A 273,937-nucleotide genomic window follows, 5' to 3' on the forward strand; every position below is an offset into this window, starting at 1 on the left:
TCCTTCAGAGGCCAGGGAGAGAGTTTTCAGAATCAAACCTCAACCCCCCGGGGATGACAGCCTCTGCATGCTATCCCAACACTTGGAAGGCTAGACTGAAGCAGGAGGATGGTCATCAGTTTCAGATCAACCTAGGCTTCACAGCAAAACTGCCTCAGAACCAGAATGGAGCTGCCTGTGCCAGCTCTCCCAAAGGTAACCCAAACCAAGGAGAAATGGCTCTTCTGTGTGGCGACCTGTCACTAACTATACGCAGTTGTGAATGAGACCTCCTTATAAGAGGGTATGTTGCCGGGCGTGGTGGCGCACGCCTTTAATCCCAGCACTTGGGAGGCAGAGGCAGGCGGATCTCTGAGTTCGAGGCCAGCCTGGTCTACAGAGTGAGTTCCAGGACAGCCAGGGCTATACAGAGAAACCCTGTCTCGAAAAACCAAAAAAAAAAAAAAAAAAAAAAAAAAGTGGGTATGTTTACAGAGACTGGTGAGGTCTGCAGCACCGTGGAGAGATTGGAACGTTACAAGTCCAGAGGCTAATTACCTCATCTGGAACACCCATTGCTAACCCACCTCTGTGTCAGAGCTAACCTTCTGTGGCTAAGAGATTAAAATGAAAACCCAGCTTTTGAAATCTATTAACTTGGCGGGCTAACATCTTCCACCAACCCAAAGCTAAGAGTGTCATCAGAGAACATCTGATGATTCACAGACTAACTTCCCCCATCTTGCTATAATCATCTCTCTGAGGTCTCCACTGATGCACTTCAAACTTACCTTGATTTAGTCCTTAAAACTGTACAACGTCTTAAAACTTCTTCCATGTTGGAACATTATATTCATACATGCTTCAGAATAAACTATGATTTTTTTATTCCTTTGAGGAGGTGAGAGCTGTTTCTTTGGATGATACAGTGTACCCTTGATTTCCACTTCCACTTGTATTTGTGTCAGGTACAGGAATCTTTTACCTCAAAATAGGAAGTGAAATAACTAAAAGGGGGACCGCAGTTGTCCTGACCGGAATGGAAGCATGCTAAAGAAACTTCTGAGCTCCTCCTTCTGCCTTTTAAACTGCCGACATAACCGACCCCGAGAAATTGGAATCTCCCCCAGGAACATCATCTGAGGCCACGTGGGAGCCTGTGTAAGAAAGCTGTGACCGTCCCGTGAGCTGTGGTTGGGGCAGAGTGCAGAATGTTCTTCCACAATAAGTGGCCTTCTAGAAATAATTGCAAACCCCATAAAAAGTGAATGCTTTCAAAAGGGGCGACATGAAGGGTATGGCTTGGGATGTCCATGTTCTCTCTGTGGGAAGGGTGGGGTCCTGGGAGGGATATTCTTGGCTTTTTCCCACAGGTGCAAGGATGATAAGACATAATACCAAGTGTTTTTTTCACTTGCTGTTCTTGTATTTGCTTAAGCTCTCTGTAAACATCATCTCATGTTTTGCTTGCTCTAATAATAAAAGAGTGAGAAGTTCTTTATTTGCTCTATTCTTGAGTTCAAACGCTTAGAGTCCCCAGGTTATCCCACAAAGATCTTTGGCTTTCAATTCAGGGAGACTTTGTTAGCCTTGCTGGTTGCTGTCCAATGCTGGGAATGGATCTAAAAAGCCAGTAAATGTCAGAAGCCTCAAGCCACCGTGCCACCCGTCAGAGGAGCAGAGATTTCACACCGTTCTGACAAACGCCACATCATAGGAGAAACTGGAGCCTAGACAATGATGGTGGACCAGAACATACATTGAGCATGACTACTTAGTTATGTATACCACTTGCCTTCCACTTAAACCCAAACCTCATGGCAGGACCCCAAAATTAGACTTGGATCCGCAGAGGTATGGGTGAGAGAGATTAGATCGCTGTCTTTCCCCAATGTAGTCACATTGAATAAACCTCTTTTTCTCCTCTTCATTGGTAATTGTATCGTGAATTAGGCTATGGAAGGTGAGTGGCTGAACCTGGCTTGTTAGAGGCAGGGGTGGGTGCTGGTAGGTGTGTGTGGTGTCCTGGTGGAGGAGACAATACCCAGCCTCTTGACCTAATAACTAGTAATTTCTTTATGCTCCCAGTGCTGAAACTCCATTTTAGAGAGACAGTGCTAGTTTTTGTTTTGTCTCTGTACTCTTCCCTCTCCTCCCTTCTTCCTTGAGGGGGATGGTAGTGTGTTACTTTCTGAGGAGCATCAGGATGGTTTATTATTCTTAATACTGAACCAGGAGCGGTGGGAGGACAGGGAGGCAATTCTTAGGACAGTTCCTAAGTCAGCACTAGTCGGGGCTCAGCAGATTCTCCCCTTTTAACTGCCTAGCCAGTCGGATCAAGCTCAGCCTAAAAAGTGCCAGGGTGAAGAAGAGCTCTTCAAGCCTCCAGGTCCCGCGCTGCCAGGTCCAGCACCTTGGCTGGTTGTGGCTGCGTCTCTGAGAGCTAGTGGCTCGCGCGTCCCCTTTAAGAGCCGTCAAGTGCCCGTGACGTCAGGGCAGGAAGTGTTTGAGGAAGTGGCGCTGGGGTGGCTGCGTGGGGACCCCGAGTTTTCATGTCCTCAGCGGGTGTCGCTGGCGGCCCCGCGGCCCCTGGGGCAGGTGAGTCCCACGCTAGGGCGGCTCGCGGCGCGTGGACCGGCTCGCCCGGGTGCGCGCTCCGCCTCTCCCCGTGGATCCGTGGCTGCGCGGTGCTCGATACTGAGCGGACCCGCCGGCCGGCCGGCCGGGCCGCCGCAACTTTTATTTGTTAATTACACCGGTGTCCTAGTCTCCCCTTGCAGGGCAGCAGCCACTGCTGCACCCCGTTGCTTCTTGAGCTCCAGTGTTCTTCTTACTCTCAACTTGTCCTCTCTCCCTGCTTGCTTCTAGAGTTAGCAGGGCATCGATATGAGCTGGTCACCGTCCCTCCCAACCCAGACATGTGGAGCCTGGGAAATGAAAGAACGCCTGGGGACCGGGGGATTTGGAAACGTCATCCGGTGGCACAATCAGGTAGGGCTCTGGGGCACCAGGTAGGGCTCTGGCACCAGGAAGGTGGGTGAGCTTTCTTGGCGCCTCTTCTGGCCTGGCCCGGTGTGAATGGGTGGATCCCTGCCTAATCTTGGCGTGGTCCAATGGGAGCGTAAGAAAAGGGACTGCAAAGGGGACCTGTGAGCTGCTAAACTGACTCTTAAAAAACCTTAATAACCATGCCACTTGGGGGGGGGGGCGAATAAGCTGTCATTCCAAGTATTTTGAAATTGTATTTCTACTAATATTTAGATTAGCACGTAATACATTACATTGTGATAAATGTTGTAGAATACAGGCAGTGTTAAAAGATGAGAGCAATAAAAAACATTTTAAATAACTTTATTTAAAATATTTTAGGTAGTTGATAACGCCAAGGTTTTTCTTTTCTCTTTCTTTCTTTCTTTCTTCTTTCTTTCTTTCTTTCTTTCCATGTGCCGCCATATAATGCTGAGTATGGACTGATTTCTTTTTTGGATCTAATTTTTATTCCTATTATTTTAGTCCTTATGTGTCTGATGTGAGTTGCTCATGTTAAAAGTTTGTGTTCTTCCCAATTTTTTTTGTTTGGGCTGGCAGTAAGTACGCTGAGATTCTTGGCAGGACTCTCTTTAACTCGCCTGTTTACTGTAGGAGACTTATTTTATCCGATTTGGGTAATGAGTCCATCACAATGCCTCAGGAGCAGACATTACTTGTGATGTTTCCGCTAAAGATCACTTACTAACCTCAGGATACTTGAGTATCAGACGTGATGTGTAACTATCAAACTTGGGGGTCATGGCCTGTGCCCTAAGCTGGGTCCTCAATAAGCCAATTAAAATAGCCAAATTAATAGTGGAAAGCAAGGGATTCATTCACTGAGGTCACATTAGGAAGAAGGACAGACAGACCCCCCCCCCCAAGTCCATCTCCATGATCCTAAAATTAGATTAAGGTCTAAATAGAACGCCAAGGATATGCACATCTAAGCAGTACCGAGGTCCAGCCTACCACTGGCCTGGTTTTGTCATCCTGTGAGATTTTTCTGAGAATGTGTTAGAAAGCTGTAACCCAGAAGACAATTTCCCCCTCTGGCTGGGAGCTTTTTCTCTCCCAACATGAAATTTCTGGGGAATTTCCCATTTCTCTGGCATCCAATGTTTAAAAGTATCTCTTTAGAATATCTTCACTTCTGCCAGACCAGTTACTCAACCTCCTGATAGACCCCGAGGGGAGTGCTGTCTAGAGGCCTATTTTTCTATTTTAGGATTCCAGTGTTGGTCAACAGTTGGAAAACATATCAAAACGAGAGGCCACCCTTCTAGGGAATCCTTCCTAAAAAGCTAAAATCAAGGTCTTGACTCAAATTGAGTGGTCCAGGTGAGAGACCAGCCAGGTTGATGGTGGTGATGACAGGAAGAAATAGGCAGACTGAAGAGATATTTAGGGGTTAATGTGAACAGGACTTGGGTGGATAGAGAGGGCAGGGGTTGGAGTTCGGGAGGAGTCTGGCTGAAGTGGTACTGGCTGAAGAACCCGCCTGCTTAGACCTGGACATCCTCTACTGTCTTCATGGACTAATCTCGGGGAAGCCTAGGGGCTGCTTTGGGTGCATAAAAGCAATCTTTAACCCACATCTAAGATCAGAAGATGTGGCATGTCTTCTGTTGGACACGCCCCTGTTCCAGGCCTCTGGATGTATGCAGCTGAAATATGCTAGTTGTACTTGGCACCAGACATCCCCTTGCTACTTCATACACTGCCTCTTGTCTATAGGCATGAGAATATTTGTAGCTGTCACAGAGAAGTTTCTTGAAAGACCCTGAGTCAGAAATGGGGCCCAAGAACCAGGATCACTGATGCAAATATATGACATGCCGCGATCGGGCTAGGTTTCTTACATGCTGGGTCTGTTTGGCGTTACCTTGAGCTGCGTATCATCCCTACCTTTCTTACATGCTTTCATACCGGGGTCAACAGCTTTAATTTCTGTTTTATAACTGAGGAATTGGAAGCACAGGGGAGTTAGGTAATATATTGAAAGAAGCTATGCTGTTAACACATCTATTCCGATCCAGACGCTATACCCGCACTGTGGCTTCTTCTAGATGGAACTAGAGTTTAGGACACATCCTGCATATAGCCGGCTATTTTGTAGGTACTATTTGGTTCTCCGCAATCAATCCAAGCCATTTTGAAATGACGCTACTGCCACTCCCTGGGTTCCAAATACACACAGTGTGGCCTTGTCAGTCTTTGTTGCCTAGGTGCACCCCTAAATCTCACTGAAGGTTCAGTGCAAACCGTTTGTGCTTCGGGTAGGCTACTGTTTGCAGCAGACCTTGAGAGACAGAGAGGAAAAAAGATACAACTCCGGGGACCTCAGCCTCCAGCTCCTTTTGAGGGTAAACGGGAAGGAGCCACACACTCTCCCCACCACATAGCACTTGGTTGGAATCCTTACTGTCACTTGCTAATTCATGCATTTGGGTCACAACTTCTGGTTGAATGCATGAATAGACCCTCATTGTGACTGGAAAGACGTGAGGCAAGTACACCGTGGAAACATCCCAGGATCCTTTGCAACTATTACGTCATCGGTGTGCTCTAATAGGAAAGAGACTGGCAAACCTGGGGAATCCGTGCTCACGTAATGGGGAAATAGAAACCATGCTGGTTGTTAGAAGGCAAGGGGTTATCAGTTATTCTTCCTGTGAAGTAGTGCTAAGCTTTTCTGTAAGACTAAGGTCACTTCCACTTACAGTGTGGCCTTGGAACTCAGTTCCCAGTGAGGACTTATTACGAATGGGCCTGAGCTCCGTGCAGGCAAAGGAAGAGATGACACCAACCTTTATTTGTTTTTACCTACATTGAATGGATTCTTAAAGCTATGACTAAACGGATAGTCATAAAGATATGCTCATGTGTGAAAATACTAATGACTAATGCTCATTAAGAATCCTTATCATTTGCCTGCTGCGTGAGGCAGCAACACCTTTAACCCGTGTGCCCACCCGGGAGGCAGAGGCAGGCCAACCTTTGTGAGTTCAAGGCCAGCCCGGTCTACAGAGATAGTTCCACCATAGCCAGGGCTCCATAGCGAGATCCTGTCTCAAAACAAAAACAAACAAACAAAATCCAAAACAGGTGCTGGCTGTGACAGGTACTCTGTCCCTATTTTCCTGCTTGCTCAGTAGCAGGGGAGACTTTGAGGGATTGGAACTTCATCAAGTTCTTGAGAGGAAGTGGACCTCAGACGACCTGTCGGGAAAGGAGACACTTGAGTGGGTAGAGCGGTGTGTACGGAAATGATAAAGTCATGGCTTGCCCAAGGCTCCCGAAGGATGAGACCCTTCATTTTCTTTTAATTGGCATGCCTGGAAGGGCTGAGTTTTTCTCCATCTGTGATAAAGTGCCAAAGGACTGCTGGCCTCTGAGCCCCATGATTGCTTGCCCAAGGAGGCGGGGACACTTTTCTCCTTAGAGCCTGGCCTGGCCTCTGTGGGTGAGATGGGAGCCCACCATGTCATTGTGTGTCTGTTGCAGGGAGACTGAAGAAGCTGTAGCCCTTTATCATAGGGACAGGTTGTGTCCACCACTTGTTATGTTGGGAATAAAAATGAATCTAGACCATTTTTTTTTAAAGAAAAATTATTTATTTTATTTCTTGAGATTATAATTACACATTTCTCCCCTCCTTTCCTTTCTCCAAACTTTGTCATCTACTCCTTCTTGTTCTCTTTGAAAATATGGCCTCCTTTTTCATTAATTACTTCTATACACACATATATATGTTCCTAAATACATAAATACAACCTGTTCGGTCTGTATAAGGTTATTTATATACATGTTTTCAGGGCTGACCACTGGATAACCAGTTAGAGTGTCTCTCCCATTCTGAGCGTTCCTTGGTTACCTGTACTTATTTGTGTAGGTTTGAGGCCTCCTGGTTTTCCCCTGTCCACGTTAGCATGTCCATTACTTTTGTTCTTGATCAGTTCATACTTAAGCAGTCTTGTTAGCAGGACTCTATCGATGTAACTTCTGACACTGCTAGGAGAGGCCTTCTCATAGCAACCCCCCCCCCTCGTGCCCCTGGCTCTCGAATTCTTTCCGAGACCTCTTCTGAACTGACCCAGAACCTTAGGTGCAGGGGTGGCATCGGAGAGTGTCCCAGACCTTTACTTTTTAAGTACTCATTTGAGGGTTTTTTTGTACAGTGTATTTTGGTCATATTTACCCCTCCCTCCCCACTCTCCCCAGCTTTCACCCCACTTCCTTGCCCATCCGCCTTTACATCTTAAAAAAAAAAAAAAGAAAAAAAAGAAGAAGAAAGTCTAGTTTGTGCCCCTCCCACTGAAGTGTGGTTGACCCTACCACAGAACACACCCTTAAAGAGAACCCATCCTTCTCTAAGCAACTATAAACTGCCACTAGCAGCCTAGGTAGCTAGGGGTGGGACTTCCTGCCTGCCTTCCTCTCCAAGCTTGGGTTTTCCGTGGCTCTCAGCCCGTGTACACTGTCACAACTTCTGTGAGTTCATACGGGGCAGCTCCCTTGTTCTCCCCTGGGAAACACTGCTTTGTTGTAGTCCCTCAGAACCTCCAGCTCTTAGGATCTTTCCAGAATGATCCCTGAGCTTAGCGAGTAGGGGGTATGATACAGATGTATCTTTTAGGGTCGAGCATCTTACCTCCTCCCACCGCTTTGACCAGTTGTGGGCCTCCGTGTTAACCGCCAATCACTGTGAAGCAACATCTCTGACTAGGGTTGAGCAACACAGGTGGATCTGTACCTTTGGACTCCCCAGCCTGGATCCCATCCATGTATTCCTTCTGGGCCCAGTCTCTCTCTCTCTCTCTCTCTCTCTCTCTCACACACACACACACACACACACACACACACACACACACACCTTTTTCCCTGAAATGTTGATGTTGTGGAGCAGGACCTGAAAAGGCCAGACGGCTCATTGTCTCCTTATGACAGTGTTGCTGGTTGAGTGGTAATATGCGATTGGGTTTTCTGGAGTGAAGTGCTAAGAGGAGTTCTGTGAGGGGTTTTGTTTGTTTGTTTTTGCATTTCCCCTGTATCATAGGAAGCCAACCACAGGGAGTTGGGTGACCCCACTTGTTCTGTTTTGTTGTTGTTGTTGTTTTTTTTTTTTATAAACTGGCTTTCTGGCACCCTTGTGTGCAGTCACCTTCTTTGGGCTTTATAACACACAGACATACACAAGATTTGTGTTCTTGTGTAAAAGGCAAAGAATAGCAAACTCTAAGGACCTCTAAAAATCAGCTATGTTCTATATAGACAATAAAATCTACTTTCCCTCTTATTGAGAATAAGGATAGTTTTAAAATTGTATTCTATTTTAAGGAGTCCACTTATTAGCAAGTTGGAGATAGATACTCCTAGTTTGGTTTCTGTTGCTGTGCTAGACACTATGACCAAACCCAGCTTGGGGAGGAAAGGATTATCTGGCTTATATGTCCCTCATGAAGGGAAGCCAAGGCAAGAACCTGGAGGCAGGAACTGAAGCAGAGAAGTGCTGCTTACTGCCTTGCTTTCTATAGTTTGCTGGCGTTTCTTATAAATCCCAGGATCAGCTGCCCAGGGGCGACACCATCCACAGCCGCTGGGGGCCTCCCTTCTCAATTGTCAATCAGGAGAATGCCCCACAGGCTTCCCTGTAGACAGTTAGATTCCCAGATAAAACTCTAGCTTATATCAGATTGACCAAGAATACAAACTTAACCAGCACACAGAGAGAATTCAGGCCCAGGCTGGCTTTCCAAACTCCAATTCTTGATCTGGGGATCCTGGGCAAAATACAGTCATCTTCGGATGTGTGAATTTTTCTGCCGAGGAACACATTCCCAGTGTTCATAGTTCATGAACGAAAATAATAGACAACTGAATAAGGAAAGGTTTGTCTCTATCTCAGACATCCCTAAGCCCTAGAAGCTAGGATTCCCCTGCAATAGGGCTAAGCTAAGCTGACACAGGCAGTTCTAGTCTCTGTTAGCTAAGTCTAAGTTTGGAGGTTGAAGGCTGTTCTCACATCTTCACTCTTCCTGTCAGTCTTCATGATATAGGTTATCTTGGCTTCTGGGTTGAGCCAGCTAACAACTGCGTCTTACGCTCTGACATTGGGCAAGAGATTACAGTTACTCAATGCACAGCAGACCGAGTTCCCTAAATCACAGTGGATCTGAGGATTTGTTGTGTTGTTTGTAGAGAGCATCCGCCTTCCCCACGGGCATCCATACCTTACTATCCTGAATCTTTGACAATGCATGGCAAGGAAGAATCCAGGTTGCCGGTCCAGCTGGCCTTAGATTGGCAGATCGTCCTAGCTTAGATGGGCGGGCCCAGTGTCACGCTGGGTCCCGAAAGGTTGGAAAGGAGGCAGGAAAGTCAGTGTGGAGCTAAGACTAGGGGAGAAAGATCCAACCTGACGTTGGTGGGTTTGAGGATGAGGTGCCTAAGCAAAGGGAGATGCTGGGGCTCGGACTTAGAGAGGTCATGGGTGATCTCCCAGAGCTGGTAGAAGAGGGCACAGCTCTGCTGACAACGTGACTATTGACAAGGGAAACCTCACCGCAGACCTGTGATATGCAGACTTGTGAACTATAAGATGTATTCGTGTTGGGTTAAGCAACCGGGCCTGTGGCTAATTCATTACAATCAAACAGGAAAACAGCTCACTGCTCTGTATGTTAAAGTTAGATGTGTGCAGACTCTTTAGTCTCCAAGCATAGACTCTTTCATCCTTGGGTAGCATAGCAGGACTATAACATCTTCATGTAACCACAGAACCACCAGCATACTAGCTATAGGAGTGTCTGGACCAGATATCTTCTGCAGTGAGCTTGCCCCTCCCCCGACCCACTTCCTCTCCTCTGCAGAACCCTGCTTTCCACAAGTCTAGGCTCTGACTAAAGGCCAGTGTAAAGTTCTTGAGTCTGGGTAATCTATTTTTAATGTTAATAATAATGTTTACTCAAGTGAATAAAACTCACCTTACAACCATTTGGAAAATAATTTAATATAGATTTTTCTTAGGTGGCCGTGTTTCTCTTAAATATATTATTAATGTGTTCTTTGACAATTTTGTACATGTACATAGTATTTTTGGATCATGTTCATCCCATTACCCTCTCTTATCCCTCTTCACTGTAACCCTTCTTGTCCACACATCCCCTTACCTTTGTATCTTGCAGGTATGTGTGACCCATTGGGCTTAATTAAGGTTGCCTCCATGAGCCTGGGCGGGGTGTTAGGCTGATTGACTTGTAAGGCAGAGATCAAGGCTCTGGTCATTTCAGACAGGCACTCACTCTCACTTAAAGACACGTTTTCCACTGTGCCGTCACAAAGGTCTCTACATGATAGCATCTCACCGTGGCTGCCTGTAACCCCATCAGCTTCTCCGCAGCCCCACCTCTCAATGCTGTTACAAAAGTAATTACGTTTCAACACTCTAACCTCAGCATTCAGCATCAGTGGGGTTTGCTGTTGACGAATCCACCCTAGAACTGGCCAAGAAAATATTTGAGTCCCAGCACTGACAGGAAGTGAAACTGAGGACGGTTCCAGTCGGCTTGAGAGGAGGGAGACTAGTTGGAAGCTCAAGATCTCGAAGCACGGTGTTTTCCAGGCTGTGGCTTCTGAGAACGTCCGTCCATTAGAAGAATATTTTTCTAGTATGGTCGCTCACTCTTGAAGAACAGAGATGGACTTCTCCCTGGGTTCTGCTGTGTAGCCACAGTGACTGATTCAGCAGCCATAGTGGATATAGCGTGGAAAGGAAATCAGCTCTTCAGAGAGAGCCTCAGAATCCAGGCCAAAACCAGGATTCTAACAGACAAAGAAAAGGAGAGAATGATGGTGGGGCAGACCCCAGTTAATGATACCTCCTCCTGTAGGCGGCCATGAGGAGGCTGTTGAGATCACAAGAGTGGACCCGTAGCCGCAGCGTGAGTGAACTGTGGAAACGTGTCTTTAAGCAAGAGCATCTGTGTAACATTACACACGTGTGACTTGTTTTACACGGAGTGTCCAGAGCATGTAAATCCACACAGACAGAAAGTGGATGTGTGTTGTCTAGGGGTTGTAAAGACCCCAGGGACGATGGGAAGTGGGTGGGGTTTGTGGGTGGAGACCCTGCTCCAGCATCAGCTGTGATTTTGGTTGTGTACTTAGAATAGACCAGGAAACTAGGCATGGACGTAAGTGCATCTTAGACAGCTTAAGCAACAGTTCTCGATTAAAAGCACATCCTGGGAACATTTTAGAGGTTTTATTATATTTGTGCTCTGGCATTAGAATGGTGATGACCACCCTCATTTCTGAAGTTTTCAGTCTTGATCATCCATTTCAGGGTGGATTTCTTAATCAGTGATCACATTAGATAACTCCTCCTGGTGTTTGGAGCGTTCTGTTTTCCTTCTCTTACCAGGGTGTCCCAAGCAGCGGCAGGAGTTTTAGCTATTTGGGTGACTGTGAGGCAGTGATCCTGTCGGATGCTGATGACAGTCGCCTGCTTGTCTTGCCAGGGTCCTCTGCGTGTCGGTTTAACTCATTTCTGTATGAATCACACACTTTTAAGATTTAGGATTCTTTTCATAAAATGTACAAGTGCAGAAATGGTCTGTGGGACCTCTAGGACTTCCTTCATGGGGCCCACAGTATTATCTGTGCTGATTAAAGTTGATTTTGAAGGTCTTTAGAGGTTTTAGTCTTTTGCCTTTTACCTATGGAAGCAGAAATCTTGTTCTGTATGGAAAATAACCCACCATCGGTTTTGAATACGTGAGGTGTTTTTTGTTTTTGTTTTTGTTTTTGTTAAGTATGTAGCAAGCAGAAATGAAAAAATAGCCAACAGCTAAATAGCCAACAGCAGACAGGTAGACAGCAGAGCAGCTTCAAGGTAGACGCCTAGACCATCCAGAGAGAGCGATCAGTAGTCCAACTGGCAGAGCATACTGAAGCTTCCTCAGATAGGTGCTTACATCATCCATCAGAAATCCCCTGGGGAAGCCCTTGCTGAGCTCCCAGACGAGAGATCTCCAGACAGAATAGAGCATGCTCTCCATGGGTGAACTTCTGCCTTCCCGTTCTTGCTACAGCTATTTTTTATACCATGCAAAACTCCGCAGTAAGCTCTGTTGGGGAGGACTTATCCCTAGCTGTTCTCAGTGGCGTCACCGTGAACAGGGATCCTAATACTACTGTCCAAAGTCCAGGCTGCCCCTGGTGGTTCCAGGACACCTGACACCAGGGCTTCTCTCTGCTGCCACTGCCCACCCAACCCACAGCTCAGAACCCTCCTCTCCTACGTGCCCCCATGGACTCCTTTTTGTACCAACAAAGAGATGCCTGTTAACCTCAGGAACCAGTCATAAGTCACAAAATACTGACTTTTCCAGTAAAAACACACACACAGTGTGGTTAAGGATATAATTTGGTTGATAGAGTGCTTACCCAGTGTTCACAAAGCCCTAGGTTTGATCCCCAGCACCATATAAAGTGGGTGTGGTGGTCCATGCACACCTATAATCCTAGCATATGGTAAGATGCGTCAGGAGGATCAGAAATCCAGTGTCATCCTTGTAGCCGTAGTGAATATAGGTCTAGGCTTGGATCCATTAGACCGTTCTACAGTAAATAAGGATGTAAATAAATAATGAAAGCAGGCTTTGGAAGAGTATATGCCGTACTCTCAGGACTGTGTTCCTGTGGAGTTGTCAGGCACTTGCTATGGGCTTTCTATCTGTATGATATAGCTACATCTCTGTCTTTATTACAGCCCTGAGCTGTGGCAGGTCAGTATTCCTGTTGCATAAGTAAAGACACAGTCTGTATGTAGTTTGCTCCAAGGATACACAGCTGGTGAAAGAGAGTTGGAACTTGAGCTGTTCTGTGTCCCAATGACTACACTATGTTTGTCTTCTCTCCAAAGAGAAAGGGAACAAAAAACAAACAAACAAACAAAAAAACCAAAAAACCTCTTAAATGAAACAAGGGAGACACTCACTGGGCCAGTCGTTGAATCACATGGAAGCACCACTTTTATATGTGAAACAGGTCCATCACCAGCAGCGCTGTATGGTTTAACCTGGCATTATTACCATGGCAACAGTTGGCATGTGCAGAGAGAAGTAGAAGCCCCAGACAGGGATGTGCTATGAGGGGGCGGGGGTGTGGAGGAGGCAGCGACAGAGTAAGATGTGAAGGATTTGTGTCCCCTCGATGGGTAGATGCAGCGGGAAGATGGGCAAACTGTGATGTGAGGGTGGTGAGGAGGGCAGACAGACAGACAGACAGGCCAGACAGGTGTTCAGGTGTTCTGCAGGATGCCTGTGTGGCAGTGGGGTTCAGTGGTGGTCATAGGTCTGGTTGTCCATCGCTCTGATGTCCAGCGTGCCCTCTCTGTAGGCGACAGGTGAACAGATCGCCATCAAGCAATGCCGACAGGAGCTCAGCCCAAAGAACAGAGACCGCTGGTGCCTTGAGATCCAGATCATGAGAAGGTGAGGGGCCTGGGCCCATATCCGGGGATGTCATTTCCACAGCCCTGTGACCCAGAAATTAAAAGCATAGAAAAGAGCCCTGAATTGTCTTCTGTCAGCAGAGTGCCCACATTATTTAGATAGGTCGCTGTCCTGGAGACTTCTAGAGGAGTAACATTTAAGCACTACATTGAGCTATGTGGTCAATTTGTTACATTAAATGTAAGACAGCCATCTTACCTAGGCATGGTGTTGTGCTCCTATAGGACAAGGAAGAAGGCTTGGGAGGTTGAAGACAGGAGGAATAGTTGAGCCCAGGAATTTGAGGCCAGCATAGACAACCTAAGACACTGTATCAAACATTGCTTAATTAATAAGTTAATTAAAGCAGTCAGCAAGTTTTGATTTGTCAGCAGAAATCTTTGTTTTCCCTGTTTCTAATTCCAGAGTGGCATGTGACTGCACTGTTGGCCCTCTGGGGAGAGTCACACAGTGCGGACACAGGATCTTTCAGGCCTGCCTGGGTGGATGCTGTCCCCCCAACTGGTGGGACCTGTAGTGGCGAGCACTCCGAGAATTAGCTTGAAGAAATCAAGCAGAAGCCCCCCACAGCTCACATCCTTCAGTTTTAAAATCACTCTATTTTGTGCATGTGGGTGGCTTGGCTGCATCTGTGTCTTTGCATCGCATGCATGGTTGGTGCCTGGGCTGGCCAGGAGGGGCACTTGGGTCTGATGGAACTGGAGTTTAGAGAACTCGGCAACATCGGGTCTGGGACTCAAACCCAGGTCCTCTGGAAGAGCCCCGTTGAATCATCTCTCCAGACCTCTGCTCACGTTTTAAAAGATGGGAAAGAGCAGTGTCTCCTTTGTTGAATGTCCACACGCATGCCTGTGCCAGCCTTCTCCCTTAAGTGGCATAAGGTACCCGTTGTCACCTATCAGAAGCAGTCTTACACTGAAAAATGGAGATAGGACCCTTTAAGGACAATTAAATGATCTGTGATGTATTTGTTGGGTGTTTGAGTTCAGAGGCTGAGCAAGGCCGAGTAAATATTTAACTTGGTAGAGTCCCAGGTGAGTGTCTCATCCCTGAACCCCCATCTTCTCCGGTGTAGTTACCAAGAATACCTGGTTATTCACCTTTGTTAGAAGGTGAGATGGTCTGAGACATGGGATAAGGGGGATGGATTTGAGCTGAACCCCAGAGGCTTATTCTTTCCCCTCTTTCTAGGCTGAACCATCCCAATGTGGTGGCTGCCCGGGATGTCCCAGAGGGGATGCAGAACCTGGCACCCAATGATTTGCCTCTGCTGGCCATGGAGTACTGCCAAGGAGGAGATCTCCGAAGAGTGAGTCTTCTGGGGTTGTGGGATTGTGGGATGTTGGTCCATTTGGGCTGCTCTGGAACACGGGGAGGGGAGACAAGGAGAGATCTCTAGCCATCATCCAGGAAGCTCAAAGACTCAGGAAAGTATCTTCACCTGCTCAGCCTCCCTCTTCTATTCCTTCTTTGGGGTGATTCCTGTGCGTGTAAATCAAAAGGCTGAATCAGAAGTGCCCACAAGAAGGCTGAAGACGGGCCATGTCACATGGTCGCTAACATGACAAGGAAAAGTTACCATCAGGCCTGGACCACAGGAAGAAACTGAATGAGTCTCAGAACACACTCTTCCCCTCTGGCACATTAGGGCCACTGCAAGCTTTTGGGGTTGGCGTCACCACTGTCCAATGGGGTGAGACTTTCTTCACAGACATTACAGTGCCACACAGAATCACAGCGGGCAGGAAGGGAGCCAGCTTAGTCATCAGAGAACAGGGCTGCAGTTCCAAGCCCTCCTGACTCACCTCAGGGATTCCCCTCTCCCTCTCCTGTCCTATATCTGCTCTCAGCACACACTGGACAGTGGGCGTCGGCTATTCTCCCTTGTCACACGGACAGTTCTGTATGCCACCCAGATAGAGAATCCTTATGCTTTTACAGGGTGCCTGGTTTATGGTTCCAAATATTGGCATCCAGATAGAGTTCCTGCACTGCAGGTGGATATCATGGCTCAGAAACACTAATTAGGCAAAACCCTGGCTACATACAGCTGTGGACTAGAGAGAGCCTGGACCATAGGCCATCTCAGGTGCAGGCGGCTTGCTGTCTGTGAACATGGGTCATGTCTGTTTTGAGAAAAATAAACTCTCCAAATGAGTTTTTTGTTTTTTTTTTTTTAACCTATTCTTCCGATAGCTCATTCAGCTCTTTATTCTAAAAGAGCCTCAGCATGTGGCTTGGCCGCCCCTTCACCTCTCTCTCTACACTGAAGTTTCCCAGAGTCACGTCAGTGCTGTGCTCTTCATCCTTCCGGGCCTTTCGACTCATTTTATAAAAAGAAAGTTTCCATGAGTGACTCTGCCGCTGTAGGGGTGGGCATGTCCCGAGAACGACGTGGCCTGGGGACAGGATGTGCCCGTAAGTAGGCTGATAACAGTAGAGAAATGGAGAGCTTGACCACCCAGTGATTCTCCTGTTCCCAACCATTGGAGGTCATCCAGTTGCTCACTGTGGTTATGGCGGGAAATGCGCCCGTGCTGTCATAGGCAAGGACTTCAGGCCTGAGTGGGTGGGTGTGGCCAGGTGACAGACAGACTGGGTGTTCAGAAATGCAGGGGAAGTATACACTTGCCCTTTTAGGCAGCAAAGAGCTCATAAGCCAGGGGAAAAGATGATGGAAATTTCAGCATGACTCTTGGCTTCAGTGTGATCTAGGGAGAGGCAGGATGTGATTGCATAAAGGACCTCTGTCCTTCTGTCCTTCTGCCACTTCTGGCACTGGGGAGAGGGGCCTGTTGCTCAGAGCGCCTACGAGCTTCTTCTCTTTCTTCCCTAAATAAGGTAGCCTGTCCTTCCCTTTTCTCAAAGGTTCAGAATCTACATTATCTCTTGGCACAGTGGTTCTCTGCCTTCCTAATGCTATGGCTCATTAGAACCATCCTTCATGTTTTGGGGACCTGCCCCCAACCGTGACATTATTTTCACTGCTTTTACCTTGCTAGTTAGGAACTGTAGTGTAAATATCTGTTCTCCAAAGGTTTTAGGCAGCCCCTGTGAAACAGGGTCGTCTAACACCCCTAAAGGGGTGCTGACAGTCATTTAGAGCCACTGTCTTAGATAGGCTTGACTGGCACATAGTACATTTCAGAATGAGAGTTAATTTCAAGGCTTAAGTCCACCATGCTCAGCCTGTACCTACGGGGAAGTTAGGGAAGGGGACTCTTTCTTCAAATCTGAGATCAACTGCAATAGTATGGTGAGACCTTCTTAAAAAAGAAAACAAACAAACAAAAAAAACCCAAAAACTACAACCCCCAAACAGACTAAAACTGTATAGAGTGCACTGTATGGTCCAGAAGTGGAGTACTCTGGCATGTTCTTGGATTAGATTGTCAATCACCACAGCCGGACTAGCAGAGGAGGAACGCAAAGGATCAAAGTTCACCTCACTTTAGGCTGCGTGTACCAACTGATAATGGCTCCCATCTCAGTGGGAGTGGTGGGCCTCCTCGAGACAGGGATGCTGGGAAGAGCCCGCTGAGTTCATCCCTGCAGGGCTGGGTGTGATGCTCAAGCACATAGCAAACACCCATTCCTTCCCCTTAGTGAATTGTCCAAGGGAGACCCAATTAGCATAGCGGCCGGCCGGCCAGCGGTGGCTTTGGTGAGACTTTCTGTACCCATCCTTTCTGCAGGAGTCTCGAGAGCAAACTCAGTTGCTATTGATATTTGACCCTGGCCACATCCTTCAAACTTAGGGCCTTAGTGAGGCTGATTCAAATACTTCCTGCTGGGATCAGGGAGGTGACACCATGGCTACCCATAGACTGCTGCTTCACTGACTGACCCAGGAGCAATCCCTGCCAGTACAACTGCTCCAGTTGCCTCCAGCCAGCTCCCCCGGAGCCCTGGTGTGGTACCAGCACCCATCTGTCTGACTGGCAGAAGACGCTGGTGGGCCTGTCAGGGTTGTGTGACACTCCACACTGACAGCATCTCTCGTGTTTTCTGCAGTACTTGAACCAGTTCGAGAACTGCTGTGGCCTGCGGGAAGGAGCCGTCCTTACCCTGCTGAGTGACATCGGTAAGTCCCACCCTAGAAACAAGGCCAGGTAGATGTACAGTCCCCTGAGAGTCCAGTCGGGCACAGGGGGAATTGTTAGTGTCCTGTGGTCTCTGCAGAGGGTGTGGTGAGGTGTACAGAGAGCCTCGTGGATTAAGGAGGCCAGCCAGGGCTGGTTGGAATTGTAGTGAACTCAAATAGAGTGCCTTCCTTTCTAAGTCACAGTAGGAATGACCGTGTTCAGAGTGAGAGATTTCCTTCCCACTCAAGAGCTCCACTCCCCGCCTTTCTGGAACAGCCAGGGAAGTGGGTCGTCATCTGGACAGCTTCACCCATGGGCAGTGAAGCTTTCTATCCTTATGCCGGCAGTTATTTGCCAACCACAGGCATAGACAAACCCACTCCTGTTTAATATGCTGGAATCATGAGTGTCCCTGGATGTGCGTGCTTTTGGCGCCCTGAGAAGGCTGGCATCAGGGAGGAGAGTCCCATGGGCCTGCAGAGATGTGTGGTGTCTCCTAGATCCTGAGACTCCAGTGCAAACAGATGGTCAGCTCTGCCTCTCACCCAGAGAAGCAGATACTAAAAGTGCCACAGAGCTTGCTCGGGGCTTTAAGATTGATTGGGGGAGGAGGATGATGATGATGATGATGTTTAGATCTGATATAGACTGATAGTTTGGGCTCTAAGGGTCAGAGTTACCCAGAATTTATCTTTGAATACATGGTCCCCATTTTGGAGAATGACTTCATTTTCGCCCCTCCCCCACTCTGTTCTTCTCAACTTGTACTCGTGATTCGTTTACTCAAACTTTGTTTTTACAATACAGAAATGCAGACTGTGTGAAGTGACATAATGAAGTCATACTCACCCCCCTTAGACTTCCCAGTCGTTAGCGTTAATCCCACCTAAGTACACGCTGTGCTCTCTAACCTCGCAGTCCAGGAGCCCCTCACCTTCCAGAAACTTGGTGGCTGCTGCTTCTTACGGCATTTCTTTGGGTAGAGGGAAGGCAAAAGGGCTGTTGGAGGCAGGTGAGGACTGGGGGTCAAGCAACTATGTATTTAAGGCTGAGGTCTAAGCAGTCTGGCATATAAAATATCCACCTTTCCTTGCATCGTATTGTTTGCTTTTGGATGAAGTCCTGTGGAGGGCTAGGCGATATTAGTACGGTCTTAGATGACTGAGCAGCCACCTCTTGGCCTCTGACTCTCCTGCGTGTTGATGTATGTGTCTGCTGGAAGGGCCCTGTCTGTATACCTGCAGGATCTAACCTAGAGGTCTACAATTCCACTTCTCTTCGTGACACCATACCTCATTCTCACCCAGCCACACATGTTGCTTAGATATTTACTTGATTGCAGTTTTTAAAATCAGCAGCCAAACTGCTAATTTGCTCATGTGGGATTGGGTTAAAGGCAGGCTAGAAATTCGAGGGGTAGAGGTGTTTGTTATCTTGTCTCCAAGGGCAACATTTGCTTCATCTTGGCTATAGCCTCCTTCAGTTATCTTTCTTTGATACAATCCCCTGAAACATTTTTCCTCTATGAATTAGGTTACTTATACATCTATCACATCGCTAGTAGAAGTCTCTAAATGGAACTGGTGACTCAAACCAGTAGTTCGAGTACTTGGACGATAGAGGCAAGAATATTGCTGTGAAACCCGGCAGTGGTGGCGCCACGCCTTTAATCCCAGCACTGGGGAGGCAGAGGCAGGTGGATTTCTGAGTTCAAGGCCAGCCTGGTCTACAGAGTGAGTTCCAGGACAGCCAGGGATACACAGAGAAACCCTGTCTCGAACCATCCCCCCCCCCAAAAAAAAAGAATATTGCTGTGAATTGAGGGTAGCTTGGGCTACAGTGAAAACCCTGTCTCAAAGGAACAATATTAAAAAATCCTGCTTGCTTGGTGCAGGTTGGGCCCGTGGCCTCTCACATGCTGGGCATGCACTCTGCCATGGAGCTAAATGTCTTAAAATCAGAGCCTCTAATCCCCATTTTGTCTCTAGCATCCAGAGAAGTGGTGGCTGGTATATATATCACCTTGTCTGTAGATATTTATAACATCAGTGTGCCCCAAAAGGAATAAAAAGATGTAAGTACTCAGTTTCTCCCCCAAACCGGACATCCCTGTATTCACACTCCTGGCTTGCAAACCAGTTCATCCTCTGGTTAGCCATGCGGCCTGAAGCTCGGGACTCAAACTTTCAGAATGTTTGTTTCCTTCGCTGTAACAGAAACATTGTTCGCCTCTTTAGAGTCACTGCACATAAAATGAGATGCTGTGCATCAGCTCGTAGCAAGGCACTCTTCCTAAGATGGAAAAATAGTAAATCGGTATGGTCTCCTTTCTCCTTCCCTCCCTGCGGGATCGTGAGAGCCCTCGGTCCCTACTGTGATTTATGAATGGGGTTGGAGCCAGCAAACCCATCAGGTGGGAGTTGCCCTTCCTGGGAATGGCTGACCGGTCTTCCCCAGACCCATTTCTCACCCAGCATTCCTGTCCTATGACTCTGTTTGAAGTTGCTGATGAATTTCCCTTCTACTTGCGTACCACCCCCCATTTCTGGTTTGGTCCGTGGCCCATCAGATTTCTTTCCTTGTAACTTCTCCTCCTAAGCCAGCCCAAAAACGTTACTTGGAGTGGCTCAGCTAAGAACCCTTCTGTATCCTGAGCACACTGTGACCTGAGTGCGACCCTAGTCCTCGATGCCGGAGTCACCACAGCTCTTCCCTGCTTGGTTGACGGCAATTACTTACCAAGCCACACTCTTGGCCACGGGGTCCAGCTTCATTGACTTCCCATTTGGGTTAAGTTTATTTGCCCCTAATCTCTGGGACAGCCACACATAGAAAGCATCATCGTGGTACCACAGATTCTCACTGTGAGTTTTAAGCCACCAAATACGGCTCCAGTAACTTATACATCAGAAAATGAGCAGACAAAGATGAAGCCTGCTTCCTGCGCCAGAGCAAGCCTGTCAGATCAGTGCCTTCCACTGACAAGAGAACCTGGGGCAGACGTAGAGGCAGCGCCAACGGTTCCGACTTCCCGTACTATGACCCCAGAATAGCCCGTGGGAGTTACAGTTCCACTAAGCAGTCTTGTTTATTGTCCTTTAGAAAGCACTGAAGTGTTTTCTTCCTGCCAGTGAAGTGGCAAATCCCAAAGCAGTCAGGGCTAAGGGGCAGGTGGCTGCCCTCCTTGTCCTACCAGAGCCTTGGCCAGTGACCCCCAGTCTGTCACTGACCTCATGATCCTCCTGCCTGTACTTCCCGGATGTCAGGACTACAGGTGTATTGCACACGCCCCAGGCCACGCCCCATCTCCCACATTACCTTCTTGCTTTTTCTTCATCCCCTCCACCGCCCCCCCCCCATCCCATTCACCTTTCTCCGTGCCTGGACCAGCTGCAGTCCAGAGTAAAGCTGCTTTAGTCTGGCCTTACCTGCCTGGCTTTTTGAGCATCCTTATCAACTGCATCATCTTCCCCGTGTCCCTTCTCTAGCCTGAACTGTGTGCCCATGTCTGCAGAATATCTCTCTCAAAGTCACTCTCAAATTGAATCCTAGACTTCTTATTTTAAAAACTTGACCCTTTTCTGATATCTTCTTTTTCCATTGGGCCTGTGTTTCTGCCTACCCAGACATGAATGAACATGAGGTTTAAATCTCATCTTTTGGGTCAGCACTTAAGAGTACTTGTTACTCTTTGGAGGAATCTAGAATTGGATTTCAGTTCCTTCGTGGTGGCTCATAACCGTCTGAGCCTCCAGTCCCAAGGGATCTAAAATCCTCCTCTGGCCATCATCTGCAGCACACACACACACAGTATACATATGCACATGATACACATGCGCACATGCAGACAAAATAACCAAAATAAAACAAAATCTTTAAAGCTCATCTTTCCCTGTTGGTTCTTCATACCTTCCTTTCTGTGCCTGCCTGAGAGGACACTAAAGCACATTAAACAATCTCGAAATTGAGCTGGGCTGTAGTTAGTTCAGTTGGTAGAACGCTTGCCTAGTATGCATGATGCCCAGTAACTCATAAACTGGCATGTTGGCACATGTTCCAGCTCTGGGGGTGGGGGGAGGGATCTAGAATTTAAAATCATCTTCAGCCACAGAGCAAGTTTGATGCCAACCTGAGCTAGGGACCAGAGGGCATGCTCAAAACAGGCAAACCAAAATTAGAAGAATAGAGGTCATCAAATCCAGTGTGTCTCTCATATCATAGCCTTTTCTCCCTGCCTGTCCCCACTGCCTCCAGCAGTACATTGTCATAGCAAGTCATTGTCAGGACCCCATGCTGGCTTTTTTGCTAATCCATTTTTCAGAAGGGCACTTTCTGCTGTGTGCCCGAAGTCACTGAGCAGCCCAGACTGGCCTCAAACTCACAGCAGCCCTTCACCTCAGCTCCTGAATCCTGGGCTTACAGATGTGTGTCACTGTACCTGGGCTTACAGATGTGTGTCACTATACCTGGCTTACAGATGTGTGTCACTGTACCTGGCTTACAGATGTGTGTCACTGTACCTGGCTTACAGATGTGTCACTGTACCTGGCTTACAGATGTGTGTCACTGTACCTGGCTTACAGATGTGTGTCACTGTACCTGGCTTACAGATGTGTGTCACTGTACCTGGCTTACAGATGTGTGTCACTGTACCTGGCTTACAGATGTGTGTCACTGTACCTGGCTTACAGATGTGTGTCACTGTACCTGGCTTACAGATGTGTGTCACTGTACCTGGCTTACAGATGTGTGTCACTGTACCTGGGCTTACAGATGTGTGTCACTGTACCTGGCTTACAGATGTGTGTCACTGTACCTGGCTTACAGATGTGTGTCACTGTACCTGGCTTACAGATGTGTGTCACTGTACCTGGCTTACAGATGTGTGTCACTGTACCTGGCTTACAGATGTGTGTCACTGTACCTGGCTTACAGATGTGTGTCACTGTACCTGGCTTACAGATGTGTGTCACTGTACCTGGCTTACAGATGTGTGTCACTGTACCTGGCTTACAGATGTGTGTCACTGTACCTGGCTTACAGATGTGTGTCACTGTACCTGGCTGAAGGATACTTTCATCGCTATCTGCTCCAGACCCCTTCTTCCCGCATGTCTCCAAGTGCAGTAGCCAGCCTGCCGTGCACAGGATCCCCACAGCCATTCCCCTGCTTGTTCTGCTCTTGCTATTCCCACACCACACCAGGGACCCTCAGCTTTTCCATCCTTTAGGGGATAGCCATAGGTTTTGCTTGTCACTCTTGATTTCCCTTGAAGAATTCTGCTCTTCACGGTCACTGAGCAAATGGAAGGATGAGTCTGCACTTTCATCTTGACATTTGGTCCTCCTCCTTCCGCCCTGCATGTTAGTCACAGAACCTATTTTAGTTCAGAAAGCTTGAGCCAGACCTTGAACCTTACCTGGAAAGTCCATCAACAGGCTGGGCAGGCAGCTCCTGGTAGACTCACTGTTTTAATTAATAACAGACATCCTCTCACTTGGACCACCCGTTGGTTGGCTTCCTGCATCCTCCTGCTTCACCTCCCTGTCTTCCTTTCCTCCTTCTGCCCCTGTCTTCACTCAGGCAGTAAGCTACAACTCCAGCCCCTGCATGTTCGGTTTTGCCTTTTCTTGGTCTTCTGATTTCTGACACCCCGAATTTTCTGGTTCATTTGTCTTTCCACTTCTTCCCAGTGTAACATATATTTAACAAGCATTCTGAAAAAAGCTTAATCACCTCTTCAAACTTATGTTGAAAGATGGGATTTCATAGGCATGCCCCTTCTCAGTCAGTTCTCTTTATTGAAGTCTGGCTGCTCTTCCCTGCTTCCTGACTTGTTGTTTAATCTTCTGAAAAACGTGGTTTGGAATCAAGTCGCATCCGTCCCGTAAACCCAGGGAGATCCTAGGTGCAGATCTGGGTACCACCCTGGCAATTCCAGTGATGCTCTTTGTCTTCTGCAGGTACCACACCTGGATCTCTGCAGAATCCATGCTAGAACAGGCCAGCGTGTAGTCCAGAGAGCTGTTTGTTTCACTACTGTGGACAAAACCCAGGAACTAACGTATGCTAAGCCTGACAGCATAGTCTAAAATTGAGTGTTTCAGCTCATTTCTCAAATTGGAGCATGAGAGATTAGTTAAACTTTTATGTGTTGTGATTTTCAGTTTTTATGGGTATACTCTATCACAACATCCAAGGGTTTAGATTTTTTGTTAAACTTCCAGACAGCATTTTTTTTTTTTGTCTCAACATTGCATGTCTCATCCAGTTTAAACCAATTTAGGTTTTCTTGGAATTAAGTCAGTGTTGAACAACTTCCTGACACTGTTCCTCAGGGACTGTTTGTGAAATGTACAGTCAGACTGCCCACAACGCATTATACAATCAGACTGACCACGGATCATTACACAGTCAGACTGACCACGGCTCATTATACAATCAGACTGACAGAGTCAGACTGACCACGGCTCATTATACAGTCAGACCACCCATGGCTCATTATACAGTCAGACTGCCCACAGCTCATTGTACAGTCAGACTGACCACAGGTCATTGAGGATCTGTTTCAAAAAAAGATGTTTGAAGACCTTGCCTGTCAGAATGCTTGCTGTTTTAGCCACCTAAGGGCTACTCAGGCCAAGAAAGCACTTAGAGTTGTACCTGTCTGATTCCTTTAATCCCAGCACTTGGGGCGGAGGTAGGCAGATCTCTGTGAGTTTGAGGCCAGCCTGCTCTACAAAGCGAGTCCAGGACAGTCAGAACTTGTTACCCAGAGAACCCTGACATCTTTGGCCTGCACGTGCACGCACATCACTTGTGTGAAAACATAGACCACACACATACTCAAAGGATTGCCCAGTATAATATGGATCTGTCATAATGTAACTAGGTGTTTCTTGATTATAACGAAATTTCAACTTATTTCTCTAGCTGTTACTCTACGTTATGCAGCATCTGTATATGTGTGTTATCCTGCTGTTTTGGGAGGAGAAAGACCTTTGAGGCAGATTCTCCATACGAGCAGATTCTCATGCTCACCTTGAACTCCTAGTCACCCGGTAATTGCGGAGCCCTGGATTCCAGGCCCCACCATGTGCAGAGTTCCTTCCTCTCCCCTTTGCAAGATGGCAGGCACTCTGCCACTGAGCCACGTCCCTAACTCCCCTCTCCTTTGTGATGTGAAGAAAGACTGAGCTCAGCTGTGCTAAGCAGGGATGTTTTCAATTTTGTAAGCTAGTTTTTCAGAGGCAGAAACTGTAGTTCAAGCCAGATGGATGGATGGATGGATGGATAGATAGATAGATAGATAGATAGATAGATACATGGATGGATGTATGGATGGATGATGGATGGACAGATGAATGGATGGATAGATAGATAGATGGATGGATTTTGGATGGATGATGGATGAATGGATGGATGGATGGATACAAGGATAAAGGGATACATAAATGGATGGATGGATGGATGGATGGATAGATAGATGGATTTTGGATGAATGATGGATAGATGGATAAATGATGGAGAGAGAGAGAGAATACTTGTGCTCCTTCCAGCAGTGTGGCAGAGCACCCTTGTTGGAGGAAGGAATGGAGAGAGGGAGGGAGGGAGGGAGAGAGAGAGAGAATACTTGTGCCCCTTCCAGCAGTGTGGCGGAGCACTCTTGCTGCTTCACTCTACAGTCTTTGATGTCAGCATGGGCAGCTGTCCACTGCCTCGCTTGCCATTCATATTCCATTTGTGTGAGAGAGTTATCTTCCCTTCACCTTTGTTTGTCCCCTTCTGGGTATGGAACGGAGGCCTTCATTCTCGTAGACACGTGCTCTGCCATGGAGCTACATCACAACCTCTCTTGTTACTTTTGATCTTGAAACAGTCTCACCAAGTTGCCTAGGCTAGCCTCAAGTCTGTCTCAGGCTCCTGGGCAGCTAGAGTTCCCAGCTGTGCTGTCACACCTGGATTAGCTTTATGCTAATTTTTTGCAATGTTTATAAAATATTTTAATTTCATTTTTTCTTTTTATGATTACTTAATTGATTTACTTGCCATCCCCTTTCTGCTGAATTTTAAGGGCTCTGTTTGCTGAGGAGTATATGCTGAGGAGTATATGCTGAGGAGTATATGCTGAGGAGTATATGCTGCAGATAGTCTTTCCCAACTCCCTTTGCCTTTGAACTTTATGGTGTCTTTCACTATGAATTTTCAAAACATTTTTGTGCCACTTCCTGTGTCCCCTCCCGCTCTGCTAACTGGGGTCTATCGCAGGCCGGCCTTGATCTCTCTAGAGGATGACTTTAAACTGCTGATCTTCCCGCCTCCCAACCACCCCCACGCACCACCACGGCTTGCCTTTATGTGATACTTCAGCACGTCATGCATGCTGGGTGTCTTAGTTAGGGTTTTACTGCTGTGAAAGGACACCATGACCAAGGCAAGTCTTATTAAAAACAACATTTAATTGGGGCTAGCTTACAGGTTCAGAGGTTCAATCCATTATCATCAAGGTAGGAGCATGGCAGCATCCAGACTGTCATGGCACAGGCAGAGCTGAGAGTTCTACGTCTTCATCCAAAGGCTGCTAGTGGAAGACTGACTTCCAGGCAACTAGGGTGAGGATCTTATGCCCACACCCACAGTGACACACCCATTCCAACAAGGCCACACCTATTCCAACAAGGCCACACCTCCAGATGGTGCCACTCCCTGGTCCAAGGACATACAAACCCTCACACTGGGAGAGCATCATACTAGCTGAACTGCATCATCAGTGGGTGTGTCAGAATCTCAGTTAGAAGTCTACTCTCTTGTCCTGGTCCCCTTCACCCAACATGAACAGTGTCAGCCACAGGCCACTCAAAAGTCAGAAAATGTGTCAAGACAAGACGCATCGTATTGTCTCTTGCAGGCTAGTCAATTCTGAGACAAAACAAACAAACAAACAAACACTTTTCTAGACATAATAAAACATCACTCCCCGTTGCTCTTCCTCAGCATCGGCTCTTAGATACCTTCACGAAAACAGAATCATCCATCGAGACCTGAAGCCAGAAAACATCGTTCTGCAGCAAGGAGAGAAAAGAGTGAGTGGCGTCCTCGGGGCTCAGAGCATCTCAAGGGCCGTGTGGGCTGCTCTGGCACACATGAAAGGGATGTGTGTGCTTTGGAAGCTGCCTGTTTCTGTATTTCCCTGAGGCACTCTGGTTCTCTTAAGAACCTTTTTTTTTTCTTTCTTTTGTTTTTCTTGAAACAACTGTGCAGACTGTTCTTGCTAGCAGATTGAGGCAAGCTTAGATGTATAACATTGGAGTTTTATTTTCATCTTTATTTTCTCCAGCTCTGAATGTAGTACATTGTTAACTGCCTAAGTCATAGAAACCTGATAAGGGAAGTAATGTTTGTTAATTCATGTCCACCCTCAACCTTACATGTCTTGGAAAGAGACTTTTTTCCCATTTGACTTGTGAGCCTCATCTTTTGGTGAGCTGAAATGAGCTGACATTGGCCAAGAAGAGACACGAAGAGCCGGCATCGGCCCATCTTGGACATGGTCCAGCTTGCCATCACACACAAGCTATCTGTAGCCCTTCTTCTCAATGGCTGCCCTACTCAAGTGTGATCATAGCCTCCCCATGGGCTTGAATGCTGTAGTTTTCCCAGCTCTGTTCAGCCAGGAGTCAGCCTCCCTCACAATTCCCAGCCTAGCCCATGACTGTGTCAGGCTCATGGAGCAATCATCCTTCCAGTAATCCTGGATATCTCCTGAGCAGGGGCTGGCCTGGCCTCTCACATTGCCAATCCAGGCTTAGTGATCCTGAGGGATGATATGTAGGTTCTTAATTGATTGGTGGCAGACCAAGAAAAGTATCTGCCCAGCATTTAGAGTGCGCCAAATCTACCGTGCTGAGGGTACTCTCCCGTGAATGCTGTGGCTCTAAGATGGTTAGGGACCAGTGTCCTTTGGGAACTCAGGAATGTCTTTGCTCCGATGGCAAACTGCCTTCTTACAGCCTTCAGATTTCTTCTCCCCACCCCTCCCCTCCCTTCTTTTTTCCAGTTAATACACAAAATTATTGATCTAGGATATGCCAAGGAGCTGGATCAGGGCAGCCTGTGCACGTCATTTGTGGGGACCCTGCAATACCTGGTAAGAAATGGGGCTCCAGTGTTTGCTTCTCTGATTGCTGATATTTGTGTTTGTGGGTCTGTCTGTCCTTCCTACCTGTGTCTCAGTCTTGCCAGCTCCATGGATATTTAGAATTGATAATTTACTCGTGAATGTTTTGTGCCCTCTGGAAAGACTGTTGTGAGAAGGGCTGTGTCTGTGTGCCTTTAGGAAGATCCTGGAACCTCTGTGTGCCACAGGGTCTTATCTGATCATCTGTAGAGGCTGAGTTTCTTAGAGGGTCTCGGGAACCAGGGAGGAAGAGGTGGGGCTGTGATTTCCCTTCTGTGTGTCATGGGGTCTGAATAATGGAATATTATCTGAGCGACTCATTCATCAGGAATATCGTGTGCCAGAGATTGTACTCAGAGCTGGTATTACAACAGGAAGAGAGAGAAACATTTTCTGATCATCAAGCGCTTGGCATTTGAGGAAAAACAAAAGAAAACAGACATTTGTTACCGTGATGCACAGATAATACAGAAAACACCATTGTCTTGGGTACCACTGATTAAAAACAAAAAAATGCGCATTGTGTCTAAGAATGTATACAGGGAGCACCTAGCTAAGTCTCAGCCTAAAGGCAAAGGGCTAAAGTGGGAGTTGGCTGTGGAAGGAAGGGAGAGGCGATGCCGGCAGAAGCGTAGTAGATCTCCTTGGCATATCCTACTGGATATGCCATTGGAAGATGTAGTAGGGTGGCTGGGGCTCGGAAAACAAAGACAGTGTCTGGAGGTGAAACTGGGGAGAAAGAAGGGGCAGATTATTGCCATCTTTTTAAAACTGGCCTTAAAAGTTTTAAACTGTGTTGTAAAAACCCTGGAATAGCATTGAAGGGCCTCACACTGGAGAAGCTGGCTTTGAAGGATGACGTGGAGAGGAATTGTACCCAACAGGAGAAGCCTCGGCACCTGCACAGCTGCTCGAGGAGAGGAGAGAGGTAGAGAGCGACTAAATTCAGGAAGTGCTCACCAGGCTGGGACACTGCGTTACACACCCGTCATCTCAGCACTTACCTACAACCCAACTACTTGGATGGTAGAGGCAAGAAAAGAACAAGCTTGGGGCTAGCCTGGACTACACAGTGAGATCCCATCTTTTTAAAAAAAAAAATCAGGGGTGGCAGTAGATAACAGAGACTCTAAGGAAGACTTGGTAGTAGCTTACTTATGGGTGATAACAGCCATCAGACTGTGATTGAATGGTAGAATCGGCAAACGGAAACAGGTCAAATTCTCAGAGCTAAATGAGCTTCAGCATACTATTTCTTAAGGAAGAAATTAGCCGTTTTCCTGAATCCAGTCGTGTTTCCCACCCAGCCTACCAACTAGCGTACTCAGATCCCTGTTTCTCTCCTACTGTATGGATGCAGCTTTCTCAACAGTGACCACAGTGACATTAGTCAGGCCTTGTCTCCATATGATGTAATTATCTACTTCCTGCTATGTACCCTCTGGGGTCCTCCGTAGCTCAGCAACAATTAAGTGACGTGAACCCATGCTCTAACCGTCACGGACGAATGCTTGCCTGGCTCCAGGGACTTGAGGGCTGGCAAGAGAATGAAGCCACGACTGACTGACAGGCACCTCTGAAGCTCCCTGCGTTATAGCAGAGAGGCAAGGTTATTCACGTGGCTGAACAAGGAGGTGGGGTCTGAGAGATGGGTTTGGGTCTAGCCAATCTTCATAAGAGTCTCCATGAAGAGGAGCGGTCTCTCAGCTGTCAGTGTTTGGGGGGGGGGGCGACTGTAATACACCTTTCCTGCACACACTTTCAGTAGTCATGCATGGACCCCCCTAGGAAAGCTCTGCCATCTCTGATCCTTACCGCTGTGGACAGGGCTTTGCCATTTCCCCGTGGGTCTGAGCCTGTGGTCCTTAACACGGCAGTGCCCACATCAGCAGCACACATTCACTCAGATTCCCTCTGTGTCCCACTCAAGACGCTGAGTGAAGCTGTCCACTTGTGAGAATTAAGATGTCAGCCACGGCCATGTCTAGAGACTGAGCTAAATTTTTGTCCAAATCTCTCTTGCTTTTGACTCCCTGGCCCTTCTGTGAGTCTTGCCTGCCCATGTAGATCATGTATGGTCTTTTTCCTGCTCGTGGTCCTTTCTGGGATGTTTCTGTGTGTTTCCTTCAAGCCTTTGGAGCCCAGTTTATGGCCTGCCTGGCTTCATCACCCTCCTGGGTCACTCTAGCTCTCTTAGCCTGGGCGACAATCGTGCATCTTGGCTCTTTATTGCTTGACCGTAAATTTCCCATCTCATTGTATGGCTATATGTTACCTGACTCAGGGTTCCTTGGTCCAATATATGTTCTATACATTTGGTGTGTACAAGCTGATGTCCTTTTGTCTGCTGGACAGAGCTTATCTCTCCATCTCTATACAACACCCATGGACTGGGTACTGCATGAAATCTTCATTAAGTCCTTTAAATACCACCTCAATTTTAAATGGGGAAAAAAATTAAATAACTGTGAAATGCATAATTGATTGACTCTGTTCTACCTTGAAGTAACCCCTCAGGAGCCTGACTCTCCTCTTTAGCATAGTCTCATTGTGAATATGAAGTACAGAAAATCAGTTACCCACAGCTGAGCCTGCTTGAGTTCATCTCCTCACACCCAAGTGGGCCTACTGTGTGCTGGCAACCATGGCAGGAGGCTGACATCCTCCATGAGCTGGTGGCCCTTCCGTCCAGGGAGAGGACAGCATAGGCTCCCACCTGTGTGTTCCAGGCGCCAGAGCTTCTGGAGCAGCAGAAGTACACCGTGACCGTTGACTACTGGAGCTTCGGCACCCTGGCCTTCGAGTGCATCACTGGCTTCCGGCCCTTCCTCCCTAACTGGCAGCCTGTGCAGTGGTGAGTGGGCCTGGCCCCAGTGGGAGGGCTGGCTCTCGGGGACCGTGAGCCCCGGGCTCCAGGTCTTGTCATCCAGTCCTTGTCCAGTCCCCAGGTTAGGCCTGAATGGTCTGTGGTCTGTTCTCCCTTAGGACTTTGCCATGGCAGTTCAAGCTTTCCAACATTGAACAAGAGTGGTCACCAGCTGTTACATGTCTGACAACATTAACACAGTCTAGTAGGGTCAGCCTCAAGGACTGTACACTATAGACCATGGTGTCGCCATGCATCTACTCTGAAAATGTTAATGAATTACTAGTAAAGAGAACAGAGGTGCACGCTTGGCATGTTATGAAGGAATATTTACACTGTAGTTAAACTTGTCGACAGTAGGTCTTCATGTAGAAAGTTACTACTTAAGGTAGTTTCTGCGCTAGTAATAAGCTCACATGTTTCAAGCTTCAAAAGAATAAGAAAATATAGGGAGAAAGATTGTCTCATCAAAGTTTCCACACTGCCTGGTCCCCTCCCCAGAAGCCATGACAGCCACTGGCTTGGGTGCTTTAGGGATGCTTATATCCTTCCCGGCGGGTTGTGCTTGTCTGTCTGTGTGGTGACATCCTCTCTGCTCCAGTGGTGTAACTGAACACTGTTCTGTGTGGACCTTGAAAGCATTTGACATCAGAATTTCCTTCAGAGCAGCTTATTTACAGCACACACACACACACACACGGACACACACGCTTTCCCTGGAATCTACATGTGCTGTGCAGTTTGCCCCACATTAATTCTGTAGTATTTTGGAAGATATAGAAATAATGAAAAGTCCAGAACTTGGTAGCATGTATTCTAAAATTAGAAACTTTTTTTTTTACATAGAAAATAATCAGCTATAGCCAGATGATCTGGAAACAATCACTGAACATCAGTTCTGCCCATCTTCTTATATGCCCTTTGATATAACCTGCTTCTCTGCTTACACTGAACATGCTGCGTGTCTTCCAGGGCTCTGGGAGGTCTCTGGTCTTCTACTCAGTCACTGTGGTGTAGTTCTTGGCCAGAAGACTGAGTGGTTTATAATTGTGCTTCCTAAAAAAAAAAAAAAAAAAAAAACCACCACAAATAGCATCCCTGTAAAGCCGTTGTTCAGACGTAGCTATTTGTCTAGTTATTCATACGTTTGTATGAATAGAACTAAGAGGCTTTTAAAGAGCACACACAGTTTAAAGGCTTTGATGTATCTTATGCCACCGCCAGAAGCGGTTGTACAAAAACATGCTTCTGCAGGAGTGCACCGATCTGACCTTTTCCCTGTGCCATTCTCAACAGTAATGTCTTCCTTTAAAAAGAAAAAAACAAGTATTTACTCCAAGAAAAACTATACAGTAGAAGATGACAGTGACTTCTGGGCCTCCTGCCTCCAGCCCCCAGAAGCTGGAATTACAGTTCTATCCACCCAGTTTTCTTCAGTGCCGGGGATGGAACCCAGAACCTTCGTATGCTAAGGCAAACACTGGACCATCTGAGCCACATCCCCATGAAAATATTTCTAGTGAGAGATGAAGCCTGGCCTTTGAAGTCAGTTCTAGAAGAGAGGTTTGGGTGGTAGCAGCAGAGACCACCTCCACAGTTAAACCCACACTCAGTCAGTACAGAGGCAGAGAATGTTCTCTGGAAAGCCCACTGTCCTACCGCTTACCCACAAGGCTTTGCTCTTTCAAGCCCGTGGTTTCTGAGATATGGGCGAGTTAGGTACAGAGTTCATAGTCACACATTATAATGTAACCAGAAAATAAAATAGCTTTAAATTGTTCGTAATATACTGATTTCAGTTAACCAAGAGATTGGTTGTTCTGTCTTCAGTTCAAACATCAACTTTTCCAAGTTGGTGGGCTCCGTCTCCATAACCGAGGAAATCATCACAAATGTTGAACTTTTCTCTGCTCATAACAAAATAAGTCAGTCTGTATAGAACTGAAAACACCTTTAATGGCCTGACATCTCCACATCTTGTCCGTTGTCTGTGAGCTCTTTCCCCTAAAACCACCCTTACTTGGCGAGTTCACTGGAGCCTCGTAGGAATCATTCTGTGGACTAGTTATGAGAAGACCTTCTCCTGGGTTTCCAGTGTTTGGTGACATTTTCATCGCTCAAATGACAAGACATGCAGTCAAGCAGTGCATGCGTTGCTTTATGCAGCCATTGAGTCTCCTGCTAGGAGACTGTGCTCTATAGAAGCAGCTTGTGTAAGTTAGAAGCCGCAGAGACCCTGACCTCCGCCATCACTTCCTCCCCGAGCTGGATGCCAGCGCCTTTGCCATGCAGACAGCACCTTCCATACTTCCTGCCTGCCCAGGATAGAGCACCCTCTGTCTGCCAACTGTAATTGTTTAAGGCTGACGCATTTTGTTTTTAATATGAATGACCCCTTTTAGGGGAAGGATATATTTGCACTTGTAGATACTAGAAATTATACCAAATTTTGAGCCCTTTGTTCTGTTACTCTGTAGTGTCTCTAACATTGGACAACACGTACTCAGACTAAAAATAATTTCACCACACAGGGTCATCCCCGAAACCAAAGGAACTTTGGCAGAGTACTTGGTCATTCATGAAGCATTATTCAAATTTAAGTTGGCCTTGTTTCCAAGAAGGTTGGAAACCACTTGGACTTAATTTTTTTCCCCTTCCAAAACTACTTTAAATACTTTAGGAATGCCCCTATGTTAGAAAATGTAAAAGCTCATTTATTCTAAAAAAAAAAAAAAAAAATGTTAGCCATATACTTTTAAAGGGAAGTGTGGGCCTGCATGGTAGCTAAGTGGGTAAAGGCACTTGTCCCCTGAGCTCTGTCTCTGGAGCCCTAGTGGTGGAATGAAAACCAGTTCCCTTAAGCTGTCCTCTGAGATGCATGTCATGTGGCAAGTGTGTGCATGCATGTGCATGAACACATATGTGCACACATACACACACAAATAAATAAATGTCATTTTTTAAATGAAGTAAAGTACGTGTGCTTATTTTACATTTCAAATAAATGTGATGTATACACAATGACCATGGTTCAGAACCCCCAAATTGTCCTCTATCCAAATTGTCCTCTATCCAAACATGAGAGCTGTCCCGGGGACACGGCTCGGCAGTTAAGAGCACTTGCTGTTCATCCAGAGGACCTCAGTTTGGTTCCTAGCACCTGCATCAGGCAGGCAGCCCACAGGAGACATATATCCTTCTACACACACCTAAGTGCAATTGAAAATGACTGTTTTCAAATGGAAGTTGGTCCCTGACAACTGAGGTGCAGAGGAAATTAGAGAAATGGTCAAGAGCACTTGGTCGCCCATGCAGCATTACTCAGACTTAGGTTGTCTCTGTTCAGTCCTCCACACAGAGGTCAGCGGTGCCTCCTGAAGACTTAGGACGAGAGGCCTCCTGCTGGACTCAATGTACTGAGCTAAGCCCCTAAACAAAGTGCCAACCACTCACAAACATTCAGAGAAGCATCCTAGCAGCATGCTGCCCACCGTTTTCCAAAAGAATAGTCGTGAAGTGTCATTACACATGTAAATCGGGTACTTGCCACTGAGTGACATAAAGGACATCTTAAAATGACACCTACAGGCACTCCAAAGTCCGGCAGAAGAGCGAAGTAGACATCGTTGTTAGTGAAGATTTGAATGGAGCAGTGAAGTTTTCAAGTTCGCTACCCTTCCCCAATAATCTTAACAGGTAAGGCCGTGGGCATCAGTCTTATAGATCTTCTCCTCTGTTTAGAACTACAGGTTTGAGATAACAGCTGACTCTTTTTTACTTTAATTTTATACGTTTGAGTGACTGGTGCCTGTGGAAGCCTGAAGAATAGTCAGAGCCCTCGGAACTGGAGTTAGAGATGACTGTGAACTGCCGTGTGGGTGTTGGGAACCAAACCTAGCTCTTAAGCACTGAGCCATCTCCAGCCCATGCATGACTTTTGAATAGATATCAGAATACCATCCTGTGATTGAGAATCTGGACCAGTCTATCTCAACATTAGACGTAGGATGGATTTCCATATCTCATCTTCCTAGGAGTCTTTTTTTTTAATTGTTTATTTGTTTGGTTGCTTGCTTGCTTGCTTGCTTGCTTGCTTGGGTAGGTGGTTGGTCAGGTGGATGAGTGGGTGGGTGGGTGGTTAGGTGGAAGGTTGATTGGGTAGTTGGTTAGGTGGAAGGTTGATTGGGTAGTTGGTTGATTGGTTGGTTTTTTTTTTTCTATGGTGGAGATGAAGTCCCTGGCTTTGGTTTTGGTTTTTGGTGGGTTTTTTGTTTTTTGTTTTATTTTCTTTGGTTTGGATTTGATTTTTTGAGACAAGGTTTCTCTGTGTAGCCCTGGCTGTCCTGGAATTCACTCTGTAGACCAGGATACCCTGGAAGTTAGGGAGGCATTGGGGAGGCAGAGGCAGGTGGATCTCTGAGTTCGAGGCCAGCCTATTCTACAGAGTGAATTCCAGGACAGCCAGCAGCTAGGATCCCTTGTGCCCAAGAAATGTTTATAATAGCCCAGATATGTAGATATATAAAGTATATAAATCAAGCATGTACTGATAATAAATCATATATTGTAAAAGAATCATTTGGTGTACATAATGTTTAAAGACAAATATTAAATTTTATTAAAGACAAATATTAAATTAAAATATTCATATATTAAACTTACATACTAATGAGATTAATGAAATGTATGTGATTCATTTACACAAAGAAATCTTGGCCTAATTTTTTCATATTTTCTTCATATGTGTGTTTACACATATGTACACACAGAGACATGGTGCTGATCAGGAAATCACGGAACCAGGCAAGCACCCCACCCTGCTCTCACAAGACTTATCAAAGCGTCAGGGTCACTTTCAGTGTGTGCAGGTGTGTGTGTGCTCTGGAAGACAACCTTGGCTCTCTTCCGTCACTCCACACCTTCTCCTTTTCAAGGCAGAGTCTCTCTCTGGTCTAGAATTCAGCAAGTAGGCTGAGCTGGCTGACCCCTCAAGGATCCACTCGTCTGATAGAAGCATTTCTTATGTGGACTCTGGGATGGAACTTAGGTTCTCGTGTGTGCACAGCAAGCACCTCACTCGAGCTGAGCTATCAGCTAAGGCTGTGTGTGCTTTGGGATTTGCACACTGTGGCAGGCCGGCTCAGGCCTCTCTTCCCTTTGCTCCCTTAGTGTCCTGGCTGAACGGCTGGAGAAGTGGCTGCAGCTGATGCTTATGTGGCACCCTCGGCAAAGGGGCACAGATCCCCAGTATGGCCCCAACGGCTGCTTCAGAGCCCTGGATGACATCTTGAACTTGAAGGTTAGAGCAGAGCCCAGGCAGTCCCGAGGCAGCAGCTGTGGTCCCCAGTGGGGCACAGCAGTCTTTCCAAGGAAGGGAGACATAGCAAATCATGGGCCACTTGGCCTTGTGAAGAAATTCAGGTTCCTCTGACTCTTTGGGCTAAAAAGAGGACAGGAAAATTGAGATGACTGACATGTTTTGACATCTTGCCGTTGAGGAAAAATGGGACTTAAAGTAGCCCTTCACCAGTAAGGTTGGGGGTAGCAAAGGGTCTTGGTAAATCCATGAGCCTTTTGTAAAGAATTTTGATTTTGGGGATAGTGAGATGGCTCATCAGGTAAAGATACTTGTGGCCAAGCCTGACAATCTACCTAATGGAAAAGAGAACCAACTGCTTCCAACTGTCGTCTGATCTCCACACACGTGGTGTGGTGTGTGCATGTATTCCCCACTCCTAATATGCAAGTGTCTTAGTCAGGGTTTACTGCTGTGAACAGACACCATGACTAAGGCAACTCTTACAAGGACAACATTTAATTGGGGCTGGCTTACAGGTTCAGAGGTTCAGTCCATTATCATCAAGGCAGGAACATGGTAGTGTCCACACAAGCATGGTACAGGAGAAGCTGAGAGTTCTACATCTTCATCCAAAGGCAAACAGGAGAAGATTGGCTTCCTGGCTGCTAGGATGAGGGTGTTAAAGCCCACACCCACAGAGATACACCTACTCCATCAAGGCCACACCTCCAAATAGTGTCACTCTCTGGGCCAAGCATATTCAAACCACTACAGCATACAAACACACAATGTAAATAAATGCTAAGAAAATTTCTTTCCAGTAACATCTGGGTTGTGTTGCAGCTGGTTCACGTCTTGAACATGGTCACAGGCACCGTTCACACATACCCCGTGACGGAGGATGAGAGTCTGCAGAGCTTAAAAACCAGAATCCAGGAAGACACAGGGATCCTGGAGACAGACCAGGAGCTGCTGCAAGAGGCAGGGCTGGTGCTGCTCCCTGACAAGCCTGCTACTCAGTGCATCTCAGACAGCAAAGTGAGTCCTGACTTCTTCCTGCGCCCTGCTTGCCCTGTTTCCCTCAGATGTGGTCTCCTAGAACACTGTCAGCATTCCACATTACTACCCTTACTATGACAATTGTATACAGTGACACCGTGTACAAACTGCTTGATGGGTCAGGAATCCCAGGTGGGTGGCTAAAAGACACCAATCATTCCATATTCAGTTTGTCACTTCCAGACCACGAATATTTTCTTGTGCTTCCATTGCCAAAATCATGTTCTGCTCTTCTAGTCAGCCAGAGCCATTGATGACTACACAGCTATGCTAGGCACCTGTGCTAAGGCCATCGATGTGTGACATGGTGTCTTGCCCCAAGGTGTGGAGTAGTTATGGAGGCCACAGCCTTTGCACAGGGAAGTGTGATGTGTTCAGGTCACAGGAGAAGCAAGCAGAGTAAACTAGAACATGATGTAAGTCAGGGGCAGGTTCAGATAAAAAGGGCAGGAAAGAAAGCAGGCTGAGTCACACGTGCTTCTTAGGCTAAGATGCCGTCCCCCATGTGCAAGTGGAACTGCTTAAAGACCAAGTAGCTGGAAAGGAAGGGTGGGATCCCCAGCTCTCATTGTTTTCTTGTCCCTCTGCAGACAAACGAGGGCCTCACGTTGGACATGGATCTTGTTTTTCTCTTTGACAACAGTAAAATCAACTATGAGACTCAGATCACCCCCCGACCCCAACCGGAAAGTGTCAGCTGTATCCGTAAGTGCATCGTTTATTAAAAGCCATCAGTTGCAATATTTAGGATAAAGTTGGAGGAAATCCTGGTTGTTTGGTTCTGAGTGTATAAAGCCTCCTTTACTTGGAATGTGCAGAGAATAGTCCCGGCAAAGGCATTGGTTAACTGCCTCTCACTAGAGGTAGGCTCAGGGTTAAGAAATACCACCTACTTCTGTGATTCATTTTTGAGGTTGCATTTATATTCAATAACTAATGTGCATTGGAGGGTAAAAGCAAGAGGGGTCAGGAGCTCAGCCACATAGGATGTTCAAGACCAGCCTGGGCTACATGAGGCTCTGCTTATAAATAAGAATTATATTAACATAGGTACATGATACAAAAACAACAAAGCCTCAAAAGATACCCAAAAAAGAATACACAAGGCAAAGTGAACAGTCGAGCTCTAGTCCCCAGCCAGGAGGCTCGCCTTCCGCAGAACTGCTGCTACCAAGTGCTTGGGTATCCCCCTCAAAGAGACCACAATGGCACAGACATGTACTGTTCTGTGTGTCCCTCCTCACCCAAGTCGCTCATTTCCTCTCCCTCATGTTGGAGGGCTGCACGGTGCTCCACTGCATGCTTGGTGAACATCTTACTAATCTAGCCCCGTTCTCAGCCCCCTTTCTCTCAGACACATACTTGGAGTAAACAGACCAAAGAGCTAATGTCTCCAAGATCTCCCAGGCTTCTTGATGATTTAAATATCTCTAGTATTTCTGGTTTCAGGCGTCATGTTAAAGTACTTGCTTAATTAACTTATTTGTCACCGTTGAGGGTCGTATGTGCCACACTAGAGGTGTGCACATATAGGGGTCAGAGGACAACTTTGGAATAAGTTCTCTCCTCCCACTTTCATCCACATAGTCCCAAGGACCGAACTCTGGTCTCACCCACTGAGCCATCCCACCCACTGAGCCATCCCACCCACTGAGCCATCCCACCCACTGAGCCATCCCACCCAATGGTATACTTTCATATTTCAGGAAAATTCCATGCAACTGGTCCTGGGCTTCTGGCTACATTATGGGTTCTCCTTTCTTCGACCCTTTTCCGGCCCTCTTCTACCCTTCCAAACCCCTGACGCTGAGTAGGAAAGAAAAAAGGAGAGAAGGACAGAGGGCAATGACATTGTTAGACTACTTCCTGGTGGTTAGCAGTGTCGATTTCCTTGGGACAAGTTTGATCTTCCCTGACAGGATATTTAATTTCTTCTTTTTGTCTTTTTGCACATGACAACTTGACAAACCTCAACCAACCACCAACCAGCCAATCAGCCAACAGCTTCCCCCCTCCCCCAATTGGGGCTCTAGCATTTATATATCCTCTGAAAAGTCCCCCTAATTCCAAATGTCACACACTCAAAACAAAACAAAACAAAAAACTATCTGCAGCTGGCAGAAGTCACACCCCTGCTAGATCATGAGGTAAATCATAGTCAGCTACTGTGGACAATCTGAAGCAGCCCCGTATCCCACACCTGGGATTAAAACAAAACACATTCTTATATTTCTGTGTTTTTAAAAAAAAAAACAAAACAAAACAAACCCAAATTCTCACGATATAGAGCCTTAACTGTGCTGACAGTAAGAGCTTCTGTTGACAATCTATGGCACGTGTGCTTGTGTTTTTTTCTCCATGTTGTCCCCAGCACAGGCTGACTTTGAACAGCAGACCTCCTGGCTCAGCTGGGATTACAGGTGCGCATCACCATCAAATCAAGTGGGAGCTTTCTGTTGGCCATCCCTACTGCCAATGGAACACCGAGTTGTTTAAACTAATAACAAACAACAAGACCTGTAAAATGATGTAGCAGTATAGCAGTTATATAACTTGTAAAAATCCCAGCAATGCTGTGGGGCAGGATGTGGTTCCCTGCAGCTGCGTTCCCTTCTGACAACTGTTTGTTTCCAGTTCAGGAGCCCAAGCGGAACCTCTCCTTCTTCCAGCTGAGGAAAGTGTGGGGCCAAGTCTGGCACAGCATCCAGACGCTGAAGGAAGACTGTAACCGGCTGCAGCAGGGACAGCGAGCGGCCATGTACTGCGCCAGGCTGGCTTTACCTAATACGTTTTAAATTGCTTGTTGGCCTGACTCTAGAGAGGTGGCCGAGGCAGGGATCCAGAAGCAACTCCTAGGGGCTCTGGTTTGGACGACAGGGAGTGGTTGGGTGGCCTGGCTGGAGGGAGGCTCTCAGGCTGGCTAAGGCCAGGACTTAGAGAATGGGGCAGGAGTGCAGACCTTGGGTCTGGGTGGCTCAGCTGTGTGGCATGTGGAGCTTGAAGAAGCTCAGTGAGCCTTGGGTTAACAATGGTGGTTAACTGGAACTTGCCAATGGATTCTCCAATTAGGACGAAAAGCCTAGGTGTAGAGTTTCACCTAGTTCCAACTTTGATAGAGACCTTCATGGGTTTCTAGGAGGCTGTTTTGGTCACAGTGGTGGCTACAAGCGACTAGCCGAGGCTCCCTTGGCAAAGCGTTTTGTTACTATACAGGAAGTGTACTCAGATGCCGAATGCGTCCCAAGGTTCCATTCCTGTGTCTTCCCGTCCTTGCAGGATGAATCTCCTCCGGAATAACAGCTGCCTCTCCAAGATGAAGAATGCCATGGCTTCCACGGCCCAGCAGCTCAAGGCCAAGCTGGACTTCTTCAAAACCAGCATCCAGATTGACCTGGAGAAGTATAAAGAGCAGACCGAGTTTGGGATCAGTGAGTGCGCTCTACCTGCTGTGAGCCAGAAGCTGCTTCTCTCCTCCTATCTCTTTCTTTCTGAAGTTTCTTTGCCTTCTCTCTCTTTTTTTCTCCCCACCCCCTTCTTTGTCCTCTTATAGTCCAGTTTTTAACTTCTGTTTGAGTTTTATGATGTTTCTGGTTTTCATTTTTTTTTCTTTCCGTTTTTTCCTTCCAGCCTCAGATAAATTGCTGCTGGCCTGGCGGGAGATGGAGCAGGCTGTGGAGCAGTGTGGGCGGGTAGGAGACTCACCCCAGGGCTCTGTGCTTCTGGCTGTGGCCGGAACTTGGCGCTACCATCTTCCACTCCCTTATCCAATACTGGCTTGAGCTGCTGTGTCAAAACTGAGCATTTCCTCAACACACCCTCTGACCCTAACCCGACCTGCTGGACGGACGCAGAGTAGAGAGATGAGAGAGCCCCGCTGTGCCCAGACCTGAGAGCTGGCAGAGTTGCTCCAGATTTAGTAAAGAAGCCGAGTGTCAGGTGCCCTTGGGAGAGTCAAGGTTGCCTGCTCCGGCCTCACAAGGCTTCCTCCCAAACTTGCCAAAGCATGGAATCTGTAAGGAAGAAAGGGTCTAAGCAGAAGTCTCAGGAGAGTATGCCTTAGGCACCATTTCAGACTCCTCTTCACAAGGCTAGAGAAGTGTAACGTGAGGCATCATGCACAGATCCGAGACCCTGCCTCCAGAGCTTCTCCCGCTCCATTCCTGTGCACTGGACAGGGCCTTTTCCTCCGGGTCCTAGTATGTAACTGTAAATGAGACCTAGTAGGTCAACACTTACCTAAAGGTACATGGACATGAGGCCAGCCAAAGGCTCAGTGGGTAAAGGTGCTTGCTCCTTTACACCTGATGACTTGAGTCTGATGTCCAGAACCCACGTTTTAAAAAGCTGACAATAACATGCACCTGCAGTCTCAGTGTTCCTCCAGCGAGATGAGAGGCAGAGACGAGAGTTGCTGGAAGCTCACAGGCCAACTCCTCTGAAGTACACAATGTGTCAGAACCAACAAGAAGGACTTGCCTCAGAAACACAGAACGAGACACTCCACTCCTGAAAGTACTCTCCAGCCACCACACACATAGGCATTGTGGTACGCAGATGCCAGCACACACACACACACACACACCCATGAGCTTATGCATACAGTCACAGTGATGCATCTTATTCAAAGATATTCGCCCTGTATGTAGTTCCTTTTATCTAACTCTGAGGAACTGTGTGTCTTCCTCGCCAGTTTGGTAGTCAGCTTTAGCACCCGCTTTTGGTAGACACAGTAAAAGAAGACAATGTAATCTGCACTGGACATCATCTCTGCCCAACAGTGAGCTTATTCTATTGGTTTTACCTGTGCCGTTAAGCCCTGTTGAAAGTTTGCTTCTAGCAGGGGAAACTGGCTTACAGTCAAGGAACTTTTGAGGGTCTCACACTAGAAAGTGGTAGCCATGAGATCCAAGCTTGGAGCAACTTATTCCTGAACACACATTCCTTCTAGCCAGTCAGCTGAGGGTCTCCCCAGCCTGCCCATCCCATCTGTCCTCCCAGGATGCCCTCTGTCCATCAGGTGGCATGAGCACAGCTTTCCCATCAGGAGAACGACGTGAAGCATCTAGTAGAGCGGATGATGGCACTGCAGACTGACATTGTGGACCTGCAGAGGAGCCCGATGGGTCGGAAGCAGGGGGGCACCCTGGATGACCTGTGAGTACAACTGGGGAGGGGCGACACTCCCCCAGAGCACATTGACACCCTGCAGAGTTTCAGAAGGTTCTGTGGGGTATAGCTTCTTAGTGAATCACCTTGGCTCATTCTCTCGGATAAGCTGTGACAAATGGCTGTCTCACTCACTTTGAGCCTGTGAAGTGACAAGGAAAGGTGACCTCCCAGAGTGGAAGGAGCCAGCTGATAACTTTTAAAGGTTGTGAAACACACACACACATGCTCACACACACACACACACACACACACACACACACGTCTGTGGCAGCAGACGTCCCTGCTCAGACAGCCCCGCGCTCTAGATGTGGCTCCCAGAGCAGGAAGTAGACCTGAGGGAGGAGCCCACCGAGTCCAAGAGTTTGGCACTGTGTCCAAGAGGAGTCAGGGCACCAAGCAGATCCATCCTGCCTGGAGACCCTAACATGCTGCCCTGTGTGCCCACAGAGGGCTCCAGGCAGGTGGGTCAGTTTAAGGGCCCTGTCACCTGAAGGGATCAGTGTCACCTGATGCTCTTACTAGAATTCTTAGGGTGAGAAATCTGAAAACGAAGAATTATTTGTTCCCCATTGTCTCTCATATGCGAACCCTTTCCTCTCTTCAGGTTTCCAAATGAGAATCTGCACTTTGTGCACATGTGTGTATGAATGTCTGTGTGTGCGCATGTGTGTGCAGGTGTTCTTTGTTCCAAAACAGGGTCTCACTCCTTAATACTGCAGACCTGGTGCTCGCTAGGGAGTCAAGACTTGCCTCAAATTCACAGAAATCCCACTACCTCACCTTCCTGTGTGTGCAACCAAGATCAGTTAGAACCTCCTTGTGAGGCTGTTGCCAGCCTGCCTGTGTTAGAGGAAGAAATAGGCCTTCATGTCTAGCTTTGGACTTAGGCTTTTGAGAGCAAGTATTTTCTTGGTCAGGTCCAGAAATGGTGACCAAGAGTGACCTTGAATCACTCTTGTAGCTAAGCAGAGGAGGAGTGTAATCTTTAAGGCTGTTCTCGCTTGTGGCATTTGGGTTTTCTAAATATTACCATATAACTAGCAGGTTTTATTCCCACTGAGAGCATATGACCAGTAGTCTAAAAAGTAGTGATGTGCTGGCAAGAGTTAGCAGGCTGGTGTGCCTTGACTCTGGCCTTCTCTCTTCCAGGGAGGAACAAGCGAGGGAGCTCTACCGAAGACTCAGGGAGAAGCCAAGAGGTACATGCTTTGTCTTGTCTTTGAGACACTGGTCTACCCTGGAGGCCAGTAGGAGGAACTATGCCACTCCCCTCTGCAGACCAAAGGACAGAAGGTGACAGCCAGGAGATGGTACGGCTGCTGCTTCAGGCAATCCAAAGCTTTGAGAAGAAAGTGCGGGTGATTTATACACAGCTCAGGTAGGCACTCCCTCGCCCCCTCCAGGACAGGATGGAGAATCAAGCAAAGCCAAGGGGCAGATGGATGCCCTTGCTCTGCTCTGCCTTACCTGCACAGTGAAGAACCAATCCTAATTGGGAACAGTGCTGTGCTGGCCCAGAGCTCTCGGGAGTGTGGCTCTCTCTGTCCTTACAGTAAGACCGTGGTTTGTAAGCAGAAGGCACTGGAGCTGCTGCCCAAGGTAGAAGAGGTGGTGAGCCTTATGAACGAGGACGAGAGGACCGTGGTCCGGCTTCAGGAGAAGCGGCAGAAGGAGCTCTGGAACCTCCTGAAGATCGCCTGTGTGAGTCACTTACTCTGGCCTCTCAGGTCTCCTCCCCACGCGCTGTCACGGCCCTCCAAGGAGGCACAGGCTGACCTGTGACATGGAGTGGGCAGGGAGGCTTCCGGAAGGGAGGGTTTCTGTGAGTGTTTTTACTTACCCACGTGGCTACTGTACGTACCACAAGTAGCTCCAGACAGCAGACATTGTTCTTTCAGAGCTTCAGAGGCCAGAGGTTAAGAATCCAGTTGTCAGCAAAATGGTATCCCCTCTGATGGATCTAGGGCACAGCCACCCCCACCCCACCCCCACAGTGGCTCAGGCCTCCTCACCTGTATCTGTGTCTTCAGTTGACACCAGGGTCTCATCTGAATGTGTCGTGTAAGACATTCAGGGCTAGAGATGAATCTCAGCTGACAGATGTCTGCCCTGTGTATAAGGTCTTGGGTTCAGACCCTAGCAACACACACACACACACACACACACACACACACACACACACACAGCTAAGCAGAAGGTTGCACACTTATCATCCCAGCACTGCTGAGACAGGAGGGTGATGAGTTTAGGCCAGCCTACTCGATGTCATGACACCTTTCAAGGTGTTGGTGGGCAGATAAGGAGGTGGCATGGTAGCACACACCTGTGATCCCCACACTTGGGAGTCTGAAACAGGAAGTTCAAGGCTAGCTTGGACTACGTAGTAAGATCTGCCTCAGATAACAAAAGAACCCCAAAAAGAACAAGACAAGGAGATGGCTTATTACAGCAGGAAACAAAAATGGTACTTCGTGAAGATTCTAAGACTGGCGCAGCTCCATAGGCCAGAGGGCAGGAGGCGCTGCCCTGAGGGACTCACAACAGCAAGCTCACACTTGGGCTCACTCTAGAGAACTCAGGGAAGTCACACCCCGGAGCATCATTGGTGGATTTGCCTGGGGATGTGAGCTGGGGTGTATTTCCTCTTGTAAGCAAGTAGGGGACGTGGAAATCGAGATAACAGGCACTGGCTTGTCTGTCACCTGCACTCATGCAGGAGTTGCGAACCCTGTGAGGAGTAGCCGAGGCTAGCCCTGGGAGCCAGTCCATATGGAGTAAGCTTGCATGCCTAGGGTAGAAACAGAGGAAGTGGGTGTCCTGCTCTGCCCATAGGGTGCAGCAGATGGGTGAAGAATAGTGCAAACCCGCTTGCTTAAAAGGCTTGTTGAAGGTGGCCCTTGGTGGTTAGCTCAGGGTCGGGGGTCACTGGAGAAGTAGCTAGAGGTGCTAAGGAACTGGCTGCAGGCATGAGGAGGTGGCCAATAGCCACTGCCTGGGCCTCTAGCTGGAGGAGGGCAGCTGTAGCAACTCTGGTCATCTAGACACCTCAGCGTTCTGTCTTAGCTACCACAGGTAGTGCAATTGTTATAATCTCTTTTGTATCTTATTTCCTACTTGGAAAAAGAGTGAAAACACCTTCCTCTCCTTTAGATTTATGTTATCTTTGATGGTGTGTGTGTGTGTGTGTTCATGTGTCCACATGTGGGTGTATACACATGAGTGCAGGTGTCTGAGGTCCAGAGGCACTGGGTCCCCAGGAGCTGGAGTTCTAGGCATTTGTGAGCCATCCACTGTGGGTTGCTGGGAACCCAAACTTAGGCTTTCTGCAAGAGCAGTATGCCAGTAACTAACCACTGGGCCATCTCTGTAGCCACTGACTCCACAGTATGCTTGACTTCCTATTATCGTCATTCAGAGCAAAGTCCGAGGTCCCGTGAGTGGAAGCCCAGACAGCATGAATGTGTCTCGACTCAGTCACCCTGGTCAGCTAATGTCCCAGCCTTCCAGTGCCTGTGACAGCTTACCTGAATCAGACAAGAAAAGGTAAGCTGTGCTCAGTCGGCAGGGCCAAGCGTCACGTTCAAGGGCACGCAGGGAGACTGGGAGTGGATGCGCGTGTTTGTCACCAGTCACTTCCACCCTAGGGTCTTGTCTGTGCATCTCTTTTTGTGTCTATCAGGATCTGTGGACACAGGCATGTTCTTTACAGTGTCTTGACATGTGCCCACTAGTTTCCCTGTCCAAGAGTTGGATTTCCAGTTGCCTAATGAGAACACTGGAGTTATTAGTCCTGCTGTACATGTATGCTAGCTGTTCTTTAAAACCCACTTCAGGGTGTGCCCTCTATGTCACATCTGAACCTCTGACTTTCTCCATCTAGGGCAGTGGTTCTCAACCTGTGGGTCATGACCCCTTTGGGGGTCACTATCAGATACCCTTCATATCAGATATTTATATTATGATTCATAACAATAGTTACATTGCAGTTACAAAGTAGCAATGAAGCTAATTTTACAGTTGGGGGTCCCCACCACATGAGGAGCTGTATCAAAGGATCCCAGCATGAGGAAGGCTAAGAACCAAGGATCTCTTCACACCCAGTGCCTCTCTCCATCCTCGTTCACCTCTTCCTTTCTTCTTCTTTTTAATTTCGGTGTGTGGGAAGATGTGCCTTGGTGCGCTGTCAAGGTCAGAGGACAACCGGTGGAAACTGGTTCCCTTCTTCCACCCTGTGAGTCCTGGGGCATGAACTCAAAGTCACCAGGTGTGACAGCAAGTGCCTTTACCTGCTGAGCCCTCTCTCGGGTCTTTTCTCTATCCTGACAGATATTATAGCTCTTCTCTAGCAAGACTTTTAGATTCTCTTTTGCTTCCTGACTCTTTAACTTCTAGCCAAGTCCTGTGTTTACCTAGAGTGACATTCTGACCAGGTCATTTGGCCAGTAACAATGAGTCTAAATCTGACTTTTCAGTGTTTATGAGCACCTCAGTGTGGTTCTGGATTAGTCTGTTGTGTCTTACAAACAGCCAAGATTGCTAACATAAATTACATAACAATAATGTTTCTTAAAAATCCGATTTTTGATCCTAGGGAGTGTATAGTTTTTGGTATTTAATTATATGTTTCTGTGGAGTCTTAATTACCGCTCCCATCTCTTGCCAGTTCCTGAAGGCCAGACACCAGGTCATGAACCTCTCTGTGCTCTCTGGAGCTGAGAGTGAGCCTTTAGCCTGGCCAGGAGCCCTGTGGGTGTGCTCTTTTGGTTATCCCCACACAGAATGCCACATTTGAAGAAGAAGGGAAATTGAGGCACTGGTACTTTCCCTCCAGTGACAGCCCCCCGAGTTCAGAAAGGTTAGCCTGTGAGCATTGGTAGGGGAGAGTGTCTTATCTCTCTGTTTCACAAGACTCTGGTTGGAAAAGGACACAGTTTGGTTTGGCTTGCCCCATGTCATAGACAATCCATGATAGAAAAACCCATTGTTCAGTTTAGATGCACTACATTCCCGGAAATGTGTGCTATGAAAGCTCATACATTTCTCGGTCTATTGTTTGATTTCCATTTTTAAAACTGTGATTTGGGGCGATCTCTCAGAGGTAGAGCACTTCCCTAGCCTGTGCTCAACTTCCAACGGTGCCAATGAACAAACAAAAACAAAAAAAGCAAACAAACAGAAAAACCCAACTTTAGAAAACAGGCGATGGAACATCTTTAGCTATTGGCGCTTTGGATGGGAATTTGGTTATATATCAATCAAAAGGAAATCCTGGAGCTACGACAGCGCAGCAGCTGAGAGCACTGGCCTCTGTGGCAGAGGACCTGAGTTCTGCTCCCAGCATTCCCGTGGCAGTTCACAAGAGCACTAACCCCAGTCCCAGGGATCCAGTGCCCTCTCTCATCGTCCATGGGCACTGCATGTGTATGGTGCACAGACAGACATGCAGACAAACACACATACACATAAAATAAAAATAAATCCCTTTTTAAAGGCTTTTATTATGTAAAGATCTGTTTACTGACCCATATTTTCAGCAACATTATCTCGTGGGATTTGGGCACCCGTGGAGTATTTAGCGAGATACTTGAAGTCACTAGTCAATGACGCGGTGCTTGAAGACATGAGTAATTCCTGTGTTGTTTTAGAACGGTGTAAATAGTTCTCTAGCATATTTTGCAGCAGTATACTAGCCCTGGTGAGATCCTGATGACCTTGTTGTGGTAATCTGATTGTTGTCCCCAGTGAAGAACTGGTGGCCGAAGCCCACGCCCTCTGCTCCCGGCTAGAAAGTGCACTGCAGGACACGGTGAAGGAGCAAGACAGAAGCTTCACGGTAACCACCTACGGGAGCCCGGCTTGTCCGTCCATCCTCTCTGCAGCAAACGTGCAAACACAGTTTGGCGTCAGCCTGGGCTCAGCAGAGACTCATGGTTGGCCCTGCGGTTTTCAGGTTTTCGTATTTATTTCATGCTTAGGAATGCCAGGTGCATTCATTATCTTAATCCCTTATGACACTTAATCCTGACGAGGTGACAGCGGTACCAAAAGCCCCTTTACTATCTGTGGGACCATTGCAGAACATCTGTATGTGCTGGGCACTGTGCTGGGCTCTGTGACAAAAGAGAAACCTGTGTGTGGCTCAAGGACTCAGTTTAGCCACAAGCACTATCAGTGTCTGAGAAACTGACCTGAAGAAAATCTAGCCATGATCCAGGCACTTTCAGACAGAGCTTAAACAGTTGTTGGTGTCTAAGTGGCCTTTTCCTGCTAATGCAAGCATCCACTAACTACTCTTGCATCTAACTTTGGGGAGTCAGAAGAAACCCCATTCAGTTGCCGTCCTCGCTAACCTGCTCACTGGTCTGTCTTCGACGAGCCTCCTAACTCCTGCTGCTTCTCACTTGTCTCCTGGTGCTGTTTCTTCCATCTCACTACTTGCTTGCACTTTAGCCAGGGAAAAGGGCAGCCTTCTGGTTGGCATGGAAACAGATAACTGAGACGATTCCCACCTATCTGCAGTGAGTATGTAAATGAGAGCTCTATGCTACAGGTCGTACTAAAATGACCATCCACATTCCACAGGCACAGAGTTCCAGGAACTTCAGCTAGTCCAAAGGAAATCTGCTGCACATTTGAATCTGTAACTCACTTGGCTCAAGGGTGCCCTGTAGTACCAGGACTGACGCTGATAAGGCTTAAACATACTTCTAGATTGTGTTGCTTGCCTCCTGAAGAGGAACGATGACCCCACCACTTGAGTATTTAATGTGCCTGTTGACTTTCAGACTCTAGACTGGAGCTGGTTACAGATGGAGGATGAAGAAAGGTCTAGCCTGGAGCAGGCCTGTGACTGAGGTGCCCATGAGCTGGCCTGTGGCTCTGCATGTGACGATGTTCTGGTATCTCCAGGTGGACATCTCACTCTGCCAGCAGCTGTGATGCTTGCCCGCAGCAGCCTAGGCTGGCCTTGTCTACACACTGGATTTCTCGCCCACAGAAGCACAACAATGCAGTCACAAGCACTTGCAGCAGCGACGCTTCATGGCTGCTGTACAAAGAAAGCAACACAGAGAAATGACAAGTGTCTATCTTGAGTGTTTCCAGACAGCAGACAGCCTGTCTGCTTTGGACTCCTGGGGGAGGAAGCTCTGCCCTGCCCACCCCTCCTCTCCTTACAGCTGGGACGTCATCCGGATCCAGCTCTCTTAGACAGTTAATCCTAAGTTTGACTATCGTATCTCTCTCTTCCTCTTCACTTCTCCCCTGGTAAATGTTTCTACCTTCTGTGCTGGTCACTGTGGCAAAACAACCTTTGACTATGCTGTAGTGATGGCGATGCCAAACTCCCTGCTGTTTCTGGTCCTTTAAGCCACAAAGTGACTTACAAAGCCAGGCAGAACAGAAATGCAGGTACATATCTTGAGTCCCAAAGATTACCTAGAATCAATTATCACGGAGAAAAAAGGAAGATGAAGGTCTTATGCCAACTACTACCCTACTGAACACTGCGACTCCTGGGTACCTGTCAGGTGTGTGTGCATATTGCTGCCTCTTAAATTAGCTAGCAATATTATTAAATTGGTTCATTTTATAAGTAGTTTCTATTTTTTGTAACATTACTCAGATATGTATCCTGGACTCAAAGGTGTATTTCCACAGTATACCATCACTAGTACTTCTGAGCTCAAAACTCAACATCATGGGAAAGTTTGTAAAATTGAATAGTGTGTCTAGATCATGAGCCATTTTAACATCACACAAAACTTGTGTGTTTGTGTGCATGTGTGTGTGTAAAAGCAAAAACAGGCTCAGGTTATCATAGGCAGGTATATTTAATTAGAGAATATGTAATGTTGAAACAGAGAAATGTCAGAGTGGCCACCGCAGAGACAGTGTGACGCATCGATGATCAGATGAGTTCAGAGGTGCTGCATGCTTTGATTGCTCCTTAGAGATTGATACTGTACACTGGTAAACTATCTGAAAACTCTGACAATAAAGATGCTGGCTTAAGCTCAGTGTAAACTCGCCCATGAGTCATGTCATTGACCATAGAGTCCTACCCTTCATGTGTGCTCAGTGTTTAGAAATCCTGGAAAGGGCATAGTGGGAACTAAGACCAGAAAGGATGGAGTGAGACCAGACTGGGCTGAAAGAGCTGGGGTTTAACAAGCTGTTGGGAGGCACAGGAAAACTTTATGCAAGAAAAATGACATTAACCCAAAGCAGTGGTTTGGAAAGTTTGTCATTAGAGCACTGTAAATTATGTCAGTGAAATTGAAGGGTTACTTCTGCTTCCCCAAAAGATGAATGTTCTATTGCCATGATTAAACACTGTGACCAGAAGGCAAGTTGGGGAGGAAAAGGTTTATTTGGCTTACACATCCACATCACAGTTTATCTTCAAAGGAAGTCAGGACAGAAACTCAAGCAGGGTGGGAACCTGAAGGCAGGAACTGATGCAGAGGCCATGGAAGGATGCTGCTCACTGGCTTGCTCCCCATGACTTTCTTAGCCTGCTTTCTTATAGAACCCAGGACCACCAGCCCAGGGATGGCACTACCCACAATGGGCTGAGCCCTCCCCCATCGATCACTAATTAAGAAAATTTCCTACAGCTGGATCTTATAAACACATCTTCTCAAGTAAGGTTCTAGCTTGTGTTAAGTTGACATAAAGCTATCCAGCACAATGAAATAGATACTTTCCCCCGCCCCCCACTGTAGGTAAAATCCTGGGACATTGTGTATAAAGCAAGCAGAGAGAAGGCAGACTGTGCAGGGGTCTGAGCATTGATGGGGATGGTGAGTTCCCTAGGGACCTGTTCAAAGGCAACTAGTGGACTCCCACAAAAATAAAATAAAAAGTCCCAAAGGAAAAAAAATCTCTAAATGTAACAAATGACATAGCTAAAGCAGAAATTTAAGGAATTGAAATCTAAATGTCATCGAGACTGTACTTCCTGAAAGGTTTGGGGAGAGCCTTTGCTGGCCTCTTCCTGTTTCCGAGGCTCCATATAATCTTCAGCTTGTGGTAGGATCTCTCTCTTAGGGATCACTTATCTTTCTTGTAGCTAAGGAATGTTCCATCAGGGCAAAGGACTTGCCCCTGACTGAGCCAGTGGGAATGAGAGGTAGGAGCAGGGTTATGTTTGTCATAACGTGACAGTCAAGAAGCAGAGCAGTTGGGCCAGAAGCGAGGCCTGGAACCTTCGAACCCCATTTTTTCAGCCCTAAGCTAGGTACCATGTCCCCAAGTTCTCCTATCTCCCAAAACAGCACTACCAAATAGCTACCATATTCAAATATGAGCTGTGAAGGACTTCACATCCAGCCCTTCATGGTCACTCCTACAGTCTCCTCTTTGAGATTTGTCCTTGTTTGATGTATAAAAAGATTTTTTTTTTCATTTGATTTAAGGCCAGTCTGGGAAATCTGGAATAAATTAAGTCCCTCTCCCCATCTCAAGATTTTAATGAAATCATGTATTTTGCCACATGACATGACATCCTCACATTCTAGAACAAGTCTGTAGACATGTTATAGGCCCACCATCAACCCAGTCTAACCTCTAGCTCCAAGACTCTTTATCACATATCCAAAGTCTTAAGTGCAGCACCAACTCCTGAGACCAAAACCTCATCTGGATGTCAGCTTAAAAGTCCATGGCCTCATCATCTTGATCGTGTGTGGACAACATTTCCCCATGTCCAGCCAGGGGACATGAATTCAGCCGTTATAGCACCAGCTACTCTTCCAAAAGACCTGTGTTTGATTCTCAGCACCCACACGGAATCTCGTGACCATCTATAACTCAGTTCCAGAGGGTCAGATGCCCTCTTCTGGCCTCTGCTGGCACCAGGCAAAACACACCCATACACAAAAGATAGATGCAAGTAACTTTTTTTTTCTTAAAGATCTCCCATCTCTGGACCTAGAACATGGGGAAGGCATGGCCTGATGGCAGGAGCAAGAGGCTGGATGATCACATTCTTCTTCCATACACAGGAAAGCATAGGAGGAGAAGATCAGGAAGGAAGTGGGACAAGACTATAAACCTTCAAACTTGCACCTTCTAAAGATGCCACACACATGCACACACACACACACACAAAGATACACATGCACACACACACACACACACACCAAATGCACCACCAACTGGAGACCAAGCGTTTACAAATACATGAGACTGTGGGGAACATTCCTCATTCAAACTACCGAATCCAGTTCCTAGCCCTCAAGACACATGGACAGCTCATGGTGCAAAATGCAGTTTGACCAACTTCAAATTTTCCCATGGTCTTTACACTCTAAAATTCCAGTCTCTATGGGTCTCAAAGCAGTCCCTTAAACTGTGACACCCCCCCCCCCGAAATAAAAGAGCAAATTATATACCCACAGCATAGAATGGTACAGAATATGCATTCCCATTACAAAAGGGAAAAATAGGGGAGTAATGTGAAAAGGTTGGACCAAAACAGGACTGACCCTAGTTAGGCAAACACCAAATCCTTGTTGGCTCTGTCTGTTGTCTGGGGCACAAATCTCTAAGGCTTAGATGGCTTGACCCCTCCAGCTTTCCTTCCTGGAACAGACATTACTCACTTGGGTTGGTTCTGCTCCACGTATGTTTTGCTCTTCTTGGCAAGCATCTCATGGCTCTGGAATTTTAACATCTCTGAGTCTCCAAAACAACCCAGACTTCTCCTTTACAACTTTATGCAATGGCCCTACAGAGACTCTGGCTGTGCTACACATTGCCTGGCCTCAGTAGCTTTCTGAAACTACGGAGAAACAATCTGTGGTGCACTCACTCAGTCTTACATCTTTTTTGTTTCCAAAATCACTACCACATGCATAATACCTCCAAATCTGGATGCTAGTTTAGGATGGGCCCTCACCTCCTTCGACCACAATAGTAGCAGTTTTTGCTTTTGGTTTTGGTTTGGTTTTTATGTCCCTGCCTCCCAAGTACTGGGATTAAAGTTGTTAAATCAGGCACTGGCCTGATTTTTGTTTCTTAATCACAGACATGCAGTCAAAACAGTAAGAGCCTGTTCAACACGATTTCCACTCAGAAGAACAAAATTAGGTGCTTATTTCTGATCTTGTACAGAAAAGAATTCAAGATGGATGGAAGACCTTAATTTAAAACTTGAAACACTGGAACTTCTGAATGAAAATATAGGAGATACTCTCTATGACACTGGGGTGGGTAAAACCTTCTGAACAGTTTTAATGCCTAGGAACTAGTCTCAGGCGTCAACAGGTGGGGCTACATGAAGTTAAAATGTTTTGACACGGCAAGAGAAACTATCAGCAAAGCCAACAGCTTAAATAAGGGAGAAAATCCTTAAACCAGCTAGACTTCAGACAAGGGGCTAGTATGCAGGATTTACAAAGAAGTAGAGAAATTGAATTCCAAGGAAATCAAGCTGCCAATATACACGTTGTCTTTTGAACTGAAGAAACAGGTTTTTGTTTTAAAAAATACAAAACCAATACATATCTCAAAAAATGTCCAATATCCCTAGTCATCAGGAAGATGCACATTAAAACTACTTTGATAGACCCACCTCACCCCAGTCAGAACAGCAATCATCAAGGAATCTTATGACAAATGTTGGAGAGGATGTGGGGAAAGAGGAACCCTTATTCACTGCTAGTGGAGGTGCAAACTAATGAACAACCATTGTGGAAATCAGTTCAGAGACTCTTCAAAAAAAGAAATCCAAATAGTACTCTCTATTGAATGATTCAGTATTCACTTCTGGGCATATACCCAAAGACTTCCACACCCTACCTGCAGATATTTGCACACCCATTTTTTTCTTTGCTGTTTCATTGACTATAGCAAGGAAATAAACCTACATTCCATCAACAAATAAATAGGTAATGGACATCTAATTTTATATATATATATATATATATATATCCATATTATCTCCAAAGAAAAAGGAAATCACAGACTTTTCAAGATACAATATATAGTATTATGTAAGGATACACACTCTCAAAAAGAAAAAAAAAAGCTGCATGTTCTATTTCATGTGTATTCTAGCCCACAGAGCATTGGTGTATACAAATATACAGGTGTATTCTAGCCCATAGAGAGTTAGTGTATACAAATAGACACTTAGGTATAGAGTAACATTTAGAAAGGAGAACAAGAAAGAGTGATACAAAGTAATCAGGATGTATTGCAGGAAAAGGACCGAAGGTCGAGGGAGAGCTAATGCTAATGCAGAGCTAATGCTAATCGCTTTTCTAGCTTTACCTGAGGCCAGCCCGCTCTTCATAGTTCTAGGACAACCTGAGCTATATAGATACCCTATCTCAGAACAAAACAGAAACAAGAATAGAAATTTTAGAAAATAAGAGGGGAGTAGAAATGTAAAAGTGTATGTCCCCAAATAATAATGCCTAAGCTGGATGACAAGACCGTCATTGACTTCCCTTTTTCCTTCTATACTCTTTTCAGATTCACCCACACTAGTGTGTATCTTAATAACAATTTATGCCCAAACGAATTGCTGTGTTTGCAGTTAATATGGACCCCCATGAGGAACACTTATAAATGGCGCAAGCGCTATATTTCAATTCAAGGACATTGTAAGGGGCTCACATATAGAATATGAGTGTGCCATTGCTGTTTAGTTAAGTCAGACACTTCTTTCTTGGGGTCTTTTCCTAGCTTTAGCTTCTCCCACAAGAGGCATGGATACCGAAACAAACAAACAAAGCCAGAACACGTCTTTAGCCGTCGGTTGGCATATTTCATTCCAGGTTTTACATGGTGTCCAAAAGCACAGAGCAGCTCTTAGATTCTGACAGCAGAACCGGCGCTGGCACTCCTCGCATACAGTACTGGCTGTGAGTTCCACAGCTACTGCCCACAGCAGTCCACCTCCGTCTGCATCTCGGGCTCTAAATCAGACTATTATCAGACTAGGAGAGCAGATAAGATCTCTCAGGCTAACCCACCGGGAGGTAACCCTGACCTCCTAGCTCCCCTCGGCCCAGAGATTCCCCGCCCCGGCACCCGCTAGCCCCGCCCCGTAGCCTGGAGCGTGACGTCACCGCGCTGCGCCCTGTCAGGCGCCGCCATTGTTCCACCGGTAAGACCCAGGTGTGGGTCCCCGGCGCCATGAGCAAACGCAAGGCGCCGCAGGAGACCCTCAACGGCGGCATCACGGATATGCTCGTGGGTGAGTCCCGGGCGACCCTCCGGCTCCTCTCCTCAGCCGGTCCTCGCTTCTCCCAGCCCCCCGGGTCGCAGTCGCAGCGCCCGGGCAGCGTCTGTCGCGGCCGCCGGGGGAGGAACCCGCCCACACCTCCATCCCGGGACCCGCGTTCGCGGGTGTGTGTGTACTTGTGTCCTCGAGCCCTTTGTTGTCTTTTCAGAACTCGCAAACTTTGAGAAGAACGTGAGCCAGGCGATCCACAAGTACAATGCGTACAGGTACGTTGTTAGGCGGCGTTCCAGGACATCCTAGTTTGCTGTCACTTAGCAGGGATGGAAAGCCGGTGCCCAGTGGTTCAAAGCCGAGTGGCACTTTATTTAACCTATACAGGGGGTTGGCAGGGCTTTATAGGGTTAATTCAGGAGAGTTTACAGTTCCGACTGAAAATAGGTGTCTGATGCATATATTCCCACCATTAATCTTGAATTGACTGGAAATACGGTTTAAAAAACATAATAAACAGTAGTAGACGAGATCTGAACTGTGAAATAGATGTAGTTCAGGAAATCGCCTTTCCTTCTGGTTGGGCTGTAACAGATCCTGTCACCTTCCTGAAAACCAGTTGCCTATCACTACAAACCTCAGCGGGCACCTTCTCCTGGCCCTTCTTCCCACAGTCAGCCACTTAACCTATAAACATCCCAAAGCCCCTCAGCTTCTAACAGTAAAAGTAAACGATCCTTGCTTTCCCCAAGCTAGCCCTTACAGCCTTACAGTTAGTGTTCTCCAATAGTCTGTTCCATGCCTGGATTTCCTCATTTGAAGTCGAATTATTATTATATTATATGATTATTTGGGGGATTATAATTACGTCATTTCCCTTTTTCCTCCCTCCAAACTCTCTCAAATTCATAACCTCCTTTTTTCATTATATATATATAATATAATATAATTCATTATATACACACACACACATATATATATACATATACACATATTTAGATACACATACACACACACACACATTTTCCTAAATACATAAATACAATCTGTTCCAACTGTGTAATGCTACTTGTATATTTTCAGGGATAACCAACTGATGTGTTAGGAAAGACTGTTTCCTGTAGTTCTTTGTGTAGGGTTGAGGTCCTGACCACTGTGGTGTGTCTGTCACATTCTTCCTTGTTCAGCTCATGTCTGGGCAGTCATGTTAGTGAGACCTTATGAGCATAGCTTCTGACATTACTGGGCAACACAGCCTTCCCGAGATTTCCCTGATGCTCTGACTCTCACAGTCTTCCCATACCCTCTCCACAGTGTTCCCTGGGCCTTAGGCTTAGGAGTTATTTTATAGATGTATCCATTTAACTTGGCTCCATAACTCTGCATTTTGATTGGCTGTGCTTTTCTATAATGGTCTCTGTTGCAAAGAGCAGTTTTCTTGATGAGAGGTGAAGGCTACATTTGCTGTGGATATATGAAGGCTATATTTATCTGTGGGTATGTGAAGGCTACATTTGTCTGTGGGTATAAGGATGAACGTGTAGACTGTAGCTAGGGATTGTACTGCTTTGGGAAAGCGGTGGTTGTAGATTCTTCTCTAAGACCTATGACTTTGCTAGCCCTGGGTAGTTGTCTAGGTTGCTGGTACCAGGTATGATTGACTTCCCTCTTGATGAGTGAGTCTTAAGTCCAATTAAAGAGCTGTTGGTTACCACTGAGATATATGTGTTCCCACTGCACCCTTAGGGTTAGCATGCCGTGCAGGTCATTGTGCGTCATAGGTGTCATAGCTGTGTAGGACTGTTGGTGGATTCCCCCCTTTGGAAGCTTGCGTGGTGCCTTCTGATACCATGAAAGCCAGTCCTCAGAGAAGGGACAGTTCAGGGCAGTGCTAGCTCAGAGGCCTCGGAAATGCATTATTTCTTCAGCAATAGGAACTTATCTTCTACTTCTTTGGTGGTTTTTAGGGTGCCACCAAAGGCGTCACCAGTAGCCTGTATGTTTGTTCAAGGCGATAAATATGGTCCTGTTTTAATTCCACTACTTGAGGACATCCAGTTTTCTCAGCACCATTTGGTGAAGATGCTTTCTGAAAATACATCATGTGTTGGATGATGATTCAAAGCATATACCACCTTCTGGAGAGTCAGGAGCAGCCACCAGGCTGCTGCCACCTAACTGGTGCTGTAATTGTAACTTCAGAAGGCCATTCCATCTTTCTGTCAGACCAGCTGCATCAGGATGGCAGGGAACGTGGTAAGGCCAATGGAGCCCATGAATGTGGGCCCACTGTTGCACTTCTCTGGCTATGAAGTGGATTGTTTGGTCAGAAACAATCCACAGATGGTAGCTTTGGCAGAAACATTACGTGCTGGAAAGGCAAATCCATAACCAAAATAAGAACCTACTCCAGTAAGGACAGAGTGTTGTCCTTTGCACAGAGGAGGCAGCCCAATGTAGTCAACCTACATGAGGTCCCTGGCTGGTCACACTGGGAAATGGTGCCACATCTGGGGCTCAGTGTTGGTCTCTGCTGTTGGCACATCTGGCACTCAGGAGTAGCTGTAGCAAGGGCAGCCTTGGTGAGTCTCAGTCCCTGTTGTCTTCCCCAGACGTCTTTCTCACCAGTTTCCAGGCTGCTCATTCCAAGTCTCTTAATATCCGTCGGTCAGTTTCTACACAGTAGGAAACCATCTTTCCTTGTAAAGCTTCAATGTGGATATTTGGTAGTATGTGAATTTCCGTTTAATTGCTGGATTTTCAGTTGTTTCTTTTTCTTCCTCTGTGTGTATGTTTTATAGAAAAGCGGCATCTGTGATAGCCAAGTACCCACACAAAATCAAGAGTGGAGCGGAAGCTAAGAAACTGGTGAGCTTAATGACCATGTAGTGAACCCTGTCTTTTGGAGGGGGCGGGGAGAAAGAAAGAAACTGGGTCATGATGACATGTGATTAGTGTGCAGCATGCCTGAGGTTTAAACAGGCCTGGCCGGATGGTGCAGTAGATAAAGGCCTGCTGCCAAGCCTGCTTGCCAAACCTGACTTCAGTCCTTGGAACTTCCTGGGAAAAGGAGAGAAACGACTCTGGCAGTTTGTCCTCTGACTTCCGAGTGCATGCTCTGGCATGTCTGCATGTCCTCTCACGGGTAAATAATAAAGAGGACCAGTAAACACGAGGCTTCATCAATAAAGTTAGACTGAGACAAGACACTATGTAATGCCTGTCAAATTATGAATAATGCATGTGGGCAGAAGTGTTTACTGCAGGAGGAGTATTTGCTGGCAGTCTTTCTGAAGGATCATTTGGCAGCATATGTATATACCATCCCCTACCTTGTCTTTTGAGACAAGATCTCATTATGTAGCCTTAGGTGGCCTGGAACTCAGAGACCCTACCTCAGCCTCAGTAGACTAGAACTAAAGGTGGATCCAAGGAGTGTGTATCTTTTGACCCAGTATTTTTACTTCAAAGATTTTGTCCTTAGAAGACCAGTGGAGCTACTAAATGACAAGAATTGGTTAGTTTACAACTTTGTGCAAGCTTATCCCTCAGTACTGGGAAAATGCAGTACAAAGAGGAGGCCTTTATTCTTTCATGTCTTACCTTTGAGAAGAACACTATCCAGTTTTGCAGCCATGAGCCTCCTCTAGCTATTGAATTCTTAAAGTGTGGTTAATGTAGCTGAAGAAGAAGGTAAGATCTTAGTTACATTGAGTTAGGCCTTGTGGGATGTGGCAGTCTGCTCCTGGTTCTGTGTAAGGTGTCTTGTAGCGTCAGTACTCGATGGAACTTAAGAGGTACAAGCGCTGCCCTTTCTACTCACCTCTGACATAGCAAAGCAGGGACTGGGGGGGGGGGGGGGCGCTAGGATTGGGTTTTAATGGTGTAGTTACTTTTTTTTTTTTTTTTTTTTTTTTTTGGTTTTTCGAGACAGGGTTTCTCTGTGTAGCCCTGGCTGTCCTGGCACTCACTTTGTAGACCAGGCTGGCCTAGAACTCAGAAATCCGCCTGCCTCTGCCTCCCGAGTGCTGGGATTAAAGGTGTGCGCCACCACGCCCGGCGGTGTAGTTACTTTTAATTTTTAAACTTTTACATATTTATTGGTTTTTCAAGACAGGGTTTCTCTGTGTAACCCTGGCTGTCCTAGAAGTCTCTCTGTAGACAGGCTGGTCTCGAACACAGGGATCAGTCTACCTAGTACTGGGATTAAAGGTGTGGACCACCACTGCTCGACACTTAATTTTTCTAATTAAAAAGAAATTTTTGTTACATATGTCTGTGTGGCTGTGTGGCTTATGTGCACCATGTACCTGTGGAGGCCAGAAGAGTACATGGGATTCCCTGGAACCAAAGTTACACACACACACAATTGTGAGCCACTCTGTAGGAGCTAGGAACTGAGCCCAGTCTTCTGCCAGAGCAATAAATGACCTTAATTGTTGAGCTATCTCATATATGTACTTTTACTTAACACACTTGATTTCTTTTACCAATAAATACTGCAGTGTTTCTCATGACTGCATATTAGTTCATTGTAGGAATTTATTGAACATATCTTACTGGTGAACCTTAGTTTTCAAATCTTTGACCTAATTATAAGGCTGCCATGAACTACTCCTGTTCTAAAAGACAGTCTCAGTTAAATAATACAAGCGAATGTTAGAGGATGTGAGTACAGGTGATGTTTGTATTTAATTTTCAGGGCCATGAGCCTAAGCGATCTTGATACTGCGTATGTAACTTTATTTTCACATTTTCCTTTCTCTGTTAGTTACAAATTGTTTGCATTCATTTATTTGGGATATGTACGAATACATGCATGCAGCGGTGCCCATGTGAAGGTCAGAGAACAATTTGCACGAACCAGTTCTCTCCTTCCACCCTGTGGGTTCCGGGGACTAAACCCAGGGTATGAGGCCTGGCAACTAGTACCCTACCCCACACAGCCGACTGCCAACCCAGTTTTCTCAGTTTCCCTTAATAGAAGTAAGGGGGTGCAGGAGGGATTATGGGGAACATGTCTGGGGCCTCTCATGAGCCAGGCAGCCACTTTCCTATTGATGTGCGTTTCCAGCCAAGAGGGCTGTGAAGTTACTAGTTCTTCTGTGTCGATCCTTTAAGCACTTTGTTCTGGGGAGCTGCTTCTGTGGGTTCAGTTTTCTGTACCTTTTGCTTCAAAACGTGTCCAGTAATCACTTGTTTCTTACTCCTCAGTGTTTGTCTCTTGGGATTTGGTAAGCATTATATTTATATGTCTTCTTTATTTTTAATTTTTTGTATAGCCAGGAGTAGGAACAAAAATTGCTGAAAAGATTGATGAATTCTTAGCAACTGGAAAATTGCGTAAACTGGAAAAGGTAACACTTTAACTTGGTTTGTTGTCCTTCCTTATGGCCTATAGCACAGTGATTGAAGTACCTCACTTTAGAGAGACTCAGGAGGGAAAACGATAATTGGACCTTACGGTGTTACTGAGGCAAGGAAGGCCCCTGGGCAGCATAGTGAGGCTGTCCCAAGAAAAAAACCTCTTCTCCCATCTCTGTGCTCTGTGTGTGGCTTTAGGACACGGCTGGTCGGGGGTGGAGTTCCTCTCATTGTACCATCCACAGTAATTGCAAATTTTGATGAGAAAAAGTCATTATCATTCACGTGTCTATATCTGTGTATGAACACCCCTGAGCAGCTTTTATGATTTTTTTTGTTTGTTTGTTTTAATTATATCATTTCTGGCCTTTTAAAAAGTGACCTTTTAAAAGTATTATAAAGACAATGCCGGGGCCTAGCAAACACAGAAGTGGATGCTCACAGTCAGCTAATGGATGGATCACAGGGCCCCCAATGGAGGAGCTAGAGAAAGTACCCAAGGAGCTAAAGGGAACTGCAACCCCATAGGTGGATCATTACTATGAACTAACCAGTACCCCAGAGCTCTTGTCTCTAGCTGCATTTGTATCAAAAGATGGCCTAGTAGGCCATCACTGGAAAGAGAGGCCCATTGGACTTGCCAACTTTATATGCCCCAGTACAGGGGAATGCCAGGGCCAAGGGGTGGGGGTGGGTGGGTGGGGGACTTGGGGGGGAGTGTATTGGGGACTTTTTGGATAGCATTGGAAATGTAATTGAGGAAATTACCTAATTAAAAAAAATAAATAAAAGTATTATAAAATTGAACACTGTGGGTATTAAATGGTGGTACTACAAAAATAACTAAATGAGGTGATGTATTTATAATTAGCTAGATCTTGTTATTCTATAACACATATATAAAAAACAACCCCCCAAATCCCATGTATTGAGTAAATTAGAGATGAGAAGTCTGTAGCTACTCTGTTTCCACCCACTAACTACTCAGGCACTGTGTTCTCTGCAAACACAAATACTTTTTTGCCTTATTTTTAGCATACTGATATATTTCTAATAAGATAATTTCAGTTCACAAAGCATTCTTAAGTGATTATATGATTTTTCTTTTTCATAAAGATTCGTCAAGATGATACAAGTTCATCCATCAACTTCCTGACTCGAGTTACTGGCATTGGGTAGGAACTGTTTCCTAACAGACAGCTGTAAAGTCGTCTTCTTTTCATGTCAGCCAAACTAGACATGGAGCCTGCTGGTTCCTTTCCAGGCTTGCCCTTCCCTCCCTCCCTCCCGCCCGCCATTGGCTCTCCTCCTCCTCCTCCAAACTCCAGCACTTGTACATCTGACTTTTTATTCAGACTGTATGTGCTGCTCTGAGCATGCCTAAGTATTTTCTTTACAGCACCTTGTGAACTTGAACAAGAACTCAGCCATTTTTAAAACTTGGGCTTGTAAATCTTTATCTTAATATTAATTTATGGCTGGCCACAAAGGGACACTGGGCACATGAGAGCCTAGTGGTGAGATGTTAGGTCTGTGGTGCTTTGCTCTCCTTTCATCTGCATGGGACAGAACGTTCCTGTAGAGGTACAGTAATTGTCCCAATTGAGTGACCTTTATTAAAGTTTTAAACATGGGAAATTGGAAAGCAGCGTGACTCCGTAGAGATTCAAGGCTACTCTAAAATGTCTATTTGAAGGGAATTTAGAGAGTGTTTGGTATAGCACTCTTCTGAAGTCCTTTAGTTGATATATTACCAGCTGAAGTCCTTTTTCAGGACTCTGACTCCCTGTTCAGTGTTGTTTCTTCCTTGATGAATTAGCTCCTAACATCAGTGTCAGTTTCTGTACCACGTATAGTATGATGTTTGCAGAGTCTCCCAAACCACTGTGTGTGTGTGTGTACACGCGCATTCCTTCTTGTCTCTGATCCTACTCTATAATACTGAAAGTTGACACAGTGTGAGTGCTTCAGGAATATGGGTGCTGTCCCTATTGCTCCTGCCAGCTAAATTGCTTTCCATAACACATCACTTTATTGTTGAGCAGTAACTGCAGTGATAATCTATAAACCTAAAGCAGGTTTTATGATTGGCTTTACTCATTTCTAATAGCGATTCATTGTGCTTGAGGAAGACCCAAACTTGCCTCCGTGGCTTAGGGAATGTTATAGCTTGTGGCTCCTGTGTACTGCTCCTTGGTATTTTATATGACCCTAAGTCATTCAGAATTAGTACTTTTCTTCTTGAACAAGCCAAGCTCCAAGGATAGTTCTTATCCATGGAAACATCATGAATTGTTTCTCTACCTGAATTGGTTTTCCTTTGGTCTCTCAAATATCTGGTCTTCTTCATTCGTATGTCAGTTTTAGCATCTCACAGGTCTCTACTTCCTGTCCAGTCTAAAGTAAGACATAGCTACTCTGATATCACACTATATGCATCTACCTGACATTGTGCTTGTTTATATGTGTATCTGTTGTCTCTCTCTACATACTGGCATTAGAAGTGTCTTGTCTATGTAGCTTTTTCAGCACATACTAGGCCCTCAAACAATCTGTCGAATTAATGAATGTTCAAGTGCCCACAGGTGTGTATGAGCGTTATGACAGCTAGCTGCTTAGGTGTCTTTTTATGCTCAAGGTCATGGTTGTCCACCGGTTGACTGAAGATTCAAACACTCTTTGGGTAACATGGGCATTAGCAAAGTTACCATGCAGCACCCAGCAGTTCCTGTTTAGCTGAGTATTAACTCTGTACCTGACAATAGAAGACATACCGATTATCACAAAGACTTTGGTTTTCTCCTGCTATTGAGATGGTGTTTTTTACTTGTTGTTGTTGTTACAGGCCATCTGCTGCAAGGAAGTTTGTAGATGAAGGAATTAAGACATTAGAAGGTAAATATGATATAAGTCACTAAGTCCAAGTTAAAATCTCCAGGAAGGCCATCTTGGAAATCCTGTTCAAATAAATGTAAATAAATGAATGTAAATGCAAATAAAAGTGTTTTCACAACTACATCATAGAGAGCAGATCTAGAGTAAGGTCAGCTTTCCTGTCTTAGATATTTTTAGGTTTGTGACAAAAAAAAAAAATTAAGATGCCCAGGAAGTTACTTTGTGGTATCTGATGTAGAGAATGAGCTATAATAGCCTCATTTGTATTTTGCGTCAGCATACATATAGCAAGCCAATGAAAGAGTCAACGGCAGACAGATAACAAGCATCATCAGACCCAGCACTCAGAACACCTGGCCCAAGTCAGATGGGGAAGCCCGCTTAGATAGCCAGGCAGAGTTCCCAGTAGAGTCCTGAGTAGTTCGGTGTCCTCTCTGGTAAAAGAACAAATAAGATACCATCATCAAATTCAGTGCTCAGCTCACAATACCCTGCAGAACTGACTGGAGGAGTTGAAGCCCTCAGCTGGGATTCCTGCGTGAGCTTTGTCTACAGGGATGAGCTCCTCGTGGCTGAGCTGCCGGCTTCTCTCCCACTGCAGGCACTTTTCTATCATGGCATAAACAGTAGTTCCTGCCCCCGTTTACCGTCGAGGCAGTGGTGGTACACTTGGGCTTGCCACTTGTCAGAGTTAAGAGGACCTTGAAGGACACTTTGAGATACTATACTTGGGTCTGAAATGAGAGGAGAGGGGAGGGGAAACAGTCCTGCTTTGAAAGTTAGCTTCTCAAAAAGCTCAAACCGCACATGTCAGACTTCTCAGCTTAAAGACAATAAAGTCATGATTATTTGGAAAATTTGGGATTAGATTGCTTTTGTTTCTTCACGTTTTAGACAGTAACATTTTAGACTGAAAGCTAAATTGCATATGTGACAGAATGTTTCTGTTAGAGATTTACAAGCTGTTGGAGGGATGTTTGCTTTCAAAGAAACGGAGGGCAAATTAGAGCCTAAACCAAGTAATTTTAGTACATTTCCCTTCACCTAACATAAGCATCCTGTAAATGTAACGTATCGCCTCACTTTCCAAGAATGCATATGGATTCATTGTCACATACTGTGGAATTTGTATTGTATCCCACTTAGCATAGGATGAAATATTTGTGGGTTAGCTACGTCTAAGTAACCCAGACCAGGTGGACAGCCTTTGGAAACTGACCTAGTTTTGAATGTTGCTTCCAAAACCTCTTTGTAGTGGGTTTGCTTAGTCCCTCAGCGTCTGGGCCACGTGGTGTGTATTGACTCACAGGATTTGACGTAGTAATGGCAAGTACTTAGAGTAGTGAGCAGCACAGGGCACTCAACATGGCACCCGGCACTTGGGGCACTCCTCTTAGTAGTAGTACTTGTCAGTGAGCCAGAAAATAAACTACCTAGATCTCAAGGGGACTGTGTATTTTTTGCATGTATCATATACAGTTTCTCTGAGTGAAATGACTGGCCAAAAGGGTCGTTATTCACCTGGTGATGCTAGAACCTCCTATTCTGGTTTTTATGTTTCATAATTCAGATATGTATATATCTGATATATATAATAGATATAATAGGTATAATAATAGATATATAATAGTGACTGTATGTAGTTGTTTCCATTTCTTTTTTTTATTTTTTAATTAATTTATTTTATGTATGTGAGTACACTGTTGCTGTCTTCAGACACACCAGAAGAGGGCACTGGATTCCATTGCAGAGGGTTGTGAGCCACCATGTAGTTGCTGGGAATTTAACTCAGGACCTCGGAAAGAGCAGTCAGTGCTCTTAACCACTGAGCCATCTCTCCAGCCCAGTTGTTTCCATTTCATTTCAGATATATTTAATAGTATTTTCTCTGGGAGGTAGTATATGTGCATTTATCAAAAAATGCATATTTTTCTCCATTTCTTCAGAGGGAATTTATGTTATCTCTTAATATACTGGTTATTAAACAAATTATATTTGAAGCTTAATTGTTTTGTTTTTTTCTTTAGCGAAAGTTGCTACTGCATTCATGCCTAGAAAGACATGTTAATGTTAAATTTTTTCCGGATTAAAAGATGAGGGTAATACCCTATTCTCCATTAGCACAGTGCCTTCACAAACTCATACTCTATGCTAACTGAACAGAGAAGGTAACAAATGCCTAAGAATAATGAGTCTAGGCAGGCTCATCTCTGAGTTCAAGGCCAGCCAGGACTATGTTGTGAGACCCTGCCTCAAAAAAAAAGTCAATTATAAAACCTTAACAAGCTGTGGCTTCTATTGCTGCCATAAATATTGTAGTAAGCTACATTAGATATGTTAAGGGTATTTTTATCTCTAGCCAGTAAGAGTGCCTGTAATTTCTGCTTTGTTTATGTACTTTTTCATGACCCTCTAACTGAAGTTTTGACTCATTACATAAAAACGATCTTAAAGTCAGGTGTGTGCAATGTTGACTTGGAAAGTTGTTACTATTTCTTAGGCTCTGTGGTGTGTTTTTAGTCATTGTATTTTGAAAATCATTTTGATATCTTTTTCTTCGGGGTAGTTTTTTGTAGAAAAGCTAATTGGGTTTAATATCTTTTTCTAAAATTTATTCAATTTAAACACCTCAACTTTATCTCCTATTCAGATCTCAGGAAAAATGAAGATAAACTGAACCATCATCAACGAATTGGGCTGAAGTAAGATAGCCAAATTTGATACTTTAGACGTAAAAGTTTTTGGGTTTGTTTTTTGGTTTTTGTTTTTTTTTCCACTTTTTGAGATTACAATATAATATTACTCCCTCCCTTTCCTTTCCTTCCTCCAACTCTTCACATATATCCATCCTTACTCTCTTTCAGATACATGGCCTCTTTTTCATTAGTTTTCACATATGCTGTGTAGACATTCTTTGATAACCTTGAGATTTAGCTAAATACAGCCATTTTTATTCGGAATGCTGAGCTTGGTGCAGAGTTTTTGTAAACGCTATGCCTGTGCTCATGTTTCACTGTTGCATTGTAGCTGCTTGCTTCTGCTTTCCTTTTCTTGGAGAATTCCTTTTATTCTTGTTTATAGGAGAACTTCCTTTAAAAAATGGAGAAGTGAGAACTGAGCACATCAGATAGAGTTTAGGTGCGGTTCTTTAGGGGGTGGCTGTTACTTGAGATATTGTTTCACCTTGAACTATTGTAGCCCAGGCTAGTCTCAGACTTGTGATTCTCTTGCCTGGCCCTCCAAGATCTCAGATTACAGGCTTGAGGTCTATACCCAGCACAAGTATCTCTTCAGGAATTTACTTATGGTCTGTGAACGTGAGGCATGAATATAAGAAAGATCTCAAGCCTGTAAATGAAAGCACAGTAAGTAAGTACACTAGCGTCAACAGTGATGTATGGAGCACGTTACAGCGTTAGTGCACTAGCACTCTGTCTCTGTCAAGTTACAGAATCTTGGTGAATTGGTCCACATTACTTTTTCTTTCCCTATTGGTGCCTTATGATTTCTTTCATTTCTGTAGTCCTTGGAGAACCTGAGTATAGGGGAATTTATAAGGTCTCCTGAAGAGCCTGTGTACTCAGAACTGTTCTGAATCCATGCACTATCATTCTTAGGCATATGTGTAGACATTATTTCATGCTGCAATACTATTATCCTATCAGGCTTCCTGAGACCTAGTTTATACGTTATGCAGTTAGCCTGTGTAAAACACACAATTGAACAACTTTAATATATGTGCAGCCATGATTCCAGTCGGTTTTAGGACATTTTTCCTACCCTAAAGTGTCCTCATTTAACCTTCACACCTACAACTTTTCCTGGTCTGCATGTTCCACACATCTTTCAAGACTGGCTTATTCACTCTGTGTCTTGGTAGTCCTAGGTTCAGCCATATTGGAGGATAGTGTTTTAAATACAAAACTCTTGAAAACTTGTATAATTTTCAACATGTATATATTGTATAACCTATTGTTACATGTATACATTGTATAATTTTTAAATCAGGGTAAACATACCCATATCCACAACATTTATCATTGTCATGTTGTAAACATTTAAAATCCCATCTAGCTTTTTGATGCTGTATGTTATTTAGAAAGGAAATAAAATAAAACCATATATAGACTCATTAGCATCTAGCATCCAATAGTAGCACATCAGAGCCTTCTTCCTTGTTTCAGGTGCTTTGATCTATAAAACTATGTGAAAAGGAATTTAAAATCTGAAATTTTACAAAGGATGGAGTTTGGATCAATTAAATAATGGGTCCACCACCTGCCCTGGCTTTCTTGTTGTCTTCTAACTGAATTCTAGTCTTGATTTTTGACAAATTATTTCCTTCTATGCTTGATACAGTAGGCAGTTTTTAAACATTAAAATTGTACAGGAATCTCTTAACACTTGTTATATCTTTCTAGATATTTCGAGGACTTTGAAAAGAGAATTCCTCGCGAGGAGATGCTGCAGATGCAGGTAGAGTATATACATGATGCTCTCTGTAGCATGAGAAAGCCAGCTGTTGTTAGAATACTGACTTCAATTTTTTTCTATTAGGATATTGTACTTAATGAAATTAAAAAAGTGGACTCTGAGTACATTGCTACAGTCTGTGGCAGTTTCAGAAGAGGTAACATACTTCATTCTCTGTTATTCATGGCTTGATGTTAAGGTTCCCTGTGGGTGACAGACTTGTGTGATTAGTGTCACTTCCTAGGCTTCCTAAGACCCGTAGTATTAGTTAAGTCCACTTGGGCATGTTTATCCCATATTTTGTTGTCTCTGTCATTGCACCTGAGTGATTGGCAGACAATGGAAGTCTTTTAACTCATTTGAGATACCAGTTACAGTGTAGTAGAAAGTTACCCTGTTGGAAGTAGGGCCCTTGTGCGTGTGTCTTTGATTTCACTCTAGGTTGGCCTAATTAGTAGGTTTACATAGAGAATTCAGTCTGTGTTCTTTTTTACTATAGGCGCAGAGTCGAGTGGAGACATGGACGTTCTGCTGACCCACCCAAACTTCACGTCAGAATCCAGCAAACAGGTACCTCGGAATGGATAACCAAATGTGATCCGTCTTACCCAGAAGGAGTATCGTTTTCTAATTGATGGTTAGGTATTTTCACCATATAGATTTTGTTTGTTTATGGTGCTGGGGATTGAACTCGGGGCCTCATGCAGGGACTCTACCACTAAGCTATAACCCTAACCCTGAAATTTACTTTAATCTTTATATATAGACATGCATACACACAGAGTATTGCTGCAAATTAAACATAAGTGAGGGAACAAATGAGTGAGTGAGTCTCTGGGAGTGGAATCTGCTGATGCTCCTCACACCATAAAAAATAACTCATAACTCATAAATAAAGCATAACTCAGTAAAGTGAGACGGATGAATAGCTAACGTGAAGGAGATCTTTGGTGACAGGTAGGCATGGGGACAAGAGCCACTCTTGAGATGTGAACACCTGTGTGTTCTCTTACTGTTTTCCATGATAAGCCAGCGTCTAGAGATAAAAATATGCCACGAACAGTATCACATAGGTCTTGCAAATAAAAACTCATAACTTGTAGCATGAGCGCCCACAGGAAGGAAGAGTGGTGGGAGCTCTCAGGAAGACGCACACTGACTGTCAGAGAGTTGTATGTAGTACTTTGTGCCTAACCTCAGGGTTAGGGGGTTGTTACAGTTTTCATAGCTTTAGTTTAGTTTTGTTTTTTTTTAAAGGAATCTATACTATTTCAGAGTTTATCTTAAACATAGCCAAAGATTGTGTTTAGAGAGGACATTGGGTAAAACATCAAGAGGGACGTCCTGTGCCATCCTTCCATGGTCTTGTCCACTAAGATAGAAGGTCAGGAAACCCATAGTGTTTTTCATCTCTCTCTCCTGTCCCCGGGGCTTTACCATACTTGGTTTCTTACTGTGACTGCCTGGTTTTGTAGCGCAACACTTATATCTGTCTGATGTCACATGAGCCAGGACACAGACACCTGGCAGAATTCTTCGCACAGCAGTGGACACACTGGTGTCCCCTGAATGTCATCCTGCTGACCCCCTAGGCTGACTGTGTCCTGTGAGAGGCAAAGTGAGTTACAGAGAAGGATTCAGTTTTTTGAGCATATCCTAACATCTAAAGAGATGAGATTGAAGAAGATATTTTCAGAATTATTTACTATCAATTTCAGAAATACATATTTTTGTTTAGAGAATTTTTATCTGTTACAGAAGGGCCAGAGATATGGCTCAGCAAGTGAAGCTCCTTGTCACTCGGGTTCAGTCCCTGCACCCACACGGTGGGGGGAGAGCTAACGCTCTAAAGTTGTTTCTCTGCCTCTGCATGTGTACGTGTGTGTACACTTACACACTAAATAAATAAATGCAAATAACTACTGTAAAACTTGTTAAAAACATACAAAGGCAGATCTTTAAATTTTAGAATATTTTTGCTTTTTAAAAAGAGCTAGCTAGGCAGTGGTGGTGCATGCCTTTAATCCCAGCACTTGGGAGGCAAAGGCAGGCAAATTTCTGAGTTCAAGGCCAGCCTGGTCTACAAAGTGAGTTCCAGGACAGCCAGGGGTATACAGAGAAACCCTGTCTCGAAAACAAACAAAAGCTAATTCTTTGCTTTGATGAGGCCAAATGAAGTTTATTATCATTGAAAGCATAAGTAGGGTTTTTTGTTTGTTTGTTTTTTTTTAATGAATACAACATTCTGCCTACATGTATGCTGCAGGTCAGAAAAGAGTACAGGGTTTCATTGTAGATGCTTATGAGCCACTTGTGGTTGCTGGGAATTGAACTCAGGACCTCTGGAAGAGCAGCTGTCTCTCCAGCCCCACTTAAGTAGTTTCTAAGAAAAAGAAATCATTTCATTTGCTGGTCAGACATGGTGGGTCCATGAATCTCTTGGGAGATTCTTGGGTATCAATCTTGCACTTGGGAGGTTTAGCATGAGTTCAGTGTTATCCCACTCCTCAAAGTGAATCCCAGGCCTGACAGGGCGAGGGGGGGAGGGAGGGAAGGAGAGAGAGAGAGAGAGAGAGAGAGAGAGAGAGAGAGAGAGAGAGAACGAGAGAGAACACGCATGGGAAGGTGGGCAGTAGAGGCAGGACAGTCAGTGGAAGATTGCAGGGCAGTTTCCCTGGAGAATGCCGAGTAGAGCTGAGAGACCCCAACATGAGAGGCAACCAGCTCTGAAGCCCCGTTCCCTGGTTAAAAGCCACAGCATGCACAGGTTGGTATGCACACACATACATTAAATGAGTAATTTTGGAGATTTATGTCTTTAATGATGCACTTGTGTCTGTGTAGGAGTGTGTGTGTGAGCACAGGTGCCCTCAGAGACCAGAGGTCTCTGTTGGTTCCCTAGAAATGTAGCTACAGGCAGTTGTGAGCCACCTATTGTGAATGCTAGAAATTGAACTGGGGTCGTCTGGAGGAACACTAAGTGTTCTTAACCACCGAGCCATCTTTCCAATCCCAAGTAACTTCATTTTTTTAAAGGAAACAGCATGGGACTCGGGACATAACTCAGGTAGAATGTTTGAATGTGTAGCATTCACAAGGCCCTGGGTTAGGTCCCTAGCACTGCATAAGACAGGGCATGATGGTGCAGCAGCAGGTTATCCTGGTCTACATATTCCTAACACAGCCTGGATAGACCTTCTCAAGGAAAGGAAGGAAAAAAAGAAACAAGTGTAGCGGACATAGCTTAGTGGCAGAGACTAAGGCCCTGGGTTCACTTTCCAACACACAAAAAAAAAAAAAACGTGTTTTTTTTTCTTGTTGTAACAGTATTCTTTTTCTATTTCCTAATCATGATTATACAGCCAAAGTTGTTACATCGTGTTGTGGAACAGTTACAAAAAGTCCATTTCATTACAGATACTCTGTCAAAGGGTGAAACAAAGTTCATGGTAAGTGTTCATTGCATCACTCCTGCATGCTGTGTAGCTTTCTGTCGCCATCAGCTAGCAGGGCAGAGCATGGTGGCACAGGCAGAGCACCAGGACAGCCAGAGCTGCTGAGAGAGAGCCCCTGCCTCAGACAACAGTACAAAAGACTAGCAGAGCTCCAAGAGGCAGGAAAGTGATTATCACCGTGTCTCCACTCGCAGAGCTACCCTCAGAATAGTTTACTAAAGGATTTTCCTGTAAACACATTGTTAATAATTTGAATCACCAAAATAATTAGGCAGAATTTGCTCTTTAAAACTATTCATAATAACAGGCTGGAAGTAAGTTCTTTGCTAAAATATCAAATGGTTTCCTATTCTCTGACTCAGAAGACTTCTCATGAGTGAGGTTCGAGATGCCTGCTGAGCTCCAGGTGGGAGACCCGTCTCAGAAAAAAAAAAGGAAGGAAAAGAAAAATGAAGAAAAGCATCGCCAAGCCTGATTAGTAATCGGTTACAGCGGTTACAGAAGGGAGAAAGGGGATTTAGTTAGGTTCATGACAGGGCACACTGGGGAAAACCTTGTGCTGGGAGCCTACAAAAGGGCACTTGCAGAGACTTTGTAAAATCCACTCTGCTCAACTAGTTCTATGGCCTTTGGCCTGAGATGTTAACCCAGCACTCAGGTTGAAGCAGAAAGGTTGCCATGAGTTCAAGCCCTGCCTGGGCTATGTAGTGAATTCCAGGTCACACCAGGCCACAGAGTCAGACCATATCTCAAAAAAAAAAAAAAAAAAAAAAAAAAAGTTGCAAATATATTAAAAACAGATAAGTCTTTCTGTATAAGAGAGCAGGAAAGCTAATGACAATCAAAATCTCACGTTTTTCCTTGGCTTGCCTTTATTCTTGTGACTTCATTTGGGTTTGTTTTTCTCCATGTGCACTTTCCTGTGTCACATGACTGAGAGGAACGCCTGTTAGCTGAGGTGCAAGGCAATGACTGAGACAGACAAAGTGCATCATGGTCAGTAGATCAAGGGTGATTTCCTGAGCCCTGGACTCGGGGAGGGTCATTTATACATGCCTGGGCCACTTAGCAGTGTCTAAACCACTAAAGAAAAGAGAATCCCCTCTCACCACCATTAATATCATGTAGATCCTAAGGAGGGATTACATGATCCCTCTTCAGCTTCTCTTCACTAACAACCTGTAAATCCTCAGGGAGAGGTGGGGCCTTGTAAGCCCATCCTCCCTTGAGGACAGAATAGTGATAGCCCGCTCTCGTACCCAGATGTTCATGGCTACTGAGAATTCTAGAGCGCAGTAGCCATGTCCTGCCTGGAAAACAGCATGGCACAACATCCCACGCCTTCCTCTTCTGCCTCCTTTCTCTGCTCCCTGAACCTTAAAGGCTGTGATATAGATACACCATTTAGGGCTAAGCACACTCTTTCTCATCTCTGAAGTTGTGAGCCCTGCAGTAATGGACACCTACTGCACAAAGCTTTTCTGCCCTAGGCCGACAGTAGCCCTGACTTAGACATAAACACAGCTCGAGACACATCATGTTCACTTAGAGTACCACACAGCTGGCCCACCAGGCACGTGTCCCACGGTTCTCAGGTCAGTAGTATCAGTCACAGTCACAGCTCAGTGCGACAGCTCTCCCCCAGCAGCCTGCACAGCACCCGCCAATTCCTTATAAGGGGCCACAGACTCGTTTATGCTTCTTTTGCAGGCCAGATCTCATCAAGGTGACTATTGAGATTATCACTACAGTGGCTCATGCCTGTAATCCCAGTAGTAGAGAAACTGATGCAGGAGAATTGCCAGTTTGCGGCCATCCTAGGCTACATATTAAGTTCCAGGCCAGGCTGTGCTGGTTGGTTTTTGTTAATATGACATTAGCCTGGACATATCTCAGAAGAGAGGTGTCTCTAGTCCTGGCTGTTCTGGAGCTTGCTATGTAGACAAGACTACCCTGAAACTCACTGAGAAGAGGGAATCTTAATTGAGAAAATGCTTTCATAAGATTGATCCATAGGCAAGATCGTGGGTGTTTTCTTGATTACTGATTATGTGGGAGGCCCAGCTCACTGTGGGTGGTGCCACCCCTGGACTGGGTTATGTAAGAAAGCAAGGCAGCAAACACTGGTTGTCTGTGGGCTCTGCTTCAGCCATTCCTTGACCTCCTCCAGTCAGAGGATAATGCTCTGGGAGCTCTGAGATGAAATAGCCTTTGCTTCCTAAGTTGCTGTTGGTGGTGTGTTTCATTACAGCAGTAGAAATCCTAACACAAGCCAATCTGGGCCACACTATGAGACCTTGCCGCAACAAAAACTGAACCAAGGTAGTCTTAAGATAGGAGTAATCAGACCCAACGCAAGCCAGCATGAGTCTAGGTTATTTCTTTTACTCTTTTATGTGTGTGTTTTGCCTGCATGTATGCATGTGGACCACGTACATACCTGATGCTTATGGAGGTCAGAAGAGGGTGTCCAGTCCCCTGGAACTGGAGCTGCAGATGGTTGTAAACACTATGTGGTGCTGATGACAGAAGCTGGGTGCTCCTGGAAGAGCAGCAAGTGCTATCAGCCGCCATTGCTGTCTCTCCGTGGCCTTTTAGGTTATTTAGCTCTTCTTTATGTAAATGTAGTACTCAAAAAAAAAACCCACCTTTTCCTCAGCATCTCATGGATGTCTGTTAGCTTTATATATCATTGGTCCACTCAAGTGGCCACACAAGGTATCTTGACTGTTCTGAGGAAATGAAAGAGTTCACTTTAGAAACTCAACATGAAACAAAAATCCATGTCATCTAAGAATTCTACAGGAACACAGAGGACTTTTTAACATTCACACATCAGGAAGGAAAGTTAGCCTGAGTAGGAGTACGGTGTAGTTGAAACCCAGTCTCTGATGACAAACAGCAGGCCTGTGAGTCCAGGCACCCAGGGCTGCAGCAGCACCTCCTGATAATTCCAGCTGGGAACCACCATGACTGGACCACCTGGAGCTAAATTTTGAGGCAGAACTTGTTGATGCCAGGAAGATATGTTTCATATGAAAACGAGTGTTTCATTAAGTTGGAAGAACAGCTAAAGAAAACTCCTAGTTTAGGTCAGACTTTTCTGTTTTGCCCAGACTGAGTGGCTTTTAGTGACACATTAGCTTAGAATATGACAGTAGGCAGTTACAGCTGGAAACACTGTGAGGTCTGAGGCTGGAGAGATGGCTCAGCACTTAAACATGTGTACTGCTCATCCAGAAGACCCGAGTTCAATCCCTACCCTGTACAGCAGGCGGCTCACTACTACCTGTACCTCCAGCATCAGGGGCCCACACCTCTGGCCTCTGTGGGCATTCTCTTGTGCACATGTATACACACACACACACACACTTGATTTTAAAACTTTTGAAGCACTATGGTGAATTTTGTAGCGTTTTACAGGTGGAGGATGAGTAATTGTCCAGTTCAGAAATGTTGCCTATTTTTGGAAAGGGAAAAATTGATAATCCTTAACTCACAAAGCTACAGAAGCAATGGCTAGAAAGAGCGGACAGCGACTAAGAGTGCGGAGGGAGGGTGTCCGCAGCTGCCTGTAACACAAGGGATGTTGTCTCAGGCCTCACAGCTGCCTGTAACACTCAGGGATGGGTTGTCTCAGGCCTCTAGTCTCTGAACACCTAAAGTCAATGCGTACACCCATACACACACTGCAGGGATGCTAAGAAAGCAGAACTACTTCACATCTTACTTGATGTAATAGGGTTTTTAATAAACTAATCCCCATTTTCCTGGGTTCTGTTCTGTCCTGCTGCCTCTCATTATCTATGTCAAGTCACTAGCCCTAAATCATCACCTGTGGATAATCCCCAGGCCTGAGGCCTTACACACACACACACACACTACACATACACACACATACACACACACACACACTACACATACACACACATACACACACACACACACTACACATACACTGCACATACACACACACACACTACACATACACACACTACACATACACACACACACACTTAAATTAAAGTGAATCTTAATAAACACTAGAACTGTGGTAAAGACTCAGGCACATAGACAACGACCCAATCATCTCCTCTTTTAGTTTTCTTGTTTGCTTTGTTTTCTCTATTTCTAAGCTTTCTTCAAACCCTCCAATTTTTATATCATACTAAACCTTTCTTGAATATTCCTCATCTATTCTGCCTGCATGATGAATCAAATTATCTTGTTATCCGTGAACATTACTGGCAGCTTTCTCAATTTGTTTGCTCTGTGCATAATCACAATTTTACTCAGGTTGTTTCTTCCTGTTTGTTTTGGTCTCTGTCTCTCCTGCTTGGTGCTTTCCTTGACTCATCTCTACTTTAGAGCCTGCCAAGGCCAAGTCCTAGAAGCATGGTCCTTGCTTGCCCTCACGTGGCTCCTCAGTTACGGGGAATACACTGAGCAGGCGGAGGCTGCACATCCTGATCGGGACACTGGATCTGAAGCGTGTCACTTCAGCGTCAGGACCCACTGAATAATAGTAATAAGTTTACAACTGCACAGACAGTCTCAGCTACCCAGCTGGTTAGATAAAAGGCTAACAGACCAATTGGAGAGTTGCTGGAAGCATTCAGGACTGAGTAGTTGTGGGGTCACACTGAGCTGCAGGACCTTCGGGGCAAGGTCAGGACCAGGTCTGGAATCGTGGGCAGGTGAACATGTATGTAATCTGAGTATCATACACACAGTGAAACACTGGGAGTGCCCAGTGGAGATGCCAAGCATCAGTGGGTCTGAACGTTACAACACTGGGTGACCTTTTATAAGTGGATCGTTCAGGTTGAAGATACTGATTTGTCTCGGGCCTAGTTTTCCTGGCACAGTTTTAATAATCCATGTACCCCGTGTTCTAATCTGCTTTGATAGGATTTAGGTGACTCTTTTTCAAGTGTGAGAATAGGTTCTTAGTTCTTAGTCTCCCCCCATGGCTGCTGCTGGATAGTGGCTGGTCTGTCAGAGCACAGAGGAGGAATTCAGCCAGGACAAGGCAGTCTGAGAGCCACAGCTTCACACAGCTCAGAGCAGTGCAGTGACTGCATGGCACACAGCCTCATCTTCATACAGAGCTGAGAGGTGGTTCTATGCTAAAAATATGCAAAATCCAGGACTGCTGGGATTAGCTCAGAGTGCCTTCACCTTGAGCATTTGATGAAAAGTAAGCATTAAGTTGAAGCTCTCTGAACATTCTCTAAAATATCCATGTAGGGTGTTTGCCAGCTTCCCAGCGAGAAGGATGGAAAGGAATATCCACATAGGAGAATCGATATCAGGTATGACTCAGACTGGTGAGTGCTCTTTGCTCCCTACTTAGGGTTACATAGATATGCAGGACCAACTTTTACTTTAAGGGATGATAAATTCCTGTGAAATGCAATATTAGGCTGAACTGTATGTCTACAGCCATCAGTTTCTCAAGATTCATTCCTTGCCAGAATACAGCCATAGCTAGCATGGCTCCGTGTTGTAATAAGAGATGCACACCTTGAGCAAAGCAAAGCTTCCTGGGTGGAGCTGGAACATGGAGTTAACGCCCAGGTTCTGGGAGCCCCATCAGCCTGGCCTCAGCTGCTGTCCTGATATAGCAAAGACAATGTCGAGAAGCTCAGACTTGGGCTCCATGTGTCCACCCTGGGAAGAACAGGCACAAGTTTCTCACATCCTGGGCCCATTTTCTGGACTCTGATTTGAACTTTAAGTCTAAACAGGGGAAGAATTGGAGCAGGGACCAAGGGAGGTGAGGTATGCACAGCTACGCAGTTCTCAGAAGGCTGTGGCCCTAGGTCCATCACTGTCTGGGCTCTCGTCCTGCAAACTGGCCCAGTGGTTCCTGAGAGATGGTTATCCCTGCTCCAGGGTGCAGCCTCATCCTCACCAATAATTGTCCTTGTCAGAGGGATGACCCCTACTGTGTGAGGTTTCCCCCATTCTGGAACCCCAGGTAATTCAAGAGGTGAGGGAGAGGTTTGGGACATTGGTGAAAATAAAGCAGAAAGCTCAAGACAAAGGCAGTCTTGCTTTTACTAACTTTGTGGGTCCAAATGAGTAGGCAATGTGTTTAGAAAAGCAGCTTCCAGCAGCTGTAGTCCCCAGTTGCAAGCCAAGGTGATATGGTAGCTATTGAGCAGTCAGCCTAACCTCGGCTTTTTGTGAGTGACTCGAGTACTCAGACATACCTCAGGTGTTTTGTCTACTGATTTTAGAAAACCTTTATTTGTCAAACTTGAAATATGTAAGAAAATATTTTTCCCTAAGGTTGATCCCCAAAGATCAGTACTACTGTGGTGTTCTCTACTTCACTGGGAGTGACATCTTTAATAAGAACATGAGAGCGCACGCCCTGGAAAAGGGCTTCACAATCAATGAGTACACCATCCGCCCCCTGGGGGTCACTGGTGAGTGTCTGTGACTGCCTGAGCAGCCGTCCTTACGTCTGGAAAGAAGGTTGTTTCCAAGGATGTTTTAGCTGGGGTTGTCAGCATGTGCTTTAGTGCCTGTAATCCTGCACTGGGAAAGTCTGGTATTAGCCTTGGCTACTCAGAAAGTTTGGAGGTAGCCTAGGCTACATGAGTTTCCTCTCAAAAACAAGGTATTTTAAGATAACAAATTCTAAGAAGACTTTTAGTAATCCTGCTGAGATGGTTTGAATATGCTTGGCCCAGGAGTGGTACTATTAGGACATGTGGTCTTGTTGGAGGAAGAGTGTCACTGTGGGGTGAGCTTTGCCACTCTTCTCCTGTTTGCCTTTGGAACAAGATGTAGAACTCTCAGCTCCTCCCTGCACCATGCCTGCCAGGACAGGGCCATGCTTCCCACCATCATGATAATGGACTGAACCTCTGAACCTGTAAGCCAGCCCCTATTAAATGTTGTCCTTTATAAATTACCTTGGTCATGGTGTCTGTTCACAGCAATGGAACCCTAACTAAGACACCTGCCATTTAATCGTAGCTTCTTTATGTTTTTAAACACCAGAAACAAAAGGTTCTTTTAAATCCTCAATTGATGGCCAGTAAGGCAGAAGTTAGAATTAGTTACATTGCTGAGGATATAGCTTAGTTACTGCAGTGCTTGTCCTGCATACATGAGGCCCTGGCAGTGTGTGTGTGTGTGTGGAGGGGGAGGTTAAGTCCTTCCAACCTACTTACGATACTCATTTAGAAATCTTACTGGTGAAAGGGTTTTGATGGATCTCTGAGACTTACGAAGATAATACTTGGGTGTTATTTCTTTCAGTATTACTCAGATCCCGTGTCTGAGACTGTGGATCAGTAATAAAGCATGCTCGTAGGATGTGAGAAGCCCTCGGTGCCATCCCCACCACCCCACAGTCAGGAGAAAATAAAACAAAATTTTAAAAATTACAGAGTAATTCCTGGGTAATTATTTTTGTGTCAGGCTGTAAGATTTAAAGAATAGATGAGACAGCTCAGCAGGTGAGGACTCACCTGAAGCCTGGCTCTGGGCCTGGGACTCACAATGGAAGGAGAACGGGTTTGTGCAATCCTCTGTCTTGCACGTGTGCCCTCTGTGACATACGCATGTCCACATGTATACAAGCACATGCTCACACCCCACATGGGAAACTAATAAATGAATATAATAAATGTTCTAAAACTCAGAATTTAAAAATCTTGTTTAACATTTCACAATCTACTGTGTAGTTTACTAGTGGTATCTACTGCAAGAATAGTTTTACCATTTTATCCTAAGTTATACAGACAGGACTTATATTTCATGCAGATTGGAGCATTGCTTTTCAAATTTCAACATTCAGACAGTTTACTGGGTCCTTATTAAACATGTGGGTTCTAATTTCATAGGTATTCAAGCATCTGTATTCCATTTCATTGATTTAATTTAGGAGACAGGGTATAGCTCTGTAGCCCAGGCTGCCTTAGCCATGCACACACCTGACGCAAGAGTCCATAATTGTGGTAAACTTCTAAGCCATGCCCTTACTGCTAGTTTAAGGATAACCAGTCTGAGTTGTAAACAGTTTGTTTTATGAGATCCAGCAGAAAGGGCCATGAACTAGGGTGACTCCTGGCCACGGTCGGGACACCCAGGCTCTGTCTGTAACACTGGCAGTAAGACAAAAGGTCCATGCGGACTGGTGTCAGCAAGTGGAGAAGAGGAGGAAAGACCTTCCAGGTAGCTTGCTCACTTTCCCTGAGCTGGATGGGACCTGGGCCTAGCATTCTGAGTCAGCCGGCACCTCTGATGGAGTCCCTCAGGCCCATCAGGTTAGCTCTCAGTTCCCAAACTGGTTCCTAAAACACTTTGGTTCTCTCTCCTTGCAGGAGTCGCTGGGGAGCCCCTTCCTGTGGACAGTGAGCAGGACATTTTTGATTACATCCAGTGGCGCTACCGGGAGCCCAAGGATAGAAGTGAATGATGCCCCTCCAGCCCCAGGCACAGCCCACTAGGAGTCCTAATTTATTTCTTAACCTTTGCTATGTAAGGGTTTTTGGTGTTTTAAGCGATTGCTTCTTCTCTGTGCTTACCATGTACTATAGTCAATAAACTTCTTGAGCTATTACTGAATATTGTCTTAACAAATGTGTTTAAATGTAGTTATGCATGTGATCACAGTACCATGGGTTCACCAGAGACAAAAGAGCTGCCGTGATCGACAGTGTGTAACGATTTCACTTCCACCTCGCATTGCAGCCAGTCTCCCGGCTTGTCCCCTAGTCACCCTCTACAGATCAGCTGGCTCTCCCAGAGCTACTTCTGCAGTCAGTTCAGTTTCTTTAGGGACAGCCAGGCATGGTGGCGCACATCCTTAATCCCAGGATTTAGGAGGCAAAGACAGGCTGATCTCTGAGTTCAGGGCCAGCCTGGTCTACATACTGAATTCCAGGATGCCAGAGCTACATAGACACTGTCTAAAAAGAAAAGGGGGAGGGGTGAGAAAAAGAAATAAGGGCCCTTCATAACTGTAACGACTTGCTTTGACCACTTCCCATTTGCAGTATATACTGATAACTAGAAGAGCAGGTGTGTGCTTTATCTCAGGTGGCAGCCCTTCACCTGACATGACTCACAGGTCAATGGCACCTAACATTCATTAGTTTGTCTGCTAGGCAGTCCACTGTGTATCAAAGATCATGTTGTACACAAACAATTTCAATTTTTAAAAAAGATTTATTTGAACGGATTGAGTCACTGTGTCCGGACTGTTTTATTGTAGAGTCCTGTCAGTACTGTAGATAGTAGACACAAAGCCAAAAGTCGCTCACTCATCAGAGCAGAGCATTTTAGGATCTGCTCGCCGTCTGGTTCAGCTGCTACAAGATTGGGCTTTAGTTATGTGCTGAGTGTACGTGCTCGCCTGTAATCCCAAGACTCACTTGAGGTCAGGGGACCATGAGTTTGCTGGCCTACATAGCTTACTTTGAGACCCTGTCTCAGAAAGCTTCCCCCTCCCAAAAAAGCATCCAGGAGGTAGAGGCAGGCAGATCTCTGAGTGCAAGGCCAGCTAGGGCTACACAGTGAGACCCCTGTCTCAGAAAATAAAATAACAAATATAATAAAATTAGTGCCAGGGATTCTGTGTGAACACAACTTATATTCTTTGGCATACTTTTAGCCTTGAATGTTGTCGGTTACTGGTCACCTGACTTCGGCACATTAGTCCAGGCCCACAGTCACAACGCTGGAAGATTTCTGGGGCTTGAGCAGTGTCTTTGTGCCCCCTCCTGGAGCAGACTTGTCCCTCTCGTAGAACTGGCTTGCAAATTTTTGTCCAAAAATGGCGAGCACAGCAAAGTCCAGGGCCACAGTCAGAGGTTCTAAGACAGCTTTCTCCCTCCTGTCCTGTAACAAGATAGGCACAAGCTCTAGAGGCAGCAGATGGGTTAAGGGTGTGTGTGTGTGTGTGTGTGTGTGTGTGTGTGTGTGTGTCTTATACTAATGAGTTGAGATTGGGGATCTAGGAATAAAGGCTACTACTACCTATAGAGCCTATATATAAAATAGTAAAGCCAATAGGACAAATAGGTCTCACACAATAAGGGAAATTATAGCCCTACCTAACAAAGACATCAAGAAAAGAAATTATTCCCTGTCCTGAGAAATAAGCAGCACTCCGCAAAGTTTGCTAATATAATTTTTAGTGAACATTGAATCTTTTGTTTATAAAGGAGCCAGCTAGCCCAATGATGTAAGCAAGAATGGCCGTTATACCTCTTCACTTTCAAATATTCTGTTATTGGAAGACTTTAATTTGAGATTTCTATTTTGGTTTGGTTTGGTTTGGTTTGGTTTTAAGTAAATCCCCAAGTGTGGTGGTGGCAAACACCTTTAATCCCAGCAGAGGCTGACGGACCTCTGAGTTCCAGGACAGCCAGAACTGCAGAGACCTGTTTGTATTTTGAACAAGTTTGGAGTGGATGGATACATCTACTTTAATGGGCTTTGTATGCTGAGACTATAAAAAAGGAAAGCGGCGTTCGTTAAACCCCAGCGCAGGGAAAGCCCTGGGTTGGAAGGTTTTCTTCCTAAGCTGTCATCACTAGGGTCTCGCCCTGTCCTGGCCAGTGGAGCCCCATGAGTTGCTCCAAGAGCTCACAGACATGGGGTGAGGGAGGTTAGTCTCAGCCTATAGGGCTGGGAGGGGGAAAATTGTTTTTAAAATCACAAATGCTCTCAGAATGATGTTCTTACCCTTATTGCTTTGTGATTTCTTCGTACTAGACTTCCCCTGAGGTCTGTTTTCCTCCGCTGGCCATTTAGTGGCTCCTTCTGCATAGGCGCCGTCTTGGCCGTCAGTGTTTCTGTCCATCACTGGCCTTGTATCTTCCACTGCAGTGCAAACATCTGGGGGACAACCGGTAGTGTTAGTGACTCTGAGGGACAAGTATAGGTGTGCCATTACTGTAGTGCCCAAGAATTTGGCAGCACTTCTATGTCCCATTTTATAATATATTCCAGAAATAATTGATTAATAAAATCTCAGTCCATGTGCAAAGATCCAAGCCAGTCCACCTTGAATCTGCCCTTTAAAATCATTCTATCTCTGTCACTGGTCAAGGGTGTTGCCAGGTTATAAATAATTTTGCTTCACCAAAAAAAAAAAAAAAAAAAAAAAAAAAAAACAGCTACACAAATTTACGTCATCCAGATCCCAAACATCCTAGCCTGGCCCCCATGGTCAGTGCTACTCTGCGTGACTCACTCCACTGATGCTGTCAGATTGCAGCCCAAGGTCACTCACCATTCACACAGACCGTTCCTGGGCAGCACACGGAGCTCCTCTGACACCTCCTGCGAACTCTACGGCACGTGGCACAGAAAGACCGTTCATCGTGAAACGCGAAGCAGAATTTCCCTTCGCTGCAGTCCCTGTCTGATGCACACAGCGAGCCCTGTAGAAGGAAACTTGGCTGAGGAATTCACAACACCTAAGAGGTCTTTATCCATGGCAGGGGTTGGGAGGCCAATGACAGTGGGATTGCCAGGGCCAACTTTGGGCACCATCTTAATTTTTCAGCATAATTGGTTTTCTCCTGAAAAGAGTGCATCAAGCTACCTGTGAGAAGACCTTGGCTATTCTGGAACTTGTGTCTGGAAATTAGTCTTTAATCAGTTATGAGCCAGGCCCCAGCCCCAATTTTACTTCAAAGCTTGAAATTTAATATTGCTATGCTCTTCGTGTAAAACCAAAGTTCTTCATGTGTGTCTTTCAGGTGACAATTATAAGTTCCATTGTCACTCCATCCCCTGCTCCCCAACTGGCCTTTATCATCTATACTGTGCACTCACTACAGAGAATAGTGTAGTGTAATGTATAGTATCCATAGATAATAATGACCCCTCATACAATTCCCGTGACATAGACGGTTACAGTGCTGGGTCGTGTCCTAATGTGTTCAAGTCCTAACTCCTGAACATCTGCTGTGTAGTCCAAATTCCTATCTTCATCATTGCTAGATAGAAATCTATGCCTTCATCATTGCTAGATAGAAATCTATGCCTATCACAACTTGTAAGGAAGACAGCTGAGCACAAAGGCCTAGCACATGTACCGCTTTCATTTGGTACTAATTTGTAGATAAATGTAGAGCCCTGACCAGAAAACCTTTTGTTTTGCATGCTTTTTAAAGAGATTTTTTTATCTGCAGTCAGGTTGGCTTCTGACTCACTGACAGCTCCTTAATTCAGCATCCCCTGCCTCCTGAGGGATGGGATTAGAGTATGTGTTCTTTTAATAGTAAACGGTAAGAGAACTGAATTTTATGTGCACACATGCAGTCATACATAACTTCACTTAGAGGTGAGGGCGCCCTGCCTGGCTGATACAGTGCTATCTTTGCGGATGGTCTCAGTGATCTAGCCACACTTACCTTCCCAGCGCCTTGCACATCCGCGGAGCTCTTGATGTTGTTAAAGTCCAGAACCAGAGCTGCCAGGGGTGAACAGAACCAGCTGAGTCCAAGCAAGGTCACCAGTACCATCCTCAGTCACTCTGGTCTCTCGGGAGCTCCAGTACCACTTAAGTCTTTGAAGGCTGGGCTGCTGAGTGGCCCTAGGTACAATGTGCAAGTCGCCCACAGAGGCCTTTTCTGAAAGAGACTCTGCCCAAGGAAGGTGTGTTAAATGAGACAGGCCAGGTCTGACCAGCATACTCTTCCGAAACTATTTATAACCAGACGTGGCCCCTCTTCTCCCTTCCAGCCCACTGTTTCCTTCCTTTTTACCCCACACAGGCTACAACAGATCCCTTCAAATCTTTGATCAATAGTTCAAAACAAGGACTCAGTGGAAGAGACCAGAGGCAGGGCCACAGTGGCTGTTCCTCCAGGCGGGAATCCCTCTTAATTACTGCATATCAAAGTCAGTTCAAAGGACTCCCGGCAAAGAAGGATGTTGGTATCAAAGGCAGCTCTGATAATCACCTGCATTTCCGACCCTCAGTCCTGTGGGAGGAGGGGCAGATGATGTGTCTTCACAGCAAGTTGTAGTCAAAGAAAGAAGAACTCACATTAGCCAATATGTTGTAGATGTTTAAAAAAAAACAAAAAACAAAAAAACCTAGTGAATTACTGAACCTACCCTGAAGTTTAAAGTGGAGAAGGGTAACCTTTAGCCCTGACATCTGGACTCTAAAGTTAGGGTTAGGGTCAGGGTCCTGATAGCTTCCAATTGTGAAATGCTGTCACCTGTTCTGTTCAGATGAATGACATTAGGAAATCACTCTTCTTACAATAAAAATTGAACTCTTTGAAGTTAGTTGTTTTATTAGAAAAATAGTAGGGCGCATAAACACCTGATTTCATTTTCAAGTGTCTTAATTTTTAAACTGATACATAAGAGCATAAATTGCCACCTGCAGTTCCAGTGTGTGGCAAGTGGAGGCAGAGGGGTCAGGAGTTCAAGGTCAGTCTCAGCTACATAGCGAGTTGAACCCTGCCACAGAAAATAATGTTTTAAGATTTTAACTTCCACCATTTAGAGACTGCTGTATCCAGGGATCCGTCCCATAATCAGCTTCTAAACGCTGACACCATTGCATACACTAGCAAGATTTTGCTGAAAGGACCCAAATATAGCTGTCTCTTGTGAGACGATGCCGGGGCCTAGCAAACACAGGAGTGGATGTTCACAGTCAGCTATTGGATGTATCACAGGGCTCCCAATGGAGAAGCTAGAGAAAGTACCCAAGGAGCTAAAGGGATCTGCAACCCTATTGTTGGAACAACATGATGTACTAACCGGAACCCTGGAGCTCTTGTCTCTAGCTGCATATGTATCGAAAGATGGCCTAGTCGGCCATCACTGGAAAGAGAGGCCCATTGGACTTGCAAACTTTATATGCCCCAATATAGGGGAATGCCAGGGCCAAAAGAATGGGAATGGGTGGGTAGGGAAGTGGGGGGCGCTATGGGGGACTTTTGGGATAGTATTGGAAATGTAATTGAGGAAATTATGTAATAAAAATAAAAAAAAAAAAAAAAAAAAGATTTTAACTTCCCGGGCAGTGGTGGCGCACACCTTTAATCCCAGCACTTGGGAGGCAGAGGCAGGAGAATTTCTGAGTTTGAGGCCAGCCTGGTCTACAGAGTGAGTTCCAGGACATCCAGGGCTACACAGAGAAACCCTGTCTCAAAAACAAACAAACAAATAAACAAAAAGATTTTAACTGTACACATGGTATGGGGCGGGGGGGGGGTGTGCTCATGTGACTGCAGTGCCCAAGGGGCCCAGAAGATGGCGTCAGAGCCCTGGAGGTGGAGTTACAGGTGGAAAGCTGCCGGATGTGGGTGCTCCTTACTTCAGCCGTCTCTCCAGGCTCTACATTGAACTTTGGGTTTGGTTTGGTTTGGATTTTGGAGACAAGGATTCTCTATGTAGCCCTGGATGTCATAGAACCCACTCTGTAGAGCAGGCTGGCCTGGAACTCAAAGGCCCTCTCTACCTCTGCCTCCCAAGTGCTGGGATTAAAAACGTGTGCTGCCACCACTGCCTGACTTCCTAAATTGGTTTTTGTTTTACCTTTGTTTTGTTTTGGTTTGGTTTGGTTTGGTTTGGTTTGATTTTCAAGACAGGGTTTCTCTGTGTAATAGCCCTGACTATCCTACACTCAGTTTGTAGACCAGGCTGGCCTCAGACTCAAAGAAATCTACCTGCCTAAGTTGAATTTTTAAAAAAAAATGTCTACTTTCATCCTTTTTCTCATATATACATATATATACTTTTTTTTTTTTAAATGGAGTTTTACTGTATCACCCAGGCTGCCCTCAATCTCCTGCCTGGCTCAAGCATCTTCCTCTGCCTCTGCCTCTGCCTCTGCCTCTCTGCCTCTCTGCCTCTCTGCCTCTCTGCCTCTGCCTCTGCCTCTGCCTCTGCCTCTGCCTCTGCCTCTGCCTCTGCCTCTGCCTCTGCCTCTGCCTCTGCCTCTGCCTCTGCCTCTGCCTCTGCCTCTGCCTCTGCCTCTGCCTCTGCCTCTGCCTCTGCCTCTGCCTCTGCCTCTGCCTCTGCCTCTGCCTCTGCCTCTGCCTCTGCCTCTGCCTCTGCCTCTGCCTGATTATCACCCACCCCAAAGTGCCAACTCGGCTGTTACAGAAGTTTTGAATACTTTAAGGAGAAAACAAACTGGGTGCAGAGGGGAAAGGCCTTTTAGTCCTCCTCACATTCTTTCAGTCTGGCCTGAGCCTAGGCTTGTTAAAAATCTACCAAGGCAGGGGGCTGGGAGTTGCCGTTAGAGCACTTGCAGCTCTTGTAGAGGACCTGGGTTCAATTCCCCTTGCCCACAGGTAGGCTCACAACAGTCTGTAACTCCACTACCAGGGAATCGGATGCTCTATTCTGACCTCATCAGGCTCCAGGCACACACTGATGCACATATACAGATGATGCAGATGCAGGCAAAACACTTATACACACAAAATAATAAAATCTTTAAAACTTAAATAAATCTAACAAGAACAGTTTTCTGTTAAGTGGCTTTGCTGAGTCTTCCTGCAGGAACCCATTGCAGCCCAACACAGCCAGGGACCCATGTGACACACTGTAGTGCTGGGGACATTCTCAGTGGGGAGTTCCCAGGCAGGACTCTGCTCTCAACTGCACCAGGGCAGGGGCTCTCTGTACAGCCTCCCTTGCTGGCAGTGATGCTCTGGGGACTGGGACTTCCTCCTTCCTATTTTATACCAGCGTCATGCGCACTGCTAACATCAAAACCCTGAGTAATTCAACAAGCAGGAGCAGTAGGGAAGTCATAGAATCCATTTTAAAGGTAGAAAATCATGGCCAGGGGAAAGAACCCAGCTGCCTTCTGGGTGTTGTCTCTGCTTCCTGCTCCCACCTGAACTACACAGAATGTCAGGGAACCAAAGGCTTTAGGGTGGGAGGATGGGATAGAAAGGAGACCCTGTAGCATGAACCAGCAAGTTCTCGTGACTGGCCTTCAGAAATAAACTTTAGAGTAAGGATCCGGAGTGCACGGAGGGGCCTGGGATGCTGTCCTCTCATGACTGGCACCGAAAAGTCTAAATGGGGACAGAACTTCAGAGGGGACATGGTGTAGACCTTCTAGAGAAAGAGATACGTGTTCCCTGGACAACTAATATTTGAGATGATTTTTGTGGGCTGTAGGTTAAGAGGCACATGGCACAGGGGGTGGGGGTTGTCACACTTTTAATTCAAGCACAGGGAGGCAGAGCAGGCAGATCTCTGTGAGTTTGAAGCCAGCCTGGTCTATAGAGTGAGTTCCAGGACAGCCAGGGCTACACAGAGAAACCCTGTCTCAAAAGAACAACAACAAAAACAAACAAACAAAAAAGATAACAAATAGAAACGAGCAAACAAAAATAGGCAGGTGGCCGAGATGGGTGATGGGTTCTGGATCTGGAGAAGAATATTGTCATTTGGAAGCAGAAAGGGAGACTCGGGATAGCAATTTGCTTTGAGGAAAGCTCTCCAAATAGTCACCTCGGCTAGATGTCTAATATCAATCAAGGTGTGAGATTAACCACTGTGCTTTCTGTGAATAGCACTCTCCAGTCAGTGGATGCGGTGCCAGACGCACACGCACACACACACACACACACACACTCGATTGTACACCTTGGCCGAGGCTGGCCGAGGACCACAGCTTCAGCCTCCTCAGCTGTGACTCTGCAAGTGTGTCCCACCAGACTTGATAGAGCTCTGAGACTTCCTGGGTTGCGCACAACATAGAGATAGACGATGGGTTTGTGGGATCTTGGGATGTGCAGCAAGTTGCGGGGGCAACTCATAGAAAAATGAGTGTGTTTTGGTTTCTGGCTCCGGAAAGTTAGAATCCACAATGGCAGGGGCCCAGGCAGAGGGGGCGTGGCTGTGGGTAGCTTCGGCCTCAGGTCTGCAGCTCCAGGCATGACCCAAATAGAGCAAACTACAAGTACATAAGGTCTTTTATTCTCACAGCTTGCACCCGGGGGAGTCTTCCTCCAGAAAGGCTAGAGGACCTAAACCTCCTGACATGGGCAACGCCAAGTATTCAGATGCCTGAGACTATGGGGACATTCCCGACTCTAACCAGCACTCCTAAAACTGTAAAGTGTTTCTTACTACTGTCGTTTGAACGGTAAATGTCTCCCGCAGGCTCGTGTGTTTGAACCCTTGCCCCTGGTTGGTGGTGCTGTTCTGGAAGGTTGTGGAACATTAAGGAGGTGGAGCTTTGCTGGAGGAAGGGAACCACTGGAGACAGACTCTTAGGTCGGGTAGTGTGACCCTACTTCCTGCCCAGTCTCAGCTTCCTGACTGTGGACAGGATGTGACCAGCCACCCCATGCTCTGTCACTGTGCCTGCCCCAGCATGATGGGCTGTATCCATCCTTAAAGCATAAGCCAGACAAACCCTCCTCCCTCTTTTAAGTTGCTTCTTGTCAAATAAAAGTTGGTCACAGTAATAAGAAAAGTCACTGCTATCCATTTTCCAGGCCAGCACTTTTACGGCACATGTGAACTCCAACCGCTAGCAATAACAATGCCTTCCAATGCTAATCCAGTCCAGCAGAGAAAAATCCCCACCCGTCCCCCGCCCCAGGCCTCATTTTACAACAAGGCTACCATTTCTTTTTTCAAAAGATTTATTTATTGTATGTATATGAGTATACTGTAGCTGTCTTCAGACACACCAGAGGAGGGCGTCAGAACCCATTACAGATGGTTGTGAGCTACCATGTGGTTGCTGGGAGTTGAACTCAGGACCTCTGGAAGAGCAGTCAGTGCTCTTAACTGTGGAGCCATCTCTCCAGCTCAAGGCTACCATTTCTGGCTCTGAATAGCCAGAGTAATTTAAAGAAGAGTAGAGAGATGACACAGGGTAGCTTGGAAAAAGACTTTAGTGTATCTTCAAGTATACCAAACACCGCCAAGGCCACTTGCCCATCAGTAACCAGGGATCCTTGTCATGGAGACCACCTCAATGATTTAAGGATTCGAGACAGTGCAGGGGGCAAGAAAGCATTTAAAGGTGTCTGGTCTGAACTGTCCTCCACAGACTCCTGTGGTTGGACACTTGATCCACAGATGGTGATAGCTATTGGACCTTTGTAGGGGCACACTGTCACCAGCCAAGGGGGACATTGTCACCACGACAGCAGCTACATAAGGAGTTCTCTAGAGACCTCTGCCCAGGCCAAACTGATTCACCGTAGCAACAAAGAAATGGATCCCAGGGAGAACCAAACAAGAAGCAAGTTGACTGTAGTTTTTATGTGTTGTTGTTGTTGTTGCTATTGCTGTTGCTGTTGCTGTTGTTGTCATTCTTGTCTGAGACAGGGTCTCTTTATGTAGTCCTGGCTGTCCTGCAGACTTTCTATGTAGAGTATGCTGGCCTCAGACTCACAGAGATCCTCCTGCCTCTGCCTCCTGAGTGCTAGAATTAAAGGTATGTACCAGCGTACCTCGGCTTTTCAACAAAATTAAGTTACATTTATTTATCTATGTGTGGTGTGTATGTGGTATGCATGTGGTGTGTATGTGGTATGTATGTATGTATGTATGATATGATGTGGTGTGTATGGGGGGGTGATGTGGTATGTGTGTAGTGTGGTGTGCATGGTGTGTACCTGTATGGCACTGCACATCAATACTTGTGTAGAGAGGTCAGAGGACAACTTTCAGTGAGGGGTTGATGTCAGGTCATCAGGTTTAGAGTGGCAAACCCCTTTACCCCCTGAGCCCCTCAGTGGCCCAGAGGTTGAGTCCTTTACAGTGGGTGTTTTTGGCTCTCAGGCTACATCTCCAATGGTCCCTGAGGCCCTTCCAACTTTGTTTTCTGACATTTGCCCATAGAGGAGAACTTGGAGCAATGTTAAAAATGAAAGATTTTTTCTTACTAAACAAAATCGTAAGGTCGATTTAGGGGGGAAAGATGTGAATCCTAAAAACTCAAGGTTATACTTCGTTTTAGCCACAAGTAAGTGCAATCGAATTACTGTCCTCGACAGTCTAGGCTGAGGTGTCTTTGGGAATGAATCATCTGGCCCTAGGTGAGCATAATTTATTCTCTTTGACAAGTGTCTTTGGAATATACATTCTGTCTCTGTGGCCATTAGGTTCATACACACACACACACACACACACACACATATATATATATACAGACACACACACACACATATATACACACACGCGCGCGCACTATATATATAGCTATAGATATGTGTGTGTGTGTGTGTTGGTCTGGTATTTTGTCAAAAGGACAAGAAAAAAGATAACTAATACATGTTCAAGGGGCCTTCCTGTCCTTGGTCAGTCAAACTGAAGCTCACATGAGGCCTGCAGCAGGTAGATCCTTGCAGAACCCAGCTGCGACCCCTTGAAGAGCAAGAGGCTCTCTAACTTAGCTCCTTTGAAGAGTCACTACCTGGTACCCAGTAGCTGCAGAACAAAGCAAGCCTCTTGCAGCTGGCCTGAGATGCTGTCATTGTGATGCCCCAAGGCAAGGATTACAGTTTCATTGAAAAGATCAAGCTGCTTCTCTTAGTTTGTAGTAAACACCTGGGTTAAAAGAACTCTCCTGTTCAGTTGAATAAGCTGAGGTGAAATGAAAATTCCCCAAAGAAATTTCCACCGGCTCCTATTTCAGCTCGCTGGGTCTGATTACACCTCGGGTGTCTCCTGACCCAGGTGAGAATGGCAGATTTTCGCTGAGAGCCGACACCTGTATTCTCCCAAATTGGAGTAGCGGAAGTTCAAACCCGAGGCAGCGTGCGGAAGGGTGATTTATGTTCAGGCAGGAATGGAAATTTTTTGTGACGGTTCCTGTGTCAAAGCCAATTTTACTTCCATAAATTTTTTGCTTTTTCTTAAAAGAAAATCAAAGACACTGGAGTGGGCAAAGCCTTGGCAGATTTTCACAGGAAACGCTCAGTAAAATCGGGAGATGAGAGAAGGCACGTTGTGGGGGAACCGGGCAAGATTGATGGTACAGACAAAACACGAGTGGTTCTTGTGTTCCCACTCTGACGGAGGAGAAGCTGGCCCAGGGGCCGGTGAGCAGCAGCCTCGCGGGGTGTAACAGGTAGCCTGGACGAGGAAGTGCAGAATCCACGGCCTTTCTTCATGATCACAGGGAAGTCATGCTCCCTACCTCTCGGAGCTCAGTTCTCCCTGGGCTCAAGGCTTCTAGCGCCTGCCCGTCTTCTGTGTCTTATGCTGTGGTTGCCCTGACTCTACATGCTCAGCTCGAGTAGTTACTGTACAGCCCATGTTCTTGGAAACAATGATTCTGGGTTTACGAAGGAACGGGCTGCTGCTAAGAGCCCTCTTCCTCCAGAAGACGGTGCTTAGCTCTCGGCCCTCCACATAGAGGTTCCCAGTAGCGCCAGGTTTTCTGGACCTTCCTTCCTACTCTCTTGTGTTCTGAAATAAACAGTCTGACGTTGGGGTTAGGGGATTTAGCTCAGTGGTAGAGCGCTTGCCTAGCAAGCGCAAGGCCCAGGGTTCAGTCCTCAGCTCTGAAAAGATTAAAAAAAAAAAAAAAAAAGTCTGACGCTATTTCTTACCATCTCTAGATGTTTCCACACCTCATGGATAATCTTCCTGTCTTGCTCTTCTGGACCATGCTATGCCACAGCTGACACACAATACCTACAACAATGACAATGGAAACTGACACTGTCTCAACAATTCAGACTTGAGATAGGGCTATTATTGTTCCTTTGAATGGATTGGTCCCGGACTCTGATTTTCCAGTCCTGTTACCAACGCCACTGTGTATCCCAGGGAGAAAAAAAAAAAGTTACAGTTAGGTTTCAAGACTTTTTTTTTCTTTCTCCTCCCCTTCTTCTTCCTCCTCCTCCTCCTCCTGGTCATCTTTCACCTTCTGTTGGGGTGAGCTACCTTACATTGTATTAAGCTGTGTCTTGTATTTTCAATTGTTAATTCTGTACTGGCAGAGACCTCAGTGCTGGCAGGATTCCGGGACTGACATGTCTATGGCCTAATACCAGGTTTTCTGTTGTGTGTTTGTCCTTCCTCACCTAAGAGACATAGCAGGGGTTGTCTCGCTGCTGACTGGTTGTCATAAAGAGCTGACAGCCAAGAGCTAGGACAGGAAGTACAATGGTGGAACTTCTGGGCCGAGAGAAAGGGACAGCGGGGAAAAGAAAACAGACTCAGAGATTCGAAATTGGACGGTGAAGGGAGCAGGCACTGACTGGAGCAGAGCAGGCAAGCACAGAACTAGCCACATGGCAGGTCACAAGCTAGAATAGTCTAGTTAAGTTTCGGTAGCCAGGAGACCGCCCCAGCAAAAGGCCGAAGTTTAAACTATATTAAAAGTCTCTGTGTCATCATCATCACCATCATCACCATCACCATCATCATCATCATCATTCTGAAGCTGGACCTCACTGTCTGGCCTTGAAGTCCAGGCTGTGTCTGAGCTTGCATTTCCTCCGTCTCTGCGCTCCAAGTATAGGCCTGTGCCCCTGTTCCCTGCCTCATGCCTGATTTCTTGAGAACCTCTCGGTCTTTTGAGATCCTTGTATATGAGACATTTTCATGGTGTTCCCTTTGATTTGTTAGATTTAGGCTAAGGGCCAACCAGGCCACACTTGCCTGCAGCGCCCCCTACACCTCCAGCCTCACTGGCCAGACAAGACCCTGAGACCCTGACTGTGTGCCTGTATCCTCTCTAATAGACTTCCCAAGAACTGGGATTTCAGTAGAGCGATGCTGAATGCCAGCACAGAAGGCTGCTCAGATTAAACCATCTGCAATCCCTCTCTGTCTCCATCCTCAGAGCTGATTCTGAGACCCCTGGTGACTATAAACAGAGACAGACATACACTACCAAGAGCCTGCCTGTAACTCTCTGACAGACTCCACAGGTACCTGGACCCCAGGAGGGTGAGCTAATTCCTCTGCAAAGGAAGTCGGCAAACCTTAGATCACCAGACCTGTAGACATTGAGCTAACGTACATCTCCCACCCATGTGTGGATTTGCTTTAACTAAACACACCCTGCCTCCACAGCTCCACTCGCCTCCTCTAAGTCACACATGAACGAGATTCCTTCCTCTTTCTCACCCCGTGAGAGGCCTCCTCCCCTCCCACAAACGTCTTACAGCAGACATCTTTGCTCGTTTGGATGATCTGAAACCCTCTCTTTTCAGTCCCTTTCTTTTTTTTTTTTTAGATTTATTTATTTAATGTAAGTACACTGTAGCTGTCTTCAGACACTCCAGAAGAGGGCGCCAGATGTGGTTGCTGGGATTTGAACTCTCGACCTTCGGAAGAGCAGTCGGGTGCTCTTACCCACTGAGCCATCTCACCAGCCCCAGTCCCTTTCTTGTATTAAGTAAAGCTGTGGTCTCAACGTGCCCCAGTGATTTCTATAGAATTAAAAACTTCAGATCCCTTACGCAGAAAGGAGAGGGCACAGGAAGAACAGAAGCACACACAACTAGGGGTTCCTGTCCATTCTTAATCCTTTGCTCTGTCTTCATAACTTTATCTCCCCTATTCTTTTCCATCTTCTGAGACTTTCTCATTTCTCTTTATTCTTTTTTTTTTCTTATATCTTATTTTTTTCTTCTTATATCTTCTTGGAAATATTTACTTAGTGTGGTGGGTTGAATATGCTTGGCCCAGGGAGTGGCACTATTAGGAGATGTGGCCTTGTTGGAGGAAGTGTGCTCCACCACACTCAGTCTGCTCCCTAGAATTTGATGGCGCTCCTGTTAAGGAGAAGGCAGTAGTTTGGGGAAAGAGTTAAGATGAAACTACCGGTTCTAACACAAGCTTTGCCAGAAGATGGGTTCACATGCATGAGAGCTATGATTGGCATAACCATCAGGCTGTTACCCATACTGTATCAGATAATAGTTTTTCAAACTGAGCCTGACCCTAGGCTACTTTGTTTTACAAGCAGCTTCTGACCCTGTTTTGAAGGAACAGGATGACGACAGCCCTTGAGTAGACTCATAAACGACACTACCTATCAAACACCCACAAAGTCTGTTCACCATAGATTGGTAAATGACTTATTTCTGGGAGCAGAGAGGGAGGGAGCCACCATATAAATCTATTGGAGTGTGATGGTTTGTATATGCTCAGCCCAGGGAGTGGCACTATTAGAGGGTGTGGCCCTGTTGGAGTGGGTGTGTCACTGTGGGCCTGGGCTTTAAGACCTTTAACCTAGTTGCCTGGAAGTCAGTCTTCCACTAGCAGCCTTCAGATGAAGACATAGAACTCTCAGCTCCTCCTGCACCATGCCTGCCTGGATGCTGCCATGCTCCTGCCTTGATGACACAGGATGGAACCTCTGAACCAGCCCCGGTTAGTGTTGTCCTTACAAGACTTGCCTTGGTCATGGTGTCTGCTCACAGCAGTAAACCCTAACTAAGACATGAGGTATGCTGGTTTATGGCCAGCTCTCCCACTAGGGGTATCCAGGCCTGTTGCGCTCCAAGTTGGACAGAAATGAGAGAAGCTTAGTGGGTGTGGGTCTGTGGTGAGTGCACGGGCAAATAACACATGCACCTAGAAATAGATTGAGAGAATTGGTTTCTTTATTGGGGGTAACAGAGGCTATTTAAACCTTTGGGGGGGTGAGTAGGGGTTGTGGTGGTGGGGTGAGTGTACATCATTGGCTAGTGCCAGGTGCTGGGGATGCCTCATTTGCATAAGGAGGACTCCCAGGTGCTGCTGGACATGACCTTATACGGAGAAAAGAAGTTTAACCTGGCTACAGGCTCTGCGACTTCCTCTGGTGAGGCAAGGGTTGGGGCACAGGGCTATGTGTGCCAGGACATGCAGGCCTGGGGCAGGGGGGAGAGTGATGTCACCCCTGCCAATCTCAGGATGAGATTTCTGGGGGTTGGACACACCTTGACCCCACTCTTGCTCAAGGCCTGCTCCTCTTGTTCCCACAACTCTGTGGCTCCCCAGCTCTGTGACCCTGTGGCCCCATAGGGGTATGCTGAGACAGAAGGAACACTTGGGTGTGTTGAGATCGCATCAGGGAAATCAGGCCTAAGAACTTAGCAGTATGAACGAGAATTCCTGAAAAGAAGCTGTGTCTATGACTAACTTCCATGATTGTGGAGTATTTGGAACTCCACAGTTAGTTCCAGGTCTAGGAGCCTGAGTACAATTTCTCTCGGGCTACCTTTGACTCCAGAAAGAATCATGTGCCAGTGCCAGATTTAACATCTTTTTTTTTTTTTTTTTTTTTTAAGATTGATTTATTTATTGTATGTAAGTACATTGTAGCTGTCTTCAGACACCTCAGAAGAGGGCACCAGATCTCATTATAGATAGTTGTGAGCCACCATGTGGTTGCTGGGATTTGAACTCAGGACCTTCGGAAGAGCAATCAGTGCTCTTAACTGCTGAGCCATCTCTCCAGCCCCAGATTTAACATCTTGATACACAGATTAAAAACCTCTCCAATGTATCAACTTGACAAAAACCCTGTCTTCTACCAATTGGAAGGACTAAAAAGACTATGAGGTAACATCAGAGCCCTGGAGTTGAGGTTCCCCCACCTGCAGTACCCACCTCTCTGTCATTCCCAGCCAATATATTTTCAGAATGCCTTGTGGGGGCGTTTTTGGAGCGATGGCACCCAGAGGGGTGGAATGGGGGGAAGGACTTGCATGAGGGGTACTGAGAGAGGAGGGAGAGATGATATTGGATTGTAAAGTAAATAAATGAATAAATAAATTGGGGGAATAAAAAGGATGCCTTGGTTGCTTTCTTTGTTCTGTTTCCTTAAAAACTCTTAAACTGCTCTCACATTGGAACATTATATTTGGGTGAGAATGAAATCTATGTCTCTGGGTCATAGTTATTCCTGGTTTTTGTTTTGTTTTGTTTTGCTTGTTTGTTAGTTTGTTTTGGCTCCAGAATTACGTATTTCTTGTTCCCTTTGAGTAGGGAGATATTTTCTGCACGGACACCAGACAAACTGGATCAAGGAAACCTTAAGAGTCCCTTACCTGAACCCCATGAAGTGATGGTCACCTGGTATTGATATGGCCTGGCTTCACACTTATCTACCATCTGACACCTGGTGTGTATGGCAAGCAGTGACCTCCCCGCTGTCCCTGGAACTTCAGCTTAACTTGGCTCCCTGCCATTGATGCAGCCAACTGGACTGTCTGCTGACCCACCTGTTCGCTCACAGACCTGAATCTGTCGCTTCCTGTGGTCAGCTTCAGTTCAGCCTTTTCCGTCCTATCAGACTCTACAGATTGGCTCTCAAAGCCTGACCCAGCAGCTCCCTCTGGGCGGGTTCATTGTCTTATCGGAGGAGGTTCTCTCATCGCCTGCTTCTGGAACCTTCTGAGTCCTGCTGCAGCCTTTTTGACTTGTATTCATTCTGAAAACCACATGTATGTGCATAGATAGATGGACGTGTTTACTGTGTGATCTGTGAGTCAGAAGTTAACATAAATCGTTGAGAATGGACCGCCAGGTGTGGTGGGTGACCACACCTAACCTAACCCTAACCCACACTAACCCAGCCCTGGCTGTCCTGGAACTCACTTTGTAGATCAGGTTGGCCTGAAGCTCGCCAAGATCCTCCTGCCTCTGCCTCCTGAGTGCTGGGACCAAGGGTGAGCGCCACCACACCCAGCTCTCTCATTTTATTTATTGGAGGCTTTGCATTTCCAGTCACAGGGGCTCGCTTGAAACCCTGAGTCAGAGGGAGTTTACTTTGAATTTGTTAGAGATTTTACGAGACATAAATTGGATAAGATTATTGTATAAGGTACAAGTCAGAGTGACAATTATATTATGCCAATCGATAACCTCAGAAAGGACAGGAGCCAGAAAAGCTGTGTCCTGTTGGTTTCAGGACAGCCATTCTTCACAGCTTGCTTTTGGGGTATGATCTCTTAGATTGTTTTAAAAAAAAAATCCCCGTGACTGTATGAAGACTGTCATGAGATACAAAGAACTCTTTAAAGGAACCTGATTGTAGAATAAATTAGTGTTTCAAATAGGGGACAAAAGTGATCTATTTTTTTCCACTTGTTTTTACTGTCAAGGCCAGTAGATGTCACCTGGGAGCAGAAGAAGGCTCCTTTAGCCTTTTTTCCATCTATGTGACATTAGTCAAGACCTCACTGACCCTGGCTTCCCTTAGAAGCAGTGAGAGCATTTTTTTCTCTCTGTGATAGACACTGGTGAAAAGTCCGTGGTGGGTCTCCATGACTCCCCCTATTCAAGAGGCTAGGTGACTTTCTATAGTACCTTTTGAGAGATATCTTGTAGTGTACTTGTTATGGTTTGCATATGCTTAGCCCAGGGAGTGGCACTATTTGGAGGTGTGGCTTTGTTGGAGGGATTGTGTCACTGTGGGCACGGGCTTAAGACCCTCACCCTAGCTGCCTGGAAGCCAGTTTTCTAGCAGTCTCCAGGTGAAGATGTAGAACTCCCAGCCCTGCCTGCACCATGCCTGCCTGGATGCTGCCATGTTCCCACCTTGATGATGAGGGACTAAACCTCTGAACCTGTAAGCCAGCCCCAATTAAATGTTGTCCTTTATAAGACTTGCAGTGATCATGGTGTCTGTTCACAGCAGTAAAACCCCAAGACAGTACTCATGAGTTACTTTTCTGTTGCTGTGACAACACTGTGACCAAGGACACTTATAAAAGAAAGCAGCATATATTTGGACTTTTGGTTACAGAGAGTTAGAGTTCATAATGACAGAGTGAAGGCACGGTCACAGGCATAGCCTAGATCTCGCATGTGGCTGGGCAAGTAGGAGGCGGAGGGAGGACTGCTTGCCTGCAGAGGGAGGACTGCTTGCCTGCAGAGGGAGGACTGCTTGCCTGCAGAGGGAAGACTGCTTGCCTTTTTTCATAAGCTTTACATACACTGAACTAAACAGCATCTGGTTATGTTTGGATAATCAGTGAGATCATTTACCTATAATTTACTTATAATTTCCCCCATGTAAACCATAAAAAAGCTACCCCATGTAAATAATGTATATGCACATAGTATATACAAAGATAGATTTTAAAAAATAAAAAGATTGGGTACCGCTGGTTACATCACATTTTAGTAGCTTTAGAACCACTTAACCCACAAATCTGTATTTTTACAGACATGGTTTTTAATGCAAAGCAGAAGACCTTTGATCTTGCTGCACAGGCTTCAACCTTTCTCCTCTCCAGTGTGATATTCCTGGGGAAGTTCCAGATTCTTGGGACCCCTGATCTCGATAGTTTAATAGACGAAGAGAGGGACACACGTCTCTCTCTTAAAAATTTTTATTTTTCTTTCATATGTATGGGAGTCTGCCTGTAAGTAGGTGTGTGGACTGTGTACACTCAGTGCCTGCAAAGGCCAGAAAGGGGCCTCAGATCTTCTGGAAATGGGACTTACTCAGATGGTTGTAAGCCATCTAAGCACAGGGATTAAGAGAAAAGGTGACCTGGATAGAAAGTGAGACACAGTCCAGGCAAGAGGGAGGACTGCACAGGAAGAGGGGCAGTTTGCTGCTTTAACAAAAGGCACACATCCCTTCCATTTTGATGGGTTATGATGCTATCATCATGGAAGGAAGGGTCTGCAAAGGTCCCATACTCTACAGGATTGCGGGTGACATGGAAAATGCTGGATCACTGGCACAAAAGACAGATCTTCACTGTAAAAAAATAATGAATAGCCTTGTTTGTGAGGTTACCAGGAAAATATCTGAGAGAAGTGGGGCCCTGCCCAACATGGTCATAAACAGACAGGCCTTGAGCCTGGTCATTGCTGATTAACATAAAAGGTTTCTATGCAAAAGGAATATTGTCTCTTTGTTGTTAACCGTGGCGGATGGTGGCGGATGGTGGCGGCTGTGGTGGAACTTTCTCAGCTGGAGAGAGGCTTCGGGTGGGTGAGGGGTGCCTTTGCTAGGCTCTGCCCAACAGTTACCTAGGAACAGCCAGGTATGAGCTAACTCATATATAAGAAAGCTCTCTCCCTCTCTCCCTTCTCTTTCCCTCCCCCTCCCCTTCCCTTTTCCTCTTTCCTCTCTCCTCTTCTTTCTCCCTTTCCCCTCTCCCTGTTTCTCCTCTCTCCTCTCTCTTCGTTTACTCTATCTCTCTCTCTCTCCCCATGTGTCCAGCCTCGTCTCCTCTTCCTCTCTCCTCTTTCTGTCCTCCACACCCCCTTCTGTCCTCTCTGCCCTTCACCAGGTCTCCTTCCTTTCCTGCCCATAAACCTTCTTCTTTTTTTTTTAAAGATTTATTTATTTATTTTTATTTATATGAGCACACTGCAGCTGTCTTCAGACACACACTAGAAGAGTGCATTGGATCCCATTACAGATGGTTGTGAGCCACCATGTGGTTGCTGGGAATTGAACTCAGGACCTCTGGAAGAGCAGTCAGTGCTCTTAACCACTGAGCCATCTCTCCAGCCCCCATAAACCTTCTTTATACTTGGTCTGTTGCACGGTTTGTTTTGGGCGGGGGGCACACCTTGGCAGGGCCTGCTAAGGCACAACCAATGTTTCATCACACCACCGATGTTTTGTAAAACACAGCAGCCTTCCCCTACCCATGTTCCTTAACTACTCCTGTCTTCCTACTAGTTAGTCTGTTATGATCCTATACATACACAGGGTAAGGGGGTTAAGTGACAGATATCATGAGGTTAATAGCAACACACCCCTTTATAGCCAATTTAAAGCAACAGAGGGGTACAGAGGTAGCAGCCTTAAGCTAGGTATACCTGGAATCCTTTCTTGAATTTCTTGTCTGGTTTGTGGATGATGTCCTAGCATTTAAAAATCTGTTCATATTCATTATGTTGTTGTTGTGTGCACACACATGATAGCTATGTAGGACACACATGCCACCTCGCTGGTATAGACATCAGAGGACATCGTTGTGAAGTTAATTCTCACCGACCATGTTTATGGGTGTTCTAGCTTGATTTCTGTCGATGTGACAAAACACTCACCAAACTGGCAATAAAAAAGGCTTATTTGGCTGATGTGTCTACATCACAGTCCATCACCGAGAAAAGTCACAGCAGGAACTCAAGCAGGAACCTGGAAGCCGGAACTAAAGCAGAGGTCATGGAAGAACTTTGCTTGTTGCTTAGGGCTCCCTCTTCCTTGTATTTCCCAGAACCACCACAGTGGGCTGGAGCCTTGACACGCAGTCAGGACCTCTAGCCAATAGGACGGACGCGCAGTTCCTCAGTTGATGTTCCTTCCACAAACTAACAAGCACGCGGAGGTTTTGGCGATGGAGGTTTGCGACCGGCAAGGGAGGATAGCAGTAAGCAGATGCTGCTAATTAGGTTGTGGTTTTTGTCACTAGCTGGTGAAAGTGTTGTGGGAATTGTTCTGGAGTAAGCACTCCAACACCAAGGAGAGTGGAAGGGAGGAGATGTCATTGGTGGGCTGAAGCCAGGACAGCTTCAGTAGGGTGCAGTTTTCATTCTTGTTCTATTCATTAAAACCAATGTGGAGCGAGCAATCAAGGGAGGTTTTACAGCAGCGTCTGTGGCAATCCCAAGGTTGTTAAGGGCAATGGCCCCTTGTTTCATCTATTTCTCTCAGGTAGCGAGGGAAGCCATGCTTGGCAAATGGCAGTGCAAACAGTGCTTTAAGTAAATCACTAAATAAGTCAGCAAATAGGTATCTAATGATTACATTTTCTACCTTATTTTACTTCAAAAGGCTTCGAGCATACTCTGGATTAAAGGGCTCCTTCCCTTCCCCGTGTCTCTGTGCCTTCCCTGTCTTTTACACTGTTGGTATTTTCTCCTCCGAGACTGTGAGCACACAATTTAAAGACTTTATGGAAGCTGAAGATTTGGCACCTACAACTTCTTTGGGGTTAGTAGAGGCACAGATCTTTGCCTACGCAGGGACTGAAAGTCCCAATCTGCCTGGTCTAAGGTGACAGATGATTTAGGAGAACAGAGGGTCGTCATTTGGTGGAAATCTGGCAAAAAAAAAAAAAGTAAATAAATAAAAATGTCACTACGTGGGACCTCAAACCATAGAGGCAGTATATCCTACCGCAGAGTGCTATATGCCCAGTGTTAAGATTAGTGCCTAATATGAAGGGCCTCTTCCCACAAGCAGGTGCTTGAGACCCACGCTGCTACTAAACCATTAACACCTAAGGCAGAACCTGATGAAAATCTGAGTTTGTAAATCTTGGAAGCTGAGGATACATTGCCTGAGTTATCAGGTATGCACACAGAGCTCTACTTTAAAAAGGGCATGGCATGGCATGGCACCGTTGGCAGGTCCTCAGGTCTTGTGAGATAACTGTTTTCAGTACCTCAGTGTTTGGGTTTAGGAGAGTCCGTGATGTAGAAAAAGAGCTGCTGATAGGTTCATACTGGTGTTGCAGCAAAACCCAATGACTAGCTGGAATAAATTAAAAGGAGACCGGTGTGAGCCTACAGTCACTGGGTATACATTATACCAACGATGCCTGCCTAAAAGAAATATCAAAACACACAAATCAAAACTAAAGTTTACAGCCTTAAGAAGACATCATATCATTTTTATTTGTTTGAGGAGAACTTTTATGTTTTTCATTTCCTTTTCTTCTTTTTTAAATTAAATTATTTTATCTATTTACATTCCAAAAGTTATCCCTCACCCCTTCTTATAAAAAAATTAAAAAACTAAAACAAGAACCGTCACAGGTTTAAGCAAGTTTTTATCTACAGGACATTTTTCCGGGACTGATAAGATTCAAAATGGACTGGCATTATTTTCATAAACAGCTTCTCGAGTTCTAGTCTGGGTGGGGTAGACCTTTATCCAGCCTGAGCAGGGTCAGCATACATCAGAAGATATTTATATCCTTAACCAGGAAGAGGCTGATTACCAGTCGTTTCCTTAGAACTCGACTGCTCTGAGTTTAGTTTAGGCAAAGGCAGTGGGCAGGATGCTGGCTCCTGGTTCTAGGGTTCTCCCTGGGACGTGCCAGTCCGAGCCTACCCAAGACTTCAGCTAAAGAAAGCTGTCCATGGCTGAAGTCGCCTTTGGGAGGGGTCTCATTTAACCAGGAGTTTACTTCCAGGGATCTTCATTTCAAGAGCAGAAAACAGTGAGGTTCAGGAAGGTCAGGTAATTTACCCAAGATCAAACAGCCAGTGAACTAGGTAAGACTCAAACATTCGTTTTCTGTTTTCAAAGTTTACTCTGTCCTATCCACCACACTGTGCAGCTAATTAAGTTCATGCCTAGTCTTTCTGAGTTGCCTGAAAACCACAGGGACTGTCTGTTTACTCCAACTGGAATTATATGCCACTTTGTCCCCTAAATTGTCCTCTGTGTAAATAGAATTATAGTGCTTCATTGCAGAATAGTTAAGGTGAAATAGCTTATAGGTTGTGTCAAACAGGCTGTACTCTAACCTACATGCCATATATTAAAAACAGTCTTTGCCATAAAAATACCCTGCAAGGCTGTATAAAGGTTCAGGAGTTAAGACCAATGGACTATTCTTCCATAGGACTCGTTTGATCCTCAGCAGGACAGGTGGCTCACACCTGTCTGCAACTAAGGCTGCAGCAGGATCCAATTCTAGCTTCTGTGGGCACCTGGGCTCATGTGTACATACCTACACACACATTCCCCCAGTCACACTTCAACAGACACACACACAACACACACACGTACACATGCACACATACACATGCACACACATACGTATACATACACATGCAAACACATTCATATACATATATATACACATGTACACACACACACACATATATACACATGCACACATATACACATGCACACACATACATATACACACACATGCACACACACATATATGCACATATACACATACACACACTCTCTTTCTTTCTTACTGAAATAATAAAAATAAATTCTAACAAATACCTTGCAAGCATTTGATGCCCCTCTGGACATCCAGAATGCACTATGACTTTGGTAGGAATTCCCCAGATGCGATCTTCAACCTGACTCATGACATATTCACAACTGTCTAGGGTCCCGAATAAGACTTTGGGGAGGAGAGGGCAGGGTGCTTGCTTGTCCTGTACCCAAACGAAGGGCTGGGAGACAACCTGCAGGATGAGTTCTACATTTATTCCGTCTGTGGCTTTGGTCAGCAGTGGGCCCAGGGCCCACGTGACCCCGAAATATTTCGTCATAGAACAACTCTCCCTTCTTCATAGATCCAGGTACTTCCCCATTTTATGAAAGTGAAACTGACTTTCCTAATTATTAGAAACAGGTATTTCCAAGTTTTGGCAATTTTGTAAAATAAAGTGTGAAGAAGAAAATTATACTCATGTTCCTGCCAAAATCTGGTAAAAAGAAAAATCCAATTTTTCCCTTTGCAGATATACAAACAAGCTACTCAGTGGTTTATTTTATTTGCATACTTAACTAACACATACACATCCCAGTCTACAAGTAGCTACTATTTTTGTCTTTAAGCTTATATATATACATGTATATACATACATAGATATATGTGTGTGTATATAATATATATATATATATATATATATATATATATATATATATATATATACATATATATATATACTCTGTGTACATTCTCTGTGTGGTCAGAGGTATGCACCGATCTCTACATTTCCTGCTTCTTTTTTGTTTTGTTTTGTCTTTTGCTTTGTTTGTTTGTTTTTTGAGACAGGGTTTCTCTGTGTAACCCTGGCTGTAGTGACAATTTTGGAATTTGGGTTTCTTAAAAAAAAACACAGATATTGTAAGAATATATTTTCATTTTAATCCCAGGTGTGAGGAAATGGGGCTGCTTCAGATTGTCCACAGCAGCTGACTATGATTTAGCTCTAGCACAGATGCGATTTTGTCAGCTGCAGATAGCTTTCGCGCTGTTTGGACTTTTTAGAGAGAGGATAAATGCTAGGGCCCCTGAGAGGTTGATGGGCTGAGGCTTGGTTGTTATTTATTGTTGTTTGCTGTTAGTCCTCATGTGTTAAGTAGTTGTGCACAAAGAAAGAAACAAGAAGACATTAGATATCCTGTTGATGACTATCAAACTCCTCCCAAGGAACTCCACACCCCTAATCAGCAGGGAGTAAATGTCGCCCCTTTCTCACCCCCGACTTTATTCTGGGATCTCTTCCCTTTCCTCTCTATCCTTTTTTCTCTCTTATCTAGTGTTAGAGAGTTGAAAAGACAGGAAGAAAAGGGGTGAACAAGGATGGAAGAAGACCCCAAAAAGCAGCTCAAGGCAGGTATACCTGGCTGTCCTGGAACTTGCTCTGTAGACCGGAGGAAGCCTCCGGAAGACCTCTGATAGACCTCTGGTAGACCTCTGTAGACCTCTGGTAGACCAAGGCCTCAAACTCAAGAGATGACGTGCCTCTGCTGTAGTGCTGGGGTCAGAGGTGAGTGTCACTGCCACTGAGCTCTTCCTGCTTCTTCTTACAGTAAGATTACAAAAACATATATTTTCTCTCACACACTAGGGGCTACACTGTATGCATACTTCTGTTTAATTTTCTCTATCAAGCTTCTCTCCCAGAGCACCAGGAATGATCAGAATGCATGGTTAAACCATGACCCCAGGATAGATTTTTACTTAACGACTCTCACGTTGCCCATTCAGTTTGAGGCAGAATTTCATGTGACCTAAGCTGGCCTTGAACTCATTATGTTGTCAAGGGTGATCTTGAACTTCTGATCTGTTTGTTTGTTTTGGTTTTCAAGACAGGGTTTCTCTGTGTAACAGCCCTGGCTGTCCTGGAACTTGCTCTGTAGGCCCAGCTGACCTCAAACTCACAGTCTCTGTTTCCCAAGAGCAGAGGTTAAAAGCATGTTCCTATACACTTGGTTTTATGGGACCCAGAGCATCAAACACAGGCTTTTTGGTGTTGTGTTGTGTTTTGTTTTTTAATGGTAGGCAATCAATCTACCAACTGGATCACATCTTCGGCCCTGTCTAAAATCTTTTTTCTACCTTAAATCATTCAAGGTAAATCTTGGTTCAAATTTTTGACCATTTATTTTTCTTTTTTTAAAAATTTAATTATATTTTATTTATGGGCATTTTGCCTGCCTGTATGTCTGTGTACCACATGCATGCAGTGCCTGTGGTGGCCGAGGAGTGTGTTAGGTCGCCTGGAACTGAGCCACCACATGGGTGCTGGTAACCATCTCAAAGAGAAACATCTCTCCAAGCCCTAATGACCATTTCTTGTGATGGGACCTTTGATGTGTTTTATGTTAAGAAACCAGTGGTCATGGCTGGGTGGTGGTGGCGCACACCTTTAATCCCAGCACTTGGGAGGCAGAAGCAGGCAGATTTCTGAGTTCGAGGCCAGGCTGGTCTGCAGAGTGAGTTCCAGGACAGCCAGGGCTATACAGAGAAACCCCGTCTGGAAAAACCAAAAGAAAAAAGAAAAAAAAAAAAAAAAAAAAAAAGGAGGGGGGGAAAGAAACCAGTGGTCACACTAAGCCTGTTCTCTGGAAGCCATACCCTTTGCACCTACCCACAAACAACCTGGGAAATATATCCACCCCAGCCAGGCTTGGTTAGACATTGTCACCATCTCACGAAGGCAACAGGCCCATGCCTATGCCTCCTTCTCTTCACATATGCCATCCTCAGTTCTCATCAGAGATTCTTCTTTATTTAAAGAAGAATCTTGGGGCCGGGGACTGTGAGAGGAAGCCTGCTAAGGTCGATGAAACTATACTAACTTTCTGAGATTTTTCTTTTGAGAAAGGAGAAACAAAACATAGGCAGACCAGTGGGTTGTCTCAGCCTGAGCAGGTGGTCTGTGCCCCGATACCATTTTCATGTGACTCCTGATCCACACAATTGTTACCCGGTGCTTCCTCATCTGTCACCCCTGAGTGTCTAGAGATAGTACACTATCTAAAAATATAAAATCTCTCTCAAAGGGAAGAGCCTAAAAGTCCCTTTTAGTTTTTCATCTGTGACTGTGATAAAACACCATTACTAAGCCAGGTGAGGCACTGGATGCCTTTAATCTCAGCACTGGCAGGGGAATAGCTGTGAGTTCAAGGCCACCTTGGTCTATATAGCAAGTTCCAGGATAAGCAGGGCTTCAAGGTTTCTCTCTCTCTCTCTCTCTAAATCTTTCTTTAAAAAAAGAAAAGAAAAGAAAAGAAAGAATGGCCTAGTCGGTTATCAATGGGAGGAGAGGCTCTTGGTCCTGTGAAGGTTCTATGCCCTAGTATAGAGGAATGCCTGGGCCAGGAATGGGAGTAGGTGGGTTAGAGAGAAGGGGGAGCGAGTGGGGAGGGAGTAGGGGATTTTCAGAGGGGAAATTAGGAAAGGGGATAACATTTGAAATGTAAATAAAGAAAATATCTAATAAAAAAATAAAAAGAAAAAAGAAAAGAACGAACAAACGAAATACCTAAACCAAAACCCCCACCGTGATTAACTTAAGAGAGCCATTTATTTTGGCTCAGGGTTGCAGAGGAGTAAGAGCTCATGATAGCAGAGTGGAGGCATGCCAGCGAGCTGCAGTGGTGGTGACCACAGTGTGAGGCTGAGAGGTCACAGCCTCAGCCACAGTATGAAGCAGAGAGAACAGGCTGGACTAGTGTGAGGGTGTTTTAATGCCAGGTGTTTTAAGCCTGCCCCAGTGATGCGCATCCCCCAGCAAGCTGTTATGTCCAAACCTCCCCAAACAGTGCCCTTCCTGTTCAAAACCAGTACAATGTATTAGTTTTATCGGACTAGCATGCCAAGTTTCCGGGATTTTTACATTTTCCAAGAGTTTAGACCTTGGTGTGGTGGGGAGGGAGCTGCAGTTCTGTGGGGGTGAAGATGGCTTGATATAGACAGGAAGTGTTAACTTGTGGGAGCCACAAGGACAGAAAGGGAGCAAAAGAATGTTTTTTCTAATTAACAGTGGCTCTGCTGAATAATCCTGCTTTTGGGAGAGAGCAGCTCTCTGCCATGTGAGTGGTGTTGTTATTAGGTCCTTTCAGAAGAAAGACTGTTGGGAAGACAGAGGACAGAGAAGGAATGTTGTCACATTCCATTCAAAGTGCTATTTTAAAGTCTGTCACAGTTAACAAAGATCAGGAAAAATCCAGAGCACAAGCGGAGACAAATACACATAAACAGATATGGACTCTACTTGTGTCTCTTAAACTCCTACCGTACATGAGCTTTTTCAAGAAATCTATTTATTATATATATAATATGTACACATTATACATTTATGTGTATATATATATATATATATATATTTTTTTTTATGGGTAGTTTTATCTGTATTATGAATGTGTGTCACATGTGTGCCTGGTGCCTGTAGAGGCCAGAAGAGGGTGTCAGATCCTCTGGGACTGGAGTTCCAGGTCATTGTAAGCAGTGATATGGACGCTGGGAATCGAACCTAAGTCTTCTGGAAGAGCAGCCAATGTTAACCATTCTCCAATGTTGCATATTAAATTTCATTATGAATGAATATTTCCAATTGGCAAGTGCTTTGAATACATTATTAAATACCCATTATAGTCCTTTAAGGCAGACATTATTGAGTTCTATTTCAAAGATATGGAAACGGAACCCCAAGAGGTTGTTCTCAGACTACAAAATTGGCAGATCTGAGAAACAGAACCAGCCTCTTTTGACTACAAAGCTCACTTTATTTAGGTTATTGATTATTCTGCTTTTGATGGCATTTATCATAAGCTGATTCATTCAGCAGATATGTCTCCAAGTTGTATAAGTCCCTTGGGAACATTTATCATTCTTACTTCTTATTTGAAATGCCTCACAAACAGTAAGCAATTAATATGTGTTCTAATGAGTGCTAATCATTACAACTTTGTCTAATTTTTTCTCCCTGTAGTTATTTGAATAAGAACAGAATCCATAGACTCATATTTGAATGCTTAGGCAGGAAGTGGCACTGTTTGAAAGGATTAGAAGGCTTAGGCAGCCTGGTTTTATTGGAGTAGGTGTGGCCTCGTTGAAGGAAGTGTGCCACTGGAGATGGGCTTTGAGGATTCAAAGCCCCGGCCAGGCCAGTGCTTCCTCTCTCTGCCTGTGGATCAGGGAGATCCACAGTTCTCAGTTACTGCTCCAGCACCATGGCTGCCATGCTTACTGCCCCTGAGTCTGAAACAGTAAGCAAGCCCCCAGTTAAACACTGTCTTTTATACGAATTGTTTGGTCATGGTGTCTCTTCACAGAAATAAAACAGTGACTAAGACATGTCCCTAACTTTTTATTGAAATGTCAAGAATTTATTGGAATATCTCAAAAATAGTTAAGACATACATTGTCTTCCACCTAGACTCACCAATTGTTAATAATTTTTTATATTTGTTTGTTGTTTCTTTTTTCCCCTGTTTTCTGTTTTAGCCATTTAAGAGTTGGTGGTAGGCTCTCACCTCCCCCCTGCCCCCCATCGCTGTGGCAGCCTACTTGCAGATGTCTTTCCTCCTACCCTGCCTCCATTCCTTGGGGGCTCAGCTGAACCTAGGAACTGACCCTCTCATCCCTCCCTCCTGGCCCATTCCCATTCCTCTGAGTCAGACCCTGATACCTAGAAACACTGAGAGCCAGAGTGCCCACATTTGACTAGGACTCAGGTAGGTCATTTTCTCAAAGAATCAATGGGACAGAGTTGGCTCTTTAATAAAATAATTAAGATTGATAAACCCTTAGCCAAATTAGCTAAAAGATAGATAGAGAAGATCTAAATTAATAAAATTAGAGGCAAAAGTGGGGATATCACTGAGAAAATAGACACCGAGAAAATCTGGAGAATCATAAGGACAGACATACTTTAAAAATCCGTACTTCACCAAAGTGGAAAACATCAGAGAAATGGATACATTTCTTGGTATATAGGACAATACCAAGGTAAAATCAGATAAACAGCTTAAACAGACCCTTAGCACCTAGTCATACAGAAGCTGTAATTAAGTCTCCTAACCAAGAAAAGCCCAGGGACAGCCAGAGTCAGTGAGGAGTTCTACTAGACCTTCAGAGAATTAATGCCAGTAATCCTAAAATTATCCCACAAAAATAGAAACTAAGAAACATTACTTAATTCTTTTTATGAGGCCACAATTGTCCTGCTACCTAGAGAAAGAAAGAAAAAAATTAAAAACCACTATCCCTCAATGAATCGAGAAGCAAAAATTCTGAATAATTAAAGAACTAAAGACTCATCATCTCCAGCCTGCAGTTTTACTACCAAGCAGCTTCAGTAACAAAAACAGCATGGAATCAGCATCGACACACTGACCAATGGATAGAATTAATACCCTGGCAGAAGGCCACATACACATGAACACCTGATTTTTTCAAAGAAGCCAAAAATACACACTGGTAAAAAGCAGCATCTTCAACAAATGATGCTGGTCAAACTGGATGACTGCATGTAGAAAAATGCAAATATTTCCATACTTATCACCCTGCACAAAACTGCACAGTAAATGCATCATGGACTTCAACATTAGGCTGGATACACTGAATCTGACAGAAGAGAAAGTGGTGACTAGTCTTGAATTCAGTGACACGGTAGATGACTTTCTGAACAGAGCACCAATAGCACAGGCACTGAGAACAATAAAAAAATGGGACCTTCTGTAACTGAAAAACTTCTGTATGGCAAAGGACACCAGACAGTGTCCTATTACTGGAAAGACCATGACCACAGCAAGTCTTTTAAAAGAAAACATTTGACCGGGGCTGGCTTATAGGTTCAGAGGTTTAGTCCATTATTGTCATGGTGGGAAGCCTTGTAGGGCACAGGCAGACATAGTGTTATAGAAGGAGCTGAGAGTTCTACATCTGGACCAGCGGGAAGAGATATATATCCTGGGCCTGGATTGAACATTCTGAAACCTCAAAGTCCACCCCCAGTGGCACACTTCATCCAGTAAGGCCACACAGTGTCCTAATCCTTTCAAATAGTGCCACTACCTATGAGCCTTGGTGTGTGTGGGGGGGGGGGGTGGCATTTTCATTTAAACCACTAGGGCCTCATTCAGACAAAGAAGGAAACTACAGAATGGGAAATGATTTATTTTACCAACTAAACATCCTATGGAGGGCTAATTTCCAAAATAAAAAATAACCCAATTGGGTACCCCCAAAATGGGGCACAAGACTAAACAAGGAGTTCTTAAAAGATGAAACACAAACAGATGAGAAACACTTAAAAATATCCAACATCCTTAGTTGTCAGGGAAATGTAAATCAAAACTACCTTGAGATTTTATCTTATACCACTCAGAAGCATGAAGATCAATGCAACAAATGACAGCTCCTGCTGGCGAGGGTCCAAGGAAAGGGGAACACTCCTCCATTGCTGCTGGGAGTGCAAACTTGCAGCCACTATGGAAATCAGTGTGGGAGTTCCTCAGGATGTTGGGGATAGAGCTACCTCAAGATCCAGCTATACCATGCTTAGCCATATACCCAAAGGACACTACATCCGACGATATAGACATTTACCCCTCCACATTCATTGCTGCTCTACTCATAATATCCAGAAATTGGATATGGCCTGGATTTCCATCAAAAGATAATGAAAACTTGAAACATTTATGCAATGGAATATTATTTAGTTTTTAAAAATGGAACTATTAAACTTGCAGGTAAATGGATAGAGCAAGAAAAAAAAATCATCCTGAGTGAGGAAACCCACACCCATAAAGATAAATACTCTCTGATTCTCTTACATGTGGATGCTAGCTTTTGAGCCTTCAGTAGCCATGCTACTATCAATATAACCACTGAGATTAGGCACCGAATAAGACACAAGTGGGGCGGGGGGAGATCTCCAGGAAAGGGGAAATAGACTATATAGTTAGAGACAGAAAAAAAGGGTATTTAGCAGAGAAGGAGCGGGGGGAAACAGGGTAAGGGTGGGAATGCGGGGAGGGACAACTATTGTTGAGGGTCATTGGAAGGGTCATATGGAAACATACTGGAGTAGAAGCTCTTAAAATATACACACATATGAAAGAAATCTAGATGGGTCACCAAAAATACTGAGGAGACAAAGCCCAACTAGGCATCTCTTACCTTCAAGTGGACCCTCTAGTGCCAGGAATAGGTTATAGCTAATTGAACTGTTGGACAAAGGGAGCCCCATGGGAGCCATCAGAGAACTCAGGATATTGGTTGTCTCTGCAAAATGAGATTAAGGGCCTATTACTGAAGAGAAAGCATACGTATCTCATTAAACTCGCAGTCAAGGTGGTGCTGGACTAGACCCTTCATCCCTATGACTGGTTTTCATGGTACTGGAAAGCACTCTGCTTGCTACCCGAGGAGAAAGGTAACCACCAACCCTGTTACGAACCCTGTCACCTATAACGGTGACATATCTGCAAGATGTGCTGGTGCAATCGTGGAGCAAAAGTGAAGTGGAACCTTCTAGATTCCTTGGGAAGTTAGTGATGTTAAATGATGTCTGGCTGGGGCACACAGGTGAAAGGATGCATTAGTGAAGTAGACACAGATGAAGGTGAAGAGACACAGGAAACCTGCATCAAATCTTATACTTTCCCGAGCCTTCGAAGAGCCAGAGCAGTTAGCACTCCCTCCCTCTGATGACTCCCCCCACCCCTGGTGTGTGTGGGGCAAATGCCAGCCTTGAGAACAGATGAAAAGCAGCACAACCCAATCTCCATGTAACTCACATCTCCTTTTGATTAACAACATTTCTCTGGGTGCAGATGGCTCCTGCCCTTGAAGGAAGCAGAAGCCAATATCCTTGAAATGATAAAGGCCCACTCTTGGACTATGGGAAAGAGACAATCAGGAGTTCCCAGGCAGATCTGACCACTTTGTAACTATACACCAGTTTCTGATAGCACAAGTTACTTTTTCCTGGTCAGAAAGGTCCCTTTCTAGCTGCACAGTTCTGCTCCGCTGTCTGAACAAACGTTATCAGGTTTGAAGGATGGCATTTCTTTACCCTCTCATGTAATGAAGGCCAAGGCTTGGAAAGCCTGTTTTTTCCTTTATAAACCCCCTTCACTTAGACCTGGGGGTTCACTCTCCTTCCTGTTCCATCAGGAAAGGTTGGTGGCCCAAGCTGGAGCTTGAATCAAGACCCTCATGTGACAACATCGGGTTGTGATTCCTGGTGGTCTCTTTGGGGTTTTTACAATCTGGGCACAACAAAAGGATGTTCTGATATAGCAAACACGTGGAAGGATGCTTGATGAAGGAGTATAAATATGACCCCACAGACAGTGGGAGACAGGCACTGAGCATTTGGTTTGGTTTGCTCCACCTCACTGTTCTTTACTAACAACACACATATATTGGTTTGTCTTATATAGTGTTGAGCTCAACTTGTGGCAATGCTGCCATAGAGAGAAACTTGCCCAAGAACTGCTCGTGAAGTTCCTGTGGCAATTTGCCATTTCAGCGACCTTGTCTTGGGCGGGTTGGAGAGTCTTGAAGTTTCTTCAGGATTGAATTACAGTTGCTGGTTTGTGCCTGATGTCTGCCTGCCAAAAGGACTGGACTGTAGTTGCTAGTCCATGTGTGTTATCTGCCTGCCTAGAGGGCTGGTCTGCAGCTGCTGAGTCATACTTGATGTTTGCTAGAGGACTGAACTGCTGAGAAAGATCAAGCCTGCCCCCAAAGAACTAATGCTGAACAGCTCCACTTCTCCCATATCCTAATATCTTTTCTCTTCCATTTCCTCTGCTGGGCGGCAGGCTAGAGGAGAGCTTGAACACTTATTAAGAGTAGCTTGCAAAGCCGGGCGTGGTGGCGCACGCCTTTAATCCCAGCACTCGGGAGGCAGAGGCAGGCAGATTTCTGAGTTTGAGGCCAGTCTGGTCTACAAAGTGAGTTCCAGGACAGCCAGGGCTATACAGAGAAACCCTGTCTCAAAAAACCAAAAAAAAAAAAAAAAAAAAGAGTAGGTTGCAAAGAAAATGTATGCCTACACAAAAGTTGTGGGAGTAACCAACCACTGTCTGATTGGATTTAAAACCCACCTCATGAGTCTGACATGCCTCACACTGTTTTGGTGGCCAAGAACCTGAGACTAGATAGGCCATGGATCTAGGAGAAAAACCAAACGCTACTGTTCTAAAAAAAGGAATTTAGGTATAAAATGAGTCCTAACAATATTCTGCTATATCCGTTGTTTTTAAAACAAAATCCCAAACGTTCAATTTACTACATGAAGACTTAGAAGCCAGAAAGCTCTGGTGAAAGCCCACTAGCTCAGAGAAGCAGAGAAAGCCCCTGACTCTCCCACTCCGCTGACATCCTATAAGGAAAAAGCTTTCTCCTTTCCTATGCTGTCTTAAATACTATTCAACTCAAAGACCGCCCTTTTGCTCACTTTCTCTCAGTTGGTTGCTTGCTCTACCTCTTGACCTGCCGGTGACTTTATTTAGCTTGTGTTTACAGAAAGCTCTGGGTGTGCTAGGGTTGAGCCACACCAGACTAAGGGTTTTCCAGTGCACAGTCCTGGGGTTCTAAATGTGAGCATATATCCTGCAACAACTCATGGATCAGTGCCTCTTTCAGTCCTCATCAGAGAAGCTTCCTCCTGCAGTGGATGGGAACTAACACAGAGACTCACAACTGGACAGTGTTCAGAGGGTGAGACCTGGGAACACTCAGTCCTAAATGGGATGTCTCCATCAAATCTCTCCCCTCAGGGCTCAGGCAACTGGAAGAGAAGTGGAAAGATTGTAAGAACCAGAGGGGTTGGAGGATGATACCAAGAAAACAGTGTCTTCCAGACACAACAGGGCTGAGTTGTGTAAGTGATGGTAGAGAAACTACTGAACTACAGGGCCTGCAGTTTCACGTCAGGTGGTGCTTCCAAGTGGACACAAGCTTCCATCCATAACAGGAAACTATCTCTAATTGGCATCCACTTGCAAAGAAAACAAAATGGTTTTCTTCAATGGAGACTCCATGCCCACCCCTAGAGGGACAGCACAAAATGAACTCAATGGTTCTGACTTTGGGCCTTTTGTTTTGTTTTATTTGTGTTTTGTGTGTATGTTACGGACTCTGTGTTTATGTGTTTTCTCTCCTCGTACTTCCTCTTTATTATTTTTCTTTTTTTAAGTTTTGGTTTGTCTGACTATTTGTATTCTAAAGAGAGAAATAAAGAAGGCACGGAGTCAGGTGGTTGGGGGAGTCTGGGAGGAGCTGGGGGTGGGGAAACATGACCAGGATATATCGTATGAAAAATTATTTTCAATAAAGAGTTAGTAGTAGAAATGTCAACAAATATTTCCAAAAAGGCCATTTGTACATAACCAAGGCACAGTACCCTCAGATTCTACGTTGCTCTAGTCCTAGTGTACGAGTGTAGTTTACTCACATCTCCTCAGTTGCTTGGTTGTGTTTAATAGCCCTTTTGTTTTATCCACAGTCCAACTGAGAATCACAAAAACACTGCAGCATTACATCTTTTTTGTTCTTAAACCCTTTTCTTCATCTTTCATGACATTGAAGATTGAGCAGTTGCTTCGCAGAAGGTCCCTTAATTTGGATTTGCTTTCTTGCCCATAGACAAATTGCATGCTTTGTTAAGAATACTGACTCGTGGGCTGGAGAGATGGTTCAGCCGTTAAAGGCTAGGCTCACAACCAAGAATGTAAGAATATCGACTTGTGTCCCTTTCTGTGAATGACACGGCACCAGAAGCTAGCTTTAATCACTTGGTGAAGGCGATTTTCTGGCTGTGAAGGTCCTTTCCACTTTAGTAAATAATCCGCGGAGTGAGTGATTCCTGGGAACCATCGGGATCTCCTTAACCGTTTGCTGGGGAATCGGTTGTCACTAAGGTGGCTCTAAAGCAGTGGTGTGTTCCTTGCACAATTCCTGCGACATTGATTTCTCTTCTAAGAAGAGCTCTCTCTCTCTCTTAACTTGCGTGCTTTAGAAGCCCGCAGTCGCCTAACCCCTAGGGCCTGGGTTTTCTCATCGATCCAACTAAGAAGACTCACATTTTAAAATTACAGCTGACCTGGGACGAAGTTCCCATAAAGACCTGCAAGTCATCCACCAGAGAGTGGGTGGCAGGGTCTGGGAGCGACACTCTGGCTGGCAGCTTGCGTCCGCAGAGCCCGCCCTGGGTCTCTGCTGGCGCCCTGCCCGCCCGCGCCCCTTCAGGGGACAGTAGCCACGGCTTTGGCACGTTCTCGCGAGAGCCGCGCCTCCCGGCCCAGCAAAGGTCCTCAAAGGCCTTTCGGCCATTTCCACACCACCCCGCGCCGGTCACCCGCCCGCAGGATCCTCACTGCGCAGGCGCACTCGCCTGCGCACGCGCAGCCGGACAGTTGGCCGAGGCGCCCGCCGCGGGGCCCCCTGCGCGTCTGGTCTGAGGCTCGGCGCCGCGCCGCGCGCACTCGCTCTGGGGGAGCGACGAGCGCGCAGGCGCGCAGGCGCGGCTGGGGAGCGAGGTCGCGCAGGCGCAGACGGCGTTGGTTCGAGAAGACCTTCAGCGTTGCCTTGGTGGAGCGGGACGGGCCCACCCTCGGGTTGTAGGTGAGGCGACCGCTGCCGCGGGCCGGGTGGGCGGACGGCCGGCGGGCCTGAGGAGCCGGCCGAGGCCACGGAGGAGGAGCTGAGGAGCGCCGACCTAGGGCGAGGCGAGGCAGGGGAGACTCCGCTGCCCGGACCCTGCTGGTCGCCTGAGGGCGGGAGTCGCCGCCCTGGGCCGGCCGCGACCTTCCGCCGCGCCCGGCGTGCGCACTGGCGATCTGCCCGGGGCCAGGCTGGAAGGCGGGCGGTTTCTAGAGAGGACGAGTCCGGAACCCCAAACCTACACCCGACCCTGTCCTCACCCCGCTCTCTGGCGTGTCCAGCACCTGTCAGGCGTGTCTTGCACTCCCGACGGCCGTAGGGTGGATGCTCTTCATGCATCTTAAAAAGCAGAAACAAGGAACAAAAGAGAAGCTGTCTCCTCTAGTTAGTGCCTTTTGTCGTCTTCTTGGGCTCTAATGCAGCCTCAGGGCATGGTGCATAGCTGTCTTGTAGCGCTAAGATGATTGTGAGGTTGTAGCTTGACTCTCGAGTAACATGGAGTCTGAGTTTTCTCGATTTTTTTGCTTGATCATACCAGCAGTGCATTTCCCATTAGAATCATGGGCCCGAAAAAGGGACAGTTTGGGCATGAACGACTTCAGTTAGCCACTTGACTTTTGCAAAGTGATGATTTTTGAGAAACAGTGGATCAAAAACGCTAAACGCAGCTTGTAAATAGCACTTAGATATTTCGACCACCTTGGTTTATTTTCTCCCTGATCAGTATGAAAACCTAAAACTGTATAAACGTTTCTGTCTGAATACGTAAGACCTGCGTTTCCTCCCTCCTAGAATGATGGCAAAAGATTTACGTTACTACCGGGACTGTAAAATTACCCTGCTAGTGGACTCCAAACTCTGTAACATAGAGCAGAATTTTATTATAGATTGATGTAGAACATCAATACCACTCTTTCGCCTTGACTCCTTAACTTTTCCTTTTGGTTGATGCCTTGGATAAAACCCATGGCATCAATTATAGATCCTCCTCTATGTAAGATAAGTGCTTTACCCACAGGCCATCCCCATTTCTCTATAAATGTTGGGTGTGTGTGTGTGAACTTGTTTATGTGGTGTATGTACACGTTTGTGTGCACATACGTATGCATGTGGAGTCCAGTGGTCTCCTCACTGAACTGAGAGATCCTCCTGTCTCCACTCTTTCCCTACCCCAATGCTGTGTGGGTCCTCATATTCAGTTCCTCATGCTTGTGTGACAGACACTTTGCCAATTGAGCCATCTCCTTTGCCCCGACTTTATATATGATTTTTTTTTGTATGCTCTTTCCTCTTAACTTTATATCATAGTGCGTGCATGTGACAGGTACAAATTTTAAATGACTTTCTAGTTAGGACATGAGTCTTGCTGAATATGGTGGCACACAGCTATAATCCTAGCTCCCCGGAAGCTAAGGACTATCATATGTTGAGAGGTCAACCTTGCTACACAGTAAGTTTGAGGCGAGCCTGGGCTATAAACCAAGGCCCTGTTTATTTATAGGCAAAAGCCTAGCAGGAATTAGATTAAGAGTTGGACTGACTGAGTATAAATATACAGGGTAGTTATTTAAATGATTTGCAAAGTGTCCATAGTTCATGCATAGTGATCATAACTGGAAGATGTGTTCAACCTGTTGATCTGACACAACTTCATCTACAAAGTTCATGGTCAACAACAACTTTGTCATCTATTAAGGTCATGCAGTCAGGCTTTTTTTTTTTTTTTTCTTTTTTTTTGATTCAGAGTCTCATTATGTAGCACCTCTAGCTTGCTCCAGATGTACAAATTGTGTCTGCCCCTGCCTCTGAATGCTGGGGTTGAAGTCACGTTTCCCCATATCCACCCTGTGTTTTATTTATTTATCTTTATTCATGTATATATTTCATGTGTGCGTGCACACTTGCACTTGTGCATGCTTTTGCTTCTTCTGCCCCTGTGTGCCAGTCAAAGGATGACTTAGGGGAGTTGGTTCTACCAACTATGTGTTCTGGCATCAGAATCAGGTTGTTAGGTTTGGTGATTTGTACCTCGTTGAGCTATCTTAGCCCCAAATTAGAGAGTTAGTTTGATGTGTTTAGATGCCTGCATGCCACTGGCTGTGTCAGAGGACAACTTGTGGGAGTTGGTTCTCTCCTTCCACCGAGTGTGTCTGAGGGACAGAACTCAGGTCATGAGTCTTGGCAGTTAGTGCCTTAATTCCACCTCACTAGCCTCAGATCTCCTGTTTACTTTATTTTTTGTAGGTAGAGTCACATCGTAGGCTGCATCCTTGGCTGCATGTGGCCCCCAGGTGGCAGTGCCTGGAAGCTGACTGGTACTTTGGAATTTTCTGGTGTCATAAAATCCTGCTCATGGAATTATTTGAGGTAGTTGAGTGGTTGCTTAGACTTGGCTTTTGAGTCTTTAACAGGAAGACAATAGAAATGCTGCAGGGATCTGTGTTCACCGAGAATTCAGAATGAGGGTCTTACTGGCTTTCTATAGAAATTGGGTAAATAATGAGTAGGAAAGATAGAAAGCATCTTGGTTTTCAAAGGTTTTAATTTCAAAGTTCACACCTATTTTTGGTAAGCAGGTTATTGCAGATAGATTCAATTCTATTTCTGGCTAATAGTAAAAGTATAACGTTAAGAAAAGCTTTAGGAAAGATCATTCTTGAATAGTATATTTCATTTAGTAGGTTTTAAAAATCTTTATTATATTGTGTGTTTGTATGTGTGTCAGCTGTGTACAGATCCTTGCTGAGTGTGTCAAATCCCCTAGAGTTGGAGTTACAGGTGGTTATGGGCTGCCTGACACGCGCTCTTCATTGCTCAGCCACCACTCCAGCTTTCGTAGGTGGGTTTGTTGTTGTTTGTTTGTTTCTTCATTTGTGTTTTGAGATAGGACCTTGGAACCCAGACTGATCATGGATTTGATGTCCTCCTACTGTAGTCTGTTGAGACACCTGGTTCAGTCTCTTGAAGCCTTTTATTTTATTTTAAATTTTGAGACAGGGTCTGGCTAAGTTGTTCTGATTGGTCTGGAACTCTCTATGTAGACAAGGCTGGCCTCACGCTGCCCTTCTCTGCCTCCTGAGTGCTGAAAGTAAAGGCATGTACCACCACCACACCCAGCTTCAAAGCTTTTACATTTTATTTCTTCTTTTTAATTTTTTTGTAATTTTGTGTGTATGGGTGTTATGCCACGTGTGTGGTGCCTATAGAGACCAGAAAAGGTCATTGTAGCCCTTGGAACTGGAGTTAAAGATGATGTGGGAGGCCATGTTGACACCCTTTGGAAGTGTAAGATCCCCGAAACTGGGGAGACCTCCACTCAATTCCCGGGATGAGCTGGCCAGCACTCCAATAACTTGAGAGAAAACCACACCCGATGCAAAACTGCAAGAGGCTTTATTGTCAGCTAGCTGAACTCCTTTTGCCAGTGCAGGGCAGGGGAGTTCGACCCTGACCAGTCACAGTAGGGGGCTTTTAAAGGAAAAAGTGAGGATTTGGGAGGAGTTGGCTACAGCTCTTTTTTGGCCGGTGTCCTTGGTAAAATTACAAGGCATGAGGAGTGGGGAGTGAGTTGTAGCTCTTCTTTGTGGAGTTTATCTCCGTGTCCTTGGCACAGGGAGCCAGACAAGCGCCTGGCTAGGTCACATCTCTGGTTGTAAGGTATAGAAACAAAAAGGCTTTTTGCTGGCTATAGAGAACAAAGAGCTTCTTTCTGGCTGTATTTTTCGAGATCAGGGAAAACAAGCTTAGGGGAACGTTTAGGGGCTTTACCTTTCAGGGAGATAACGCTTTAAGTCAGGGTCTCACAGAAGAACAGCCAGCGCTCTTCACTATTGAACTCTCGCCAGTCCCAGTGGTATGGGGACTAGCCTGGGGCCTCTGTGTGCTAGGCAAAGGTTCTACTACTACCAGTGTTCCCAGTTCTCTTTAATCTGTTATTCTTGTCTTTGGATCAGTCTCATTAAGTTGCCCAGGCCTGGGCTCATTCTCTTTAGCTAGGATTGCAGGCTTGAACCATCAGGTCTTATTTTAGGGACTGAATTTCAGAGTAGCAAAATATTAAAACCCTGAAGGCCTTTAACCCTCCCTCCTCCCAATCCCCACAACCTCCCTTTTGGAGAGTTTCCCTAAATTGCCTAGACTGGCCTTGAATTTGTTACTGTTGTGCTTCAGTAGCTGCGCAGAGATTACAGGCACACACCAGGGTACTTTTTTCCTGTGGGGTGTGGTATTGAGATTGAAGCTAGATTCTCACACCTCAACCCTGAGGACTTAATTGCATGTTTTTACAGTTCCATAAAATGTTTCCTTTGTGGTCCAGGGAATAGCTCAGTTGCTAAAGTACACAATCACGAGGATCTGAGTTTGAACTTCAAACCCCATTTGAAAAGGCCAAGCATAATAGTGTGTACGTGTAATCCCACCTTCGAAGAGGTGTGGACAGGCAGAAGGACCTTGGAGCTCTCCGGAGCTAGCTCAGTGAAAGACCCTGTTTCAAAAAAATGTAAACGGCACCCGAGGATAAGACACATGCATGTGTGCCTGCACAAGTGTGTACCTATCACACACACACAGTGAAAAAGAAAACTCAGTGTAACAAAGCCTGTGAGATGCTTGTCTTTGAAATGCAATAAAAATGATAAGCTCTGGATCTCAAGAGTAAACTCTTATTTTCTAGTTTTAGGACAACTCCATCTTTGAATGTTGATTGCATTAAGGTATAGTGTTAGTGGTGCAAAGGAAAAAAAAATCTTCTCGGGATGAAAGAGTAGAAGAGTTAGGAGTGAACATGCTAAGTGGTTAATTTTTGTTTTCATTTTCATTTTCAAGCTATGTGTAACACACCAACTTACTGCGACCTAGGAAAGGCTGCCAAGGATGTCTTTAACAAAGGGTATGGTAAGTACACAATGGTAAATTTTATGTCCAGTCAGGGTTCGTGGTGAATTCTGAGGATTCAGCTACATGCTTTTACAGATCCTTAAAATGTTTGCTTTGTAGGCTGGGGAATAGCTCAGTTGGTGAAATGTGCAAGATGTGTTCTGTTAGTAAAGTAAGGGAAAGTGACCATTAATGTATACCACAGGTATTAAGGGCTGTTACTAGCCTCTTACCTCTCATTCCTTAGGCTCCTTTGCAACATTAAGAGAGCAGTTGTTATATATACACACATACATAGGCATAGCTAATATTATCTGTAATATGAAGTAGCATCCACATATAATATTTATGCTTCATTTTACTAGTTCTGGTTATGATTAAAGTGCTTATCCCCTCTCTGTATAATGTTTTTTTTGTTTGTTTGTTTGTTTGTTTTGTTTTTCTTTATTTTATCTTGAGACAGGGTCCCAAGATAAAATAAAGCCCTGGCTGACCTGAACTTGCTCTGTAGACCAGGCTGGCCTGGAATACACAGAGATCCACTTGCCTCTGGCTTCTGAGTACTGGGATTAAAGGTGTGTGCTACCATTCCCAGCCTGTACAATGCTTTTTAATATACTGATTTTTAATGGCAGTAGAAATGTCATCTTTTTATTTCTTTGGTAATAATATATTATCTTTATTACAATTAGAAAATGTTCTAGGTTTTAAAATAGTAAATTTTTGATTTTTCTGTGCTGTATACTTTTTTCTTACTACTAATGTTCATTATATTTTTACCTTGCATACACGTATACATACGCAAACGTACATATACACACAACACATAGATATGCGAGTCATTTTAGATTTTAGAATAGCGCATTATTTTCCTTTCTGTCTTTCTTTTTTTACACTTTAAAGGTGTGAGTTTATTCATTTTTTAGGGCATTTAGCATTATACTTTTGTCATAATTCAATTTCTTTTCAACTTCTTGTCTGATGAGAATACCATGTGTTTTCCATATGGGATGTGTAATGTATTAGTTGCATATTTTTTAAGTTGAAAAAACTGGAGCAAAAGTTACATTTTGTATATATTACTTTGTTTTTGAATGTTTCTAGGGTTTGGCATGGTCAAAATAGATCTGAAAACCAAGTCTTGCAGTGGAGTGGTAAGTACCTAATATATTTCTAATGGTTAAAGTATGTTAACTTAAGGGTCGTGGTTTTAAAATAATTGTTTCCTGTTGTAAAAACCAGCAGCATGCTCTTGACACCGCTGCCTGCCCTACAGCAGTGCCCTTCTCGGACTCACTGGGACTGTAAAGCCAGGAGATGGTTAGGTTGAATTTGGCAGCTGGATTCTTTGTCTTCATAAGAGTATCAGGCATCTCACTCTTAGATGATACAGAATGTATATTTTTGACTCCTGTCACATATATATAAACTTTCATGAATGGGTATGAGTACTGAAACCTTTACTATCATTATAATGGTTTATACACATTTTATAAAAATAAATTAATTTTAATGTCTTTTTCACTATTGATTTATACAAAATATAGAAATATAATTTATATATGTATACACACACATATACAAGATTATTTTATATTTCTAAAAGTGAACTAATTTATTTATGTGTATGGGCATTTTGCCTAGATGTATGTCTGAACCTGGTATGTGCTTGGTGCCCAAGAAAACCAAAAAAGACTGTCAGACCACTTGGAACTGGAGTTTCAGTTGTGAGTCACCTTGTGATTGCTGGGAATAAAACCCTAGTCCTTCGGAAGACCTTGTTTTTATGTGGGTTTTTGTTGCTTTTTAAGAAGATGATGATGATGATTGGAGACAGGGTTTTTCTGTGTATCCCCGGCTGTCCTGGAATTTGCTCTGTAGACCAGTCTGGCCTTGAACTCACAGAGATCTCCTGCCTCTGCCTCTTGAGTGCTGGGATTAAATGTTTGCACTACCACCAAGCTCAGTTTTATGCTTTTTAACTGATTCTCTTCCAGTCTTTTTTATTGGAAGTTAAGATGTTGACATATTTTTCAAAACATCATTAGGCAGACATTCAGTAAATCTCAGCAAGTAGATTAACTTTTTCTTCTGGTACTCCATATTGAACCTAAGGCCTTATGCATGCAGGGCAGGTATTCCACCAGTGAATTGCACCCTAGCCCCCAGCCCCATTTTACTTTTTAATCTGACACAAGTTCTTACTAAGGTGCCAGTGTTTTCTTTGAACCCACCCTGTATCCCAGATAGGCTTGAACCTGCTATGCTCCTGCCTCAGCCTTCTAAGTACACATTTTAGAATTGTCACAAGTTACAGTAGTGTTGGAAAAGTCAACTGTACCTTTCTCTCTTCCTTTCATGCTGCTGTGGTGCCGGTGTGCATTCAGATGGTGAGGAAAAAGCCTGCCTGTGTGCTTGTTCTGGGGCTGCTTTTGTCTCTATTAACCTAGGATTAACTTTGTCTTTTGTTGTACATTTTTTATGTTTTACATGATCTTTGTCTGTGTTGCTTACGAACATTAAACACATAGCTGAAGATGCCATTTTCATGTTGTAAATATATTTTATACTTAATTTACTAATTGTCAAATTAGACCCAAACTGAGGCAATTTCTGCACTTCAGCTTAGAACAGTGGTAGCCTTCTCTTTGAGTTTGTGTGTCTGGTGCTTTAGATTCTTGATAAAAGCGTCTGACTTTAAGAGACAGAGGAAGACATAGAATAACACCATAGTAGTTACATTTACTACATTTGCCATTATTGGGAAGCAAATATAAAACTGTAATATTAGACAATTAGACTTACTATTAAAAGCAAACAGTTTCACATTAAGGAATTGACCTGAGCCGTTAAACGTGGCTTATGCTGTATTGTTTTTCTTAATGCCTTGCTCTAAGTGGACAGCATGGTTTTTATTTTGGAAGCTTTTTGTGTAGTGTTACAGGTCGTATATAGTTCCCCACAGTTTCATCTGTGCAGAACTAGGTTAGGGCTAAAGGGAGGATGCCTGTTGCCCTCAGTGAAACAGAACTGCTTAGGAAGGGTCCCCTTCCATGCTGCTGGCCAGATTTCAGAAATGCTCCTTGAAAACAGGGTCAGGCAGACATTTCCTTCTGGGCAGTCACAGATTATCAGTGACAGGTATTGACTGTTTGTGTCCCCTAGAAAGAAGGTCTTTTCCCAACTGCTAATTATCACATGATGGAAGGGACACTGAAGTTGGGAGGAAGATACACTTACAGCATTCAGAGTGATTATTTGATACTTTAGAGGGTAGGCCTGATGGAGAAGGAGGAAAAAGGCAATTAAAAATTCTGTTTTATTGTGAAAATAGGTGTCGTTTGAAAATGTTTATGGTGAAAGTTTTACAGATAGTTTTGTGGTTGAAGCATTCATGTTTGACAACACTGTAAATATGCTTGAGTGCTATGTCAGTATGTAATTGAAAAGGATCACGGTTATGTTGAGTGTGTATTTTCACAGTGTTTTTCCTTTTCTAGTGCTGGGATGGAACTCAGGTCCTTGAGCACACTAGGCTAGCACTTTACCATTAAGCTATTTCACATGCCCATAAAAATACATTTTTAAAAACAGTAGTTGGAGCTGGAGAGATGGCTCAGCAGTTGAAAGCATTTGCTGTACTCACAGAGGACCCAGGTTTGGTTCCTAGCACCACATACAGTTTACACCTGCCTGTAACTCTATTTCCACTGGGTCCGGTTTGCTTTCTGGTCTTGATGGGCACCAGGCATACACATAGTATACATACATATATACAGACATTCATATAGACACATAAAATAAAACTAAGTCAATCATAACTAAAGCAATAGGCTGATGATATAGATCAGTGATAGAGCTGTGAGCAGGGCCTTGGGTTCCATCCCCAGCACACCCCACCTCTACCCCTCATGCCATCCCACCTCACCCTCCACTTCACCCCCACACTTCTACCCCTGGTTACAAAGTACTAAACTGTTGACTATGAAAAGAAAGTTGAAGCTAGTGTTTAGGTTTTTAATCACCTCTAAATGTACTGTTTGACAAGTATTTTAGAGACTTGATAGTCATCTTAGGCCATGAAAAATTCAGTATTTTTACCTTTTTAATAAAGGCATTTATTTCCATGAAAGATATTTTTCTCTTAAAGTTAAAAATTTAATATGCTCATTAAAAAAATATGTGGAATAATAAATATCAATAAGAAGGAAGGAGTAATGGAATGTTCTAAACCTGGTTAGAGACAGGAAGGAAGCAGAAGGTATGTTGTTGAAGGCTAGGGTTGGTTTCTGTTTGGTGAAGTCATTTTAAAATAATAATGTTTTTCTTGTTTATCAGGAATTTTCTACTTCAGGTCATGCTTATACTGACACAGGGAAAGCATCGGGCAACCTCGAGACCAAATACAAGGTCTGCAGCTATGGGCTCACCTTCACCCAGAAGTGGAACACAGACAATACTCTCGGCACGGAAATCTCCTGGGAGAACAAGGTAAGAAAAAGCACTAGAAGTTATTTGTAGGTTTAATAGTTCATTGATATCACATAATGTCATTATAAAAATAATAACGAGGGCTGGAGAGACGCTGAGTGGTTAAGAGCAAGTCCTGCTCTTCCAGACTTGAGTTCAGTTCTCAGCACCTTGCTTGTCAGGTGGTTCACAACCACCCATAGCTCCAGCTCTAGGGGGTCTAAACCTCCTGCCTCACGAGTACCTGCACTCACATGTATGTACTTCTGTACAAGTACACACGGATACACGTGAGTAAACATAATAAAAATAATCCTTAAAAAATTGAACAAACACAAAATGTAATCTGAGTGGGAATTTAAATGTCTTCTACCGTATTTTCTTTCTGTAGCCTGTTTATTTACTTTCTTGGTGTGTCCTAACTTTTCTAGGAAACCACACTATCTTTGTTCTGATTAGTTAATTGTATTATACAGTTGATCATCCTCTCCTGAGGAGAGCAGACTCTCTAATTTAGATTACTTTTGTAATCTTTGCAAAATTAGGTGTACAGGGATGTTTCTGCAGTTTTTAATGTTTGAAGGAGAACGTTTTGTCAGACACTGTGTTCAGGGTACTGTATTTTCCTTTTGGAGAATGGATCTCTTGTAGTCCAGGTGAACCTCAGACTTTCTTTGAAGTTGACCTTGAACTCCTGATTTTCCTGCCTGTACCTCTAGTGTGGGGATTACAAGAGTGTGCCACCATGCCTAGCTGAGTGTTGAAGGTATATCTATATTAGCACCTAGGGAGGGGTACAGCTAAAGCAGGTGGCTTTGTTAATGTCATTTCAAGAGAACAACACGGTTATTTTGTTACATTGGAACAATTAATTTTCATCAGTAACTTTGATTATTTAATGTATTAGGATTTAGCTTCTTACATTTTAATGTTTTGAAAGTTTTGAGATTGGGTCCTCATTATGTCACCCAGGCTGGCTACAAACTTCTGGGCTTAAGGTTTTCTGTCTCAGCCTCTTGAGTATCTTGGACTCTAGGGACATGCCACCATAACCAGCTTAATTTATGTTTTGATGGGAGAACCATGAGGAGGGCTGGGTTTGAGGGGAGGGGACTTAAGGGGATAAAGAAAGGTGGGAGGTAAGAGCCGGGAGTGGTGGTGTGTGCCTCTAATCCCTGCACTGGGGTGGGGTGTGCAGTGTGAGGGCAGGTGCATCTGAGTTCAAGGCTAACCTGATTTACAGAGGGAGTTCCAGGACAGCCAGGGCTACACAGAGAAACCTTGTCTCGAAAAAAAAAAAAAAACAAAGAAAAGATGGGGGAAGTAATTTATTATATAATTGACTATTTGGCTTTCTTTAATGACTTTATTATTAAAGAGAAAGTGGGAAGAAACCTTAGCATTGGTTTTGTTTTATTTTGTTTGAGTTAAAGAATTGAAAATTGTTAATTGACAAATTTTTGTTTTACAGTTGGCTGAAGGGTTGAAACTGACTCTTGATACCATATTTGTACCAAACACAGGGTAATTATCCAAACCCATTTTTTTTTGTTTGTTTGTTTTTTTCTGTAGGGGTAGGGAGAAATTGGGAGGTTGTTTTAGCAATGCTAGAATACTTGTGTGTCTTTAAAGGAAGATTTCCTCAAGGCAGCATAACACTTACAGTTAAAAAAGAAAAGAAAGAAAGAAAGAAAACAGGCACGTCTATGTGGGTTAGGAATTAGAAGGCCTGAGACCTGAGCCATCTGTACTCTGAAGGCTGCTGTGTTTGGCAAGAGTGTATCTAAGATGTGAGGACCAGGATGAGTGCTGTGCTGCCTTCTTAGTTTCTGAGCCTTAGACGTCCTCCAGGCTTAGTCTGTTTGCCATTATTTCATTTCTTATCTGCTTATCCTGGTTTTCTGCTGTCTGAAGGCAGAGATGCTAGATAAATGCAAAGAGAAATTTGGTTTTAGATGAAACAATGGGTCTGTTCTTCCTGTCACATGCCTTAATTATTTTTAGAATAATCTTTTAAAAGACTTGTAAGGCAAAACTAATTCTGATTCAGCATTGCTATTATTTTGGCTGGGTGTGTTGGTGCATGCCTTTAATCCCAGCATTACGGGGACAGGCAGGCAGATCTCTATAGTTCCAGGCTAGCCATGGCTACACAGTGAGAACTTGTCTAAAACAAGCAACAAAAAAGTGTATTTCTACTAATAGGTTAGTTATGTGGTTTTTTTTTTTTTTTTTTTTTTTTTTTTTGGTGTTTCGAGACAGGGTTTCTCTATAGCCCTGGCTGTCCTGGAACTCACTCTGTAGACCAGGCTGGCCTCGAACTCAGAAATCCACCTGCCTCTGCCTCCCGAGTGCTGGGATTAAAGGCGTGCGCCACTACGCCCGGCTAGTTATGTGTTTTGATATTACATTTTAGCACTTGAAGATAATTTATTTCTCACGTGTCTCTCTATATATATTTTCAGATTATTAACTTGGCACTTAAATATCTTACTACTTATGGACTTTGTATTTTTTTAACAAAAATGTTTATATCTGTGGCATAATGTGTAGTATTTGAATATGTGTATATACTGTGTAATCAAATATGTCTATCTCCTCAAACATCATTTCTTTGAGTTGAAAGCAACTTTAAAATCCTTGCATTATTTTTGAGATATATAGTACTTTATGTGTAATAACCCTACTGTGCAACAGAACATCAGAGCACTTCCTATTTAACAGTCACTCATAAAACGCTTTGTTAGTTTATATAATGACATATACATTTATTTGTGTGTGTGGGTTTGTTTGTTTTTTGAGCAGTTTTTTTTTTTTTTGTGTAGCCCTGGCCTCTTCTGGAACTCACAGAGATCCACCTGACTCTACCTCCTTGGGTTAAAGTGCTGGGATTAAAGGAGAGTATCACAGCCCGCACTGACACATACTTGCATCCTAAGGGTTGTATTTGTAGAGCTAAGTCGTTTGTAGCATTTGTACCACACAGTCATCTACCTCTGGGGAGGGTATGACTTTATACCTCAGAGTGGAAATGTGGACTCATGGTTTTTATCATGTTATTTGTTTTTACAGAAAGAAGAGTGGGAAATTAAAGGCCTCCTATAGACGGGATTGTTTTAGTCTCGGCAGTAATGTTGATATAGATTTTTCTGGACCGACCATCTATGGCTGGGCTGTGTTGGCCTTTGAAGGTTGGCTTGCTGGCTACCAGATGAGTTTTGACACAGCCAAATCCAAACTGTCTCAGAATAATTTCGCTCTTGGTTACAAGGCTGCAGACTTCCAGCTGCATACTCACGTGTGAGTGTTCATTGCGTCTTTAGTGCCAGTGCAATTCCCCTGAATGGTGAAAGGATGGTAATACTGCTTGGTAGGTGCCAGTCCTGCTGCACGGTCTCACCGTCAGCAGTGCATTGTCAGGAAGCTCACACACTGAGCCAGTCAGGCTGCGCTGCTGTGTTTCTGCTGTCAGCTCTCACCGCAAACTCAAGGCTATTTTAGCATCTGTGAAACCACTGAGTGCAGACAGCCTAGAGCACATATCACCAGATAAGAACAATCACCAGATAATGTGAACAAACTGGAACTACTCTGGTAATTGTGTATGGAGTTTTCATATAACTTTGGTTGGAGCCCAGTTACTACCTCTGTTGCATCCAGAAATAATAGGAATCTCAAAGTAATCCTGGCTTTCAGTGTTGGCTGAATCAGCCTCAACTTGTACTTACAATATAGCTAGGTTTGGGTGTTTTAAGACGAATCTCATGTAGATCAGGCTAGCCTCAAACTCATGTAGCAAGCTTGACTTGAACTCCTGATCCTCTTGGCTATACTTTCCAGTGCTGAGGTTATAGGCAGGAGTGAGCTGTGTGTTTCTGAGGCATTGCTCTGTACCTCAATACTCTTAATATAGAAAGTGGTCTTCAAGCGCTGTTGTTAGAAAACCATGGGATGCTTCAAAGAGCCATGAGTTTATATCTGGAGCAGTGCATCCTGGGTATTGATTGTAAAGTGTTTTAAGCTAGTCTTGTTTTATTCCTCTATTTTTATCTTTCTAAAGTGTTTATGGGCCTAGATCATATGAAAGAGAGACTTAAAGGTTATAATTTCTAGATTACATGAAAGATACTTACCTATAGATTACATATTTATCTGAGGTGTCTGCCTTTGAGCAGAGTTGAATTCTGTCTTAAAAATTTTATATTATGTTGAAGAGCCAAGTAAATCAATCAGGAGCTACTATGCTTTAACTAGGCTCTGACATATTTTGTAGGTTGGCTTTATGTCTTGTTTAATAGTCATTTGTACTAGAAATTTGCTAGACTCCATAGTTGCCATATAGAATTTGTTTCCATGTATTAGCAGTAAGTGATTCCATCTTTCTTCCTTCCTTCCTTTCTACCATGAGAACAGGAATGATGGCACTGAGTTTGGAGGCTCAATCTACCAGAAAGTTAACGAGAGGATTGAAACGTCAATAAACCTGGCATGGACAGCTGGCAGCAACAACACTCGTTTTGGCATCGCTGCTAAATATAAGCTGGATTGTAGAACTTCTCTATCTGTAAGAATGTGCTGTGAGATTGGATCCTAGTTGTAAATGAGTGCTGGAGTACTGTTACAGTGCTTATGTTCTTTATTCACTTCATGATCTCACTCATGTAGTGAGAGGTCATTATGGCTAAGGCAGGAAATTTGGGTTCTAGTCCTAATTTCTCAGCTGTTGTGTAGCCTTGACCTCAGTATGTTCTTATGTGTAAATTCATGGGAGTAGATTACTATTTTTACTAATAATAGTTATTTAAGTTAGCACTAACAGAAATTTAGCTCTTAGGTGTAATGCTTTTACATGTATTATCTCATGTAATTCCTGTAACTGTTGAGTGTGGTGAAAAGCAATATCCTTATCCCTGTTCTACAGTCAACCTGGAAACTAGGTGGAGGTCATAGGAAGCAGCAGTGTCAAAATGAGAGTCCGGATCTGGCTTTTGATACCTGAGTCCATGTTGTCATAAACTCTAACTGCTTCATCATTGTTGGGGGTTGTAAGATGGTGTCATAAGGAATTTATTATAGGCCAGGCATGGTGCTGCATGCCTTCAGTCCCAGTGCTTGGGAGGCAGAGACCACAGCCCTCTGTGATTTCTGTGGTGGGTTCCAGGATAGTCAGGGCTGTGAAGGGAGGCTCTGTCTTGAAACAAGAAATTCAGTACATAGGGATGTTTGCTAACAGTGTGCTTGAAAATCTGTTCAAGAACTTGACAGCATACATTCTCATTACCCACAATTCCCATCAGTCCTCTCAACTAGTTAGAAGATTTATCTTTTTACAGTGTTAATACTTTTAAATTTGCCCAGTACTTTTAGCTTTAGAAACCATGTGCATGAAGTAGTTTTTGCGCTGAGCTGGCATGTTGTGAAGTTGTTTTCTAACTGCTGCTTCTTCATCTCTTAATCTTAGGCCAAAGTAAACAATGCCAGTTTAATTGGACTGGGTTATACGCAGACCCTCCGACCAGGTATGTAAAGGGAATTAATTAGTTGGAGGGTCAAGACGGAAAGTTACAAAGAGATAATGAGAATAATCTTTGCAACCTCTAAAGTAATCACCGTGGGTTGACTGACGCCATTGTGTAACAACTAGCTATACAGACAAAGTAGAACGGAGCAGGTGCTCTTGTTCTAAGTTTTTAACTGATTTCTTCTAGCTATACATTTCCAACTAGTTTAAAACTATGATTAATCACTAGCTTTTGAATTTGGCTTATCCCTCATTATTCTTCATGTTGAATTCCAAGTAGTTTTTCCTTCTCATGTATCAGTCAGCCTAGACAACTGTGCCAGTGCAGTGTAGCTTACGCCTACCTATACTCCATGCTATTCACTTAGATCAGTTATTTCTAGAAAATTTAGGTCTGAGTATGATACTGGCTACAAGTAATTACGGTGTTTTCTTCTCCTTAGGAGTCAAACTGACCCTGTCAGCTTTAATAGATGGGAAGAACTTCAATGCAGGAGGCCACAAGGTTGGATTGGGATTTGAACTGGAGGCTTAATGTGGTTTTGAGTAGAGTATCAATTGTCCCTGGAAATGAAGAGAAATGAACCCACTATGTTTTGGCCTTAAAATTCTGTGAAATTTCAAAGTGTGAACTTTTTATTCTTCCAAAGAATTGTAATTCTTCCCACACTGAAGTCTAGAGATTACAGATCTATCCAATGGGAGGTCCTGGAAGGCATGCCTGGAAATTGTCATGTTTGTGCCACATTTCAGTTGAGTTCTGCAGAGTTAATTTAAATATGTTCCTCAGCAACAACGTAGTGTCATGTTAAAGGAGTGACCTGCCTCCCCGGTCTGTACACCGCGTCCTGCATGTCCCAGTCCACTTTTCCATGGCCTTTTGTTATATCAGTCTCTGCTCTAGTGAGAGCTTTGGTTTTGCATCAGAGTAAAATAAACCCATCACATTTGGAACATAATTGTTTATCTGACTTATTAGTAGTGGTTGGTTTGCTTGTGAACGTGGAGTCATTTCTAAAGTGGTGAGTCTAAAATACACGTGCTTTCCCCCTCCCTTCGACTTCTGCTTCTCACTCCATCCTAGAAGGGTGAAGCAGTGGTGGTGGTCTGCTGTGGAGAAGCACAGCTCTGGAGGAACTAGCTTCTTGTTGGATCATGTTGCAGTGTCTTGAAGCTGCTCAGTGCATTGTGGGGGAAGAGACAGGCAGAGGGAGAGATGGATGGGAGGCTACATGGGAAGGGGGTGTCTCTGACTCTTCCAGGGCTTCAAAAATGTTTGGGAGTTTTGTTTTTTGAGTAGTAGGTGTGATAATACAGCTGCAGATGGAGTTACAGTTTAGAAAAGATATGGGTAGACTTAAGTCTATCATAGTTGTAAACTAGTTAGAAGTAATGTATGCCTGTTATATAACAGTTGGAGACAGCTTAGAATTAGATAGAAACTCTTGTTCTTTACAACCCTTCCTCCTTCATTACTGCAGCAGTTTGATTTATATTCTTGTAGATGTTATTAGTATTTTAAGAGATCTCATAGGTGTCTATTTATAGAAGGTTAAAGTGCTTATCTCCTTTTAGAGTACACTTTAAAAAAAAAGATTTATTTATTTATTTATTTATTTTATATGAGTACACTGTAGCTGTCTTCAGACACACCAGAAGAGGACATCAGATCCAGTTACAGATGGTTGTGAGTGACCATATGGTTGCTGGGAATTGAACTCAGGACCTCTGGAAGAGCAGTCAGTGCTCCTAACCTCTGAGCCATCTCTCCAGCCCCATTTTTTTTTAAATGATTTTTTTTCCTTTTAAAAATTACTTAAAAAAAAGAAAAATAGCTGGGCGTGGTGGCACACGCCTTTAATCGCAGCACCTGGGAGGCAGAGGCAGGCAGATTTCTGAGTTCGAGTCCAGCCTGGTCTACAAAGTGAGTTCCAGGACAGCCAGGGCTACACAGAGAAATCCTGTCTTTGGAAAAACCAAACCAAAACAAAACTTTAACCTTTACTGCCCCCTCTTTTCTATTGCTGTGACAAAACACAGACCAAGGCTACTCATAAAAGCAAGCTTACGTTTCAGAGGCTTAGGATGAGGATGGAGCAAAGGCATGGTGGCAGCCTAGAGAGACATCCTGGGAATTTGAAATCTCAAAGCCTACCCCAAAGACACCTCCTAATCCTTCCTGAACAGGTCTAGAAGCTGGGGACCCAACACGAGCCTGTGGGGCCATTCTCATCCAGATCACCACCTTCCCCTCCCTCTGTGTGTGGGTTGTGAATAGACTCTCTCTCTCTCTCTCTCCCTCTCTCTCTCTCTCTCTCTCTCTCTCTCCTTCTCTCTCTCTCTCTCTCCCTCTCCCTCTCTCTCTCTCTCCTTCTCTCTCTCTCTCTCTCCCTCTCCCTCTCTCTCTCTCTCCTTCTCTCTCTCTCTCCCTCTCCCTCTCTCTCTCTCTCCTTCTCTCTCTCTCTCCCTCTCCCTCTCTCTCTCTCTCTCTCTCCTTCTCTCTCTCTCTCCCTCTCCCTCTCTCTCTCTCTCTCTCTCTCTCTCTCTCTCTCTAGTTTATGTATAGACTAGCTATATATGGCTGTTATATCAGGACACCTGAGCCACCCAATCTGAGATTTAATTTTCATTCCTTGGTTTAAATTTAGATGGTTACATGTAGCAGTGGCTGTTGCAAGCTTGCCCTTAAAGTGTTGGTATTGAGTTACAGTCCTATCACTGGAGCTCCTCCGTGCCTTCCATGCACACGGACTCTGTTGCCACACTACCATGTTTGTTTTGAGGGTGAAAGGTTCTATCTTCTTTTGATTTATACTTCCCCAGTGGCAAATGAGAAGGGCTGTTTTCACATATTTACTGGTCATTTATATTCTAATGTACTCGTTAGGATTCAACCTAAGAGGGTTGTCTTAAAATAACTAGGCAACATTTGTTCTTTGAAAAACCCCAAGGTAAGATAGTACTTGACCCTGACAAAGCCAAAGCCTGCCTAAAAGCTGCCAGGCAGCAGCAGTCTTTGCCCAGTTATGGCTAATTTGGTAGTGACACACCACTGACTATATCCGCCATAGCAAGCATAAGATAAAATTTTATTTTCTCAACTATTACCTTTGTGGCTTGAGCTACCATTACAAGAGAAAGTAAAATAGTTTGTCCATGTATCTAACCCTGTATCATAAAAGCCCATGTGTGGTGTGAGTAGACAGACCCTGCTGTGGGTGGAGGGAGACGCTCTCACAGCGTGCCTGAGGATTGTTGTGCAAGGCGATTCTTCAGTCTAGTGTGGGTAAGAGTGTAAGCAGTGTAACGGCAGGGCTGGGGTAGCATTCGCTCCAAGGAAGAGCTAATAAGCTGTATCCTTGGTTATTTCATCTGCTGAATGACCTCATGACCTCAATTAGCCAATATTGTTGAGAGCAAAGTTTATATATTGATAAGGTAATCCAAATATGGATGTGTGGAAAGTTTAAATTCAACCTTTATTCGGGGATTTTATCAACTTGTGGCTGGTTGGGCCGTATGATGAGATTGCTCTCTTGGTCCCTGTGGCCCAGTCCCGTGGCCAGCTGCTGCGGAACCGCTTTGCACTCCCAAGTTACTGCCACTCTCACCAGCTCTCCTCTGGAGCTCAGTCCTTGCCCAGTTTTCCCATTCCAAAGCCTGGCTGAATCCCCTCCCCCTCAAGGCTAACTTCTTTCCCTCCAGCCCACCTGAGTGGCAGTGAATGGAGAACAGCAGACAATCTTAGTTTAGAATCAGCAGATAACAAGCGCTGTGGGCAGAAACTATCTATCATCCTAAACTCAGCAACTGTTCAGTGTTGGAGATCTCCTGGTGGCAGAATCCGCCATCAGATCTAACAGTTGCCAGTCTACATCTTGTTTCCTTTCCTCACCATTCAAAAAGGCTAACTTCCTCCTGCGTCCCCTTTTTCTCTCTAGGACTGGAAGGCCTGCCTCTCTGTTTTCTCCCAGCGATTGGCTTCTTGTTGTTTTTATTAACCGATCTATTAATTAGGGGAAAATTCTGCTAAAGGAAAGAACTCTGCAGACCTCTGTTTCAAAGTGCCTGGCAGAACTCTCTCCTTGGATCTTGTGCAGTTACCATTTCCCCAAACTGAATCCTTCCATATCCATACAGTGCTTGGAGTTTGGGCCAAATTTCCACCTTTTGCAAACTTCTCTGATCTCACCCACGCACTGGTTGGTTTTTCCCCAGAGCTCCTGCTCAGATGAAAATAGCCCTGCATTTTCTTTATAAAGCCTTTTGGTCTGTAGAAGCGTTTGTCTTTCTGCCTTCAGTGGCCAAGTCATTGAAGATTTGGCACTTGATAGTACAGGCTGTTAGCTTAAAGGTAAACTACAACAAGCCTTTATTTGGCTTGGCTTCTCAGTAAAGAGGGTTTCTGAAAGTAATCATAATTTACTGTGATCATCAAAGAAGCATAATTACTGTTGTTGCGTGCAACTCTGAACTATAAGAGGATCAACATTTTGCAAAGTGATTTCTATGATAATGCTTAAAGGCTCTAAAAAGATGTTGTTGTGATTACAATTAACCTTGGCCCCACTAGGTGCCGCTGTGGTACCAACCAAAAATAAACCCCTGATGTCCTGGCCCTTTCTGCTCTTGAGGTCATCCTGTCCATTTTCTTGGACCCCCTCTCTTGCCTTACTTACCTCCCCTGACTCCCTGTACCTTGAAATTTCTGAGTTCAGGGATTGGTTAACAAATGGCAAACTGGGAAAGACAAATTTTCCATTTCATTCTAAACAAAATTCCTTTTGCTGTTTAAGCAGGTTTCAGTCTCCAACAAGAACTCTTGGTCCTTGAGTGTGTCTGAAACACATTACTTAGAACATTAGTGGCTCTCGCCCTTCTTAATGCTTCAGCTCTTTAATAGAGCTCCTCGTGTGGTGATGACCCCCAACCATAAAATTATTTTCATTGCTACTTCAGAACTATAATTTTGCTGTTGTTATGATCGTAGTGTAAATATCAGATATGTAAGGTATCTGATAACTCCTGTGAAGGAAAGGGCCATTTAACCACAGGGGTCGTGACGCACAGGTTGAGAACCACCAACTTGGAACATTTACTCACAGAACCAAGCACCCTTTTCTTCTTGGACTTCCACATTCTCACACACCTGCAGTCATATTCCTAGGACTCCGGTGTAGTCTTTTACCTTTCTGAGTTTTTTTTGTTTGTTTGTTTGTTTGTTTGTTTTTTGAAACAAGGAGTCTCACTATGTACCCTTGCCTGGCCTGGAGCTTCTGTATAGACCGGAGTAGCTTGCCTCTGCCTCCCAAGAGCCGGTATTAAAGGTGTGTGCCGCCATCCCAGCCAGTTACTTTTTTTTTTTTTTTTTTTCTTTAAAAACAAAATAAGGGCTGGTGAGATGGCTCAGTGGTTAAGAGCACCCGACTGCTCTTCCGAAGGTCCAGAGTTCAAATCCCAGCAACCACATGGTGGTTCACAACCATCCGTAATGAGATCTGGCGCCCTCTTCTGGAGTGTCTGAAGACAGCTACAGTGTGCTTACATATAATGAATAAATAAATCTTTAAAAAAAAAAAAAAAAAAACAAACAAAAAAAAAATAAATAAAACACAGGGCCTCTCTGCAGTGCTGACTGTCCTGAAATTCTTTTATTATAGACTAGGCTAGCAGCTACCTTGCCTGCTTCTAGCTAAATGTTTGTCTTCATTTTGTTATAAAAATCTTACAAACAGTGGGAGGTGGGAGGGACCCTCTAGAAACTACCAGAGGAGGTGAGAGTCTCTAAGGACTCAATGGGGGTACCTTAGCCAAAATGCCCTACATTGTGGAGAGGGAACTCAGAGTCCACCTCCAGGAGATAGACAGGGTCTTAAGCAGAGGGGCATGGCAACTAACCTACAGGTAACATTTCTGACCCTGAAGTGTTCCTGTCTAAAAACTGCAGGGAAGAGACTGAAGGAAGGGTGGTCCAATTACTGGCCCAACTTGGTATCCTTATGGGAAGGTGCCAAGACCTGACACTATTACCGATGCTATGATACACTTACAGACAGAACCTGGCATGTCTGTCCTCTGAGAGTCCCTACCAGCAGCTGACTGAGACAGAAGCAGATACTTGCAGCCAACCATTGGACTGAAGTCAGGGACCCGTGGTCGAATTAGGGGAAGGATTGAGGAAGCGGAAGGGGAGGGTGACCCCATAGGAAGACCAGCAGTGTCAACTAACCCGGACCCCAGGGAGCTCCTATAGACTGAGCCACCAACTGTACCAACCAGTAGCATACACAGACCAGTCTGAGGGCCCTGGCACAAATAAATCTAGCAGAGGTTTGCCTGGTCAGGTCTCAATGGGAGATGTTGTGCTTGAGAGACTTGAGCAGGGGGAGGAGGAATGGGATGAAGAACTGTGGGAGAGGGGACTGAGAGGGGAAGAAAACAACTGGAATGTAAATAAAATAATAATTTAAAAAACAACCCCCCCAAACAAACAAAAGACTTGATTTTTAAAAGATGTATACACAGCTATCTATGGGAGCCAGAAGGGCTTCCCTTAGAGCTGGAATTATAGGCATTTGTGATCTGCCTAATGCAGATACTAGGATCAAACTCCGTCCTCTGGTAGAGCAATAACAATAATTAGCATCTCTCTAACTCCTTATCCTTGTCTTGGTTCCCTGCCTCAAGTCTATGATAACCAAGTGCCCTCGTAGAGGAATGTTACCAGGGAAATTGGGCTTCTCTTTTATGGTTTCTTAGACTCCCAATAAATTAATTGTAAAATAGACTCAGAAGGAAGCTTGTGAACCATTTTAATAAGGCCTCTAGCTGGCATCCGAAAAAGAGAAAAAAGATGTTTTGAGTTAGAACTCAGAGAAGTGGGCAGGTTTACTAGTGAAGATCTGAAAGGGACAGCACGAGGAGAAAGACTTCTGAGAAGTCTATTATCTCATTAAGGTGATAATTACTCCTCCCATCTCCTTAGGAAGTTTTCTTAGTAGGGTTTCTATTGCTGTGAAGAGACGCCATGACTACAGCAACTCTTATGAAGGAAAACATTTAACTGGGGCTGGCTTATAGTTCTACCATGGCAGACATGGTGCTGGAGAAGGAGCTGAGAGTTCTATGTCTGGATTGGCAGTCAGCAGGAAGAGAGGGTGACACCAGGTCTGGTATGGGCTTCTGAAACCTCAAAGCCACCCTCAGTGAAGTACTTCCTCCAACAAGGTCACATCTCCCAATAGTGTCACTCGCTAAGAGCCTATTGGGGGCCGTTTTCATTGAAAGCCCCACAGACATCTTCAGGAAAGTCAGCTTTCCTGAGGGGTCTCTTGGTCAGGTGACAGGCTGACCTTGGACAGGCTCAGCCTGATTAACTCTTACAGGAGGCAATAGCCTGTGGCGTTCTAATAGTTGGGGGCAGATCAGAAGTGGGACTCAGTTCTAGTCTTTTGATCTAGAGGAAGTAGTTTTCCCTTAAAAGGCCTCACCAAAGCACCAATGGATCCATATTCCACACAGTTTTAAACACTAAGGAAGTGCAATTGTGACAGGTCCCTCATCTGGCTCCGTGCTATGTAGATTCTGCTGGCCTGGAACTTACAGAGATCTACCTACCTTGGCCTCCTGAGAGCCAAATTCAAAACTGTATGTCACCACACCCAGCTTATGGGGTGGACTCTTCTGCTGCTGGAGAGGACTTAAAAATTACCCGTTGAAGGTTAGTATGTGTTTAGAGCAGTGGTTCTCAACCCTCCTAATGCTGCGACTCTAATACAGTTCTTCCTCATGTTGTGCTGACCTCCAACCATAACTTTTGTTTTACTTCATAACTGTAATTTTACTGTTACATAATGTAAATAATAACTGTGTTTTCCGATGGTCTTGGGTGAAAAGGGGCTGTCTGCTCTCCAAGGGTTGCAACCTGCCTTTGAGATCCACTGGGGTACTTGCCAGTTCAGACTCAGGAGAGGGAAGACAGAATAAATGAGGTTCTCCTCTGAGCGTGGCTTTCTCGTCCCTCAGGCAGATTTCCTATACATGGGAAGCATGTCTGACCACACACAAAGAAAGACACCAGGGACTGAGGAGTTCCGTTGTTTGGGTCCCTCATCACACACAGGAACCATTTTCTGGACATTGACAGGAAAGCTGTCTTTTGGGGTGGGCTTTTCCCTCCTCTCCTGGGATGACAGAGTAGCCATCTCCTGTCAGATAACAGCACCCCCCCCCCCCCCCCACGTTTCTTTCCCATTCCTGGGAAAGCATGACCGTACCAGACTCCTTCCCTGACTGGGACCCAGCTTGTGCAGTTGCCTGCTAGGACTCAGGTGGCCCTTCTACGGCAGGGTCTGACTGCTGCCTGAGAGAGGCAGGCTGTGTGGCCTGCAGAGTGTTTGCTCACACAAGGGCTATTGTTTTCTCACCAATAAATCTTGAGAGGATGCCGAGTGTCGAAAGCAAGGTGCCATTTGCTATTTTAGAAGGAGAGGGTTTCAGACTTGGCAGTGGCCCTGAAACCCGCACACCTGGATGGTGGTTCTCATCCATTACCCATCCAGCTGTTAGGCGACATTGCTGGTACAGTGAGGAATTCGAAAGGTTTTGCTCTGAATGTCTCAGCTTGAGAACAGACCAGGTCCCCAGTGGAAGCCAGGAGAAATGAAGAGCCAAGCAGGTGAGCTCCACACAGGAGTGTAGTCTCCTTACCATGGTCCTGAGCAGACATTCTCATCATGGTGGATGGATGAATATGTTCCTGCCTGCTGACAGAGGTGACTCACTCTTTCCCTTTCTAGTTTTGTGTACTGGTTCTGCACAAACACGGAATTGTAGTAAGATGTAGGGGAAACTACAAGCGGCCGAATTATATAGTTTTTATTTTTGTGAGAACTCTGAAAGAAAAAGACGTCAGATCTAAGTTTTTGAGGGGCACTTTTTTTATTATAAATTTAATATGCTTGATTAATGAAAAAATTACAATGAAGTACCGTGAAAATGTATGTCAATATAAAAATATTAGCAGCATTTCCATGGTTTCGGGCCCTTAACATTTTAGTCATCCTGACTCTCTCCCACCGTCAGAAGAGAACAGCGGCTCCACAGGAGAACCTCGGATGTCCTACAGAGAAAAGGCCTCTAAGATCCCCAAGCCCAGTGTCCTTGCCAGTGCCTCCCGCTAACCCTGAATTTGTAGCATCCGAGCCCATCAAGAGCTCACTGGCTTTGATGCTGGCAACAAGGATCCTGCTTTTCAGGTCGCAGGGCACGGCGGGGAAGGACACCGGAGTGGGACATGATATGTATGTAGTGTTTAACTCTACACCCCCATTGCCGTACGCCATCCACGCTGGTGACAGGGAAAGGCCACTGAACAAGCTTACCAGTATCTGGTGTGGCAGCCACCTGGCTGGTGCTGGTGGGTGGCTGATGTCACCAGGTTCACTGTCGTGGCCCGTGGGAAGGGAGACAAACAATGGGAAGATGTAACACTGGCAAGTTATCCCCTATTTCTTTGGTACTTTCCAAATTTCTCCAATCAAAAAGGTGTACGGGAAGCAGACGGTTAAAAGTAGTGTGAGTTTACAGAAGCCATTGTGACACATGACAGTAACTCAGACACAGCTCAGGAGCGCATTCTTCAGAGAGAGCACTTGTGAACGCCTGTCCCAGGGTTGTGCAGTCACTCAAGGGCCTGGGCACTTGCCCAGGTTTGCATTAAGTATACTGTATCTCACTTATATTACAGTGTATTTAAAAAAGGATTTTATACTCGACACTTGCCACCACTGAAATCATTATATACAATTAACAGAGTCTTGCGGTCTAGGCAATGCCTCTGCTTTCGTTCTTCGTTTGCTGGAGATAAATGCTGCCTATTCTAGGTACACAATGCACATCTACTGTAAGTAACCGCACCACATCATGCCATCACAGCATCAGCTCGATGTATGCTACTATGTACAGTAGGTAGGTTAATTCTGCAAGATGAGCAGTGGCCTGGGTAAGCAGGGCCGGCACGAAGCCATCTGGAAGGCGTGTGGAAGGGGTGTGCATGTGTCAGGGAAAGCAAGGGTGGGAGGTGTGAGTATCTTAGCCACGTCAGAACATCCCTCCAGCCGTCTACCGACTGGAAGAAAAGAGACCACATATGTACATGAGGAGAGCCATGATAGCAGCACTGAAGAGTCCAGCCACGGGCACAGTCACGAACCAGGCAACAAAAATGTTCCGGAAGAGGCGCCAGTCCACAGCCTTCCGCGAGCGGATCCAGCCCACTGCTACCACAGAGCCCACCTGGAGGAGCAGAGACATGGCAGTAGGAATAAGGTCTACTTTAAAGGACAACACAGAGGAGAGGAGACTTTCACAAACACCGACGTTTAGTTGTTTAAGACATCATCAGCCTGCATCATGTGACCCGAGCCCCACATTTATTTTCTATGGAGATCATTTTATAGTTTTCATAATTTATGCTCTCACCCCGGTTGCTCTCTGCCGGGCTGCGTTTGAGGACAGAAACTCTTCTCCAGTCCTGCAGCATAGCATGCTCCCTACCACATCTTCCTTTCTACCTGTCAGCAGATGCTTGAGTCTTCGCCAGATAGGATCCTCCTTAAATTTTTAAATAACTGGGTTCATATTTATTCACTGCATGCGGGTGTGTGCATGCCACAGCACATGTGTGGAGACTAGAGGACCACTTCAGTCCTAGCACTCAGGATGTCCGGCTTGGTGGCAAGCACCGTTCCCCCATCGAAGCCACCTCGACAGCCTTGTTTCCTACTAGAATTATTGTAAAATCACTGCTCCCCTGCAGCTATGCAGGTTCCGTGAGTGTTGCCCCATTTGACACACTCTCTAATCAAGCTGGAGGTTTCTGTACTTTCATTTGGATGTGGGCAGTTTCCCTCTGTTAGTTGTCTAGCCTTGCTGCACACACCGTCCCACTGTGGTCCTACGCGCAGGACCTGCTCATACCAACAGCTCATCCTTGTACTACTTATTGTATCAAGGAAACAGAATTGACTATGTGCTCAGTGCAGGCACCTTGGTAACAATAACACACATATTTGTTAAGGTCTTATAAAAAATAAGATATAAATCTCCTAATAAAATGTCCCTATTATGCTATAAATATCGAGCAAGTTATAATTCAAGGTGAAAAATTAAAAGTTTGATTTTATTTTACTTTACTTAATAACTAATTAATTTTTTTGAGACAGGGTCTCACTATGTAGCTCAAGCTGGCCTGGAACTTGCTATGTAGTCCAGGCTGGCCTCACACTCAAGAGATTCTGCCCTTCCTCTGGTTCTTGAGCCCTGGTGCACCACCATGCCCGACTTGAGAGTTAACTTTTAAAATTAGTATATGCACCTATGTGCACATAATGGTTCTACTGTGACATCTCCACATAACACAGGGTCTTCATGTTCTCTGCTATCCTTTCACTGGCCTCCATATTCCTAATCAAGTCTCCTTCCAGAGAGGCTGGAATTGCCAGGCAGTGGTTTCTCTCCATGTGACTTACATTCCAGCACTTTCCATTACTGTGGAGAAGATGGCTAATAGGTGACAACAGCTAGGGAAGCCAGGCAGGTGTGACTGTTTATGCCTACAAAATGGTAGAAAGTGGGCAGCTGAGCTGAGTTCAACCCTGGGACCCACCCACATGGTGAAAGGGGAGAACAGAGCCCTGAGGTTGTTTTCTGACCACCACATGAATGTCGTGCAGACATACACACACACACACACACACACACACACACACACACAGAGTGAGTGAGTAAATGTAATGGGAAATTGAGAAGCTAGCTGCCTTTTCCTTGGCACAGAGTAAGAGTGGAGAACAGGGAGATGGCTATCCTCATAGGCCACCCTGTTTTTTGTTTAAGTATTTCAGTGAACCCGTGCTTCTTTGGTAATTTGTATTTATTTTTTGTGGCACTATGGACTGAACTCAGGATTTCAGTTGTGCTAGGGACACACTCTATCATTATGAGCCTCCCAAGAACCTTTCATTATTTTAAAACCTCCTGACATTGGAGCAGTCCCCGTGGGTGAGCAGTGGGGGTGCCAGTCTCTCCTGGCCTTCTTCCTGTGTACGAGGGAGGGGAACAGCAGAGCACCATGCCAGCCCTGGGTGAGAATGCTTCTTAACCTCTCTCTGCCTCCATTCCCTCATCTGTGAGGCTGGGCAAGTGCTATCTCAACCGCCCTTGCCTTTTGTGAGTGGGTCAACGTCCCGTTGCACTTCCAACGGTGCCCAGTGGGGGTCGCCTCAGACATCAGAGTCAAGTTGGTTGTTATGGTGATGTCTACTGATTGATTACAATTAGGAGGACCCTGTGAACGACTGGACATAATAACACCATACCAGCATCAGGAGCTACCTCCTGACCCTCATTTGGAATCGACTCTAAGGCAACAGAGTCAGCCTAAGGGTCATGTGAGGGGAAAACCAGAAGCAGCCACATCTTATAATTGCTCTGAAATAATTTGTTTCCTTTTGTTTCTGTCCTGCTCTGAGGTCAGTTCTGCGCAGTGGCAGGAACCGAAGGGCACATCCCATGGGAACCTGCAGTCAGGCTCAGTGCACACACGACTTCAAAGGGAACTTGCAGGTGGGCACAGTGAGGGGCATGGGGCGAGTGGAAGCTCTCTCACTGGTGCTGAGGAGGCACAGCCTCAACAGCAGGTGCCTTGCTGTGACCAGGAAGGATTAGAAGCGGGTGCTAGGGAAACAAACAGGCCTGGCTGTCCCACACCAACCACACAGTGTAGCTGCTTCTTTTCGGACCGACCTGCCACCCCTCAGAATGGCAGTCTCTGGCTGGCAGGGGCCTACCTTGCAGTGCGTGGTGCTGACAGGAAGCCCGATGTTGGAGGCGATCACCACGGTGAAGGCAGAGGCCAGCTCAATAGTGAAGCCACTGTGTGGGGGGGACAGGAAGACAACGTCACAGGAGCTCTTTGTGTGGCCTTGCCGACACCCCGTGGCCGCAGAAGTCTTGCCAGAACATTCTGTAAGCTGGTTGTGGACGGCTGCCTAAGCCAGATGACCATTAGGAGAACAAGACTCTGTTGCTCGCAGCAGGGCAGCGGGCTGTGCAGCTGACGCCCATGACCTTGTTTTCCTAGCATGTTTTCCAACCTGAAGTGTGCAACTGGGTCAGAAATTCCTGCTGTGCAGTAAGATGATAAATTACTCATTTCTACTGGGGCAAAGGAAAGACTAGGTGCTCGTCTTAAACAACGTGTGAACATATTACAAAAAAGCAATCTTCAGATGACCAATTTAGCAATCTTCAGATGACCAATTTAGCAGTCTTCAGATGACCAATTTTTCTTCAATCTCGTCTTCTAAACCAACCTTTTGCTAGGATGGATCTTAAGGATGGGGAACTGAAAATTGGAAACCAAAAGGAACAGAAATCCCTAATATGTTTAAACAAGAAACACGGAGAAAAAAAGATTTCCTACATCAGAGAGTTCTGAAGTTTAGTTGTATTCTGTCAGCTGAGATCTGCTAGTTAACCTTGAACCACACAGCCACAGGCTGCTCCACAGGATGACTAACATGACACTTCGGATGTGCGTGCATGTCCTAAGGACCCTGGAGGATGGCAGATCTCAGGGCTTGAATATCTGGGGTTAGGCAGGGGCCACGTTTTGGAGTTTGTGCCCCCCAAAGGCCCGCGTGTCCAAGTGTGGTCCATAGGATGCTGTGAGATACTTTGGGAGGTGATGTAATCTTTAGGTGGGAGTGTCTGGGTCACTGGGGCATATCCTTGAGGGGTGTAGGACTCTGGCCTTCCCTTTGTTTGCTTTTGCTTGCTGGCTATGAGGTGGATTTTGTTTTGTTTGCTTTGTTTTTCCTATGACCCAGGCTGCAGAAGGAGAACAAACTTAAACGGACCTGTGAAAGCACGAACCACAAGGAACCTGTCCTCTTTCAGAACTGCACAGCTTGGGTGTTTTGTATTGGCACAGAAAGCCAACAAGAGTAGGAGAGTGGATGTGGCTAGGGAGTTTTGGAACAGGCGGGCCCCAGGCTCTAGTTTGCGCCTGTGTCACACTGCATTAGAATGACTGCGGATAGACTGGGAACTACAGCAGCCCCTGGCTTGCCTTCCTGCTTGCCCGTCAGGGTTGATGGCCTGGCCAAAGGGAGGCAGGATGAGGAAGAAGCTTGTTGGTGGGGAATGAGGCCGGGAGGAATCCCTCTGCGCTTTCTCACATGACCATCAGCTACAGTGAGAGGAGCAGGGGGAAGATCTGATAGGCTGACTTCTGCAGTGAGGCCCACCTCTCTCCTAAGCACTGCCTCCTGAGGCCTAACCTGTGTCTCCTCACCTGGAAGGTGTGATGGGCGTGAGATCCTTCCCCATGGTCTGGATCACTCTTCTGCCCCAAACCCAGAGACCCGTGCAAATGCCAACTCCTCCGTAAAACAGCAGCCAGACTGGAGTAGCGGCTTCTTGTGTAACTCCGCCTTGTTGATATATCAGCCACAAAGCCACAAGGGGACCAATAGCATTGCTGGCAAAAAAAAAAAAAAAAAAAAAAGTTAATTATACATAGGCACAACAGTATACACAATATATAGTGACTTCTCAGTTTTTAAAATTAGCTAATCATATTGTATTTGTAGCTTCTGTAATCTACGGTGATAAATGACATTAATTGAATATAAACAGCGCTCCAGAAGACTGGCCATCTTACCGTCTTAGGCAGAGTTAAGCAGTGTTCAGTACAATTACATGGTACTGAAAAGGTACTTGGAAAAAAAATCCGACCACCGAGTTCTTTCTCTCTTATCTTTCCCTCAAATCCCTTTCCATCTCCACTGCCATCTCTACTGCTCCTGATTCTAGCTGCTAGCGTGGAGAGACAAGTCAGTCCTCACACTGTGGGGTGATGGCCCCTTTGATGGCACAGATCCTTACAACTGTCCTGGAAGCTGGGCACCATCCACGGTGCTCTTGCGGACACTGTTTTGACCATCATGTGCCCCCCCACCCCGTACCCCCGACACTGCTGTTTCCCAGGCCTCTCGAGGTCTGGCCAGAGCTTTGACACGTAGGGTTTCAGGTCTCTCCAGATCTCGTCCCTACCCTGGTTGACACAGCTGTGTGGACAGTGTGTTGAGGGTCCACATGGATTGGCTTCCGGGTCTGCTCTGCTCTGTGTGATGCTGGGTGGGAAACCTCACGTTTCTTAGCTTTGGGCTCATGTTGGAAGGACCCCACTTGCCTAGCTCCGAGGGTTGTCCCAGAGAGGACCATGGTAAATTGCCAATGGTTCTGGACTGAATCCTGACAGGGACTTGATAAGCCTGTCCCCAGATGACTCTGCTGTCAGATCTATCTTCCTTCCTTCCTTCCTTCCTTCCTTCCTTCCTTCCTTCCTTCCTTCCTTCCTTTCTTTTAAACTAGACGACACTGTTTCAAAGTCCCAGCGACAGCCCCTGAGTTGTGAGCAATGGCTCTGCCACCGTAAGCACTCACTGTGTTTTGGGAATAGTAATTTTGTGCATGTTTTTCTGATCTCTCTAGCCAGAGTTTGAAGTCCCAAAGCTTTGTTCACGGAGGGAGTGCCCGCTGCTTTACCACACTGAGAGCTGCCCTGCTCCGTCAGACAATGCCAGCTGGACGCTGACAGTGTCTATTCCTGAGGACCTCCTCATTCTGTGCCCTGCCAGGCAGCCCTGTGGGGAGACCTCCAGGCTCTCCCTGCACAAGAGGCCCTCCGAGGCTTCCTGAGGCAGGGCCCCCACAGCACTCCTGCCCAGATGCAGAGAACACTGTGCTGCTGTTGATTTATACGGTATCACCAGTGTTTCTGGGGGACGGTGGCAGGTGATGGATGGGGACCACGTGCCACTGGGCCAATCTTATAAGGAGAGCACTGTCTTGCTTATCTTTCAGGGGCTGTTTTTGTTGTTGTAACTGCAGTGCTGTTATGACATGGCTTCCCACACTCGAGGCAAGGGAGGTTCACAGAACTCAAGCCCCACCCCAAAGAAGTTAAATATACAATATTTCCTCTCAGTGATATGCCTGTCCTATTTCTGTGCTCAGCACACTCCTCTATTCATCTCTCTAGGTCTGGAAACTTACATGCCGATGTCTAACAGGTACTCAATCTTTTGTTTGATGTTTGGAAACATCTTTGAAATCAACTATTTAAAAACGCGCAAAGACTTAAGAGGCACGAGCGCTGCCAGGTCACTGCTAAATGTCACAAAGAGCTGGCCTGGGAAGTCCTCCTGACTACCCGGCTTGACATGTCTTCCTGATGTTTCCCATCTCTCCCCGGGAAGCTACAGGGCTCAGGGTGTGTGCTCTCCTTCCCTTCCCTCACTCCCGAGATCTCTACCCAGCACCATAGGCCCTCGTCTGCACCCAGCCTGATTGTCCCGACCTCAGACACACTCAGTGGGCTGCTAACTGGGCTGTCACTTGGGTGTGATAGGTTGGTGTCTAACTGCTTACCTCTGAAGCAGCCCTTCCTGGGTTGGACTTCCTGGTGTGACAACTCATCCTTGGATTTGCCCGAGCCCAAATTGCTGGAACAGGCTCCCTTCTTTCAGACCTGTCTAATTCAGGGGTCTCAACCTGTGGGTCTCTCCCAGGGTCACCTGAGACCATCTACAAATCAGATATTTACCATTCGTAACAATAGCAAAATGAAAGTTATGAAGTAGCGACAAAATAATGTTATGGTTGGTGGTCACCCCAAAAGAGGAGCTGAAATGTAGTTAAGGGGCAGTGTTATGGAGGCAGAGAACTGCTGGTCTTCACTGCTTATCAATTCTATATTGATAATTCTATATTGACTAATTCCCATAATCAAAATAAAACTTCCAGGCCCTGGCTACTGCAGCATCTCTCTGCCCTTTCCTTGGATCATTGTTAGTAAGGTCCTAACTGTCCTCCAAGCCCCTCATGACAGTCGCAGAGTGATCCTGTTAAATGGCAGGGCCTGTCAGCCCTTATAGTGGCTGCCTCACTCTCACAGGGAAAAACTCCTTCCTGTGCACTAGGCCTTCTGTGCGCACTTCCATGCTTGCTGGCTTGCCTATGCTCTCCTTCGCCCAGCGGCAGGGACTCGGATCTCAGCCCACGGCAGAGTTTTAACGTATATTTGTTGGATGGATTAAGACACTGACCTCACGTCATTGCCACCGTGAGCGAAGGACCCAAAGCAGGCAGTGAGGACTTGCAGGAAGTGGAAGAGCAGGTGGACCTCTGCCGAGTCCTTCTCCTCCTTCTCTTCCTCCGTGGGGTCCTCGTGAGGCCGGTCAGGGTCGGCCAGCTCAGAGGCCAGCCTCATTTCCACACCACCCTCTTCGGCCTCAATCTCGGCCTCGGCCACTGCGTTGCAGTAGCTGGAGTAGCTGTCGTAGCGGAGCCTCTTCTTAGAATAGGACACACTGTCACCCACCAGCTTCTCACTGTCCTCGGGGGCAGAGGAGGTGTCCGAGGCTCTGAAAGTGGTGTGCACCGGCATGCCACAGATGGCCGCGGTGTAGCAGGTGTAACTGTTGTTCCTCCGAAGAAGCCTGTAGTTGTTTTCCTGAGTGGGTTTCTCCTCGGAGCCCTTGTCTACGTGGATTTTGTGCAGCAAGTCTTTGTAGAGCCCCGAGTCTTTGTGTACAGTATGATAAACGTGACCGTCATTCCTCATGTGGCCTTCAAAGCCAAATGTACCATTGGAGATGGGTGACTTTGCAGAGCCGTGAGTCATGGAAAGTGCCCGTCCTGAAAAGAATTTAGAAGATGCTTATCTGGGGTGGGAGATCACAAGCTTGGCATGCACGAGGCTCTGGGCTGGATCCCTGTCCATCAAAACCATACAACATGAAATCTGGGGACTCTTGTGTACCCATGCTCAGCCTGCTGGTTACCTCCTGAGGAGGTCTTCTGGGGTGTACCCAAGTTCTCCAGGTTAGCCTTACCATAGGAAACCCGGGGGTGGTTCCCTGCTGACGTGCCTTCTGAGGCCCCCATAGCCTCCCCAGCCAGGCTGGTGAGGGGGACAGCGCTGTCATCACTGGGTTTGGCACCAGGGAGCTCCTTGAAGCCGGGGGACTCAGCTTCCTGTACTTTCCTGAGGCTTTCATCGGAAGCGCGGGACAGAGCGCTCTCCTTCTCTAATCTGCCTGGAGAGAAAGAAGGAGGAAGCACGGGTTTGGGAAATGCATTCTTTCCTTTTTAAAATAAATATTAAGAATGTGAACATCTCTCTTTATACGTTAATATTTGCCTCGGAAACACAACATTACAGCTATATTGAGAAAATAAAATAGAAACTTCAAGCAATGATCTTGAAGACAGTTGATGGTCAGTACTTACACCTGAGTTATGACCACATCCAAAACCAACAAAAGACAGTTAAATGTGATTGCCCAGGTCTCTCCCAGGGCTGACAGTCTAAATCTACAACTCTTCTAGAAGCCTAGCCTTAGAGTTGCTGAAATGTTCGTCATGCTTGTCTTCCAAGGTATTTATCTAGTATATTTGCTCTTTTTTCCTCGTTAATAACTATTGGTCTCCGATTTCTTTTATCGTATCAGATCCTATGAAACAAGTAAACTGTATTTTGCTCAAGAGAAACAAAGAGATCCCGTCTACCCCAAAAGAGACCAGGGAGCTGGGCCTCATCCTCTGGAACTGTAGTGCAGATGGTGGTGAGCTTCCATGGCGGTGTGGGAACCAAACCTTTGTCCTCTGCAAGAGCAACACCTAACCTCTGAGCCATCTTTTCCAGATCTTTTTTATTTCTAGTTCTGTGTGTGCGTGCATGCATGCACGCAGTGTCTGCAGAAGCCAGAGGCATTGGCTTCCCCTGCAATGGGAGTTATAGGCATTGTGAGCTGCTCAATATGGGTGCTGTAAGCTGACTATTCGTGTGTGTGTGTGTGTGTGTGTGTGTCTGTGTGTGTTTACAAGGACCACAGCAATGGGGACAATGGGGATGTATGGAGTCCCCGAGTCTCACTTGTATTCCTCCCAGTCAGAACTTGAGTCTGCCCAGCCCCACTTGAGACAACCACTGTCTTATCTCCGAACTTTTGGTTTTGCATTCTTCAGGAAGTCTTGTAGGTGAAGTGTGTCTCAGCACACTGCCTTTGCCACTCATCCAGGCCACAGAAGTGGCAGTCTGTTCTTGTTACTGCTGAGCACTGGCGTGTGGAGTCACCACTTCATTTTCTGTGGATAATCTATACGTTAGGGGAGGATTCCAGTCTGGGGAAAGACCTAGGAGTGGTTCAAAGAATGGTTATGGCCAGTGCATATGCAATCTGAGGACTGCCAGGTTGTCTCTTGTGCTATGTTTTACTCTCAGCACTGCCTGAAGGCTCTGGCTAGTTGGTTGTTTCTCTTCTTCTGTATTTGTTAACTTAGGGTTATGCTTAACAAATAATGATCTTCACGCAGGTCACAAATGACCAAGGAACTACAGGAGCCAGAGAGAGAAGTGTTGAGCCAGAGGCAGGAGCCTGTGTCCCAGGTGACCACTGCCACCTCTGGTTCCTCTACTCTTAAAGATACTTGTTCGTTTATGTGGGAAGGCTCAGGAATCAAGAACAGCTTTGCAATGTGGAAGAAACAGACCGCTTACCTGCTATCTTCCTCTTCATCCATGGACACACGAATAGCCACACGAAGAAGGCGAACAGCAGAGCAACGCCGAAGGATATGAGCGCTATTGCCCAGATGGGGAGTGACAGGCCCAGCACTGCAGACAGAGTGAGCGGCAGGGTTGGTACTGCAAAGCAACTTATCATCTCTTCTTCCATGCTAAAGCAAGCCACCTCCATTTGTATGTGACAAAAACCTCAAGCAAATGAAACCAAGCCACACATGTTCCACACCTGGGGGCAGACAGCAGGACTGTGTTTCAGACATAGTATGTCTTGTAAATTTCTGCTCGTTAGGAATTAATTATTGAAATGCTACCTTTCTGGCACTGTCAGCCTAGGAAGTCTGGCACTGTCGACAGTATGACACTTTACTGTCGGTATCTAAGCTGACTGCACAAGTGTGGTGCTCCCAGTCTTCTGTCCTCACAGACTGCCCTCCTGCTCGTGGAAACGGTGGCTGTGTGGACCCTGCAGGCTTGTGCTGTCTTTCTGGGTTTTGCCAGAAGCTCTGTTGTTATATCTGATGGAGTTAAGGACATTCATCGACACACGGATGCTGTTACACCCTGGTCACATACACGAACTTCTTTAAAAGTTGGCTTAGAAATAAATAAAACCCTGGGTACGGCAGCACATCCCTCTAATCCCAGAAATGGGACAGCAAAGGCCTGAGGATCATTTCATTATACCTCATAAAACAAAACACCCCAAAACGAAACAAACAAGCGAAAAACCCCAAACCAAACAAAGGAAAGGCCTTATATAAGTAAAAGTTTGTTTAAGGGACATCCCGCCTCAAATGTAATACTTTCTCAAAATGTCAACATACAGACTCACAACCCAGCAAACCATCCCAACAGGAGCCAGCATTGCAGCAAGTAGCAATCAGGGTGGGGGCTGCAGGTGATCCAGTAGCAGGACTGCTACCTAGCACTTCAGGCTTTGCAGCTCAGCCATGAGCTGTATCTAGTTTCTTTTCTGTCCCTAGGGACAGCAGATACCGTTCAGAAACCTCCAGGTTCCTGCCTGCTTATTGCTGTCCTGACTGCCTTTGGTGATAAACAGTGCTGTGGAGGTGTAAGCTGACTAAACCCTTTCCTCCCCAACTTATTTGTTGGTCAGTGTTTCACTGCAACAGTAGAAACCCTGACAGAGACAGGAGGTTGTGATTCACCTGACACGGGTGCTGGGAACTAAACTCAGGTCCTCTGGAAGAGCAGCCCAGCTCTGCCCTCTGAGCCAGCTTTCCACATCTCTCCCCAGGGCTGTTTCTAACAGTAAGAACTCTTACGAAATGTGAAATGGCTATAGCACCCAGTCCTGCACACGAGGAAGCCATATGTGGTTAGAATGAGTTCTGAGGTGATAAGACCTAATGTTTTCCACCAAGCTTGCTGCACTGTTTGCTTACTTATGCTTAGAGACAAACAGTAGTAATGTGGAACTGGTCATGAGCTTCCAAGGAACTGTGTGAACCAGAACTAGTAGTGGGAAGCCAGAGGCCTGGGTACGTGTTCCAGCAGGGCTTCATTTCATACACACACATACACACACACACACACACACACACACACACACACACACACACACAGAGCTAGTAATTTAAAAAATACATAGTTAAGAATGTCATTTGTGTAAATTAGAAGCACTTTTAATTTTGAAAGACAGTTTTACTAATGTTGCCTTAGCTATTCTATAAACAAGTTAGCTCAATTATTACACACTTTTATAGCAGTAAGAGACTAAAAGATGAATAACATACACAGGAGGTCTGAATGAATGTTCACAAATATTAAAAACAAACCCCACATCCCCCTGGCTTGATTATGGCTAGCAGGTGGCTGCTAGGGTTTAGATATTTAGATGGACTGACTCCCAAACTCCAGGAACAGCGGGGAGCCATGGGTTTAGAGCCTCCTCAGGCTGTGCTAACTCCATAGTCCAGCCTAGCTCCTCTCCAGCTCTGACCCTGACTCCAATCCTAGAGCAGCTCCAACACCATACAAGGTAACTCTATCATGGGGCTCTGTGTACCCACCAGACACCATCTCAAGAAAAACAAAACAAAAAACAAAAACAAGGCAGACACTTGAACCAATGTACACACTGAGCAAAAATTTCTTCTAAATACAATACTTTGGGCTGCTTCACAGACATCAAATGTGTGGTAAAATACTTCACATTGGGTTGTCCTCCTGGCAAGGCTCTTGAACTGTTTCAAATAATCACAAGTTCAGGGGGGCACTGAGGCACTGTAGCTGTTTCCCACTGTGGATGGACAAAGTAGGGCACAGCTTGAATGGCTTGTGTTCACTCAGCCAGAAGTGGCTGCCAGGGCCGGCAATGCAGGCCTGGGAGTTGTTTTCAGCTCACACCACTAGATGCTTTCTCATCTCATGCTCCTTTCCTTTCAAAACAACAAAGACATGATAACTAGCGATTCTGTGCTAAGCTCAGACATCTTAGCTCTTTTCCGAATCCCCCAAGGAACAGAAGCATATTCAGATCATTTAGGGGAGAGATGACAGAACGTTTCATAATTTCACTGACATTATTTTGTTTTGCATCTCATTGTTTTGCATCTGATAATCATCTACAGAATAAACTTATTAAAACTAGAAGGGCTTGGTCCAGGCCAGTCTTCTTCCCCACTGCTTACCCCTCCCTACACCCGTCCTCACTGACACAACGCAGGTCCCAGAGTGTTGCACGTGACACATGCTTTCAAAAACAATATTATCAAGACCACAGCAAGCTGTATGACGTACAAATCTGCAATGTACTTAGCACCACTTCCACTGAGTGCGCTCTCCAGGGAAAGGGGTAGATTATTGCGCATGTATCTTTCTAGGCACTGGGAGAGCATGACTAAGAGTTGGAAGGCAGGGTGGGTGTGGGGGGGGTGACATACAAAGAAGGAAAAGTAACACGGAGGGCCATCTGAGGTCACACGAAACCTACTACAGTCAAAGCATCTTAAAATATATACCTATGTGAAAGAAGTCCAAATGGAGTCACCAAATAAGGAGGGAGAGACAGCCCCAATGGACACCGTTCATCAGTGCCAAGAATGGGTTATAGCTCATTGTGCTGTTGGCCAAAGGGGCCCCCTGGAAACAGGGGCAAATTCAGGCTACTGTCAAGGCTTTTGCTGAAGATAATTCCTACACATCTCACTGAATGCGGTAAAGTCAAGCCGGGGTCTAGCTAGAGCCTTCACCCCCTACTGGTGTTCACGGTGCTGGGATGGAGGAGGAAGAGAGGATGGAGGAAGAGGAAGGGATGGAGGAGGAAGAAATGGAGGAGGAGGGGGTGGAGGAGGGGATGGGGAGGAAGGGATGAAGGAGGAGGGGTGGAGGAGAAGATGGAGGAGGAGGTGATGGAGGAGGAGGGGTGGAGGAAGAAGTAGGGGAGGAGAGAAAGTATGCTTCGGAGGAGTAAGAGGAGGGAGGAAGGAGGAGCAGTGCTGCTGTGGCAGCTATGCCTCAAGAACAAGTTTTTTCTAGCAAAGCTAGACACCAGGCTGGGTTGTATCTAAGGACTCCTTTGCTGATAGAAAGGAGCAAGCAGGGCCAGCGTTAGGGCTCAGGAAAGGGTGGGTGTAAAAGTACTCACTGTGCAACCTGCATCCCATGCTGGACCCCACATTAAAAAACAAAGCAAAACAAAACAAAACAAAACAAAGCAAAACAAAATCTGGGCTGTAGTGACAAGCATCTGTAACCCTGAAGTCCTATAGCAGAAAGCTGAGAGAGGGACAGGACAATTACAGAAGCTCCCAGGCCAGGATGTGTGCCCCTGCACATGTGTGCCTGCACACGCGCACACACACACACGCACACACGCACTTGTGCATACACTTTTCACAAATGGAGTGAAACCTCCTGGTCAGAACTTTTTAGGGGCTCCATCACATAAAAACTATAGTGAAGTGATGCTGATGGCAGAAGTGCTGACCGGTTGGGGCGCTTCACGTCCGTGGAACCAGTCCCTCACGAGGATCATTTAATCACAGAAATCCTGGGCAACATAGCAAGATCCTACCTCAAAAGAGGAAGACAAGAAAGCGCCCAGAGTTACGGACCCTGAACTGTCACATGAGGCCCTGTGGGAACACAGACTGCAGAGGACCGGGCTCAGCACTACACCAGACAATCTGCTTCTGATGTCACCACATGCGATGCAGATGCAGCCAGCCTGTGGCCCTCACTCTGTCTTGGAAGTGGTATGTCCCTGTGTGGTATTCTTTTTCTGCTCGATACTATTGCTTCCTAGTTTTTCCAAATGTCAGGAGTCAGCCGTGATTTTATCATAAACCTTCCAGTGTTTACATCCGCCTGTCTTCCCGCTTTCTTACCTATTATTTTACTACACATATTCTGAATGTTGCCTAAGACAACCATCTTGCTGGTACAGCGAATCATTCGGGGGGAACGAAACTATATGGTGGTGACACATTACAGATACTGTGGATAGTTCACAATTGTTGTGAGAAATATATCACAGGAATCCATGGAGCGGATCTTTAGATGGATCTATCAGAACCAACCCTCAGTATTAGTTAATTTGACCAGCAAAGTGAAGGACCAGAACTCCCACTAGGCTCCTAGTCTAGGACCTAATCTCAGTTATGACATTTGCTGATTGATATGTATGACAGCTTAAGCAACCTGGCACGTGTGGAATATAACAAACTCTTTCTCTAAATTCTCTTAAATATGTCTTCCAATATTTTTTATGGCCTATCTCTATAATTACTACATGCTGAGTGTTACTACATCATTGGAAATATTAAGAGTCTATACAAGTCTACAGATTATTATTCTGTAGTCCCAGTACCAACCAGAGCTGGTACCTGGAGTGGGCAACTGTTCTGGCAAGAATATACCTGGAGGCCTGATGTAGTGGCACACACCTTTGATCCCAGCACTTGGGAGGCCAGCCCAGTCTATATAGTGAGTTTCAGGACAACCAGGGATATGTAGAGATAACCTGTCTTCAAAAACCAAAACCCCAAACAAACTAACAGGAAAAGTATCCATGACTAGGTAAGGACAGTTGCAGTCTGCTTCGCGAGGGGACACATATGGAGCAGGCCATGGACCCCAGTACCTGGCATGTGATAAACTCATTTTTTTTTTCTTAGCTACAATGTGACAGCAAATCGTGTGATATCCTGTCTTCTAAGTTTCCCTACATTTGTAGGAAAATACTCTCACTTCAGGTTTTTATAGGACTCACTTACACGCAAGAGAAGTGGGTGCTCGTGACCAGTCACACACAGAGACATTTTTTGACATTAATTATTGTATTGCCAGGCTTTCCTGGAATCAAGCAACATTTTGGCCTCAGTTGCCCAAGTGCAGGGACTACAGGTACACACATCTCTTTCTCCCCATCCCACACCTAAGCCAGGATGGGAAAGCAGGAGCAATCATCACCAGACCCTGGGAGTCTGCGGCTTGCAGCAGTAGACCACTTCTGACCCGCCTCTCCCATCCTGGACAACTGGACATACCTCCTGACCCCCCATGGCCCGAGAACAAGCTCTAAGAGTCCAAGGCTGTCAGCTGGCTGCTGGGACAACATAGTGGGTAATGGCTGAGTGGAATTTAACTCGAAAGCCTGTTGTTTTTTGCAATTCATGTATCATCTTGGTATTTAAAACAAGGAAAAACATTTATTATTATTATTATTATCATCCTACTATACCATAATGACTGTGAACAATGCCTTTTACTATTAGCCAATACCAGGACTTGCTCCACAGCTAGTCAATGCTGTTCAGTTACAATACCTTCCTGTGGACTTAGGATTCCATGGCGGGGTCTTACCTGGTGCTCCTGTGTACATGATGGAAAAGACATTTATTGCTATGGTAGCAGCATAAAACAGAGGCAGTGCCTGGAGACCGTTTGGAACAGGGTCCTCCTGTGTGACAATGAGTAAAGTGGAGGTCAGCAGGTGAACATCTGGTAGCAACACAACCCTCATCACCCGAGTCCTGGTTATGGGGAAGCAGTGTGGCGTTCGTGCTGCTGCAGTGAGCCACTGCTCCGGCTCAGGCACCTTCTACACAGGTGCAGGTTCAGCAAGCCCATGTGTGCGGCCAGCATGAGAGTGATAGAGTCACCTGAGCTGACATCACACACAGAGACAGAAAGCTGTTTGGGAGGCCCATGTCTGAGGCCCTAAGCACAGTGTTTGGCCATGACTTCTTCCAAACTGATATAGTGCCGTCTTCACAGGGATGCAGTGCCCCATGTAGGCCAGAAGAGGACGTTAGAACCCTGAGACTGGAGTTCCAGATGGTCTAGAGCTGCCATGTGGATGCTGGGAACTGAACTTGCATCACCTGCAAGAACAGCAAGCGTTCCTACCTGCTGAGCCATCTGTCTAGCCTCAAGAAATGCAGATCTATAGAACATTCTTTAAGGAATAATGTAGGCTAGAAACACATCAAAGCTGTACTAATGCATAGTTGCTACTTAAGTGACTGATCTCTAAAATATACCCTGATGCATGTGGGTGAATAGGCCACCTGTCAAGATCAAAGGAAAAGGAGATGTAACCCTCCCCCCCCCCCCCAGGTGAACTGCGTGGTAAGAGAAGGTGAAGGCTACTTCAGAGATGTAACCACAGGAAGGATGCTGGCAGAGTAGGCACAGCTCAGCAAGATCTTCTGGAATGTCTCAAGTCCCCACAGGCACTGGTCCAAAGACTTGTGCTGAAGGTAGTGAAGCGCAAAGAATGTAAAAGAGGGACTGAAAAGGTTCCTGCTGTGTGCGAGCTCTGCCCAGACCAGGCAGGGAGGCAGGAGGGAGGGGGGGCAAACAGGAAAGCAAATAAAAGACTGAGCCCGAGGAGGGGGTGACAAGCTAGCGTGCCACCTGAGATGCACCACACAAAGAGTCCCTGCTGGAATGAAAGCAGAGACCACACAGGTGCCGCCTGTCCCTGGCTTTAGATAAAAGCACTATTTTCTTGGGAACCAAGGCTGTCTAAGGAGGTAGACAGCCAGGAGACAAATGACTCCTTGAGACCACCCTCCCTTTCCCCCTCCTGTTCTTTTTTCTTCTTCCTTCCATCTATCCAGTTGCCATGTCACTCATCCAAACATCCAACATATCCTCTCCATCTCCTTCTCCCTCTCATTGATATTTTGTCTTTGTTGAGAACAGCACAGATCATCCATGTGAGCAAATAGGAAGGCTGAGGAGGAGTGGGATGTTTTAAACGTGCAGTCGGCAAGGCGGGGCAGTAGTGACGAAAGCTGGCTCAGCCTGTGGATGGTGTTTGCAGAAAAACTGAGCTCTCTGCATTGAAACTGAGCTTGGGTCCATTTTGGGAGGAATGGGGCTTGGGTGAGGGGAGGTGAAGTTGGCTTGGATAGGGTGCAGTGGGCTGGGCTGGGCTGAGCTGAGGCTGTTTGGGCTGGGGTGGAAAGGGCTGGGGTGGTGGGCTATGGTTGGATAGGGTAGGGTGCACTTGAGTGGTGGTTGGGGCAGTGGCCTGGGGTGGTGTGTGTTGTGTCTCGTGTGCCAGCAAGGTATTAACACCACAGTTCTGTTGAAGCATGATCTGTGGAGATTCGGAAAGGCCCATGAAAAGATAATTACGTTTAAAAAAACGTCTTTTAGAAAGAATTGATTTGAATCTTATCTCTCTTCAGAAAACGAGCATTTTCCTGTTCTTTCCTTTTTCCATTCTTTACAAACACACTTTTCAGGCCCAATAGATTTGTATCTGGATTCTTAGAATACACCTTCATGGTAGTATGAATTATAGAGAGAATTGGGGAGGGAAAAGAAAGAAAGGCAAGGTGGTATGGAGGGAGAGAAGAAGGGAGGCAGAAGGAGCCACAAGATACCAGAGATTCTGGATTCAGAACTGGCCTCTCACTGGCAGACCACAGTGGTCTTCAGTAGGATTAGAGTCTGCTTCGGCTGGAGATGCTCAGCGGCACTACATTCTCTTAACAAACTGCTGGCAAGCATCTTTAAAGGTAGTAAGCACAAGAGAAGGCTCTGAAATTAAGAGTGACTAAGACACCCATGGTCTCCACCCTCATAGAAGGCAAGCAGGCAGACAGGAAGAGATAACACACCACACACTACCAAGCACTGAGAGAGGGCAGCACACTCCAGAGCAGAAAGGAGGAAAATGCCAACTCTGGGATAGGAGAGATGTCCTGGAAAATGGCACCAGGAAGCTGGATTCTGACTGAGGATAAAGTCCAGGTAGAAGAAGCAGTACTGGCTGGTGAAGGCTGGTAGCCAAAATGTAAGCTAACTTAATGTGGCCAATCCTAGCTCAGACAAAGAATGCTGAGACACTGAAGACCGAGTTTATGCTTATTCAAGAGAATGAACCTTTAATGGTTGACAGGAACACACAGAGGAAGGAAGTCATGTCCTTAATGTATTGAGTGTGCACAAGCAGCTCTTCTGTACACACACACACACACACACACACACACACTCTCACACATGCAAACTCTCACACACACACACTCCTATGGTAGATTTACAATTGAGCACAGGAAGAGATTAATAATAACAATAACAGCGCTATATGACAATATACATGCATAGCTATGTCAATGTCTTATTTATCACACTCGCCCTTCTTCCTCTAATGATGATGAGAGATGCCACAGTCCCCATGTGAGGGCATGAAGAAAGGCTAATGAAGCACTGGGCTTCCACAGAAGAGTTTCTTCAGCACAGATCTTGCAGTACCAGAGATGGCTAAGAGAACAGAAACATGGATGTGCTGGGCAGAGGGAGGTCACACTGTGCTGGCTGCTGTTGGAGGTGTGTGAGTTTATCACAGTACTCGTGTGGAGGGTCCATCAGTGTCCATCACAGCTGTAGTCACCCTGACTAGGACAGCACCTTTACACAGAGTTAGGAGATTATACAGCTGATTTTAATTATTGGTCTAATTTCAAAATCTTAGCGCTTATTTTATTATATTCTGTTTGACAACCAGGAAATAATCACCTCTCATTTTTGAGGTCTAAGCCCAATTTCTGGGAGCTTGGGCTAACAAAGTAAATTATAGAGCCTGGCTGGAAGCGCCCTTGTGTTCAAGGCCCAGGAGATTCTTGGCTGTTCCCTGAGGCTTCTGACCCCTCCTGAACACCCGTGACTCAAACTCCAGGTGAGTCCTGGCAATGAAAATACAGGTCTCCTGCCGAACCACTGGCACTGGGTTCTACTGAGTAGAACCAGAATCAGTTCTAAAACTTAGTACAAACCAGAAACCAAAGAAGCCGCCACACTTACCTTTGTAAGGATGAACATTCTGATTAGTATGAACAGCACACCGGACATGAAGCCAGAAAGAAGTGGCGATATAAACCAGGAGGCGACTGAAGGAGTGAAAAGAATACTCAGTGAAGGTTAAGAATTGCACTCCAGTGTATTTACACAACACACCAAGGGGCAAGGTCTCACATATGTTAACACCCGTTACCAGAACTGTTTGCCATGCGTCAGAGCTCAGGAATCCCTCGCTCTCCCCGGGAACAGACATGGTCACTCATGGCTGGTTATGCTGCTAGGTGACTGAGGTTCCTATCCACCAAGACTTTACAGATTAGTTCCTACCAGGCAAGTGGTTCTCAACTCCTTGATTTACATTATGATTCATAACAGTAGCAGAACTACAGTTATGAAGTAGCAACAAAAATAATCTTATGGTGGGAGGGGTCACCACAGCATGAGAACTGCATTATAGGGTTTCAGCATCAGGAGGGTAGAGGAGCGCTCTGCTGAGCCTCTCACTTGCTTTTATCTATCCATGTGGAGCCTGGTGTCCCAACAGCAAGGTTATATATAAGGTGGGCTATGCTCCGTTAACTACATCCAGTTTGCTGCTCTCATTCCTCATATCTAATGACTAGAAATCTCCAGCGTCAGCCTCTTCCGGGTGGTTCCAAGTTTGTGCTACACCCAGAAACTACCTGGGCATTTGGCAACAGCAGTGATGCTCTGGCTCCGGCCCCGGCCCCAGCATTCTGGAGATACAGAATAAGATGGGGGTGTGGGCACCTGAATTGCTCCTGCCGGGAGTTCTAATGGACTAGCGTGGAGAGCCGTTTCTCCAGAACCTTGAGACATAGGTGAGTTTCACGGTGGCCTGTGCCCCTAACTGGCAGGCCAGGGACCCACTATTGCCCGTAGCTCCTAAGAGTATGATGGTCCTAGCATCACAGTCTCAACAGCATGCAGGACAGAGATGGTCTTTTTAATTCTGAGTGGACTGGCACAGATGGGCCACCAGGAGGACTCATCACTAGCTAAGCGTAGTTGGACTCCTGGGGGCGGTAGGAGGCCTGCAACCAAAGGAACCTGGCAGTGCTTCCCCAGAGGGCGGACATGGGCAGCTTGTGACCCAGCGTTGTAAAGAACACTGGCTTCATTCTGAGCTTTGCCGAGACCATGAACACAGATACTTGGATGTAAGGCTCTTCCTCACGTGGGCCTAGACCTAGTCTTTCTCAGACCATTACTTCGATTTCAATTTGATAATTTTTTTTTTCTTGGCAAGAACAAATCAGGTACTGATTTTCATAGCTAGATGACGCTGTGATATTTTGAAAGGATGGCGTTAAACCTGACATGTAAACAGTGGCCTTGCTCCATTGCCTATACAACCCAGGTCTAAACCTTAACATCTGGGGTGAGGGGGGGGGAAATACTATAAAAGGAACTCTTAATAAAACTTCCTCTAGCATAGGAGAAGTGTATTGGCCAAAGGTAAAAGAAGACGGCCATTACCAATCTTGACAAGTTCCATCCACTGCACTCCTTTCGGGCCAATGGCCACGAGTGAGAAGCCGATGGTGGAGCCGACGATGCAGTGAGTCCCCGAGATTGGGAGTCTCAGGAAGGACGCGATCAACTGCCAGACAGCTGAACCTGTGGGCAGAGAGATCAATTAAAACTCCAGACACAAAATACAGTGTCTTAGCCACCTGGCAGGGGAGAGCATCGGCAATGTACCCCTGAGTTTAATTCTCTATGAATTGTTTTTTTACAAAACTAATCATGTTGTAGCCACTCTAAGTGAGTGACAGCTCTCCTGTGCCAATGATGAGTCATTCTGGTGTGAAGCCAGGCCACACCAGGAAGGGCGTTAAAAGCCACCATGCACAATAACACTTTTAAAAGAGTATATGGGAGGAGGTTTTGTTCTGTCTTGTAGTCCATCATGAGACAACCAGAGATCAACTGTGTTGTATGGGTCCACGTAAGAGAGAAACATGCTCTACTGCCCTTCGGTTTTTGCCTGGAGTGTGAAACATAACCAAGACAGTTAACCTGGAGCTGGGTGTCTGCTCTCAGATCTTGCTTGTAATATGTGGAGCTCTGAGTCTGGCCTTGTGTTCTAGGCTTGATGTTTTTCTAGGCTATAGTCACTGTAGACATTGTTATAAGCAGGGCATATATGAGAGTATCAGCTGGGCAGGGAGCACTGAGAGTGTCAGCTGGGCAGGGAGCACTGAGAGTGTCAGCTGGGCAGGGAGCACTGAGAGTGTCAGCTGGGCAGGGAGCACTGAGAGTGTCAGCTGGGCAGAGAGCACTGAGAGTGTCAGCTGGGCAGGGAGCACTGAGAGTGTCAGCTGGGCAGAGAGCACTGAGTGTCAGCTGGGAGATATCCTTTTCAGCAGCAGTTGCTGAAAAGGGCAAACAGAACACAGGACAACAAAAGGGCTAGGCTGATAAAGTGGACTGTTAATCCCAAATGTTAACTCTGAAAATCAGGTTTCCTGGCAGCACCAGTGTCCTTAAGCACCCCCCTGGCCTTTTCTTCAAAGATATCTGAGCAGCAAGAGAGTCATCTAAGGCCACACAGGTCCTAGTGTATGAGGCAAAGTGGACAGCTGCTTCAGCCAAGGCCAGGCATGCTGGCCTTTGAGTCAAGGTTGGGTGGGGAGCTATATACATCTCTGAAGTGTGTGTTGAATGAAGATAGAACCAGTCGTGCTACCGTAAGGTGGCAAGACTTTGGGATATTGGACAGTTCCCTGGGCTCTACCTCTGCGACCTGGGCCAGCAGTAACTGGCTGACTTCCACGAAAAGCCACAGTTAGGAGAGCTGGGATGGAAGAAGAGTGTTAACTTTATGGTTTTATAACGGTCCTATGAAGTGAACCTGGTGGTGTGGGCGGATGCTTGGAACTCACCCTGGCACACGTGGACTCTACTTTCTCTCGTGAGAGCCCCCATCATTTTTCTTGCTGAGTTTATAAATTGCAGTGAGGGGGGGTTGTGGGAAGAAGGAGAGACAGAGGGACAGAGTGAAGGAGCAGCATGAGGTGTGTTTGCATGGGAGTCAGGCAGTGGGCGGGAGCCGCCTCACTCTTGGAACTGCGGAAGGGGACAGGGTCATACAAAGGAACCTGAAGAAAGATATCCTACAAAGCAGAAAGGGACGGACTCTGGGACAAAGATACCAAGTGAACGGGAGGAGATGGGAGGCAGGCTTCTTTGAGGTGTGAGGCATTGTCTGGATGATTAAGCAGGGGTCACAGTGAGGGGTAGGGGAGGTATGAGGAAGGGCAGGTGCTGAGTGAGGACAGGAAGTGGAGGGGAGGAGGCTTGCCAGCTCTTAGTGAGCTTCTTCTGATGGCATGAAGCAAGGCTTCTCTGCTGGTGTGGGTATTTACAGGAGAGCATGGATGCCCAGGCTGGAATTCTCAGGTCTGGAAGCCTCATATGCAGTGAGCTGATTTTCTATAGGGCTAAGCAAGGGTCTTAAAGGGTCTTCTGTTGGGGAAGCTTAGGTGGCAGTAACAGCGGATTCTACTCCACCCCATAGCAGGATGGAGGCCCCAGGTCTAGTTAGAATAGAACAGAAGGAAATGGAATGAAGAGAATGCAGGGAGAGGAGAGGAGACAGAGAGAGAGAGCAGGGAGACCCCATGGAGGGGCAATCAGAGAAGCACGGGACAGTGGGGGGTCAGGATTCTCAACAGGGTCAGTGACAGTGACACTGACATCTGAAATTCACACGGATCCTACTCGTAAGGAATTCAGTTTTTGAATTCTAGACAAGTCATACAAATTCCCAACCAAGTGAGCTTTGAAATTCCCCTAACCACAAACCCAAAAGGAAACAAGAGCTGCAACCACCACCCCCAAACAAAACCAGAGAGGAGAGAAACCGAAGAGATCGTGTTATTCAGACAAACCCTCAAATTGCCTTGGTAAACCCAAAATCTAGTTGAGGTTTAAAGAAAACAAAACAAAACAAAACCCTTTTACTCTTTGAATAAGAAGCCAAAGGCCGAGGATGGAAAAAGTGGAGACTGGACAGCTACACAAACTGACAGCGGTGGGACACCACACTCCCTCTGTAGGGGCTCAGAGGGCCTCTTAGAAAAGCAGAAAATCACCCATGAGGGCTCCCCAGGAGGAAAAGTCCCTACCAAGGAGGACTCAAGTCTGTCAGGGTCTCTCTATTTCTCCCAGAGTTTTAACACTTCTTCTCACAATACCTTAAAGCAGTGGGTCTCAGCCTTCCTAATGCTTCAATCCTTTAGTGCAGTTCCTCATGTTGTGGTGACCCCAACTATGGAATTATTTTTTTGCTACTTCATAACTGTAATTTTGTTACTGTCATGAGTCATAACGTAAGTGCCTGTGTTTTTCAGTGGTCTTATGTGACCTCCATGAAATGGGACCCACAGGTTAAAAACTACTACCTTAATGAGAAAACTTTCAATTTTAATGGGTTATAATGAAATTATAGATTAAATTATAAAACTGCAAGGTTGGTTATAGGTTAAAAATTTAAAACCGTGAAATATTAAAGAACATGCATATTCTTTAATAAATTTAACATATCCCTAAAAAAACATTTCAATATTCTACGAGTGGTACCTGTGTGCTAAGTATACTTTAAAATGGCTAAAAATTTGAGAGACTAGAAGCTTGCTTGTAAAAAAAAAAATACACAAAGTACAGGCAATGAAAATTGTATCGTAGACACAAAGAACAAAGCCAGCTTCAAAATAGGTAAAGATGGCACTCGTGGGAATAGCTATGGGAGCAAGAGAGAGAGTGCGCACACGTGCTGTGCATGTACACACAAGTACACACACGTCCCACTGGTGCCAATGGAGGGAGGCTACTCACCGACCATGGCGCTCACTTCCCCAGCCATTAGCGTTTCCACGGTCTCGTTGTAGAGGTTCACGTCAATGATGCCTTTCCGAATGGTCTCCCCCACCTTCGCCCCCAGCAGCACAGAGCCAGTGGTTTCAAATATGGAAGCCAGAATGCATGCCTGTCTCAGGGTCACCACGCCAGAGCCCACGGCGGTTCCGAAGGAATTGGCAACATCGTTGGCACCGACTGAAAACGCCAGGATGAAAGCAATAATGAAACCCAAAATGACCATCCACAGATACCCGTCCATGGCCATTTTGGAAAATGGGCTCTGGGGTCCTTTTCTTTCGCAGAAATTCTTTAAATAAACAAAATCTGAGGTTGCTAACTTCGGGAGGCCAAGAGTTCTTGTAAACAGTGAGTCTGCTCTGGAAAGCGCTGGACAGTGTTGAAGTCTGAAGAAACTGCTAACTGCTGGCTTTCAAACTACTGTCAGTACAGTTCGTTTGGTTACGGTCAGTCAGTGGTACACCGCATTCCATAGTTTTTCTCCCAGGCTGGGAAAGCTGTGATCTTTCTTTCTACAGGAAGAAGAAAAACAAAAGAAATCAATCACTATGAATATCTGTAACAGCTAATTCTCCCACCCAGTGAACTGCTTAAAGCAAGCCTGCTTACGGGATCATCTCTGGCATTTGACAGATCTGACCACGAAGCAATTCAAAGAACATTATACTCAGCCTTTCCCCTCCAAACCATCCAAAAATAAACAGAAAGCTGGCCTCCAGATTGTTTAATAACCACAGAGCGACAGGGTGCCGTATTAGGTGAAGTGTCCTAAGCAGGTCCAAAAATGTATTTGGTCACTGTTTTCAGAGAACCATTTCCTCCAATGAGGACCAGGTAAGGAAATAAGACATCAAAGTTGTTTGTTTCTCAAATGCTTGGAATGTGCCTGGCTCTGGTTGCAGAACCCGGCTGTGACAAGGCGAAGCTCATTTACATTTATGCGTGGGAATGATGTGTCTTCGAACTCTGGGACAAGGTCACTGCTCCTGGGGGTGACAAAGGAAGGGGCCTCAGGGGAGGAGCAGAGAAGACAGAGGATGTGGCAGGCAGGGCAGGCTGGGCACTATCTGCTACCTCTCTATCTACTGTCTCTCACCTAATCCAGGAGAAATCAGAGGCCTCACATGCATAGTGAGATTACCACCCACCCTGTCACCTTGGCTCCCCGTCACTCCTCACTCTAGTTCTTCACTACTTGAAATCACAAAGCAAAGTGGACCCCAGGGCTTTGGTCTTTGTGGTGGTCTGAGTGAGAATGGCCCCCACGGGCTCCAGTTTAAATGCTTGGTCCCCAGTTGGTGGAACTGTTTGGGAAGGATGGGAAGGTGTGGCCTCGTTGGAGGAGGTGGGTCACTGGGGTGGGCTTTAAGGATTCCAAAGCCTTGCACCATTCCAGGCTTGTTCTGCTGCCTTTTCCTTTGGGGTCAGGCTGTGGATTCTCCGTTGTATCTGCTGCCATGCCTTTGTGCCACTCTTATGGACTCTAACCCTCTGAAACTATAAGCCCAACTAAATGCTCTCTTTTATAGAAGCACACTTGGGCACACATGAGGTCCTGGGTCAAATCCCTGGCCCTGAGGGGTAGGGGGAGGACGAAAGGCACGTCATTAATTGAGATGATAGTAAATCTATGATTTTTAAAATACTTTTATAAGTTGTCTGGTGTACTGGCTAGTTTTGTGTCAACTTGACACAGCTGGAGTTATCACAGAGAAAAGAGCTTCAGTTGAGGAAATGCCTCCACAAGATCCAGCTGCAAGGCATTTTCTCAATTAGTGATCAAGCGGGGAGGGCCCCTTCTGAGTGGTGCCATATCTGGGCTGGTAGTCTTGGTTCTTTAAGAGAGCAGGCTGAGCAAGCCAGGGGAAGCAAGAACATCCCTCCATGGCCTCTGCATCAGCTCCTGCTTTCTGACCTGCTTTAGTTCTAGTCCTGACTTCCTTTAGTGATCAAGAACAATGTGGAAAGTGTAAGCTGAATAAACCCTTTCCTCCCCAACTTGCTTCTTGGTCATGATGTTTGTGCAGGAACAGAAACCCTGACTAAGAGACCTGGGTTGTGGTGTTTTGTCGCAGCAAACTGGAAAGTAACTAATACAGAACCTGACGATCCCCTGCCAGGAACAGACCCTCTCCCAATCAGCCCCACAGCTCCCTCCTCGCTCCATTTAGGAATCTGCCCCAATGTTATGAGTCAGGTGTTTTCCCTATGCCCTTATTCATCCCTGTTGTTCTTTAAAAAAACTTCAACTCTTCACCTGATTCATTCATTCTCTCATTCGTCCATCATTCATTCATCCTTTAGGAAGCAGGACCTGTGTTCTACTAGAAGACAGACCTTCCTTAATCCATTGCTGCAACTCCAGGAGGTAGTAAGTAATCAAGTTACTGAATAAACAAAGAATTTAGGAAGGAAATGGAGATAACTTTTGCTTCCTACAAGAAATATAGCTGGGGAGTACTGGGAGCTTTGTACCTACAGTTCTATTGCTATTCTGTCAATCAACCAGACTGACTGTTGTTCTGAATGGTGCAAGGCATAAAGAATGGAGCCCAGTATTGTGTTGCGTCATAAGTGCTCACTGCAGTGAGCAAAGTGAAGAAGGCTAATCACTCCTACCAAACGCAGCATAATACGTTGATCAATCAACACGTAAGGCTTTTGTAGGAGGAAAAAAGAGTGCAAAATGTCATATACATTATGATTACGGCAGTTTAAAAAGTTAACGTAAAAGGAGCAAAAAGAGGCCTGAGGAGGAGTTCCCTGGTAGCTTACTTAGGACACATGAGGTCCTGGGTTGAATCCCTAGCCCCTAGGGGTGGGGTAGGAAAAGAGGTAGGCCACCAGTTGAGATGGTAGTAAATCTATGATTTTTTAAAAAATATTTTTCTTTCCAAAATAAAAATAATATGCAGTAAATAAGCCTACAAACATATTGAGCTATACGTATGAAACGCAGCCACTATAAAATTTAAACAAAATACATACTGATAAATCCTATCATTTTTAAGATGTTTATTCTCTTCAGGCTCCATGTGAGGCAAATGGAAGGCTGTTTTCAATGGAGATGACAACCTTCCACTGAAGGAAGGTCTATTTTATTTTATTTTGGTTTTTCAAGCTCTGGCTGTCCTGGAACTCAATCAGTAGATCAGGCAGCCTTGAACTCACAGAGATCTGCCTCCAAGTGCTGGGATTAAATGTGTGCACCACCACCGCCCAGATGCAGAAGGGTTTATTAATATGTAGTTTATTAATATGTAGATAAACTCTAAAGACTTGGGGGTGAGGGGAGACAGACGAGGGCTGCAGTGATGGCTCCCAGGCTGCTCTTCCAGAGGGCCTGAGTTCAGTTCTTAGCGCCTATGCTAGGTGGCTATGAGGCCCTGAAACTTGAGCTTCAGGGTAGCTAATGCCCTCTCTGGCCTCTCTGGGCATCATGCCCACACACCACACTCACTCACACTCACACACACACACACACACACACACACATGAAAAAAACTGTCACTACTGCTCTTTCTCTGAAAACGCATTTTTTTTTTAAATGAAATCTTTTTTTCCTAGGGCAGATTGTAAACAAAAATATAAGTATGTCCTGTGTTGGCAATATAATGTGAGTGAAATGGAGTGGTTATGGCACTACCGGGGCTTACAGTAGTGTCGGAAACAGACTACAGTCAAATAACAACACAAATGGAGATTCTACACGGCCAACTCCTATCACATGGGAGCAGAAAATGGAGTATGACCTCAGCTGAGGGCAAGAAGGGCTTAGGGAGATCTCAGGAGGGAAAATTACCACTCCCTTCTCATGGGGGAAGGCCAGGACGAGGGGAGACATGATGAAAACTGAACTGGGCCACTTTACAGACAAGTCCACATGTGGACAGTGTTGGTGAATGGTCTTTACCACAGGGAGCTAACATGATCAGACCTGGCGCATGTGTGTGCATGCATGCACGTACATATATGTGCATGCACGTGTGGTTTACATGTTTATTCATTGGTGATGTGTAAGTGCACACACCAAGGTGGAAGTAGGAGGTCAGAGTCCCTACCATGTGGAGCCAAGAGATCACACTTAGGTCACCAGGCTTAGAGGCAAGTAAGTGGACATGCTGAGCCATCTTGCCAGCCTAGATGCAGTAGTTTTAAAATGCCACTCTGGCTGTGTTGTGGAGAACAAGCTGCCCAGGAGGCAAGTGTGACTGTAATGCAGACTGTGTGCTGAAGCACGCCATGAGGATCCTGGATTAGAGTCACAGCAACAGTAACAGGGAAAGAAAGCAGCTTCATTTCACAGTTCTGGGCTAAGAGGGACTGGACAGACGAATAACTGAGTGGGCTCAATGACAAAAGAGGAGTTGGTGGCAAGCTCTCTTGGATATACTGCATGTAGAAGTCACCAGAACGTCACAGACAGTAGCTGGTGGCACAGAACTACGGTGTCCTTTGCTTTGTTTGGGTGGGAATTAGTAATTTTTTATGTTAACTCTGGCAGCGATCCCAGCCCAGAGATTTGATCTGATGCCATTTTTGGGCCTTCAAGGGCACTGCATTAATGTCATGCGTAGATAGGTAGCTGGCAGAACACCTATACACATAAAATTATAAAATCTTGAGGAAAAAGAAATAAGAGAAAAATCTGCATTTCCTAACTTACGCTAAAACACTCGTATGCCCAGCACTGCAGAAACATTTAGCGTGAGTTCACTTTTGTGTTCACGCCCCAACCACTGAACTCCCAGTCAGTGGTGCTGGACTGAGGAGGAACAACAGCCACTCTTGGGTAATCTAAACAATTTCTCCCTCTATCTCCAAAGCACTTTATATCCAGAAGGACTTAAAACAAAACAACCCGAAGCTCTTTGGTTTTCTCCCTTTCCCATCGTCCACCTTCCCACCCATCTATCTGTCATTATGTCACACTCAGGTGACACAAACCAAGTGTACACATAAACACAGCACAGTGGAGAGAGAGACTGCTCCTCTTCTGCTCTGGAGGACTGCACGCCTGCCCTTCTGGTCTCCTTGGGCACTGCACCCAAGTGCACAAACCTACATACAAATATGTACATACATATTTAAAAATAAGCCTTAAAAAACTCCCCCAGAATCTGAAGCCCAGGAAAAGATGGTAACACTTCTTTAGCTGAGAGCTCAACAAGCTAGACGATGTCATGTAGAAAATCGAAATGATCACCTTCAGAGAACTGAAGCTGTCCACGTTCTGACCAACTGAGCTCTGATGAGGTATTACATATGAGGGTGGTGACAGGAAAGCTGAACTTTGAAGATGAGCACACTCAGACTCAGTCAACAGATGATGTCGAGCCAACTCAACGTCAGCTGTGCGCAAGGAAAACCGCTAGACGTGGGGCTGGAAGGAGGCTCAGTAACTAAGCCTTTGCTCTTCCGGAAGAGCAGGTTCAGTCCCAACCCCCCCACAGGTTGGTCACAATTGTCACCCCAGTCCCAGGGGATCTGATGCCTTTTTTTGGCCTTCAAGGGCACTGCATAAATGTCATGCACAGACGTGCACACTGGCAAAATACCTGCACATGGAAAATAATAAATCTCTTTTTAAAAAGCTAGATTCCCTTTCCCCAAACCAAAACAAATGAGTTTCAAAAGTAAAATCTGAAGCCTAAAGAGAATAAGAAAAGACACAAGTAAATATTTGTTTAGTCCTGGGATGGGAAGGCTTAGATAGGACACAAAGCAATAAAAAGAGTGGAGTTTATAAAAATGACTGATGAAGACAGCTATCTTTTTAAAAAATGATTTTTATATGCATGAGTGTTTTTGCCTGCATGTATGTAAGTGAAAACAAACATTCTCAGACTATTTTTGAACAGACTTATAACTATTTTAAGCCGGGAATGTGAAGGAATTGTGGTCCCAAACATATTTACAGAAAAAGGTCCCTGCTGAGGACTGCTTCTAGAGGTTCTGTGGTTTCTATGTACATATGCATCACATATATATCTAATATTATTTTTGTAGGTTACATATACATATATATTTATTTAATTTTAGTTTTGAGGCAGAATCTCACTACGTAGCTCTGGTTGGTCTAGAAGTCACCAAGTAGACCACAATGGCCTTGAATGCGGGAACTGAGGGGGGAGTTACCATACCCAGCTTTTATTTTTTGAAATATATTAGTCTAGACAGTTTTGTTTTGTGTTATAGTTTTATGTCTCCAAAGATGACCTTGGACTTCCGTCCCTCTTGCTTCCACCCATCACGTCCTGGGATCACACGTGTGTATCACAATGCAGCACTTGTGTTGTAAAAGACTGGTCCACTACCACCCACTTCCCACCGTGCTCTCCACTGTGCTATTTTTACCTGAAAGCTCAGTTAAAGCTTTCCTTTAAGGATCAGGTCCCCAAGTAGAAGAGCCTTAACTGAGCTTCTGGCTTCTGCCTGTAAGGACCCAGATGCACGGCACGCACTCCCTAACAATTAAGACCTATTGTCTCTGCAAGCTGAATCTGAATCTTGCATCTTGACATGTTGGATGAAGAGAGAGTTCTTCCTTTTCAAGGGTGTGATAACTAATGACTCTGCCACATATGGTGACTTAGACCCCATCCTCCAACACAAAAATCACTACCTTTTCCTAGTAAATAGAACAAAACAAAACATTCACGTTAAAAAAGAAAGTGTCAGCTGGGGGGGGGGGGGGTGGCGGCGGCAGCGGCGCACGTCTTTAATCCCAGCATTTGGGAGGCAGAGGCAGGCGGATCTCTGTGAGTTCGAGGCCAGCCTGGACTACAGAGTGAATTCCAGGACAGCCAGGACTAGACAGAGAAACTCTGTCTCAAAAAACAAAACAACAAACAAACAAACAAGTGAAAGAATGACCTGAGCTCAATACTCAGAACTACAGGGGAAAAAATAAATTAATAAAAAAGAAAGCGTCTCTTTTGACATCTTACACACAGATCTTGTCATAAGGAATTTCTACTCATACCATTCCTGAATGACACATGCAAGCATTCACATTATACTTTAAAATGCTGACAGTCACAGGGAAAGCTGGCACACTGAACCCAGCACTTGGGAGGCTAAGGTAGGAGGGTAATGCATTTGAGACCATCTTGGGCTACTTAGTAAGGTCAAGGTTTTTGTGGGCTATATAGCCAACTGGTCTTAAAAGTCAAAACCAGGGGCTGGAGAGGTGGTGTGGTGGTGAAGCACATGTTGCGCTCGCATGGTGGTTCAAGTACCAGCACCTACATGGTGTCTTGCAACCATCTATAACTGCAGTTTCAGGGGATGTGATGCCCTTTTTATCTTTCATGGGCACTAGGCACACATATGATGCATATACATACATGCAGGCAAGACACTCGTTCACATACAATAAATAAATCTAATATATTAAAAAATACAGCCTTAAAATGTAATGGTATATTTGTGAAAGTAATATTATATGTTCATGTTCATGGTGAGAATGGAGATGTTGCTTCGTGTATGTGCCCATGGCTGTATGCGTGCCTGTGGAGGTCAGAGACTGACACGGGTATCTTCTTCAATGGCTTTTCAGCATATTTAGAATATCTTTTTATTACAATTATTTATTTTATGAGTGTTTTGTCTGCGTGCCTTTTGTGTGTCTGGTGCTCACGGAGTCCAGAAGAGGGCTCTAGATATCCTGGGACTGGAGTTACAGGTGGTTGAGAGACACTACTTGGGTGCTGGGAATCGAACCAAAGTCCTCTGGAGGCGTAGTCCATGCTGTTAACCACAGGACCATCTCTTAGCCCTTCTACCCTCTGTGTGTGTATGAATACATATACACATACATGAGAGAACGAGAGAGCACGCTCAGGTTACAGATACAGGCTTCCCTGCCCAGCTTTCCATGTGTGTGCCTACCCACTGGACCATCTCCTCAGCCCCTCAAGCCATCTTAAAAGCATCTTACAAACATGCAAAGCAGTCTGGGGAACAAAGGAGCCTACACAATATCCACAGAAGCAGAACTAAGGAAGGAAGCAAGAGTGGGGGGGGGGGGGGAGAGCAGAAAGAAGGGGCGTGGCAACTTAACCAAACATGAGACCAGACCCAGGCACAGGGAACACAGAGGCAGGAAGGTGGAATGCTTCCTCGGTGCGAGCCAAGCGCATGAGGAGCCTGAGGATGAAGATGAAAGATGGCACCTGGCAGGAAGGCTGACTCTGGAGGAGGATGGGGGGAGGGTGGCAGCTTGCGAGTGTGCACGCACACGCCCCTTCTTTCCTCTTCCAGGCTGTAAAAGGGAACATTCGTCTCTCTTCTGTGTACCTGCTGGCAGGGCTCCATCCCCATTCCTGTCCAGTTAGTTCCTAGTTACCCCTCTCTGGTAAGTCATCTCAGAGGCTGGCTGGGAAGCAGGGAAGTTGGTACACGGCCACTGGTTACAGCAATGTAGAAGCCACAACATGGCAACTGTTAGCATCATTAGCAGGTATCGCTTGGGGCCACAGACACTTAGGCCTAATATTACTTTTTTAGTAATGGCCGTGGACCTTGGCTGACTCCCATGTATGTTCTAAACCACTTTGACTCTTCTTTGGCTAGAGTGACACACACACACTGTAAGGGACAGGGACCTCCTGGGGTTTCGGTGAGGTAAAGAGAGATACTAAAAAAAAAAAAAAAAAAAAAAAAAAAAAAAAAAAAAAGGAAAAGCTGAAAGGCCTAAGGGACAAAATGACTCAAAATGGTAAAGCCATAGGGGTGTGACTCCGGGATAGCCAGAAAAGGAGTTATGCTGAGACTCTGCCTCAAAAACAGAAAACAAAACAAAACAAAACATGAAAGCCACACAGATAGACAGTTTAGCAATTCCTTACAGGGCGTGGTACACGTATGCTGATCAAACAACTCAGTTGATTCATCTTAAGGGGTGTTTAGCTGAAGGGCATGAAGAAATTTGTCTACACTGGGAATATTTGGCTTAAATTTTATCTATGGTAGCAGTTATATTACTGCACACTTTCCAGAACTCAGGGAAGTATACACTTAAAACTGATGAGCATTATTGTATACAAATTAAAACTAACCCAATCTAATCCAGGTCACACAGGTGGTATTCACTGTTGATAGTTTCCTTTCTCATACTGTAGGTATTTATCCATTCCCAGTTCCTCTATGTTAACAGAAAAGATAGTTCTTCCTACGTGTGTAAAAGGAGATACTTCCATGGAGGCACCACAAAACGGGCCGGTTAGGGAGAGGGAGATAGTGCATAAGGGTCTACACTTTAATCCCCAACACCTGTGTAAAACGCTGGGCACAACGGCTCATGCTTATAACCCCAGTACTGGGGAGGTGGAGGCAGGAGGCTTCTAGAGGCTAGGCAGCCTAGTCAGATTGGTGAGCTCAGGTTCTAGTGATAGGCCCTGTCTCAAAAACCAAGGTGGATAGGACATAGTGGCCTTTAGTCCCAGCATTTAGGAGGCAGAGGCAAGAGGATCTTTGTGCGTTCAAGGTCAGACTGATCTAGGTAACAAGTTTCAGAATAGCCAGGCCTACAGAGTGAGAACCTATTTAAAACACACACACACACACACACACACACACACACACACACACACAGACGCACACAGCCCAAAACAAAAGAAAATGGTCTAGCTATTTCAACCGCAAGGATCATGTTTGAAGTAATGGCATAGAGAGTCCAAGAGAAAGCATGAACTGGAGGGTGTATTAACAGCACTGTATGGAACCCCCTTCCCAGGAGAGGGAGGAGACAGCTGCGGGGGCGGGCCGACGTCCTCCCAGTCAGGGACTCTGTGCTGTATTGGTTGCTTTGCTGTGATGGAACACCATGGCCACATAGAACTTAGAGGAGAGAAGGGCTTATTCTGGCTTATGACGCCACAGGGACGAGAGCCTAGTTTGCTGTTGGGGTAGAGGTGCTGGTGCCTCAGCAAGGGCAGTAAGTTGATAAATCACACCTTTTGCCATAAATATGAATTTCCAGTGTGAATTGGAAATGGGCAAGACTATCAAACCCCATCACCATGACTGGCTTCTTCCAGCCAGGCTGCATCTCCTACGCTTCCCCAGACAGCATCATCAACTGGGGACCAAATGTTCAAATACTTGAAGCTACTAGACATCTCTCTCTCAAACTACTACATCCTCATCCTCCACAGGGAGAGAGCCAGGCCTTGCTATGAAGGTGTGTCTTCAACACAGCTTGTAAGATGCAGCCCCAAGTGATTAGTGTTTCCGTGTAGCAGGGAAGCACTCTTGCGACCCAATGGATGGAGGCTATTTTAAATCTGGACCTGTGAACCTTTATACCAGGAGTTATGAGGAGTCGCTTAAAGAGTTTGAGAGTAAATATGTTGTAATAAAAGTATCACCCTGATTGGCAAACTCCAATATCAATTCTAAACATAGTTCTGTAATGCTGTCACCAGAACTCCAATCGGAAATGGTTATGAAAGTTTCAAGAGATAGCACTTACTTATTTTTGTTATGAGCTTTTTAAAAAAAAATCACATTTTTATTAATCTTTTGAGACGTTCACATATTATACACTGTCTTTGATTATATTCACCCTCCACTCCTCCCTGTCTCTGCCCTGGTCCACCACCATCACCCACCCCCTTCAAAGTTGTCTTTTTGTTAATCCACTATGTCCTCTTTGTGCTGCCCATATCTGCATAGATGTGTGGCTGTCCAGTGGAGGACCACAGCAAGGAAGAAAACTATTCCCCACACCTGTGTCCAGCAGCCAACCACTCATGGCTACAGTTTTCGCCTAGGAGGGAGGGGAGTCCATGACCTCCTCCCTACTCCATGTTGGAAATGTTGACTGGCTTGATTTTGTGCAGGTAGCCACTGCTACTGTTAGTTCACGAGGGCAGTATCTTGTCATGGTTAAAAGATACTGCTTTGCTCTGGTCCACTCTAACCTCTGGCTCTACAGTCTTTCTGCCCCCTCTTCTTCCATATTCCCCAAGTATACCCTGGGTGGGTAGGTGTGTATGTGTGGGGGAATTAATGCGATATGCTGCATGTTCTATTTATGGTGGAGCATTCCATAGACACTTATTCACTGTGTTCTGACAGGTTGCAATTTTTTGTGTTACCCAACATCTGGCATACAAAGGAACTTTTCTGATGAAGGGTGATAGCCATACTATTCTCTGGGTTTAGAGATACTGTACTATGTCCATTTAGCAAAGGAAAAGTAGTGACATCACCTATGGGAACTATGAGAACCGCAGCGATGGGCCTTGGCCGTATCTACAGACTAAGCACGCATCTGCTCCTGTGGACCATCCTCACAGCCCTTCTATTCATGTAGAAAATGACTGTCCTGAACTTGCCAGGCTGGGCAGATGCAAGGCCGTCTCAGGACTCTATTCTGAACGAAAACTACCCAGGAATTTATGACGCTAACTTCAAATGTTTGAGAATTTAAGTCATCTTAAATATGAGAAAAACAGTGACATGGGTTTATTGACATAGAGTCATGTATTATACACATGGAAGAGAAGAAAGGGTTTAATGTCCTTAGGGCGGGGCTGTGTGAGAAAATCCCAGCAACTTGTGGAGCTGAATGAACGACTACTGTTGTCACTAAAATGATGAAGAGTTTCCCCGACGCTGGCACACGTGATAGCTAAGTGACCCAGTGTATGCGACGGTTCTATCTACCTGAAGTCAACCCGTGGTAAGACTGGAGAAGCATGCCTGCTGTCTACACTGAGCGCTCTAGGCGGCATTTATTCCTCCAACCCAGCAAGTGTAGACCCTGCAAAAGGGCACTAGATAAGCACTCTGTTAGGGAGCTACAACCCCAGCCCTTCTTCACCCTCACCCCTTCTGATATCATCAGAATTTTCTACTGTAAGCAATTATCCTTTCTATCACTGGAAAACTTCAAAATACCACAAGGCAATTATTTTTAAATGCACCACCAGCATACACTTGTTTCTCTTTAATAGACAAAATGAATTTACTGTGACTATAAAAATTGTCTGATGACTCTCAAACAGTTTGGGCTCAGGCTGTCTATTGTACCACAAGATATAAAACACTTCTTTCATTCCTTCATTCGGTTCTACTTTATTTTCAAGGGTATCTGTCATTCTGGTGGCTGGGGACTTAGTAGGAGGGGCCCCTAGTCTTGGATGCCACTCTATGCTCTACAGGATTTGTGTAGACTTGTTACCCTGGTCCCCTCTCACATCCTTCCTTTATCTTCCGTGTGCTTCGTTTGCCCATCCAGGCTGAACTGACAACACTGTGCTCCCAGGGCAAGCTCTCTGCCCGTGTTTTCACTGCATTAGTCCTGGAGGTGAATGTTTACACAAAATAGCTTAAACTACTCATTTACTCCTGCACTGAATTCCAGAGCTGGAGAATCTCAGGACTTCAGAGCCACCTCACCCAGCCTTTGCCACTGTGAAGATATAGCTGGCATAAGAGAGAGAGTCTGTAAATGAGGAGTCCCTAAACACACTACCTGGTGGGAGTCAATGCTACAGCAGGAGACACTCAAGTGCAACAGTACAAAGATCCTATGGAGTGGAGGTGCTGGGCCACACTTACTGGGCCTCCTTGGTGGCCATCACTCCATCTGGGGCACGGTTGGTCCCTGTGGTCCTGGAAGAGGAGCCGGGGTGAGGACAGGCCAGGGAAGCATATCCACTCCAAGGCATGCAACCAAGGCTTTGTCCTAGGAAGGTGTCTAGGTCACGTGATCCCTCCAAGCCTTGTTCAACTCTATAATTCAGAGACCGCAGGATTGGAAAGAGGCAGTTTTGCCTAGAACTGAGAGCCACAGGATCATTTTGTGGGAAGAGGTGGGTGGAGCCTTCAGACCCATCCCCAGCAGGACAAGACAGAGTCTTTCTGAGCTTGTGGAACATGAGCCAGCTTACTTTTGCTCCACCTAACGCTTCCACTTCTGAGCTGAGGCTCTGGCTTTCTCTACCCTTTGTCCCCAAGATGTCCCCCCATTCCTGCTTTATTTCTCGCTCTTACAGTTTTCTCTATTGACATTTTCATTCCTTTCCAGGTTTTTGTTGTTGTTGCTATTTCAATGATTCCTGCATGGACTTTTCTCTCTGTGAAAGCATTATATAAACCTAACTTAATCTCTCTGAATACATACATACATACATATATACATACATAACACACACACACACATACACAACTGTATTTTGAAACAGGGTCTCACTATGTAGACTAGGGCGGTTCTGGACTCAGATCCCCCTCCCTGTCTTTGCCCTTTCTCCATGCTGGAATCAAAGGCATGTGCCATCATGCCTAGCCAAGCAATTCTTAAAGGATAAATAAACAAACAAACAGCAAAGACAATTAAGATGGGATAAAATTCAAGAAGTTAAGGCGAGATGGCAGAATTTACAAGGTACTATGTGAGTCCCACAGAGAAGTTAAAAGTCAAGAGAAAAGGGTAGCCGTTATTTCTTTACAGAAAACTATATGGTGGGTTATTATAAATAAGCTTGAGTTTATATCTCAGTGGACCTATAAAAAGTTATTACAGTAAAGAAGCATCATCGATTAAAATCTGAAGAAACTGGAGCATAAGGAAGCAGCCACCTTTCATCTAAGAGAGACCACAGCTGGGCGGGTGGTAAAACTCTGAGTGGATGCTGTGTACCCCGCAACCAGCTCCCACTGGAAATGCGGAAACATCTGTAGTGGAGCTTTATAGATCGATTACCAGCTGCAGCAGAGTATCTTAGGTCCAGTGCTATTTGAAAGGTAGGACAAGAACAAATGGCAGGACTTTATGTATTCATTCCTACTGAAGACGAAAAAGGTCTAGGCATCTCCCATGCATGCTTTCTGTGTGTACGGGGATGAAACCCCCAGGGCCTGGGTTTTTTATATAGATATAAATATTTTTGTGAGGAAATAAATCACTTATCACACGAAATTTTTATCAACTGGCAGTCCTGGGATGGCTTGCTCTAATTCTGTGCCTGAAGTGTTGGACTGCTGGCCAGGTTCCAAGAACTATATTAAGGAAGTACCGTCCTCCAGCTGCATTTAAAATGGAACCTTGTATATAAATAGATATCTTGGCTCTTACATATTTATTTGCTAGTTCTGTTCTGATGGGTTCAGGGGGCTCAAAAAATATGGATGGTACTTACACGACTGTGACCTGCAGCTGTTGGGGGGGAGGATGGGTAGTTAGGGGTTCTCACTGCTTTTTCAGAAAACTGGTATTGGATCCCAGCATCTATGCTAGGGAACTCACAGATGCCCGTATCTTCCAGTTCTGCTTCTAGCCACTGTGGGTACCCTCACAGACACAGACACGCACACAGACACTCTGGGTTCCTAAGACACCACAAACACAATGTGAATAGAGTTGACAAATAATTCTCTATATTTCATGTTTAATTTATAGCTCTCTGTTTGTTGCTCTGACTCCTGAGATTAGTTCCCTTTATAATGGTTTATTAATTATACGTATAGGTGTTTCATCTGCACGTGTGTTTCTGCACCATGTGTGTCCAGTGCCTACAGAAGCCAGAAGAGGGTGATGGACGTGGAGTTACAGATGGTCGTGAGCTGTCATGTGGGTGCTGGGAAATGAACCCAGGTCCTCTAGAAGAGAAACCAATGTTCCACTGAGCCATCCCTCCAGCCCATTCCCGAGCTCCTTGAGCACAGGTTGCTAGGCAGCAGAACAGGTAAGAGAGGACAAGCAATATGATGTGGATTCGTGTGGTGTCTTCCTTGGTAGCCCAGGGAAGAGTCTGGCCAAGTTTCAGAAGCACATCATTAGAGTGTGGAGTCTTCATCAAATGTCACCAGTAATGTGCCAAGCTAGCAGTGCAACAGCTTAAACAGCACAATAGTTTTTGTAATGTTGCTCTTTTGATGGAGAGATTGGTTGGAAATTTAGTAGTTCTTCACTTCTTTCACAGAGATATATATTTTTTTATATTAAGAAATCCTAAGAGCCTTTTGATAGTGCCTTCAAAGAAACACAGACCTAACACACCAGCTGAAGACACAAAAGCGATCGGACAATTGATAAGATGTCTTTGAGGACCATTTCTTTGAGAGGATCTTCAGACATGATCAAGAACTAGCCCTGTGGCTTCATCTTCTCTTTGGCCGAGTTGGACCAAGGGAGAATGCTGTGATGAAAACATAATTAGGAAGTAGCCAGATATAAGCCATGTTTTCATGACATCTTATGTAAGTTCAAAAAAAGGAAAGGCAAAGGAATATATAACTATTTTGATTCTTTTCGTGGCCTATGCCAGAGCATCCATTCAAGCCTGAGCAGAGAGACTCGGATCCCTGCCTACAGTCACCGTTTTAGCCTGAGATACCTCATCATTTCTTGTAAGGCAAGTCTGCCAGCAATGAATTCTCTCGGTTTGTTTGACTTGGACACTTTATTTTGCCATTACCACTTTTAAAGGATAGTTCTGCTGGCTATGGATACTTTCTGTTGTCTTGCCTCCTGCCTTGTGGACCTGGTGTTTTTGAAAACGTGACCAGTTGGCCTTACTGAAGTTCTACTGTATGCAATGGCTGCTTTCCTCCTGGTCCTTTCAAGATTTGCTCTTTTGTTTTTCAGTCTTCCGACTGAAGTCGCATGTCTGGATGTAGATCTCTTTGCGTTATCTAATGTATAGGTTAGTATTTTTCAAATGTGAAAGGACAAACTATTTTAAGTTATCATTAATTATTTTTGAAAAGTTTTCTGCCCCTGCACTGTGAGTGCATGTGTTGTGGGGAGGGATGGGGGGGGGTGTCAGAGTCACGGCCCACCCTGACTCTGAGACAGTGCCTCCCTCGGGTTGCTCCAGAACTTTCCCAGGCAGGCTGTGCCGGCCAGCCAGCAGGTTCCATGAATCTGCCCCTGTCCCCACAGCCCCCACTGTGCTTTCACTGGGACATCACACACAGGCTACCATACCTGGCTTCTTATGTGCATCTGACTTAGGGAAATCACCTTTACAAGGCAAGTTCTTTAATAACTGGGACTGTTTCTACTTCAGACGTTATGATTGCTGTATTTCATAGAGGCTCACATTTCTCAATGGCTCTGCTATGCAGCTGGTATAAGGCCCATACCTCTCCCCTGTGGCCATACTGCTTTGCTCACTGCAGGATCCTCAGAGCTCGGCCACATGTGCTTCAGAGCACACGGCAGGGTCTCCTTCCTAAGACTGAACAATCCCTTGCATTGTATACCAACTTTATGCATCTAGTCACTTACCAAGGGACACCTATGCTGCTTTGCCTCTGAGACATTATGAACACTATTGCTATTAAAATGGGTGTTACAAATGCTTGTTTGGTACCAGGCTTTCTCAGGCACAGGAATGACTTACCAGCCCTACTTTTCTGTTTTTGAGAACCTGCCATGCTGTTTGCTAGCAACCTTACACACCAGCTTCTCCAGATCCTCGCCGATACTGGCTACTTTCCCTCCAGTTCCCCTTTTTTTATAAACCCAGCCATCCTGATAGATTGAGGAAACACATTACTGTGGCTTTAATTCTCATCTCCCCGATGCTCAGTGATGGAGAAGTTTCCACACTGGCTGGCCATTTGTTTACTTGGAGAGATCTCTGATCAGGTCCTTTGCCTGTTTCAAAGTCAAGTCATTTAATGGTTGAATTGTATTTTAAAAATAATATATTCTGTATAGTAAGTAACCTCATTATCAGATATATGATTGGCAATATTCTCTTCCATTCTATAGGGTGTCTCTTTATTGTGCCCTTTGATGTATAGAAGTTTTTAATTTTCATATAGTCTAACAACGTTGCCTGTGCAGTTAGTCTCATATCTCCATTTGGTTCATATATTTGTATATATAGTGTATATATAAATACTTGGAATTGTGGTTTAAATGAGAAGCCCCCCCCCAATAGAACGACTTGGTCCCCTTTGGTGGCACTGTTTGGATGAGTTTACAAGGTTTGCTGGAGAAGTGTGCCACCAGGGGTGGGCTCTGTGAGTCATTCCTAGTGCTTCCTACTGTGGCTTAGGAAGAGAACCCTCAGTTTCCAGCCCAAGCATGGCACTTATGGCTCTGGCAGACCTTGCCCTTCTCCCCCGTTCCCTCTGCCTTGCTAATCCAGTAGATTACATTCCTAAAGCTAGCCACCATGGTCTGTTCTCTTTATTTGGCTCCTTCCTCCTCCTGAGGCTGACCACCAAGGTCTGGCTATCAAAGAATGGAAGCTCAGCAATCAAAAGCTCCCTTTGGCTCACATACTTAACATGCCCAACTAAACTTAAACACCTCATTGAACACGGGGCTTTCCCTTTTATCTTTATGAACTGCCATTTTCCTATCTGCCACATCTGTCTGCTCTCTATCCAGAGGTGGTCCTTTGTCACTGTCACTGTGCCCAACTCCCCACTAGTACTCTTCTCCCTGTCCTCTATCTCCTGCCTTTGTCTCTTAGTCCCTGCTCTTTGTCCCTCTGGGGCAAATAAACCTCCTTTGGGCTAAGAATGTGGTCCTGGGGGTCCTGAGCTGATACCCTCCCTTCAGTGTGTGTGTGTGTGTGTGTGTGTGTGTGTGTGTGTGTATGGCATGCCAATGTAACCCTATCTATAAAAGAACTCTTCCTACATAATTTTATTTTGTTAAAAACACATTTATAGTGTGTTTTAGAAAGTCTTGTCTACAAAATTTAGTTTTAGAGCTCCCTCAAAAACAGTCTTTACTGAACCTAGACATGCATTACACTGTCCAAATTCCTTATATCTCACAATATTTTTTTGTTGAAAACTGGCCCTTTCAGATAATATGAATTTCAACTCTGGGTACCAAGGTCCTTGGGTTTTTTTGTGTATTTGACTGAACTACTTCTGTGAAACCTACTCCCCACAGTATATACCCACTGACATCTCTGCTTGCGTTCTGTCCTTTACTTTTGTATTGTTGTGGGGCATCCAAATACACTTATTGGTCAAAGGTTGGTTAAGACCTACTGTGTAGCTGTTTCCTCTGAGACTGAAATATTCCATCCAACAGGGAAGCTTCTTGATCAGGAAGGTAAACAACTCAAAATAGCTTCAGGAAGTCCATGAAACTGAACAGATTAACCAGGCCCCTTGCTCCCAGGATAAGCAGAAAAGACAGCTGAGGGCCACTCTTAGACAAGCCAAGGTGTAAAGAAGCCTCTAACACCCTACCACTGGCTGCAAGAAGCAGAAACGAGCTGAGCTGCCTGAAGAGGCTTATCCCATCTGAGTCACTTGGAAAGGAGGACTCTAACCTGAGTGTCTGCAGGGTTGTACTGTGTGTTCCAGGTTTTCAACTTTGTAAGCTGTCACCCATGCTGGGGTGGGCTTTAGTAGCGCAGCTGTCTTAGAGTTGGACTTTGGTAGATTCTGTACTCTGGTCTGCGTGGACTCAGAAATGGGGGATCTGAGTAGATATCTGTGTAGCGTCTCCCCAAGAACTCTTGTCGCACAATACTACCCTCTCAAAGACTCAAAAGTCCACCCTTCACCATGGTGTATGTGACTTGCAGATGGCTCTCAAGGCTTGGCTTAGGGACCCAGGGTACATGAGATGCCTGACAACCAAGGACATCACAAAGCTGGAGAGCCGGCTCAGTGGTCAACAGCACCACTGCTGTTTCAGAAGACCCAGGCTTCATTCTCAGTGCCCACATGGCAGCTAACCAGCACCTGTAGCTCCAGGCCTCGACGTTGGGGGCACCCGGCATACACATAGTGCTTAGAAACACACGAAAGCAAAACACTGATACACATAAAATAGAAGTAAATCTAAAATGCCACATTTGAAGGTCAGCACAATGGCATTCTTTGGGGGACGGAGCTACTATGTAGTCTATCTGTGGTAATGGATCTAAAAGCCTGCGTGTGTAAAAGTTTACAGATATATACCAGGAAAAGGGATTTTTTTTCAAGTGAAAAAGTTGTCAGGGGCTGGTGAGATGGCTCAGTGGGTAAGAGCACCCGACTGCTCTTCCGAAGGTCCAGAGTTCAAATCCCAGCAACCATATGGTGGCTCACAACCATCCACAACGAGATCTGACGCCCTCTTCTGGAGTGTCTGAAGACAGCTACAGTGTACTTACATATAATAAATAAATCTTTAAAAAAAAAAAAGTTGTCAGTATTTACATTTAGAGAGATGTTTGAACTGTGCTGCTCATAAGAGTTAGATTCAGTTCATTACTGAATTCCCAGAAGCTGAGTATTTAATATTCCCCAGGGAAGTAGACAACAAAACCTTTCCTGTTATTACACCTCTGCCTCTTCAGAACACGACAGTTAACTTAAAAATTATTCTAAAGCTTAGCACTGAATACAGTAAAGCCAAACTCTCATGCTTGATCGTAGCTTAGGCTATGGAGCATTTTCTTTAAGCAACATTTTAGGTTTATCAATTACTGGCAAGTCTAGCAGGTTGCTATGACATAAAGAACAAGGAAACTCCAAAGCAACGCAGTCAACAGAGGAGACGGCCGAAACAGGCCCGGGAGGCATTTAGCTGCGTGTTCTTCCTTCTCAGCCCAGCTCTGCCCAGCCTGAAGAAAGCAACATGGCTTGAGAGAGTCTCTGTCCCTGCTCCACTCGCCACTTAAATTTCAGGTCAGGTCTACAGTAAACACTTTGTACACACCTCTGTACTAGACGGGCTCGGCTGAAACTCCTAACTGGACGTAGGCTTACTACATTCACAGCTCTCACTCCTGCTTTCTAGTCCTCAGAGTGAGGCAGGAAAAACAAAACTCAAATGAACAGATAAAGAAGGAAAAAAAAAAGCCCAAACTAAGATCTATTCCATTCCCCTCCTCCTCCCCTGCCTCCCCCTCTGCCTCCCCTCCCCCAAATGCCACCCTTTTTCACTTGACAGTTCCCAAGCTTGCTTGGCTGCTCTGGCCATCTTGAAGAGGTAAAAATGCTCTCTCTCGCTCTCACTCTCTCTCTCTCCTTCCTCTCCACTGTCATTTTACTTTGAGCTACTGCACTTGCAAAGAATTCTCTTATCAAATTTTAAACAACTATTCATTGCACCTCAGGGTAACACATGTAGCTGTGTTTGCAGACACAGGTGGGTTCTGGAACTGTCTGCAGTGGTGCTCCTAGCGGCATCAGGATGACTGGGGGGAAGCAGTACTCTCTGAAACTGCTGGGGCTCTTGGTAAGCACTGGTGAGACAGGCCCATACAAGGATCATCACGTTGGCAATAGTGTCTAGGCAGCTTATCGATGCCATCCCCTTTCTCCCTGCCACTTGGCTCTTTCCTGAGGTCCACAGCACATGGTTCCACCATTTCTTACTTTAATCGTTACCCTGAACTATGTATAGTGCTCTGCCAAATTTAAATGGATAACCTAATAACAGAACAACTGTTTTGTCTGGTTTAAAATATGTTGAGTCCCACCTTCTTCCTCTTGTACTGAATGTGACATCCCGGACTATGTGAGGTGGGACTGGAGTTGCAGCCATGAGTCAGACTCTTGCTAACCACCTCTAGTGTGGCACAGGTAACAGGGTTACACTTGATCAGTCCCGGCCGCACACCCATCTGTGTTGCTACGGTAGGCCTCTTCTCAGGGGTCAGCGAAGCGCATGCCTTAAAAAGTAGGTCAAGAATTTGAAGGAGAGCGATGAGAGGAATTTGGGAGGATTTGGAAGGAGAAAAGACAAGGGGAAATACTGTAATTAAATTATAACCTCAAATATAAAAAAATTTAAAAGTAGGTCAAATTTTTGATGATGAAAATAATATGTACTTATAGAAAAGAGAACAACGAAGACTGTTTCTAGCTCGCTACTTATCACTAAAGTTTGTGCTCAGCCTGCTTTGTCCGCTGGCTGAGGCCCTACTTACATAAGCTTCCAATAGCTGCCTAGACAGACTCCAATCTGTATAACCATAGAGGTTAGCTGCAACGTAAGGGAGTAGGGGTGCGGGAGGCTCGCCCAAGGAAGGGGGAACAGAACATACAGTTAAGGTGGGGGTGGGCGGGAACTGAAGCAGGGGAGTCAATCAGGGAAGGCAGGCACTAAGGGAGGGATATAAAAAGGGCCAGGTAGCACAACGGGCTATCTGGGGGCCATGTGGAAACCTACCCCAGTAGAAGCTTCTTAAAAAAAAATATATATATATATATGTATATATGTATATATATATATATATAAAAAGAAAATATAAATGAAATCTCAAAAATAGGGGAGACAAAACCACAACTAGACATCTCTCACCCCCCACCCCCAAGTAAAACCTCCAGTAACAGAAAGCTGTTGGCCAAAGAGGTGCCATGGAAACCCCTAAACAACTCAGGCGATTGCCAAAATTATTGGTCATTCCCCATAAACTGATGGTAAGGCCCATTGCTGAAGATAACAATTACATATCTCATTGAACACAAAGTAACGCTGGTGCCTAACTAGAACCTTCACCCCACCCCCACCCCTCACCCCTGCTGTTGCCTGGTGTCCATGTGCTGCAAAGTACTCTGCATGCTGCCTGAGGAGAAGGGTAAACATCAAACCAACTACAAACTCTTCAGTCTACAACAGTGACCTGCCTGCACGATACACGGGTCCAATGGTGGCACAAACGCTGTGGGAGTGACCAACCACTGTCTGCTCTAAGTGATTTAAGACACACCTCATGAAACAGAACCCATGTCTGGCACTGCTCAAGTGGCTGAGAACCTGAGACTAGCTAAGTCATAGACCTAGAGGAAACCCAAACACTAGTGTTTTGCTAAAGATACATTGTAATAAAATGACTGCAAATGACATTCTGCCACAGCCAGAGATCAGTGTCTCACTCAGCAGCCATCGGAGAAGCGCTTCCTCTGGAAGTAGGTGTAACTAACACAGTGACCCACAACTGGACAATATGCAGAGAGTGAGTGGCCTTGGAACACTCAATCCTAATGTAGTATCGTCTTCAAACCCCTCCCACCTCAGGGATCTCTGTGAAAGAGGAGGCAGAAAGATTCTAAGAGCTACAGTGGATGGGTGATACCAGGAAAAGAAGGTCCTCTGAATCAGCTGAACAAGGCGCATATGAACTCAACTCACAGCAGCAAGAACAGAGCCTTCACAGGCTCAAGCCAAGCGGAAATGACCTCCCGTCCCTAACCAACTGCAAACCACTAGCACAGGAAAAATTACGTTTCCTCCAATGGAGTCTCACTGGGTATATAAGCCCATGCCCCAAAGTAAAAGGCCAGTACACCAACACAACAGAGCCAACAGAGAAGAACGATGGTGTTTTTATAGATTGCTTTCTGTAGTGCTTTGTTTTGACATTTAAAAAACTCTTACTAATTTTGCTTGTGTGTTATTTTCTGTTGTGTGAGTGTGTTTCTTGTGCTTGTTCCTTATTTTAAAACAATCTTTGTTTTCTATAAAGAGAGAAGGCATGGAGCTGGGTAGATGGGAGGAGAAAGCACGGATCTGAATCTACTGAATGAAAAAGTATCTTCAATTAGAAACGTTGACTAGAGAGAAGGACTGCTTACATGTGGTATATAGCATCCTGTTCCCAGACATATATGTAGAAATGTTTTCTAGATAAACGGGACCGACGCCCATGTGAACTCATAGAGACTGTGGCAGTATGCATAGCGCCTGCACAGGTTCAAGCCAGAAAGGGCAAAGGCATCACTAACTTAAGATGCATTTACACGACCTGCAAAATAAAGTCAGGGGGTCAGTGTGGGGTACTGTTAGGAGTCACCTGTACAGGAACAGGGTCATAAATAAACAGTACTTTATAACCTAATTTAGTCACTACACATAGAATATCACCATTTCAAATGCTATACAGTTTTGCACTACTGTGAGTTACTATAGATCAACCTTTATATTTTTGGCAGAATTTTATTGAATTAATAGGTAATTCTTACATTTTCTAATAATAAGTGAGAAGCTTCCCCCGAGCCTCTGTGTCCTGCTCTAAGGCCTTGCTTCTCCCCAGCCTCTGTGTCCTGCTCTAAGGCCTTGCTTCTCCCCAGCCTCTGTGTCCTGCTCTAAGGCCTTGCTTCTCCCCAGCCTCTGTGTCCTGCTCTAAGGCCTTGCTTCTCCCCAGCCTCTGTGTCCTGCTCTAAGGCCTTGCTTCTCCCCAGCCTCTGTGTCCTGCTCTAAGGCCTTGCTTCTCCCCAGGCTCTGTGTCCTGCTCTAAGGCCTTGCTTCTCCCGAGCCTCTGTGTCCTGCTCTAAGGCCTTGCTTCTCCCCAGGCTCTGTGTCCTGCTCTAAGGCCTTGCTTCTCCCCAGCCTCTGTGTCCTGCTCTAAGGCCTTGCTTCTCCCCAGCCTCTGTGTCCTGCTCTAAGGCCTTGCTTCTCCCCAGCCTCTGTGTCCTGCTCTAAGGCCTTGCTTCTCCCCAGCCTCTGTGTCCTGCTCTAAGGCCTTGCTTCTCCCCAGCCTCTGTGTCCTGCTCTAAGGCCTTGCTTCTCCCCAGCCTCTGTGTCCTGCTCTAAGGCCTTGCTTCTCCCCAGCCTCTGTGTCCTGCTCTAAGGCCTTGCTTCTCCCCAGCCTCTGTGTCCTGCTCTAAGGCCTTGCTTCTCCCCAGCCTCTGTGTCCTGCTCTAAGGCCTTGCTTCTCCCCAGCCTCTGTGTCCTGCTCTAAGGCCTTGCTTCTCCCCAGGCTCTGTGTCCTGCTCTAAGGCCTTTAGAAACAACTACATGGAAGGAGGCAGGGCTTGCTATTCCAAGCCACACTGTTACTTCTAATGGCACATCAGGAACTGGCTTTAAACTGGTTTTTGAAACAACTTTATTTTTCCAAGAAAGAAATTCCAAAGAAGAATGCCTGTTCAGTAATGAAAATAGCCTTGTTTTGAGGGAGGCATGATTGGACCAGATCTGGAGACACACTTCGTAATCATATGCTGTACTCTGAGCCCCTCGTTCCAATAACAGTCTTTTGAGTTCTATCATTAAGAAGTTAATGATATATTTGGATTTTTTAAACATGCTGGGTATGCAGTTGAGATTTTGTGTGTTTAAAGGAGACAGCTAAGACTCATGCAGGATTCTAGAAATCAGTTCTTGATGACTTCTGGATTGGTGAGCGATTACCATGCTCCCAGGATTTCATATATTCTGAAACTGACACAGATGTACCAAACGAAACCAAACAACTTTTGCAGCCTGGTGCCTGAGGCTTTCCCACATATAATAAGAGCCCAGACCAAAGCAACTATCAATATACACACTTCCTGCTGTCCCTCTCTGTCCCTTCACAGGGAAAAGTAGAGTTTGAGCTAAAGTGTCTGTACCTGTCCTTTTCACTTTAAGGACATTTTAATGGTCTAAAAATATGTAATTAATTCTATCTATAAAAGCCAAAGATTCTACCTCTCCTCTTTCAAGTGCTAAAATCCTAAGGCCATCGTTCCCTGGCAAAGGGAGTGGATGTTCTTTTGGCTATGGTGGTGTTGCTCATCTGATACTTTTAAAACAACACTGAAAAACCATGCCCTCACAAAGCCCTTTCTTCATTAAAGCCACAAAAGCTTTGTACTAAAGGCTAGACAGGGTGGTTATGTTTTCAACCAGAAACCATTCCCTCAAGCAAAAGCTACAAAGGAGGATGTAAGAAAAGGCAAAGACATCACTAGATTAAGATGCATTTACATGACCTATAAAAAAGTCAGGGGTCAGCATGGGGGACTTCTAGGACACAATAATTGGCTTGGGCAAGGTACCAATTGCTACTTGCTCAAGTCAGCAGAACGCATGAAATCCAAGAGGGCAGAGCCTAGCTGGCTCTGGACATGCTGACCAAATAATCCAACTCCACGTGCCTGCTATGTGCACCACTGGATAATTTGCTCCAGAAGGGAGTGTCAGCTGAAACAAGTCCCTATCCTGAGTCTTCAAAGGAGGCAGGGTGCGTCATACTCTGCTCACACCCTCTTCAGGTCTTTCTAGGTGGCCATCTACTTCTGACTGCAGCATGCTACCCACTGACTTGTCTTTTCCAGTGGAGGTGGAAGAGTTGGGGAATCAGTTAAAGTCAAACTTTGTCTGCAGCTACCTCTCTTCTGACAGAGACTTCATGAAGACCATGAATGATCTAGTCAACTGTCTGTGACACAGTGACCATGGGCTACTGGTGGAGTCAACTGGGAAGGGGGGACATCTATTTAGCAACACTACCTAAACCCATTACTGTACACCTGACAGCTTTAGCAACACTGCTTAAACCCACTACTGTATGCCCAATAGCTTTAGCAACACTACTTAAACCATTGCTGTATGCCTGATATACTGTATAGCCCACACTACCACTCATTTCTCATCTCTTTGTATCTCCATTTTAAACTGCTGCTGCTGGAGCTGAAGCAACAGCTTAGCAGCTACACTGGTTATTCTTCTAGGGCACCTGGATTCTATCCCTAGCACCCACATGGCACACACTCACACATACATATGTACATATGAATAAAATTAAAACCTTTTTAAAAAAAATACTATCAAGGCAAGGATGTGCTTCAATGGGGAGTACTTACTTTTAGTATGGTGTGAGGTCCTGGGTTCCACTTCTAGCACAGAAACCAAAACCCCAAACAAACGAACAAGTAAACAAAGATAGGCACTGTCTTAATTAACGAATCCAGGTAAGTCAACGCAGTATTTCCCAGGTTAAATATTAAGTGACCGAAAGAAATCCGGAGTCAAGGCAGGGTTAGAGGGACTTTGGGAGATCATTTATCTCCGGACTTCAGAGAGAATACTAAAAATATTGCAAATAAATTTAAACCCAGGTTCATATGACTCCAAGAAGAAAAGTTCCCAGCATCTGTGTTCCCCTTTTGTGATAATTTTCTTCCTAATACCCCATGCATGGGACATCAGAATCACCTTACAGCACTGTTAAAACAGCCTTGCACTCCAGCCTTCCCACTTGGAATCAGCGGGTCTTGGTGGGCCTGAGAATCTGTTCCCAGGCAATGCTGATAGGTCACAGGCGCACCTTGGCAATCATGGTACCTGACCCTTTACACTCCAAAGGGAGCACACACCAGCTGTCCATCATTATCCCTGGGATGGGCACACGTATCTGAACGAAAATGCAAGTCTCTTCTAGGCTATATAACAGAAGTCCTCCAACCTCTTATTTGTAGTTATAATTTCTAACATGTGATTTCCCCCCTTTCTTGAGTTTTTTTTTCGGAGTCCCTCCAAGTTTCTTTCAGATGAAGAGCCATAAACAAGACCCAGAACCTGAGTCGGTGAGCCGCCACAGCCGATGTCAAGAACCGAACGATTCAGACCAATTTTTCGTATTTGCACGCATCACCCGCTTGTATCCACGCCTGCCCGGGGAACTTTCCTGCGTCAGGTGCTTCTGACTCTTTGTGAGCTGCAGTAATGTTTCACAGACCTTCTTAACGCTTATCTTCTGAGAAACTCAAGACGCTGTCTTAAAATATCAGACAGATGACCCATCATTTTAAGACAGAGCAGGGCCAGGCGGCATCCAAGAGAGAAAATATAACCCAGAAATCAAGGTCTATTTAAACAGTTTCGTTGAGGAGGCTGCTTCCCACTTCTCCGGTGGGTCTGCTGCTCCCACCCGGCAACAGCTTCAGGTGAAGTGAACCTTCAGAGGCTCCTTTGTGGCAGGAAGGTGACAAGGCCTGGGAGTGGGCTCTGGGCTGCCCCACTTACCCACAGTTGCTGCCTAGGGCAAAGAGCCAGTCCCAATCCCGGGTTGCAAATGCAGGGATAAACAGAACTCCGCCGTGCCCTCCACGCGCCCCATGCTCTCACCTCCCACGTCTCCCCCAGCATTGTCTTCTTGCTGGTTTGTTTACTGCATGTCAGGGCCCCCCTTTTTCCATGCTGCGGCTGTTTAGCACGTGAGTTCTTTGCGAGTGGGAACTATGCTCTCTTTGTGTATTGTGTGTGCTGTGGAGGTGCTTAGCACATGCTGAATAACAACAGCAGGCCCAGTATTTCCCAGAAACATCAGCATTCTTCCCATCAGTCAGCTATTGACTGCAGGGCAGTCAACACAGGCGCTGCAGAAGGCTTCGATCATCCGGCCCATTCCCCTCACATCTCACCTAACACAGCTGAAACAGGTACAGAGCAAGCTCTTTCTGCCGGATTGCCTTTACAAAGAACGTTCCAGGGATGTGATCGCTGAGCAAAGGCAGCCTGCTACAGACCGTAGCTGCTTGTATCCATACTGACAGAGCCCTCTGACGGCTCTGGAGAAGTAACTCAGTTGTGAGTAGCTGAGGTCTTAGATTCCGTTCACAGCCCCACACAGACTGACCAACTGACGGACCAGCTAAACAGACAGGCTGTGAATAAAGGGGAGGCAGGCAACAGGCTTCCTGCTGGGCTCCTCAGAACAGAAGGTTGTACTCTGTAATTAAAAGAATCAAAGTATACCTACTGCCTGGGCCGCTGTCAGGTCAAAGCCTCTGGAGAGCTAGATCTAAAGAAGCAAGAAGGAGGAAGGTAAGAGGTCAGGCAGGCAGCCAGAGAGCAGCGCCTACAGGACCAGAGGGTGGAGGTAGAGTAGAAAGGCGGCCACACACACACACACACACACACACACACACACACACACGGGTCACAGCTGGGCTCTTCCTGCTGTATGGAGACACCTGAGTTTCTTAGCATGTGACCTCGAATCTGTGACCATGTAGCTGAGCCCCTTGTGACCGATTACATTCTAAGGCACAGCAAGCCAACAGAGCTTCCACTCATGAGAGGCCTCTGACAAGTGTCCCTTGTGTCATGGGGCACAGAGGAGAACTGCAGAGAGTCACAGAACTGGCCACACTGAGGGCCAGGAAGTCCACGCTGAAGAACTCCTCTCCCACTCTCCTACATCCTTTCACCGCACAGAAACCACTAACGCACACTCTGCAAGTGTTGATGAGCATCTTAACAATTTGCCCAGGAACACATGCTTCCCACTCATAGATAAACCTCTTTCTGTTACATTAAAAATGGATAAATTCTAATCAGCTTTTCTTCGGGGCAGGCAGGATTAAAAACTACAATGGTCAACTTAATTTTAGCTTGAAAACCAGCACAACTATAGTACGCCATTACAAACACCTCCCGGGGGCCTCGGGTAAGGACAGGGCTGTAACATGCCTGTGAGGACCTGTTTATCCCGAAGCATCTGCTGGGACAGAATCCCTTCTGCTCAGGGTGACATGAGTGACTTCTCTGTTATACTTACAGATTTCTCTCCTGCTCAGAAAGCTAAGCTTCAAAAAATGTTTCTCTCTAAAAATAGCCTAGGAATTCAGTTCTATTTTCAATTCTTACATATTTTTCCTACTGAATGCACCACTGAAATTTTTCTCTCATTGTTGACACCTTATGTCATTTGTATTTAAAAATCAGGCAACTCATAACCTCAAAGAAGTCTTTACATACAGTTTGGCATTCAGGACACTAACCCTGGGTGTGTCTCTGTCTTTGCTTGTAGATGGAGCAATGGGCGCACAACTGCTTCATTAAAGATCAGCAGTCCTAAAGCGGGTGTGCTTTACACGCTAACTGATAAGGGGGTTTCTTTCTGGTTCTGATAGAAACAAGTTGCTTGACTTGAAGTCGTTCTACTTTAAGTGTAAACATAGTTCAAACTAAGCAAGGTGACGGGTTTAGTTTAAAGTAATACTGAAAGTAATACTGAAATTCCGTTTGGTTCAGTCTAGATATAAGTTGGGACTGACCAAACTGAAAGGCAGTCAGTCAGGTGCTTTCGATACGGTCGATAACTCAGTCAACTGGAACACCCTTTAAGCCACCCTCTGAAACCTTCCTTAAAAAGTTTTTTTCTTTTGGAGAATAAAGGTCTATTTTCTAAGTATAAACTTTTCCTTTTAAAAGATGCTTTCCATGTATAGGCTCAGCAAGTTAACACTTGCTAGCCTCTTGTTTCTGCAATGTATCCACTTGAGAAGGGTATTAACTTTTTACATGTTTCCCCCAACAGTAACTACCCCAGAAAATAAAGTTAGAGACACACTGTAACCATTTCTACTAATCTAACATTTTAACATGCAAAATAAGAACTAAGCTACATTTTTAAAGATAAAAATAAAAATTAAGAATCAAATACTCTCTGCAGGAAAATCTGAATACTCTGAGACGCTCACGGCCCTGCACATGTAAAGAAAACACTATACCACCGTTCTGACACGGCCGGGGTGTAGATCAACGCCAGTCTTCCCAAGGCAGATAAAATTACCATGACAGTCACTTTAGGAAGATTTAAGGTATGAAGAACAAAGAAACGTCTTAAAAATTCTCAGAGTACTCACAAGTAGTTCGGAAAGAGATCTGAACCACAACTCTTCAGATGTCTGCTCTCCGGCTCATACAACCTGAAGTCTGAAATAGATAGCTATCGCACAGGCCCAGAAGTCACACTTCAGCTTACTAACTTCTACTTGGGTAAACAGTTTTACAACTCATAGAACAAACGCTGGCTAAAATTAACTACAGCCGAGCAGCAGGCAGGAACACGCTGGTTTGCATCATGTGGGCTGGGATTTATTCACTAGGACAACACTGGTGTCCTCTTTAATGGGAACCCCGCCAAGGGGCGTGCCCTGCCGAACAATGCACGGCATCATGAGTACTCTAATTACTGAACTCAGTTGAATAGTACTAACTTACTTTAAGTCGGTTCTGCAAGTACCAACAGAGAAAGAGTAATACAGTCTTCTCCGGTCTTCTCCAGAACAGGCAAGCACTTGATGTTCAAGCACATTCATATCAGACAACTTTGGCAACCAGGTGGCAGTGGTGCCTGCTCTTCGCAGCACATCTGTGAGATTACCCACCAGCTTTCGGCTTTTCTTCTGTACTTCCCAAGGAGGTGCTGTGAGGACACACGTTCACTTAAAAAACAAAACCCACCACTGAGAACTAACATCTCCAACTTACCAAATACGCTTTACAGCGCATCTCACTGTGTGGCTGGCTACAACTGGAAAGGAGATCCTCTATTGGAACAAATGAACATTCTCAAAGCATACTGAAACCCAAGCAAACAGTTCAAGACTCCAAGAACGCAGCCAATATTTAAAAGAAAACCAGAACACAATGCATTGTTTAAAAACCACCAATGCTCTCACTAACTACAACGTAGAACAAAGGCGCAGTCTGCAGCATCTAACATGGATGATTCAGACTGGTTTACTTTAGGCATTTCAGTTCTGATGGCAAACTTTGCCCTGAGTGGACACTTCATCAATCAAACCTCCAGTCACACAGTCACTCCCCCCACAAAGGATACAAAGTAACTCAATGGCTCAAAAGCAACTGGATTGCACCATCTTTCTCCAAAACCCTCTATGACATGACTCCGTATTAACAGCACACCTAAAATCCTCATATCTATCTTCTCAGAGCTACTTGTTTTCCTAATTTAAAAACGCCATGGGGATTTATTAGACTTAGACTTCAGGGGATTTACTAGATCTGAGTTCATGGTCTTCAGCATGTCCCTCTACAGCAATGGTTCTTAACCTTCCTGGCCGCTACTCAGACAGTTCACCATATCATGGTGACCTCCAACCATAAAATTACTTGTTTCTACTTCATAACTATAATTGTGCTACTGTTATGAATCGTCGGGGTATCTGATATATGGCCCCACAAAGGGCTGCGACCCACAGGTTGAGAATCATTGCTCTATAGCATTGCATCTACTGCATGGACCATTGAAACACAACCATACTCTTAAGAAGCACAGCCTGTCTGTGCTAAGCATGCCAAACATTGCTGTTGCCGTACTCTCACTGGCAGAAACTGGTAACTCCTCACGCTGTTCATAACGACTGCTGGCTGCACATCTGTCCCATGTCCAACTTAGGTTCTCCAGAGAGTGCACATATGCCTCTCTGTAACAGCCACTGGTATGTGCTCTATGTCACTGCAACCAAAGTTCCTGGACATGGGCACTGTCATCCCGTGATGAAAGAGAGTAAGTTATGATAATCAGAAGGCTAAACTCTAATTAATAAGCATTTTCAGCAAACTTACGCTAGAATCCTTCATGCCAGAAGAGGACATTTGTGAGGTTGATTTTGACAGAATTATTACCCCCAAATGCCTGCATCTAATAGCAAAACGTTTTCTCTGTTCTAATCTGGCACGGAAAGGTGAACTGACCTTTGCATCGGTTTGCACCACAGATGATCCAGACTACACTGGAAGGTCTACTTTGAAGCAAGAAACTCTGAGAGCATTCTCGAGTTCCTCTTACGTCAAACACACGAAGTGTGAGTCTAATGCTTACTTAACAGCAGCCACACCTGCCTGAAAATGGAGGAACCAAAACCTACAGGGAAAACAGTGCACCCCTAACATACTTCAGATACTTGGCCACCCCCTCTTTGTAGGTGAAAAGACTGATCTTCTAGATCTAGAATAGGTGTATCGAACCCCTGATACTGCAAAGTTCAACCTGGACAATGTGCGATCGAGTTATATTTTTTCCATAAAAAAACTCCTATTTTAATAAATTTATTGGGTCATAGTCATAGAGATCCTTAGAGTACATTTGACCTCTGGGATTCAAAGACTAAAGACTTTGCATCCTCAACCTCTAAAATAAACAAAATGGCTTGTGTTCATTGCAACAAACGAGCCAGAGGAAGGGTCTCTCTGAGGTGTGGTACTCAGTTACAAGCCTGTGGCGCAGCCCTGGGGAGCTCCAGTTCCCACACCAGGGAAAAGGGCAGGGATGAGACCCAGCGCCTAGGTAGTGAAGGAGTTCATCTTAGTTATCAAGTGATGCTGCAGAGAGTCAGGAGCACACAAACCTTCGCTCTTAAATGAAGATTGTTTGCTGATGAAGTTGACATTTAGGATCCAGAATAAATGAACATTCCATATTTTACTTTGGAGTCCTCAAAGAGTCATGGACTTCTCATGGTGAAGAGAGAGATGAAATAGTCCAAAATATCTAAAAATTGCACCTAGACACAGCAACAAGGAGTCGATTCTGAGCTCTTTATAGTTGATCTAAATATTGGAAGCGGTAGAACTGGGGGAAACTTCAGGGTTTACAAGGGTCCCCAGTTTTTTAGAGGATTATACAAAACATTCAAATCCTTAACAAAGTGAATGCTTAAAAAAAAAAAAAAAGAAAAAGAAAAAGAAAAAAACAAATGTAGCAACCCATTCGGGAGGAAATTCATCAGATGGAAGCTGTAGGCTTAGACATAAGACACCACCTATGGACTATGTGACATCAGGGGCTTTGCTGGCCTCTCTGTGTGTCTGCTTCCTCGTGTTAAATGGTAACAATAATGCTGACATCAAAGGACAGCAGAGAGCTCCACGAGATGGCTTTCACACTGGTCTTAGGGTGCTCTCAATAAATGGCTGTGCTGTCGGGATTGTGTCACAGCAATACAGCACCTGGCGAAGATCAATTGGGCATTTAATGAGTGAGGATCAAAAGATCCTCTTTCAAAGCTCAGAGCTTCAAAATATGAAAAGTTGAAAGGAATTTCAAACGATTGCTAAGCATTCCAAAGAAACTGGGTGTGCAAACGCTCTTAAAACCGTGTTATTGCAGTGATCTTTTTAATTTTCCTCTATTATATCACCTAACATGCCTACTGTTGGGAGGGATTAGAATTTGGGATGCTGGCTAAGGAATTCCTAGGGACACCAAGCTGTAGACTATTGCCACAGTGTCTCCATTGATTCTAGCCTAACCACTGGGCAGTCCCTTCCTATGCTGACTCTGGCTTGGTCATAAGGACAGTGGTAAACAGTACCCAGAACCTTGCTGTTGAGATGCAATATCACTCTGTAGTCTAGGATAGCCTCGAACTCATAATCCTGGTGTCTCAGTCTCCCAAGTGGTGAATCACCAGCACATATCACTAGCACCAGTGTATTAGGTGTCTCCTCATACAGCAAACACTCACTAACACACGTGCCTTCATCTTAGCTTCCAAAGGATCACACTGAAATTACCCATAGAAGACTTTGTATTACCACACAAATGCAGAACTCCAAAAGATTAAATAGCCTCTCTTCACTACTTATTTCCTGTCATTTAAAAAAAAAATGTAAATAACTAGCAAACTCAAAACATTTTTTAAAAGCCTCTGGTAATTAGCTACTTCATCATAATTCTTTGATGTAATTTGCATCGGGGTTTTGAGAGTGAAGGCAGTAGTGTTATCATTACTGCTGTACTTGAATAGTTGTTTCATCTGTTGTTAGTAAAACTTTCTAGCAACTGATGAAAAGGTTTAGTTTGCTCCCTGTTTTCTCTACAAAACTACATGCTATGAAAATATTTTCATTATGGATATTTAAAAATTTTCCTATTCCTTGAGAATTTCATATGTATATAATAAAATATCTCATATATAGGTTAAATTTTTTTAAGTATACTAGAATACAGTTAGGAACTTTATTTTTTCTTTAAAGATTTATTTATTATTATAATTAAGTACACTGTAGCTGTCTTCAGACACACCAGAAGAGGGCGTCAGATCTCATGTAGATGCTGGGAATTGAACTCAGAATCTTCGGTAGAGCAGTCAGTGCTCTTACCTGCTGAGCCATCTCGCCAGTCCCCAGTTAGGAACTTTATACTACAAATAGTCATGCACTTGATATTTTTAAGCCATTGACTCTTGCTACTTTAAACGTCCAAGCATTTGCAAGCAGCTTAGGTAAGAACAGCAAGAGGCCTATGGCAGCCTTCCTGTAAGAGTTGTACAGTCTGAGTCAGGGCAGTGTACATGAACCTTTCCCTGATGAAGAAGCAATCGTCCAAAGGGCTAACTAAGAATTCACTCTTACAGGAACGTAGGGAAAGAAGCTTCCAGAGATGTTAACTAAAAAAGGCATTTTGGAGGAAACAACATTTGAATTGAGGTTTCTGCAAGCAGATCCAAGTTTTCAGCAGCAAAGTAATAAGGAGCATTACACAGAAGTTGGAACCACAGAGACAACAAAGAGGGGGCAATGACAGCTAGACTCAGCTTCAGCTTGTGAACTAATGTTCTCTGGACCACTGATGTCACCTGAGGTCTCCAAATCTACGCCATGAAGCATCCAATTAGAGGATGGGGTCCACACTGAGTGCCTCAGTCCCATGGTCTCTAAATGAGGATCATAATTAGAGACGCCTACAGTGTGATTATGAAGGTGGAATGAGCTGTCTGTGTGTGCAGAAGAGTGCCTGGTATAAGCATTTTGTTAAATACATGCTTACACACGCACAATGAGATGGAGAGGAGACAGATGAAGGTATGGACTATGGATAGATGGATACGTTCTCCATTCTCCTCGTGTGTGTGTGTGTGTGTGCGTGCGTGCGTGTGTAATATCAGGGCATGAATCCAAGGCTTTGTGCATGCTAGGCAAAGGTTCTACCACTGAGTTACGTCCGTAGTTGTAGACAGATAGAGATAAACATGGATCTAGATATGTGGATACAGATTTTTAAATATTTATTTTATTTTAGTGTGTGTGTGTGTGTGTGTGTGTGTGTGAGTGTGTGTATGCCTGAATGTATGTATGTGTGGTTGAGGGTATGTATGTGTATCATGTATGTGTAGGAATCCAGAGGGCCAGGAAGGGCATGAGATCCCCTGGAGCTGGAATCACATGCAGCTGTGAGCCTCCATTAAATGACGCAGGGGATGGAACCTGGGTTCCCTGATAAAGCAAGTGTTCTTAGCCACTGAGCCTTCTCTCTAGCCTCATCCTGATACAATTTTATCAGAATATTACCATGGAGTAGAAGGTGCTGAATACACTTTAAAATTCCCCTCTTCTCTTTTGCCTTGCACTCATAGATACTCCTTATATTGGAGTACAAGGCTCAGCCATGTCTTCCTGTTTCTCAACACCAGCTCCTTCAATTACGAGAAGTGAGGCTGTGACTGCTCTCGTCTCAGACAAGGTTTCCTCCTTTCTTTCAGGCAACAGTTCTGTAGCTGGTAATACAAGTCACTGTGCCTAACACTGCTACACAGACACAGCATGGCCACCAGCTTCAAAGGAAGGAGTGTTAATGAATGGAAAAACAAACATAGGCTTATTATACGCAATCTTCATTTTTATAATTTATTGTTGTTTAAGCTAATGTAAAACAAGAAATCTTAAATGAACTCTAATTTGAGAATCAGAAGCAAAGTCAGATATTAGATTTAAAGTCACAGTAATTCAAAAAGTAGATTAACAAAGGCTTGTTAGTTTTAGGTTAATTTTACTTTAGTTATAGCTTCCAACTAAAATTACTGTGTGAGTGTGTATGTGTGCGTGTTCGTGTGCATATGTAGTGCTAGAAATTGAACACAGGACATCATGCATGCTAGTAAAGTGCCTGGCGCCACAGTACAACCCCAGCCCTGAAAATACTTTTATTTTCCTGCCTTGAAAATAATTTTAAATGTAGTTTTATTACCTGAATCAGTCTCTGTTTTGAAAATGAATAAACTAAATACAGTTACCAAGTTATACTAAGAATCTGCTAAAAGCCCTTGAACCCAGCCCTGCCCCACCATGATGAAATAAATATTTTCTTGTAATCGTATCTGTGTCACTTATTTGCTTAGAAAACTTCTTTTTCAGAAACATGGAAAAATAAAACTTTACTGATCACAAATCAAACTTCACTGCTTATTTTCTGTTGAATTAATGAGTTATGCTAGATTGAGAATCATGTGTCCGTTTCTCAGTTTACCTTATCCAAACACAGGAAAACTTAAGAACCAGGCAACAAAAAAACCTGATTTCCCAAGGTTTGTTTGTTTGTTTGTTTTTGAGAATGTTCCTTTTTCTGTCCTCTCTATGTAGCTCTGGCTGTCCTGGAACTTTACTTTGTAGATCAGACTGAGCTAAAACTCACAGAGATCCACCTTCCTCTGCCTCTCAAATGCTGGGATTAACGGTGTTACTTACTAACAGGCCCAGCTAAGCATTTAATTTCTAATTTTCTCCTTCTTTTTGTTGTGATCAGACATGATCTGTTTCCAACCAGATAATCTGAGAAGTTTAGGGAAGGCAGTTTAAAACTAACTTGAAATCATGGAGATGGACTGTTCTGGTTATATCTGGCTATAACCCAACAGATGGCTGACGCCAGGGACGTACTTGAGTGTATCCTTAGATATAATATACTTCGTTTCGAAAGTACTCCAAGGACTACTCCACTACTCATTTCTTAAAGCAATAACAAGAGACAAAAACAAAGCAATAAAAACCCCAAATCAGAAGGATAAGCAACTTAGCTCTAAGAACTATAATAACTCAATGATTATAATAACCCAGGAGGTTGTTCTCATAAACAGAGAAATGGATTCTCTAACAAGCACTGGTTCTCAAGAAGATGGACAAAGAGTCCTGGGACAGGCTTGGTTGCTGTATACTACAAAAGAATAGACAATTATCTATCTTAGACCTTATTGTTTTCATTAGAAGAGTTGGTTCCTATCTTTCTTTGACATCACATTCCTCAAATTGCCGGGCGAAGACACATTTCCCAGTTGTTTGATTCCACCATCAGAAAGCTCTTCGACAATGACTGAAAACTATCCCTTCTGATCTCCTCCATTGAGATTCTTTCGTGTAGATTGTGTTGAAAAAGGAGGCTTTTTAAAAAACTAGATTCCTTTAAAGCTAAGAAAAAATTCTATGTTTAAAGGCTAGATGGAAATGTAAGAGTAACACCCATAAATTTCAACCATTATTTTGGTTTTTAAAAAGGAAAAATTTACAGGGCTGGAGAGCTGGCTCAGCGGTTAAGAGCCTGACTGCTCTTCCAGAGGTCCTGATTTCCAGTCCCAGCAACCCCATGGTGGCTCACAACCATCTGTAACGGGATCCGATGCCCTCTTATGGTGTGTCTGAAGACAGTGACAGTGCACTCACATAAAATAAAAAAATAAATCATAAAAATAAAAATGAACTAAAAGGGGGGGAATTCTGTCCTTCTTATTCACGATTATTAAAAAATAAGCAGCGACTTCGATGGCAACAAGTAAGATAGTTGCTTAAGAGCCCCCTCCAAGCTGTGGGGGTGAAGATCAAACCAGAAGCCACTGCTGTATCGGTTCTGAATCAATATCGCCTCTCCTGAGCCTCTTCTGGTGGTTAGTGTTCATGACAAAGAATTCCGATGATGGGAACATAACAACTCCAGACATCCCACATCAATATCCAAGAGTCTCTCTGAGATCGTTTACAGAAGAAGCCAATTTCTCTCAAAATCAACTTAAATTAATCATGGGTTCTGAAAAAAAAATTAGGAGGAAAAAAAAATCACATTTAAGCTACTATTCTTTAGAATACATAGAAAAGGGGTACTAGAAATAGCCAAGGGTTAGACAACAGCCACAACACAAAGGCTGGGAATGAGATCAAAATTACCAACACACGTCTGTCTATATTTCACTATCTCAGTAGCTAAATTGGAATAATCTGCTGAGCCCAGGAAACAGCTGGCAGTCTCCCGATTGCCAATCACATTCAAGCCCTCTGGGGAATCTCAGGGAGCACGACTATGCTTTAAGACTCATTGATACACAACCCTTGGGATATTGTCTTAATTTTTTTAGTCGCAGATAATAAACTTCATATACTTTGTTCTTTCCTAATTGAAAATTTATTATTATTACAATAATTATTTATTCGAATGTGTGTGTGCACGCATGTGTGTGGTCAGAGGACAATAAGGAGCTGGTGCTAGAGAGCAGGTCGTGAGGCTGCCACAGGCGCTGGCACTCCCGCCCTCTGAGTCACCTTAACTGCTCTGGTCTTCCTATTTTTTTTTTTTGCAGTATGAATAACAACAGAAGACTACAAGCCTGCTACACTTCCTAATCAGCTCAGGGCTGTATTTACTCACACACACACACACACACACACACACTTTCTGACCCTTCCTCCACTCCTCACTCAGGATGCTGCCTGATCGTTCTCACTTATACGTCCACCTGGGAAATGAGATTTGGATGTCAGGGTGTTCTGGAAAAGAGATCTATGAGTAATTGTTAATACAGAGCCAAAGTAAGGGGTACATACATCTCTCTCCATAGTGTGGAGAAGGCATCAGAAACGCCCAGGTAGAGGAAAAAGTGGAAGGCATTCTGAAAGAGCTATTAGTATGGATAAAGACTGAGGCAGGAGACTGTATTCTGGGAATAGCTTCCCAGGAGTGTATTGTCTCAGAGCCACACGATAAAGGACTGGCTTATTAGCTGGGCAAGCGTACACTACAGCAGTCCTCACGATGAGCCTGTCTACCTACCTCGCCTTCCACTGCCATTCCATCTTCTTTTTTTTTTTTTTAAGATTTATTTATTTATTATATGTAAGTACACTATAGCTGTCTTCAGACACACCAGAAGAGGGCATCAGATCTCATTACGGATGGTTGTGAGCCACCATGTGGTTGCTGGGATTTGAACTCTGGACCTTCAGAAGAGCAGCCGGGTGCTCTTACCCACTGAGCCATCTCACCAGCCCACCATTCCATCTTCTATAGCTCCACAGTATCTATCATCCTGCACAAAACTCAATTACAAATGGACCAAGGACCTTAACATAAAACCCGAATAAGTGCGGGAAAGGCTTCAACTCATTTGACACACAAGAGGCACTAAGGCTAACAATTAATAAATATGACTTCACAAAGTTGAAAACCTTTTAGACGGCAAAGGACAGTATAATTTAGGCAATGAACACGGCTACTTATTGATATAAGTGTTTGTACCTAAAGAACTAAAAAGAAAGAAAGAAAGAAAGAAAGAAAGAAAGAAAGAAAACAACTTAATTAAAAATAGGGGTACTGATCCAGACAGAGCTTTCAAAAGTGTAAACACAAATGGTGGAGAAACACTTAAAAGAAATTCTTAGCCAACAGGGAATTACAAACTAAACTACTCATGGCCAAGATCAATAAAATGAAGGACAGAGCAGGTGCTGGTGAGGACACAGTGAAAGAGGACACTTATTCATTGCTGGGGGGAGTGTAAACTGGTTCAACTATTACAGGGAAATCAGTGTGGAGTTCCCTCACAAAACTGAAACTTGATTTGCCTCAAGATCCAGCTAGAGCACTCTTGGGCACTGCAGTGGTTTGAATAAGAACGGCCCCCATAGGCTCATTCATCTATTTAGATGAACAGTCCACTAGGAGAGAAAGTGAAAAGATTAGAAAGATGAGGAGGTGTGGTCTTGTTGAAGTAGGTGTGGCTTTGTTGGAGGAAGTGTCATTTAGGGTTGGCTTTGAAGTTTTAAAAGCCCTGGCCTAGGCTCACACTTTCCCTCCCCACTCTCTCTCCCTCCTCCCCCTCCCCTCTGTCCCTCCATCCTCCTTCCTCCTCTTCCTCCTCCTCCTCCTCCTCCTTCTTCTACTTCTTCTCTCTCTCTCTCTCTCTCTCTCTCTCTCTCTCGCTCGCTCGCTCTCGCTCTCGCTGCCTCTGCCTCTGCCTCTGCCTCTGCCTCTGCCTCTGCCTCTGCCTCTGCCTCTGCCTCTGCCTCTGCCTGTTGCTGCTCTAACACCTATCTTCAGGCCACCATGCTTCCCACCATGATGACAATGGACTAAGCCTCTCGAACAGTAAGCCAGCCCCCATTAAATACTTCCTTTTAAAAGAGTTGCCTTGGTCACAGAGTCTTTTCACAGCAACAGAACCCCGACTAAGTCAGGGATATAGCAAAGGACCATCCTCCTCCAGAGATACTTTCTTACTGTCATCATAACAGCCAGAAACTGGCAACAGCCTAGATGTCCATCAAAAGATGAATGCATAACAAAAATGTGGTGCATCTACACAATGGAACATTATTCAGCTGTTAACAATGAGATTATTCAGTTTGCAAGCAAACAGATGGAATTAGAAACAATCAATCCTGAATGAGGTGAGATCCCCTAAGACAAATATGTACTTTTTCTCTTATATGTGGATGTTAGCTTTTAAGCTTTTAGTTGTACTACAATCCAAATAGCTACAGAGGTAGCTATTAAAGTACCTAGTAAAGGCACTTGGGGGTGGAGGTCTTACCAAGAAAGGGAAACTAGAATATAAGGGGGAAAGTAGAAACATAGGGAGGGGTGGGGGAAGGGGAAGGAGAGAATACGGCAAGGGACAGTTAACACCCAAAGCCTTTTGGAAACCTACGACTAAAAGAGTTTGGCCTCCATGTTATAAGTCTAAGCCTGTCCATTTTACTACAAATTTCAAACTTCATTCCTCCTAAGAGCTGAGCAGTACTCATACACACACCAAAACTTCATTTTCAAACGGTTGATCCCAACTGTTTGCTACAGTGACTATGGCAACAATCATAGAGGTCCAAATATCTCTATGGTAGGAAATGGAGATCTCTGGGTTCCTGCCCTAGAGGGAAACAGCTGGGGCACATAGTAGTTCTAATTTGAATTTTTGAGGAAATCCCCAAACTGAAGTCCACTGTGGTATTAAGTTGTACCTCCTACAACCATAAAGTTCCTTTCTCTTCCTATCCTCTCTGACATCCATGGCAGATTTCTTGATGACAGCCATTCAGAGTGGGGTAAGGTAGCATCTTGAAGTAGTGTTAATTTTGCATTTCCCTGGTGTCTAGGGATAGCACACACCTTCAAAACAGTTATCAGCCACTTGTGCTTTGGCTTTTTGAAAACTGCCTATTTCAATACAACAGTCCATTTGTTGATTAGTGGCTTTATTCCCTTGGTATTTAATTTCTGAAATTCTTTGTAAATTCTAGGTATTTGTCCCTTGTCTGAAGTGATGCCTTTTGAGATGAGTTAACATCAATCTCTCTCTGTACTGGCTATTTTTGTGTCAACTTGACACAGCTGGAGTTATCACAGAGAAAGGAGCTGTAGTTGAGGAAATGCCTCCATGAGATCCAACTGTAAGGCATTTTCTCAATTAGTGATCAAGGGGGAAAGGCCCCTTGTGGGTGGGACCATCCTTGGGCTGGTAGTCTTGGGTTCTATAAGAGAGTAGGCTGAGCAAGCCAGGGGAGGCAAGCCAGTAAAGAACATCCCTCCATGGCCTCTGTATCAGCTCCTGCTCCCTGACCTGTCTGAGTTCCAGTCCTGACTTCCTTTGGTGATGAACAGCAGCATGGAAGTGTAAGCCGAATAAACCCTTTCCTCCCCAACTTGCTTCTTGGTCATGATGTTTGTGCAGGAATAGAAACCCTGACTAAGACAAATTGGTACCAGCAGAGTGGGGTATTCCTGTGACAACCTGACCATGTTTTGGGGAGGACTGTGGAAGGACTTTGGAACTTTGGGCTTGAAGATCCATTCGTTGTTAAGAGCTCTCTCAGATGTTGTGTAGGAGCTTGGAAGATAATGCTGAGAACAGTGCAGAAGATGGAGGCCTGGTTTGTGAAATTTCAGAGGGAAAATTAAAGACTCTCTTCAGGGCCATTGCTGTTTTTTATTGTGAAGATTTTGTAGTTCTGGTTAGCTGGGGCTGAAGAATCAGCTGTGATTAACAAGATACCAAAACTACTAAAGCAAAAACTTTGCATTACTGGGACTATTGATGCTGGTTAGCTGGAGCTAAGAAATTAGCGGTGATTAAGAAGAGACCAGCATCGTTGAGGTGACATCTTCTGGGAAGTGTTTTCTGAAAGCACAAAGAGGCTGTGTTCCAGAGATAGGCAAGGTTGTACTCCTTCTGCAGTGGGACTTGGTAATGTGTAAGGGTCACCCAGGTGGTACTGGTTTTGAAGGCATGAAGGGGTCACACAGCAGCTCAGGCTCGGCACTGTGAGAGGCCATGGAAGGCCATTGGTGAAGGTGCAGCCCCAGTTGTAATTGAAGGCACAGGACTGAAGGGGTCACGCAGTGTTTTGGAGATGCCAGTACCACGAGATGACCACCAAGAGCAGCAGCAGCAGTGGAGTACAGGCATCTGGAGCCCAGAGGACGACGTGTGTGCTACAAAGGGCATGGCTGGAGAAGTGACCCAAGCCCTTGGAGGAGCCCAGAAGATCGTGAGTTGGATCCCAGACGTTGGACAGTTGGAGATTGATTTTTGCTTTGATTGTGACTGTGCCCTGATATTTTCCCTCTTAAAGGAAGAAACTGTTTTAGTGGAGCCCACAGTTAAGAGACTTTTAATTGTAAAAAGACTTTGGATTTTAAAAGAGATGGATATTTTAAAGAGATTGAAATTTTAAGAATATGTAAAGACTGTGGGACTTTTAAAGTTATTTAGATCTTGGGGATGAATAAGAATGTAAGGGTTGAGACTTACTAGTGATGTGTTTGTGTGTCAAGTTGACAAGGGGTCAATTGTACTGGCTATTTTTGTGTCAACTTGACACAGCTGGAGTTATCACAGAGAAAGGAGCTGTAGTTGAGGAAATGCCTCCATGAGATCCAACTGTAAGGCATTTTCTCAATTAGTGATCAAGGGGGAAAGGCCCCTTGTGGGTGGGACCATCCCTGGGCTGGTAGTCTTGGGTTCTATAAGAGAGTAGGCTGAGCAAGCCAGGGGAGGCAAGCCAGTAAAGAACATCCCTCCATGGCCTCTGTATCAGCTCCTGCTCCCTGACCTGTCTGAGTTCCAGTCCTGACTTCCTTTGGTGATGAACAGCAGCATGGAAGTGTAAGCCGAATAAACCCTTTCCTCCCCAACTTGCTTCTTGGTCATGATGTTTGTGCAGGAATAGAAACCCTGACTAAGACACTCTCTAAAACAGTTCTATAAAACAGAAAGGAAACAATGTTACCAAACTTCTCTTATTTAGCTAATATTTATTACCCTGATATCTAAGCCAGATAAAAGAATAACAAAAAGAAAAGTATAGAGCAATCTTTCTCATGACCACACACATACACACACATACACACCACATAACATTACCACCAAAAAAAAAAAAAAATCAATAAAATGCTCGCCAACTTTGATTCAGGGACAGTTCAATATAAGCAAATCAGTAAATAATACATCTGATTAAGTGGACTCAAGAACAGAAATCACATGATCATCTTAACAGATGTGACAAGGCTTTTGACAAAAACCCTTGAAGACACTAAAAAACTGTAAGAGCACATCTCAGCATAACGAAGGTTTCACATCACAAACCTATAGCCAATACCACACTGCAGAAGGCAAAATTCAAAGCATTTCCACTAAAATAGAGACATGAACGGTGTCCACTTTCCTCAGCGCTACTCGGTATAGTCTTAGCTGGGGCAGTAAGACGTGAGCAGCAAGTGGAACACAGACAGGAAAAGAAGTCCACGGGTCTTTATTTGTAGATGTTATGACTGGACAGACGAGAGACCTTAAAGACTGACCAGAGAACTCTGAAGTCTGAAAATACCTTCCTTGAAGGCCGGGATACACAGAAATCAGTGGCAGATTCAGAGGGTACCTTGATACCAGGCTCTGACTCTGGTTTCTGCAGGGCCAACATGTTATACTCCAGTGTTCCCGCGGGTCATCTGAGACCAGAGATTCTGACCACAGCCCTTGGCAGTCCAAGTCCTGGCTCCAGCAGAATCGCACAATTCAAAATGTGAGCAGGCCTTTTCTCCACCTGGTTACCTTTGTACTCTGTGCTGCTCACTCTTGGTGCTTTTGGTGTCTGGCCTAGCCATGACGGAATCCTATGACGGCTGTTCTTGGTTGTCGACTTGATTACATCTACAATTAACTAAAACCCAAGCTGCTAGGTACACTTATGAGGGTTTTCTTAAATCATTTGAAGTGGGAAAACCAACTTTTTTAAAATAATTTTTTAAATTATTATTTTATGTATATGAGTACACTGTAGCTGTTTTCAGACACACCAGAAGAGGGCACTGGATCCCATTACAGATGGTTGTGAACCACCATGTGGTTGCTGGGAATTGAACTCAGGACCTCTGGAAGAACAGTCAGTGCTCTTAACCACTGGGCCAACCTTCCAACCAGGGAGATCAACTTTTAATCTGGATCTTCTGAGGTGGTAAGATATACCTTTAATCCAGATCTTTTTAACCTATAAGCTATTCTAATAAATAAACAGATATATAGATAGGTAGGTTGGTAGATTGCCCTATATTCATTCTGTGTGTGTGTGTGGGGGGGGGTTTAGTCCTCTAGAGAACCCTGACTTTATACATTTTGAGACCAGACACACTTCTAGAGAAATGTATAAGTATGTATCAGGTCTCCAGCACTCTGTCATAACTTAGTTTGAAGGGATCTTGATCATGTCTCTTCCACAGAATATCACATTGGTCCACTATATTGATGACATTATGCTGATTGGATTGAGTTAGCAGGAGACAGCAACCACTCTTGACTTGTTGGCAACTTGTATGTTACCATGTAACTTGTAACCCAGAGATGGGAAATAAATACAACCAAAACTCAAGCTACCTCCATAAAATTCTTGGTTAGTATGGAATACGCAAAGATATTCCTTTTAATGTGAAAGATAAGTTATTGCATTTGACCCCTCCCACCACCAGGAAAGAAGCACAATACATATTTTAGTAGGCTGATTTAGACTATGGAAACAGCACATTCTTTAGTGTCTTACTCCAGCCCATATACCAAGTGACTTGGAAAGCTGTTAGGTTTAAGTGGAGCCAGGAACAGGAGAAGGCTCTTCAACAAGTCCCAGCTGATAAGCAGGCTGCTCTAACACTTGGACTACATGACCTAGCAGACCCAATGATACCCGAGGTGTCAGTAGCAGAGAGGAATGCTGTTCGGAGCCTCTGGCAGGCCCCTGTAGGCGAATCACAAAGACCTTTGGGATTTTGCAGGAAAGCTCTACCATCATCTGCAGACAATTATTCTCCCTTTAACAGACAGCTCTTGGCCGACTCTTGAGCCTCAGTGGAAACTAAATGTTTGACAACAGGCCACCAAGTTATCATGTGACCTGGGCTGCTCATCACGAGCTAAGTGTTCTCTGACCCACCAAATCAAGTACTATGTACACAGTAGCTATCCATTATCAAAGGGAAGTGGGATATACATAATTAGGCCAGAGCAGGTCCTGAAGGCAGAATCAAGTTACATGAAGAAATTGCTCAAATTTGTATGGTTTCTACTCCTGTTACAATGCCATCTGCTGCTAAGCCTGTGCCTATAGCCTCTTGGTGTATACATTATGATTGGAAGAGAAGACTAGGGCTTGCTTCACCAATGGTTCTGCATGTTCTACAGACACCACCCAGAAGTGGAGAGTTGCAGCATTGCAACCCGTTTCAGGGGCAACCCTGAAAAACACCAGTGAAGGGAAACCATCACAGTGGGCAGAATTTCAGGCAGTACACACAGACATGCGTTTCATTCTCAAGGGGAGATAATACAGTTGTTCACTGGTTCATGGGCTGAAGCCAATGGACTGGCTGGATGATCAGGGACGTGAAATAAGTATGATTGGTGAGAAAGACTTCTGGGGAAGGAGTGTTGGCAGGTTTCTGCAAATGGGCAAAGGATGTTAAGATACCATTGTCCCATGAAAATGCTCATCAAAAAGTGACCAGCAGAGGAGAGTTCAATAACTAAGTAGACAGGATGAACTGTTCTGTGGACAGGTCTGTCTCTTTTGCCAGCCATTCCTGTCATTGCCCAATGGGCCATGATGGCAGAGATGGGGTTAGACATGGGCTGGACAACATGGACTTCCACTTGGCTACAGTTGTTGGTGAGTGCAAGATCTTCCAACAGCAGAGAATGACACTGAGCCCCATATATGGCATCATTCCTGGGGTGACCTGCCAGTGACCTGGTGGCAGGCTGACTTCAGCCTTACTCAAGTAGACAGTTACTCTGCTTGTGGTTTTGCCTTTCCTGAACATGTTTCTGCAAGACTACGGACTTGGAAAATGCTGTATCCATTGTGATGGTTTTCCACACAGCATTGCTTCTAGCCAAGTAACTCACTTCACAGCCTGAGAAGTGCGACAGTGGGCCCACGATCATGGAATCCATTGCACATGGAATTAACAAGTGCTTTTATCCAGAAGCAGGTAGCCTAACAGGATCAAGGGGTGGAAAAGGATCAAATGGTTCCACTCATGATCACCCCTAGTGATCCATTAGGAAAAGTTTTGCTTCCTGTTTCCATGATCTTAATTTTTGCTGTTTGGTTCCCAGAGAGGGGAATGCTCCTGTCTGGAGTCACAACACACATTACATTGAGCTGGAAGCTCAGACTCACCCCCAGGCCACTTTGGGCTTCTGACGCCCTTAAGCTAATAGGTTAAGAAAGGAATAACTGTGTTAGGAGGAGTTACTGGTCCAAATTGCCAGGGGAAATTAGATTGCTGCTTACAATGGAGGTTAAGAAAGACTACATCTGGAATGCAGGAGATCTTTTAGTGCAGTCTCTTGGTGTTACCAAGTCCTGTATTAGTCAACAGGAAACTACCACATCCTAATCCAGTCAGGATGACAAAGGGCAACAGATCCTTCAGGAATGAAGGTATGAGTCACTCCTCCGGGAAAAAAACCCAAGACCTGCTTAATTAAGTGCTTGCTGAGGGTGGATCAAATACAGAATGGGTAATAGAGGAAGATAGTTATAAATACCAGCTAAGGCCACATGACCAGTTACTGAAACAAGGCTTACAGTTGACATGAGTATTTCTGTCATATTTTGGCAAGAATGCACTGGCATGGATATTTGTGGTTTCTTTCCTTGATATCCTTTTCATGTACTGTGACATCAATTAAGAGAGTATCAGTGGCTATCATATTCAAGTCTGAGATACTAAAAGAATGTCCCTCTAGGGATATTGCCATCTATTCTAAAATTTATAATGCATTCGTGGTTGTATGAGTGTTATATTATGTAAGGCATAATTATGACTTGCTTAAATATATAATGTTTGTGATTATAGATGGGATAGCTATAATATGTAAGGTGTAATTATGGCCCAGTTATGATTTCCATTGGGAAATGAGAAATGATCTAAGGAGATATGATTGTGCGACAAGGTGGCAAGGGATGGACTTGTGATGGATATTTTTGGTTGACAACTTACTATATCTGGAGGTAACTAAAACCTAAGCAAGCAGATATGCCTATGAGGGGTCTCTCTCTCTCTCTCTCTCTCTCTCTCTCTCTCTCTCTCTCTCTCTCTCTCTCTCTCTCTCCCTCCCTTTCCTTTCCTTTCCTTTCCTTTCCTTTTCTTTTCTTTTTCTGGGGGATGGTGGTGGGAGGTTGAGACAGGGTTTTCTCTGTGTAGCCCTGGCTGTCCTGGAACTCTGTAAAACAGGCTAGTCTCGAACTCAGATATCCACTTGTCTCTACCTCCTGAGTGCTGGGATTAAAGGTGTGTGCCACCACCACCGCTCAGCAGATTTCTTAATTAAATCATTTGAAATAGGAAGACCCACCTTTAGTCCAGATCTTTTGAGGTGGGAAGAGCCAGCTTTAAACTGGGCCACACTTTCTGCTGGTAGCCTATAGAAAGGGTGTGCAAGAAGCAGCTTGTTCTTTGCCTACCTGCTGGTACTCACTGGCAAGTCTATTCCTTCACTGGATTCTGACATACAATACTGGATTCTTATACCTTCAGTTGGTGACAGCCATGGATGGACTAGCTGGACCATTTAATCCACAGCCTTTAATCCATTCTAATAAATCCACCGCGTATATGTAAATGTATATGTACATGTATCTATTCATTCTTTAAGTTCTGTTCCTGCCTACTACAGATCAACTCGATGATTTTACTTTACAATCCACTCTAATCCTCACAAGTCCCCAAGGCTGAACTTCATGCAGACAACCCAACAGAAACACTCAGAGGAAACAAGGCATGCAAGTGGAATTGGGAGGGAAAGTCAAACCTGAAAGCAAGTTCATTTCAACCTCAGTATGAACCCTGACAAAGTAACTCAAAGACAATGACGTAGCTATCAGCTATGACCCAAACACAACTGGCTGACTCCCCTACAACGGAATCCAAAATCAGAAGTGCTGAAAGGTCTGAAAAGAATTCACAGTTGTAGTTTTGAAAAGAATTAATGATCAGTGCTGCTCTTCCAGAGGATCTAGATTCAATCTGGACACCCCAAACACCAGAGGCATACAGAACTACAAATAGATATGACCAGAGAAGAAGTTTTCCATAATACATCGGTCAGGAGGTTAAAAACACAAAGTAAAGACTTTTGCCCAGCACTAGAAGGAGCATGAGAAAATGTCCACACATATACAAAGCCAGAAAAACACGGAATGAAATATTTTAAACCCTGAAAATAAATAAGCACGAAGCAAGAATATTATACTTGTCAACATTATCTTTCAGAATGGAAAATGTCAGTCCCACAATAAAAGACTGACTGTAGCCTGAAGCTGTACTCCAAATAAACTCTCATTTCTCCTACCGAGTAAAAAGCTATTGGGTTGTGATGGTTTGTGCCTTTAATCCCTGCACTTGGAAGACGGGGCAGATCTCTTATGAGTTCAAAGGCCAATCTGTCTCAAAAACTAAAAAACAATAAAAAACAAGGACATACTGGAATCTTATATAGTAATAAATTTAATTTATATAAACACCACTAGATTTTATTAACATTTCATAGACAAAGAAGCCAAGGCTGCTGAATGTCTTATAACTTGCCCAGTTTATATAGGTTGAAAAGAGAGAAATTACCATAGTTAGAATTTACACATTTTATATATATATATATATATATATATTCCTATAACGTTTCTAAATCCCATCCCCCCCCCCCCCCAGTCTAAAGAACTATGTGGTAGTTTTAATGAGAATTGCCTCCAAAGGCTAATAATATATTTGAATGCTTGATCCTCAGTTAGCAGAACTGTTTGGGAAGGATTAGGTGTGGCCTTGTTGGAGCAAGTGTGTTGCTGGGTGTGGCTTTGAGGTTTCAACAGTCCATGTTCTCTGTCTCATGCTTAATAAATTTTGCCATTTGCCACAATGTATTATAATTCTTTACTTACTAAATTTCCCCACTCAACTATGACATAGCATATTTATATAAATTCCTTGTTAGCAGCCCAATTATAGCTTTGAGAGTACTTTTCACTAGTGACTATTAAAATTTCTTCAGTCTAAGATGCCCAACAATCACTTAGTGTGGTTAGAAAGGGCTCAGGCAGAAAACTATTCAGTGAGGTGAATCCCACATTATAGGGTTGTTCTTCATAGCTCAACACCACCGTAAGTTAATTTCCACATGGGCATTTCCTGTACATTCTATGCCTGTATAAAAACATCATAATGAAACCTATTTTCTTTTGTAATTAATAACAACAAAGTCTTTCTTCCCTTTCCTTTCTTCTCCCTCCCTCCCTCCCTCCCGCCCTCCCTCCTTTTCCTTTCTTTCATTTTGAGACAGGGTCTTGTCTTGTTCCTGGCTTACCTGGAACTCACTCTGTAGACCAGGCTGGCCTGGATATCATAAACAGCCTCTGCCTCCTGAGTGCTGGGATTAATGGGGTGTGCCTGGCATTTAAGATAAAAGTCTAGCTAGCTATAAGCCACGATTCTGTTATAAAGCAACTAGAGTTGCAGACCACACAATCTATAAACTTTCTTATGTAAGAAACTAATGAGCCAATTGTTCAAAGCATTTGCAGAATGTTACAGTGTAGTTACAAACTGACATAGGTTAATTTTAAGGAGACAGCAGTCTTTCAAAATAAAATGCTTATAGATATCTCTCAGGTCCAGATCCCAGGGCTTTTGTGTTGGCTAACCCCAACATCCACCCTGTCAATAGATGAACTATTGGAGTGCATGAAGGGGCTGGTCCTACAGAGCCAAAGCTGCAGGATTTCCACGACACAGGGTAACAACAGAATATTCTAGAAGAGTCCCAGTGAGGTTCCAGTACTGATAGAGCAGCAGAAGCCAGAGGCCTTGTACCAGACCAAGGAGTCACTACAATGAACACTTGTAAGCAAAGAAGTGTGGACAAAAGGGTGTACTCTGGGACACACTGTGACACACTACAGCCTCCACTATAAGCTTTTTTTTTTCTTTTCTTTAGGAGGGGAGGTTGCAAGGGTGGAGGGTGGGTATGAGAGAAGGGAGAGATGAGTGGGATTGGGGCACATGATGTGAAATTCACAAAGAACCAATAAGTTTAAAAAGCTACAACATAGTTTTAGAGATTTAAAAAGGAAATGAAAAAATACCCACAATGTGTGGCAAATGCACTTGTAAATCTAGTTACTAGAATTACCGTTACTTTTATTTGGGGCAGAGGCTTCTATCTAATAAATGCTAAAATCTGCCGAGTTCACTCGCTCCATTTCTAGAAACTAACTGTCCATACAAGTCCTTTTCAATAGTCTTCACTTTCTCTCCCTGGCCCCGTGTGGACTTCACCACTCATGTTTTTGCGGAGAAAATGTTGAGATCATGCTGTGCCTTGCTCTAGCTTACTCCCTAGTGTGTGATATGATAAATCTTTAGACTGGGCCTTGCTCTGAGAGACTCTATTTTACCTATGTGACAGAGTAACAACTGGAAAAAGATACATCAAGAGCAAGCCTAGAAAGCCACCTCTTCCTGTGTGAACAGAATACACAAGATGCAAACCGTGAGATACCAACAAGAACTGGGCAGAGAGGCCTACAAAACCCTGTGTAACTGGGAGCTTCAATATCTTACAGATAAGCCGTATTCTTCCATTCTATGGGATGCTTTCTCCTTTCGTAAAGAGCTATCCCAATTTCTATTCCGTGCTGAACTTTCTCCACCTCTCCTCCCTGTGGCTACCAGGATTGTCACCTGCCTTCCACCATGCTTTTCCTTTAAACCTCAGTAAAACTGTTCTCAAATTACCTCCCATTTCTAATTTGTTTTATTAATGAGACTAAGAGCCCCAGTAGGAAAATTCAGTTTCCTTGGCAACTCCTGGCTGGCTTCACAAACTTCAGTCGGTCCAGTACCACCCAAGTTGCCCAGACTGACAAAATGTCTTACTGCTGAAGACCCATGCCACCCTGAGTGAATTGTGACTATAGGGCTCTTTTTTAAACCCTACTAGGAAGCCAGGTGCACTCCTTTAATCCCAGCACTCAGGAGGCGGGGACGGAGGCGGAGGCGGAGGCGGGGACGGGGGCGGAGGCGGAGGCAGGCAGATCTCGAGGCCAGCCTGGTTTAAGTATCAGAGTTCCAGGGTGGCAAGGCTATACACAGACAAACCCTGACTCAAAAACAAACAAAAAAAAACCCAACTCCCACCCACTAACAGGTCCAAGAACTTCTTATATATACCAGACTGAGGAACTGGTCTAAGTCCTTCATCCGGACCCCTGAGAGGTCAGCATGTGACGACCATGACCTCTAGCATGACCTGGCACCTCGTGTACAAATCAAGATTCAGGGGACCGATTGTCTCTGTGGCTTCCACTTAGCTCAGCACAGCCTACCAACTGCAGGGACTTCTACCCTTCTGACCTTTCTTGTGCCTAGACTTACTCTTTCCTGGACTCAACTCTGCAGCCCCCACCTGCCCCCACACCCCCCCACCCCCATCCACGAGCCAGAGGTCCGACTCCACAGTAGCAACTCCTCTCTGCAGCTGGTTTGGGTCTCTTATTATCGTACAGACCAGACCGGCTTGCACTCCTATCAGTTTACTTTTGACATCTCCAGAACTCGGCATCAGCCTTTTGTATCCATTCTGTCATCTGTAGAGACGGATTTACTGTGCGAACCTCTCTGCCAGCCTCTTTGTCTTCCAGTCTACTAGGCCAATACCTCTGCCCTACTGTGGGATAGAAGAGCTGACAAGTCCCTGCTATGATGACTAGAGCTCCCCCCGGCCCCCAACACACACACACAATTGTTAAGATTATGGTCCTATCTAGTGCTTGGCTCTCTGCCAAGGGTCTAAAGAATAGGGTGGTAGGGAACTGCCCACGCCCTCCCCTCTTGAAAAGCTGTAACTCACAAACTTTGTTTTGAGACTGCTGAGGGAGTGAAGGTTTTCCTTCTTACTATATAAGGCAGCTATCTCTCCTACAGTAACTGTTCCAGGCCTGAAGGCTTGCTCTTCCCCCTCGGATCCATCTCCTCCCACCCTCTCTCCAGGGCCCATCATGAATGTCCTAATTGCTGTTTCACTTCAAGGCCTGATGTGCAGCCGCTTCCCCATGGTTGTGAAGCACTCGCTCGGTCGTGCTCTCCTCTCTCCTAGTAAAGCTCTTCCCGAAGAAGAATTTCGTGTCAGCTCTTTTCCCAACCCTGTGGTTTTTGTTCTAACGTCTGTAATGATGACAGTTAATATTAGTAAAGGTTAGACTAAGATGGGAGAGGTGGCTCAGGGCTTAGGAACACTGATCCCGCAGGGGACCTGGGTTTGGCTCCCCGCACCTGCACTGGGGGCTTACACCTGCCTGTACTAGGAATTTCAGGCATTTTGACTCATCTGTACAAGAGTGTAAGGGATTCTATGCACAGAGCACATAAATTCATTTTTATTTACTCATAAATGAGTCAACCTTAAAAAAAGATAAGAAAAAAGGAACCCATGTTCACCTCAGCCAGATTACCAAGGAAAATGGGATCATCTGGGAAACCGCTGCCCGAGATGGAAATTAATTCTGTCATGGTGGAAAAGACAGGGCATGTTTGTCTATGGTTCTGACGTGGTGTGCTTATGACAAAATCTTTAAGACAAAGGAGTAATACATGCCACCACCTCTTGGCTAGTTAGTCACAGTGCCATACAGCTACCTTGACTGATTCTGAAGTAGTGTTAGTTGTCTAGAGCACCAATCTTAATTCTTGGACTCGGAAAACACAGAAACCTCAATGTTCCCAGGAAAAGTCAATAACTATTTTTCTTAAATACTCAGAAAACGCATAAAAAGGAGCTGGGTTCTAGGCAATGCCTGGTATCAAATGCATCTAGTAATACCTGTCTCCTAAGGACAAAGGAAGCAAGGGCCCCTGGAGCAGAGAGAACATCACAGAAACAGCAGTCGTTTGTAGCCAAAAAATAGACCAAGTGCCAAAACTCGGAGTCTGGACCAAAATACTGACAAGATGGACAAGAGATGAAGCTAGTCTGCTAGTGGCAGACTATGAGGAAGGCACCGCCAGGTGAAGAGAGAGAGAACAGAAAAAGGGGCTGGAGATCCTAAGTAGCATATACTACTGCTCTTTCAGAGGTTTGGTTCCTAACAGCCCATGACTCCAGCTCCAGCGGGATCTGCTGCCCTCTTCTGGCCTCTGAGAGTACTGCACTCACATGCGCATACACACAGATACATCTACACATCTAATTGATATATATAAAGACACAAAGAGGGCGGTGGTGGTGCACGCCTGTAATCCCAGCACTTGGGAGGCAGAGGCAGGCGGATTTCTGAGTTCAAGGCCAGCCTGATCTTCAGAGTGAGTTCCAGGACAGCCAGGACTGCACAGAGAAACCCTGGGGGGGGGGGGGCGGAGTTGACCCATGGGAGAGGCAAAATACCTAGAAATTAAATTCCTGACAGACAGTACAAAGAAATGCACAACTGAGAACAAGTGGTTGAAGTAGATCACACAGAAGGGGAAGAAGGGAAAGGAAAGCAGGCCTCCTACAGGGGAAAACATTAAAGTTAACCAAATGCTTTACGGAATTTTGCTTCACTAAATTAAAAACTTGTTCTTTTTCTTGTATTTGTCCTTGTTGGGTAAAACATGAATTGTAAGCTCAAAAAAGTTCCTTAAGTTACAGAAATGTATTGAAAAAAATCAAGTCACCTTCAGTTACGATAGAAAGAACTGAAAATACAATTTACAGTGCCAAGTGTCTTAATTCTAAACAACAAACTAATTCCTATCTGAATGCATACGGGACATGAATGACCTTAAGACTTTCACTTAGGGTATCTACATAAATGTCTTCTCTTTCCTTTGTACGCCTTTCCCAACACACTAAGTGGGAAGGGTAAGAATATGACATCATTGCATCAGACTCAAAACTAGTCTGAACTGTAACATGAAGTTTAAAAGATTAGAAAATTCTACTGTCTGCTTCTTTGGGGATATTCAGGTTACTGGAAGGAGAACAAAGACATCACCAATGAATGAGAGTAACGAAACCTTGGACAAGAAAAAAAAAAAAAAAAACAACCAATACTGAAAAGAATGGAAGTTACTCTTTTTTTCCCTTCCTAACTTTATGAGGCGGGGTCTTATTTAGCTAACTACAAAGCTGAAGATGATTTAAATTCTTGATTCTCCTGCCTCACCCTCCCAGGCGCTAATATTCCTGGTGTGTGTCAGAGTCATTAGAAATTGTTGCTGATTCTGGAAAACATTGGGTAAAATAGCAAGTCTATTAAAGTTCTATTTACAAAGACGGAAGCCCTGTCCCCTCCACCCGACAGGGTTTCTCTGTGTAGCCCCAGCTGTCCTGGAACTCACTCTGTAGACCAGGCTGGCCTTGAACTCAGAGATCCACCTGTCTCTGCCTCCTGAATGTTGAGATTAAAGGTGTGCCCCACCACGCCCAGCTCAATTCTTATTTTTAACACCCCCAAATATGACTATCAGATCTTCTGTGCTAAAACTTATTCGAGAATGCCTTGAGTAGAAAAAGAAGAAGAGAACTCCCGATGAAACAGTGTGGATTATAAAGAAACAACTGACACTCATTGGTGGGTACCACACTCTTTAGTGACTGTTTAATGAAAGTCAACTTCTGTGGGTGTGTGGGGCATCACTGTCCTGATGAGTGGTTTCTTTTCATCTACTACTGATGTGATTTCTGTACCCACAGGTAAAAACTCTGACCACAAGTAGATTACTAGCTGCTACCGTGATTCCCCAAGCAGACGGGTTAATAAAGACGATGAATGTCTACAGACAAATGGAGAAATGACTAGGATCTCGTCACTCATTTCTAGAATTATCTTCTTTCAAGCTGCTCAAAAGCCGTAAGTGGGCTGGAGTTGCTTCCTGAAACCCGCCTTTCTTCAGTCCTTTTTCCGATGTTTGTGAGTCAGCGGGCAATCCAGTCCATGTGCAGATAACACATAACTTCCGGCGTTGAAAAACTTCCTGAAAGAATAACCCTGGTCTGTTGGTCTCTATGAGGACATGCTGAAACTAGGAATATCAATTTATATTCAAAGATGATATGGAAGCCAATCACGCTGCTTTCAAGGTAAGGTTCCTTAAAAAAAAAGTTAAAAATCAACCAGGTTAAAACCCCAAGTTCTTAACATAGTGCAAATTCTCATACAAAATGATATTTTAGCTAAAAGTCAAAAGTAATGTCAATAGGAAATTTTAATTTTTCGCTATAACAATATTGTAACTATAATTTCTTGAAATAAAAATCCTAGATGGACGTTCTAATGACTTTTTAAGTTTTACGTGTCCTAGGTTCACTAAATGACTCAGTGCATCAGAACTTCTTACACTAAAACCATTTAGCGAAGAGTTTAAAATTAAGTCTAACACACCAGTTGGATAAACATTTCTTTTGGTCGTTGATGAGTGTTTGTCTGTGCACCATGAGTGCGCCGGCACCCGTGGAGAGCAGAGCGGAGCGCTGCACATTAGAAGCACTGCAGTGGAGTTAACAGACAGCGAGTAGTGAGCTGCCATGTGGGTGCTGGGAACGAACCCGGGTTCTCTTAACCTCTGAGCCATTTCTCCAGCCCCTTGACAAGCACTTCAATACAGACTATTTCAACTCAAACGTTCCAAGTTAGTTTCTGAAATATTTAAATAGAACATGAGCTGTGATGCAAAATGTGTAAGTCACTACCCAGGATCTCTCCAAGTAAAGGAGAGCAAAACAGTAGCAGCACACGGTGCTTCCTCACTGCCTCACAAAGCAATCCCGAGATCAATGACAGTGACATCCGTCCCATGAAAATGATCCCTAATAACACAGTATACTGTACCTTCATAGGGTATGTGCACCCTGGCTGCTAACCAGGTTGGTGGCCCAGGCTTCATTTAAAGGGATGTCTTCGTGGTTCCTAGAGAACTGTCAGGGGATGTACAGTCCCCTATCTGTGCTGTAACTAACATTCAAAGATGTTGATGTCCGGTGCTCCCGAAATACCATCATGAAGTGCTGACAGAAAGGGAAAGTGTCTAGGCCTTGGGAGAATACAATTCTTCTTTACGTTGCTGGATTAGTTAGTTAGGTCCTCATTTAACCCCACACGTCTGACTCTATTCCAGGGCTCTACCAGATCAACATACAATTTTACATCTTGGTCCACCATTGAAAAGAAAGGAAGAAAGAAAGAAAGAAAGAAAGAAAGAAAGAAAGAAAGAAAGAAAGAAAGAAAGAAAGAAAGAAAGAAAGAAAGAAGAGAAGGAAAGGAAAGAATGAATACTTGGTCAGAAGAGGACGCCTGACCTTTTCTAGCGGAGTGTTATCTATTGCTCAACGCAGATTGACAACGTGGGATCAGCGTTCCACCAGAGGGATGACAACCCAAGGGTAACGTGCATCAGTAATACCCACACCACTGTAGATTCCCACAATGCTTTAGATCTAGTAAGTGCTTATGAAAAGTGGCCAGCAAACTGTCATGTGCCACTCAGCACTGCCTAATTTGGCAAAAGTGGTCTAACACCTGAAGCAAGACCTAACAAGTCCCTGTCCTGGTAAATCATTATCCGAGAATCCAACAGCCAGCACCAAAACTTTACTCAGTCGTGAGTCAAAATTCAGTTTCTCCACCCCCCTCTTCCGTCTCTGCAATGGTCTTTGCCCATTTCAAAACCACCCTCTTCTCCCTGGGAAACTCACAAGTGTAGCACAGTCACTGTACTTTGTTCTTGCTACCCTGAACTTTTTAAGGATTAAAAAAATTTTTTTTTTCCTTGGGAGCTGGCTCTCTCTTTCCACCATGAGTCCTAGAAATGGAACTTGGGTCGGTCAACAGGCTTGGTGATAACCACCATTTATTTACCTACTGGGCCATCTTGCTAGCCCCACTCTGAAACTTTAAAAAGAGCATCCTTAGGGTTGGGATGGACATGTGACAAGCCATTCATTTGTCATGCACGAGGCTCTGACCACTAGCACCACAATTAAATAAATAATAAACGGACCATCTGTTTTTTCTTCTCTTTCTTTTATGTACATGGTTGTTTACATGCATGTGTGAATATGCACCACATGCATGCATGGTCATGGAGAACAGAAGAGGACCTCAGATCTCCTGGAACTGGAGATACTGTGGACGGTTATAAGCTGCCAAGCAGGTGCTGAGAACCAAACTCAGGTCTTCTGCCAGAGCAGCAAGTGCTTTAACCACTGAGTCACCTAGCCACCCTCCTCCACTCTAGCCAAGAGCACCTTTTATAACTACAAAAAAAAAAAATGCATTTTTAGATCTTTCAAATTATAAAACAATATTCCTAAGCTGGAGAGGTGGCTCAGAGTTACACAGCACAAGCAATTGCTACACAAACGTGAGTTATGATTCCCCAATACCAACATAAAAGTCCCTGTTCTGTGGGATCACTGGGGCTTGCTAGTCACCAACACAGCTCCAGGCTCGGTGAGAGTCCCTGTCTCCAGGAATAAGTCAGGCAGTGACAGGGCAGGATATATGACATCTTCCTTTGGCCTCTGTGTACTTGCAGCCACCCCTACCCCTGCCATCTCCACCCCCTCCACCCTCACCCTATCCCTTACACAGACACACAGACACACACAGAGACATACACACCATTTAAGAATGAAATTTTGGGGCTGGAGAGATGTATCAGCAGTTAAGAGCACTGACTGCTCTTCCAGAGGTCCTGAGTTCAATTCCCAGCAACCACATGGTGGCTCACAACCATCTATAATGGGATCCGATGCCGTCATCTGGTGCATCATGAAAACAGCTACAGTGTACACATATAATTAGCTTAAATCTTTAAAAAAAAAAGTTGAGACACAAATATAGGAACATGTAAAGGGCACAGTGGCTGGCATATTTTATGTGCTACGTAAGTATTACCTTTTTTTTGGCACTCAGTTTTTACATTGTTTCATAAATGTATACAAAACTTGCCTAAATAATATTATTACCTATAGCTTAAAATACACTTGATGTTTTCCCATGATAAGTAGTATTTATTCGATAGGTACATACAAGACAACAGTATATAAATGCCAAAGCAATTCTCAAAAATAGTACTGAATAAATAGCTACGGCCTTAACCAACATTGTATCCGAAGTGAGGAAACAAACTCCATGAAAACCTAATGTAGGATTCAATTATAGAAGTGAGCCTGGAACAGCCCTACACTCAAAGGCAAGAAAGACGGAGCTAAACTAAAAGAAACAGAGGCACTTGCTACATTGTTCATTCCATAAATACTTTTCCTGGCCAGGCTCTACACTAGGCCCTGGGGATAAGCAACAACTCATGCTTAGCACAAACTGACTTGTAGTCTGTGGGCTGAAGGGCACTCACCCCAGAGACAAGGTTTCCATTTCAGCTTTCGCACTATGGGGATAGTACCCAGGGCTCCAAGCATTCTAGGTGAATGCTTCCACTAAGCTGCATCCCCAGCCCAGGAGTCCAGTTCTGAAGTGAAGAATGAGACAGGCTCCCCTTCCTATCATCACTTGGATGACTTACAGACAGGAGCTAAGACTGTGCTGTGCTCACTACAGCTGTCACAAATGTAGAAATGGCACATATGAATTATTTAGTAATTTTTTTCATATGTTGCAGGTTATTTTAAATCTACTCAGTTGGGTACAGATTACATATTAAGGGAATAGTTTCCATATTTCTTGATACAAGTGGTGTGATTTATAAGTTTGTTGTCACTATTATTGGGATAGATAGACTCTGTTCAGTTCCAAACTTTGCCCAAAGGGGAGTGAGGGAATTCCTACCACTACTCTCTCTTCCCTTTCTCTTGTCTTTCAACTACCCACACCTACCCACAAATCTCAAAGCTTGCAAAGTGCTTGACAAGGCATGTAAGTGGTAGCAAGAGCTAGTCACACAGAGAATTCACTCTGGAAGACAATTTGCAACTTTCTCTTCTCTATTTGCCTCCCTCCCCCAAAGGCCGTGTCCTCAAGTAAAGAGAGAAACCCTTTGGTAAATGTCAACTCACAAAGCTCTGTCAACTTTTAATTCTTCCCAGTGACCAACCATTAGAGCTACCTGATATGTAAGTTCCAATCTGCTAATTTACCCACAAGTACAAGCTTCCCAGCTCCTCCCCGAGTCTGTCAAAGCTTTCCAGCCACTTCTACTCTCTCTACCATCACCCTCACAAATCAGCTTTTGAACTGTTATGGCTACCTAAACCATTAAATGGTGTTTTTATAGTTTAATCTTACACTGGATATAATAAGTGAATATGTGTTTAAAATACTTAAATCCTAATTTAAAAGTTAGGCACAAGTATGCACAATAAAAACCTAACAGTCTTAATATTCAAATGCTCAGCGAAACCCAAAACTCCTAGCTGAGTGTAGGAGGGAACACTTTTGATCCCAGCACTCAGAAAGCAGAGGCAGGCAGGTCTCTTGAGTTCAGAGATATCCTGATCTACATAAATCCAGGCCAGTCAGAGATACACAGTGAGACCCTATCTAAAAGAAAAAGAAGGGGGTGGGGGTGGGGGTACACTCTATCAACATCTAAAATCTAACAGCCTACTGCTTGTTTTTGTTTAATTTTCTTAGTTTAGTGTTTAAAAAAAAATCATTTCACATGTTTGTTTGCCTTCAGTTAGGAAGTGTAGTAAGAAATACAAAGAAGGACCCCAAATTTGAGTAATGGCTCTGTACCTTTGCCTGGTGCCCACCCTATCTAGATCAACTTCTGACCATGTTATATAATGGGCACTTAGGAGTAAGAAAAGAGCCACAAGGCTTTTAAAACTCTTAAACACTCAAATGGATTTAAACGCACGTCTATGAACTTCTAAAACCACACTAATTTGCTGAGTTATTCTGTGATCAGCACCCTTATTTTCAGAAGAGAAACAACTATTTAACGCCAACGTTCTACATAGTGGTGCATGCAAATCAAACTTAAGTATTGAGAAACTGAACAATCTACGCCTATGTAAGAAATTCCCCTTGACAATGAACTGATATAAAACATCTATGAACATCTGGCACTGTCCCGGCAAACAGGCAGCAAACACCACATGTACTACTCTTTCTAATTCTCTAACTTTAAACTCAAACTAAATGGTTTAAAAATTATATAAATGATTGTGTGTATAATATACGTAAACGCACATACACTGATACTACAAAAACATGTTACTGTCCCTAAGGGAAGGTGAGTTTGTAATAGGCAAGACAACTTGTGAAAAGTTAGTCTAATTATTTGCTCTTATCTCTGCACACCAACTCAAGAGAACCGCTACACTGCGAGCAAGAATGGTAACAAGAAGTCAGATGATCCCGGAGAACTTGCCCTGCTGGAATTGCTAAGCCCTTAAGCACGTGGACAATGGGCCGCTTTATTTGCATGGCCGCACTAACCTGGGGGGACCGACTGATCGGTTTAATGGCGAAAGTGCACTCACACATTAACGATCACCACTTGCCTCACGCTGGAAAACGTAACCTTATTCAAGTCCCCCCACACAAATGGTGTTTTTCTTTCTTTTTCTTTTTTTTTCTTTTTCTTTTAAAAACACCCTAGCCATTCAAGCAAAGATGCGAGAGAGCAGTCGCCTCGGCCTCGCAGCCGGGAAGATGAGGAGACCGAGAACCCAGCCAGCCAGCTTCGTCCCGGGAGCACGCGCAGACACCCCGAGACCGCCCCACCGCGGAGGAGCCTCGGCGCCCTCCGGCCCGAGCCCGCCGCTTCCCGCCCGCGCCGACCCGGGCCACGGCGCGCGGAGAGACGCAGCGCCGCGCTGCACCGCGCTGCGCTCGGCTCCCGCCACACGCGGCACGCGGTGCCGCCGCGGCGTCGGGCTCCGATCCCGCACAGAGGGAAGGAAGAAAAACCAATAACAAAACCTGGCTTCTCGTTCCCTCCGGAAACCGCGGGCCGGCAGGAAGTGACGAAGGCGAGGTCGTCCGGTCCGCTGGGTCTCGGCCCGCGCTCCCCGCCCGACTCCCGGAACAGCCCGAGCGGAGCGGAGCGGAGCGGCGCGGCGGCCTCCGCACCTCAGCAGCCGCCGAGCGCCCGCCCGCCCGCTCTCCCGCTCGCTCGCCCGCCCGCCCGCCCGCCCGCGCGCGGCTGCGTCACCGCCCCGCCCCCGTCCCGGCCCCGCCCCGTCCCGTCCTGTCCGGGCCCAACCGCGGGCTGCGAGCTGCTGCGGGTCAGATCCCGGCCTGGGTGTCTCTGCGGGCGGAGTGAGCGGGGCGGCTGCAGCGTGCCTAGGGTCCCCGGAGCCCGCAGAGACGCCGGCGGGAGCGTGCGGCGTCCTGTCGCGGGAGGACTGTCTAGTATGTCACCTGGAGCAGATTGCACAGGCTCGGGGGAGGTGGGCGGCGGCTGGAGGAGGCCAGGTTTGGGCGTCAGATCTGTGTGCCACCTCTGCGCCTCCCGTTCCCGGGTCCCTGTGGCCTTGGGATCTCAGAGCCACCACTGTCACCTGTTATTGAGTTGCAGTGCGTCAAAGCAGGATGGGTGCAAAAAGAAAAAAAAAAAAAATTACTCGAACGTGTACTGCGCAGTCCACAGGCCTCAGCTATGCTCCGTCCTCTAGGATGGGGTGAAAGCCTGTGACCTTGTTCCCGTCTGTTTTAGGACCTCAAACGTCGCAGTGCTTCAGAGAGTCAGGAGAATGAATCATCCCCTGATGGTGTTTGGGTTCCGTTGTTAGAAATTATGTGTAGACTGAATTTCCGTGAGAGAGTAACAAAAGTCCCACGTGAGAGGCAGAAAATAGCATTCCAAGCGAGGTGGCAGGTTCTAGAACGGAGTGGACAAACTTTAAAACTTAGGATAATGTCTCATGATTACCTGAAAAGGATTTTGTCACCTAAAAGGAGGTCAGCCTTAAACTAAATCCCGATGGATGCGTTTTTGATGGTGTGATCTCTTAATAAGCGTGTTTACCTGCAGTTTAAATCAGCTCCATCTAGCTAGCATCTTTCTAATGCAATAATAGTTTAAACATTACATCACTGGACAGCTGAGGGAAGATGTCAGTTTTCCCATAAGAGCCCAGAATGTCACTGCCAGCATCAATCTACTAGAGCATTAACCGCCTGAAATGAACCAACCCCTGGACATTTTACTTTAGACTGAAGGGGAAAGGTGCATATCCTCACACTTGGTTAGGTTACACAAAGTGCGTGGGAGGTGTGGTTAAAGTACCACCATGTCTGCACTGTGGACTCTGAACTCTCCATTCCTGACTCTTACAAAGCGTGGCCTTGATGGTGTCAGGACTAGCAGGAGAGGCCTAGCTTCAGTGCAGATCCTTTAAACTGTGGGTCTAAGGAAACTCATTCACCCAGGACCTGTGGAGCAGCAGTGTTATTGCATACTATGGATGGTTTTATAGAATCTGTTTTGCCGTCCTGGGTCAGCAATGGTTAGAAAAGCTTTTACTAAGTATGATTAAAGTGTAATATAGTAGGAAGCCATCAAGCTCTGGGTAGAAGTATATTATTCACACAGTGGCAGGTTGACAGGGTTGTGTCAAAAGCCTGAGCAAGAAAATAACCCGGTTCAGATCCACTTGGCATAAGGAAACATTGTGTTAATTTGTCAGGTAAATAATTGGCACTCACTCCGGATCCTAGTGGCCCCTGCCTTATTGATCACTGATTCTTTCCTGATTGGTTAACTCGTAGTTCTGAGGGCGATGACTGTTAACGCTTTATGGTCTGTGCTCTCGGTACCATCTCCAGTCAGACACTTGGGTTTTACCAAATATGATCATGGCTATTGCCATTTTAGGATCATGGCATTTACAACGGTCTAAAGTGCCACAGGTTAAAGGCAGTTCTAGCGTTTGGTCTTCCGGAAGTCCCCGTCTAAAATAGTCTGATTACTATAAATCAAAAAAAGTCAGAGAGCCCCTGAAATTGGAGGTAAAAGATAAGATTTGAACACGTGACTCTGCCAACTATCCTGTTCTTCCCACACAACCAAAAGCCCATCGCTACGGCCATTAATATTTGGGAGTTAGGTCTACCCTAATATCTAGATAGTAAAGTTTTAAGTCTTTTACAGTTAAATTCTGTTCATTGTTCCTTGACCAAAATATTTTTACAAGACCAGTGTTTATACCAATACCTGTAGCCTGCCTAAAACTGTCTGAATTACTTCCAGACATCCCTTTTGTGTTCAACACGGGGAAGAACTTTGCCCTCAGGGAAAAATTCAGCTCTCAAACTAGAATAAGAAACCTTTATTCTTTTGCTACACTTGTGTTTATCACCCCTGCTCTCTGTGGGAATTTCTCCAAAGAATGTGTGATTATGACTACGGAGCAAAGTCACTTTTAATCTCATTACTTCTTTTTAGCCAGATTCAGTAAACCGGCCAAGCTTGGTCCAGCTCCCGATGGACAGGCATGTTGGAAGGTACAGGATGAGCAGCTAGTGTGTGCCTGTTCTCTTCTAGGTTGATGTCATGGGAGAGGCTGCCCTCAGAATCCCAGCCCTTGTCTGGGTCTATATTTGGAAGGGTCCCGTTGTTTTCATCTGAATGACAGCTACAGTTTGGAAACTTCAGTAGCATTTCAAAATCGGTTCTTTTAGCAATACTTTTGTATCTTAACAAACAGGGATAATAGTGTGTTCTGTGCCTTTTAAAGATTTATTTATTTTATTTATGTATGTGAGTACACTGTAGCTGTACAGATGGTTGTGAGCCTTCATGTAGTTGTTGGGAATTGAATTTTTAGGGCCTCTGCTCGCTCGGGTCAACTCCGCTGGCTCAGTCCCTGCTGGCTCCGGCCCAAAGATTTATTTTATTATTAAACATAAGTACACTATAGCTGACTTCTGACACACCAGAAGAGGGCGTCAGATCTCATTACAGGTGGTTATTAGCCACCATGTGGTTTCTGGGATTTGAACTCAGGACCTTTGGAAAAGCTGTCAGTGCTCTTACCTGCTGAGCCATCTCACCAGCCTTAGACTCTAGAATAGACTTAGACTCTATAAATACTGAGGAAAATTGAAGCAGGGTCATAGTGTACCAATTTAGGAACTGCAGGCTAGCTTAGGGTAGAGAGCGTGCTTAGTACATGTATAACCTGAGTTTGACCCCCCAGCACCCCAAAAATACATGCAAGGAATGAAAGGCATGCATCTACTTCAAAATGTAAAGTCATTCTTAGCTCTAGGGAATGCAACAGTTAGTGACCACAGCTTAGCCAACCCTGCCTTCTCTTCTTCCTTACAGATCCCATGGCCGGAAGTTATGGTGTGATGGCTGACGACGGTTCTATTGATTACACAGTCCATGAAGCCTGGAACGAAGCCACCAATGTTTACTTGATAGTTATCCTTGTTAGCTTTGGTCTCTTCATGTATGCCAAGAGGTAAATAAGATACTGCTTATCAAAGCAGTCTGGTGGTTGTTGTTTTGTTTTGTTTTGTTTTAGCAGAATTAAGTGTATTAAACATGTCTCTTCAGAAATATTGTTCCTGGATGGAGAGGTGCTGGCCATGTGGGTGCTGGTGACTGGGGTTTGATTTGAAAACCCCACACTCAGTTCTGGGTGACAGACCCGTTGCTCTAAAGTTTGATGCTAGCACTTCTAAAATACCTGTCTCTGTCACCAGCTTTGATACACTGTCTCCTTGGAACGAGCACACTTTAAAGTATTTTTTCACCCAAGTGTCTGAAATGCAAAGGTACTCTGACGCCCACGTAGTAGTTAGCAGACCTCTCCTTACCCGTTTGACCTATCCCTTGCTTCTTACACACAGCACTTGTACTAATTCGCATCCTAATTGCTTTGATTAAGACCAGGATGGAAAGCAGCTTGCAGAGGAGAGCGTTTGTTTCAGCTTACAGGCCACAGTCCGTGAGGGCAGTCAGGACAGGAACCCCAGACAGGAACCTAGAGTCAGGGACTGAAGCAGAGAGCATGGAGAGACAGTGCTTATGGCTTGTTCTCCATGACTTGCCCAGTTTGCTGTCTTCTGCACCCTGAGACCGCCCACCCATAGTGAGCTGGGCCCTCCTACAGCAATTATTGGCCAGGAGAATGCCCCACAGACTTACATACCGGCCAGTCTGATAGCAGCCATTCCTCCACTAAGGTCCTGTCTTCCCGGTGACCCAGCTGTATAACAAGTTGACAGGAAAACAGCTCACTACTTCTCTGGTCTTTATTTATAAAATTGCCAGTTCCTTGAGAACAAGAAATGGGGCTTTTATCTTTGTGTCATTGATAAGCCACTTGGTCCAAATTCTTAAGAGATAATTTTTTCTGTCTTAATTTCTAGTGTAGCTTAATTTAAATACTGTTTTAACTCTTCCTGGCTTCGTTCCCCTCAATCCAGCAAACAATAATAGAAGTAATTATGATGGTGGTGGTGGTGGTGGTGGTGGTGGTTCTGGTGTGGTGATGATGATAATGTGGTGGCAGTGGTGATGAAGATGATGAAGAAGATTATGATGAAGGCAGAAGTGACTAAGGTGTATTATAAAGAGGAAAAATCAGTATTCTGCTTGTAGGTATATACTTTGGGACATTCTCTACTGAGGTTTAAAAAGTCATTAAGTAATTCATAATAATGAATACTCCAGAAATCGTTTCTGTTTGGCCTTGGATATCCCTCTCCTATTTGTGCTTGCCCTTGTTGCCTGGTAGCTGTCTCTCAGTGGCTGGACTGTGGGCATGTCGTGGGTGGAAGAAGGCGCCACACGTCATCACGGATCCACTTGCATGTGACAACTTTTCTCTCAAAAGAGCTACCGCCTCCTTCCCACTTCTCTTTTAAAAACAGAGATGCATGCTCTTGTTTCTAAAACAATATCCCAAGAGACTGTGTCATTAAGGAACAGTTTTATTCACGAATTTTCCAAACTCAGGTCTGCTCAGATCAGGGCTCTTCCCCACTGCAGTGACTTGTCTCTGTCTGGGTGTCGTGGAAGGAAGAAGAATGGTATCTTCCTCGTCTGTATACTGTGGCTTTAATACACCATTTTCCCTAGGAGCTGAGGGGAATCACAAGGAAAGGTCCTCATTTTGTGGTCCCTTCCTTTGTGGCGTGATAGCTCTACACAGAAAGCTTTCTATGTTTGTGGAGATCAGGGTACTTTACAGGGGAGTTTTTAATTCACAGTTTTAATGGATCATGAGATAAACATACATGTATTAAAACAAACCTGCATTGTTTTTGTGTTTTAGGAATAAAAGGAAAATTATGAGAATATTTAGTGTGCCTCCCACAGAAGGGATGTTGTCAGAGCCAAGCTTTTATGACACAGTGAGCAGAATTCGCTTAAGACAACAAGTGGAGGCGCATCCCGTTTGTAAGTGCATTCTGTGCCAAGTTGTACACATAATGTATTGAACGCAGATTTTCTGTTGCACTTAGTTAACAAAAGGTAATAAAATATGGCTATTTAGAAGAACTTAGACCTTTTCCAACACAGATTTATCTCAACATCATGGCTGTTTGATCCTTTGCCTTCCTGTTGTGAGAGGCCTCTCTGTGGCCTTGAGAATGATCATACTCTTACAGGGTTTGCAGTGATGGAGACTGTAACCACCAGTCGATACCTCCATTTCTTCCTCTTCTTATTTCTCCCCCTTTGTGCTCACTTGGGATGACACTGAAATGGTCAAACAACTGAACACCAAAGAAGTATACAAATGGCTTTCAGGAACTCTGAGATCAAGGTGCAAGGCCAGAAGTTATATTTGAACAATATTAATACACCCTATGGTTCTAATCACTGGAAGAAATGGAAAATCTTCCTCATGTACACAGAACAAAGAAGCAAACGTTAAGCAGTATAGGTCCAGAGTCAACTGTCTGTACATTGAAGCCGTTTGTGATATCTGAGAGATGAAGGCGTGGCTTCCATGGCACATTAGGGAGGACAAGCAAGATGGTGTTCATCTTAGAACGCCAGGTTCATCTCAGCTGTCCACCTGATGGAGTTTAGAGTCACAAAGGAAACAGAACTCTGGGCAGGTCTTGGGGGACTTTCTAGATTAGGCTAACTGAGGTGGGAGGATGTAGTCTAAAGGTAGGACGGCATCATGGCCTGGGCTAAAGTCAAGGACAGGGTGAGAAAGGAGAAAGCTGGCTGGGTCCATCGGTTTTAGACTGAGGACGCAGTGTGCTTGCTGCTCGTCGGTACCACTGTGTGTCCCTGCCTTGATGGACTGTGTCCTGTAACTGTGAGCCACAGTAAACTCCGCTTGTCTTAAGTCAGTTTGGTCAGGTATTTGCTGTGGCAGTAAGGAAGTGCTACATTGTGGTAAAGCCAAGCAAGCAGCACTTCTTTTATTTTCTATATATAGCCCAAGTGTATGCATACATGCATGATGTACGTGCTCCGAGGGGTGATAGAGGCACAGAGACGTGTGCCAGCTTACTGAGCTCACATACCTGTTGATTGCCATGTGGAGTTTCACGTAGAAGGACTGGGAGTTGCGTTTTTGTTTTCCATTGAGATGGTGTATTGCGGTTTTTATTTTGTTCTTTTTTTTTATTTTAGTTTAAAAAATTCTTTCTTGAGGATTTTATTCATGTGTACAATAAAATGAGATCATATTATGAGACACAGTAGTCCTCACTTCATAATAAGAGTATTGGGACCGCAGAGTAGGTCCGGAAATTGAGACAGGCTTATTTTGGCATCGCGGAGGCATGGTAGTAGGCTGAGCAGATGGGGAAGAAGGCTGGCATACTGGCTTGTCACAAAGCAGAGATGCCCATCTCTCCAGTTGTGTGTTTTTAGTTTTTATTTTATTTTATTTTATTTTATTTTTTATTGGATGAATTCTTTAGGGAGGTACAAACTTCCCAGTATAGAGTATTTACCCTCACCAAATTCCCCATCCCGTTGGGTCAGGACGTACAGCCATATCTAATATCTGGGGCTCAAGGTTCCCTGTCTTTTGATTCATGGCTCCATTATGTAGCAGGCCATGAAATATGTCAGCTCTTAGATGGCCCAGAGCTCCTAGACAAGCTGGCGCCAGCTGCTAAGGAGGAAGGTGGGCCGTGGGCCTTGGGCCTCTCTGTTCTCTGATGAGCTCTAAGTGCAGCTCCTGCTGAAAATGGACTGTAATGATTCATTTCTTAAATTCTATTCTCCTTTTAAAAAGTTTATTGGTCTTATTTTTAGGTTTATTTTAACTCTGTAAATTGCTCTGACATTTTTGACTCTCTCATAGTGTTGATGGTCTGGTCTGGTGTGTAAAAGCATTAGATTATGTTGCTGTGTTTGGGGCATGTGTTTGATAATTGTTGTTTTAATGGGTTTTTGTTAGCACTCACACACAGGAAATGTTATCACTGTACTGTAGTTAGTATTTCTTCATGCATACTAACTATAATTAGTTGATCATGGCTATAGTTACAGTTACAAAGGGAAGTTGGAAATGAAGCCTTCAGCCCTTTCTATCTCTATAGTCTGGAATGGACCATCAATTTCTGAGCTTTTTGTTAATTCTTCGGCAAGGGTAATTAACTTCGCTGGTCTCTGCTGACTCCAGGATCCCGCCTTGACTTCCTCAGTGATAGACTGTAGACTAAACTGAAGAATACCATTCCTTTGTCTAGTAGTCCCCTTAGGACTTTTTGAAGTGCTGAGGAGAGGCCAGGGAATGGCAGAAGTCCACCCAGAGGTGGGGCAGGGTGCGGCTTCGACTCTCAGAGGCTTCCCTCTCCAAATAGAGCAGTCCTGGGATACGGACCACCTCCCAGACTGTGAGGAACAGTCTCCTTGCTTCATAATAAGAGCAGTGGAGTCTCAGGAGCAGCAAAAGCAAGACACTCGATTTTCAGTTTGCAGAAATAGGATCCAGCCAGCACAGAAGGCAAAAGTGGCTGTGCTTCCTATTCGGCACAAAACAGTGGCTTGTGTGTCCCATGTCGCAGTTCTTTGCCCTTTTAATTCTCATTGGCTGAGCTCTTTAGAGAAATACAATGTTCCTAGTGCCTTAGTATTGCTCTCTACCCCACTTCCCCATCAGACTGGTTCCAGACACAGCCTTATCCAATGAATATCTTGAGGCATTCTTTAAAAAAAAAAAAAAAAGATTTATTTATTTCATGTATGTGAGTACACTGTCACTATCTTCAGACACACCAGAAGAGGGCATCAGGTCCCATTACAGATGGTTGTGAGCCACCATGTGGTTGCTGGGAATTGAACTCAGGACCTCTTGAAGAACAGTCAATGCTCTTAACTGCTGAGCCATCTCTCCAACCCCCATCTTGAGGCATTCTTAATCCTCTCCTCTCTTTGTATATGGGCTCAGTCAAGTGGCAATCTCCCTGTTAACTTTTCAACCCTACACATGCAGGTGCAAGCCGCCATCCAGGAAAGGTAAGCTGTTGGTGCCTCCTGCTTATCTGGATTCTCTGGTGAGATCTGACCACACCTCAGACTGACAATGGACCATAACTAGTTCCTCTCTTTGTGTACCTCTATTCCTCTCCAACACCGTCAGTACCGCCTCCCACAGCCTCAAGTTCTCTTCTAAAGTACAAAAGCCCAACAAAGCCACTAAGTTAAGTCACTGCCAACATGGGTATGGGCTCTCCATTAGAGCATAGGTAACCCTGCAGGGGCTAGTCTCTCAAAGAGTAATTGATTTTCCCTCGGCCAACCAGCTTAACTGCCCTTGAGAACTCCTGCCCCATGTGTGCTTGAGTTTTAGTTGACTTGTCTTGTGTGCCTTCTGGGCAGGTAATCCCTGCCACTGAGTTCATGAGTTCAACAGCCATGTTATTTCCAGAAGACAATATCGCATAGCGCTTTTCCCCACCCTCTGTTCTTACGTTCTTTCTGTCTTCTCCTCTCTGATGTTCTCTGAGCCTTGGCAGCGAAGGGAGATGTGTCCTTTCATAAGGATGGGGCCAGAGAGACAGCTCAGTGGTTATGAGCACTAGCTGCTCTTTCTAGAAGACTCAGGTTTGAATCCCAGGACCCATATGGTGGTTCATAACCATCTCTAACTCCATTTCAGGGGATCCATTTTCTTCTTTTGGCCTTACACACACATAGTTCACACACACATACGCAGATAAAATACTCATACATATTAAATTAATAAATATTCTAGATGTCCCATTTAAGCACTAGTTAATTATTCTCAGTTCTTTGGGGCAGTTATGACTTCCTTCATTGACTGCTGCCACGTGAAGATTCTGTAACCAAGGCTGACTGTAAGCATAAGTTGTTAAAATGCAATGTGACACCCTGACCAGTTAGCAAAAACAGAATCAGGTTCTATCTCAGGGCCTATGGTCTCCTCAACCATGGACTTTTGATCAGGTTTACAGCACCAGTCATAAAATAGCCACCTGTCACGTAGACCTCACATCCAACCAGAAAGTGGTTGGTCACTCATACTAGCCAGGCCCCTAGTGCACCGGTGGATACATCTTGCCTGGCATGTCAGTATGTTAGCATGCAGGGTCCAACAAGGGGTAAGAACATTGATGACTTTTCTGCCCCAGCAGCATGTATAATGTCTTCGAGCACTATGAGAGCTAACTAGTAGGGGAAATTCACTCCAGTCAGTTTGAGACTCATCTCTGTATCTTGCAGCCTGAGTGTGGTGTTTTAGCAACTGAGTTGTTTTGTTTTGTTTTGTTTTGTGTGTGGTCACATTGAGTAGCCAGGGACATCAGCAACAACCCATGCTTTGGAGCCATCTGGGGCGAATTACCCTGTGAGGGGTATCTGATGCCCTACACTGCAGTTTTTGTTTAATAACTCATATATTCTGGGGGCATCATTGTCTTCCCATGTGGGGTACCTCCGTTCAAACTTTTTCTTTTTTACAATCATATTTTGAAATTATCTTACTAACTAGTGTGCTTTTTATAAGACTATTTCATAATCCTGTGGTAGTTTAAATATGCTTGGCCCAGGGAGTGGCATTTTTAGGAGGTGTGGCCTTGTTGGAATAGGTGTGGCCTTGCTGGAGGAAACATATCACTGTGGGGTGGGCTTTGGAAGCCAGTCTTCTCCTGTTTGCCTTTGGAACAACAATGTAGAACTCTCAGCTCCTCCAGGCCCATGCCTGCCTGGATGCTGCATGTTCCCACCTTGATGATAATGGACTAAACCTCTGAACCTATAAGCCAGTACCAATTGAATGTTGTCCTTAATAAGAGTTGCCTTAGTCATGGTGTCTGTTCACAGCAGTAAACCCTAACTGAGACACATCCTTAGTGTTGGTCAGCCCGCCCACTGACCCCTTCTTTCATCCACTGCTCTGCTCTCGTCCCTGCCTCCTTTCATGCGTGCTCTGCTTTCTGTCCAGTCATAGTTCTGGTTGGACTGAGACTCGAGGTTTCCGTGCAGCTTTTCCTATTCTCCTTCTTTATGCTAACCCTTCTCCATCCATTCTGCTTCTCCTCTCAGCCCTGCTTACTGCCACTCCTAATGCATCGTCCCCAGAAGAGACTTTGTAGTTCACTGCTTCTACCTGTGCCCCAAGCTAAACACACAAAGCAAAACATTTGAAACTGGACTACACATATGACAGCGAATATGTGATGTTTGTCTTACTGTGCCTGAGTTCTCTCACTATAACTTTTTTTCCATTTCCCTAAAGAGTTCATGATTTTGTTTTTCTTCATTACTAACATGCAGTCTTGTAAGTGTCCCACATTCCCACTGTCGATCTGTTGATGGACATGTAGGTAGATTGTGTTCCATAGCTATTCTCAGCAGAGGGGCAGTGAGCATGGATGGGCTAGTGTGTCTGTAGTAGGATATGAAGTCCTTGGGTGCATGCCCAGGAGAGCTGTAACCGGGTCCTATGACAGTTCTATTTCTAGCTTCTTTGAGAGTCGTGGCCATAGTTTATGCTCCCGCCAACTGTGTATAAGAGTCCTTTAGCCACATCCATTTGTCATTTGTACCCCTGACAGTGGCCACTCGGACTGACATGAGTCAGAATCTTAAAGTAATTTGAACTTGCAATTCCTTAATTTTGAGCACTTTTAAAGCATTTACTAGCTATTTGTAATTCTGTTATGAGTTCTGCTCAGCCTCACACCCTATTTTTACATTGGATTATTGATTTTCTTAATGTTTTCTTTTCTATGTTCTTTGTGTGTTTTAGCCACTAATCCTGTCAGATGAATAGATAGCAGTTGTTTACTTACACTCTGTGGGCTGCCTCTGCACTTGCTTGGCAGTTTCCTTTGCTGTATAAAAGTCTCATGAGGCCCCATTTGTCCATTGTTGATCTTCCTTGTGCCGTAGGAGTCTGATTCAGCATTGTCATCTGTGTCTGTAAGCTGACGCACACTTCTTTTTCCTCTAGCAGTTTCTGGGCATCATGTCATATGTTGAGGACCTTGAAGTCGAGTTTTGTGCAGGGTGGGAATTAAGGAACTGGTTTTACTTGTCTCCACATTGAAAGCCAGTTTTTTCAGCATCATTTGTTGAAGATGCTATTGTTTTATTTTTTTTAATCCCATTGTCTTAGGTAGGGTTGCCATTGCTGTGAACAGACAGCGTAAACAAGGCAACTCTTATAAAGGACAACATTTACCTGAGGCTGGCTTACAGGTTCAGAGGTTCAGTCCATTATCATCATGGTGGGAAGCACAGCACTGTCTATGCAGGCATGGTGCAGGAGGAGCTGAGAGTTCTACATCCGAGATGTTCCAAAGGCAAACAGGAGAAGACTGGATTCCAGGAAGCTAGGGGGAGGGTCTCAAAGCCCACCCCCATAGTGACACACTTCCTCCAACAAGGCCACACCTCCTAATAGTGCCACTTGCTGGGCCAAGCATATTCAAACCACCACAGCTGTTACATGTTTTTGGCATTGTCAAAAATTCAGTGGTTATAGGTGTGCGGACTGGTAGCTGGGTCCTCAGTTCTGTTCCCTTGGTCTATGCATCTGTTTTTGTGCCAGTATAGCACACTGTTTTTATTACTACGACCCTAGCTTAGTTTGAAATTAGATACTGTAATATGTCCTGTAGTATTCTTTTTTTTGTTCAGGACTGGTTTTGAACTCCCAACATGTAAGCTGTATGGCTTAAGAATCTGTAGCATAAATAAGAATAATGTCTCTCTTAGCTAGATACAACTTAAAGGAAGAAGTTGCAAGTTTTAAAGCTAAATAATTTAATGACATTCACAAATCTTTTTAGCTTTATCATCTCCGGGCTCACCTTAAGATAGATTTTCTTTACTAAATAGTTTTTAGTAAGAAGAATTGTGTATTTGTTTTGGCTTCTAGTGAATAGTGGTGACCTTTATGTTCAATAAGTCTGTAGGCTTCTAAGTTAAATACAGTAAAAAACAAGCAGGTGTTGATATCAAAGTGCTGAGATAAGTTATTATTGAGAACTCAGTCCTGTGGGGACAGCGACCATTGAGGAAGGAAGAGGGCTGGAAAGATGATAAGAGCCAGAGGTTAAAGAAGAACTGCAAAATGGTGTTTTCCAGATGTGACAGGATGCTGCACAGGTGCACTCACAGCAACTGGGGTTGCTTGTACAAGATCAAGCCAGTCAGATTCCAGGCTGGATGGGTAAAGGATGCATGAAGCCCTGGCAGAGGAGATAGTGACAGCTACTGGTTGCTGAGGTAGAGTTAGTTTCTTTTAGGGAAATGGCCCCTGGTAGGTTACAGCGGGTGGCCCCACTACCATGCACACACTGAAAGCACTAGTTGGACTTTGTGAGTTTAAAAAAAAAAAAAAACCACACAGTTGGAAAGGAAAATGTGCAGTGATGAAAGCATCTGGGAGAAGACGGGTGGAAGAACAAAAGCTGTGATCAGAATATACTGTATACATGCATATGGATGGATGGATGGATGAAGTCTCAAAGTACAAAGAAAAATATATTTAAAAGTAGCAATGTGTAGTAAGAAAGAAAATTAAAAATTGTGATAGCTTATTCAATTATTTTTTATATTTTAAAGTTTAGAATGATCCTGATATTTAAATAATAATTATAAAAATAAGATCTATATAAAGTATTGAAATTGGAAGGTCTTAGAATATAATTAACTTCCTGTGGAGAAAAGCAGATGTTTAATTCTAACTAATTTCTTACCAAGTATCATGATTTAATGTGACTTAATGACATTAGCTCATAATTATTTTATGCTTCATCTTTCTCCTTATTATTTTCTCATAGCAAGGAAGTATGAGTATCAACAGCCACAAAGCCAGGCCGACAGTGTGCAGCTCTCATTGGAATAAAACTTCAGACTGAGCAACAGAAGTGAATGTGATGAAGTACGAGAAACACGTTCCTCGACCCTCTATAAGCTCAGCCCAGTTGTGCCCCTCCCCCAAGCCTGCTTGTGTTGCTTCTTCTGGGACTTCCTGCATAAGTGCAAAAATGCTTAGAAAGAAAATGCTTAGTGACTGGAGATGGGGACTTGCCCTTTAGAAGATCAACGATGACTCCAGGATACAGTGAAAAATACAAGCACATCTTTGGAAGCAAGAATCCTAGAGTTAATGTCTCTTCAGAATATTTTTACAGCATTAAAACATGAAATCCTAGCTGTTGGGGTAGTTTGCTCTTAGGACGTGGTCTATAATGATATTTAACAATTGTAGTAGACTAATTTGTGTTGCTTCCACAATTGTTCCTGGCTCTTTGAGTCAACTTTACTTCAAGACTTGTATGACACACAAGGACCTTTTAGGCTCTTCAGTGTCATGAAGGTTATCCCATCTGCTTCTTGTGGGTACTTTCTGTAGCTGGGTTTGTCTCCCTTTAATTGCATTCCCAAAAGTTGTTATTTTGTTTCGGATCCCTCATTTCCCTTGCCTCCATAGGGTTCCTGGAGGCCATGCTGTTAGACAAGGAGACATCTCTGTCTTGCTCCCTGTTGCTGTGGATGGTTACAGCAGTGTCTTCTGCTGCTTAAAGCTTTGCTGAAAACCCAGCTGCCTTGCATCATTTTGTACTATACAATGGAAAATCTAGTGTTTCACATTTAGTCTTGTAAAAGCTGGTTGGAGGTAATGGTAGAAGCAAGTTGAAACTTGAAAGACCCAGTCCTACTGCCTTGATGAATCCAATGGCCTCTAGAGAAACCAGGCCAGAGAGAGGAAGCACAGAAAGAAGTGAAGCCCAGGAGGGCACACGGCCAGTCTGCTTTAAGTGTGATCCCTGAACTATGAATCTAGAAGGCAGACCACCTGCAGCCCGTTAGAAAGCAAACAGCTAGAGGACAAGCACTCACTGAGCAGCCTGCAGCTGTGGCCCACAACATTATAGTTTGATTCCTGCCAATCTGATTGTCCAATAGAACAAAAGTCAACACTCCAGCAGATGTTAACAGAGCCAAGGGACTCTGCACTATATTGTTCTCCGTGGCCTAGATAAAACAAGGAGGAAGAATCAGAACAGGAGGATGAGACCCATGCTCAAGAGGAAAAGCAGTCAGTATGAATGGGATCTCAGAATGTCCCATATGTGAAATCAACAGGCAGGGACCTAAAAGTAGCTGCTACTCGCACGGGAGGAGTAGGATTAGAGTAACAGCCCAGGAATTTAAGAAATCTAATGGTATTAGTGAGTCCCACCTTCAAGGGTCTTAGCATAATTTCAAGTTCAAATAGAGGAAGATTTGGGACAGAAGCAGTCTCAACACCTGCACACACATGTACATACACCATAGGTGTGCACACACAGATACACAAGATTAGAAAAGCAGTTCTTTAAAAAAAAAAACCCAAGTTAAATAAAAAGACCTAGAGCTTCTGGTATACTCAGGGACCCAGAGGTCTGTAGGTTCATGGAAGATTCGAGAGCAGGAGCTGGGACCAGATAGATGTCTGTCTAAATACCACTGATCTCATCCAGATAGACTGCGTCTCACGGTTCACCTTGAGAAACTACCACCAGTATTAACCACTCGGGGAGGGCTGACAAGACACAGGCCCCACAAGGGTGGTTTCTGTTATTTTAAAATTTTCTTATAGTTAATGTATATGATTTATGTCAAAAACATTACTAGGATACAGGTCATAGGAGAGAAATATGTGCCATAATTAAAAGACAGAAGTTCTTTAAATAACACAAAGTACCAGAACTATGTCTCTAAACCACACCAAACACCGAGCCATCTCAGCCTTCCCTTCTAGCCTGTCTCCATCCTTTATGTCAGCCATAGCTTCACAGGAACACTTGTACCAGGAGCCGCCTGTGCTGATACGCTGGTAGACGATTTTCACTAGCCTCCCTGCCTTCCATTATGATATCTCAGCTCTCTCAGTCCTGTGCAGTCGGCTTGGTGGAGCTCCCCTCCCACCCCAACTCCATTCACTGGCAACTCCACCTCTTGGTGCACATTCAAGGTCCCTATAGCCCTTTCATTCCCGTGTCTGTCTCCAGGCTTCTCTTTTTCCTATTTCAGTGTGCTTGCAGGAATCTCTCCTCACACCACACCTCTGCTGCCTTGAGACTGAGTCCTGGTGCAGACACAATCCTTCTAACACATTTCCACAGCCTCTCTCAGCCCTTTCTCCTTTCTCCTCTCCATTGCTTTCTGCCACTTGCAGAAGCTCTCCGCCAAGGATCACTCAATCACCACACTTGCCTCAGCTTCAGAGAGGGCAAGAGGAACCATGAACAGAACAGCCACCCAGCAAAGACAAGACCCAGTAGTAACACCAAAAAACGCCTCATAACTTCAGATGCCTAGACTCTGCAAAAACCATAAACAGCCAAGACCATTTGCCTCCACCAGAACCCAATAGGCCCTGAGAAATACTATATAGCTGAAGCATAAGACAGGTTTCAAAATAGCAATTATGAATATGGCCCAAACCTTATAGAGGGTGTGAATGAATGCCCCAGTGCTAACTACGAAAACACAAATCGTTGAACAAAATAAAACAGTTTAAGACGTGAAAGTAGAAACAGAATCACTGTCTTAGGGTTTCTATTGCTGTGATGTCCACTGTGATAAAAGCAACTTGGGGAGAAAGGGATTTGGGTTACATACCACAGTCCATCAACACTTGGGGAGCCAAGTCAGGAACTCAAGCAGGGCAGGAACCTAGAGGCAGGAGCTGATGCGGAGGCCTTGGAGGGGTGCTGCTTACTGGCTTGTTTCTCTTGGTTTGCCCAACCTGCTGTCTTCTAGAACCAGGACCACCAGCTGAGGGACAGCACCACCCACATGGGCTAGGCACTCCCACATCAATTACTAATTAAGAAAATGCCCTACAACCACAATGGCCTGCCTACAACCCAGTCTTATGGAGGCATCGTCTCAATTGAGACTCCCTCCTCTATAAAGACAATAGCTTGTGTCAAGTTGGCCTAAATCTAGCCATCGTAATCACGAAAGAAAAAGCACACTGACATAAAACTAGAGATGAAACTGTTAGAGATAGGAAGCCTCATGAACATTTTACAAAACATGGAAGAGAGAAACAGGCATTGGAGACACCTGATAGGTTAGGCAAAGAAAATGTTAAATCTAAAATAATCCAGATACAAAAGATACAGGAAATCTGAGACACTATGAAAAGATCAAATCTACAGAGAATAGAGGAAGGACAAAACAACAACAACACACACACCCCAAATCTAGGTCAAAGTCCCAGAAAATATTTTCAACAAATTCATAGAAGAAAAATGTCAAGAAAGAGGTACCTATCAAGGTACAAGAAACATACAGCACATCCAATACACAGGACCAGAAAACATAATAAAACAACAACACATAATAAAACACTAAATGTTCAGAACAGGGAAAGACTTAAATGTCATAAGGAAAAAAGACCAAGTAACATATAAGGGTAGGCCCATTTAAATAACACTTCTCAGTGGAAACTCAAAACCAGAAGGGACTGGCCTGGTGTCCTACAAACTGAGAGACTATGGAAGCCTAGACTACTCTGCCAGAAAAGCTATCAATCATAATAAATGGAGAAAGAGAAACATTCCATGATAAAACCAAATTTAAGCAGTATCTCTACCGATCAAATTCTACAGAAGGAACTAAAAGAAAAACATTAATCTGAAGAGGTTGGCCACAGCCAGGAAAACACAATAGGTAAAGAATCTCAGACCAATAAATCAAAAGCTGGGATACACATCATAACAAAACACAGAAATTAATAAACAGTGCTCATTCATAACTTTCAATATTAATGATCTCAATTACCCCAGTAAGAAGACAGACTAACACCAGGCAGTGGTGGTGCATGCCTTTAAGCCCAGCACTTGGTAGCCAGAGGCAGGTGGATTTCTGAGTTCAAGGCCAGCCTGGTCTACAGAGTGAGTTCCAGGACAGCCAGGGCTACATAGAGAAACCCTGTCTCAAAAAAAAAAAAAAAAAAAAAAAAGACAGACTAGCATATTGGACTAGACAGCTGAGTCCATCTTTCTGGACTACATTCTGCTGCATTCAAGAAACACATTTTGCCATCCTTAATAGACATCACCTCAAGTAAAAGTGTAGAAAAGGGTATTCCAAGCAAATGGACCCGTCTTAGTTACTCCCCTGTTGTGGAAAGACACCACATCCAAGGCAGTTCATGAAATAAAGTGTTTAATTGGGGACTGGCTTACAGTTTCAGAAGTTAAGTCTGTGATCATCATGGTGGAGACCATGGCATCGAGCAAGCATGGTGCCTGAGCAGTAGTTGAAAGCTTATATTTGATCTACAAGCAGGAGACAGAGTTGGGGGTAGGGTGAGATCTGGCCTGGGCTTTTGAAAGCTCAAAGCCCATCCCCAGTGGCACATCTCTTCCAACAAGGTCACACCCTATCACCCTATCAGCTCACCAACTGGGAACCAAACATTCAAATATATGAGCCTGAGGTGGGGGGCATTCTCATTCAAACCTCCGCATTCCACTCCCTGCACCCCATAGGCTTGTTTCTCTTGGTTTGCTTTCTTATAGAACCCAGGACCACCATCACAGCACCACCCACAATGGGCTGAGACCTCCCCCATCAATCACCAATTAAGAAAATGCCTTAGAAGCTTGCCTGTGGGGGTGTTTTCTCAACTGAGTCTCCCTCCTCTCTGATGACTCTAGCTCTGTCAAGTTGACATAAAACTTGCAGCACAGTCACTAAAGACAAATGACATGGACATAAAAATGGAGTCTACAGAGACAGTTTTCATTCAAACCACCACAGACCCTCACTTGGCACATGCTATGCTTTGGATATGGCTTAAGCGTGTCTCCCCAAGGTTCACATGCTGAAGTGTTGGTCTCTACATTGGAGGAATTAGGAAGTGGTCAGATTTTTTTTAAAGGTGTGGAGCCTAGTGGAAATGTCTTAGATAAACTGAGGCCATGCCCTTGTAAGGAAAGGGACAGCCTCTTTGGGGCTTCCTGTTTGAAGACATAAACTCTTTCTCCTACTTCTTCCTGATACTCACCATTAGGCCCCCATGACATGAGCAGCCAGCCTGCGAGCCAAATAACCTCCTTCTCTATAACATTACCCTGACTCAGCGATTCAATGGCAGTGATAATATTTTTAAAAAGGTGAACAAGGGCTGGGGAAATGGAAGAGTACTTGACCTGCAAACGTGAAGTATGGAGTTAAATCCCTTGCAACCATGTGAAAAACCGAGTGTAGACTTGCTGGCTGTACCCTATTGCTCTTGGGGGGCAGAGACAAGAGAACTGTTGTAGCTAACTGGCTGCCAATGCAGTTTCACGTTCAGTGAGAGACCCTGTCTCAAAGGAATAAAGGGTGAAATAGCGGGTCACCTGACCTCTTCCCCTAGCCTCCCATGCCTGTAAGTACACAAACATGTGCATCTGCACATACCTGTGCATGGACAACCATACAAACACACATACAATGCATAAAGTACATTTTCTACTGCTTGTAATGGGGAAAAATGGAAGAGAAAGAACAGAGGAGAGTCTGAGCATGGCTCTCTCCATCACAGTGCACAGTAGAGAGGCATTAGTGGGAAGAGTCTTCACTAATAGTCTAGTCTCTCTCTTTTTTTTTTTTTTTTTACGAGACAGGGTTTCTCTGTATAGCCCTGGCTGTCCTGGAAATCACTCTGTAGACCAGGCTGGCCTTGAACTCAGAAATCTGCCTGCCTCTGCCTCCCAAGTGCTGGAATTAAAGCTGTGCGCCACCACCACCACCACCACCACCGGGCTAACATTCTAGTCTTAACATTTCCTAGCCTGGAGGTCAGACTTCACAGAGTCTGCTGTAGGCTGGATCTAACCTGTCTATTGAAGGTCCATATGTTAAATAAAGGCCTTGCCCTAGCTTCATGCTGTTGGCAGATGGGGGAACTTCAAGTGGTGGGGTTTGGTGGGAGGTTTTACTTCATTCTGAGTTTTCCCGAAAGAAGATTGTGGGTCCCTGCTCTCTTTCTTGTTCTCAGTTGTGCACTAATCAGGAAGTGTTCCTATCCCATGCAAAATTACAGGGTCAAATGGTCAGGGCCCTGTCTTAGTTAGGGTTTCCGTTGCTGTGAACAGACACCATGACCAAGGCAACTCTATTTGTAAAGGACAACATTTAATTGAGGCTGGTTTACAGGTTCAAAGGTTCATTATGATCAAGGTGGGAACATGGCAGTACTGATGTGATTTAACCGAGTTGTTCAAATCTGCTTTGTTTTTTTTGGTTTTGGTTTTGTTTTGTTTGAGACAGGGTTTCTCTGTATAGCTCTGACTGTCCTGGAACTCACTTTGTAGACCAGGCTGGCCTCAAACTCAGAAATCCGCCTGCCTCTGCCTCCGCCTCCCGAGTGCTGGGATTAAAGGCGTGTGCCACCATGCCCGGCTCAAATCTGCTTTTTAATTTTTAAAAGAATGTGCTTTTAAAAAGCCCCTTCTGTTTGGGATAGCATTGAAAATGTAAACGAGGAAAATACCTACTAAAAAAATAAATTAAAAAAAAAAAAAGCCCCTCCTGGCTGCCCACACGGTGGCACACACCTTTAATCCCAGCACTCGGGAGGCAGAGGCAGGCAGATTTCTGAGTTCCAGGACAGCCTGGTCTACAAAGTGAGTTCCAGGACAGCCAGGGCTACACAGAGAAACCCTGTCTCGAAAAAACAAACAAACAAAAAAAAGCAAAACAAAACAAAACAAAACAGCCCCTTCTGAGCTGTAAGAGATAGTACTGTTCTTAACTTAAGAGCACTGGCTGCTCCTGCAGAGGACCCAGATTCAATTCCCAGTACCTGTAGGGGTCACCCTCGATTATCTATAACTCCAGTTCCAGGGCATCTGACACTGTCTTCTGGTCTCCTCCGGGCCCCAGGCACACATGTACACAAATATCCATGTAGGCAAAACATTCAGACACATGATAAATAAATAAATCTTGGGGAAAATAAGAGGCTTGCCTGGACACTATTTTGATTAAATGGACCCCAGATCCCTTGCGTTCTGTGGAAGGAGTAACATGGTTTGGTTGGGTGGAGATATGGAATGACAAGGGCAAAATTAAGAATAACTCTTAAATACCTTCACTCTTTTTAAATACAGACTTTTAAAAGACAACTTTAGGGTACTTTTATCACAAACTTGCACAAATCCTTTTACAAGTACACACACACATGAGAAAATAGACTTTAAACTCAAAATACTATAAATTACATGCATATTCCCACACTCTGGAAAATAAAATTCTCACAAATAATGCCTTATAAAATACTCTTAGTTGTTACTAAAAGGTAATTTTTGAAAATTAAAGCTTATCAATGAGGGAAGTCAGAGCAGGAACTCAAACAGGGCATGTGTCTGGAGGGAGAAGCTGGTGCAGAGGCCGTGGTGGGTGCTGCTTACTGGCTTGCTCCTTCTTGCTGCCTTCTTTGAGAACCCAGGACCACCAGCATAGGGATGGTCCCAACCACAATGAGTTGAGTTGGGCCATCTCCCACCAAACACTAATTAAGAAAATATCTGATAGGCTTGCACACAGCCCAGTGTTATGGAGGTGTTGTCTTCATTGAAATTCCTTCCTCTCAGATGACTCTAACTTGTGTCAAGTTGACATAAAAATTGTCTGCTACAGTGAGTGAAAAGTGGGGGCCAGGCAAAGGATTAAACAAACCTAAAGATGTATGCAGAAGTCATATAGAAATGTGTTATTTTATACTTGTAGCTAACCAGAAAATAGAAAACTAATTTAAATAGTTTGTAGAGAGGTATCCTGCATGGTTGGACAATGCTTCTTCCAGACACTAAGGGATTTTTAAATGAAAAATCCCATCTTTTCCTGTGTATTCTTCTTGGCCAGAGAGACCACAGAAGCTTCCAAAATACTGGCTATAGTCATAATCCTTGGTTTCCATAAGAACTACATGGTAAAATGTCATTGCTGAAGTTACTGCACACTCTGGACACAGGACACAGGAAACAAAATGTAACTGTCCTCTGGTTTCTTGCTTGCTGGTGGTCATCAATGCAGAGGGTGCTATGTAGGAGCCAGAGGAGAAAAGCCGTCAAAGGTCTTATGTAGATGTGGGCCCAGATATAGATGCTGCAACAGGTACCTGCCAGGCAAATGAGACCAGTGGTGTAACGGTAGCACAGGTATTGGGGTGGGGGGATAATCAACTGCTTTCCATTGTATTTGCGAGCTGCTACACAGGAAAGAATGCAAGTCAAGCGCTGTGAACCTGGACAAAAGCCTATAGTTGAGGAAACAGTCCTGGGGTGGTGGGGAATCCTGCTGTGGATGTTTGGTTAAGTGGACATGTAGTCCATCTACCTTCTAAATATTTTTGCTTTTATCCATAGACTAGTAGTGCATTTAGCTTTGGTTAGAGAAGCCACTTTTTGAACTGGGTGACAGTTAGTGCACAGACTCATAGCCTGTCAGAGTGTGGAGAATATGTGACTCTTGAATACTCAACTCTAAATAGCACGCACATGTAAGCCTTGTATAGGTTATGGCTATAACCGTGGTGTGTTCGTGATTGTAACAGCCATGTCATATATAGGAGACAGTGTTTCCTAGCACTTCTTCTTGATTCTCTGACATTTGTAGTCTTTCTACACTGACCCTTCTGAAATGTTCCCTGGACCTGGGAGAGAGCATTCATAGCTTTCACGACTATGTTTATACCCCCAGTATGAGTGATGGTTTATATATGATCGGCCCAGGGAGGGGCACTATTAGAAGGTGTGGCCCTGTTGGAGTAGGTGTGGCCTTTTTGGAGTAGGTATGTCACTGTGGGTGTGGACTTTAAGACCCTCATTCTAGCTGCCTAGAAGCCAGTATTCTCCTAGCAGCCTTCAGATGAAGATGTAGAACTCTCAGCTCTGCCTGCGCCATGCCTGCCTAGAAGCTACCATGCTCCCACCATGATGATAATGGACTGAACCTCTGAACCTGTAAGCCAGTCAAATGTTAACTGTAAACAGTTAAATGTTGTCCTTATGAGTTGCCTTGGTCATAGTGTCTGCTCACAGCAGTAAAACCCTAGACAATGAGAAATATTAATTTACTTCTCTCTTTATTTTATTGATGAGAAAACAGGAATACAACATAATTAGTGGTGAACCATGATTAAAATGTCTATCTTTGTCTAGACCTTTCTCCATACTTACTATGCTGGACATACAGCTATGAATTGCATAACTTCATGCCCCAGATCTTCTCATGGGATATGATTTTGTGATGAGAAACTGTGGATGATTTCATGCTGGACTCAAGTTTCTAGAGAACTGCACAGTTAACTTTGAGAAGACATTAGCTGACAGTCTTCAAACACATGATTGACACAAAAGAGTCCAACGTGGATGTGGGACATGACGCCTTATCCTACTATAAAGAGTTTCTTTCATTCACAGAAAACAAACAAAACTTCTCTATGGTTATATCCTACTATCTCCAGTCAGTAGTAGCTGAGGCTAGACACAAAGGGGAATGACCTTATTGGGTTAGGTGCGCCCCCTCTGTACATCCCTGACCCACACAAAGGCACCTTTAGGCTTTAGGTTCCACCTCCAGTCATGTACTTTAATTTCTCTCAGTATAAGTAGATAATACTTTTTTTAAACATGGAGAAATCCAAAAAATTATTTTACATGAAAGAGATTTTAAAATGAGAGCATTCTGTGGAATGTCTCAGGAAATGCTAATCGTCGAAGCTATCATTTTCCCCAGGGGATGAGGATTTGATTTCAGGGATAAAGAACTCAAAGGCTGAGAGATGTGATTATTGTCCAAAGGTCAAAAATATTTGAGGCTTTGAAAAAGATCCACGAAAGACGTGAGAGAGCTCTATTGTCTCCATCCAACGCACAGGGTCAAGTTCATGGGAAAAGCCAAGTCCTGTTTTATGTGAAACATAGACCTTGTAGGTACTCATCAGAGGAAATTACACACCAAGAGGGTAGTTCAAAGAAAAAACTCATTACCGCCGCTGCGAAAGCACAGAGCTGCCAATGCACGGCAGCCTTAGCTGTCCGTTGGTTTTCAACAAGCAGTCAACAGCTTCTGCAAAGCTATAATCTAGTTCTTAAGGGCCTACACTTACAATTGCGCTGTGGATGAGGCCATCTGCCCACAAACTGTAGAAATTGTGTAATGTTTTCCACAAATGTTAGGTTCACAGTTCATTAGAAAGATCTCGAATCCTGCGCCAGGCATCTCTTCCATGTGCTGTTGGCTTTACAGTGGAGTCAGCTGGCTGAACTCAGGCCCCATGCCCGGTGGAACACCACCTGGTGGTGTGCACCGTTTACCTGAGCCCTGGGCACTTTTCCTAGATTGGGTCACTAACCTGGATCTGTCCTCCCTACTGCACAAACACTTTGGGTAGTCCCACTGGAATCACCCCTCCGGCAGCTCAGGTTCAACAGCCTGCTTCTCAGCCCCGTGCTTCCTGTTTGCAGTCCCATTCAAAGGCTGCATATGGCTACCTATGAGTAGCTCTTCCTGGCATTCATTCTCATGAATGTTTCTGGCTTCATTCTCCCCATGGAGAATGCCTCCCCATGCCTCCTCCCTTGTTCACTATCCCAGCCTTGGGCTGGTTCGGAGCAGACTCCATCTGCCCGATGGTTCCTCTTTGCCCATAGGAATAAGTTCCAAGCTCTTTTAGGGCAGCAGTGAGGGTATTTGAGTCTGATTTCTCCATCTTCTCGATTTAACTCTTTTATTCCACCGAGGTGGGATGTTAGCGCGAGAAATGTATCACACAGCCTTCAGGCTTTTTTTTTTCTGTTACACAAACCGGAAGTACCCTCCCCCAGCCTATCTTCCTGACTTTTTCTGGCTCACTGCTAAGCTAATCTTCGGCGTACACAGTGTGGGTGCACATCCTTTCTAGGAGGGTCCCTCACCTTCTCTCATTGGGTCAGGTAGGTCCCCTCTACACAGCATCCATGATGCGCTCCACAGCCACACATTTGGCCTTGCCTTGGGGAATGGAAGCTGCCAGAAGGAAGCCAAACTTTCCACTGAAGGTTTGGCAAGGCTGATTGGCTGATTAAAAGTTTTATTGACCTTTGGAATGCCGCAAGTCCAGAGACAAATTTTCCCGGGGGAACCTTATCCCTCTTAATGACCGTGCATTACCCTCTCCAGGATCTGCCCTAACAGCTTTGTGACCGTTAAGTAAATCCTTTGGAATGTACAGAGAGCTACTTTCCTACCAACCAGAAAGCTGAGAGTGCGGGCAGATGGCAACTGAGACCTGAGGCAGAGGCATCCCCACTGTTCTTTGACCTGACTACACAGTGTTTCCACCAATGAGTTTGAAAAGGATCTCGATTCACGGCTGTCTCTGTTCCATTGCTATAAAAAACTTTGTGAAACTGCTTCCACATTGAACATACAATTTTGTGATTTTGTGTTCCCTGGCCACGGTCGATCATATTTGACTCCAGAAAAAAAAAAATGTCTTATTCCCTTTGAGGTGAGAGTTATGTTTTTGTATCAATGCTTTATTTAATAATCTCCGGACACATGCACTTATGTTTTTTTTTTTTTTTTTTTTTTAGCAGAGCCTTTCTATAAATGATCTTTTAAAATATCTAAAATATGCACCGAATGATAAATAATCCAAATTTGTCTTTCTGGTTCCCAAGTGTTGTGGTTTGAATGAGAAGTGTCCACTATAGGCTCGTGTGGTTGAGCACTCAGTCCCCACTCAGGGCTTCTGTTGGGGGAGGGTATGGAGTACTTTGGAGGTGCAGCCTTGCTGGAGAGTCACTGGAAATAGGCTTCCCCCCACCTGCTGCTCAGTATCAACTTCCTGCACAAGAATAGAAATGTAATCCCCCACTTTTCTGCTGTTCCCTCCTGCTTCATGACCCCTCTCCTCCTCTTAGGAACTCTCCCGCTGGAACCCTATACTAACACAAACGGTTTTTTCCCTCCAGTTTGTAGTCGGCCATGGTACTTTATCCCAACAACAGAGAAGTAACTAATATACCAGTAACTATTTCCAAGACAAGTAGCCACACTATGCTGCTCCTATCCCAGCAAGGACTCATTGGTACTCCTGTTTAAGTGTGATGACCTGCTGTATTTACAACATGGCAAGCAAAGGTCCTGGAATATATGTTGATATTGATATATTTTAAGAAATAAAAATGTGAGCCGGGCGTGGTGGCGCACGCCTTTGATCCCAGCACTCGGGAGGCAGAGGCAGGCGGATTTTTGAGTTCGAGGCCAGCCTGGTCTACAAAGTGAGTTCCAGGACAGCCTGGGCTATACAGAGAAACCCTGTCTCAAAAAACCAAAAAAAAAAAAAAATGTAATTAAAGGACTCAAGAAATGGGATTATATGTGTGGTTTTTCAGTCTCAACTTCCAAACGATAGTGTTGAATTGCAGAAACTTGAATTTTTTCTTCATATTTCATAATATGCTTCATATTTCATATATAGCATTAGCTTAATCTGATAATTTGCTCAGGGATAAGAAACAATGACTGTTGACTGAGGGCACCTTAAAGTCACATCTTGGGTGTGGTATCACTCTCTAGAACAGTGAGGTTATGTCTCATTGCTAGGTACATACGTTGGCGACACACTGGAAACACAGAAATCCCAGGATAGCTAGAACAATCTTGAATAGCGTAAGATCGTGAGAGGTATCACTATCTGTCTTAGTCAGGGTTTCTATTCCTGCACAAACATCATGACCAAGAAGCAAGTTGGGGAGGAAAGGGTTTATTCAGCTTCCACTTCCACACTGCTGTTCATCACCAAAGGAAGCCAGGACTGGAACTCAAGCAGGTCAGGAAGCAGGAGCTGAGCAGAGGCCACGGAGGGATGTTCTTTACTGGCTTGCTTCCCCTGGCTTGCTCAGCCTACTCTCTTATAGAACCAAGACTACCAGCCCAGAGATGGTCCCACCCACAAGGGGCCTTTCCCCCTTGATCACTAATTGAGAAAATGCCTTACAGTTGGATCTCATGGAGGCATTTCCTCAACTGAAGGTCCTTTCTCTGTGATAACTCCAGCTGTGTCAAGTTGACACAAAACTAACCTGTACACTATCCTTCATTTTGAGCTGTACTACAGAGCTATCATCATAATAAAAAGACACATGGAACTGACAAAAAACTCAGACATTGATCAATGGAATAGAACTGAAGACCCAGACATAAACCCACATGCCTAGGGACACCTGGTTTTTGATAAAGAGACCAAAAGCACATACTGGGGGAAAACAACATCTTCAAAAAATGGTGCCAGTCAATCTGAATTGTCTGCATATAGATGAATCCAAATATCATCCTTCCTGTAACTCAACTCCAAAATGAACCAAAGGCATCAATGTAAAACCAGATACACTAAACCTGATGGAGAAATGGAGAACAGCCTTCTGAAAGAATAGTGAAGAATGGCTGGATCAGATCCCGGGAGGAGAGATGCATTGCATGGGAGTCTTTCTTTCACCTAGTATTCCCAATCCCGGCAGGAGAAATACATTGAATCAGATTCTTTCTGTCACCTATTATTCCCATTCTGATTTTGTTAACTTTCAATCTTTGGTTCCTGATCGTTTAATATTCTAGTTCACCGGCTGGTGAGATGGCTCAGTGGGTAAGAGGACCTGACTACTCTTCCAAAGGTCCGGAGTTCAAATCCCAGCAACCACATGGTGGCTCACAACCATCCGTAACGAGATCTGATGCCGTCTTCTAGTGTGTCTGAAGACAGCTACAGTGTACTTACATATAATAAATAAATCTTTAAAAAAAAATTCTAGTTCACTTTGTGTCTTTCTGACCAGTCTCTTAAACTCTAGATGGTCCAGACCGCGCAGATGAATGTTGACTCTGATCTCTGCCATAGGCCAATATATCAAACTGACCTCTAAGTTCCAGACCCTAAATTCATGACTCTACCAGTACGTTGGTGCAGCTCTCTTGGAGATCACCAGAGACATTTCTTTGTGCAATGAACAGAGGTTAAGGAAGAGAACAGTACCTGGTAAAAGTGCAGGAATGGGGGTCTGTGCAGTGCTCAGCCAGACATGGGATAGCTGCATCACACACTTTAGCCCAAGGCTTGGGGCCTATTGCAGAAAAGGGAACAGAAATATTGTAAGGAGGACAAGAGCAAAACAGCATCGTTGGACACCAGGTGACCTCTGCAACTCATGGACTCAAGGGAGCTGCCTTTGCCTCTACAATACTGCACAAGCTCAAACCAGTCAGCATTATACACCTAGCTGAGGAGCCATAGACCATTGATGGCTTCTGGGGCAGAAATAGTCACATTTCTTTAGGGTTTGGCTCCAGTAAGTTGACCATGTTCTAGTCGATGGCCTCAAACCTGTGAGCATGTAAGCATCACAAAGTGGAATTAGCGGGGGAAGACATGAAGTTGTGAGGGGTTGGGACTGGGCAGTGGATCTTGGTGGAAGGTAATATGATCCAAAGACATTGTATGTATGTATGAAATTTTCCAAAAATTAATAAAATATTAGAAAAATATACCTGTGCATATATACACATATATTAAGCAAAAATATATGTTTCCTTCCTCTGCTTCTGTGCCGTGTGATGTAACACCAACTTAGATGTTTTGAGTGGTAAGTGTTGTAAATATACATTCTGACCTTTAAATTAGAGAACAAAAAAAGACTAAGCATTCCTCAAAAGAGTTTGCTACTCTTCTAAGAAGAAGATACCCTGTTTGCATTGCGTGTGGGATAGGTACATCATATTGGGCAGAACTATGACTTTGAAACCCAAGCATGTTATAAGAAGACATGGTTGGGTATCAAGTTCACAAAGGTTAGACCTATGATGATAATCTTAGTTGTCTACCTGACTGAATCTGGAATCAATTAAGGGAAACCCCTGGGGCAAACTTGGGCGGCTCGATCAGGTTGTTGAGAATGGAAAGACATTCCATATATGTGAGAGGCACCTTCTGGAGGTATAAAAAAAAAAAAAAAACAAAAAAACAAACAAACCTGTTTTGTTGTTCTTGTTTACTTTTTTTGCCTGCTTGCTGGCAAGTTCATCCATTCTATTGCTGCTGCTGCTGCTGCTGCAGTCGTTCCCTGATTTCAGAACTCAGCTTTACCAGGCTTCCAATACAGATTAAAGGCCAGTGGCTTTCTAGGAACCCTCCAAACGTTTGGTGCTAGATTGGAACTACAAAGGCACCCAGCCTTATGGTCTGAGCAGCTCCACAAGCGGCTCTTGACCTCTGTAAAGATATCCATTTGCTACCCAAACTGTGCTGTGTAAGCAAATCTAATATGGCTTCTAGTCACAAATATTCATCCTGTCTGTTCTATTCCCTTCAAGAACATGACTAATACAATCACCAAAGTGTGTGTGTGTGTGTGTGTGTGTGTATAAAATAAAGAGTTTAGGATACTCACTTGCTTAAGACTCACCTGGGAAAGTTGGATGTTATCATATTCTAGGATCCTAACATATTAGGTGGTTTTAGCAATATTGATTCTGGATACAATTTTGCTACAAGTCAAACAGATAGGGACTAAATTGGTTTCTACCCATGGGAATTAGCTTAGAGCAGTGGTTCTCAACCTTCCTAGGCTGTGACCCTGTAATATAGTTCCTCATGTTGTGGTGACCCCCCTAACCATAAAATGCTGTTTATTGCTACTTCACAACTATAATTTTGTTACTGTTATGAATCATAATATAAATATCTGTGTTTTTCAATGATCTTAGGTGACCCCTGTGAAAGGATCATTTGATGCACCCCCTTCCCCCAAAGGGGCCTCAACCCACAGGCTTAGAGGCTGATGCGTTCTTAGAGCCTTTCCTATTGCAATGTTTCCCTGAAGATTTCCCAGTGCATTGGGAAGCCCTTGTTGACTGCTTCCTCTAATTCCATGTGGTTTGTGTTGGACAGCCTATGGATAGGTACATAGCTGAGTACAATCACATGTCTACCTAGTCTGCAAACCTTCCTGATGGTTTCTATAGCTCCTCAATGCCAAGTAAACCATTTAATTTGTATAGAAAATTCATCTAAATTTGTTTAATGTTTTTCTCCTTTTAAAAGAAATGATTAGCTAATCGTAGGTTAGGTTGCTCAGTAGGGTCCGATTACGAGGTGTGTGACTCAGCTTCATGTGAGAATTGGGGTGAGTGTTGAAGGCTCAGGAATAAGAAGGTAGATTCCCTAGGCTGGGTCATACCCTGGGGTTTGTTGACCTGGCCTAGAGTTTATTCTTAATGACTTCTTTTCTCTAAATAACTAGTTCTTTGCATTTCACTAGCTCTGATGGGTGGAATCTCAGACTGTTTTAGAAGAGATGTTTCACCATAAGATGTTATGAGCTGTCAAACCTTAGACTCCCTTTCTTCCTCCTTAACTCAGTTATGATGGAAAGATGACATTGGGTCATTTTCATAGGCTCCTTTTACAGACCCGCAGGAGCTGGCTAGCTCTTAGCTAGTCTTGTATTCTGCTATAGTGAGACGTCTTTAGCTCACTAGGAGTGTGTACCTCAAAGCAGATGGTGAGAGCCAGGTCTCTTGCTTCCCAGCTGTGAGGTGAGAAGTTCACCACATACTCACAGAGCCACAGGGCTGAATGCCAATAGTGTCTGTGGGTAAGGAGGAGTTTTGCAGAGCCAACTGTTGAGAGAATTTTGTGGTCTCTTTCTTCCCCATGTGTCCCCTTTTCACTCTTTTTAAGCTGACATTCAAGACATTATTGCATAGTCTGCTTTGGATAAGACTTTGTGTGACAACCAGAAGGGTTTCTTTGTGATTAGAGTTGTTTGTGATGATACTGACGAGACCTGAAGTGTCAAAGATTTTTGCTTCAGCATAACATATCAAACATTCAGGGCTATTTACAGCCCTGAACTAGGAAAAAGGATTGAAATTGCTAGAGAAACTCCCAGCTGGTAGATTTAAGTTGTGGGTTAGACATGTGATTCTCAATTTTCCTTAGGCTGCGACCCTTTAATACAGTTCCTCATGTCGTGGTGACCCCCCCAAAACATAAAATTATTTTTGTTGCTACTTCATAACTGTAATTTTACTACTGTTATGAATTACAATATAAATATCTGTTTTTCAATGGTCTGAGGTAACCCCTGTGAAAAGGTCATTTGACTCCCAAAGGGGTCACAACCCCCAGGTTGAGAACCATTGGCTTATGCATCCTTAGAAGTGCCTTTCCTGTTGCAATGTTTTCATGAAGATTTCCCAGTGTGTGTCAAGAAGCCCTTGTTGACCGCTTCCTCTAACTCCATCTAACTGGTTGAGATGTGGACACCCAATGATCATTTCTTATCACTGCTTAAATTAGGTAGTCACTTGTAGATATCAGCTTATCTGAGTGTAATGGAAGAGGAAGTCATTCATATTAGATACTAACCTCCCGACCTTTGTTTAACCATACCTGTTAATCAATGCCCTTATAACCTCAAGCCTTAATGGAACTCATCCTTAAGTAAGTGCGGATGTGTGAGACTTGGAAACCATCCCCTGATTTGCTATTGACTTCATTTCTTTAGTCCCTTTTTCCTTAAGTGAGGACACCGAACTTGACTGACAGACCTACGGGTCTGCTTTGAAGAGTGGCGTATACGACTGTGTTTTATTCCTCTTTAAAGGGCCCCTTGTAGCCACCGTACTCATTTCGTTGTGTAACTGGAATGCTCACCCCAGTGTCTCCTCACTGTTCCCATATGGCTGGAGCAAAGCGCCACGAGAGGGAAAACGGGAAAGGAAGAAAATCAAGAGCGAGCTGCAGTGCTTCTCACACTCGCTGGGAGGCTGCTGTCTGCAGGCTTCCTGTTCTCTTCAGTGTCCCACCAGGTGGGCTTTGGAAGGTTGGAGGCTTAGTACTTCACAGCTGCCCGGTGTCCCAGGGTGAAGTAGGGGTGTGTAAGGGGGTTAGGGGTGGTGGTGACAAAACCGGGACATATAGCTAGACCAACCTGGGTTCCCATCACCTCCCATGTACCGTCCCAGTCAGCGGTAGCTTTTGATCTTTGGTTGGCATTCTTGTTGGCTCACATGAGCACGGTTCTCCCTAAGGCTGAAGACTTCTCCTAGTCCCAGGCTCTCCCATGGTATGTTTTGGATCCTGTATTATACTGAAGACAAGGAACTAAGCGTTGAGGGGGGGAAAAAAAGCCAACATTATGCAATTCCTAGGGATTGTGGTAATGTTTATCTGACCTCAACTTAAATCACAAGTATAGACAGCTAAACACTAGATTATAGGCATCAGTAGTTGTTGATTATTTACTAAAAACAAAGAGAACAGTACGTTATCTAACCGTACGTATTCATTAGTGGCGAAAAGGAAGTTCTTTGGAAAATGTCCCCTCTTGCATATAATTTACTATTGTGAATACCACAGACTATGTGCTTCTTATCAAGTGTAAGTTAATGTTCTCTCTGTCTCTTTCCCACGAACTCCCTACCAGGCCATAACTTATTTCAACACCACTGGAATCCCAGAAAACTTCTTTAGTAAATTATAGCTCTGGAATAATTCCCCCTCTCCTGCCTCATTCTGTCGGCTCTAAGGCTAGAGATCTTTGATTCTGTTGGCCTTTTTCCCCCTTTGTTCAGATTTTGCTGGAATCCCATGCAAGAGACATTCTCATGACTCATCCCTCTCTCCCTCCTGTTAACCCCTCAACAATTTCCTTCCACCGGTCCTTCATCCAACCGCCTGAGATCCTATTCTTATTTCCACATCACCAAAAAGCATCAGAGACTTCACATAGGTTTACTTGAATTAAGACACAGTGACACAGAAGTGGATGCTCACAGTCAGCTATTGGATGGATCACAGGGCTCCCAATGGAGGAGCTAAAGAAAGCACCCAAGGAGCTGAAGGTGTCTGCAACCCTGTAGGTGCAACAACAATACGAACTAACCAGTACCCCGGAGCTCTTGTCTCTAGCTGCATATGTATCAAAAGATGGCCTAGTCGGCCATCACTGGAAAGAGAGGCCCATTGGACTTGCAAACTTTATATGCCCCAGTACAGGGGAACGCCAGGGCCAAAAAATTGGGAATGGGTGGGTAGGGGAGGGGTGGGGAGGGTATGGGGACTTTTGGGATAGCATTGGAAATGTAATTGAGGAAAATACGTAATAAAAATATTAAAAATTAAAAAAAAGACACAGTGCTGTATGGAATCCTCTGGGTTTCATATTAAACAGCAGCAGCAGCAGCAACAACAACAACAACAAAAATCACCTTTCAAATGGAGAGTCTAAGACTCATCAATTATATTGATTATGATAGAATACAGGACTACTGCTTTTAGAAGCAAAACTTAATATTTAGGATGCTCAAGTAAAGTATTGAAATGTATCAAAATGGCATTGATGCTGGAAAATGATTGTGTAACAGTGTGGGCTCTTCCTTTATTGAAGACTAACTCCTCATACCACGTGTGATCAGCATCTCCCCTAGCCTGCACGGAATTCCACCTCTTGCGGCTTGCCCTCCTCTCTCTCCCTGAGTATGCATTGTGCATGTGTATGAGCATGTGTGCGTGTGCATGTGGAGGCCAGAGGTCAAAGTTGGATGGTTTCCTCTATCACTTCCCCAACCTCCTGTTTTTGAGGCAAGGTCCCTAACTGATCCTGGAGCTCGCTGACTCAGCTTGACTGGCTGGGGATTGAGCCCCTGGGAACTCTCTGCCTCTGACTTCCTTTTACACAGGTGCTGGGGATCTGAGCTGAGGTGTTCATGTTTGCATAGTTAGCCTTTTGTCCGTTGAACCATCTGCCCGGCCCTGAACAAGTTTCAGAACGATGTGACTTGTAATTCATTTCTGCATTTCTGGTTATTTCACTTGAGATTCATTTAATTCCCAAATCTGGGCATTTGAATCTTTTACCAACTCCTAAAAATGTCATGCCACTGAATATTTAATAATTATTTTTCCTCTCATTCTTTGTGCTTTGTATTTCCTCATTTTTTCCTTTATTGTGTCTGTTTTCTTTTCTATATCTTTCACCTCTTTGTCTCTCTGTGTTGAATTCTGGGTAAGATCTTTGGGTATATTTCTATTCATACTACTTCCCATCCTTTCTATAGGAAGTCTTAGTGTAAAAATTATTTCTTTCAATCTCCATCTTCCCCTTCTTATCCTGGATTGTAATACCAGTTATAACACAAACATTCAAGTGCTTATTTGTATTCAAAGAGTACTTATTTTTATTGCGTGTGCCTCCGTTGTGTGTGTGATTGTGTGTCTCCATGTGTGTATGTGTGTGTGTGTGCGCGCGCGCCCATGGAGGCTAGAAAATGGCATTAGATCCCCTGCATTTGGAATTCTGCATGGTTGTGAGCTGCCTATGTGGGGGCTAAGAATTGAAATTGGATCCTCTAGAAATGCTCTTAACCCATTAATCCCCTGCTACCCATGACAAGGCTCAGGAAGCAAGCACTTAGACTGAGGACATGTAAGAGCAAGGGGCTAGAGAGTTTGCTCAGTGGTTAATAGCACTTGCTGTTCTTGCAGAGGACCTGAGTTTGGTTCAATAACAACTGTAACTCCAGCACTTTCACGGGAGCCAATACCTTCTTCTGGCTTTCATACATACCAAGCATGCATATGGTCCACATACATGCATGTATTCTAGCACTCATAGATAATAATAATAATAACAATAGAGAATGTAAGGGCTGTAGGGTGGGGAGGAGCATTGTAAAATGTTCTCCTGAATATGATGTGGCCGCTATACTCATAAACTCACAGAGGTTATGGTCACCACCACAAGGCCTACACAAAATTAAGCTAGCCAAAATTCCTGCAATAAATACAATACAATAAATACAATACAATAAATACAGTAGATGATCTCCAGGCTTTACCCCCTGTTGAGGTGCTATTGTCAGTTGATTGCTGCTGGGGAAGGGAGAAGCATTCTTCTTTGAGAGTGGTCGTTGTCCTATTCTCCAGTGGATGGCTCTACACCTGTACACTTGTAGACAGTCTAATTGTACTTAGTGGATTAGCAGAAAAGAAGACATGAGGTTAGGAGGGAGAAGTGTTGTGGGGTACATGGGGTGGAGGGGCTCAAGGGGGACGTGTCTGATCACGTCCTGTAATATGCAAACATGAACACCTCAGCTCGGATCCCCAGCACCTGTGTAAACATCTTTAAACATTAAGAGGAAAAATCTAAAAGGAAACATGTTAAGTCTCACGGTGCAGGCCTGTAGCCCCAGCTTCTTGAGAGGCTGAGGCAGAAGGAGCCTAAGTTTAAGGTTTGTTTTGTTTGTGTTGGTAGTTCAAGGCCACCCTGGACAACTTAGTGAGTCTCTTCAAATTTTTTTAACTCTTGCGAATTTTCCATTTCTCCCAAAATATAATTTCACATTTAAGAAAAGAGCCTTTAGACTGTGTCACATACAATGCTTTCACAAACTGTTTTACCGTTGCATCTCCAGAAGCTGAAGAGTTAATCAAGGGCTCACTAAGACAAGGTGACACATTTTAGTACATTTCTTGGCACAGGGTTAAGTCCTCAGGGTGAGAGAAAATGCCACAGGTTCTGGTTCACTTGACCTAGTTTTCTTTTGTTTCCTCCCTTCTAATTAATTTCTTGCTGAAAACACAGGAAGCCAAAGCCCTGTAATCCTGTTTGACTCTTTCTCCCCACTTACTAGGTAAGTGACCTTCCGGTGGGTCAGGAAAATGACACAGACCCTGGCCTGACACGCAAAGGTTTGTAGCTCACCTGGGCAAGTTGTCTGTGAGTCCAAAGGAGCTGCCATCTCTACAATAGTGAAACCACAGTGGCTGTTCATGTTCCCTGATTTTGTATTTACACCTCCACAGATGCCCTGCAAAAGATGAGCCAGGAAGCTGGGACAGATAGGCTGGAAGCATGAATACCAGAGAACTTCCTGGTTTGGCCATAGCACATTTCTTAGTCTCCTCCTGCTTCCTTCTATCTGTAAACATTGCCTCTGAAGACTGTTGTGGAGACTGGCAGTGCATAAGGAGGATTAATACTGTATCTGTCCGGATCCAGGCAGGAAACAGATGGCACACTGAAAAGAATTCATTGTCCTTAGGATAAAGTAATAAAAGGAGCAGTGGGAGTACTGATGATAACGCTCCCATTGTCCCCAGCAGGTTGGTGTAAGGTGTTTTCAATTTCTTCTAGGAAATTTCTTATTTATTTTTTCCTTGATTTCATCTTTGACCCATTCATTGTTCAGCGATGAGTTGTTTAACCTCCATGAGTTTGAGCATTTACTGGGATGTTTGTTGTCTTTTTCAAGCTTTATTTCATTGTGGTTGGATAGTACACAGAGAATGAGTTCAGTCTTTTAGGACTTACAAAGATTGTTGTTTATGTTCCGGGATGTGATCTACTTTGGAAAAGCTTTTCTCTGCTGCTGAGTAGAATGTATATTGACTGGTGTTTGGATAAACTATTCTGAAGATGTCTGCTGAGGCCATTTGATGTATAATGCCAATTGTTTCCTATGTTTCTCTGTTTATTTATTTGTTTGTGCAGATGACTTGCCTGTTGGAGAAAGTGGGTTATTGAAATCAGCTAGTATTGATGGATTGATGTCAGTCTATGTCTTTAAGTTCATGTCTATCTAGTAGTATGGTTTTGTTTTGTTTTGTCCTGTTATAAAATTGGGTATAACAGAGTATGGTGGATATGTCTGAGATAGTATTGTCTTCTCGGTTAACTGCTTCTTTGATTAGGATGTAGCATACCTCATTGTCTCTTCTGATTATAGTTTGAATACATGACTATTTTGCCATGTATCAGGATCCTAACACCTGCCTGTTTCACTGTCCCATTGGACTGGAATACTTTGTGCTACCTCTACCTCCCAACTCCATGTTCAGACTTCCCAGGTCCAAGGTATAGCCTGGAGAATGCCCTCTACCACCCAGTGCTTATTTCTATAATCTAGATTGAGCCTGGATCCCATAGCCAGTGCCCCAACCTTTGACTGCCTGTGACCTGTAGCCACCGACTTCTAGGCTTCCACTAGGTCCTTCATCCTGAACCCTGGCTTAGTCCCAGCTCCTCCTCCTCAGCAGCCATCATCTATGCTTCCATGAGAACCTGGTCCCTAGCTGCATCCACCCACAGGACTCGTTTCTCTGCCTCCACCACCTAGATATCCCACATCCTCCTCCAGGGTCTAGCCTGGTGAGTACCACTGACCTCCTCATCCACACATCTTCTGAAATCTCTTGGGTTTATCTTGGGTCCTACAACCAGTGCACCAACCTCGTCTGCTCTGTCCTACCTTCACTGAAAAGGAGCTCCAGCCTTGAGAGGGTAACCTTCCTACCTATCCTCTGGATTCCCCATGTCATATCCAACATTTCCACTCAGACCTATTCACCCCCACCCTCCTGGCTTGAAACAGGATGCACATCCTGTATCACAGCCCAGTCCCCTCTGCCCACCTGACTTCATTCCACCCAAGCCATCTCCAGCCTCTAGGCCCCATCTGCCCCCACATCTTCCCTCCCAACCAATGGTGCATCCACAACGGACTCAGAACCAACGAAGTCTACATGCTCATATCTCATCACAAAAATAGCACTATGAAAGATCAATCCGGTATCTCTTTTCTAAAACCTACCAGTCCTATAGAAATTCTTGCCAATGGAATTATCTATATGAACTCCAGGACACAGGAGTTAAAAGAAAAAAATCATAAACCTCCACAAAGGACTCTATGAAAGAAGACATAAAGAAGCAGCTCAGTTAAGTCAAAGAGAAAGATCTAAGGAGAAGAAACACTTGAGTGATGGCTAAGAAAACATTATATGCAGTTGATGGAAATGATGAAGATGACCCAGAGCTTGAAGACAGAATTCAGGAGATAGAAACATTGAAGAGGACTCAATCTGAAATGAAGATGGAATTGAGAAGCCCAATAGCCCAACTAGAAAACTCAAAGGAAAGGCACACCTATACAGATACAAGGAACATAAGAGACACCAAATAGACAAAACCAGCACAGAAAATCCCCAGAGCTTTTAAACACTAAGTATACACAACAAAGAAAATGTATTGAAAAATACGTAGTCTTTAGTTCCAATAATAGATTTTTAAAAGTGAAGTTGTGCCACTCTGGGTTTGATGTAAATATGTGTAGGATAGTAAAGTGGTTTTGGTTAACTGTTCTCATTAGGAAATGCTCCATCTTTTCCACTTCTGATTAGTTTCAGTTTGAAGTCTATTTTTCAGATATTAGGATAACAACATCTGCTTGTCTCATGGTCTCATTTATATATATATATATATACACATATACATATATATTTTTAAATGTTTATTTGCTTATTTATTTATTATACAATGTTCTTCCTGCATGTATACCTGCTGTCCAGAAGAGGGCACCAGATCTCACTATAGAGTTATGTGGTTATGTGGTTGCTGGGAATTGAACTCAGGGCCTCTGAAAGAGCAGACAGTGCTCTCAACCTCTGAACCATCTCTCCAGCCCTTGTGGTTCCATTTTATTTCAATGATTTTGTCCATCTTTTTACTCATTAAGAAAGTGCCTAGCTTTAAAACTAAGATGTGTTTCTTGTAGGCGACAGATGGATTTTGTTTCTTAATCTATTTGGTCATTTGGTGTCTTTTGATTGGAGAATTGATTCTATTGACATTTAAAGTTATTATTTAAATGTGTGTGTTAATTGTGGTGATTGTGTTAACTTTTGATGCTGTTGCATGCTAAGTGATATTTTGTCTTTTAATAATTGTGAGTTTAATATTTCTTTCCAAAGTCTCTCTTGCTATGTTCATTCCTCACTTTAACCAGAAATAATGTGTCTTATGTTTTCTTTAGGTGTGGTTTGTTAGGTTTTAGGCTGTTTGTGTCATAGATATTTTTTCTTCTTCTTCAATCATATCAGATAGTTTTGCTGGGTATATTATTTTAGGTTGGTTGTCATAGTGCTTTAGGAATTGGAGTACATTGTTTTAGGATATTCTTGCTTTCACAGATCACACTCTTCTCCTAATAGGTTTTCCTCTATACTTGACTTGGTTTCTTTTCTTGTAGCTTTTAATATACTTACATTGTTATGTATACTCACTGTTTTAACTATATGTTATAGGAATTTTCTCTTCTGGTCTTGTCTGCTTGGTGTTCTGTGTGCTTCTGGTAATTGTATGGGTGTGTCTTTCTTTAGTTTGGGAAAATTTCTTTCTATGATCATCTTCTATGCCATTGACTTTCTCCCTCATCTATGTCTATAATTTGAAGGTTTGGTTTTGTCATGGTGTCCCATATTTTCTGGGTGTTCCTTAGGTTCTTTTCTTATTTGGTCCAGGTCCTCTATTTTATATTTGAGACTTGTATCTGTATGGCTGTGCCTTTCCTTAGTTTGGGGAAATTTTCTTCTATGATCTTGTTGAAGATCTGGTCTATGCCACTGATATCAGTTTCTTCTCCCCATCTCTGCCTATAATGGTTTGGCCTTTTCATAGTGTTCCACACTCCCTGTATGTTCATATTCTTTGCTTATTTTTGCCCAGATCCTCTATCTTCTACTCCTGAAATTGCATGCTTGATTTATTGACTTGTAAAGCTTTCATCTGGGTTTTCTAGTTGGGCTGTTGCACTATTCCATTTTCCCTTCAGATTGAGTTCTTGTCATGGTTATTTATTTATTTATTTATTTATTTATTTATTTATTTAATGTATATGAGTACACTGTCATATCTTCTATACCAGAAGATGGCATCAGATCCCATTACAACAGATGGTAAAATAGATAGTTATGAGCCACCATGTAGTTGCTGGGAATTGAACTCAGGACCTCTGAAAGAGCAGTCAGTGCTCTAAACCACTGAGCCACCTCTCCAGTTCCTCTTATCATGTTTTTATCGCTTTACTGAATTCTGCTTTCAGTGAGAGTATTCATTATTTCCTTCAGCCTTATGTTTGTGTCTCCTTGGGAGTCACTCGCCCATTTGCTCTCATTAAGCTCTCTCTGTTTAACTTCACTGGGCTGCTGCTTTGAATCTTCCTTGAATTCCTTGGCTATTTTGATGAAGTTTATGACTTTTCTTTTAACTTGTGTGTCCCAAGATTCACCTAGGACTTGATCTTTCATTTTGTTTGTATTTATGTAATAAGATCTGAGCGTGTGGGCTTCTTTGGTTAGTTTTGTGTCTCACGTGGACAAAACTGGTTGGGGCAGAAGAAAGCATTTCTGGGTGGGTTGGGACTAGAGGTTGGAAATGACTTCAGTGGAATAAAGCCAGGTGGACAGAGGAGACCAAGGTGGTGTGCAGGACCTGTGTCCTAGTTCAAGTCTGTAGTCCAGGAGGATATTCTTTATGTAAGAATAAAGTACAACAGTTTTGTACTTTTTAGTTTCTGTACCTTTGTACTTAATTTTTAAAACTTTGTCTTCACACTTTGCTGTAAAGTATGTCATTTGAGAAATGTAACTTAGAAAGCCACACAATCAATCTCTCTCTACATGCACATATATATTTATGTATGTATGTACGCATGTATGTATGTATGTATTATTTATGTGTCTTATGAAGACACATGAGGGTCTTATTTTCTCCTTTCTATATACGCCTGTACTTAAATTTGAACTGTGTACGATATCTATTTTTATACTCAATAAACTGCTAAGTTTGCTTTATTCTCACTAGTCTTAACATTATTTTCCATAGTGTAGTCAAGCATCTTGCTTACTATGAGTGTGGGAACTCCTCAGTCACAGGTAACAATGCTCACTTGGGTTACCTTTCTCTTCCCTCCTTCCTTCTTTCCCCCATTTTTTTCTTGTGTTATTCTCTCCCTTCAATGCTTTTTTCTCAATCTCCATTTCTGCTGGTGAGCAGCAGAAAATTGACCAGGTAGTCAAGTTTCCAGTACCCAACATCCACAGATTAATCAGTATTACAAAATTATAGGATGTCAGAGCTGAAGCAACCATGTTTAACCCCACTCATTAAAAGAAAGAAACCAAGCCCAGAAAGGGATTTGTGCAGAAAGAGGCAGGGCAATCATAAGACTCCTGTCTTCTCAATTCCTGGCTGAGAAACCCCTGTCCTCATTGGTCATGAGGTGACCTTCCTAAGCCTCTTTGTTTGCCCATGTGTTCCAGTTATCTGACAACGTATCCAAGTTGCGGCATGCTTCAGTATCTTTTTTCCTGTGACTCCCACAGAGGGATGATTGATGGGACCGGACTTTCAGATCTGTAGCTCAGGGCTCACACCAGCTGCTGCCCTTTCTATAGATGTCTGCTGGATGAAAAAAAAAATCTCAGAAGGTCTACTTCCAAAACTAATGAGCCTGCTTATATATAAACTTCTAGATGTCAGCTAATGGCAACTGTCCACTGTTAATCAGTCTTCAGACTCAAGGTTCTTTTTCTATTACTTACTATCTCCAGCAAAGATAAAGATGAACTCAAATATTTGAGAGCTTTGAAAGGTCAATAATTTGTAAAGTGTTATTTAGAACACGATTAAACATAACCAAAACACTGGTAGAACATGGCTTGAGGTAGATGATACACAGGAACTAAATTGTCCTTATCTTGCAAGCAGCCCTCAGTAACACTCACTGGACATTATTGGTCCATAGAGCACACCATGGGCTGGAAGCTTCTCCACAGCAAGCAGTGAAGAGTCGGGAGCACATAACTGCTTGTTATGTGCTAGCGGTGCACTTTACGCTGGTGATGTCATAGAATTTAATCTTCTCAATTACCCCATGTGGTAGTGTACTCATTTAAAAAACAAAAAAGAACACATAAAAAACATGCTCACTTATCCTGGAAGATGATAACCAAGCAGATAATCAGAGCCAGGCTTCAAACCCATTCCTGTCTGGCTCCAAACTTTGATCTTTTGATATTTCACCTGCCTCTCTCGATCCCTCCCTCCTCCCTCCCCTCCTCCCTCCTTTGGCTTGAGAAGTCAGATAATTTTTCATCTAAAATGCTTTACAATCACACACACAAACACACACACTGCAAGTGTAGAGTTGTTTTGCTTTATTCTTAATAATTTAAAACTGGAAATATTCCAAGTGCCAATCAGCCAGAGAATAAGTAACTGTGGTGTGTCCGTAGGATGGGATACAACGCAGCAATAGAAAGTAGTGAACGAAGAAAGTACCAACACATGCAGGCCATTGGTGATCTTTAAATAATCGTGCTAAGTGAAATACTCTAGAGATGCAAGACTATGAACTGCATAGATCCACTTACGGGAAAGTGGAGAGAAGGTGACACCGATTTTTGGTGACAGACTGTGGATTGATCAGTGTGTAGCAGAGCACTAGTGTTTCTTATGATATCCCTAAGAGTATGTTTCGCTGGCAATGAAGATGGCTCTGCTGTGGACTGTGGTGGTGATTCTGAGGGAACTCCAAATGAAAGAGACAGGGCTGATTCTTGATGTTATTTACCCATTTGAAGAGCACGGCAAACAACAACAACAACAACAACAACAAAAACCTTGGCATTGAAAGAATGAGGTTTAATCTATCTTTTACAAAAGTCTTGCAAGGTGGGCATTTCGTTTTTCTGGGGTCTTTTTTTTCCTTTTTCATTGTTTGAGACAGAGTTTCTCTGTATAGCCCTAGCTATCCTGGAACTCACTCTGTAGATCAGGTTGGCCTCGAACTCAGAAATCTGCCTGCCTCTGCCTCTCAAGTGTTAGGATTAAAGGTGTGTGCCACCACTGCCCGGCCGTTTTTCTGGTCTTATTGACTTGAACCACCACATAAAGCCACAGTCAGATGTTAGTTCTTTGTGCCTACTTGTTTCAACATCCTGTGTGTGTGTATGTGTGTGTCCATACCTTATGCACACACCCATACCTCTGATTTACGGGTATAAATGGATTATGAAGCATAAATAAAGACCTAGGTATGACCAAATCATGCAGACAGCTTCAGCGTTGGTGAGATGCCATCCGTGCCAGGGTGGGCTTTGGTGATGTCCCTGTTCACTTCTGCTCCTGTAAGTAACCCCTCACCTATATTCCTGGAAATAACCCAAATACAACTCATAAGTTTACCAAGTTGGACGTTGACAGAATCTGTACGTTGGTCCGTCATGGGCTCCCAATCTACTCCCAGTGGGTGAGTAGATGGGTGTGTTGTATCTCTCTGGGAACAATCTTGTCACATAACAGGAGTAGCAGAGTCACACACACGTATTCCCAAGATCTATTACAGACAGGTGTTTATGTGGAGAGTCACGAACTTGTATTTCTTCTGTCAGGTAGTTCTGTATATGCTGGTGCACACACATGTATTTCCTATCCCTGTCGTAACTGGAAAGCTGTGTGGAGTAGTTTTTCTTATATACATCTTCCCTAGCTCTGTCGTAATTAGGGTTATATGTATAGACACACACACACACACACAAAATTTATAGCCCTGTTGAAGTTAGGTGTGGTGATTTAAATGAAAAGGCCTTCATAAGCTCATATGTTTGAGTATTTGGTTCCCAATTAGTGAACACGTTTGGGAACCATTAGGAGGTGTGGCCTTGTTGGAGGAGGTGTGTCCTTGGGGGTGGGGGCTTTGAGGTTCCGAAAGCCCACACCAGGTCCAGTCTCCCTCTCTTTCACAAACTCCACCATACCTAGGCCTAGGACTCCATGGGGTGGTGTTGGGACGTAGAATACATGTGAATAGGCATGCCCAGGTCACCACATAGCAGCTCTGGGAAATGGCAGGCATGCAAACAGGCACGACCAAGCTTGCCTCCTGGTGTCAGTGGGACAGGGACTGAGTCCAAAGAGGTGGAACCAGGTTACCATGGGCACTGCTGGGACACCATACATGTGAGACTAGGAGAGATCAGGCCACCACATGGTGGCTCTGGGTCACAGCAGAACTGTGAACTATGTGGCCGGGCCACCACTTGGAGGTCCTGGGACACGGCAAGCATGTGGACATGTTCAGACATGTACCATTGCTCAGACATGGTGAGCATGCAAACAGGCATGCCCAGGCTGTCGTGTCGTGGTGGTCAGACTTGGCAAGTGTGCCAACAGGTGTGCCCAGGCTAGGAGGCAGTGGCACTGGAACATAGCAGGCACAGCGGCAGGTGTGAACAAATGTTCCCAGGCAAATAAAGGCATGCCCAGGCTCCTAAGTGTTGGTGCTGGGACAGGCAAACAGGCAATACTCCACCAAGTGGCAAATCTGGGACATGGCAGGCATTTAGTAAACGGCTCTGACAAGTCTGCCACCTGGCAGCCCTGGGATGTGATAGGCCACCATGTGGCAGCCCTAGGGAATGGAAAGAGTGCTCAATAGGCACGCCCAGACCACCAGGTAGCAATGCGGGGACATGGTATGTGTGTGAACAGGAGAGCTCAGGCTGTCACGCCATGATGTAGGCACACAGAATGTGTGTGCCCTACAGCTACCTAGAGATGTGGCAGGTGAGAATAGGCGTGCCTGGCCACCACTTGGCAGCATTGGCATATGGTAGGTGTGCAAATGTGTGTGTCCAAGCCACTCCACAATGGTGCTCCATATGGCAGATATGTCCTGGCTGCTGGCTGGCAGGGCTAAGACACAGCAGGTGTGCTAGCAGGTATGATCTGGCTAGTGATTTGAGGCTCTGGGACACAATATATGTGCAGACAGGTGAGCACAGGCTCATGTGTTGGCACTGGAACATAGCAGGCATGTGAACAGGCATGTGCAGGCAGTGCTGGAATATAACATACATATGAACTGGCATGCCCAGGCAGTGCTGGAACATGACATACATATGAACTGGCATGCCCAGGCAGTGCTGGAACATGACATACACATGAACTGGCATGCCCAGGCAGTGCTGGAACATGATATACATATGAACTGCCATGTCCAAGCAGCCATGTGAAAAGGTGTGCCAAGTCTGCCACATGGAGGTCCTGGAACATGGTAAGCAGGCAAAGAAGTGTGCACAAACCATAACTTGGCAGCCCTGGGACATAGTAGGCTGTGAATAGGTAGTTATTCTCAGGCAGTCACATGCTGGTACTAGGACACAGAAATCATGCAAACTGGTGTGCCCTGGCAGCTATGTGGCATGGCTGGGACATGGCATGCATACAAGCGGGCACACCCAGGCTACTGCTTGGCAGTGCTTGAACACAGTTGCATGCACACAGGTGAAACCAGCCTGCATTGTGGTGGTGTTGGGATATGGTACATATGTGAACAGGCATGTCCAGGCTGCTGTGTAGTGGCCCTGGGACACAGCAAGCATCTGATAACCCTGGGCATGTAACTGTCATGCCCAGGAGATGACATGATGGTGGTGTGACCTGGCAAGTGTGTAAGCAGGCTTGCTGAAGCCATCACATGGTGGCACTAGGGCATGGTAAATAGATGAATAGGTGTGCCCAGGCCACCATGAGGTGGTGCTCGGATAAGGCATGTCTGTGATCATAACCCCACCACCAACACCCCTCAGTTAACCAAGCTCAGAACAGGCACCAAATGTCCTAGCCACCAAAGATAGTGCTGGGACACGGTAGGCTTGTGAACAAGCAAGCCTACTCTACCATGTGTAGGTGCTGGAACAGCGCCACCATGTGGCAGCTCTGGGAAATAGCGTGTGTGTGAATAGACATGTCAGAATGCTGGGACACAGTGTTCCTGTAAACATGAGGCTACACTGCCTTAACAGGGTACGGGTGCAGACAGCCATGCCCAGCCTGCCACATTGCACTCCAGGGACAAAGAAGGCCTTCAGACTAGTGTGTCCAGGACACCACTTAGTGACTCTGGGATGTGGCAAGTGTGCAAACAGGTATGCTGGGCCACCATGTTCCAGAGCTGGGGCAAGGTATGTGTGTGAAAAGATGTGCCCAGGTGAAAGTGGCAGCCCAGTCAGGACATGTGCACGAGCATGCCCAGGTGGCCAAGTGGCCCTCCTGGGACACAAGCAGGGAGTGTGAGCCTGAAATGGAAAGGTTTTTAATTAAGACAGTTAGTTTTGCCTTTAGCAAGCAGGTTTGTTGTCTAGACAGATATTGGTGGCAGTCCCTGCTTACAGAAGAGCAGGTGTTACACTCTGCAGAAAAGAGGCAGGGCGAGCAGGTTCACAGAGAGAAGCCGTCAGTAGAGCAGCGTTAGCTCTGATGTCCCGGGCCAGGGACACTTCCTTATCTTTTCTTTTCTATTTTCTCCCGCCCCCTCGCTCTGCCCCGCTCACTCTGGCCCCGCTCTCCCATAGGTCTTTTATTTGTTTCTCATTAAGGATGGTTGTGAGCCATCATGTGGTTGCTGGGATTTGAACTCATGACCTCCAGAAGAGCAGTTAGTGTTCTTAACCACTGAGCCATCTCACCAGCCCTTCTCGCCTTTTCTTATTCCTGTGTAACCAAATATTTCTCTAGTAAGCTTGCTAATCACAATTAATATGAAAACCTATTGTTTTCTTTTTCTTATTCAACTGTGCCCTGCCTGGTTCTCCCCTCCTGGGATAAAAAAAAAAAGAATAGCTTATTATTATTTTTTAAATTGGAAATAGAATTTTTCATACTTTATATTCTGATGGTTTCCCACACCCCAACTCCTCTCAGATTCTCCCTGTTTCCTCACTGACCAAAATCCACAACCTTTCTTCCTTCCTTTCTTTCTTTCTTTCTTTCTTTCTTTCTTTCTTTCTTTCTTTCTTTCTTTCTTTCTTCCTTCCTTCCTTCCTTCCTTCCTTTCTTTCTTTCAGCGGAAAACAAATAGCTATCTAACTAAATATATATAAATAAAATAAAGCAAAAACCCAGGACCTTTCCTCGGTATTGGTGACTGATCAGGGTGAACAGATGTTTGGTCTCCCCAGGAGGAGCGAGTACAACAGCCTTGGACACCCACTCTATCCTTCAGTTTTTCCATCTGTAATCTTCAGTAGTTTGACAGAATAAAGGACGATGATCATGACAGATCTCTGAGAAAGGTAAGCTGACCAACAGGGAGAGAAACCCTATATAGAAGACAAGGGAGATGCCAAACTTTCAGCTGTTTCCTCACCCTACTGTCCTCCACTAGCCCACACTGCTCAGACATGGTCAAGGCTGGTCCTGGATGTGTTTACCTGAGGCTGTGAGTGTTAGCTCAAAACTGATGGAGGAGCCACGGGAAGAAAGGAAAGCAGAAACCAGCCTCTTCAAAGACAGAATTGTCCTTTAGTCAGAACAACTGAGGGACATCTGTCTCCCGTGGATATGGAGTCTGCACACGTGGCACAGCAGGCTTGGGGCTTTAGAAGGTGGAAAGGGGAAACTTTGTGCAGGCAGTTGCCCGGCACCTTATCAAAAACTTCCGGGATCCTCCTGCCAGCCCACAGGTGTTTTCAGTCAAGTAAACTTTCCTGTTTGGAGTATCTCAGCCTGCTTGAGGCCTTCGAGAACTAACTCTTCATTCCAGACGAGGACAGGTAAGAAGAAGGGGTGATGTTTTCTTTCACTGGGGGCTTCCTGCTGGAGAGGACTATGAGGCTAGACTCTGTGCCAGGCTCTGAGGGTGCACGGGTCAAGTTGGCCTTATGTAAGAGGGAATGTTTTAACTGGACGGTCTGCAGTGGATTGTGTGATTGTGATCAAGAGCTCCTGGAGATGCTTTTTGAAGGCAATTAGTTAGACAAAGGGCTCTTACTGAGTTAGATGAGACTGCAGATTGGGCCCAGCTGGACCTCACTAGGACAGCCATTGCTCTAATGTGGACCCAGTGATGGAGACGACTTGATCCAGGAAGAACTCTGGGAAACATTTAAGAGAAGGCAAAAGTTTAAGAAGATGATAAAGAGTAATCATGGGGAGGAGCCAGGGTGGGAGGAGCCAAAGGCCTAACGGAAAGGAGGCTTGTCTTGAATTGTCTTTGGGCTGTATCTTGAACCATCTTGGATGTGCTGTGGCAGAAGCTGCATCGTCCCAGAAGCACAAATCCTGTCTGTGCCGGCTGGTTTTATGTCAGCTTGACACAAGCTGAAGTCATCCAAGAGGAGGGAACCTCAATTAGGAAAATGCCTTCATAAGATTGGCTGCACACAAGCCTAAGGACATTTTCTCAGTCAATGATTGATGGGGAAGGGTCCAGTCCTTTGTGGGTGGGGCCGTCCTTGGGCTGGTGATTCTTCATTCTATAAAAAGCAGCCAGAGCAAGCCATGGAAAGCACAAGTCAGCAGCACTCCTCCATGGCCTCCTGTGCTGACTTCAGTGAACACTGATATGGAAGGGAAAGCCAAATAAATCCTTGCTTCCCAAAGTTGCTTTGGTCATGGTGTTTGATCATAGCAATAGAAACCCTATGACAAGCTGGTGTCAGGAGTGGGTTACTGGTGTGACAGACCTGATCACACTGTTTTGAGGAACTTTGGGTTACAAGTCATTGAGTGTTGAGAGCTCAGTGAACTGTTGTGTGGGAGCTTGGGAGATACGAGTGTTGAGAGTAGCGCAGAGGATGGAGACCTGGCTTGTGATGTTTCCAAGGGAAGCAAAGATATTACCAGGCCATTTGAGTTAAGAATCTGTGGTTCTGGTTAAGTGGGGCTGAAGAATCCATTATGACTAACAAGATACGAGAACCACTAAAAATGATACTTTGCTGAGATAATTGATGCTGGTCAGCTGGGGCTGAAGAATCAGCTGTCTGCTTCCTGCATTCTACTGTGCTGCAGGCTTGGTCCTTGATGTGGGAGGCATGGATCCTTAACAAGTGGGTCTTGCATTCACCTGCCG

At 44.8% G+C, this 273,937-nt stretch overlaps 6 protein-coding genes and 1 long non-coding RNA gene across 16 annotated transcripts; 4 read left to right on the top strand and 3 right to left on the bottom strand.

The window, feature by feature from the left end:
• The first annotated feature begins 2,456 nt into the window (after positions 1 to 2,456).
• Positions 2,457 to 50,213, top strand: Ikbkb (inhibitor of nuclear factor kappa B kinase subunit beta). Its single transcript, XM_085844085.1, has 22 exons — positions 2,457 to 2,577; positions 2,848 to 2,970; positions 13,414 to 13,508; positions 14,721 to 14,838; positions 17,544 to 17,613; positions 26,609 to 26,697; positions 27,672 to 27,761; positions 30,521 to 30,645; positions 34,246 to 34,353; positions 35,827 to 35,956; positions 36,800 to 36,994; positions 37,606 to 37,720; positions 39,650 to 39,773; positions 40,292 to 40,443; positions 40,643 to 40,704; positions 42,060 to 42,169; positions 43,334 to 43,383; positions 43,463 to 43,562; positions 43,738 to 43,885; positions 45,600 to 45,727; positions 47,927 to 48,017; positions 48,970 to 50,213. The coding sequence occupies exons 2-22, from the start codon at positions 2,866 to 2,868 to the stop codon at positions 49,036 to 49,038; spliced, it is 2,274 nt and encodes a 757-aa protein (XP_085700211.1). The 5' UTR covers positions 2,457 to 2,577; positions 2,848 to 2,865; the 3' UTR covers positions 49,039 to 50,213.
• On the bottom strand, positions 13,474 to 20,615 carry LOC147002487 (uncharacterized). The gene is made up of 3 exons (XR_015048683.1): positions 20,354 to 20,615; positions 13,728 to 15,011; positions 13,474 to 13,552 (listed from the first exon to the last, which is right to left on the bottom strand). It is a non-coding gene; the product is annotated as an uncharacterized LOC147002487 (long non-coding RNA).
• Positions 50,214 to 55,271: 5,058 nt separating the features above from the next.
• Positions 55,272 to 80,149, top strand: Polb (DNA polymerase beta). Its single transcript, XM_085844086.1, has 14 exons — positions 55,272 to 55,394; positions 55,591 to 55,648; positions 58,175 to 58,241; positions 60,656 to 60,730; positions 61,854 to 61,912; positions 63,583 to 63,632; positions 66,283 to 66,334; positions 68,054 to 68,108; positions 68,190 to 68,262; positions 68,605 to 68,675; positions 71,468 to 71,554; positions 76,811 to 76,875; positions 77,858 to 77,997; positions 79,906 to 80,149. Exons 1-14 carry the CDS (start codon positions 55,334 to 55,336, stop codon positions 79,998 to 80,000), a joined length of 1,008 nt encoding a protein of 335 aa, XP_085700212.1. The 5' UTR covers positions 55,272 to 55,333; the 3' UTR covers positions 80,001 to 80,149.
• Positions 80,150 to 80,738: 589 nt separating this feature from the next.
• Positions 80,739 to 115,799, bottom strand: Dkk4 (dickkopf Wnt signaling pathway inhibitor 4). 6 transcript variants are annotated; one of them, XM_085844092.1, is made up of 8 exons: positions 115,532 to 115,799; positions 111,595 to 111,699; positions 92,107 to 92,191; positions 84,505 to 84,552; positions 83,953 to 84,183; positions 82,824 to 82,974; positions 82,274 to 82,426; positions 80,739 to 81,424 (listed from the first exon to the last, which is right to left on the bottom strand). In XM_085844092.1, exons 5-8 carry the CDS (start codon positions 84,061 to 84,063, stop codon positions 81,174 to 81,176), a joined length of 666 nt encoding a protein of 221 aa, XP_085700218.1. In that variant the 5' UTR covers positions 84,064 to 84,183; positions 84,505 to 84,552; positions 92,107 to 92,191; positions 111,595 to 111,699; positions 115,532 to 115,799; the 3' UTR covers positions 80,739 to 81,173. The 6 variants fall into 6 exon arrangements, with proteins under 6 accessions (XP_085700218.1, XP_085700216.1, XP_085700217.1 ...); XM_085844090.1 differs by having other exon boundaries at positions 115,512 to 115,799; XM_085844091.1 differs by lacking the exon at positions 84,505 to 84,552 and having other exon boundaries at positions 115,512 to 115,799.
• Positions 115,800 to 115,926: 127 nt separating this feature from the next.
• Vdac3 (voltage dependent anion channel 3) lies at positions 115,927 to 131,931 on the top strand. 3 transcript variants are annotated; one of them, XM_085844088.1, is made up of 9 exons: positions 115,927 to 116,052; positions 120,919 to 120,987; positions 122,074 to 122,123; positions 125,308 to 125,460; positions 126,911 to 126,963; positions 128,512 to 128,739; positions 129,853 to 130,003; positions 130,901 to 130,958; positions 131,404 to 131,931. In XM_085844088.1, the coding sequence occupies exons 2-9, from the start codon at positions 120,921 to 120,923 to the stop codon at positions 131,493 to 131,495; spliced, it is 852 nt and encodes a 283-aa protein (XP_085700214.1). In that variant the 5' UTR covers positions 115,927 to 116,052; positions 120,919 to 120,920; the 3' UTR covers positions 131,496 to 131,931. The 3 variants fall into 3 exon arrangements, with proteins under 3 accessions (XP_085700214.1, XP_085700215.1, XP_085700213.1); XM_085844089.1 differs by lacking the exon at positions 115,927 to 116,052 and adding an exon at positions 118,912 to 118,930 and having other exon boundaries at positions 130,901 to 130,962; XM_085844087.1 differs by lacking the exon at positions 115,927 to 116,052 and adding an exon at positions 118,912 to 118,930.
• Positions 131,932 to 139,881: 7,950 nt separating this feature from the next.
• On the bottom strand, positions 139,882 to 225,907 carry Slc20a2 (solute carrier family 20 member 2). 3 transcript variants are annotated; one of them, XM_085844096.1, is made up of 11 exons: positions 225,709 to 225,907; positions 164,763 to 165,316; positions 161,400 to 161,540; positions 159,903 to 159,988; positions 156,447 to 156,543; positions 150,591 to 150,707; positions 148,924 to 149,127; positions 148,135 to 148,726; positions 145,317 to 145,502; positions 143,809 to 143,893; positions 139,882 to 141,256 (listed from the first exon to the last, which is right to left on the bottom strand). In XM_085844096.1, exons 2-11 carry the CDS (start codon positions 165,049 to 165,051, stop codon positions 141,083 to 141,085), a joined length of 1,971 nt encoding a protein of 656 aa, XP_085700222.1. In that variant the 5' UTR covers positions 165,052 to 165,316; positions 225,709 to 225,907; the 3' UTR covers positions 139,882 to 141,082. The 3 variants fall into 3 exon arrangements, with proteins under 3 accessions (XP_085700222.1, XP_085700223.1, XP_085700224.1); XM_085844097.1 differs by lacking the exon at positions 225,709 to 225,907 and adding an exon at positions 194,097 to 194,354; XM_085844098.1 differs by lacking the exon at positions 225,709 to 225,907 and adding an exon at positions 190,308 to 190,328.
• Positions 225,908 to 225,955: 48 nt separating this feature from the next.
• Smim19 (small integral membrane protein 19) lies at positions 225,956 to 239,740 on the top strand. The gene is made up of 4 exons (XM_085844099.1): positions 225,956 to 226,140; positions 229,061 to 229,199; positions 231,021 to 231,145; positions 238,978 to 239,740. The coding sequence occupies exons 2-4, from the start codon at positions 229,066 to 229,068 to the stop codon at positions 239,040 to 239,042; spliced, it is 324 nt and encodes a 107-aa protein (XP_085700225.1). The 5' UTR covers positions 225,956 to 226,140; positions 229,061 to 229,065; the 3' UTR covers positions 239,043 to 239,740.
• The last annotated feature ends 34,197 nt before the right edge of the window (positions 239,741 to 273,937 follow it).

This window comes from Mus caroli, unplaced genomic scaffold, assembly GCF_978045245.1.
Source record: "Mus caroli unplaced genomic scaffold, Mus_caroli_1 scaffold_10, whole genome shotgun sequence".
Lineage (NCBI taxonomy): Eukaryota > Metazoa > Chordata > Mammalia > Rodentia > Muridae > Mus > Mus caroli.

Excerpts from the sequence above, each read along its gene's own strand:
- Ikbkb (XM_085844085.1), top strand. The coding sequence starts at position 2,866 with ATGAGCTGGTCACCGTCCCTCCCAACCCAGACATGTGGAGCCTGGGAA. Across the intron at positions 17,614-26,608 it reads TACCCTGCTGAGTGACATCG|CATCGGCTCTTAGATACCTT; the intron begins GTAAGTCCCACC and ends GCTCTTCCTCAG. Across the intron at positions 45,728-47,926 it reads CCTGAATCAGACAAGAAAAG|TGAAGAACTGGTGGCCGAAG; the intron begins GTAAGCTGTGCT and ends TGTTGTCCCCAG.
- Polb (XM_085844086.1), top strand. The coding sequence starts at position 55,334 with ATGAGCAAACGCAAGGCGCCGCAGGAGACCCTCAACGGCGGCATCACG. Across the intron at positions 68,109-68,189 it reads AGGAGATGCTGCAGATGCAG|GATATTGTACTTAATGAAAT; the intron begins GTAGAGTATATA and ends TTTTTCTATTAG. Across the intron at positions 68,676-71,467 it reads CGTCAGAATCCAGCAAACAG|CCAAAGTTGTTACATCGTGT; the intron begins GTACCTCGGAAT and ends ATGATTATACAG.
- Dkk4 (XM_085844095.1), bottom strand. The coding sequence starts at position 84,063 with ATGGTACTGGTGACCTTGCTTGGACTCAGCTGGTTCTGTTCACCCCTG. Across the intron at positions 82,975-83,952 it reads ATGTGCAAGGCGCTGGGAAG|GGCTCGCTGTGTGCATCAGA; the intron begins GTAAGTGTGGCT and ends TTCCTTCTACAG. Across the intron at positions 81,425-82,273 it reads GAAATCACAAAGCAATAAGG|GACAGGAGGGAGAAAGCTGT; the intron begins GTAAGAACATCA and ends ATCTTGTTACAG.
- Vdac3 (XM_085844088.1), top strand. The coding sequence starts at position 120,921 with ATGTGTAACACACCAACTTACTGCGACCTAGGAAAGGCTGCCAAGGAT. Across the intron at positions 128,740-129,852 it reads TTCCAGCTGCATACTCACGT|GAATGATGGCACTGAGTTTG; the intron begins GTGAGTGTTCAT and ends CCATGAGAACAG. Across the intron at positions 130,959-131,403 it reads TACGCAGACCCTCCGACCAG|GAGTCAAACTGACCCTGTCA; the intron begins GTATGTAAAGGG and ends TCTTCTCCTTAG.
- Slc20a2 (XM_085844096.1), bottom strand. The coding sequence starts at position 165,051 with ATGGCCATGGACGGGTATCTGTGGATGGTCATTTTGGGTTTCATTATT. Across the intron at positions 145,503-148,134 it reads CACGGTGGCAATGACGTGAG|CAATGCTATTGGTCCCCTTG; the intron begins GTCAGTGTCTTA and ends TTTTTTTGCCAG. Across the intron at positions 141,257-143,808 it reads TCAGCACCACGCACTGCAAG|GTGGGCTCTGTGGTAGCAGT; the intron begins GTAGGCCCCTGC and ends CTGCTCCTCCAG.
- Smim19 (XM_085844099.1), top strand. The coding sequence starts at position 229,066 with ATGGCCGGAAGTTATGGTGTGATGGCTGACGACGGTTCTATTGATTAC. Across the intron at positions 229,200-231,020 it reads CTCTTCATGTATGCCAAGAG|GAATAAAAGGAAAATTATGA; the intron begins GTAAATAAGATA and ends TTTGTGTTTTAG. Across the intron at positions 231,146-238,977 it reads AGTGGAGGCGCATCCCGTTT|CAAGGAAGTATGAGTATCAA; the intron begins GTAAGTGCATTC and ends ATTTTCTCATAG.